Raw genomic sequence first — 269,311 nt, forward strand, 5'->3', positions numbered from 1 at the left:
TTGTTGGTTGTTGCATATTTAACCTCTACAGTCAGGAAAGGAGGAGATGAGGCCTCAACAATGTTGGGTTGTAGCTGTGGTTCAGGTTAGAGTGAGTGTCCATGGAATAAATGTAAGTCAGTGAACTGGAAACATGACTGTGTTCAAACTTTGTTTTCCTTTTTATAATGAGTCTAATCAAAGGTGGACAGAAGTATCTCCACTGTGACTTTTCTGTGTCACCATCAGAGCTTCTGCACAGTGTTGTGAAAGATCCAGAAGCAGAGCTGGACTGCAGACAGCCAGTCAGAGCAGCTGTGTACAAAGTAAGACTGAACATCTGTCTGCTGATGGACTCATTTCTGAAAACTGGACTTCTTGTGTTGTTCAGACATTGAAGAGTTTTCTTTCTCTTTAGTCTCATTGTTTTTCTTTCTTTCAGCAGATGTTGGTCTGCAGGAGGTTTTAGATGAACATAAGATCAGTCTGAGGAGGAGATGTGAACGTGTGACTGAAGGAAGTGATGAAACAGGAAGTAGAACCCTCCTCAACAGGATCTACACTGAGCTCTACATCACAGAGGGACAGAGTGAAGAGGTTCATACCAAACATGAGGTGAGGCAGCTGGAGACAGCTTCCAAGATGGACGCCCTCCATGACGCTCCAATCAGGTGCCAGGACATCTTTAAAGCCTTACCTGACCAACAGAGACCCATCAGAGTGGTTCTGACCAACGGCGTGGCTGGTGTTGGAAAAACCTTCTCAGTGCAGAAGTTCACTCTGGACTGGGCAGAGGGCTTGGAGAACCAACATGTCAGTGTGGTGGTTCTGCTTTCATTCAGGGAGCTGAACCTGATCAGAGATGAGCAGTACAGTCTTCTGGAGCTGCTCCATGTTTTCCATCCAACATTACAGAAGGTCACAGCAGAGAAGCTGGCTGTCTCTCAGCTTTTGTTCATCTTTGACGGCCTGGATGAAAGCAGACTTTCATTGGATTTCACCAACAGGAAGCTGCTGTCTGATGTCACACAGAAGTCATCAGTCAGCCAGCTGCTGACAAACCTCATCCAGGGGAATCTGTTTCCCTCGGCTCTCGTCTGGATAACTTCCCGACCCGCAGCAGCCAATCAGATCCCTCCTACATGTGTTGACAGGCTAACAGAAGTACGAGGCTTCACTGACGCCCAGAAGGAGGAGTACTTCAGGAGGAGATTCAGTGATGAAGAGCTGTCCAGCAGAATCATCTCCCACATGAAGACATCCAGGAGCCTCCACATCATGTGTAGTATCCCAGTCTTCTGCTGGATCACTGCTACAGTTCTGGAGCACATGTTGACTACAGAGCAGAGAGGAGAGCTGCCCAAGACCCTGACTGACATGTACTCACACTTCCTGCTGGTTCAGACAAAGAGGAAGAAGAACAAGTACCATGAGGGACGTGAGATGAGTCCACAGAAGCTGACGGAAGCTGACAGGGAAGTTCTTCTGAAGCTGGGGAGGCTGGCGTTTGAACATCTGGAGAAAGGAAACATCATGTTCTACCAAGAAGACCTGGAGCAGTGTGGTCTGGATGTGACAGAGGCCTCGGTGTACTCAGGAGTTTGTACAGAGATCTTCAAAAGAGAGTGTGTGATCTTCCAGAAACCAGTCTACTGCTTTGTTCATCTGAGCATTCAGGAGTTTCTGGCTGCAGTCTACATGTTCCACTGTCACACCAACAGGAAGACAAAGGTGCTGAAGAACTTTTTGGGAAAAAAATACGAGTCCTCTCTGGATGATTTCCTTAAACGAGCCATGGAGAAATCCCTCCAGAGTAAAAATGGCCACCTGGACCTGTTTGTTCGCTTCCTTCATGGCCTCTGTCTGGATTCCAACCAGAGACTCTTAGTAGGTCTGCTGGGTCAGACAGAGATCAGTCCAGGAACCATCCAGAGAGTCATCAACAACCTGAAGGAGATGAACAGTGATAAAATCTCTCCTGACAGAAGCATCAACATCTTCCACTGTCTGATGGAGATGAACTACCTCTCATTATTTCAGGAGATCCAAGAGTTCCTGAAGTCAGAGAACAGATCAGAGAAGGAACTCTCTGAGATCCAGTGCTCAGCTCTGGCCTTCATGCTGCAGATGTCAGAGGAGGTTCTGGATAAGTTGGACCTGCAGAAGTACAACACATCAGAGCGGGGACGACAGAGACTGATTCCAGCTGTGAGGAACTGCAGAAAGGCTCGGTGAGTCCAGATGTGATCATTAACATCATTGATCAGTGTAGGTTAGTAGTTTAATGTTGAAAATAAAATCAGATTGTAACCACAAAGTGTTTGTGTCCGTACGCTGCAACCTTCCACACCATTCCTTTATTGTACAGACTCAGCAGCAGCTCCATGGATCCCAAATCCAAGAGTGGAGAACAGATTTGAAGTGTGTCACATCCATGCAGTCACAGCTGTTTCCACCATGTTTCCACTGATATTAATCCTGTTCAATGACACGTTTCATATCAGTGAATATGTTCTTTAGGACGTCCACTGACATGTTTAAGTGTCCTGCTGGAAATCACTCAAATCATCCATGAAATCCATGAAAAATCCTTTTAGTGTTTCTAACTTCACCCTCTGTCCTCTCTCTCTCTCCATCCTCCTCACTGCTTCTTTCACTGATAATCACACAAACATCGTATTCAGCTACAAAATAACACAATAATATCATCTGATGATCATTATTATAAGAGCAGGATCCATATTTGATATCAGAGTAACACACTGCTTGGTTATGTGCAGTCATCATCAGTGACTGTGGGTCAAACAGAAGCTCTCTGATTGGTTGCTGACCTTGGTCACCTGTCCACTCTCACCTGTTTGTGTTTGCTCTCTCTTTGCTGTCTCCATCCTCTCTCTCCTTTCTCTCCCTCTCTGTCTTTGTACGTCACTCAGGTCCAATGGAAACAGTGACATTTACAAACCAATTAAAGACAAACTGATCCATGTCAGGTTATAACAATATTCAAAGTGAATACAGGCTGCTGCTGGACACAGACAGGTAACATCATTTTGACTTGCTGTCGCCTGGATCTGGACTCATAAACACTGAAGCCCTGAACAGGAATACAAATCATTTTCTGCCAACTAGCGACACACCAGCAGATAATGGCTCAGAAAGCTAAAATGAGCCAATCATTTCTGTGTTTAGTTCCCCTGAAATCAGATCTGATATCAGCAGCTCTGAGTTCATTCATCATTATTGTCCAGTGATGAGATTTCTGCTCCGTTTGGTAACAGTCAGCAGGTTTTTCCTGCGTGTGGACGTGAACAGTCGTACCTGACAGCAGGTAGCAAACAGAGATCATCTTTCCAGCTGGAACTCTTCACTGAGCTGAACTCATTCAAAATGTTCTGGAGTCAAAACAGGAAACAGTCCAAATGTGTGTCTTCACTCTGACTCTGGATCAGATCTCAGTGACAGACTGTGGACATTATGGAAGCCTAAATGTGACACCATCTTCCTCCTTCATCTGCAGATTAAAGCCAAACAAAGATTCTCATTAAAAGTCTGCAGGTCTGAGAGAGACTCAATCGTTGTGTCATGTCAAACACAGTAAGAGGAGCTGAAGCACAGATGTGAAGAGCAGAGTCATCAGATTATGACCTCACTCTGTTTTGTCTTCATATACATTCAGTCTGTGTTTATAATGCAGATTTTCTGCTTTTATAATAACACATTTTATATTTTCTATCATCACAGACTGACTCAGTGTCGACTCTCAGAGTCTCACTGTGAAGTTGTGGCCTCAGCTCTGAAGTCCAACCCCTCCCATCTGACAGAGCTGGACATGGGTGGAAACTACAACCTGCAGGATTCAGGTGTGAAGCTTCTGTGTGCTGGACTGGAGAGTCCAAACTGTGGACTGGAGACTCTGAGGTGAGTTCACTGACTGCGGCTGTTGTTGTTTTTCTATATTTCAGGTCTTTGATTGATGTTTGAAACTTTCTTTAGTTCCTACATGTTCAGGATGTGTCTGAAGACAAATATGAAGAAGTTTGAGTGCTTTCAGAAATGTTGTCTTTCCAAACGACTGAACAACAGTTTTTCCTTTTGGCTCCAAACAGAAGTGGTGACTGGGAGATGTTTGACAGGACAGTGTTTCAGCCTCCACAGGTTCATGTTGTGCTCCATCAGTCAGTGAAGATGAAGTCAGTGCTGATGAGGCTGTAGAGTGTGTGAGGGATGTGAATGAGGATGATGAAGATCTGATGATAGCAGATAAAAACAGGCTGCAGAGACATTGAGCCATACAGGGCACACAGTGTGTGTACAGAACAGCTGAAATCATTATGGAGGCCTCACTGGGATATGGAAGCATCACAGTACAGCTTCAGTGAAGCATTAAAGTCTCTGATATGAGATGAGAAATGAAGCAGCCAGAGCTTTTTCATGAGTGGAAATCCACTGTGACTGTGAGCTGCTGCTACAGCCTCCAGATTAGCCAGCAGCTCATCCTGCTCAACATTTTCTCACCAACTTTAATGGAAGTGTGATGTTTTCAGCTGGAGTGATGGTCAGGGTGGCCTCCCTCTCCTCTTCTTCTCCTCTTCCTCTTTCATTTGTAAAGCCACTTCTGCTGCTTTCATTCATTTGGAAGTCCTGTAGCTGAGTTTGGGAGAGACTAACAGCCTCGGCAGCAGAGGGGAGAAAGGCTGTAACACCACCACTTTACTCTGTTCTACCTGTCACATCATTTTATCAGGAAACAAATATGCTCATGTTTTTACTATGTTTGTCTTGAAGATGTAAGAAGATCACATGGTGCTTTTTATTATTGTGTTGGTTTGTTTCCTGTCTCTTGGATGGAGCCCAGCTGTGCGTGGCCCCTGGGCCTGTGGTCAGACTGTGTGCTGGATAATCCGGCCCAGGATGAGGCCAAACTGACATGGGATGAAATGTCTGTCACATAATTGAGCTTAGTGTAGTTTCATTTCTGCACAATTTAAAAACAACCAAAACTTTGTTCTGTCTTTTCTATGTTATACTGTAGACTTTCTTTGATACTGTGTCCAAAAGGAGCAGCTTTTACTTTGAAGGGGAGCCGTCTCTGTTTCCTCTTCAGGTTGGATGATGGAAGCAAATGAGTGTGTGATGTTCTTTCAGTGTTGCACTTTGTAGACGGTCCCTGAGCACTGGTCTCACAGCCAGCTGCACATAGAGACCAGTGTCGTTAGTCCAGGTCAGAAGATGACTTGTTGCAATGAAAATGAGCTTGTAGTTTGTCTGCTTTAATAATGTGACTGGAAAAAGGTGTTGGACTTCAAATATGTCCATTTCTTTCACACTTCACCTTTAAAAGTGAAGCCTTGTGGTTCCTGGAAGGAAAAAAACGACTTTTTCAAGTCTTTGTCCTGTTTTTATGATAAATGTACGACTTTAATGTGAAACATTCAGAGTTTTTTCTCTTGTTGTGTTTGTTTGAAGCTGCTTCCTGTTGGCTTCAGCTGTTTGGAGTTTCCATTTTCTAAACTTCTACATTCTGAACCTTCTTCAGCTCTGAACAGATGATGAAACACTGAATGATTTCAAGCTCACACTTTGTCTAATAAACTTACATCTTTCATTCTTTATACAGATTGCGTGTCTGTGGTTTGTCAGAGATCAGCTGTGATTATCTGGCAGCAGCACTGAAGTCCAACCCCTCCCTTCTGAGAGAGCTGGACCTGAGCTACAACAAAAAGCTGCAGGATTCAGGAGTGAAGCATCTGTGTGGTTTCCTGGAGAGTCCAGGATGTGGACTTGAAACTCTGGGGTCAGTCAGCATGTTTTAGTTGTGCTGAGATGAATATGATGTGAAAGTTGTGCTGACACTAAACTGCAGACATCAGGCTGATATTATACTGATCCACACTGAGGATCTTCATGGTAAAGTCTGTTTTCTTTTTCTCTGGTTTAGTCCATTGACTGCAGCAGAACAATGTTCACATTTCAAACAGTGAGACTCAACGTATGGCCCGCGGCCCACACGCGGCCTGCCCACCTTTCCTGATTCAGAGAGAGGGGACCCTGATTAACTGTGTAGTGTTCTTCCTCACAGTTCTAAGTATCAGACACAACAATGAATAATCCACAGCTGACTGTCTTTAGCAGGTCAAAGGTCACGGCACACAGCAGACAGTGGGAAATATTATAATTCTGATCATTTATCAGACCCAGTGTTGGGACTAACGCGTTATTAAGTAACGCTTGATCAGCTGTTGTTAGAATTTATTTAATATTAATTTCTAGTATCAGCTGATGTTTGCTGGAGCCACAGCTGCAAAAAAGCTGCTGGTCATGATGTCGGTTTGTATATCTGGTGAGAGGGAAACATGAAGATGAAACCAGGAGATGTCCTTACTCAATCATCAGAGCTGAACAGGTGATGGAGAAACAGGTTTACCTTTTAGGTGACATGAATGAGTTGAAGGGAAGTTATGAACTGTTTCTGAGAGACAAATAACACCAGGATCCTTTTTTAGGTAGCTGACAGCTGGTAACTGTGCAGGTGCGGATCTAGCAATGTTTTGCCAGGGGGGCCAGGTAGGGCATTAACAGGGAAAGGGGGGCACAAAGAAATACTTTTCTATCTTATTCTCATTTAAAATGTCTAGCTTTTAAAAAATAATTATCTGAATCTTACAACAAACGATTGATAGATTGATGCATATATACCATCAAAACAGTGTACATCACTGTCACAACAGCGTTTGTTTTCATTCAAAGGCTTTATAATTTTTCCTATAATGGTGGGCCGGTCTCTAGTCAAAATGTCCGGGCCAATTTTCTGTCCCAGTCCAGCCATGTATGCAGCTCATCTGCAGTCTGGTGTTACCAACATCTTCCTATTCAGAAGGCAGAATTTCTGAGTACAATCGAAAGCACCACGACTGCAGTTTTTGTGTTGGATGTAAAAGGCGCACATGACGCTGTGATGTAGGCTAGAATCATGGCAGCAGTCAATGACGGTCCAGGCGTGGGATTTCTCTCGTGGAAAAATGCACATTATCTTTTCCTTTCTATTGGTACGTGGCACAGTGCACTTGTGGCAAGTAAGCAAGCAAGAAGACTGGCAAAGTTATGGAAGCAACACATTAACAAGAGAATTCTGAGTAAAACCAAAGTTACTTTCCCTAGTAACTAGTTACTTTGAAAGTAACGAGTAACTTGAAGTAACTGAGTTACTTTTGAGAGAAGTAACTAGTAATGTAACTAAGTTACTATTTTAAAGTAACTTACCCAACACTGATCAGCACATATCCATATGTATAAAAACAAAGCTGACACTGTGAGACTTGATCAGAGGTGTGATCATCACAGCAGAGGCCTTTGTGTCAAAGTCACTGAGGATCAAACAGAAACACATGAAGCAGATTTTCCTGTTCTGGCTTTTTATAGCAGATAACCTTCAAAATCTTCTGCAGTCCATCAAAAACTGAAGCAAACCATGAATCAGCATGTGAACATGAGCTGATGCTGCTGAAGGGAAGCAAAGTTACAGAGGTTTGATTACAGACACAGCTGAGAGTTTGTAATCTGGCATCATTTTAAAAGGTTTAAATTTCTTCAGTATTGAACAGCAGAAATGAGGCTTTGTTTTGGGAGGCCGACAGCAGTGAACACAACAGCAGACTGGTGCGTAATAAGCAGTGAATAATGCAGGAAACAGATTTTTGAAGGTAAACTGTTCTTGAAGTACACTGAGAGAGAGAGAGCTGTGCAGGAAGTAAACGTCAAAGTCAGAGAGAATTCATGACGATGTTCATCAAACGTAAAGCGTAGTTTGGATCTTCTTCTGCTGCTGGTTCAGTCCGTTTTGGTTGGAGACAGATGAAACCTGCAGCTTCAGGATCTGTGAGCTGTCCACTTTCAGCCCCGACGGCGTGTCCGTGTCCGTGCCGTCGAGTGAACGATCCAAGCTCTGTGTTTCCATCTTTGTGTGTTTAGCTGCTTTCATTTACTGTTTTATCTGGTTGCTTGTTGTTGAAATACTTTTGGGAGCTTTAACCTGAGATTCTGGCAAAATACATTTATATTAAAAATCGATTCAGGATTGAATGAATCAACATCGCTTTATTCAAATTAAAACCATTTAAATAGGAAAATCCATTGTTTTACACCCGCCTCTAATGCTGGGTAATGTCAGCTGGTCCATGTGCAGCTGGCTGTGAGGCTCAGGGAGCGTCTACAAAGTGCAACACTGAAAGAACATCATCCATAAATATTGAGTAATAACTGGACTCTCATACAGCGAGACTCAAATGCCTTTAAACATCAGCTTATCCTGCTGATCCAAGTCCAACACTGAGTTTGTAAAACCATGTTTGTCAATCATTTTGTTTGGTTTCTGAGGAAAAGGATTCAATAACTTGCTGCTAATACACAACATTTCATCATATTTCCTCATAACCCTCTTTTGTCTGACCATTATGATCCCATTTGAATTTGCAATAAAGGATCCACAGAGTTTGGTGACAATAATGACAGTAGATGTTTGTGTGAAAGTGCTGGAAGAAAATGAGTGTGTGATGTTCTTTCAGTGTTGCACTTTGTAGACGCTCCCTGAGCACTGGTCTCACATCCAGCTGCACATAGAGACCAGTGTTGTTAGTCCAGGTCAGAAGATGACTTGTTGGAATGAAAATGAGCTTGTAGTTTGTCTGCTTTAATAATGTGACTGGAAAAAGGTGTTGGACTTCAAATATGTCCATTTCTTTCACACTTCACCTTTAAAAGTGAAGCCTTGTGGTTCCTGGAAGGAAAAACACGACTTTTTCAAGTCTTTGTCCTGTTTTTATGATAAATGTACGACTTTAATGTGAAACATTCAGAGTTTTTTCTCTTGTTGTGTTTGTTTGAAGCTGCTTCCTGTTGGCTTCAGCTGTTTGGAGTTTCCATTTTCTAAACTTCTACATTCTGAACCTTCTTCAGCTCTGAACAGATGATGAAACACTGAATGATTTCAAGCTCTCACTTTGTCTAATAAACTTACATCTTTCACTCTTTATACAGATTGGAGAGCTGTGGTTTGTCAGAGATCAGCTGTGATTATCTGGCAGCAGCACTGAAGTCCAACCCCTCCCATCTGAGACAGCTGGACCTGAGTAACAACAAAAAGCTGCAGGATTCAGGAGTGAAGCATCTGTGTGGTTTCCTGGAGAGTCCAGGATGTGGACTTGAAACTCTGGGGTCAGTCAGCATGTTTTAGTTGTGTTGAGATGAATATGATGTGAAAGTTGTGCTGACACTAAACTGCAGACATCAGGCTGATATTATACTGATCCACACTGAGGATCTTCATGGTAAAGTCTGTTTTCTTCTTCTCTGGTTTAGTCCATTGACTGCAGCAGAACAATGTTCACATTTCAAACAGTGAGACTCAACGTATGGCCCGCGGCCCACACGCGGCCTGCCCACCTTTCCTGATTCAGAGAGAGGGGACCCTGATTAACTGTGTAGTGTTCTTCCTCACAGTTCTAAGTATCAGACACAACAATGAATAATCCACAGCTGACTGTCTTTAGCAGGTCAAAGGTCACGGCACACAGCAGACAGTGGGAAATATTATAATTCTGATCATTTATCAGCACATATCCATATGTATAAAAACAAAGCTGACACTGTGAGACTTGATCAGAGGTGTGATCATCACAGCAGAGTTCTTTGTGTCAAAGTCACTGAGGATCAAACAGAAACACATGAAGCAGATTTTCCTGTTCTGGCTTTTTATAGCAGATAACCTTCAAAATCTTCTGCAGTCCATCAAAAACTGAAGCAAACCATGAATCAACATGTGAACATGAGCTGATGCTGCTGAAGTGAAGCAAAGTTACAGAGGTTTGATTACAGACACAGCTGAGAGTTTGTAATCTGTCATCATTTTAAAAGGTTTAAATTTCTTCAGTATTGAACAGCAAAAATGAGGCTTTGTTTTGGGAGGCCGACAGCAGTGAACACAACAGCAGACTGGTGCGTAATAAGCAGTGAATAATGCAGGAAACAGATTTTTGAAGGTAAACTGTTCTTGAAGTACACTGAGAGAGAGAGAGCTGTGCAGGAAGTAAACGTCAAAGTCAGAGAGAATTCATGACGATGTTCATCAAACGTAAAGCGTAGTTTGGATCTTCTTCTGCTGCTGGTTCAGTCAGTTTTGGTTGGAGACAGATGAAACCTGCAGCTTCAGGATCTGTGAGCTGTCCACTTTCAGCCCCGACGGCGTGTCCGTGTATGTGCCGTCGAGTGAACGATCCAAGCTCTGTGTTTCCATCTTTGTGTGTTTAGCTGCTCTCATTTACTGTTTTATCTGTTTGCTTGTTGTTGAAATACTTTTGGGAGCTTTAACCTGAGATTCTGGCAAAATACATTTATATTAAAAATCGATTCAGGATTGAATGAATCAACATCGTTTTATTCAAATTAAAACCATTTAAATAGGAAAATCCATTTTTTTACACCCGCCTCTAATGCTGGGTAATGTCAGCTGGTCTATGTGCAGCTGGCTGTGAGGCTCAGGGAGCGTCTACAAAGTGCAACACTGAAAGAACATCATCCATAAATATTGAGTAATAACTGGACTCTCATACAGCGAGACTCAAATGCCTTTAAACATCAGCTTATCCTGCTGATCCAAGTCCAACACTGAGTTTGTAAAACCATGTTTGTCAATCATTTTGTTTGGTTTCTGAGGAAAAGGATTCAATAAGTTGCTGCTAATACACAACATTTCATCATATTTCCTCATAACCCTCTTTTGTCTGACCATTTGATCCCATTTGAATTTGCAATATAGGATCCACAGAGTTTGGTGATAATAATGACAGTACACAGCAAATTCAACAGTGTTAAATGTTTTGTTGTTAATAGTCTTCTTGCAAAAGTAGAGTTAATTTTACTCTAAGTAGAGTCACATTCCTGTAATGTAACTCTGAGGTGTAAAATGATAGTAGTTAAAATCGAGTGTTAAAAATTAGTGTTTCTATGTCAAATCTGGAGGTGTTACAATGGAAACATTAACTCTTGACCTCTTAACTCCTAACTCCTACAGGGGCTATGACACCAACAGAGTAAATTCACAGACTCCGCCCCCAGCACGGCTCAGATCGAAGCTGAAGTAAAGCCGTTTCAGAACATTTTTCTCTACATATTTGAGTTGTTTGCCATGCTTGGTAAGTCATTTTTTCAAAGACTGTTTCAATTATTATTATTAGCTTTTACTTCTGTGGCTCTTTGGAGTTGAGACAAAGCTGTGTGAAAGGCATTAGCCATGTTGCTCGCTGATAGCATAATATTCTGTTTTAGCTAGCTGAAAGGTATTGTTTGCCCATAAAAAAAACGAGTAAACAGCAGTAGCAGGCGTCCTGACTGGGTTCTACGTTAGCATTTAGATCCCTCCAGAGTTTTGTGCACACGGTTTAGGTAAAAATGAAAAAGGTTGAGGTTTTACATTTAGTTCAGTATTACCTGTTGCCTGTGTCCTTGTCTTTTGGGAAAATACTTTACACAAGTAATGGCTCAAAGAGGATTCCTTTTTTTTACTGTGTTGCAATTGTTTACTGGATTATTTGTGCCATTAATTAGTGTCAACTAATTTTTATTCAATCTCCACATAGGATATGCTTGTGAAGATGGAATATGGGGGAGACCAGAAGTGCGTTGAGGTTCCACAAAGTGATGAATGAAGGACATGCATATTGTATTGAAGAAATAAGTGTTGAGAATGCTGTTATTTGCATTTACCAGCTCACCTATGTCAGACCTTTTGATAAACACAATTCTAATGAAAGTGAGAACATGTATACTGTTACATCTTTCAGAAAATGTTTTGAAATTGTGGTGCACAGTTCAGAATAAATGTTTTTCAAAAACCATTGCGTCTTTTTAGTAAATGTTTATTTCCAAAAGAAATTTCTAGAAGTTCAGAACAGTAAAATTCCCGCTTTTTAGAATGAATTAGAAGATAACTCTTACGTAGTTAAACTAAAATACTCTTTGAGAGTTAATATATAAACTCTTAACACCTAGTTAGCATTAGTAAGTGTTAAATTATCAACTCCAGACAGATTTGGTGTTTAACACTAAATCAGAGTTAACGTACAAATTCTCCAAAAAGAGTTAAATTAACACTCTCTGGTGTGGACCCATATAGACACTTTAATAGTGTTGAAATCAAATCCGACAGTGTTAATTTGGACATGCTGGATTTGCTGTGTAGATGTTTGTGTGAAAGTGCTGGAAGCAAATGAGCGTGTGATGTTCTTTCATTGTTGCACTTTGTAGACGCTCCCTGAGCACTGGTCTCACAGCAAGCTGCACATAGAGACCAGTGTTGTTAGTCCAGGTCAGAAGATGACTTTTTGGAATGAAAATGAGCTTGTAGTTTGTCTGCTTTAATAATGTGACTGGAAAAAGGTGTTGGACTTCAAATATGTCCATTTCTTTCGCACTTCACCTTTAAAAGTGAAGCCTTGTGGTTCCTGGAAGGAAAAACACGACTTTTTCAAGTCTTTGTCCTGTTTTTATGATAAATGTACGACTTTAATGTGAAACATTCAGAGTTTTTTCTCTTGTTGTGTTTGTTTGAAGCTGCTTCCTGTTGGCTTCAGCTGTTTGGAGTTTCCATTTTCTAAACTTCTACATTCTGAACCTTCTTCAGCTCTGAACAGATGATGAAACACTGAATGATTTCAAGCTCACACTTTGTCTAATAAACTTACATCTTTCATTCTTTATACAGATTGATGGACTGTGGTTTGTCAGAGATCAGCTGTGATTATCTGGCAGCAGCACTGAAGTCCAACCCCTCCCATCTGAGACAGCTGGACCTGAGTAATGACTCCTGGTCTTCAACTAACAAAAACAACCTGCAAAATTCAGGAGTGAAGCATCTGTGTGGTTTCCTGGAGAGTCCAGGATGTGGACTTGAAACTCTGAGGTCAGTCAGCATGTTTTAGTTGTGCTGAGATGAATATGATGTGAAAGTTGTGCTGACACTAAACTGCAGACATCAGGCTGATATTATACTGATCCACACTGAGGATCTTCATGGTAAAGTCTGTTTTCTTCTTCTCTGGTTTAGTCCATTGACTGCAGCAGAACAATGTTCACATTTCAAACAGTGAGACTCAACGTATGGCCCGCGGCCCACACGCGGCCTGCCCACCTTTCCTGATTCAGAGAGAGGGGACCCTGATTAACTGTGTAGTGTTCTTCCTCACAGTTCTAAGTATCAGACACAACAATGAATAATCCACAGCTCACTGTCTTTAGCAGGTCAAAGGTCACGGCACACAGCAGACAGTGGGAAATATTATAATTCTGATCATTTATCAGCACATATCCATATGTATAAAAACAAAGCTGACACAGTGAGACTTGATCAGAGGTGTGATCATCACAGCAGAGGCCTTTGTGTCAAAGTCACTGAGGATCAAACAGAAACACATGAAGCAGATTTTCCTGTTCTGGCTTTTTATAGCAGATAACCTTCAAAATATTCTGCATTCCATCAAAAACTGAAGCAAACCATGAATCAACATGTGAACATGAGCTGATGCTGCTGAAGGGAAGCAAAGTTACAGAGGTTTGATTACAGACACAGCTGAGAGTTTGTAATCTGTCATCATTTTAAAAGGTTTAAATTTCTTCAGTATTGAACAGCAGAAATGAGGCTTTGTTTTGGGAGGCCGACAGCAGTGAACACAACAGCAGACTGGTGCGTAATAAGCAGTGAATAATGCAGGAAACAGATTTTTGAAGGTAAACTGTTCTTGAAGTACACTGAGAGAGAGAGAGCTGTGCAGGAAGTAAACGTCAAAGTCAGAGAGAATTCATGACGATGTTCATCAAACGTAAAGCGTAGTTTGGATCTTCTTCTGCTGCTGGTTCAGTCAGTTTTGGTTGGAGACAGATGAAACCTGCAGCTTCAGGATCTGTGAGCTGTCCACTTTCAGCCCCGACGGCGTGTCCGTGTACGTGCTGTCGAGTGAACGATCCACGCTCTGTGTTTCCATCTTTGTGTGTTTAGCTGCTCTCATTTACTGTTTTATCTGGTTGCTTGTTGTTGAAATACTTTTGGGAGCTTTAACCTGAGATTCTGGCAAAATACATTTATATTAAAAATCGATTCAGGATTGAATGAATCAACATCGCTTTATTCAAATTAAAACCATTTAAATAGGAAAATCCATTTTTTTACACCCGCCTCTAATGCTGGGTAATGTCAGCTGGTCCATGTGCAGCTGGCTGTGAGGCTCAGGGAGCGTCTACAAAGTGCAACACTGAAAGAACATCATCCATAAATATTGAGTAATAACTGGACTCTCATACAGCGAGACTCAAATGCCTTTAAACATCAGCTTATCCTGCTGATCCAAGTCCAACACTGAGTTTGTAAAACCATGTTTGTCAATCATTTTGTTTGGTTTCTGAGGAAAAGGATTCAATAACTTGCTGCTAATACACAACATTTCATCATATTTCCTCATAACCCTCTTTTGTCTGACCATTATGATCCCATTTGAATTTGCAATAAAGGATCCACAGAGTTTGGTGACAATAATGACAGTAGATGTTTGTGTGAAAGTGCTGGAAGCAAATGAGTGTGTGATGTTCTTTCAGTGTTGCACTTTGTAGACGCTCCCTGAGCACTGGTCTCACAGCCAGCTGCACATAGAGACCAGTGTTGTTAGTCCAGGTCAGAAGATGACTTGTTGGAATGAAAATGAGCTTGTAGTTTGTCTGCTTTAATAATGTGACTGGAAAAAGGTGTTGGACTTCAAATATGTCCATTTCTTTCACACTTCACCTTTAAAAGTGAAGCCTTGTGGTTCCTGGAAGGAAAAACACGACTTTTTCAAGTCTTTGTCCTGTTTTTATGATAAATGTACGACTTTAATGTGAAACATTCAGAGTTTTTTCTCTTGTTGTGTTTGTTTGAAGCTGCTTCCTGTTGGCTTCAGCTGTTTGGAGTTTCCATTTTCTAAACTTCTACATTCTGAACCTTCTTCAGCTCTGAACAGATGATGAAAGACTGAATGATTTCAAGCTCACACTTTGTCTAATAAACTTACATCTTTCATTCTTTATACAGATTGGAGAGCTGTGGTTTGTCAGAGATCAGCTGTGATTATCTGGCAGCAGCACTGAAGTCCAACCCCTCCCATCTGAGACAGCTGGACCTGAGCTCCAACAACAAGCTGCAGGATTCAGGAGTGAAGCATCTGTGTGGTTTCCTGGAGAGTCCAGGATGTGGACTTGAAACTCTGGGGTCAGTCAGCATGTTTAGTTGTGCTGAGATGAATATGATGTGAAAGTTGTGCTGACACTAAACTGCAGACATCAGGCTGATATTATACTGATCCACACTGAGGATCTTCATGGTAAAGTCTGTTTTCTTCTTCTCTGGTTTAGTCCATTGACTGCAGCAGAACAATGTTCACATTTAAAACAGTGAGACTCAACGTATGGCCCGCGGCCCACACGCTGCCTGCCCACCTTTCCTGATTCAGAGAGAGGGGACCCTGATTAACTGTGTAGTGTTCTTCCTCACAGTTCTAAGTATCAGACACAACAATGAATAATCCACAGCTGACTGTCTTTAGCAGGTCAAAGGTCACGGCACACAGCAGACAGTGGGAAATATTATAATTCTGATCATTTATCAGCACATATCCATATGTATAAAAACAAAGCTGACACTGTGAGACTTGATCAGAGGTGTGATCATCACAGCAGAGGCCTTTGTGTCAAAGTCACTTAGGATCAAACAGAAACACATCAATCAATCAATCAATCAATCAATCTTTATTTATAAAGCACTTTTCATACAAAAAAATGTAGCACAAAGTGCTTTACATAGTTAAAAGCAGCCCACCCCACCCTCCAACTCACTCCCCACACTCTTATTAACATAAATGATGTGAATACACACATATCCCCCCCCCCCCCCCCCCCCCCCCACACACACACACACACACACACACATACACACACGCGCACACTTAAAGAGTAAAAATTGGGCTGGGCTCGCATGAGCCAAGTGAGGAAACACTATAACAGGGAGCCGTCTGCACCGGGAGCCGGTCACAGACCGCAGCCTCCAGGCTGGGCACACAGCAGGAGGGAGGCCAAGGAGCCCCCCAGCCAGGCTGAGAGGACCCCCAGAGACCCAGCAGCCACGGTCAATCACAGCCCCGGTGCAGAGAGCGCCCTCCGAGGAAACACTGGAGATATGACACAATAGGATATATACAGGATAAAATAAATAAGAACAGGATACAATATAAATATAAATATAAATAGAGTAATAAGATTAAAAAATGAATAAGAATAAAATCAATAAATATTAGGTAAAGCCTAAATTAATAATAGAATAACAGGATAGAATAAATAAGCATAAAATAAATAAACGCTAAGTAAAAGCTAAATTAAAAAGGTGGGTCTTGAGCCTGTTCTTAAAAACATGTACGTTCTCTGCGGCCCTGAGCTCCTCCGGCAGGCTGTTCCACAGGCGAGGACCATACCACTGAAAAGCTGCCTCTCCGTGAGTACGTGTCCTGACTTTAGGGACAATCAAAAGGCCAGTACCAGAGGACCTCAGGGTCCGCGAGGGTTCGTATGGTAAAAGCAGATCTGAGAGATAAGAAGGCCCAAGACCATTAAGACATTTAAAAACCAATAAAAGAACTTTAAAATCGATCCTGAAACACACGGGGAGCCAGTGCAGCGATTCTAAAACCGGTGTAATGCGGGCCCGCCCTCTGGTCTTCGTCAGCACACGAGCTGCCGAGTTTTGCAAAAGTTGTAAAGTTGAAATATTCTTCTTAGGAAGACCAGAGAGCAGGGCATTACAGTAATCAATGCGACTGGTAATAAAAGCATGCATCAGCATCTCCGTGTTGGCCCGAGAGAGAATAGGGCGGACTCTGGCTATATTTTTTAGATGATAAAATCCAATTTTGGTTACATGTTTAACATGTGGGATAAAACCAAGCTCAGAGTCAAAAATAACACCCAGGTTTTTCACTTGTAGCGAAGGACATAGTGAAAATGCCTCTAATTTAGACAAGAGTTTCTCTCTCTGAGCCTCAGGACCGACGATTAAAACTTCAGTCTTGTCCTGGTTAAGCTGTAAAAAGTTTTCTGCCATCCAAGATCGTATATCTAAGATACAGTTAAAAAGGGCATCCATTGGTCTGGTGTCATCAGGAGACACGGAGATGTACAGCTGCGTGTCATCAGCGTAACTGTGGAAGTTCACTCCATGCCTCCTGATGACACTGCCGAGAGGGAGCATATACAAATTAAAAAGTACAGGGCCTAGAACCGACCCTTGAGGCACACCACATGTCATTTTATGGATCTTAGAGGAGCATGTATCCATACTCACCATAAAAGATCTGTCAGAGAGATAGGAAGTGAACCAGTTATGTACAGCACCAGAGAGGCCCACCATGTGTTTCAGTCTGTTTAAAAGAACAGCGTGGTCTACTGTATCAGAGGCTGCACTTAGATCCAGTAGCACCAGGACTGAGAGCTTTTGGGAGTCCCAGTTACATCTAAGATCATTTAAAACCTTTAGGAGAGCCGTCTCTGTGTTGTGGTTCACCCTAAATCCAGACTGGAATATCTCCAGGATCTGTCTATCATTGAGAAAATCAGTAATCTGAGTAAAAACAAGTTTTTCTAAGATTTTACTTAAAAATGGTAAGTTGGATACAGGTCTGTAGTTATTAAAATCATTACAATCCAAATTGCTCTTCTTCAGAAGGGGCCTCACCACCGCCGTTTTAAAGGCAGCAGGGAAGACACCCAACTGAAGAGAGCAATTCATCATGTATAAAAGCTCAGCCTCAAAAAATCCATAAAGTGTTTTAAAGAGTGAAGAAGGGATTGGATCTAAAAGACATGTGGTGGGTCTCACTGTGGAGAAAACTTTTTGAAGGTTCTCAGCATTAACCAGGACAAAGCTGTCCAGTGTCTCCTCAGGTACAATCGAGCCCTCAGATGTGTTTACAAACATATCGCAATTAGGTAAAATATCAGATCTGATGGCGCTGATCTTTCCCCTGAAGTGGTCTGCAAAGTGCTCACAGAGTGAGTCTGTGGGGGTTCTTTGGGAGCTTTTAAAATCAGGGTTAAATAAATGATCTATAGTGGAAAAGAGGACCTTGGGATTATTTTTGTTAATACTGATTATTTTGGCGAAGTATGAATTTCTTGACTTCCTTGATGTATTATTGTACATTTTAAGTTGCTCGCAAAATATTTGATGGTTGATATTATTTTTATTTTTCCTCCATCTCCTTTCTGCTGCCCTGCAATTCCTTTTGAGTTTTTTGACTTCTTCGTTTCTCCAGGGTGATGCATGTTTTACGTTAATCTTTTTGGTGGTGAGTGGAGCAACGGAGTCAAGGCTTTTCTTCAGTTTGCTGTTGAAATGATTAAAAATCAAATCGCAGGGTGCAGGTAAAATCACAGGGGGGCATTCGTCTAAAACCCTGGTAAAATTTGCAGCCACTTCAGAGGTTAGATAGCGCCTCCTCACAGTTCGCACCGAGGTCTCCCGCTGAATAAAACCGGTGATGTTAAAAAACACACAGTAGTGGTCAGAGACAGCCAAGTCAACAACAGAGGACACGCTGGTGGACAGCCCATGGGTGATGACCAGGTCCAGAGTGTGTCCTCTGTTGTGAGTCGGCTGCGTGACGTGCTGGGTAAAATTCAAACAGTGAAGAATGTTTAAGAATTCTTTTGCTGCAGGATCAGAAGGATTATCTATGTGCAGGTTAAAATCACCGGTTAAAATTATCATATTATAGTTTGAATGTATGTTTGTTAAAAATTCTGAGAATTCCTTGATAAAAGCAGCGCTGTCTTTAGGTGGTCTATAAATTGTGACAGATAAAACTGGAGGGCTGCTGAAAACAATAGCATGGAATTCAAAAGTGGTAAAATGATCAAATAAAATTTGTTTGGAGGTGACTGTGTTGTTGGTTAAAGATGCAGTCCCACCACCTCTCTTACCACTTCTAATAGAAAAAGAGAAATTAAAATTTGGTGGGGAGGCCTCAGTGAGAACAACTGGTGCATCCGAGCCCAGCCATGTTTCAGTTAAAAATAAACAGTCAAGTTTATTATCTAAAATTAAATCATTAATAATAAAAGACTTGTTCGACAGAGAGCGGACATTTAAAAGTGTCATACTGATTGAGACTGGTGGATTTTTGACAATAGAGTTGAATGGATGTTGATATTTTTGAAGAGGCCGGAGGTTATTAATGTTTTTGGAGTTACTGGATTTATGATAATTCTGTTGCTCTCTGTTTGTGATTATGACGGGTATTGTGTTGACTGTGGGAGAGAGAGGTCCGAGTCCAGAGTATTGTGTATTACTGTTAAAAGTGGAACAAATATAGGAGCTGGGACCAAGGGGACATCAGTCAGTGGCAGACAGATCAGCAGGTAATGTCGGTTTGGGGTAGTGACAGGGCGGTGTGCGGGAGTGCTGTACGCCAAATGCCAAATTGGCGGACAGCAAACGGCGTCCCCAGGCGTTGAGGTGGAGCCCATCTGCCCCAAAAAGATGCCTCCTCTCCCAGAAAGCATCAAAATTGTTAATAAAACCCACGCCGTGTCCACTATGATGACAACGGTGGCTCCCGGGAACGACAGCGTGATCCCCCCTCATCCGCACGTTCCTGACGATGGAATCCCCGAGGACCAGCGTGGAGAGAGGAGGTGCCACCGGGGGCTGTTGGCCATCTGAGACGCCCGCGCCGCGACACCGGGGGTGTTCAGATGGAGATGCGCCAGCCGGACTGCGTGAGTGACTCCCAGGTAGCCGCGCCGTGGGTCCTCTTCTCCGAGGAGCCGGGGTAAAGCACAGCTCTCCGCGGTGAGTTTGCACCACAGCGTCGGGTTGCCCGCCGCGGCTCCGGGGGCGTAGTGGTGGAGATGGCGCAGACCTCAGCGACACAGCGGGATGGCGAGGGCTAGCGGTCAGAGGAGGAAAGTCCACAGGATCCAGGACATTGAATTTATTCTCCAGTACTACCGCGCCGGAGGGGTGAGGGTGCGAGAGACGGATCCTCCTGCCCCCTCTGCAGCCACCACGCGTCTCAACCACGGTCCATGGCGCTGGTTGGAGTGGAGTGGAGCTGACCAGAGCCTTGGGTCTGGCCCCTAGCTGAAACCAGGAGTTCTCGTCCTTGGCAGAAGCACCAGCGACGCAAGTTGAGAGCCTGTGTTGACTGTTGGCGGGATCTTGGGACACAGCAGCTGGATGGTGCACTGTGTCGGCTAGCTCAGCGCTAGTAGCGGTGGTTTGAACTTTGCCAAGGAGGATCGTGTCAAGTTCGCATTCAGCCCCCTGGATTTGGTATAGCGTGGATATCCTTTGTTCCAGCTCGATCACTTTTTGGCTCAGGTTGATGCAGCTTTCACAGCTGGATGTTGAGGTAAGTGGTGCCATTCCGGAATATCGTACCGGCGACAGCGTCAAAATCAAAAACAGAAACTGCCACTTTAGCTTACCTTAGCAAAAAAGTCAGTCGTGACGCAGCAAGAAAAGAGTTTCAGATCAGTATCCAGCAAAGGCAAAACCAAGCTTCCAAAACTTTCGATGCAGGAGCGCCCTCAACCTGTGGGTGGGATGCCAGAATGTGGGGAATTCTGGCCTCAACATGAAGCAGATTTTCCTGTTCTGGCTTTTTATAGCAGATAACCTTCAAAATATTCTGCAGTCCATCAAAAACTGAAGCAAACCATGAATCAGCATGTGAACATGAGCTGATGCTGCTGAAGTGAAGCAAAGTTACAGAGATTTGATTACAGACACAGCTGAGAGTTTGTAATCTGTCATCATTTTAAAAGGTTTAAATTTCTTCAGTATTGAACAGCAGAAATGAGGCTTTGTTTTGGGAGGCCGACAGCAGTGAACACAACAGCAGACTGGTGCGTAATAAGCAGTGAATAATGCAGGAAACAGATTTTTGAAGGTAAACTGTTCTTGAAGTACACTGAGAGAGAGAGAGCTGTGCAGGAAGTAAACGTCAAAGTCAGAGAGAATTCATGACGATGTTCATCAAACGTAAAGCGTAGTTTGGATCTTCTTCTGCTGCTGGTTCAGTCCGTTTTGGTTGGAGACAGATGAAACCTGCAGCTTCAGGATCTGTGAGCTGTCCACTTTCAGCCCCGACGGCGTGTCCGTGTCCGTGCCGTCGAGTGAACGATCCACGCTCTGTGTTTCCATCTTTGTGTGTTTAGCTGCTCTCATTTACTGTTTTATCTGGTTGCTTGTTGTTGAAATACTTTTGGGAGCTTTAACCTGAGATTCTGGCAAAATACATTTATATTAAAAATCGATTCAGGATTGAATGAATCAACATCGCTTTATTCAAATTAAAACCATTTAAATAGGAAAATCCATTTTTTTACACCCGCCTCTAATGCTGGGTAATGTCAGCTGGTCCATGTGCAGCTGGCTGTGAGGCTCAGGGAGCGTCTACAAAGTGCAACACTGAAAGAACATCATCCATAAATATTGAGTAATAACTGGACTCTCATACAGCGAGACTCAAATGCCTTTAAACATCAGCTTATCCTGCTGATCCAAGTCCAACACTGAGTTTGTAAAAACATGTTTGTCAATCATTTTGTTTGGTTTCTGAGGAAAATGATTCAATAACTTGCTGCTAATACACAACATTTCATCATATTTCCTCATAACCCTCTTTTGTTTGACCATTTGATCCTATTTGAATTTGCAATAAAGGATCCACAGAGTTTGGTGACAATAATGACAGTAGATGTTTGTGTGAAAGTGCTGGAAGCAAATGAGTGTGTGATGTTCTTTCAGTGTTGCACTTTGTAGACGCTCCCTGAGCACTGGTCTCACAGCCAGCTGCACATAGAGACCAGTGTTGTTAGTCCAGGTCAGAAGATGACTTGTTGGAATGAAAATGAGCTTGTAGTTTGTCTGCTTTAATAATGTGACTGGAAAAAGGTGTTGGACTTCAAATATGTCCATTTCTTTCACACTTCACCTTTAAAAGTGAAGCCTTGTTGTTCTGATATCAAAAGTTTTTAAGGTAGACTGTTTTCTTGGATTTGGTAAATGTTTAAATATGCAATTGTAACTCTCTGGTGCCACCTTAAAACCTGTAGTCTGTAATAGGACATGATGCCGTTGGTAAACAGGAAGTAAGTCTGTGAATTAAGGAGAAGGCATGTGCAGCATGGTGGCCTTAGCCAAATAAATCCAGTGGCATCCACATACATCCTATGCCTTTGGTAGCATTGTGGGTATGTATAGACTTGTTTTATATTTTATGTGCATGTATAGACCACTTTATTTCAAGTAAGTTCATTTTTCTGTAAGTTTGATGATAAAACCAATCTTATGCAGTTTACGCTAGCAATCGCTTATGAAGCTAGTTAAAGGGGAACGACAAACAAATTGGAGGCATTCATTATAACAAGACTTGTTAAAATCATAATTTGATGTTTGTATTTGACTTAAAAAGGGAAGTAATTCATATGAACATTGCATGTTGACATATTAAAAAACTGGGTTAATATATTTTCATCGTTATATATGTACATGGTGAATAAGTACAGTGATTATGCCTTGTACTGTTTGTTACAGTTTCACCTTTCCCTGTGTCAATAAACCTGTGAACCGGGAATCGTGTCATCAGAGTCTTGATGTGGGGAAGGAGTTTAGCTGACTGCCCAACCATAGCAGAGGCAGTACACTTGTGGTTCCTGGAAGGAAAAACACGACTTTTTCAAGTCTTTGTCCTGTTTTTATGATAAATGTACGACTTTAATGTGAAACATTCAGAGTTTTTTCTCTTGTTGTGTTTGTTTGAAGCTGCTTCCTGTTGGCTTCAGCTGTTTGGAGTTTCCATTTTCTAAACTTCTACATTCTGAACCTTCCTCAGCTCTGAACAGATGATGAAACACTGAATGATTTCAAGCTCACACTTTGTCTAATAAACTTACATCTTTCATTCTTTATACAGATTGAGGGACTGTGGTTTGTCAGAGATCAGCTGTGATTATCTGGCAGCAGCACTGAAGTCCAACCCCTCCCATCTGAGACAGCTGGACCGGAGCTTCAACAACAAGCTGCAGGATTCAGGAGTGAAGCATCTGTGTGGTTTCCTGGAGAGTCCAGGATGTGGACTTGAAACTCTGGGGTCAGTCAGCATGTTTTAGTTGTGCTGAGATGAATATGATGTGAAAGTTGTGCTGACACTAAACTGCAGACATCAGGCTGATATTATACTGATCCACACTGAGGATCTTCGTGGTAAAGTCTGTTTTCTTCTACTCTGGTTTAGTCCATTGACTGCAGCAGAACAATGTTCACATTTCAAACAGTGAGACTCAATGTATGGCCCGCGGACATCATTTTAAAAGGTTTAAATTTCTTCAGTATTGAACAGCAGAAATGAGGCTTTGTTTTGGGAGGCCGACAGCAGTGAACACAACAGCAGACTGGTGCGTAATAAGCAGTGAATAATGCAGGAAACAGATTTTTGAAGGTAAACTGTTCTTGAAGTACACTGAGAGAGAGAGAGCTGTGCAGGAAGTAAACGTCAAAGTCAGAGAGAATTCATGACGATGTTCATCAAACGTAAAGCGTAGTTTGGATCTTCTTCTGCTGCTGGTTCAGTCAGTTTTGGTTGGAGACAGATGAAACCTGCAGCTTCAGGATCTGTGAGCTGTCCACTTTCAGCCCCGACGGCGTGTCCGTGTCCGTGCCGTCGAGTGAACGATCCACGCTCTGTGTTTCCATCTTTGTGTGTTTAGCTGCTCTCATTTACTGTTTTATCTGTTTGCTTGTTATTGAAATACTTTTGGGAGCTTTAACCTGAGATTCTGGCAAAATACATTTATATTAAAAATCGATTCAGGATTGAATGAATCAACATCGCTTTATTCAAATTAAAACCATTTAAATAGGAAAATCCATTTTTTTACACCCGCCTCTAATGCTGGGTAATGTCAGCTGGTCCATTTGCAGCTGGCTGTGAGGCTCAGGGAGCGTCTACAAAGTGCAACACTGAAAGAACATCACACATAAATATTGAGTAATAACTGGACTCTCATACAGCGAGACTCAAATGCCTTTAAACATCAGCTTATCCTGCTGATCCAAGTCCAACACTGAGTTTGTAAAAACATGTTTGTCAATCATTTAGTTTGGTTTCTGAGGAAAAGGATTCAATAACTTGCTGCTAATACACAACATTTCATCATATTTCCTCATAACCCTCTTTTGTTTGACCATTTGATCCCGTTTGAATTTGCAATAAAGGATCCACAGAGTTTGGTGACAATAATGACAGTAGATGTTTGTGTGAAAGTGCTGGAAGCAAATGAGTGTGTGATGTTCTTTCAGTGTTGCACTTTGTAGACGCTCCCTGAGCACTGGTCTCACAGCCAGCTGCACATAGAGACCAGTGTTGTTAGTCCAGGTCAGAAGATGACTTGTTGGAATGAAAATGAGCTTGTAGTTTGTCTGCTTTAATAATGTGACTGGAAAAAGGTGTTGGACTTCAAATATGTCCATTTCTTTCACACTTCACCTTTAAAAGTGAAGCCTTGTGGTTCCTGGAAGGAAAAACACGACTTTTTCAAGTCTTTGTCCTGTTTTTATGATAAATGTACGACTTTAATGTGAAACATTCAGAGTTTTTTCTCTTGTTGTGTTTGTTTGAAGCTGCTTCCTGTTGGCTTCAGCTGTTTGGAGTTTCCATTTTCTAAACTTCTACATTCTGAACCTTCTTCATCTCTGAACAGATGATGAAACACTGAATGATTTCAAGCTCACACTTTGTCTAATAAACTTACATCTTTCATTCTTTATACAGATTGGTGAGCTGTGGTTTGTCAGAGATCAGCTGTGATTATCTGGCAGCAGCACTGAAGTCCAACCCCTCCCATCTGAGACAGCTGGACCTGAGCTCCAACAACAAGCTGCAGGATTCAGGAGTGAAGCATCTGTGTGGTTTCCTGGAGAGTCCAGGATGTGGACTTGAAACTCTGAGGTCAGTCAGCATGTTTTAGTTGTGCTGAGATGAATATGATGTGAAAGTTGTGCTGACACTAAACTGCAGACATCAGGCTGATATTATACTGATCCACACTGAGGATCTTCATGGTAAAGTCTGTTTTCTTCTTCTCTGGTTTAGTCCATTGACTGCAGCAGAACAATGTTCACATTTCAAACCTTCAAAGAAGAAGAAAAATCCTCCACTGGATAATTCACTGTGAAACTCTCCAACTCTTCATTCCACCTTAAAGTCTGTCTGACACTGAAATCCAAAGCAAAATGTGCGTTTGCTTTACAGACAGCAGTCCAACACAAACATACACACATCATCCAAAACACATTTCAACATCCAAATCTCCTCCACTGCCAGCATGAATGATGGGAAAGAGAAGGAGGAACACTCTGACATTCAGGGTTTGAATGAGTTTCATGAAGCAGACTGTGAAGATCAAAGCTGCATTAGAAAGCTTACATGAATGAATGAGTGGACAGAAGTGGACAGAGATCATCTGAAGCACTTCAAAGGCTTTAAATCAGCACATTTCTCTTTATTCTTTATCAACTCTGTTAGTTTCTCTCAGTTTTCTGTGGAATGAAGCTAACAGCAGGCTAATAAGATGCTGACCAATAGGTTTCTATTAAAGGTTGTAATTTGTATATGAAAAAGTGCTTTGGCTCAGCAGGGATCAGCTTACAGGTAGAATACAGCTGCTGGATGGGATTAGCATGTCATAGCTATCTACCAAACTGCTAACTGGGGGATTTCAGGCCATCTATGGATCATTTTTGCTAACTGTTTATTCAGCTTAGGCTCACAGGGCTGCAGCCTGTGCCCTAGCTGTCATAGGGCAAGAGGCGTGGTCCACCTGCACAGGTGAGCAGTCCATCACAGGGCCAACAGAGAGAGACAGAGAAGCACTCTCTCACATCCACACCTACAGCCAATTTAGAAGCACCAATGAACCTAAGCAGCATTTCACTGGACTGTGGGAGAACATCCAACCTCCACAGAAAGGCCAACAAGCTTCAACCTACCACCTTCTTGCTTTAAGGCACTAGTGCGAACCACTTTTCCCCATTTCAGCCCAAATCCTGCATCTTCCTGTTTCTGACTCCAGGCCAGCTCCACTAACACTTTCTCATCAGACACTGCCACCTAGTGGAGGAAGTCTTAGTTCCATTTGAAGCTTCAGATTACAGTTAGTTCCTTTACAAAGAGGTGGAGGTGGTGGGGCCACAGCACCATCATCACTGAGTGCCATAGGACACTTAACCTTTGTTTCCATATGCTGGGAACTTCCTGTTGTTCCAAGGAGGACTGGAAAATGTGTGAAAATCTCCCAGTCAGTTCCTCACAGCACACTTCAATCATTTCCCTCCCACAGCATCAGGACCAGGGCTTTTTCTCTCTTTGGTCCCACTAAGAGATTTCCACACAAACACCTCATCAGTGGGACTCTCAGAGCTACCAGCCCTTTGCTACAATCACAAAGCTCTTCATTGAAATCAATGATATCAAAGCTGGAATCAAATGAGTCCAAGTCTTCTGCTGATTCAGCATCACATTCATCTTTGCTCCTTGTCTTGCATCCCCACCATGGACTTCATTCCTTTCCAAGCCAGCCTTGAGTGTCCTTTATTCAGCTCATCCTCTGCTTTACTTTTACACCTGATTTTAGCTGCTTTATCTCTCTTTCAACAAGTTTCTGTGCCTCAATCTTTTTCTTCTCTCCCTCATAACAAGACAGCTTCTTCTGCCTGAGAACATGTTGGAGTGATTTACTAATCCAGGGCTGCTTATTGGGGAAAATACTTCCTGTTTGCAAAGTAATCCCCATTTTTCCCAGAAAGAAATGTAAGTAGAAATCGATGATCTAAGTGAGAACATGAGCCTTTAAAACGTCCCAGTGGGTGCAGTCAAAGCAGTCCCTCAGTCCCAGTATAGAGTCTTTGGTCCAGACTGGAACAACTGTGTGCCCAGTTTGAGCTCTCTTCAGTCCTGTGACCTGACAGACCCAGAGGGGCCATCACATCACATTTAGAAGCTCCCCTAATGGAGCCACAACACATGTCCAATACTTAGTCTGTCTTGTTGGACCAACTGGAAGAAATGATTCAAGGACTTAGTCACAGAACAGAGATTCAAATCTCCAAAATCCAACTGGCTGCATCAGGACATATAGTCTGAAACTCTGCACAGTTTCCTGTTTGAAGCTGCTTCCTGTTGGCTTCAGCTGTTTGGAGTTTCCATTTTCTAAACTTCTACATTCTGAACCTTCTTCAGCTCTGAACAGATGATGAAACACTGAATGATTTCAAGCTCACACTTTGTCTAATAAACTTACATCTTTCATTCTTTATACAGATTGATGAGCTGTGGTTTGTCAAAGATCAGCTGTGATTATCTGGCAGCAGCGCTGAAGTCCAACCCCTCCCATCTGAGACAGCTGGACCTGAGCTGGAACAACCTGAAGGATCCAGATGTGAAGCAGCTGTTTGATCTTCAGCAGAGTCCAGACTGCAGACTGGAGACTCTGCTGTAAGTAGAGTGATGGAGTGAGTGGGTGGTGCTCTCAGCAGTATTGTACTAAACACAGTCAGTATGAAACAAAGATCCAGTGTTTCCTGTAAAGCTGCAGCTTTTCAATGAAGCTGTAAGAGGAGAATGGTGACAGGCTTCAGGATTGGACACAAACACTTCCTGTTTCTGACCTTTATGGTCACCATAGTAACGGCTGACACGCTCCGATCAAACACTGTCAACAGCTCTCTGAACAAAGCAGCACGCAGACCAATGACTGCATTCATTTCCAAGTTTAAAGCAGTGAAGAACACAGTCTGTAGGTGAGGAAGAATTTAGTGAGAGCAGATGTTTGGATGGAATTCCTCCAGTTAACAGCTGGAACCGTCCATCTGGATTGTTGGGCTTGTTGTTGGGGTTCCTACAGAGCTCAGAGTGGACACACCAAGGTTCTTCTAATGAAAAGTCCAAACTCAAACTAGGAGGGAAAAACATTTTCATCAACTTCAATAAAAATCCAAAGATTAGAAAAAGTGAAGCAACAATGAGTCCTAGTACAGTCCCAGCACTGAAGTCCCTGCTGCTCTTTATACTGGATGTGCTGCATCACTGACTGACAGCTGATGAAGAGTCTCTGGAAACACTCGTTTATCTCCTCTGCTCTTCCTTCTTCTCTCTGCAGGTGGAAGGACTGATGATGGTAAACAGGACGGTGTGTGTGCTGAGAGAGGAGGAGCTGTGTCCTGATGATCCAGAGAGGTTGAAGCAGCAGCAGCTTGTGTGTAGAGACGCTCTGACTGGGCCATGTTACTGGGAGGTGGAGAGGAGAGCTTCATCCAGCAGTGACTGACAGAGGAATGAGAAGAAGTGCAGATGACTGTCAGTGCTGCAGAGTGAACTGCTCTGAGAACAGCTCCACTGTCAGACACAATGTAGAGTCCAGCATCATCCCTGTGTGTCCCTCTGGATCTGACAGAGGATCATCAGTGTATCTGGACTGCTCTGCTGCTGCTCTGTCCTTCTACAGTCTCTGCACAGTCTCTGTCTGACTCTGGCTTCAGACCCTCCTGGATCAAACTCACCTGGAAAGACTTTCAAACATCGCTCAATAGATTTGAATACAGAATATATTTGATATAAGATAAGATAAGATAAGATAACCTTTATTAGTCCCACACGTGGGAAATTTGTTTTGTCACAGCAGGAATATATACTGTAGATGTACTGTAGAGTTGCAGTTTGTCACTTGTAAATACAGTCTGTGAGCAGCTGTGAGCTGAAAGATCTTTCTAGAAACACAAAATGTTTTCACTCTTCTGTTGCTTTTTCATATATTTCCACAACATTAATATTGATCCCACCTGTCTCACCTGTTTCATGCTTTTATACATAATAACAGGACACGTGTGATCTGAGCGCTGCTGTGGTTGCTGTGCTGCACGTCTTCATTTAGATACAGAGACATCTAGTGGTTCAGAGGGAGAACTGCAGGAGGTGGAGCTGTGTTTTAGCATGGAAAACTTTTTATCTTTTAGACGCAGATACAAATATGACAAGTATCAGTGTAAGATACAAAAGGTCACATCAGTCAGCAGAGGGAACAGTGATCACACAGCAATGTAAGAATAGAAACATAACAGTGAATCTGGACATGTATACAGAGGGAAGCAAACAAACAGGATGTAACACTACATTAAAGCCACAAATGGGAAGAAAACAAAGCCAAAGGAAAATAAATTTGATCTCAGGAATCCAAATCAGATGCTTTAGAGCAGGGGTCGGCAACCCTGGGCACGCGTATCACAGTTGCCACGTGAAGGGTTAACTGATGGCACGACCATAGCTGGACTGGCCATCGGGCATACCGATGGTGATTTTTCATTTTTATGGGCCGATGATGTTTTTTTATTTTCTTGTAACGGTATAACGATGGAAGGTGGTGGATTGGTGGATGCTGGTCGATGTGTAAAAATAACTCAGTTGTTTGGTGGTGGCTATGGTTGAGCTTCCACAGAGGCAGCAGGTGGATGAGGGAAAGGGGAGGCAGGAGGAGGAGAGACCCGAGGCGGCCGCCGGTCCGAGTGTCAGGTGAACTGAACTTCAGGTAAGAAGTTATGACCTGCAGTCTATCTGGGTCAGATATAAACCAAGTTTAGGTGGAGTTTGTTTTCCTTGTGCTGACTTTTTACAGTCAGTTGCAATAACTCGTACTGCTACTAGCTAGCATGACGGAGCTTCTATACAGCTGGGTGGTGCTATGATGTTACTGATAGTGAACTTCACAGTGGCTTACAATAGTATTCGGCCCCTTGAACTTTCCCACATTTTGTCACATTACAGCCACAAACATGAATCAATGTTATTGGAATTCCACGTGAAAGACCAACACAAAGTGGTGAACACGTGAGAAGTGGAACGGAAATCATACATGATTCCAAACATTTTTTACAAATAAATAACTGCAAAGTGGGGTGTGCGTAATTATTCTGTCATGGAAAAACACACTGCCATCAACTTCTGTTTTGTTTTTGTCAAAATCACTGTAATATAATCACTGTACCTTTATATACATGTGACTTGTATTAATGCTGCTGCCCTCTTGTGGCTAAAGTGTAATTATGTTATTGTTGTTAGGGAAAACATTTGAGAGTAACATGAAAAATGAGTCAGCACTTTGGCTTTAGCTTAAGAAATCCTCATTTTCATGTCATTAGTTAAAGTTGCATGTATTCATTATTATAATTTAACCTTTTAATATTGATGTCTTAAATTTATTTTGAGTAAATTAGCAATTTTATGGTATTTAATGGCTGTATTAAATAAAGACATCACTAATGAATTAATTATTTCAGTAATTAATTTAAAAATGTACATAATCAATTAAAGAAATATATTAATAATGAATTATCCATTAATTTCATTTAAAATGTTTCATTATTTGTTCATATACAATTCAAATTAGTTAATTACATATTTAATCAATTATTGGTTTGTTTTCTATTTTAATTATTTTACTGACACATTTAATGAATTATTTAATGATGTATTTATTTAATTCACGTTGCTACTCCTGGCCCTGCATCGCTGTTCATAAATACATTTTATTTGTCAGCTTCAGCCATCAAAGTCAGGGGGCGGGGTTAATGCTGATCAAGTCAAAACCATTGCTTTGGTCTGGTGGGCGTTCTTTTAGTGGGCTTTTCTGTCACGGCCTGTGTGGCAGACTATGATGAGGGGAAGGAGGACCCAAATGCTGGACTCTTTGATGAGGTCAGTGCGTTTATTTACAGTGATGCTAAATAATCCAAACAACAATAAATCCCCAGTGCGTTCCCGACTCTGACATGTCCTCTTGCCAGTGTTAGTGTTCTTTGTCTCCGCTCCTCAGTGTCTGAGCACCCCGTGCTCGCTGCCCTCTCGTCTCCACACTCCTCCTGGGGAATAACAAAGAGGCAGCCGTCAGCAACACCACAATGCAGCAGACTAACCTTAACTAACTCGCCAAGAGACTAACGTGAAGTTACGCAATGATCCAGCATCGGAGACAGCTCCACCACACTCCTAAGTAGCTCCTCTGACGAGGCTTGATCAGCTGCAGGTGTGAGTAATTCTCCTCCGCAGGTGTGGCCAGGCTCCTGGCTGACACACCCACACACACACCTAGATACACAAACATGGAAACAGGAGACTGCAGCACCAAAAACACACGTGTCCATAACTTCTTACAGGCCCTGGGTCACCCAGACCCCGGTCCCATGACAATTCCTCAAAACTAAGTAGGCCTACACACCAGGGTTTGGACATGTGTGGACCCAAACTATACTTAAACTTTACCCTTTTGTGTGTCACCAAATACACTTTAATATCTTCTAGACAAGAATGTAGTGGCATAATCTTTAACCTCCTAAGACCCAAACTCCTCCGTGGCATTCATTTTTAGTTTCTCTTTGATATTTGGGCTGATTGGGACCTGATGGATGTAAAAACAAAGAATTACCAGATTTTTTTTTTTTTTACCAAATTTTTGTTTCTGAGAAAAATGAGAGCCACATATGAGGATATTTGTCTAAAATTTCGATAGCACACTGGCAGTATAACATCCTTGTGAGTGGTTATCAGGCCCTTGTAGAGCAAAATGTAGTATTTTGGTCTAAACAACCCAAAATGTGATGTCCACATATGTGGACGCCAGGTCCTAGGAGGTTAAATATCTGCTCACTTTGTCAAAATGAACCTAATCATCTCTGATGAATTCAGTGATGTCTGCCAGCTCACCTTGCAAGTGGTCGAGCTTATACCGCCGACAACGCAGCACACAACTTGTAAACCCCCTGCTGACTATCACCTCTGGAGTTATTTGTTTATGTTAGTTTCAACTGTTCCTGCAAAAAGTAAGCACGTGTTACTGATAAAAAGTCCAATAGAAGCAAAGTCTAAACTTTGAAAACAAAAAACAGAAACCTGTCTGATTAAGATCTGATGTTTGGGGAGTTTCAATAAGCAGTGTGACCCGTGTATATGCATCAGGGGTGGGTTTTGATTATTGATTTATCGATTAAAATCGATTCTCGCTTGGATAACGTGATATCGATTCATTAAAATCCTGAATCAATTTTTAATATAAATTTATTTTGGCCAAAACGCCAGAATCTCAGGTTAAACCTCCCAAAATTTCAACAACCACCAAACAGCTAAAACAGTAAATGAGAGCAGGAACACGGATTCTGCACAAAGACGTAAACACAAAGCGCGGAGCCGCCGACGCATCAGAATCAGTGAGATGTGACTTTCTCACCTGACTGCACGGACACGAGCTGAAAGCCGACAGCTCGCTGATTCTGATGTTTCGGCGGCTCCGCGCTTTGTGTTTACGCCCTTTTTGCGCTGATTCTGAAGCTGCAGGTTTGATGTCTCTCCAAACAATATTGAGTAAACCAGCAGCAAAAGAAGCTCCAAACTACGCTTCACATAAACATCGTCATGAATTCCCTCTGATTGTTTTGCTGCCACCAGGATAAAATCACACTTCATGCACAGCTCTCTCTCTCTCTCTCTCTCTCTGTACTTCAAGAACAGTTTCCTGTTTTCTGCATTATTCGCTTGCTTGTTATGCACAAGTCTACCGTTCTTACAGCCTGTCGGCAGCTTTTTTTTTTTTTACTTACTTCTGAAAACAAAGCCTCATTTCTGCCGTTCAATACTGAACAAATTTAAACTTTTTAAAATGATGCAAAATTGCAAAATGCTCAGCTGTGTCTGTAATCAAACCTCTGTAACTTTGCTCTGCTTCACGTCAGCAGCATCAGGTAATGTTCATATGTTCATTAATGGTTTTCTTTTGTTTTTGATGTACTGCAGAATATTTGTATAAAATCCCAGGCCAGGAAAACCTTCATGTTTTTCTGTTTGATCCTCAGCTACTTTGACACAAAGGCCTCTGCTGTGACGCTCACACCTTTGATAAAGTCTCTCAAGTGTCAGATTTATTTTTATAGATATAAAAATATAGAAATGTACTGATTTATAATATTATAAATATATTAAATAATAATTAATAATTAATAAATATTATAATATTTCTGACTGTCTGAGGCCAAATTTCCCCGATTCAAATTGAATCAAATTGAATCGAATCGATTCTAGACATGAGTGACGATGCCAGCCCTAATATGCATGTTTTAATAAAAGAGATAATGTTGGTGTTTCAGTCATGTAGTAACTGTTAGCTTTAACTGTACAAGGCTTGTTAGACATAATGAAACACATCGTGCAGATTTCTGGATGTTAGACTATAATTTTTATTATGATTATTAATCTTGAGTCTAAAAAGTCAGTCAAGTATATCCAGGATATCTTTCTGTTAACTGGATTCACTGACCCTAACACTGGGACCAGGATAAGCGGTCGCATGGAGCTGGTTACCAGCTGGTTACCAGCTGACAATCTTATTATTTAATTAATTTAATTAAGTTATTTAATTTTTGTAATTTTTCCTCTACATTTCCCCTGAAATGAAGGGATTGTGTTAAACATGCTTTAGTTCCTCACATTTTTCTGCATCTCTTTGTTCAACCCCCTGAATTAAAGCTGAAAGTCTGCACTTCAAACACATCTGAGTTGTTTCATTTAAAATAGATTTTAGTGTATGTACAGAACCAAAATCAGAAATTAAGTTCTCTCTGTCCAGATATTTATGGACCTAACTGTATAATCTATACAGCACGTAAAAAATGCTGTAAATAAAGAAGTCTGTGAAAATGTGGCGCTTCCAGGTCAATTTAAACTGAAGTGATATAATCTTCTCCCCACAGTTTGAGTTTGTATTGTCTCAGCTGCAGACAGACTATGATATTAATATTATTAGTTATTAATATTATTAGTTATAAAGGACACCTTCCTGCCTTTAGTCTTATTCATGATGATTATTAGTCGTCTTCTAATGTCCACAAGTCTGTATGATGTGTTTCATAGTTTCTAACAAGCCTTTTAAACTTAAGTTACTGCATTGCTGAAACACCAACATCTGCTTATTGAACAAAACAAAAACAACCAAAAGTCCACACATCTGATTTTATTTTTATTTTAACAGACTTCCAAAGATTATACCAGATAACTGGCCTCAGAATATAATTGAATAAACATGTTTAAAAACGATAACCTAATCCTGTCTTGACAGGCTGAGCTCTTCAGTATCCACCAACAGCATCGTCATGCTGAGTCAGACGTTTCTGCTCCTGCTGGAAATACTCTTCCTCTTTCCACATTGTACCAAATGCTTTTAAATGTTAGTTTCAATTTAAAATTAAAGATTAAAAAAGTGTAACACATGATGCAAATGTAAACAAAAGCCCCTCTGCAGTATCAAGTCTGCATGGCACAGTGACACACTTTAGGTGATCTCCATCCTTGGGAAAAGTGCTGTCAGCTATTTCCCAGTCCCCTGGCGTCTGTGCTGTTCACAGAATCACAATTCCATCGCTGAACTTCCTCTCTGCACCGTCGATTAGAGCTTGGCACGCTCCCTTCATCCTTCTGCTTCTGTTCCAACGCCGCTGAAGAATTAGGGCAGAGCACATCGTACACCCTAGTTGTCTTCCTCGATGTCAACGTTGAATGTCTTTCACTCCTTCTGGTTGTTTGCTGTTCAAAGTCTCCTCTCGACGATCTTCTGGAAGCTCAGTAGCACAGCTCACTGTGGGATGTCTGCTGTGCTGAAGCTGATCTCTGCTCCTCTATGATCCTCCTGAAGCCTCTCTCCAGGCCTCAGCTTCCATCTTGTGGATGATCTCCTTCAGTCACTCCTTCTCAGGGCACGTCACAACATCTGCAAGTTAAAATATTGACACTCCTCTTTTGCCACACGGCTCTCGCCATGTGTCAACTCCACACAATGAGACATGCACAAGAATGTTGCACATTCTCTCTGAAAAATTCTCCAGGGTTTCTCTTGGAGCAGCTCCACTCCAAACCTGTAACCCTGTGTCAAAGAAACATTAGTCAGTGGTTAAATGTTAAGATTGTTCAACTCCCAGCTCCACCCGGAGCCTGTATCCTTGCCTGTAGACAAAACCCTGTAAGTTAAAACAAACTTCACATTTGCAAACAACTGTAGCTCATAAGAGTAATAAAGTATTCAGCGTCACAGAGACAAGTATCATTGCAGGTTTATTCTAAATCATTAAACTCCTGCTTTTGTGCCATAATTTGCTCCAAATCATCAATCATCTCAACTTCATCCCACATTGTAATCAGTGACTTTCCTTAAGTTCGTCACTCACTTGTTTCATCACTATGAGCTCAATAGTGTTCAGATAATGAGCCCATTTTAACTATTCTATAACCCTGCACATCTGCTCAGTTGTCACTTGTCTGTCTGTGCTGAATCCTTTACAAGCACATTAGAGAAACATTAGCAGTAGCATCCTAGGTCAGGCCTGGGTCACCAGACTCCAGAGGTGCTGTAAAAGGTCATAAAGTTAACACTCTGCTGTAAAAGAAGCAACACTGGCTTCAACACAGTATGTCTCTCACACTGTATTCACATCTCCACTGTAATATTCACATTCCTCAACAACACAGTGTAATTTCATCACCAACATACAGCCTGTCAACACAGTTTCCTTCACACAAAAACTCAGCAATCCTGTGGTAGAAAAACATTATTAAGTTGTGTCCTGCTGTAAATCACATGATCAAATCACATGATTAACCCTCTGCTGTAGAGAAGTAATGTAAATGTTAGCGCTGCGCAGGTGTGTACACACTTTCTCACAGTGACGTCTGCATTGTGAGTAATACAGGATCATGAATAACACACTGCTGGTAAATTCACAGACACACAGAAAAATTACAGCTAAAAGCTTAAATTTGCAGAGTTCACACAGTCATGTGACCCAAAGTTTCCTCCTCTGGTCTCCTCCTGCTCCTGCAACAAAAGACACACACAGAGATACATCCACCCCTTTGTCACATCTGGGTGGGGGTTAACCTTTGCATAGTGGTGTTAAGTCAGTCAACTCTTGTCAGCTTTCAGCAGTCCAGTCAGTTCCCCATTTTTTTCACTCATTTTTTATTCATTTATTCATTCAGTGCTGATAGTGGAATCTATCGTCGCATTTCGTTTCCACCCTCAGCAATATGACGCCATTTCAAAAAAAGAAAAAGAATTTCGACTGGATCACCGCTGAATCCTTTCAGACAGGGACTCGCTTCCTAATTGTCCCAATAAGTGGCTTTCTCCTGAGCCCATTTTAATTTTGGAGAAACTCACTTTGCAACCGTTCCCAACAACATGTTGTGTAGTTCTTCCTGTTCAAATGTTCAGATGTGCTTTAAATGACAAAGATTTAGCAACAAACTTTCAGTGCACTGTGAAAGTAACAGAATAAAAAGGAAAAAAGAAAGAAAGGCCTTGTTAAGTCATGACACGTGTTCTTCATCCCAGGAGGGGAAATCATACCAAACCTAACTGGCAGGTTCAACTTTGCAACAAAAGACAAATCATCAGCCAGATTAATCTCAAACATTCATCCACTCAGCCACACACCTCACACCACACAACATAACCCTGTTGTCTCATCACATAACGACTTTCTTCTCATGTAACCAAATGTGTGCCATGTTAAAACTTCTTCACACATCAGAAACTCAACAATCAGCTCACTCATTCAAGACCCCTCATCAGCGTCCTGTTTTCTCCTCTATGATGCAACCATCTGTCCTTCAAAATAATATTCATCCACTAGTCTATGTATCACTTTCATCTTACTAGTGACTTGGACAAGATGACAAACAGAATCTCATGCTTCATGAGTCAAATTGTTGTCGTGTTGAACAGATTCATGTACTGATCGTCTCCAGAATGTTAGAAGAGCTTCAATGAATCATTAGAAACAACTTACAGCTGCACAGTTGTGTCAAACCAATCTTTGTGTCATTGTGGGATTTTTGTGTTTCTACATGTGACACACGTCTAAAACATGCACACAATTTGAACACAAAACAGGGACATTTGTTACCACAGCCAGATGCTGAGAGCCATTTACTTGTAGTCCTGTGTCTATATATATGTACCATTAGATGTTATTGGAATGAAATGATTGTCAGCTTTGATAGTTTCCTGTATGTATGACAGTGAAAAAGCCGTCGGCCTCTGGAAGGAAACAGAAGACATTTCAGAGGCTACAGCAGATTTATTTGATTTGGGGCCTTTTTCAGCTTTATTGGTGTTACGGCCCTAGCTGGGCCTCTTGATACAGCCCTTGTGTGGGTGTGGTGCTTTTCTTCGCCTCCTCCTCTCTTACTCCTACCCCCTCTCTCTCTCTCACGCTCCTCTCTCCCCAGGACACAGCTGCTTCTGATTAGCCTCGTTTGCCACCTGGGCCCAGTCAGCAATCACCTCTCTGAGGTCATATAAGCTGGGGATGAGCTGTGAACAGGGTGTGGGGTGTTCTCGGCGGTGTGTGTGGTTAGCCTGCTCGAAGTGTGGAGTTGTGCAAACAGCATAGCTGCTTTACGTGAGTAGTGTGGGCTTGTGGGTAGTGATGGGCAGATGAAGCCCCATGAAGCCCCATGAAGCACTGGAGCTTTTCATCCAATTGGTTCACCCCAACGCGAAGCTTCATGAAGCTTCATTTGCTCTAGCAGGACACCTACTGGACGTAAAAATAATAGCTGGCATGAATTTGAAGAGTGTGGCATTTTGCACACAGCCTGTAAATGTCAACAACAAAAGGAGTGTGTAAAACATGTATATTGTAGTGATGGCAGTATACTGTGTATATTTATGCTGGCAGTATGGAAAATGATTATTTGCGGCAAAGTTTGAACCGCTTCATGAACCAGTCACGTGGTACAGCCGGGCAGCGAGGCTTCGGACGTCATCATTTTCAGCTCCTCCCATAAATGAAGCAAGCCTCGATACGCGCTTCGCGGAAACGCCCCCTCCATTACTCGACACACGCTCCGAAGCCTCGATACAGAACGTCCCATCACTACTTGTGGGCCTTGGCAGCAGTAAAACCAGCTGCTGTTAGTGATAGGGTGAGCTTGTGGGCCCCTGGAAGTGCCTCCTCATGGTGTGGAGTTTTTGTTTAGTTGTTGTGTTCTTTGTTGTTGCAACCTTTTTTCTCTTTTTCCGAGTGTTATTGGTAAAACGGCGTTGTCGGCTCTTTATGGTAAGATGATTTATAATAAAGACTATTTTATTTACTAAAAACACTGGTCTGTTTTCCTTTCATTCTGTTCTGGACTCATTTGTTACTGGTCCCCTCACTCGCATGCCTAGACCCTTTCGGGGGGAACGTAACGATGTGGGGGCTCATGCGGGATATGAATGGAAGGAACAGCAATTGAGTGTTAGTGAGTTGTTTGCCGGTGGCTTGTTTAGTTGTATTGTATCTGCTGCGCTCTCTCTCCAGTTAGCAAGGGGGAGTGTCTAGCTGAGCGTAAGCTCCTCCTTCAGGCACTCATTTTTTATTTTGCCTTTTTTATTTTCGGAGTAATCCTGGGTGGGGCTTAGTTCCCTGTCGGGGGTAGGCTTGTCTGTGCTTTGTGCACTTGACGCTTAGCCTTTAAAGTTTCCTCGAGCCTGGTACACTCCAGAAGCTAACTAGGCTAAGATTTTAGTAGGTAGGTCTGGGGAGAGGGTCGGCGGTATTTTTATTTGTTGGTTAACCTGTGGCCACACTTTTCCTGCCTGTTTTCTCATTTGTGTATTGGAGGTGGTGATTCTTTGTTGTTATTGTTAGCCTCAGGTAGATTTTGTTTTAAGCTTTATTAAACAAACCAAAATTCAGTGTGGGGTACTGCTCCTCAACGAGTTGTTGTTTTCCGAATAACGCAGTCGTTCACCTTGCTGGCAAATCTCAACGAGTTGAGAGTTTCCCCAAAGCTGTCGGGCTCTGGGGCGACGTTAACAAACATCAAGGTTTTGCCGTTTCCCCCGAAACATCCCTGCAGGAGGTAAGTGACCCTCGAGTTCCTGTAGGGAACATAACTCTCCTTGGCTACCTTTGATATTGTCGTGTTTAAGGAAAACCCCTCGCTTTGCCAACTGGACGCCTGTAGGAAGAGGGATTTGCATGAGGTGGCATCATGTTATAACATTTCTGTCTCCACAGCTCTGCGTAAGGCTGAGCTGAAGGCCGCTCTGGTGTCTGGTTTGGTGGGGAAAGGGATAGTGGCCTTGCCAGTGTCTGCCAGTCAACTTGAGCATGGTGCAGCATCTCAGCCCGTTCCGCAGGCGACAGCTCAAGCTGTAGGTCCATTAGTGTCGACACCTGTTGATCAGGGGCTGCCTGAGGACAAACCCATGACATTGCCTCACTTAGAACCCCTCTCCATTGAATCAAGTGAAGGCTTGAAGCAGGATGGTGTGGTTAGCCTGCTCGAAGTGTGGAGTTGTGCAAACAGCATAGCTGCTTTACGTGAGTAGTGTGGGCTTGTGGGCCTTGGCAGCAGTAAAGCCAGCTGCTGTTAGTGATAGGGTGAGCTTGTGGGCCCCTGGAAGTGCCTCCTCGTGGTGTGGAGTTTTTGTTTGGTTGTTGTGTTCTTTGTTGTTGCAACCTTCTCTTTTTCCGAGTGTTATTGGTAAAACGGCGTTGTCGGCTCTTTATGGTAAGATGATTTATAATAAAGACTATTTTATTTACTAAAAACACTGGTCTGTTTTCCTTTCATTCTGTTCTGGACTCATTTGTTACTGGTCCCCTCACTCGCATGCCTAGACCCTTTCGGGGGGAACGTAACAATTGGACAGAGCAGTGAAGATAAGTGACAGCAAAGCAGAGGGAGAGAGAAAGGGGGCGTGGCCCGGGTCAGAATCAAAGCCAGGCCAGCTGCTCTCCACCTCGTGGCACATGGTCACCTGCTCATCCTAGTGAGCTCCACCAGCAGCCCTTTCACACACTTTACACTGTCAAACACTGTGTGTGGACCTCAGCTAACAACAGGCTACATTTAAGTCTGGACTACATGCTTTTATATTGAAGAGATTTTTCACTGTTTTTATTCCATCAGCAGCTCAACATCATGAGCAGCTTTGACATAAAGACATCAAACTCAAGCTGACTTTAAACTACTTTTAATACAGGGGCTCAAAAACAACAACATCTTTATTATATATCAGGACAGAAAGTCCTTTTCATCTCAAAGGGAAACAGCTTTATTTGGAATAACCAGCGCTATCAACTGGTTTGGGATCTCCACCAGTTTCATGTCTTTACAGCTTCTCCAACAAAGTTCCTGTAAAATCAGCATTTTTGTCTTTATTGGTTTGATTGGGACTGAATAATCAATCACTATCTGCTGTTTTGTTCTAAAGAACAAAATGATGTTTCTATGGGTCAAAAAGCTCCAGATGTTGTCGGCTTCACAAAGAAAACAAAGAACTTATACACAAAGTGTTTGGAGCCAAAATGTTCCCAAGTTGCTCTTTTTGAAATGGCAGAGGTACAGTGGTGTCTAACAGCACACTGTGGAAGGCAAACATGTTATTGTTGGATGAAACTTCATGAATCCTTTGTAGATTTGAGCTGTTGGAGCCTTTCTTTTCTCTTCAGGTGTACAGATGCTGAGGAGGCAGGTGGAGCTGTTGTGATGCTGGCAGAGGGTGTGTCTTAGTAACTCTGTGAGGCAGAACTGGATCCAACATTGTGGATGTGTTGATGTTGGAGCCATTAAGAGTCTCTGGCCACACTGTAGGATTTCCCTTTGATCCACTGTGGGGGCATTTTGGAGTCTGTCAGTGAAACTCTTCATATTTGTGTTTGACTCCAGTTTATAGAAACTGAGAAATGTGTCATGCTTTTGTTCGGCCTCCACAAATACACACATTTGTTCATTGGTTGGACTTTTTGTAAGGAGACACATTGAAAACCATGTTAATAAGATCTTGTTGTTTCCTGTGGATCCGACACAGAGAGTGGACTTCAGACAGAAAGCGTGGAAGAGATTTTAGAGGCCGTGTGTGGCAACAGGAAGTTTCTGTATGTTTGCTGATCTTACATGTGGAAAACAACACGTCATGTTTGTGGAGTTCTACAATGATTGCAGCTGCCGTCATAGGCAACTCTCGCATTTAAGTTCATTTTATTAGATAGTTAAGTTTGAAACAATAAGTAGTTGAAACAGGGGCGATTCTAGGATCAGAGCTTTGGGGGTGCTGAGCACCAGGAGAGCTGCCCAGCCAGGCAAGATAAACTTTACTTGTCACAATGAGACTTCTTCCCCATCTCAGTCAATCCCTGCATCCCTAAATGCCTCCAGTTGTTCCGAGTTCTCTCTGACTGTCTCCTTGGTGCATTTAAACCCCTGTTCCTCCCTGTCCTCATCGTCTGTTGTCTTCGTTTCCGTTATCAGTCATCATAATTTTACCATCTCTGTGCAAGTCTGCAAATTTCTTTATTAAATCATAAGATTCTTAAAATCATCAAGTCTCTCTGTGCCTGGGTCCTCGTCACAAAACATGACATCACTGTTTTGTACATTTTAACACAATTTAATCCCAACATTTGTGAAAGAAAAGCAAAACACTATTTTTGAAAAGTCTGTAACAAAACCATCAAATCTGATAAAGGTTATTTAAATGCTGCAAAAGAAGAATGGATTAGAATAAAAGAAATACATATCCTAACCTTAATTACTGTGGGAGAATAATGAATGATGCTCACAGTGAGTAAAAAGTAAACTGAGTGCCTTTTTTGGACAGAGATTCACTTTTAATGTGTATGTATAATATAATACAGATGCATAAAAAAACACTCCCGAAACAGAATAAATTATTACAAATAAATTATTACAAAATATTTAAAATATATATATATATAAAAATGGAGGCAGCTTTGCCTGTGGTAGAATGTATACAATGTATGAAAAAATCTTTACTGCAGATGCTAATTTTACTAATTTAATAATACTAATTTTGTGTTGTAAGATTTATGAGTTTCATGCTTTCATAGTGGTCCTTAGGAGAGCTTGACATTTTTATCAGGTGGTCCACACTGTAAAAAGTGTGAGAAACACTGATAAGTGTCTGTGTGCTTTTGGAAAACATTTAAAGCTGCAGTACAGAATCTTTGAAAGAAGCTTAAAACATTTTTAGAAACAGAGCTTCTGCTTCTCTTTACAGCTCCTCACTCCACCAGGGCTGTTTGGTGCTTTCTGATAGTGTGCAAATGTGGTGCACGTATTGCGGCAGTCATACAGACAACTGGACGGTCCAAAAGTTAGCCTACCTATTACTGGCTGAGGTTTTAGTAGAGTTGTGGCTGAACCACATAAAAATATATAATTAATTTTAATCTCCCCAATCAATGATCATGTTATGTTGGAATGTTGTTAAAGATGGTCAAAAATGTTTCAACCCAGTTTGTTTTGCAGATTCTGTACAGCAGCTTTAATATAGGGAGGACACAACTTCCTGATTGTGAGTAAAATCAGGTTTTTTTTTTTTTCTTTGTCAGTTATACTATAGGGCTTTGGCGCGTGATGTTACGGGGGTGGGCGTGGAAAGGATTTTGGCCCGATCTCTCATTTTGGGGGTCTAGCGCAAGTGAAAAGGGAGCGAAGGCACACACAACAGCCATGGTTCGTATTTGCTGTGTGGTCGGCTGCAATGTTCGATCACACGACCGGCAAGAGAATAAGCTTGAAAAGGGTTTATCTTTTCATTCTTTCCCAACCTGGAAGCAACATGAGGCAGCTCGTGTATACTGCGGTCAAGTGAGCCCTCACTTACGAAGTCACAGTCAAGCTAGCCGCACCGCCAGCCGCACCGAAAATGTGGTTGCACTACTCTTACGTATATTACGGTATCGGTGAAGCCCAGCTTAGAAACGCAGTGTTTTGTGTCCTGACACTATTTTACTTCACAATCCACTCCCATTTTTAGTGTATCTCCACTTTCCCCCCTGTGATCCACAGCCAAAATTACTGTACGGTTTTTGAGAAAATTGATAGTAAAATCTTCCCATTTTGCTTTACTGTACTCTACATATTGACATCTTTGAGCTCAGATTACAGGAAAACTGTAAGAGGTGACGCAGATATTTCACTGGATTCTGACTCTAGGCTGTCGCCACTCTTCACCCTGTGATTCACAGCCAAATATACTGTACGGTTTTTGAGAAAATTGATAGTAAACTTAACACAATTTACTCTACTGTACTCTATATATTCACATCTTTAACCTCAGATTACAGGAAAACTGTAAGAGTTGACGCAGATATTTCACTGGATTATGACTCTGGGTGACCCCCACTCTTCACCCTGTGATCCACAGCCAAATATACTGTACGGTTTTTGAGAAAATTTATAGTAAACTTTGCACAATTTACTCTACTGTACTTTTAATGTCCTCGTCTTTGACCTCAGATTACAGGAAAACTGTAAGAGGTGACACAGATATTTCACTGGATTCTGAATCCAGGCCATCTCCACTCTGCACCCTGTCATCCACAGCCAAAATTACTGTACGGTTTTTGAGAAAATTGATAGTAAACTGCACAATTTACTCTACTCTATATATATTCTAGTCTTTGAGCTCAGATTACAGGAAAACTGTAAGAGGTGACGCAGATATCTCACTGGATTATGACTCTGGGTGACCCCCACTCTGCACCCTGTGATCCACAGCCAAATATACTGTACGGTTTTTGAGAAAATTCATAGTAAAATCTTCCCATTTTGCTTTACTGTACTCTACATATTGACATCTTTGAGCTCAGATTACAGGAAAACTGTAAGAGGTGACGCAGATATTGAACACGCCCGATCTGGGCTGGGTCGGGCCTGGTCAGTACTTGGATGGGAGACCGCCTGGGAATACCAGGTGCTGTAAGCTTTTGCACTTCCACACACAAACTGCAGAGGGCACTTCTGCTCCTGCTTGTGCTTAGAGGCATGAGAAGTTAACATTTATGGGTGATAAAATCTTTTTTCTATATTTTTAACATGAGAATATCAGTTTTCCATCTTGTCTTCCAGAGTAATCGGACAAAAGACAAACGTAGAACAAGGAAAAAAGAGGCCAAGTGTCTCACCTATAAAACAAAATTACTGTTTTCTGAATAGTCTCACACAGATAAACATTTGCAGGGAATACCTTTTCCTTCAAAACAAACGTCACAGACTGTGTTTTTCTTTACTGATTGTATTTGAGTAGAAACTCAGATTAAAATGGCATCAGTGCTCATAAAATGATTTAACTGTAAAAGTAGGTGTAGTGGATCACTTTGCATAGATCTAGATAAAAGTGCAGTAAGCAAAGACTACAGTGGTCATTGAGCAGCTGTTCCTATAATGTGAATCTGGGATAAAGGCACAGATTATTTGTTTGCCTTTGTTTCCTGGTTCTTTCTTTCTTATCCAAATGGAAAAAGAGAGCATAAAAGTACTGTTTACAAGCAGCTTATCTATCTCATTGTGCCCACTATCATAAAATCTTGGTTGACTGAGCACTGAGCCATCTACCACTCGAAATTGAACCTGTGTGGGACAACAACAAAGTCCAGTATACTAAGTTTCAGTAATGTGCAGTTTTTTCTGTGGAAGATGTAAATCTAAATAGATTCAATGCAATTCAGTTTTATTTATATAGCACCAAATCACAACAAAAGTCGCCTCAAGGCGCTTCATAGATACAGAGAAAAACCCAACAATCATATGACCCCCTATGAGCAAGCACTTTGGCAACAGTGGGAAGGAAAAACTCCCTTTTAACAGGAAGAAACCTCCGGCAGAACCAGGCTCAGGGAGGGGCAGCCATCTGCTGCGACCGGTTGGGGTGAGAGAAGGAAGACAGGATAAAAGACATGCTGTGGAAGAGAGACAGAGGTTAATAACAGATATGATTCAATGCAGAGGTGTCTATTAATACATAGTGAGTGAGAAAGGTGACTGGAAAGGAAAAACTCAATGCATCATGGGAATCCCCCGGCAGCCTACGTCTATTGCAGCATAACTAAGGGAGGATTCAGGGTCACCTGGTCCAGCCCTAACTATATGCTTTAGCAAAAAGGAAAGTTTTAAGCCTAATCTTAAAAGTAGAGATAGTGTATGTCTCCCGAATCCAAACTGGAAGCTGGTTCCACAGAAGAGGGGCCTGAAAACTGAAGGCTCTCCCTCCCATTCTACTTTTAAATACTCTAGGAACAACAAGTAGGCCTGCAGAGCGAGAGCGGAGCGCTCTAATAGGGTGATATGGTACTACAAGGTCATTAAGATAAGATGGGGCCTGATTATGTAAGACCTTGTATGTGAGGAGCAGGATTTTGAATTCAATTCTGGATTTAACAGGAAGCCAATGAAGGGAAGCCAAAACAGGAGAAATCTGCTCTCTCTTTCTAGTCCCTGTCAGGACTCTTGCTGCAGAATTTTGGATTAGTTGAAGGCTTTTCAGCGAGTTTTTTGGACATCCTGATAATAATGAATTACAGTAGTCCAGCCTGGAAGTAATAAATGCATGAACTAGTTTTTCAGCGTCACTCTGAGACAGGATATTTCTAATTTTAGAGATGTTGCGCAAATGGAAGAAAGCAGTCTTACATATTTATTTACTATGTGCGTTGAAGGACATGTCCTGGTCAAAAATGACTCCAAGGTTCCTCACCGCGTTACTGGAGGCCAAGGTAATGCCATCCAGAGTAAGAATCTGCTTAGATACCATATTTCTAAGATTTTCAGGGCCGAGTACAATAACCTCAGTTTTATCTGAATTAAGAAGCAGAAAGTTAGCGGCCATCCAGGTCTTTATGTCTTTAAGACATTCCTGCAGTTTAACTAATTGGTGTGTGTCATCTGGCTTCATGGACAGATAGAGCTGGGTGTCATCAGCATAGCAGTGAAAATGTATGCTATGTCTTCTAATGATACTGCCTAAGGGAAGCATGTATAATGTAAACAGAATTGGTCCTAGCACTGAACCCTGTGGAACTCCATAATTAACCTCAGTGTGTGAAGAGGACTCTCCATTTACATGCACAAATTGGAGTCTATTAGATAGATATGATACAAACCACTGCAGCGCAGTACCTGTAATACCTACAGCATGTTCTAATCGCTCTAATAGGATATTATGGTCAACAGTATCGAACGCTGCACTGAGGTCTAGCAGGACAAGCACAGAGATGAGTCCACTGTCAGAGGCCATACGAAGATCATTTGTAACCTTCACTAAAGCTGTTTCTGTGCTGTGCTGAGCTCTGAAACCTGACTGAAACTCTTCAAATAAGCCATTCCTCTGCAGATGATCTGTTAGCTGTTTGACAATTACTCTTTCAAGGATTTTTGATATGAAAGGAAGGTTGGAGATTGGCCTATAATTAGCTAAGACTGCTGGGTCTAGAGATGGTTTTTTGAGTAAAGGTTTAACTACAGCCAGCTTGAAGGCCTGTGGTACATAGCCGATTATTAGAGATAGGTTGATCATATTTAAGATCGAAGAATTAATTAATGGCAGGACTTCTTTGAGCAGTTTTGTAGGAATGGGGTCTAAAAGACAGGTTGATGGTTTGGAGGAAGTAATTATTGAAGTTAACTCAGAAAGATCAATTGGAGAAAAAGAGACTAACTTAACATCAATGGTACTAAGAGTAGCTGTAGATAATATTACATCTGTGGGATGATTATTGGTAATTTTTTCTCTAATGATACAAATTTTATTTGTGAAAAAGTTCATGAAGTCATTACTAGTTAACGTTAAAGGGATGGTTGGCTCGAAAGAGCTCTGACTTTTTGTCAGCCTGGCTACAGTGCTGAAGAGAAACCTGGGGTTGTTCTTATTTTCTTCAATCAGTGATGAATAGTAAGATGTTCTGGCTTTGCGGAGGGCTTTCTTATAAAGCAGCAAACTATTTCTCCAGGCTAAATGATGATCCTCTAGATTTGTGACACGCCATTTCCTCTCCAGATTACGAGTCATCTGCTTTAGGGTACGTGTTTGAGAATTATACCACGGAGTCAGGTACTTCTGATTAGAGACCTTAGTTTTCACAGGAGCTACAGTATCCAGAGTCGTACGTAGTGAGGAGGTGAAATTATTAACAAGATAATCGACCTCTGTTGGGGTAGCGTTCAGATAGCTGCTCTGCTCTCTGTTGGTACAGGGCATTGGAGATGATAACAGTGGGTGGATTATATTCTTAAACTTAGTTACAGCACTTTCAGAAAGACATCTACTGTGATAAAGTCTACTCTTCACCGCTGTGTAATCAATTATTATAAAAGTAAATGTTATCAGGAAATGATCAGACAGGAGAGGGTTTTCAGGAAACACTGTTAAATGTTCAGTTTCTATGCCATATGTTAAAACAAGATCTAGAGTGTGATTAAAGTGGTGGGTGGGTTTTTTTACATTTTGAGAGAAACCAATTGAGTCTAATAACAGATTAAATGCCATGTTGAGGCTGTCATTTTTAGCATCTACATGGATGTTAAAGTCACCCACAATAATTATTTTATCTGAGCTCAGAACTAAATTAGATATAAAGTCTGAGAAATCAGACAGAAACTCTGTGTAAGGCCCAGGTGGACGATAGATGATAACAAGTAAGACTGGTTTCTGAGTTTCACAGCTGGGGTGGACAATGTTAAGCATTTTTGCATCACACTCCTATTTCAAAAGGTCAGTTAAAGCCACATAATTGGAATTTCGTTTCATCTCCCCACAGCACTTTCTCCAAAGTCTTCCCTGAATCATTTAGATGTTCACTGGCACTTGAGATGGGCCTATACATGTTTCTCCTTGAACAGGTAGCTACCCTATGTTAGCCTAGCTTTCTATCACTGATGCTCTGTGTGTATGCTGCTGCCTCTCTCTCATGTTACTTAAAAAATTAACCCCACAGCTTCAATAACCGTATCTAAAAATCTCTCAGTGAAAGTTACGGTTGTAGGTTTGGAAACATTTTGGGGTAGCCAGTGTTAAATAGAGACAGGGCCACATTCTTTATCTAGTCATTGTAATGAAAGAAGCACATTAAAAACTATATGAGAGTTTGCTTTTAACAAGCATGTAATGACTCTACTTAGTTTAGGTAGTCTTAGGGAGTCAAACTGAAAGTAGCATTTTGTGGATGTTTTCCCTGCTGCCCGATCCCATCAGTCTCTTAAAGCATCATTTTTTATGCACCCTGGTGTGACAGAGGTTTCATGGCGCTACAGGTTACCTGAGCACATCAGGTATATTACGGTTGAAAACGAGTGCCCGGCCTTCCAGTGGGTGTTCGACCTCTCGTGCACAGCTCAGGAGTCTAAACGACCCAGCAGTTATGGACATGTGTGTTTCTGTCCCTCGTTCTCCCTGCTTGCAGGTATATCTGTGTTTGTGTGTGGATGCCGGAGTTTCTGAGAGCACCTGTTTACAGGCACCTTCAGGCCTGGTGGGTGTGGCCCTGCCAGGTGGTTGGCCACACTTGAAGACCATCACACAGCTGATCAAGCCTTGTCAGAGGAGCTACTTAAGAATGCGGTGGCGCTCTCTCTGACGCTGGATCATTGCGTGACTTCACGTTAGTCTCTCGGCCAGTCAGTACGGATAGTCTGCCGCATTGTATGTGTCTTACGGCTGCCTGTTTGTTATCTCCCCAGGAGAAGCGTGGAGACGAGAGGGCAGCGAGCACGGGGTGCTCAGACACTGAGGAGCGGAGACAAGGAACACTAGCACTGGGAAGAGGACATTTCACGGGAGTTGGGAACGCACTGCGGATTTATTGTTATTTTCCATTCACTGTAAATAAACGCACTGCTTGCATTCAGAGCTCCGTGCCTGGCTCCTCCTTCCTCACATCCCCACGGTTGACGCTGGCCAACCATGACAAATACCTTTTCTTAGATTCATTATTAGTTCAACATTGACAAATAGTAGTTGACTAATATCAGAAGCCAAAAAGAAAACAAAAAACAAACTAAATAAATATTTCAGACGCTGAAAATAAATTATTACGGTTGTTTAAATTTGCTGTCCGCAAGTTAGGTCTAATACATGTAGTCAATCTAATGAATCAATATTACATGTAAAAAGTACAGAACTGAAAATGAAACTAAAATATAACGGTAAATGAACTGGTTCTTGTATAAAACTTTTCTACTCTCTACAACTTGCCTCATTCATGCACTCACTTTTTTCTATGCTTTTTCTCTGTAAGTGCTTTCTATCTAACATTAATACGCATTCATCCTCCCGATGGATGCATCGGAGAGCAACTTGGGGTTAGCATCTTGCCCAAGGATATTTGGCATGCAGGCTGGAGCAGGCGGGGATTGAACCAGCAACTTTCTGATTAGTAGGTTTCCTGCTCTACCTGAGCTACAGACACCCCAATTTGTGGTGCTCTGGAAACAACACGTTCTCATCCCAACAGGTAACGATGCTATGTGACAAATCATCGGTATGTGTAAATGTGTTTTTTGTTCTAATCATGAATCGCTTTTGTTAGGGAAAATATTCTAAAACACTTCTTCAGTAAAGACTCAGAGAAGAGAAACACACAGAACTTCTTGCTAGCAAGGGCAGCCTCCAGACTGAGACTCGCACTAAGAAACTGCCCCAATCTTTATTTATACTTCAGTAGGTGTGTGTGTGTGTGTGTGTGTGTGTGTGTGTGTGTGTGTGTGTGTGTGTGTGTGTGTGTCCTGCTGATCAAAGGGTCATGAGAGCACAAAAGGTACATCCTTGGTCAGGAAAGGGGGTAGTCTCCCCCACCCTAGATAACATGGTGAGCAAGTCCAGCAGTTCATCTATATGTAAAGAAGCACTTAAACTAAAACAGACATAGCTACGTTAATCCTTCCGTAAAACAATAAAACAAGGTATGAGCTCTCATGCTCCCAGACGTGGGGGTGCATTCCTGGGATGCACCCCAAGCCTGCAGCCTGTTAGAGATCACACACAATTAATTATATGCCTCTAAGTATACATGGTTGAATATTTCCTAATACAAATAACTACATGCAGTATTCTACCATATGCAAACTTATATCACTAAAAGATTATACTGACTACTAAATACAATTTTCCATTGACATTCCCTCCTGTTGTCAGTAAAACTTTAAGTGAGATACCAGTTTGTAACATCCTGTTGTACATTTTCTATCACATCGTCATTAATCACACAAAGTCTTCATGTTCCAACAGGTCGGGGTCATTATCATCATCATCACTTGTCATGGCTATTTATGCAGCAACAGTAGAAAATATTACGTGGTTAATCATGAGTTTTATACATGGCAATATACACGTTACAAAGACACAAAATAAAAGTAAAAATATCCCAACTCCGATGAGTAGTCTTTTTAGCACCTGTAACCAGGAGCCAGTGTATAGCCAAGAAAACCAGTCACTTGTATCACTTACATAGTCCTGATTTTGGGCCTGCTGGATCTGTCTCCAAACATTCAGGGCGTCAGTCATATTTGATGAATGTGCGTCTTCTTTATGTAAATGCAGAATGTGTTGTTGAAGAGGACACAAAGTCCCCTTTCTCTGCTAGTATCATAGAGTAATTCTTCCCTGGGAGTTGGTCCAGGAACACATATAGTGTGGGGTATGTTGCCGTGCTGGGTAGATGGGAACAGACATAATAGTCTGTATTTGCCGATTCTGCTTTTGTTCTGTCGTGGATATAACGGTACCAGGCATTGTTCATCCACGGAGGAATGTGGTCTTGCGTCATATCCCTTAGGTGAGAGTTGTCGTGTGTCCATCTTCTCTGCCTTCCTCCTGGTTCAGCTGTTTCCGGCACCAGCTGGGGTCCTGTAAAAGTGAGTGTCGTAGTCAAGGTAACCAAGAGGGTCCACCTTGGTTGCACACAGGTCCGTCACGCCTCGCACTTGGTTGCCCTAGAGTTGATCAGAGGCTGGAGGTTGAAGTGCGAGCTTACCCTACGGGGGCTCAATCAGCACTCCCCCCTCACCACTGAAACAACCAAGTGTGAGATTTCTCTATTGTGCTGTCTTGAGGGTGCCGGGGTTTCCTGGGATCTCGACCTTTTCGCAGTGGCTCTGATAAATCCAGGAGGGTCTCTCCGCTATTTTGCAGGCAGTTGGAGTGGTCAGAAGCACTTGAAATGGCCTCTATCAACCCCCATCACCTCACTTCAGGCCGTTATCCTGTGGTAGGAATACTTATGACTCTTCTACTGTCCGTTCTCTGCAGAAAAACCTCTGTGGAAAGGGTGCAGGGTCCAATTATCTTACTGGCATTATGATCCCAGCAGTCTTCAATGTGCCAGCGTATTCATAGTATAGTGACACAGCATTAGGTGATGTTCATGGAAACTGCTGTCATCACCACCATAGCTTCTGGTTCCTGTGCTTTCACAGAATCATGATGTCATCCTTAGACTCCCTCTGCGCTGTCGATGGAGCTTGGCACGCTCCCCTCATCCTTCAGGTGCCCGTCTGTTGTCCACAATCTCCTCTGTTGGCCTCTGGAAATCTCCCTTGGCACAGCTCTCATTCCAACGCAGTTTCGTGGTCCTTGCTTCTCACTGGGCCTCTGAAGATTTCTTAGGAGATTACTGCTGCACCTGTATTTTCTTGCTAGGAGGAAAAACTTCTATTTGGAGAGCATGTCAACAATCATCAAACCACGCTCTTTTAGTTCAGTGAACTTCACTTATAGGCCATCAAAGCCTCATCTGAACATGGATGCATCACTTGCATAGGTTTAATACTTGTAAATAAACTGTTAATTTTATGTTAAATTTTATGTTAATTTATTGTTTCATATTAATCCTGGATCCCCTCTCTTGACACATGGACACTCCCATGAGTCAACTCATTAAAATCAGATTCCTGTCTTAAAGAAAAAGATTAGCTAGATCATATCCCAGGCAACATCAGGGCATCTCCTCCCCTGGAGCAGCACCACCCTGGACCTATAATCCTGCAATAAAAATGTTAGTGTGTTTTGCATATTAAGTTTGCTTAACACCGGGCTCTCCCAGGAGCCTGCATACACACCATCATGGCCTGGAAAGCAAAATCTGGAAATAAAATCAAACTTCATACCTGTAAACAATTGTATCATAAGAACAAGAAGCATTCAACATCAGCAAGACAAGTGTCATGTGCAGGTTTTCTCAAATCAGTAAACTACAATTATTTTCATAAGTCGCCTCAGACATGGATCATCCCATGTACTCAGGCAACATTAATGTAATCGGTGACTGCTCTTAAGCAAAGTCACTCCACTTATATATTACTATGGGCTCAAAAGTGGCCAGCTAATGAGCCCATATCAAACTATCCCAGAAACACTGTATCTCTTATTTGTTTTTCTCATGTCACTTGTCCGCTTCTGCCGAATCCTCTACACGCAGTCATAGAAAAACAAACATTAGCAATACACATTGACTGTGGTCAGACGGAGGTCAGACACAGGTCAACAGGTTCCAGAGGTGCAATAAAAACACCATAAAGCCAACCATCCATAACTATGGAAAGAAGTGACACTAGTTTTTAACACAGGAAATTTCACACGTGTTATTCACATCATCAAAGTAACCTTCACATTTTCCCAAAAACACAGTGTAACAGCATCACCACTCATAACCTATAAACACAGTTTTCCTCACACATAAACCCAGAAATCCTGTAGTAGGAAAAAACATCAACCAGTTGTCCTGGTATAAATCGCATCATCAATTCACATGAAGAACTGGCATGCTGTAAGAAAAGAAAATGCAAATATTAGCGCTTGCGCAGGCGTATGCATACTTTGTCACAGTTATCTCTGTGAGCAACACAAGCCTATGAATAACACACCTGATAAATGCACAGACACAGAAAATGGCATTTAAAAGGTTAAATCATCATGCAACCTCGAGTGTTGCTGTCATCTTTCTGCTCCTGTAAAAGGAAACACATGGGTTCATCTGCATCTTTGTCAGGTGGGGGTTAACTTCACACAATCATGTTCAGTTAGTCAGTCAGTTATTTTAAAATTCTTACTCATTCACTCAGTGGTTCCTTCTTTTGCTAATTGTGGAAATTATCATCGCATTCGTTTCCACGCTCAGCAAAACGACGTTATTTCAAAAAGAAAAATAATTTAGACTGGATTTCCTCGTTGAATCCTTTTCGGGGGGGGGGGACTCTCATTTCCTAATTGTCCCAAATAAGTGGCTTTCTCCTGAGCCCATTTTAAATGTGGAGAAACTCACTTGCAACAATTTTCTTGACGACGTGTAACGCTTTTAATTCCTGACTTGCAGATCTGCTCAAAGAAAAGAAATTCACAAGCAAAAATCAGTGCTTGTTCAAAAATGAAAAATGAAAAATAACAGAGGTTATCAAACCAAACTTTCAGTGCACTGTGAAAGTATCAAAATAAAAAGGCCTTGTTATAGTCATGACACAAGCTCCTCATCTCAGGAGGGTAAATCACCATTAGCATGGTACATCATACCATCATACTAATTGGCAGGCTCAACTTCACAACAAAAGAAAAATCATCAGCTAGATTCACTCCAAACCAACCATCAGCTGCACAACACACACATAAGCCTAATGTCTTATTAGCTATGAGTTTAAACACCAGGTCTGTGCTCTTCACTCATTTAGGCCACAGATCTATTTTATTCAGTTTTCCTGTTCCCTTCATCATAAAACATGTGACATGCTGTCATGCACTTCACAAAAAAAGTTTGTTCTGACGTATTCAGAGTTGTGTATCTAAATACAGGATTCACTCACACATCAAAGCAGGAAACTCAAGTGTTTTTGAGTCCCCACTCAACACACAACAACTCCAACACATCCCATTCACTCGTGCTAAAATTCAGTCACCTTTCATTAATCTTAAACCGATCAACTAATTTGCATATCAGCTATTAACCCACTAAGTTGACAGGACGACAGAAAAGCATGTTCAAAATAGTATCACAAAAGACAATTTCCCTCATACAGTAAATTACTTGCTGCATCAATCAAGCAGGAAGCTTCTCCCAATTTACTATATTAACAACTAAATTTATTGTCTGATCACTGGTTGGTCAAACCAGAATCTTTTTCCCCACAAAAGTTTAAATTGTTGTCCTGCAACCTAGAGAGTCAATTTTTTGCATTGGATAAATTCAGTATTTGATAACAAGTGTCTGCTAAATTGACACTATTTTAACACTGATGAAAGATAACAAGCTAATTTTCATTACATGGGTGTTTGTGTTATTAGGCAGGTTTAATGCATGTCTGTGGAGCTGCATATCCAGCAGAGCATGTTCTTAAAGCTGCCTTTCCTACACATTTCTCTGCTATTTGATCATTTCTTAAATACTGTGCTATGAGTCCACTGGTCTTTGCATCACACGGGGTGACTCGGACAAGATGATAAACAGACTCACGCTTAAGATGTTGTCTAATCTTCATAAGCTCTCTTGTGTTTGGAAGTGTTAGTAGGGTTAATGCATGTTCTGCTTGTGTGTGTGATTTTGTATGTTTCTATTTTCGCAATGTTTCAGACCCCTTCACAATTTTCCAACTTAAGCAGTCAGTTTTCTTTTCCCAGGTTTTTTTACCCCAAATTTTTATTTCCCACATTAAATAACAAAATTTGTGTTCTCACCACTCTCACTCTATTGTCCTCTCCCACTTCAATAGTCCAATAGCAGGCAGTTTCTCCTTCAGCTTTGTCCTGTCCCTCCTCTGATGCGGTTGACTTTGTGCTAGTGGCTGAAGTGCTGCTGCTGCCTTCTTGGGCGACTTCTTAGCAGCTGCTGCCGGTTTCTTGGCTTTGGCCGCGGCGGGCTTCTTGGCTTTGCTCTCAGTAACCTTGTTCATCTTAAAGGATCCGGAGGCCCCGGTGCCCTTGGTCTGCACCAGAGTGCCCTTCGACACCAGGCTCTTGATGGCGGTCTTGACACGGGCCTTGTTCTTTTTCACATCGTAGCCTCCGGCAGCCAGAGCCTTCTTGAGAGCGGCCGCGAACACGCCGTTGCGCTCCTTGGAAGCGGCCACGGCTTTCACAATCAGCTCGCCCACGCTGGGGCCGACCTTCTTGGGCTTGGAAGTCGTCGTCGTCTTCTTCTTCTCGGCCTGAACCTCTACACAGGGCGCAGGGCGTGTTTATGATGGAGCCTTTCCCACCACAGCGCTGGCACGTTGAGCGCATCATGAAGGGTCCATTTCTTTCATGTAGCTATGGTCGCTAGCCAGCATGCTAGCCGCATGTGGCTTGCCCGAGTCACTCAGTCCTTTCTGAGCATTTCGACATGCTGCCGCCGCAGAACCTGGCCTCAGATCCAGCAGGTTTAGCGCGCTGATCTCCAAAAAAAGTCCCGAAAGCCAGAAAGACGTCAAATAAGTGTCTCGTGCTAAGCGCTCGAACAAAAACTCCTCTTCACGCCGCCATCTTGCTCGCCCCTCCGTGGAATTCATCCAATCAGACAGAAGATGGGTTTGCTTTCTTCTCTGATGCTGTTTGTCCACACTGCTGCTGCTTGCTGGAACTCTTTGTTCAGGACTTTTGCTGCTGTCTCTTTATCTGTCATATTATTGCTCTTTGGAGCTGCATTCCTTGTCTTCAGGGAGGAGTGAGAGCTGCTTGTGAGTTTGAGAGACACATGGTGCTGTAAATAAATCAGCCAGAAACTTGGCCTGAATGTTTCCAATGATGTTAAACTATGACTTTCTTCCGACCGCTGCATGTGGAAAATTGATTCAGGTCTGCTTTTCACCTGAAAGTGACAAACTAAGACATTTCATTATTATCATCACTGCTTAATCAACACACATCTCTCTCTCTCTCTCTGTTTTTGTGAACAGTCCTTTCTTAAAAGCAGAAAATAATATTGTAGTTGTTCTTGGCTGATCAACACAAAACCTTTTTCCTATAATTATTTTTCATCTACAATGTAAATTTTGTCTCTTTTTCACTCTTTTTTTAATATATATATATATTTTTTTAAATAGCTGGTGACCTGCAGAATCACCGCTCTCACAATCAAAGGCAATCACTCTTACACAGCGCACAAAAACACTGTGACGTCAGACACATTCACACTCACTTTTTCATCTGCGTAAATAAATCACATGGCTGATGATATGTACCATGGTGATCCATAAATATGATCACCAGTTTATTTAACTATTTTTCAACCCAACAAAACAAATAAACAAAAACATGATGCTGATGTTATGAACACTCTACACACAAGTCAAGATGCAGGAAAACTGCTCACGGAAACGCTGCACACTCCAGTTATCACAGTTATCATAGTTCTGTTTGTGTGAATTATCTGCTTTCATTATTAATACCAGTTTATAGGTTGTTATCCTTTTTATTATTAGTTTGAATGCATTAAAATTAAGTTGTAATTTAGCTTTTTGTTTATTTTACTTTATTCCTCTTGCATTTATATCTATTCAGTCGGGTCTGTTTCCAACCCTTTCTTAAACTACTTCAAACTACTGTGAGCTCTAATTTTCGCTGGGTGAGGGATTATTATGTTCTTCCTAGTCTGAACTGCTCTCTTCACCTGAGCTGCTATCCTATTCTGAGTTACTGTCTACTTTGTTTCTTCTACCTCTTGCTCTTCCACGATGCATTCCTCTCTCTTTCTTTTGGATTAGTCCTGCTCCGGCTTGCTGTTTTTCTAGACATTTCTCATCAGGTGTTAATTTTACTTGTTTATCACCCATTTTCAAAGATTTTGCTGGGCCGTCGCTGGCACGCTTGACTTCAGAGTGGTTTACTGATACGGCCTTCGACTTCACCCTAACGGTGAAGCGGTATCAGTTTTATGAGATGAAACTCAACAGTTCTCCTTTGTCACCAGCACGTGAGCCTCAGCAAAGAAAACAAAAAATGGAAGTAGTTCAGCAGCGTATTGTGCTGTAAAATCAACTTACTTCCAGACACATACACACACATAAACATTTGCGCGCTAATTTGTCACGAGATAATTTCAGCTACCTCTAAAACTGGTCAAAACACAGTTCCTTTTGGCGAACTTAAACCCCCCTTTTTTTTTATCACATTTCTTTAAACTTTTGCGGCCGTCTTATATACCGAAATAGTGTTTCTCACCCCTGACGTCCCACTGGCGATTCAGATCATTGGACTGAATCCCACCGCCGTGGACCAGATTATAACACCGGCCCAGACCCGAATTTAACGTCCTGGGGCTCTCTCCTCGTCCAAGAGGGCTGTGCACAGGCTTCGGTGCTGGCTCCCCACGGCGTCAGGAATCAGTGCTGGATCTTGGAACAGAGTCACAGATGACAATTCTGATATTTTCTGATCCGGCTCGAAGGACCAAATAATGTTAGGGAAAATATTCTAAAACACTTCTTCAGTAAAGACTCAGAGAAGAGAAACACACAGAACTTCTTGCTAGCAAGGGCAGCCTCCAGACTGAGACTCGCACTAAGAAACTGCCCCAATCTTTATTTATACTTCAGTAGGGGTGTGTGTGTGTGTGTGTGTGTGTGTGTGTGTGTGTGTGTGTGTGTGTGTGTCCTGCTGATCAAAGGGTCATGAGAGCACAAAAGGTACATCCTTGGTCAGGAAAGGGGGTAGTCTCCCCCACCCTAGATAACATGGTGAGCAAGTCCAGCAGTTCATCTATATGTAAAGAAGCACTTAAACTAAAACAGACATAGCTACGTTAATCCTGCCGTAAAACAATAAAACAAGGTATGAGCTCTCATGCTCCCAGACGTGGGGGTGCATTCCTGGGATGCACCCCAAGCCTGCAGCCTGTTAGAGATCACACACAATTAATTATATGCCTCTAAGTATACATGGTTGAATATTTCCTAATACAAATAACTACATGCAGTATTCTACCATATGCAAACTTATATCACTAAAAGATTATACTGACTACTAAATACAATTTTCCATTGACAGCTTTGTAAAACAAGACCTGATAGGGTTAAGGTTAAAGTTATGGTTAGAGTTAATGTTAGGGATAGGGCTGGAATGGACGGCTGGAGCCTCTCCTCCAAGTGTGTGTTACTGCCGCCATCAGCATTCTGTTGTATTCTGTTGTATGCTTTTCTCTGTAAGCGCTTCGAGCCTGTACTTTTTTGCTTTAGCTGAGTAATGAAGTTGAATCAGTACTTTAACTTTCACTGGAACAATAGTATTTTTACTTCTACTTAAGTGGAGAATGTCTGATCTTTCGCCAACTCTGGCTGTCTCTCAGTCTTGGAATACCCACTTGTTGTCCAGCGGTGTCCTGGGAATATGGGAACTAGACAGACTGGGGAAACAATGGGAGGAGACACAAAGATGGAATCACTTTTACCATCTTTTATGTATTTGCTGGTCGTCTTATTTCTTCTATTTTGCAAGCACAGTGTTGCAATCATTGTCTTTGTGGTACAATGACACAGGTAGAATGCAGGTGTTTTCATGTAACACGATGCCAGAAAGATGAGTAATGTGTTTTGAAGAGAAGATAAAACATCATGTTTGAACAAAGATAAGCAGCAGACACGTCTGTGTGTGAGTTGTTCAGGTTCAGTAAGAAGGTAATATGTCTGCAGAATTTGTAATTCTTATGAAGATATTGCTTGTACAATAAATAAAATCCCTTTAACTTCTTCTGGAGAGTGTCTTTATATATTTAGTCATTTTGGGGCGATCCTTTATTTAGTAGTAACTCTAGTCGGGGATATATATCAGAGTTTACTTTCAGATATGAGCATTGTGTTTCCTGTGGATTAATGAATGAATTATTTATTTATGTAATTTTTGAAAGACTGGCTCATGTAAAATATCTGAAAGTATGACAAAGCTCTCCTGTTACACTTTATGGACACCTGAGCGTCACCATGAGGGCCTGTCTTTATTCACTTTATTCACTGAAATCCACTTTTATAATGAATTCACAGTAATCACTGACACCTTCAGAGCATTACATTCATTAAAGACGTCTTCTACACCTACTCTTCCAGACGACCGACACATACTTCAACCACTGCAGGTTAACCAGCCACTCATCAGTAAAGCAAAAACTAAATGTAAATGTCCTCATGTGGAAAAGACTGAAACACAACTCCCATATATCACTAATGTAACAGATCCATTTAGGGAGAGTGAGAACACTAGGCTGGATGTGGTTTAATGCAGGAACATTCATCATGTCTTGAGTTCAACAAATCATTTACATTGAATATGTGAGCTGGATGGTTACACGATACAATGTGATTGTCAACAATAACTGCAATGAACGCTGGTTTGAGGGCGGAGTCAAGGAGGCCATTTACGTGAAAAGGGAAAGACCCTCTCTGAATCAAGGAGGGGGCCTAAGGGTACATCTGTCACCATCTTACAATGCTGTGATTGCAGCCGTTCTCCAACTCTCTGTGAATGGTACTCAAGACCATTGATCAGTGGTTGTTGATCAATGGTCATGAGAATTTGCATAATCATGATTAAGGAACTGACCTCCCAGCCCATTGTTCCTTCAGTCGGCTATTTTTCTGACTGAAAACGCTACGTCCAGAAGAACAGAATCAACTTTTGGAGATTTACTTCCCTGATGATTGAGCACGCATCAAGACCTTTTAATCAGGCCAACAAATATCTTGTACTCAATTTTAGCAGCAGCCATTGTGACACTGATGATAAAACTTGTGTAAAAGTGCGAAGCTGTAAAAAAGTAATTATAAAAAAGCGTTTTTGTAGCTGAATGTTACTGGATAGCTGTTTCAACTGTAACACATCAAAATAACCTGCTAAGGTTTAATAGGCTATAAGGAACACACTCACTTCCTGAGCCCTGGGCAATAAGAGACGTTTTGTGTTTTATAATTTATTGATATGTTTGATCCTTTCTGACCTGCGTTAATGAAGCAGTCATTAGAGCACCATGTCCGCTATAATAGTTCTGTAGTCTGATGCTTGAGTCGTTGCAGACTCACCCGTCAAAGCAGCGTCTTTGTTATTCGAGTCCAGCAGATGGCAGTGTTTCACTGTCTGACGGCTGTCTGAAGCTTCAGCTGGATTATCCGTTTTCATGTTTGATTAGAGGTTTGTGTGTGTGTGTGTGGGTTTTTAGCCACGAGTTGTCCACGATAAAGCATATTGAATGGCCTGTCTAATATTGTTAGAATTCTCCTTTGGGTTAGTTTCATTACTCAATCGGGACATTTATTTGGAAAAAGAAAAAAAGAGGGGAAAAAAAGAAAAAAAAGAAAAGAATTAAAAAAAAAAAAAAAATCCTCATAGTTTACATTTACAAATATCAATACTGAATGTTACGTCCCTCTGCAGCTTCTAATCGTCTCAGTGTTTTCAGCTGGTGCTAATTGGCCACACCTAGTCAGGTGTGGATAAAAGCATACCTGAGGCAAGCTTCCCGGCAGTGCACTAGTCTTTGCCTTGGTGGCACTAGCCATTTTAGCCGACCTGGTTTTCCATTTTAGGATGAAACCTCTTCTCACCCACACTCTGTTATTCATCTCTGTTTTTATGTTGCGGCTTTTGAGCCGGGTCGTAACATAAGTGGTGGCTCGTCCGGGATCTTTGGACATTTTAGTGGAGACTGAATATCAGTCTTTTGTTTTGCTTTTAAGTGGGTGAGTGATGGTGTTCAGTGTAATTGTGCAAACTCCCTTTAGTAAGTGTGTTTCAGCTGGGTGGCTGTGCTGCCCTTCCATCGAAGCACTTGTTTGTTGTTTTGCTTTGTTTTAGTTTATTGTGTTTGGTGGCTATCCTGGGTGGGGGTACGCTTCAGAGTTTGGTAGGAGACTATCTCTGGTCTGCTGCCTGCTCTCGAGTTCGCGTTTAAAGTTGCCTCGAGCCTGGTACACCACTGAAGACTAGGGTAGGAAAAGTAAGGGTTTTGTTGTTTTTAGTGTTTTAGGCTGGGAGTTGCACATAGTGAATCAGTGGCACCAAACTTGGTAGGAGGTTTGAGACCATTCATGATTATGGTCTGTAGCTGAGGCAGGTAGGCTGTTTTTTAAGTTGGCATTGTGTGTACACCATGTGTGTGCATATGTCAGTGTTGATAGATGCTAATGAGATCCTTGTGAGGTGAGCGTTTTGTGATGTGACCTTAAGTGTTGTGGGGAATATGGCTATTTTGTTGGATCACTTGTGAGTGTTGGCCAGGTGATGGCAATAACACTGTGGGGTGCTGAGCCACCCTTGATGTGATCATTGTGTGGCCATAACTCTCTATTTTGTGGTTGGTCACTAGTGTGCTTGATTTACTGAACTTTTTGGATTAGAGTAACTTGTTGTGGTATAGGGCCACTTGTATGTGACTGTGTGGTGGAGACAACAGATCACTTGTGATTATTTGTTGCTACTTTTGGTTTTGTGTTGTAGCAGGTCAGGTAATCATTTTGGGTTTGACTGTTGTGCTCCTTTGTGTTGGTCACATGTTACTTTTTGTCTGTTCAGTGTGGCAACTTCAGATCCTCATGTAGGGGCATCCATGCTTAAAGATGCCAACTTACTTTTGAGGGATCAAGGCTTCAGATGGACTTTTAATTTGTTTAGGGGTCCTAGAGGAACCCTTTTAAGGGAGGAGGTGTTACGTCCCTGTGCAGCTTCTAATCGTCTCAGTGTTTTCAGCTGGTGCTAATTGGCCACACCTAGTCAGGTGTGGATAAACGCATACCTGAGGCAAGCTTCCCAGCAGTGCACTAGTCTTTGCCTTGGTGGCACCAGCCATTTTAGCCAACCTGGTTTTCCATTTTAGGATGAAACCTCTTCTCACCCACACTCTGTTATTCATCTGTTTTTATGTTGCGGCTTTTGAGCCGGGTCGTAACATGAGTATAATCACACTGGAAGTACCAGCATCAGGAATGTGGTTTCTTGTTTTTGGATCTATAATATTTAGTCTGGTTAGTTATTGTTACTGTAACCAGTGCAAAATCTGCTCTGATGACTCAACGTTAATGTTTGAGCCCCTGAGCGCTAAAAGAAGTGTCTTTTGTAAAGTATTAAAACTACATTTAATGGAAGGAAAAATGGATCACTGCTTCCTATAAGAGTTGGTTTTCTCTGTGTGTGTAGCCACTCTGTGCCTGGTGGACTTGGCTGGCAGTGAGCGAATGGTGAAGAGCCAGTCTCAGGGTGACCGTTTCAAAGAGATGACCGCCATCAACAGCTCACTGTCCAACCTGGGTGTCGTTATCGCCGCTCTGGCCAACGAGGTCTGCAGCTGCAGTTTCTGTAGTCTTAGATGTCACACCTGCTTTCTTTACATTTACAGTATTAATGATTTTTTTTTGGCCTTTGTGTTCCAGGAGACTTGCGTAGCTTACAGGAACTCGAAGCTCACGTACCTCCTGCAGGGATGTTTGGGGGGGAAACGGCAAAACGTGAGTTTGTTGACATCACAAATCTTTATAATGACGACACATAAAACTGAAGGAATTTATCCCCAAAAAATATTTAACAGCGTTTGATCTCACCACTTCAGATTGTGACTGTTTGTTCTTTGGCACTAATTTTGGATGTCTTTATTTGCAGCTTGATGTTTGTTAACATTGCTCCGGAGCCCGACAGCTTTGGGGAAACTCTGAACTCATTGAGGTTTGCCAGCAAGGTCAGTGCAGTCTTGTTTCCAGTGTTCATTGGACAGAGTACATTAGTGATGTCCTTACATCAGCTGTTTATGGTAAACCAAAGCCATACTCCATATCCATTTTAATACCTTGGTATGTAATTCACACTCACATTTTGTCTGAAGAGTAGGGATGTTCCTGGCGTCTTATTTACTAGTCGACTAATCGAGGGGGAAATAATTAGACTAACCAACTAATGTAAAACTAAGGAACATTCAGATATTGAGTTGATTTTCAGAACTGATTAATAGAAACTGTCAAACTAGACGCAGAGGTATCTTAAACCATTTATCACATTCTGTTAAATACAAATGAAAATGCGTTACTACAAAAGATGTTCTATTAAAATATGACAATCATTTGAGAATCTAAAAGTACGTCTAAGTGTGGCGAGAATGATTCAGGTAATACATTATACAGCCGTTTTCTAGTCAGGTTGTGGGGGCAGCAGGAAGGACCACTCCTGACCACAGCTGATAGATGTAAACTGGCTAGCATGACCAAGGATGCTGGGGCCTCCTACTGGTAGGACGTGCCCAGCTGGAACAGCCTCCTGGCCAAGGTGGCTGTCACCTTTTGATGTGAAGGAGTAGTGACTCTACTCTGAGCCCCTCCCCCATTGACTTAACTGCTCTCCTAAAGGAGAGGTTTTCCACCTCTCAGGAAACTAATTTCCTCTGCGTGTATCTGTGATCTCAGTGTTAACAAGAAGATCAGGGTAGATTAATAGATTTATGGCGTTTCTCAACAACAGTGCACCATCTGGTGGTAGATCGCTGCCTAACATTTAGAACACAATGTACCAGCATTGGGCATCAATTGAAATTTTAACAATTAGATTGAACGACTGGTAAGTCTGATACAGACTAGTGACAATTAGTCGACTAGTCACATAAATCCCTGATAGAGCCCACAGAAGTGGCCTGCACCATGTGCGTGGCTTGCTTTGCAGTTTAACCCTCAGTAGGACCTACAGCCATTTTTCATCCCCAGCGTTTTTTAATATTAGGCCATTTTCACTGTGTTGAATAGAATATAGCCAAACCTTCCGACCCTTTTTTTTTCTTTTTTTCTTTAGAATTGCAGTCTCCGTTTATTAGATTAGCTTAAAGTGGCTAAGCTACAAACCGCCATCCACATGAGGTCCTAGAGCCATAAATCGCCCCATTGAAACCCATTATAAACGCTATTTTTCACTGCAGAATTATTACCATTAACGTATGGGTGATGGCTTCTGTTTCGGTTCGGTGTTGGACAAGCAGCCTTAGAATTGTAATTTTTTTTATTTGGCCACCGGGTGGCGCCCTTGTTCCACATGTGACGCCTGCTGGAACATAGACCTTTTCCAGCGGGCTGCTCGAGACATACACCTGGGAAAGGCAGACTCATTCCCCGAGTGCAGCAGCAGCTTGGCCCGCTGCTCGTTCGGGACCATTTTCTGCCCTTAGGGCTGTTAGAGGGTGCATTTTGACCTTTATATTTAAAAATAAATAAAATAAAGGTCTCTCTGCCTAAAAGAAAAAAAAATTTGTCTGTCTCATTCTAAGTTTAGATAAGTTTGAAGTACACCCTGCAATGCAAACAAATCTAACAAGAACATGAAAACAAGAATAAAAAACAAATTGGACTTTATTTTGTCGCCAACCTCAGCTTGTTTATGCAGGTGCAGGCAGGAGAGGTTATAAGAATAAGCCGTAGCGCGGGAGTAGGCATTTTCACGATGGCACGGTACCAAGGAAGTAGTGGACATCCTGATGCGCTCTGACAGCAAGGATCTCTCCTCTTCATCTGCCGAGAGTGACTCTGATTCCAGGGGTGACACAGATGATTCGTCTCTCGACACTGATCGCCAGGAGTCGTCCTCTGATTTTTCTTCTGAAGATGAGAACGAGGGGAGGACGCCGGAGGAAGCAGCGGCGTGGACCTCCAAAGATGGGAAGAAATGGTCCGCAACAAACGCCGAGACGCTGCGCTACGTCGCAGCACCCACGGGGCTTATTCCGGGACCGACCCACTACGCTGTAGCCCGAATTACGGACCCACTCTCCAGCTTCAGGTTGTACATAACTGATGGGATTATACAGCATATAGTTGCAATGACAAACCTTCAGGGCAGACGCTAAATCTCATTCTGGAGAGATTTAGATAGCAACGAAATGCTCGCTTATGTGGGGCTGCTAATTTTGTCCGGTGTATACCGGTCAAAGCACGAGGCCATCGCCAGCCTTTGGAGTGAGAAAACGGGAAGGAAGATTTTCCGTGCCTCAGTGGCTGAGAAAAGATTTTGTCACATAACCAGAGCGCTCCGATTTGATGACAAACTCACCCGACCTGCACGATGTGCGGACAAATTGGCTCCCATTCGGCAGATATGGGACATGTGGGCACACCGCCTGGGGATGTTGTTTAGTCCAGACCGGGACCTTACGGTGGATGAGCAGCTGGTACAGTTCAAGGGAAGGTGCAGTTTCCGCCAGTATATCCCCAAAAAGCCTGCGAAATGCGGCATAAAGGTCTGGGCAGCATGCGATGTCAAGACATCATACGCCTGGCGGTTGCAGGTTTACACCAGGAGAGCAGCGGGCGAACCGGCCGAGGTAAACCAGGGGATGAGGGTCGTCCAGCAGATGACTGACGGGCTCCATGGGCATGTCGTCACAGTCGACAATTTTTTTTTTTTTTTTTTTTTTTTTTTTTTTTTTTTTCACCTCATCTGAACTGGCAGAGGAACTCCTCAAAAATAAAATGGCTCTGGTCGGCACAATCCGCCAGAACAAAAAAGAAATCCCACCCATTTTGCGCTAGATGAGAGGGAGAGCCGTCTACTCCTTGATCTTTGCCTTTTCAGCGAAACAGACCCTAGTGTTGTACATTCCCCGACGGGGCAGGAATGTGCTTTTATTGAGCACGAAACATCGCAGGCCGGAGGTCAGCGATGACGAGAGAAAAAAGCCAGCGATCATCACAGACTACAATCGACGCAAAGGAGGTGTCGACAACCTTGATAAGGTGGGTGTCATTACGCATCAGTTGCGCACACCTTTATTCAACTCCAACTCCATGAACATACACACACCCACAATGGACAACTGTACCCTCAAACACAATAACATGGACTGAACCACCACTCACAACCACTAGCACTTTATATAGCCTCTGTAGAAACTATCTACACCCTCACTTATCTTAACTGCACTACTGTATAGCTCTGTGTAAATAATCATTCTGTACATTCGATAATCTTTAATCCTACAACTGTTTACAACTTGCATAGTTCCCATTTCTGTATAGCTGTATATCCCAGATTCTGTAAAGTTATTTATTTCATATTCTGTATAGTTTTTCATACTTATATCCTGTTCATATCCTGTACATAGCTTGTACTCACTACAGCCTGTACATAACTATAGTTATAGAATATTCACAATATACTTCATACCATGTACATTATAACATAATAGACCCATTTCTGTAATATACTCGCATATCTACATTATTGCTAATATATATTGTAATATATCTATATCACTAAAGCACTTCTGGATGGATGCAAACTGCATTTCGTTGCCCTGTGCATGTGCAATGACAATAAAGTTGAATTCTAATTCTATTCATTTTTCTTCATATATTCTTGTGTAAAATATACAGAGGTTTTATTGTGTGTGTGTGTGTGGTTTTTTTTTTTTTTTTTTTTTTTTTTTTTTTTTTTTTTTTTTTTAGGACTTACCAAGGGTTAACCACCAAAACACTCGTCTGCAGTGGAATTTCTTTGAGCTAATCGATTCATTTCATCTTCTAGTTAATGTGGAAAATGGTGGCAAAGGTGGATGAAATGAGTGATTCCTAGAGTTACATTTTATTGCCTTTTTTCTTTCCTTTTCTTAAAGTTATGAAGGCATCTTGGATGCCATTTCAGTGAGTGGGGGTTAATGCCCCACACTCTTTTCTGTCACTGCTTTGAATGCACAGACTGGTCTTAATGTTGATCTTTGTAATCTTCAGTGTTACGACCCGGCTCAAAAGCCGCAACATAAAAACAGAGATGAATAGCAGAGTGTGGGTGAGAAGAGGTTTCATCCTAAAATGGAAAACCAGGTCGGCTCAAATGTTCTGTGAGTCATAGGAGTCTACTAACATTTCCATGATAGAACAAGGCTGCAACCTTTGTACACTATATAAGGCAAAGAACTAATTAGCCTCATTTTGTTTTCATTCTGAGGCTTGTTTTTTTTTAGCACATACAAACAACTCTTCTTTTGAGAATATTAGGACGCGTCTTGTATATATGATCGGCTCGCACATGGCCCGAAGATTGGTTTACCTTCTGCCATGTTGAGGCCAAAAACCCTGAGGACAGAAAAAAACAAAAAAAAAAGCAAATGGTAGGTTGTCTCTGTGTGAGAGACGTTGGCATTATACCCGATATTTTTTTAAAAATGCAATGTGTGGATTTCTTTTACAGACAACATCTGCCATGTTGTGGACCGCTCAGTCTCCCCCTCCAGCACTGCTAATCCAGATGTTGGATCTGTGTTTCCACAAGCCCCGCGAATTCTAGAGACTTATTCATCATGAAGAAAACAAGACAGTCGATCGATCGATTATTTGCGCAAGGGAGGCCACCATGAAAATGACCTCTAGATCCTCCTCCTCCTGCTGCCTTTTATTGAGAGACCGTTCACACAAAACACGTCAGAACAAAGCCACGCCCAGACAAGGCTGGGTGTGTGTGTGAGAAAACTAATGGAGCATGTGGAGCAGGGAAATTATTTTACTGCTATTGTTAAAGAATAATCATCATCACCATTGCATTAATAATATAATCTGTAGTTTATATTGCATTCAGAGGTTGAACAGTGTGTCTTTCAGAAAAGGCTAAAAGTCACAGGCTGACAGGAAACAGGCTTGCAGAGAGTTTGCAGAAGTGAAACCAGTCTTAGGTTATTTTGAGCAGCAGGCCAGACGAGGCCATTTGAATTACTAGGTTATTCAAATTGATCATTGCTTTAACAATGTAACAGATAGCTTTAAGATGGCCTTAAGATGTTTATGCATTCAAGTTATTATATTAATTTTGTATTTCAGATGCAGTTATAACTATTTTATACATAATGCATATCTGTGCTTATTTGAGTTGATGTTCAGGTTCATTAATGGTCTAAAGCTTCACTAGTGAGAGTGTCTAGATGATCCATGCTGAGGGAAAACTAGAACATAGAAGGAATTGCAATACATGCTTACAAAACACTTATATCAGTTTATTTTAATATCTTTTATATGTTCATATTCTTGTATTAAGCTTTTAGTAGTGGTTCTTGATTAAAACATTTATTTAGTAGATGACATATCCATAGTTTTAGTTCAGTTATTACATATCTGAGAGTGGCTTCTGTCTCTCTGTCTAGAGGTCAGGAGCTAGTCGCGAGGTGAAATAGGGTGCAATTGTGGTTAGCACACAGACACACACACACTCAGTTAGAATCATTTATAGGTAAAAGTTTAATCATGTTTTGCTTGGGGTTGCAAAAAGAGCAGTTTGTCGCAGAACTGCTGCTGAGGTGCCAAGATGACAAGCGAGCATCCGGCAGTGACAGGAAGCACCTGTTATGAAGATAGAAGACAATTGTTCTTTTAAATTGTGTCAAAAGTCGTTGTGGTTTTGATATTGACGTATGTGTATATATCCTGTCTGTGACGCATGAAGGGGCGTCAGTAAATCAAGCCCTGACGGTATAAAATCTGTGTATGCTTTGAGGAAGTTGGAGATCACTTGCTGTCTGCGTACAGAGTGTTCTTCCCACACGTGTGTAGTCATTAAAATCATTGTTTGACCAAGAGCTTCTGGACCATGGTGGTCTGTACTCTCCTTCCTCAATTTTTGAACCTTAACAAGCAGCATAACATCACACATTTTTCAACCTTTAGTGAAATGAAATCATGTGTGGTAGAGCGTTTTAACCGCACCTTAAAGGGGAAAATGTGGAAATACTTAACATCAGTTAACTCGCCAAGATATGTTAATGTGATCCAAGATCTTGTACAGTCCTATAACCTGTCTTATCACAGCTCTATCAAAATGACCCCCACCGAGGTGTGCAAAGATAATGAGAAAGCAGTCTTTAACACCCTGTACAAAATGAAACCCCAAAAACCGGTGACTTTTAAATTTAATGTGGGCGATACAGTGAGAATATCTAAACTACGAGGCATATTCTGAAAGGGTTACCATCAGACCTACACAGACGAGTGCTTTACCATAAAGGAGCGTTTAGGAAGAGACCCTCCCGTATACAAACTGGAGGATCTCACAGGAGCTGCAGTGAAAGGTGTATTTTATGAACCTGAGATACAGCAGGTGACTACTGACAAAAACAAAAGGTTTAAAATAGAGAAAATACTTGGCAGAAAAAAAGAGGACCGAAAAAAGTTAGCGCTGGTCAAATGGCTCGGTTGGCCTTCTCATTTGAATTCATGGATCCCTGAAAAAGACATCGTTGAAGTGTGATTAACAGAGACGCCGCAGCTCTGCATACTTTCATTCTGCACTAGACAAAGACTGAGGAAGGAAGGAAGGAATGGATAAAACGAACAACAACAACGCAGGCTTTTATGTGAGCCTCTTCTCGAATGCTTCAGCACATGTTTATCCAGGCAATAAGAAATCTAATTTTAGAACAAAGCTAGCAAAACCTATTGTTTTAAATGAACCGTATGAGGTCGGTGTTATAGAATTTCAATACCCAAGACTATGGTTGTCTTTTCCACAATCAGATTCGCGAGTGGAAATTTATGATCCAGTCAAAGATGGAGCATTGTCCATAACTGTGATTGAGCTGTCTGTGGGGCATTATGCATCTGTGGCGCAGATAATAAAACATTAAAACATAACACCGACATTAAAACACAATACAGTGAAGTTAGTAACTATGTTAGTGTTATGGGCCCTAGGGGCACAGTTCTCACATTTAGAGGGAGACTGGCAGGAATCTTAGGATTCAAATCAGAAGACCCGTTTGTACTTCATTATAAAAACACATACGCACCACATCCTGCAGACGTATACGGCGGAAAATAGAACATTTTTATTTATGCAGATATCGTTGATTACCAGCTTGTGGGTGACGCCCATGCGCGGCTATTAAGAGCAATAAATATAACAGACGATGACCGTCGGGTAGCCATTCTTCAATTTGACAGCCCACACTACACACCAGTCTCGAAATCCTTAATCGATGACATAGAAATTGATTTGAAAGACGACCAAAATCAACACATACCCTTTTTCAGGTTGGTGGCGAATTGAATGGTTATATTGGGACCAGCACGCAATATGGCGCAGGTCTGGGAGGTTTGTTCAGCAGCCTGTTTAGAATTGCTGTACCATTGTTTAAAAAAGGAGTCAGCATAGTCAAACCCCACCTAAAAACAGCAGCATCAGGATGTGATATCCAACATAACCAAGCCAACATCTACTAAGCAGGATGGCAACGGCTTGTATGTGTATACACCCAAACCTTCTAAGACCCCTCCCACTGCACTTCTTTTTTAGCTGTCTGTACTGTTGATCAGTCAGCGGGATAACACCTTTCAAAACATTGAGCGATATCTCACACAGAGCATTAATAAAATCCATGCTCGCATTACAAATAATATTCCTCCATACGCTGGGTGGGGATTTATACAACAACTCCAACAGTGCAATGTTTCTCTGCATCCGTGAATACGACATCCTTCTTACCGCTTTAGCTGTTTTTTGGGGATATAAACAACTTGACGATCTGACAACAAATTGGTTCTGAGTCTTAAATAGTCAGGCGTCTTAGATTTATAATCGATTAGAAGATACCCGTATGGGGTGGATGTGGCATCATTAAAAGCTTCTAAGAAGTATTTTGTATTACCTGGAAACATCTGTCTACCTAAAACTGAAATTTGATATTTATCTCTGGGGTTGTTAAACAGAGTTAAATAATTAGTGTTGAACGAAATTGTTGCATAAACAAATTCTGAACTAAATACATGCAGCTCAAGTTCCTATGATGAACGTATTGTGTGAACACATTTTGAACTTCTATGCTGTCAGACGCAGTATTCATCACATCGTCGCTAATGAGCAAGTTGTTCTTATCCGGAGGTAAAAGGACATCGTCACTCAGAGACTCCGGTATACCATTCACAAAGGTGATTTTTCTTATCTGAAGAAGTTGATTGTATAAAGGTTGCCAGCAGGAGTAGATGTAAACAATATTGTCAATTTTGGCTGAAATAATAGTGGATGCTTTTTCAATGATGCTTTTGACAAAGAAAGTCTTTCCACAATTACTCGGCCCGCTAATAACTAAACTAAAGGGTGCTGGAGCCTCCCATCAAAGGCTTGATCCTGATCAGTATCCATAAGGGAGTGTTGTATAGTCAGGCAGCACCCTTCTCTTGTTATAGACCACCTGAACTTTTTTTACAACTGTTTCATTCCTGAGATGAAACCTCTTCTTATTGCGTTTGATGGTGTCAGACTCTGCAACTAAACGCGCATCCCTGTTGGCCACAAATGCCTTGACTAAGCCTTTCAACGATTCGTGGGTAACAACTTTAGAATTAACATCATTGAGTGTTACACCTTTACACTTAACCTGAGTCTTGCCCTGCTTTGTGTAATAAGCATAGCATTTTGGACCTCCAGAGACAAACTCAGTAATGTGATCATCCTCTCCAGACCCGCCGTCATTGAGCTCATCAGTCAGCTCACCGAGGTATGGTCCTAAAGGGGGTACCCACTCCCCGGGATGAGAGGTGAAGATAACTGAATCTGTGTCGCAGTAAAGAATGCGTTCCTGCAGCTTGTCTAACAAGTCCTACAGAGTGAGCCTCGCATAGGCCGTAGTCATAGCACCGACAAAGACATTCACATCCTTCACCCGCGACCCTCTACCATCAGCGTGACACCACTGAACCATTGCAACATCATCAGAGATGAAACAAAACTGGCGAACGTCATAATGGTCACTGAACATCAGCTGTGTGAATCTGGCAGGGTCTGTAATCAGCTCGCAAGATTGCATATTTGTTCGCATGCAGAATCACCCCCAGAGAGAGTTCAGAAGCAGTTTATTACAACTTCTGATTGCTTTGTTTACACAAATCTTAGCAGGGTCAAGTCTGATGCCTTCTCTCTCATAATAGTCTTGAACAAACTTCTGCTGCTCCTCAGCTGTTTTGACATTTTTCGGGTATCCAGATGCCTGCTGCTTGAATTTCAAAAATGTTTTGACATACGGCTTAAACAGTGTGTCAGTCTTATTAGGGAGGTGCCAAACTTCAGCGATGCAGACAATCTGATACCCTTTTTCAATAGCCTTTTCAAGCTCAAAGGAAACCCAAGTACCTGACAGTTGCCTCTCACTCTCAGCATGCACACTGTGCTGGCGCTGCTCTTCAGCACACGTTCTGCAGAGAGGAAACATCAGCTTATTGTGGCACTTGTAGGGCAGAACAGGATGAAATAGACCCCTTGGAGGAAGCACAGTGCACTTAACAAACCAGAAATAATTTTCAACTCTGTCAAAATTATTGGATATGATCTGAGGGTGACCTATTGGATAATGTTTCGTGCACTGAACAGTGGGGTAAAGACTTGTAAAATCATAGTATCTGATCTTTTCATCTCCACCATCATCAACCTTGTGGTACAGTTTCATCGCATTAGTCCTCCCCCCAAACAACGCGTCTCTAGGGTCCAGAGGCTCAGGCTTTTTGTATTTGCGCATAAAGTCCTTGACTGACTGATCAGTCGACTTTAATGATGACCAATCACACCCCCACATGACCACGACATTAAGACCATAATGCATTCTTAGAGCATTCACCTTCTCACAACTTGCATGATACAACTCGCCATATGACCGCTTGGCGGCAGGGTTAACATCACTCTCCGGGTAGCAGCGGAGACACCCGTGATAGAAACACCCAAAGAATTCATATGCACTTGTGGAGCAGGGAAATTATTTTACTGCTATTGTTAAATAATTGTCATTATTACCATTGCATTAATAATATAATCTGGAGTTTATATTGCATTCAGGGGTTGAACAGTGTGTGTCTTTCAGAAAGACTAAGTTGCAGGCTGACAGGAAGTTGCAGGTTTGCAGAGTGTGCCTTTTGCAGAACTGAAACCGAAAGCAGAGTCTAAGTGCAGGTTATTTTGAGGAGCATTTGAGGACGAGACACAGACAGTAGGTGAAGAGGTGACACAAAGAGCATGTGAGGTCAACACATACACACACATTAGTTAAATTTATTTAGAGGAACCGTCCTTGTTGTCTCGGCAAGAAAGAGGAACAATTCATTTTAAGATAAGAACGGAAAGTACCAAGCCATGAAAATAGAAGATGATTTTCTGGGTGAAAAGTCATGATGATGTTGATCTGATCTATGTATAAAATGTACCGGTGACGCATGAAGGGGCGTCAGTAAAACAAACCCTGATGCTATAAAATATCTGTTCATGCTTTGATTAAGTCGAGGACTACTGGCTGTCTGCGTACAGAGTGTCTTCCCACACGTGTGTTCATTAAAATCATTGTTTGACCAAAGAGCTTCTGGACCAAGAGTGGTTTGTACTCTCCCTCCTCAATTTTGAACCTTAACATTTGGGGGCTTCGTCCGGTGGTTGAGGAGGGAGGATTGGAGGTGTAGATGGAGAAATTTGGTCTTAGGTGGTCTGACGGGCAGACATGAATTCCAGTGGTCGAAGTGAGTGGGCATAAGCCGGCTTATCCAAAAGGTAAGGCACTACCTGTTGAATTATTTCCAAAGTGTGCCAAATTGGACATGATAAAATTTAAGTCTACTCACTGAAGTTACTGGTGGATGTCTGTTTTGATTTTGATGAAAATCTCATGAGTTGATGCAGTTAGAGTTCTGCTAAGAAGAAATGAAAGTAGTTAAGAGTCTGATAAGAAAAGTTTAAATACTGGGTTGAAGTCCCAAAGAAATTGAGTTCAAGTCTCAAGTAGTTTGGTAGGGAATTGGTTATTGTGCTGGTTAGAGTCCAAATTTGGTCATAAGAGTGGACCTGAGCGGTCATTTTGTGAGTTGGAGTCTCCATTGACCACTAGGTTGCACCTGCCTCAGTTATACACTTGTTTCGGGTGTTGATTGTTGTTTCAAAGTATTATAAATTATTTTAGAACGGAACCGTGGGGGTTCTAGGAAGCGCAGTGCTCAGAGGTAACGCTTGCCAATGCCAAGGACGCTTAGGCATTGTCCTCGAAGAGGGATAGTCAGTTGGTCACTGTGGAGCTTGGGGCACTCCAGAATAACTAGGAGATAGAGTCTCCTTACCGTTTGGAACGGTACCTGCGCTTTTTTGGTCAGAAGAAGTTGGACTTCGGGCGTGTAACTTTAACCTAAAACTTCAAAGTTTGGGTTGGTTGACGCTTTTAAATTGAGTTAGGGATTTTAGAAATGAGGCCAGAAACAGTTAAAGTCTTGATACTGGTTAATTGGTCGCAAAAAACTCAGGGAGTTTATCCGCTGGGCGGTTATTTTAAATTTGTCTAAAATTGTGTAGGCGCTAAAGCTGACAGATCTGACAGTGGTTGTAAATATAAGACGTCGTTGTAATATAGAATAAGAAAATTTGGTGTGAGAGATCTCTGTGTGTCGAGTCAGTAATGCACTGACTGCCTGCTGCCATTTTTAGATGGAGAGTGTGTGTGCATGCAAATGAGGCAGCTGATGCAGAGCGCATGAGAGGACTATGCTTTCGGTTTTGTGTGATTATTCAGCCCTATAACTATTGTTTGCAAATGTGGATAAATGTCTGCGATTAGAATGCTGGCTTAGTAAATAATAACATTGTAAATATATGAATGGTGACAGCGTTTCAAAATAGAATATAAGAATTGTCTGTGTTTAAAACCAACGTTTAGGTAAGAAGATTTAAGGTGGATTTGAAGGCATAAACAAAAAATAAAAGGGTTACAGTCTGCAAGTGTTGTTAATTCATGAGCTGACTGGATGCAGAGTAAGTGGAGTGGTCATCCTGAGAGGATTGAATGATGCTCTAACTCTGTGGTCAAGTCAGACATAGGTTTTAAGTAACCATGAGCCACTAATAAGCGTGACAGATTAATGAGTATGTGTAAATTGAACTTGTTAAATAGCCTTAGTAGAAGTAACTCAATGAACACGCAATAAAGTGGACTTTTTAGGGGTAGTTTACCATTGATACCATAAAAAGCAACTTAATTAGTAGTTCAATAACAAATTTTAAAGATAACCTTTGTTATTTGATAAGAGAGAGAAAAATTCAGGTTACATATAGTAAATAAATAAGGGAATGTTAATCTCTGCGTCATTCCACACTGAAATTTCAATTGTAGGGGATCATTTGGAGGTGAATTGTGTAGGACACGGGGAGACAGAAGAATCTCCCCATGAGTTTTCGGTGTGCATAGAAATTGAGGAGGCTGAACTGGAAGCCTGCCTGGGTCGTTGTTTTTGTTTATTTGAGGGTCTGCTGGAAATTTGTGAGAACGACCATCTTGATATGTGGGAGCATTCTCGGGCAGCGATTTTTTGTTAAACATGTGGCAGGCTGTGCAAAATGGAGAAAGCTTTGACATGATGAATAAAGGTGTGAGAGGTATTTCTTTGGTGATGTAAAGTAGGAGGTTTTAAAGTTTGAAAGTGTTTTTAATTTGAGAGAGGCATGAGTGATGTTATAAGAGTTTGAGTTTCTTTTTCTTTCAGTTTAAAACACATAAGTACATACACTTGGTACACCTGTTTACTCTTTGACTTTATTAAAACAGACGGTGTATTTGAGTTTGAATTTCAGTAATTGTATGTTGATATGGTAATTTAGTTTTATGTTAGGTGAAGGAGATGTCCATCTCTGCGTCTTGCAGGATTGAAAGTGAAAGTTGAAGGTTGTGATGTGAATGCTGTGAGTACTCGATTTGAATGATTCTGTGTGAGGTGTACAAAATACTAAATAATAATAACACTATGAAAGTTGATAGTAGAGTGAGTGCAAGGTGATGTGTGAACAGAGGAAGTCTGAGAGAGAAGTGTGTGCGTAGGCAAAATGCAGAGTGTGTGCGTGAAATAAGGGAGTATTGTTTTTACATCAAGGTTTAGTAGAACTAAAGTAGAACGTTACAAACAAACAGATAAAAAGTAAAATGAAGAGAGAAAATAACTGACAATTACATTAATGAATAGAAAACACACATACACAAAGTGCCATATGTGAAATTATTCTAGGAAGGAGTCAGAAGTGAGATAGTTTAATATAAGATGCAATGAAGGAAGCAGCTTACACTCCTTTAATTTCCAGAGCCAGTGTGTTCCCTCCCCTGCCCACTTGGGCCCCGTATCAGGCGAGTATGGAAGGCTGGATAGCCCATGACGGGTAAGATCCCACCTCGAAACCCTGGGACAACCTAAGGCAGGCACAGTCACGATTACTCGGCTTCAGTAAGAAGACGGGACCTGACGGGTAAGGCCGCTGGGCTGAGGCAGAGGGGGTAAGTGGCAAGTGGAGCCCTACCTTCTGGCTGAGGACAAGGAATGCTGCTATTTAAGGTAGGAAATCAGAATTTGGGTTAGTAAATTTGGGGAGGAGAAAATTGACTGTTTAAAGGCAAAATTATGAAGGAGTCTGACACACTGCAAAAGCACCATATGCAAATTCACACACACAAACAGAAAATGCATTAAACTTATAAAGACAAGACAAGCTCATGGAGTTTAATGCATAGATACAGATTAAACCTGGCTAAGAACACAAACATATGCAATGAAGAACAGCTTGCTATTTTGTATGAATGATACAATGGTGTGAATGTTTAATAAAATACATTTGAGTTTGTAATTGAGGAATAGAATAAGCCATATGACAAAGGGAGTTATGAAAACAAAAAAGGGATTAAAGTAGTTTTAAAAAGAGTGACTTAGGAGTGCTCTCGTACTGAGTGATCAACACTAGTGATCACTGTTGGAAGAAATAAAATGATTTAATGAGTTGGTGATGTTTAAACATATGTTTCTGTTGTTACAGCAACTCATTGAGAGATGACTCAGTATGCAAATTAGTTGGAGTGAGTGGTGACGTAGGAGCTTCCTGTATGTGTGTGACTGAGGAAGTGACTTTCAGACGAGGAAGCATGGCAGACAAGAGAAGTATAGATTTGGGTAGGAAATAGTTTATAGTTTAGTGATTATACGTTGTCGCAAGGGGGTTTTATGCTGAATTTAAGTATGTTAAAGGGGGTGATTTTTGTTTGCAAATTGTGTGGTTTTAATGAGACTTTCGGTGTATTGAGGAGGTGAAATTATGTGGTGGCAAGACTTGTGTGTTTAAGGTTGTTGTGGTGAGGGGTTGATTTTGTCAGTTAGGTTTGGGTTGGTGTTTTTGTTTTTAATAGAGGGAGTTTTAGGAAACATGGACATGTCTGGGAGGGGCCCATTATTTTGTAACAGTGCACTTAAAGAAAACCTGTCAGGTGATTTTGTTTTGTTTTTATGAGCTAACAATCAGCTCTATTTTTTCCATTTTTGTTTTAAGCAGGCCTGCAACAGCGCTGAAAATTCTCGGGGAGAGCAAATACAAGGGGGGCTTTCCAGATTACAATTGGCTGAGGAGAGCTACCTGTGGGGACTGATCAAGGTCGTAAGTCCCTGTAAAAAGGATTTTATGCGAGTCAATCCAGTCCAAAAGCATAAAGAAATATTTTCCTATGGAAAATAAAAAATGACTGAGCTCATTTTGCTGAGGGTGGAGTATCTGATCGTGCGGGAAGCTCCACTATCAGCAAATACATGGTGTGACTGCATGTGAGTGAATGTGTGACTGAATGTGAGTGAGGATGAATTAATGTGGACAAACAATTTGTTTTTACCAGAGAAAATTTGTTGACTGGGGTTAGATTATGGGATTATAGTATATTGTTGGGAGAATGCCAAATGCTAAAGGGGAAATATTTTTTGATGTAACTCAGTTACCATTAATTGAAGAAACACATGACTGATAACTGTTCTGTTTTAAGTTTATTTTTATGACATAGATTGGATCATGAGTGGGGAAAACTGAGCATTTTTAAGTTTTGTATAGTATCTTGACACATGAAATGTATCAAGATAAAGGGGGTTTAGGGTTTAATAATTTAATTGTTTAATAATTTAGGATCATTTTAGGACTTTTGGGGTTTTTGATCATTTGGATATGGTAAAACTGAAACTGTTATTTTTAAGTTAAGGTTAAAGGATTAAAAGTGAACTTGTCACGGTTTGCGAGGCAAGCCGTGTGGAGTTGTAGAAAAGGACCCAAAAGGCGGCAGCTCTGGTGCAGGTGAATATTTATTTACAACAGTGGGCACAAAACAGAACTGGTGGAAAAACAAAAAACCGGAAACCTAAACTGGGTAAGCTAATAACACAAACTAGAAACGAGGATGCAGGGAGGTCCGGGGAAATACACAAGAGACGCAGGGAGACCGAGGGGAAACAATATAGACGAACCAGGAACTAGAATATCAGAAGAGACAACTTAAATACACCCAGAGAACACAGGGAGATTACACACAGGTGGGGAACACAGGGGATACTGATAAACATAACGAGACAGGGCAGGAGTGAACACAACATTACGCATACTGACGAGAGACTGTCAAAGTAAAACAGGAAGTACACAGAGGTTCAGACAGGAGGAGAGAAAGCACGGGGAGAACACAGACATAACAGGCTGGGGGAAACATGGAATAAACACAAAGAGAGACGAGAGCTCATAAATACACAGAGGGGCACAAGGGGGTAAGAGTCACAAAGGGAAAAAACACTTAGGGAACACCACAACAGGACACCTCAGAAAACCTGGCCTAAATAAGGAGAGAAAATAAAAGGAACCAAGAATACTGGGCCAACATGGCCCAGGACCATGACAGAACTGAATCCTGTTTAGAAGATACAATGCCGGTTTTTCAAAGCTGTGAATAAATCTTAGAGGGAAAATTAGTGAGGGTTGAAGGAGTAGAACAGGTTTGATTTTTTTGATCTTTAGAAGAAGTGGTTATAATGTAGGCTTACACATACAGATATTACATAGGAGGTATTTTTAGGATAAAGGGGGAGCTTATAAATAGAAATGATTTTTATACATATTGCATTTTGTGCTTTTAAAGGAGTTGTGGCTCAAATTTGTCTCTGGAGGGTCACGAGCCTTTGGCTAGCGCTATGATTAGCCAATCTACTGTGAGGATAATATGAGTTCATGAAGGATTGCACACGCTTACAGACACAGAGTTAAGAAACACACATGACAGTATTGATTCCAGGCAAAAGGCCTTAAATTCATTTAGCTTTTAACTGAACTTAAAAGAAGGACCAAAGAGGAAGGAAAGCATATATTTTGGTTAAGTCTGATAAATTAGAATTAGAAGGTATTGTTACATTAAAAGGAGCAAAATGAAATAAAAAGGCTATACCAAAATGGGTTATAACATAGGAAATGTGAGGTTAAAATGAAGTTAACACATAGGAATTGTTTCAAGGCAGCATTTAGCTATGATGAAATGTATACAGGAGTAATTGCTTATATGCTTAAACTTAATTGATTAAAGTGGTTGTTTTCTTTTGGAGTAGAGGAACTTGCAGCAGCGACAAGTTGTGCACAGGATGTTGATGATCAGATAAGGGAAAATAGAGCGAGCAACCGGACGTGAAAGCAGGGCTTAAAGAGTTTTAAAGGGATGAGTAATGTTGAAGAATATATATAAATACAAGTCAATAAGTTAAGAAGATAATTAGGATCAGGCTTTTGATTAAAGAGTCCCAGATAGGATAAGTTAGGGAGGTGCAGGAAAAGGTGTTTTGTTTCCTTTGCAGAAGATCGATCTCGGCGACCAAAGGAGGGGCGAGGATCCTGGAGATCTCGAGGTCCGAGACCACCAGAGAGGGTCTGAGTGAGGACACAATGTATTGCGACCTCTGGTGTTCCAGAGGTCGAGAGTCGGAGTGTGGAGCAGGGAAATTATTTTACTGCTATTGTTAAATAATTGTCATTATTACCATTGCATTAATAATATAATCTGGAGTTTATATTGCATTCAGGGGTTGAACAGTGTGTGTCTTTCAGAAAGACTAAGTTGCAGGCTGACAGGAAGTTGCAGGTTTGCAGAGTGTGCCTTTTGCAGAACTGAAACCGAAAGCAGAGTCTAAGTGCAGGTTATTTTGAGGAGCATTTGAGGACGAGACACAGACAGTAGGTGAAGAGGTGACACAAAGAGCATGTGAGGTCAACACATACACACACATTAGTTAAATTTATTTAGAGGAACCGTCCTTGTTGTCTCGGCAAGAAAGAGGAACAATTCATTTTAAGATAAGAACGGAAAGTACCAAGCCATGAAAATAGAAGATGATTTTCTGGGTGAAAAGTCATGATGATGTTGATCTGATCTATGTATAAAATGTACCGGTGACGCATGAAGGGGCGTCAGTAAAACAAACCCTGATGCTATAAAATATCTGTTCATGCTTTGATTAAGTCGAGGACTACTGGCTGTCTGCGTACAGAGTGTCTTCCCACACGTGTGTTCATTAAAATCATTGTTTGACCAAAGAGCTTCTGGACCAAGAGTTGTTTGTACTCTCCCTCCTCAATTTTGAACCTTAACAGATGACCTTAAAATAACGGGGCTACGTGTGGTGAACCTTAACACACTTCTGCTGGAAGCATCAAATCCATCCACAAAATAAGGTCCTACTTTTTGTTCGCCGCCTCTGAGAGCATGCTTGATAACAATGTTTTGTTTCGTATTGAAGCCATTCAAGAGACACGTCTGAAAATGTCTTATTCTGATCAACATACACACCGTGATGAGTCAATGCCAGGGTGTCTTTTGGAAGAAACAAGGTTTTGAAAATCCCCATGCAGTATGATGCCAGGGTGGCGTGTGAAAATGGATCAATCTGCGTGCACTCCATCAAGGTCTCGCGGTATATTTTACAAGCCATTCTCAACACTTCGACATCATTAATGCAGTACTTACGCATTTCAGCCTGTAAATCAAATGGTTTCTCGCAGGCAGGCTTGTACCACGCCATAAATTTCTCCTTTTCAAATTCAGACATTTTTTCATACCCGTAAAAAGACGGGGCAGGATAAGGACCTACATAGAATTCGTCAGCCCTTGTATTAAATGTGTGTGGAAAGAAGCCTTTTTCAAGGTCCTCGAATCCCAAGGCAGAAGGTGTTTTGGCCAAACGCATGGGCAGAGAGCTAAATGAGTCCATCCATCTCTGATCATAGGATTTGTCATACATTAGAACGACACGACTCCCTCTCATTGTTACACCCGGAGCAATACCCTGTTTAACGAGGTATTCCAGGAGAATATAGCTGTCGAAACCCGAAGAATTATGGGCTATAAATGTATAGCCACGGTATTTAGGCCTTCTGTAGTGCCCAACGAATGCAGACACACAATTCAATTTGTTGAAACAGAATTTTTTCCCATGCATATCCATTGTGCACACAAAAACGGCCTCATGCTTTCCGTCATGATCCCGGGTCTCAAAATCATATATTATGTATTTTTCATGAGGTTGTTTCATTTCAGCAGGCTGAAGAAAACACTTGTGATTCATGCCAGTGTCTACCAGGCGTTCTCCACAGAGTGTACATGCACATGGGGCACATTTGTGTTCTGATTTGTCTGACTTCCTGTATACCGTACCACATGTTTCACAGTATTTCATACGATCACACGGTATTAGATTATGTACCGGTTCTACTAGTTTGTGCTGATGGTAGCAATGCTGCGACTTACAGACACGTTTACAGTCTGCACATTTCACAGTCTGTGACGGGTAGTTTTGACACAGTGTAAAGCATACATTGCATCTGAATCTACATGTGTGGCACAGTGGAGTCTGATATGTACTATAACAATAATTACAAAAATAGCTAACTCCAAAAAACCCTGTTGTGCTTTCAATGACATAATAATGACCATCGTGTAAATACATATATATGGTTTGAGGCTGCGGTGTGTCGTGTGTTTTGAAACACTGTAGCTGTTTTCGTCCTGCAGTATGATGGAAAATAACGATTTTAACATTTAGCTGTTTTTCAAAACTGCTGACATTGGTGAAAGAAACCTGCTGCCTGGGGTCGAGCCCTGCATCAATGTGTAGCTGCTTTGCACAGAGTAGTTTCTCATCCTCAGACACCTCAGCATTGAGAGCATGCGCCAAGCACAGACAAAAACACAGGTTGTTATTACTATTTTGAGGATTATACAGATGTCATTATACAGATTATACAGATGTCATGCATCTTCTAAGGCTTGGTCAATTGAATTAAATTACATTTAATTACCTAAATTAGCTAAACTCTCTCGCACCCTGCAGGGAACCTGTTGCAGATTATCTAGACCAGTCTCTCTAAAATCAAGACACTGACGCAGTTCTCTGGAATTAAAATGAGGCATGTCCCTACTCCTAACCCCACCGCTGCCATCACCACTGCTGCCGCCAATCTGCACAGTGTCACTTTCATTCGTATTATCTAATACATCAACACCTGCATCAAAATCATTGCTAGGAGAAGGCGGATGCTCATGAGAGTCAAAATGGTCAGCAGAGGACACAACATCAAGACTACCAGTTGCATCAGAATGCGCAGTAGGTGACAACAGGAGGTCGTCATTAACACTGTCAATTGCTTGATACCAAAGTACAGATTGTGAAAGAAGCTCATCAATGTCAAAATGCCCTTCAGAAGGTGTGGCATCAATATCACCAGTTTCATCAAACCATTCTGTAGAGGATGGTGTGTGATTGCATTCACCGCAGTCATCACCCACATTATCAGCATTGCCAACATGAGAATTAACAGCACCGTTACTTCGCATAAATTTTCAGTTAAAATTTTAAATAATTAGAACAAAAATACGCGGCACTAGATTGATTGACAATGGTCTACAGCAATCAGAACGCACAACACAATGTGCTGTTAAAGAAAAAAAAAATCAGCGAAACAGCAAGTCTGCGAAAGGTGAACCGCGTTACAGTGAGGGACCGCTGTACAATAATGTCCAGTAGCACTGCTGGTATATGAAATGGTGAGTTTTGAGGTTGTCTTCAAACAAGTGCATTGTACTAGAAAAGGGTGTTTGAAGGATTAAAAATGTAAAAAGTAATGACTATTTTATATTTATGAAAAAACTTTATGCAGAAAAAGTAGCAAAGAAACAAACACATAACACATGGACACTTTTGGCCACGAACAAGCTGAAGGGATGGTGATTTTTTTCAATGAACCCAGATTGTTAAAAAAAACACTTAGAATCAAATTTATTTATCAGCAGCATCAATAGTAACAAAAATGCAATTTAGTTTTCGCTGTCAAAGTCGATTTAACTGAAGTGACGTGTTTCCGGTCGCAATATGGCGCCCCCCTGTGGCTGCAGCCAGATGCTCATGTACCATCAATGTGGATTGTCAAACAGCTCTGCATAGCTGGAGCTGAATTTGGTGATAGCAGGTTTACAAACAAAGTGATCAGTTATATTTTGATAAATGAAATTTGCCCTAATCCGGTTAAAAGAAATTTTATCCTTAAAGAATTTGAGACCATGGAGGTTAAGGCGATAAGAAAAAAGTATACTTCACTTCCTCTTTCCCCTAAAGTAAAAGAGGTTCACTTTAAAATCATTAATGAGGTTTATCCAACCAATGAATTCTTAAGACGGAAATTAAACTTAGATGTGAACGCCTGCACATTTTGTGAAAATGATATTGAAAGTCTGGATCACTTGTTTTTCTACTGTGAATCAGTGCACTCCTTCTGGACTGACATGTGGAGCTGGCTACAGTCCAGGAGAATTCAGTTACCACATTTGACGGTGACAGTAATAAAGTTTGGAATTCTTGCTGAGAATGCAGATTTCGACCTGTTGATTAGGACGTTTTTGTTAATGGGAAATCTTTTTTATTCAGAAATGCAGATACTTTAAAGCTAAACCATGTATAAACAGATGGCTGAATGACTTTAAACTCTGGGCTAAATCGCTGAAACTTGTGAATAACAAGAAAGCTCATAAACTTGTTGTTTTATTTAAAGAGTTTAATCTATGTTAAAAAAGAAACCTCCCTAATTTATAATCTTGACTGCCCTTTTTTGTTCATGTTATTTTTTGCCTTTGGTTCAAATCCTTCAACGACTGTTCTTTCTTTTTGTGCTAGCTCTTTTGGCTTTGTGTTTATTTATTTTTATTTTTTTTGTTTGTTTTTTTCTTCCTTTTCTTTCTTGCAATAATGCTCAACCGAGGATGTTACATATTCGGATTAATGATGGTGCCTTGTATGTTATACTGTTGTTTGTAAATAAAGTTCCTTAAAAAAATAAATTAAAAAAAATGTGGATTGTCAGGACTGAGAGACCTCTTCCCTCAGGGGAGGAAACAAGATGGCAGAGTGTGCAGCAACTTTACTGCAGGCGTCCGAACTTTTTTGGCTTTCTTTTGTCCTGAAACTGTGAATTTATTAAAAGCAATAACCCGTCTTTTGCGCTTTTTGTGCACTTCAACCAGCCACTGAAGAATTAACTATAAACCAGCTTTAAGTTGTAATTTTTCCGGGGTTAATTTTGATACTTGTCCTATGACCACGATGGATCATGACTACAACGCTTCGGTGTTGAGAGAGGCGTGTGACGAGGAGGATATTCAAGATTTGGAGATCACTGACATAACTTCCAATGACTCCAGAATCAACTGGGCTCACACTCCGACGAAAAGCCCTAACCCGAAGAAAGCAAGAGGGGTGCGAGCGCAGCCGCTGGAGGAAGAGGACACCGCCGCAGCTATCTTGCAAGCAGTCAATGTGTTAAAGCATAAGATGGATGAACAGACGGCGTTGCTGCGTGAGTTTGAAAAGCGCATTGATATGAACACGGCGGAAATAAGAAAAAATAAAGAGAGTATAGTAGAACTCCAGGAGAAAGTTGGTGAGCTGCAGAAAGAAAACAAATCCCTGCGCAGCTCCTGTGAGGAACATGCTCGATATAAGAGGAGATGGAACCTAAGGCTGACTGGTCTTCCTGAGAAAGATGATGAAAACACGAGAGAGTCAGTTATCGGGATTCTCACCAGAGTTGTGCCCTTGTCTGTGGATAAACTGAGAGAGACTGTTGATACTGTTCATCGGCTGGGAAAGAAGGGGAACGCTGCATCTTCCGGGTCCCCGAGAGCCATAATTATCCAGTTTGGCATGAGAACGGTCCGGGACGACGTCTGGAAGAAATCGAGGCATGGAGATGAACATCCGCTTCAAGGAAGACTTCTCCAAGGAAGATCGGGAGGCTCGAGTGAAGCTGTGGCCGCTGGTCCAGGACGCCAGGAGTAAGGGAAAGAGAGCGTTTTTGAAGGACGGCGACGCTCTGATTGATAACCAAAGAGTGGACCCGAACTGATTTTCTTTTGTGTGACCTTTTTCACCTCTCAGGTATGCTGCTGTTGATTAAGCCTATTGCTTAGCATGTCATTTAATTAAAAATTTCCCGGTTGTTATGGGTTATTGCACTGAATAGTTCTTTTATACAGGACACAGCTGCTCGTTCCTGCGTGTCTTCTTAAGTTTCTTTTTTTTCCCCAATACTTTTGTAATAGTGTTATATGTTATCTGTTATTTCTTTGAACGTCAGGGGGCTAAGAAACATTGTGAAGCGTAAGGCTATCTTTCTTTTTTGCAAGGAGCAACAGGCTAATTGTGTCTTTCTACAAGAGACCCATTCGGCAGAGGCAAACACAAAGTTCTGGAAAACACAGTGGGGTGAATCTGTTTTCTTTAGTCATGGTACGTCTCACTCAGCTGGAGTGATGATTTTATTTAATAGGTTTCCGGGAAATGTCATAGACTGTAAAAGTGATTCTGATGGTCATTGGCTGATGATAGTGTCAGAGATTAATGGTTCAAAATACATTCTGCTGTGTGTATATGGTTATACTAATAGAGCTCAGAATAAGAAACTTTTAACCTTCCTTTGCGAACAGTTAGAGCAATGGAAATTGAGCTATCTTGTTGACAAAGTTGTTGTGGGGGGAGACTTTAACTTAGCTCCTGATCCCTCTGTTGATCGTCTTCCATCCAGGACCTCATGCCACAGTTACGATGAAAGTATCCTTAATTTGGTCAACAAAGTTAGTCTCTGTGACGCTTGGAGGCTGAAAAATCCATCTGTATCTCAATTTACTTGGTTTAATTCATCTAATAATGGTCAGTGTTCCAGGATTGATTACTGGTTAGTCTCTAACAATTTGATCAACAACATTTCTAAGTGTGAAATCTCAGCTTCCCCTCTAACTGATCACTGTTTGATTTCCTTATTCATTTCATTAACCAAGGTGAAACATCAATCCCTTATTTGGAAATTCAACAACAACCTCCTGCATAATGACAACTTCTGCCTTGAAGTGAGAAATTTAATTGTAGAAATTGTTAAACTAGATATGTCACATGTGAGCAAATGGGAATGGTTTAAATTCCAAGTTAAACAGGTAGCAATTCAAATTAGCAAATCCATTGCTAAACAGAAAAGACAGGAGCAACAAAGCATTATTGAAAGAATTAACAGGCTATGCTGCAAACAGGATTTATCTCTGGACGAACATATACAACTAAACACTTTTCAATCTCAACTAGACAAAATGTTCTTAGAGAAAGCCAATGGTGCCTATGTTCGTTCAAGAGCCCGGTGGATTGAGGAGGGTGAGAAAAACTCTTTCTACTTTTTTAATTTAGAGAAATACAGACAATCAAATAAGAAGATCCAATCACTGAATATCAAGGGGGTCTTGACTGAGGACCATGACAAAATAAACGTGGAAATACTTCATTTTTACAGTAACCTTTACAAGTCAACCTATTCAATGGAGAATGGCACTGTGTTTCTGGAAAGTCTAAGAGGCCTTAATGGGACATTGGATGTGGATGTAAAGGTTCGTATGGAGAGTAAACTTGCAATCGAAGAGCTGGACAAGGCAATCGGACAAATGCCCAGGGGCAAATCACCAGGTATTGATGGGCTAACAGTGGAATTTTACTCCTTTTTCTGGCATGACATTAGATTAACTCTTTACAGTGCTTACTTAGAATGTATCTCATCAACTAATCTTTCACCTACAATGAAACAAGGTCTAATTACTTTAATTCCAAAACCCAACAAAGACAAACTACTTCTGGATAATTGGAGACCCATAACCCTTCTGTGTAATGATTATAAATTACTGGCTCATGTATATGCGAACCGCTTAAATGATTGTTTATCACATTTAGTGGATGAATGTCAGTCGGCGTTTATAAAAGGAAGACATATACACAATCACATTAGATTGATTTTTGATATGCTTGATTATCGCCAGCATATAAAGACAGAAAGCTTAGTGTTGTTTTCCATCCTAAATGATAGTAAATGTAACAATAAATTTATCAGTGTGAATTTTAAATCTATTCTTTTCCAGGGGTTTAACTCAGGTAGATATTTGCAGGCCCTTCATGGGGACCAGTCACTCATGGAAAAGGCGTTCTCAAAATTCACTCAGTGGCCTGTCTCCCCAAAAGTAAAAGAAACTCATTTCAAGATAATTAATAATATATATCCTGTGTCTGAATTTTTGAAGAGGAGGTTTAAATTTGAGGTTGATCAGTGTGCATTTTGTGATTCAGCCTGTGAAACATTACACCATTTGTTTTTCTCATGTCCTGTATCAGCTGCCTTTTGGTTAGAACTACACAGTTGGTTATCCCTCAAGATCAACGATATTCCCCAGTTTAATATTTCTGATATTATTTTCTATATGGCTAAACAACATCCATCTGTCTCTACTGTGATTAACATTGTCATCCTGTTAGGTAAATACCATATACATTGTTGTAAATGGAGGAATAGAAAACCATCCTTTACATGGTTCATCAATGACTTTAAACATTATTTCATGTCACTTAAAAAACTGAAGTCAAGCAGATTTGCCACAATCTATGATGACATTTCCCATTTGCTACTGTTTTGATTATTACCTTTATTGTGTATCAACCTGTGCTCTTTTTTTAATTCTTCCCCGTTAATACTGTGGATTTTTTGTCTAGCCCCCGTCCCCCCATATCCTTGCTGTTAGTTTTGTTGTATTGACTGTGTTTTTTTTTTATCCTCCACGAGATTTCATTTGCTCTATAATGTGTTATGTTGTTTGTGACTGTATTGCTTCAATTGTTAATAAAAAAAAAAAAAGTTGATCGCAAAAAAACCCCCCAAAAAAACCAAACACGTGCGCTAGCATAGCATGCTACTTGCCGCTAGCTCCGATGCTAACTTCCGTTAGCCATTTTGCAATGAAAGTGCCTTTTCCGAGGCTAAAGCAATTAGCACTGAGTCTGCTGCACTTTATACGAGATGTTCTTTAAAGGTTTATGTCACATTACTGTGGTATTGATGTATGGTTTTGTGCGAAGTTGTTATGTTAGCACATGTTCACTTTTCTCATGGTGCTAATTATAGTTCTGCACAATTAAGTATTAGCAACGTGAAATTAAGTGCCTTCACCTGCACTGTACTTAGCTGAAACTGTCACGGACCCGGCTCTGGGGACTCGGGGTCCGTGGGCAGTGGGGACTGTGACTATTATTATTATTATTATTATTATTATTTGGTGTGTTGTCTGCACTGCCCCTGTGCACATCTGTATGTAGGCAGGTATGTGTGTGTATTGCCTTTCTGCTGTGGTCAAGTTACAGGCACCTTCAGCCCTGGGGGCGGGCATAACTTGAGGGCTGGCCACACCCGAAGTCCTGGCCGCACACCTGCTCCTCATCTGGGCTCGTCGGGGGAGCTATTTAGATGAGTGATGGAGCTTCCACCGATGCTGGATTATTGCGTTGGACTACACGTCAGTCTTCTAACATAGTCAAGTGTGAGTGTATGCCTGCTGGGACAAGTGTGTAACGGCTGCCTCTATTGTTTTCCCCTCAGGAGGAGTGTGGGACAAGAAGGAGCAGTGAGCACGGGGAGTGCAGGGACACTGGAGCAGAGAGCACTACACGGGGACTTTAGGGAAGAAGACACTACACGGGAGTCTGGGAAACTGGGGATTCATTGTTGTTTACTTCACCACCTTGTAAATAAACACTGTTGCACTGAAGAGTCCGGCGTTTGGGTCCTATTTCCCCCATCTCCCCACGGTCTGCCAGCCAGACCGTGACAGAAACTTGGAAAAGTCTCAAGCCAATGTGTATTTTTAATGCACTGCTGAGCTATTTAGTATTGTTTTAAATGTGTATTTCCTATGCACTTTTTCCCTTTGAAATGAGAATAATTTGTTGTACAACATAGAATATTTTGAAAGAAATTTAGAAGCACTACAAGCAACCAGTAGTAATAATAAGTTACAGGCATGATAGCTTAAATGTTGAACTACTGTGTTCTGGCCTGGTCCCCAGGTCAGGTTTTTTCCCTTTGCTTATTTGGATTGGATTGGTTTTGAGGACCTGAGAAGAATCGAGGATCCCTTTTCCAGTAGTGGATGGCGAGCCCAGCCCAAATAGCCGGATGAACTGGTAGATTGTAACCCGACTGGTTACAAACACACTGAGTGACTATTGAACATTGAAAGACTGAAATTGACTTTAAAAAAGACACAAAAGACAATATATCCTTGGGTCGACCATTTGTGGGGTTTATTTTATTTTATTTTGTTTTCAAGAAGCGCACTCTACTTTTGTTAAATGTGCACAACTTTAATAATTGCTAATAAATGCAATTGTGTTTTCTACACCTACTGTGTACAAGTCCTCTGTTGTCATACACCCTTAGCTCCTACAAATCTAGAACCTGTCTGATCTGGTCCATATTTCCCTTCTGTCCTCGTACTGTGGTTAAAGGTAACTATACTGCCGTACTACAGGCAAAGAAGGCAAGAAGTAGCACTAACAGGTCTTACATGCCCATTACTAGTATTGCACCACCAGTGTTACATACTCATTGCTAATCCTTTTCATTTTGGCCAGTCCAAGCATTTAGAAATAAATAAACACAAAAACACCATTCAAAGATAATTTTTACTTTTTCTACTTATCAGGTACGACCAATCTGAAATATCTTTTGGAGAAATGAACATTATATCCTAAACTTGACCTCAGGCCCATCAGGTTAATGCAGTCATTACATGGACATGTTTCATTTTAAAATGAGATCAGAATAGTTTGGCATTAAGTCATAAATCTGTAAGAACAAACCTGTGTTCACAAACATGTTTATCTCTCTTGTGTTTACTGCGCGGGTCTGTGATCCTCTGGTAAATGTAGCTGTAAATGTTGTTTTCCAATATAGACGAGTACTGCTGCGTTCATACACCGATGTTCTCCATGTTCTTTGCAAATAATGCAAATGCTTGTGGATGGTGCTGAGGATTTATATGACATCTTTCAGTGAATCCCACAGGCTGAGTTCTTCTCTCTTTGCCTAACTGCTTGCTGTCTCTGAACCAAAAGAGCTCCAAGTCACATTATCCATGTGCTCAAGTGCAAGTGCTGATCCATGTTCTCAGCCAGTGGTGTGACTGGTGTGGGGACAGGTGAACCAGTCTGACTGAAGCTGGGAGGTGAGGACTTCATTCATTCAATAACAGCCCCTCTCGCTCAGTTTTTTCATTCGCTCTTGCTCAGATCGCTGCAAACCTGCTCGCAGTGTGTCGCTCAGTGTGGTTTATCATCTTCATCTTAACTTCCTGCTTCTATCATGGTTAAAGCTGATGAATCCTCTAGACATCAAACACTGATGGTGTTATTGGAGCTGAGTGAAGTTTGATGGCTTTATTATCCACGCTGTGACACATGGCAGCTGTCAGAGCCGAACACATGAAGTCAGCAGGTGTGTTTAAATTCAGCCTCTGCTTCCTCTGGAGGTCCATGACATCACAGCGTGGCCGCAAAGGGCGTCCAGAATCCTAGCCTCCCACAGACGTGTCCACCTTCTCCCTGGATTTGAAGCACAGGTGGGCCCACCCTATCCCAAGATGCATTGCAGCGTGGTGGTGGAACATATATTTTGGGTCCAGAGATAGAGCAGCTCTCTCTCTCTAAGTCTTTGAGGATGTTTTCTGTTTGAGTCTGGCTTCAGTTCAGTCTAATTTAGCAGCTGTGACATCAGAGATTGTAGGGGAGGAACAGCCACACCCACATGTGAGTTTCACACCCAGAAACACAGTGTGAACATCACCTCTGTCTGCGCTGTGTTGGTCACAAGCTTTGTTCTGGGCTTTTAAGTGGAGTGTGGAGAAGAAGATAGAAGCTGAGAGCGGTGTTTGCAGATACTCAGTGTGACAGGATGTTGGCTGCTGTGTTTGCACATGCTCAGTATGACAGGATGTTGGTTGCTGTGTTTGCACATGCTCAGTGTAACAGGATGTTGGCTGCTGTGTTTGCACATGCTCAGTGTAACAGGATGTTGGCTGCTGTGTTTGCACATGCTCAGTGCAACAGGATGTTGGCTGCTGTGTTTGCACATGCTTAGTGTGACAGGATGGCTTGATGGCTCTGTCCCAATTCAGGGTCTGCATGCTTGAAGTACGCATTTTAAGTGCGGTTACGTCACCGCCACGCGACGACGGCTGTCCCAATTCGAAGTGTACTCCAAATGCGCCGTCGATTTCCCCAAATATCAAGCGTGGTCCGGCGCACGCATCGTGGTCCCATATATCCCACAATTCATAGCGCAGCGGTGGGTGTGGATAATTTTGCCGCAAAATACGGCAGAAGGGAGCGGCCGAAGAGATTTTCTTTTTTTTTCCCCAAACTTTATTGAAATTATAAAGTGAACAGTCAGTCATTCCAGTTCAGTTTGTACAGTAGACATATAAGGCAAATAAGAGTAACAATATACAGTACAATGAAATAAGAAGGATAAATAAATAAAGGAGAAAAAAAGAAAAAAAAAAGGGGGAATGTGACAGACTTCATAACAACTTTGTACTTGAAAGTTGTGACAGCTCATTCGTTAAACATTTCTGAATGAATTTAAATCAATGATAGACCTTTTTTATTGGAAGTTAATTTAAGAGAGTTTAAGTAATATTCAATTTCAATCAAAAACAAATTAAATGATGGGGTTGAGTTTTGAAATTTACATTTATGTACATGGAATTTCCCTAATAAGATGGAGCGGCCGAAGAGTGAACTGTCAAAAGTACTGAATATGACGTCACTTATGTATGTGCGAATGTTTAATAATTAAAGTCAGTCATATATCCACAAACACAACAAGCTGAAAGTCAGTGATATATGTATATGTGTGTATATATAAATGTGTATATATGTATATATATCTGCATGATGTCACTGTAACCAGTGACATCATGCAGTTTGTGTTTTGACCTCCAGAGGGCGACAAATCCGCACAGACAGAGAGCTCAATTCAAACTTTGCTGCCATCAGTAATAATTCTTCAAATATAATCATTAGTGTTTGAGCAGTTATGATATCAGGGACAAACTAGACATGTGTGACAATACTGAACATGTCACATGACACACCTTAAACATCATGTGATCCACTCTCAGTCTGCACTTTCATTCATGACTTCAACAGGTTGAAATGAGCTTTGAAGAAACATTCAGTGAAACAAAGCTTTCATCACAGGATTCATGTGAGCAGCAGATGAACTTTGTACCAACAACATCTTCAATAACAGAGTCTGAATGAAGCTCAGGTGTTGATGCTGCTCACTGATTGGACGGTTGGTTTCAAATGTCTGCCTCCGCCTCTGCTGCACAGGTGAAGGTAGAAAGTGTGACTGGATCTATAGACTGGAAACAAAGAAACATGCTGAACATTTGAAGCTTTGCAGCAGAAATGTTCATGTTACAAATACAGCAGATCTGATCTGTAGTGATGGGCAGATGAAGCCCCATGAAGCACTGAAGCTTTTCATCCCATTGGTTCACCCCAACGCGAAGCTTCATGAAGCTTCATTTGCTCTAGCAGGACACCTACTGGACGTAAAAATAATAGCTGGCATGAATTTGAAGAGTGTGGCATTTTGCACACAGCCTGTAAATGTCAACAACAAAAGGAGTGTGTAAAACATCTATATTGTAGTCATGGCAGTATGGAAAATGATCATTTGGAAATGCCTAAGATGGAAATGATCATTTACTGTGAGGTGAGGTGTGGACATTGGTTATGCTTTTGTAACATTGAGGCAAGGACAGTGATTAATGTTTAGGGGACACATCATTGGTTTTTATTTAAAAACAACAGTTTCTCCACTGTGGCAGGTCGTAGGCGATTTCTTTTTTTGGACAATATTTCCCCTGCCTTTGAAAACACTCGCTCACAGGGCACAGATGAGGCAGGGGTACACAGGTATGTCAGTGCTAACTTATATAAGTGAGGGTAGACATATTTCTGTCTCCCCCAGTATTTAAGGGGGTCCTCCAGCCTTCCAATATTTGGCTCCATCATGTACCGTTGGACCTCAATATTTGCGTCTGCTGTCACATTTTGTGTCTGTGTCTGCCTGACACTCTCATCCAGGCGACGCCACAGGTTGTTACCTAAACAAAAAGGAGAGTCTTATGAGATACTACCAATTCAATGTTATTTCTATAGTGCCAAATAATAACAACAGTCGCCTCAAGGCGCTTTATATTGTACAGTAGATCATACAATAATAGATACAGTGGAAAACCCAACATTCAGTTTATATAAATGCAACTAAAATGCAATAACAATGGTACCGTGGGAAACAGCCTCAACAGATTGTGACGTTGATGGCTGTGGTGGTGGTGCAGAGGAAGAGGTGGTGGAGGCCCTCATTACGGAAGCACATTCTGCTTTCCGTCTTTTTTCTGCTTCGCTAGCTCTTGTAGGGCTGAGAAACCCGAGTTTTCTGAACCTTGGGTCCAGCAGTGTCGCAAGGAACATAATGCTCATGGTCTGTATTTTATCTAGCTTCTCTCTCAATAGCATCCTCAGCTTCTGAGCCAGAGAAGATCCAATGGATGGTGGTTCTACCATTTGTTCATTGAGGCAATGATCCAGCATAGTGAGCAAAGGTATGACCTTTGACCCAGACACCCTTTTTTCCTGAGAGAGCTCAGTGGTTGCATCGTTAAATGGTGCTAGGACAACCAGACACTCTGAAATTATACCAAAATCCTCAGATGACAGAGGTGGGATGTCTGTTGTGAGACTTGCCAAAGCAGCACCCACTGGCTCCCTTTGCTCGAAAAGTCTTTCCAGCATATTGTAAGTGCTGTTCCAGCGGGTTTCCACCTCCTGTAGTAGTTTGTGTTGAGGCTTCCTTAGTTGTTCCTGCACGACTGAAAGCCTCTCCTTACAAAATACAATTTGAAAAAGCATACATTAGATTGTCAAGGGAGCAGAACTATACACATAAGTAGAATTAAAGAAACTGTAATTAAGCCACGGAAGAACTTACCTTTGCAGAGGTACTGCTCCTGAAATATCCCACGATCCTCCTGGACTTGGCTCGGATGTCAGAGAGCTCAGGGGTCTGGTCAAGGGCCTTCTTCACCACTAAGTTCAGGGTGTGAGCTATGCATATGGCATGTTTAAGTCTTAGCTCCCTTGCACAAGCCCCCATATTGGCAGCCCCATCGGTTACTAGGCATGTGACTTTGTCAGTAATTGCCCATTCTGCCATGAGTGTGCCTTTCACTTGTGCAATGTTTTCTGCAGTGTGTGCATTAGGAAAATATTGCACTCCTAAAACAACGGTGTTTAATGTGCTGGACTCATCAACAAAATGGCAGGTGACTGCAAGATAGGCCTCTGTGTTGATGGAGGTCCACATATCTGATGTCAGACTCACAGCTGCTGCCTTCTCAATGCTGGCCTTAGCTTTCTCCTTCATCTCCTGGTACCTGGCCTCCACCATGACTTTCAGGGCCTAAAGGAAAGTAAAAACATTTTGTTCACAAGTACGACGTGGCTGTGAAGCAGTGTGTAGTGTAGCTACACACTGAGGCTTTGAGCCTCAGTCCTGCCTGTTCACATTTTACTCTGTAGAAACTAAATTTTCACTGCTTTTATGACCTTTTAGTGGGGAGAACATACCTAGGATTTAATGATTTGACAAATCTTTTAAATCCACTGTCCTCCACAATGCTAAATGGCTGGGAGTCCTCAATCACCATGCTAACCAGGTCTTCATCTATTTGAGATTGTTCTCCTGAGGAAAGACAATAAAAACAAAGCACAAATATAAATATCACTCACGTCACTTATTGCATTGTATGATATTGTTATATCATTTAGTAACATTACAGCATGCTATATTATCATGGCATTTGATGGCTCACCTGGTCTTGCTCCACAATCGGTGTTCCCCTTATTCTCATGCATAGCTCTGTAGTGCCTAAGCATGGATGAGGTGTTGTTGTTATATCCCAGCTCCCTGGCACATAGCAAACACCTCACCTTGTACAAAAGTACAGACAGCTTAACATAGGTTTTATTGCACCATCAGTATTATGAAAATACATCTTCTGTGGAAATTTACATACCTTGTTGGGAGATATAAGCTCAAAATGTTCCCACACAGGGGAGGACATCCTTCTCTTCGTAGCTGGCTCCAGTCTCTCCTGACTTTCTCTACTCACTCTCATAAACCTCCAAACTCTATCCAAACTGTCTCTAACTCTCTCCAAACTGTCTCTAACTCTCTCCAAACTGTCTCCAACTCTCACTAACCGCAACTCTCCATTAAACACCCACATTTTGAATGGGGTCTGAGGGGTTTATATCGCTGTCATGGCTTGCGGCAAAGTTCGAACCGCTTCCCCTCCATGACTCGACACACGCTTCGAAGCCTCAATACAGAACGTCACATCACTACTGATCTGGGATCAGTGTGTTCACACCTGCAGCTACAACAAGGTTTCATGTCTCCACACGTCAGCATGTGAACTTTACTCTGACTCAGTCTGAGCAGTCAGACGGCATATTTTTAAAGTTAACACATCAGCACACACAGAGCTGAGCCCCTCCCACCTGTGAGCTTCAGGTGGAGTCCCGCCTCCTTCCCGGAAGAAGCTCACCTGTGTGTCTGTGTTTAGTGTCCAGGTGTGGAGCGGAGCTTGTTGGTGTGTGAAGAAACTGTAAGTTTGCTTTGTTTCCTCCTTTAACAATTTGTCTTTGTATTCATGGAAACAGCACAAGCTAAAAAAAAGTCACAAGTTAGTCTTTTACCTACATGTAGTTGATAGTTTCTAGATTCTCATGTCTGACTCTGCTTTAAAATACTGCGTCATAAAATGTCCGCTTTGTTCACACCATAAACGGGTTTGACAGGTTTTACATTTCGAAAATAAACTCACTGCATTTTGGTTAATGACAAAAACTATTTAAAGATAAATGCATTTAAACGATCAATTTTTTTTAAAAAATTTTTAATAAAAGTCACAAGTTTCTGGTTAGGCATAGTATTTATACTATATTCCGACTTTTAAAATAATACAATACTTATTTAAAGTCATTGGTTTTTGCAAAGTGCCGGGTTACAAATGTTATTCAGTCTCTATCTGTGAAATAATCTGTGAATAAAGGAACATGAACACTTCTGAGAAAATTATTTTTTTGTCCAACTATTTACAGGGGCTTGAGTATAGCCCATAAAGCTGAGAGTCTTTAAGCTCTTCTTAGCTGAAAAAACTGTAACATAAATATGTTTTTGCTGAGCAGCAAGTAAAACTGCCCTATTGCCTAAAAGTAAATCCCTGATGCCAATTGTAAGGTTAATATTGTTGATTGTCATTTATGCTTAGAAATATTTACTCATATATGCTTAGAGTTTTATAATCGATTGCATGATGATAGAGGTTTGATCCTTAGTAGTCTGTAAAGACTCTGTGTGCCTTCCAGAGTGCTCTGGCATGCACACACAACTTGGGATCATGTGAGAGGTCATACCTTCTTTTATTGTTTTATGCCTTAACCTAGTCTTGTCTCCTCTGAGCTCAGTTTCTAAAGGTCTCTCATATTAAAATAAATAAAAAAAATATAATGAGAAAATAAGAATTAAGAATATATATTTAAATCCCAACAATAGCTGGACTGCAGGTTTAGGGAAGTTGTTTATGGGGTCACATCTTGACCCCCACACATACAAACACATCTGTGTTTGTATGTCTCCAGTATGAGTTTTGTCCAGTTCTCTCCCTCATGCACGAGAAACACAAAGAGCTCTGCCTGGGCCCTATTTCAGGAAGCCGGTTTAGTGCAAACTCAATAAAAATGGAAAAGGTGGATTAAAGAATATCTTCCACAACTGCAACAAAGACAGAAATGGTGCAACCCAAAACGAAACTTCATGCCAGGAGACATTGTGATCATTGTTGATGATTCCGCACCACGGAATTCCTGGATAACTGGAAAAATAGAAGAGACAATCCAGGGCCCTATTTCAGGAAGCCGGTTTAGTGGAAAAACTGAGAAAGTATACCCTGAGTTAACGAAAACTCTGGGTTTTCAGTTTCACAAAGCGAATTTAGATTAATCCTGAGTGAGTCACTATGACGACACACTCCGTGAAGCTAACCTGCCCCCTAGCAGGTTTACTTCAACTAACCCTGACGTTCTCCGCCTCTTTGTCGGAAACCTGACAGTAGGAAGTGTCAGACATGGCGTGCCCCTTCCTTGAAGAGCCAGTAGATTTTGAAGCCCAAATTCTCCGCAGAGCTCTCCGCCGGGAGAGAGTGATTAGAGCGCGTTTGGACATTTTATCATTTCCTGATGATTTTCTGTGTGAACGTTACCGTTTTTCAGCACAATCTATAATTTATTTGAATAACATCCTCAGGCCTAATATTGCTCATGTGACACATCGCGGACATTCTCTCAGTTCTGTACATATTATTTGTATTGCACTTCGGTTTTTTGCAAACGGGAGCTTTCTGTATAATATTGGTGACGCTGAGCACGTTTCCAAGGCTACCGTCTGTCGGGCAGTCAGGAATGTTACAGTTGCACTGAAACGTCTCCTGTACTCGTCTGTGGTGTTCCCCGGTCACAGACCCACAAGATTTATCAAAGAGGGATGCCACAAAATTGCAGGTAGCAGGATGAACAAAACTCAATTCATGATGTGGTGATACTTGAACTACTACTTAAATTTTACATTTATTTTCACGGTTCCCAGGCGTGATTGGCTGTATAGATGGCACTCACATTCCAATCATTGCTCCTTCAGTAAATGAAGGAGACTATGTGAACAGGAAGTCTTTCCACAGCATTAATGCACAGGTACATAGGTCCCTGTAGCATTTCAAACTAACAAATTATTTCATTATAGTAATGGATGCTAATTTGTGTTCTCTGCACTGTGAAGATCATATGTGATGCTGCCAACATTATCACAAATGTGGAAGCCAAGTGGCCAGGCTCTGTTCATGACTCACGAATCTTTCGTGAATGTACACTGAGCACAACATTTGGACATGGTGAGTTGAGAATACTGTAAAATATATAAAGACCAATTGCTTCAGGGACATTTGAACTGAAGTGTATCCTTCTGTCTTAGGAGAGTTCACTGGCTACTTGCTTGGTGATAGGGGGTATCCATGTTTACCCTATTTGCTTACCCCTTACCCTGACCCTGAACCGGGCCCACAGCAGCGATATAATCTGGCTAATTGCAGGACAAGAGCCAGAATTGAAATGACTATCGGCATGCTTAAGGCCCGGTTCCAGTGCCGTCAAAGACTCAGGGTCACCCCAGAAAGGGCATGTGACATTATTGTGGCATGTGTGATTCTTCACAACATTGCCACAATTAGAGGAGAACACTGTCCTTCTGGACCAAACATCAGCAGTGATCCAAACCATGAACATCCTGACCCTCCCACGGACATACAAGATGGAAGCGCAGTCAGAGACACCATATGTCACAATCATTTCTTTTGACCCATCACCTCAACATGTTGAAAGACGAAAAAACAGATTTTTTGTTCAACTGGCTTTATTGGTCGCCTGTATTTCCTGTACACAAAGTATTAAAAGATGTAAACCTCATAAAGTGTCTCTGTTGCTTCCTCCTCTGTAACAGCTGTCAATGTTTCTTCATTATTTTCATGTAGTAAAGAAATTAACAACATTGCTGTTCTACTGTAAACTCATATAATCTGTGGAGTATTAAGAGTACTCACAACTGCATGTTGGTCTGGCTCAACAGGAGGCTGCACCAGATGCAGTACACCATCACCATCAACTGATAGAATATGAGGTTTATACAGGTCACTTATAACTTACAAGGGACCAAATGGCAATTAACAAACATATACCAATCACCTTACACTTCATTGTCATTATGCTCTCAAAGACAACCAAGACTGAGGGAAGGCAAAGTCAGTAGGAAAATAACTTCACTACAAAATAATTCATTATGGTAAAGAGTTTATCAAATGAATGAGTAGCACTGCAAAGGTGACTGTGAAGAAAGGATGTATGCACATCATGTATTATTTTGAATTTACCTCTTATGTAGGCACTTGTGTCTTGCGGGGTTATTGACTCAGAGGATGTCCCCGCAGAGATGCCTTCAGCCACAGGGCGCCCACTGTTTTGGCTGAGGGCCAACTGCTCAGCCTCTGTGAGTGGTGGTGGTGGAGGACCCCCACCTGTTTTTCGGGCCTCCGCTTTTTTTCTGTTGGCTATAACGGGGTCACATTTGAGCATACAGAGTAAGCAAATATGTACTTGTAATGTGCTCAGATAATTTCAATAAGTGCTTACAGAATGAAAATTAATGTAGCCTCTAACTGCAATTGATTTACATGGGACAAACAGACCAAGCACTATGGCTCATAATACAATTACACCTTACCTGTTTGGACTATATTGTTATATTTCATTTTTACTTGCTGCCAGGAACGTTTGGGGCCTGTTGGGTTGCACCTGCGCTCACATCACATCACAAAATAAAATGTATAAAATAAAAAATAAAATATAATAAAATAACGTGTTAAATGGGTGGAAATCCCTAGATCAATGTTTAAATTAACACTCACGCATTGACTCTGTCGGCTATGTTTTGCCATGCATGCTCCCTTTGTTTTGCAGCTGAGGCTGTGTTACTTTTTTTCCGCAAAATTTGCATGTTATCGGCATATACTGCCATCAGAATTTCGGCCTCAAGCGCTGTAAGATACGTTGACCGCGCCTTCTTTCCCTCCGTCTCCATGGTGACTCGCTTAATCTGTGCTCCACTAATCAGGGCTTTATGTATCCTCGTGCGCGCGCTTGACTTGGGGTTAACTAATTGTTATCAGCCTTTCTGAAACCGAATATTCCAAGTTGGACAGTTCGGGGTTACTCAACCCTGAGTGTCGTTTTTCACTCTGAGTTTTCTAAACCGGCTTCCTGAAATAGGGCCCAGGTGTTGCAGCAACAGTCCCACATGGAAACGTCAACACTCAAACTCAAAATCTCTTTTTGTCAACAATAAAATGACAGCAGACCAATTTGAACAAAGTTGGTAAAAAGCTTCAGAAATTAGTAAAATATTAAAAAGTGTCTTGATGCTCAATCATCCAGTAAATCCCCAAAGAGTTGATTCTGTTCATCTGGACGTTTTCAGCAGCATGGATCAGTGTGAGGACAGAGAGGAGGGAGTCCCTCCCTCTAAAAGCACTCTGTGTGGGGAACATGAGAGCCAGACCAAAGCTCAGAGGTGAGATGACCATCTCTAACTGTCCATGACTCTTCTCCATGTCACAGCTCAGCACTCACATCACTGCTCCATCATTATTCACACTCATACCTCTGTGTGTGTTGTTTTAAAGCCCAGAGCTGTGGGGCGTACCAGGCTCAGCTGGACATAACCCTGAAACTAATCCAGAGCCTGGACCTGAACCCAGCTGTGTTTCCTTAAAGAGCAACGACTCAAAGGATATTATTGAAAACTTTAACAAAAGACTGTTATGTGACAAAGAGTAAGTACATTATTTTTATGAGATTGTTCATCATGTCTTTAATTTAATATTTCCAGTTTTTCCTTCCTGTCTCATGAAGCTGTTACATTTATTGTTTTTCTTTTAGGATCAATAAGAGGCCAGAATCTCCTGGACCTGAACCCAGCTGTGTTTCCTTAAAGAGCAACATGTCGAAGGGTATTGATATAGACTTTAAAGGCTGTTCTTCTGCTGCTGAGAGGTAATGTGTGTCTAGATGTTGTTCCTGACTCTGTATTTTTGAATAAATCCTCATGTTTAATATCAGCTCAGCTCTTTTTCACACACATTTCTATGTTGGAAAGAGTGGATGTTGTAGGAGGTGTTTGTGTAGTGAAGAGGCTGAGTGTCTGTAGGACTCCAGCTGCTCCAGCAGGTGTCTCCTTTGTGCTTTGCTTCAAACACAGTGTAGGGAGGAGCTTCCACTCAGGTGTTTCAGGTGTTGCTGGATGGAGGAGGACAAATAGTTTTTCCCTTCAGTGACACTTCAGCAGCTCAATGTTCTGGGGAGATGTTTGTCTTTATGAAGGTTTATGGATTCTTGTTCTTACTTTGGTTAAACTGAGCAATACATTTTCCATCTAACATTTAAAGTAAATTTCCAGGTGAATAAAAGATCTGCAGCTGCAGCCTCTGTGATGTTTCACAGTCTGAAAGTAACAAATTCAACCAGAGTTCAAACAAAGGCTTAATATACGTGTGTGTTTGATATAATGCCAACAAGTACAAACAGGTGTTCTTACAGGTCTTAATCACAGAGGTCTGATAAGTCTGGTGACTTTCACACTCAGCAATTTTGCTGCCTTTTATTTTATATTGGCCTTTTTAAAGCCCTTCAAAGTCTCCCACATTCATACAGAGCTTTTAACACCAAACTCCTTTACAGTCCTTCTCCTCTCACACACGATCACACGACTGATTTGTCTGCAGCAGCTGTGTTACTGCTAGTATTTTATTATGTGTGTAATCTCCTCATATTGTTCCTGTGGTTTAGTTTGACTTCCTTCTGCAAACTCAGCTGCTCTGTTGCTGATACACGTCTCCATGAATATGATTGATCAGATGCTGCCAACACCATGTGTTTCATGTGAGCGCTCAGCTGAAACCCTGGGTTGACTTATCGAATTAATAACAAGCTTCACGTGACTGTGAATGCTAAAGTGAATCCAGATAAAGGAAAGAGACCCTGCTAATGTTGGACTCACTTCTTAGTGTAGATCCCAGGAGGAAGTTCAACATAGCCATTCTTTGTGCTAGCTCGACCAAACCTGAGACCACAGTGCAGGATAATGATCATCATCTGTCTCTGTCAAGGACATTTAAAATCCACAAATAACAAACATAATTATATTTGATCATTAAAAATATGTTTTCACTTAAAAAAGCATGAGCACACTGGTGGATTACAGAAACATGAAAACTCGTTAACAGTAAAGTTAATTTAGGCGTAAACAAAGTGTCAAACATACCGTAATTGTCGGGCTATAAGCCGCTATTTTTTGCACAAGCTTTGAACCCTGCGGCTTTTAGTCAGGTGCGGCTTTTCTATGGATTGTCCATGATTTTTGTCATATCGTAAGACGATTTGTTTTGTTTGTTCCGCTGTTGTACGGCACTACGTTGCCTGGCGGAAGGGCATGTGATCAGACACACAGTATCTGGGTTCAAGAGTGGTATGTTGGTCACGTGTCCATCCGCCAGGCAACATAGTGCCGTACAAGTAGCACGAAAAACAAACTTCAAAGTAGCGCTACGCGTTCAGCGGGAGGCGTGGATGATGAGCGGCGATAAACTTGCGAAAAGCAAGTTATGCTCAACTCCACCGGTGGAATCTGACAGCGTGGAAAAGTGTGAAAACATCAATGATCACCAACGGATTTTGAAGGGCTGGACTGCTGCATGATGGAGAGGAGGACACCGCCACGGGCCTTCTGAGGGTTTTCGACTCTGACACTGACAACGAGGATTTCTTTGGTTTTGAAAGTGACAACGAAGGAAAGAAGCAGAGAGTGGATGACGAAGCCATCCTGAGCCTGTTCGTTTCCGACACTGGAGAAGAGGACTTTGGTGGTTTTAGTGCGCAGGAAGAAGAGAAAGATGGTGAATGACTGACTTTTCTTCTTGTTAAAGCCGTGTCACTGCACCTGAGCCTAAAGGGTAGTCCGAATCTATTTATAGGTTATTGTTATGTACTACATTTGTTACTCATTTATGAAGCACAGTACATGTTTCGTACTTGTAATTACCGGTACTTGTACATATACCTAAAAAGTTATGCAAATATGTACCCATAACTTGTTTTTCAAAATATTAATAAAAGGGGTGTGTCTCCAAACAGCCATCTCTTTCCTGACAATTCCCTTTGTGCATATTCTCTTACATATGATAAGTCAACATTGAAACACCTGCGGCTTTTAGTCAGGTGCGGCTAATGTATGTACAAAACAGGATTTTCCCCTGATTTTAGCTTGTGCGGCTAATATTCAGGTGCGCTTTGTAGTCCGGGAAATACGGTACTTAAGTAGAAGGACTGATGTTTGTGTTAACCCTCACATGGGCTGTACAACATTATATAGGGAGACAAAAACAGAGATTATCGTAGCCATCGCTCTCTCGCATGGACGTGGCAGTCTTGCTGTCTGCTGCGAATCCTCCGTGACCTCGTCTGGTATCTGCTCCCTCCTCTGTAAGAGACAGTAAAGGAAAACACGTCTCTGCCTAGTCTTGAAAATCTAATCTTATCATCCATTGTTCTTCTAGGGCCTCTTGTTCTTGTGGCCACAGCTAACTGCTAATATTTAAATGGCTAACATTAACATGTGTGCCAGCCAGGTTCACATTTATGATTAACTATGATTAATTAACTGATGTTGAAACTGGAGCTTTACTGACCTCTGAAATTCCTCCTAAAGTGTTATTCAGTGTTGTGACAGTCAGCTGCTTCAGCTGCTGCTGGGATGGGCTGTGGCAAAGAGAACAGAGAAAATCCAAATCAGAGTTTTTCTCTGAATTAAAAGCAAGGAAACAACAATATATTCTACATGGTGAAACTGATGGTTTATGGTGTTTGGATCTGTTTTTCTATATTCATGCAGATAAAGTGTAAACTCAGATGAATTATACCATCAAATGTTAAAGGAAAATATGAGGATGAGTGTCTGTGAGCTGAGAAGGACGTGAAGCGAGCAGTTTATCCCAGAGCTGAAGCTGCTCTGTGTGCAGAGATGAGCTCAGATTCCTGCTGTGATTGATCAACAGTCACAGAAATGTAGACTTGTAGTTATTACTGCAGTATGGTCACAGCAGATACTGATAAACATGTATTATGAGGATGGATGATCAAGTTTCTCACGCTCTCCTTTAAATCTCAGTTTTTTCTTCTTCACAGTTTATCTGTTAATTTATTAATGAATAACACTGAAAGAGTTTCTGTTATATTTCCCCTTGAACATCAGCTTATTAGGGCGGCATTAGGAAATAGCCCCCCTCCAAAGAATGAATAAATGAATGATGATAATAATAAAATGATTAAAAAGCAGAGCTCAGAGTGGTAGAATGGTCAAACATGGATCCACGGGTGGTTCAACTGCATTTGGTGACGTGACTAAAGCAAATCTTTCAAATAATCCCACCATCAACGGGATGTTGTCTCCTTTACTACGGTTACTTTACTTGGTCACCGTGTGAATTTCTTTGAAATGAACCAAATTCTTTTATTTGTTGGTTGTTGCATATTTAACCTCTACAGTCAGGAAAGGAGGAGATGAGGCCTCAACAATGTTGGGTTGTAGCTGTGGTTCAGGTTAGAGTGAGTGTCCATGGAATAAATGTAAGTCAGTGAACTGGAAACATGACTGTGTTAAACCTTTTTTTCCCCTTTTTATAATGAGTCTAATCAAAGGTGGAAAGAAGTATCTCCACTTTGACTATTCTGTGTCACCATCAGAGCTTCTGCACAGTGTGGAGAAAGATCCAGAACCAGAGCTGGACTGCAGACAGCCAGTCAGAGCAGCTGTGTACAAAGTAAGACTGAACATCTGTCTGCTGATGGACTCATTTCTGAAAACTGGACTTCTTGTGTTGTTCAGACATTGAAGAGTTTTCTTTCTCTTTAGTCTCATTGTTTTTCTTTCTTTCAGCAGATGTTGGTCTGCAGGAGGTTTTAGATGAACATAAGATCAGTCTGAGGAGGAGATGTGAATGTGTGACTGAAGGAAGTGATGAAACAGGAAGTAGAACCCTCCTCAACACCATCTACACTGAGCTCTACATCACAGAGGGACAGAGTGAAGAGGTTCATACCCAACATGAGGTGAGGCAGCTGGAGACAGCTTCCAAGATGGACGCCCTCCATGACGCTCCAATCAGGTGCCAGGACATCTTTAAAGCCTTACCTGACCAACAGAGACCCATCAGAGTGGTTCTGACCAACGGCGTGGCTGGTGTTGGAAAAACCTTCTCAGTGCAGAAGTTCACTCTGGACTGGGCAGAGGGCTTGGAGAACCAACATGTCAGTGTGGTGGTTCTGCTTTCATTCAGGGAGCTGAACCTGATCAGAGATGAGCAGTACAGTCTGCTGGAGCTGCTCCATGTTTTCCATCCAACATTGCAGAAGGTCACAGCAGAGAAGCTGGCTGTCTCTCAGCTTTTGTTCATCTTTGACGGCCTGGATGAAAGCAGACTTTCATTGGATTTCACCAACAGGAAGCTGCTGTCTGATGTCACACAGAAGTCATCAGTCAACCAGCTGCTGACAAACCTCATCCAGGGGAATCTGCTTCCCTCGGCTCTCGTCTGGATAACTTCCCGACCCGCAGCAGCCAATCAGATCCCTCCTACATGTGTTGACAGGCTAACAGAAGTACGAGGCTTCACTGACGCCCAGAAGGAGGAGTACTTCAGGAGGAGATTCAGTGATGAAGAGCTGTCCAGCAGAATCATCTCCCACATGAAGACATCCAGGAACCTCCACATCATGTGTAGTATCCCAGTCTTCTGCTGGATCACTGCTACAGTTCTGGAGCACATGTTGACTACAGAGCAGAGAGGAGACCTGCCCAAGACCCTGACTGACATGTACTCACACTTCCTGCTGGTTCAAACAAAGAGGAAGAAGAACAAGTACCATGAGGGACGTGAGACGAGTCCACAGGAGCTGACGGAGGCTGACAGGAAAGTTCTTCTGAAGCTGGGGAGGCTGGCGTTTGAACAGCTGGAGAAAGGAAACATCATGTTCTACCAAGAAGACCTGGAGCAGTGTGGTCTGGATGTGACAGAGGCCTCGGTGTATTCAGGAGTTTGTACAGAGATCTTCAAAAGAGAGTGTGTGATCTTCCAGAAACCAGTCTACTGCTTTGTTCATCTGAGCATTCAGGAGTTTCTGGCTGCTGTCTACATGTTCCACTGTCACACCAACAGGAAGACAAAGGTGCTGAAGAACTTTTTGGGAAAAAAATACAACGAGTCCTCTCTGGATGATTTCCTTAAACGAGCCATGTCTAAATCCCTCCAGAGTAAAAATGGCCACCTGGACCTGTGTGTTCGCTTCCTTCATGGCCTCTGTCTGGAGTCCAACCAGAGACTCTTAGTAGGTCTGCTGGGTCAGACAGAGATCAGTCCAGGAACCATCCAGAGAGTCATCAACAACCTGAAGAAGATGAACAGTGATGAAGTCTCTCCTGACAGAAGCATCAACATCTTCCACTGTCTAATGGAGATGAACCACCTCTCATTATTTCAGGAGATCCAAGAGTTCCTGAAGTCAGAGAACAGATCAAAGAAGAAACTCTCTGAGATCCAGTGCTCAGCTCTGGCCTTCATGCTGCAGATGTCAGAGGAGGTTCTGGATAAGTTGGACCTGCAGAAGTACAACACATCAGAGCGGGGACAACAGAGACTGATTCCAGCTGTGAGGAACTGCAGAAAGGCTGGGTGAGTCCAGATGTGATCATTAACATCATTGATCAGTGTAGGTTAGTAGTTTAATGTTGAAAATAAAATCAGATTGTAACCACAAAGTGTTTGTGTCCGTACGCTGCAACCTTCCACACCATTCCTTTATTGTACAGACTCAGCAGCAGCTCCATGGATCCCAAATCCAAGAGTGGAGAACAGATTTGAAGTGTGTCACATCCATGCAGTCACAGCTGTTTCCACCATGTTTCCACTGATATTAATCCTGTTCAATGACACGTTTCATATCAGTGAATATGTTCTTTAGGACGTCCACTGACATGTTTAAGTGTCCTGCTGGAAATCACTCAAATCATCCATGAAATCCATGAAAAATCCTTTTAGTGTTTCTAACTTCACCCTCTGTCCTCTCTCTCTCTCCATCCTCCTCACTGCTTCTTTCACTGATAATCACACAAACATCGTATTCAGCTACAAAATAACACAATAATATCATCTGATCATCATTATTATAAGAGCAGGATCCATATTTGATATCAGAGTAACACACTGCTTGGTTATGTGCAGTCATCATCAGTGACTGTGGGTCAAACAGAAGCTCTCTGATTGGTTGCTGACCTTGGTCACCTGTCCACTCTCTTTTTTTTTTTTTTTTTTTTTTTTTGTCTCGTTTGGATCTATAGCCATCAGAATTGTTGTCTTGAGGCCAAGAAAGATGCCAAGCTGATTTATTTTACCAAGTGGATCATCATGGCCTTGCCATATTGGTCCATTTGATTGACCTTTATTATAATTATGAATTTATTTTATTTTCAGTTGCTACAAACGGGACAGACATGACTGTGGGATAGGACAGGGGGAAAGAATGAAAGAAAGAGGGGGAGAGAAAGAAAACCAAAGGGGAGAAGAGACGGTGAGAAGGGGGGGAAGAAAGAAAACAACAAACAAACAAACAAAAAAAACAAAACATCTGGGTCACCTGTATGGAGAAAAAAAACCAGGAGAGAAAGCAAACAACAAAGTGCAACATAATAAGAAAAAAAAAGCACCATCACAATAAACTAGCTAGCAGTAGATATCAATAGTTACTAAATAATAAACGATATTGTGCAGCACGCAAGATAGACAGCGCACAGTGTGCTTTGAGGCAGCAGCCAAGAAAGCTGTAGTCCGCGTCTGTGAATACCCACACTGTAAAAAAAAAAACGTTGCTAAAACTTAAAAACTCAAGGCAACCGACAAGCATTTACGTTTTTAGGTTCTGATGGATAACTTATAATTTCAAGTTTAGGTGATAAGTTGCTTTAGCTAATGTTTTTGTGTTGACAAAATTAATAATTGTCCTTTTTCTCAACTCATATTTTATTGTTTTTGCAACGTATTTCCTAAAGTTTACACAAGGTATTAGTTTTAGTTTCGGCAACGTATTTCCTAAAGTTTACACAAGGTATTAGTTTTAGTTTTGGCAACGTATTTCCTAAAGTTTACACAAGGTATTAGTTTTAGTTTCGGCAACGTATTTCCTAAAGTTTACACAAGGTATTAGTTTTAGTTTTGGCAACGTATTTCCTAAAGTTTACACAAGGTATTAGTTTTAGTTTTGGCAACGTATTTCCTAAAGTTTACACAAGGTATTAGTTTTAGTTTTGGCAACGTATTTCCTAAAGTTTACACAACATATTTTTTTGTTTTGCCAATCAATTTCCTAAAGTTTAGAAAAAGTATCTTTCATAGTTTTCATGAGGTGCTCCCTGTTGTACCAATGAATGTTTACACAGTTGATTTTCAAATAACTTTGTGTTCAAACACAACTGCACCACTGACAATGTTGACTTTTGAGATCAGCCATTTTTAACATACTGACAACATTCAGCCACAAATAAAGTCCTTCCAAAAACACAAAAAAAGTCAAATTTTTGTAACAAATGTTACTCATCCAATTTTAAAGGTGGTGTTGTCAGACAGAATATCAAACCTATCTTGATAGATAGTCACTAACAAACAGATTCAAAACATCAGATGGCAGGATGTGAACAACTTCCTGGTTTCCATACAGCTAACAACTTTCAAACAAATTTTTCCACCACTTGTCTTTTAATAGTAATGGTATCAACACTCCAATTTCCTGTGAAGTTCAGTATCGCGCCACATTTGTTATAAAACTAATACAAATGTACCTAAAACCAGATTATAAAAATTGTTTAAAACAGCTCAAGTTAGAATAAAACCTTTCAACATTTTATAATAACATGTTATACATGAAATCTGCAATCAGCCATGCAAGCTACATTAAGTAAAGTTAGAACAGAAGACATTGATTCAGAACTTTCTGCACCTTACCGTTTTCTTAAAGACAGAAATTAACTTTTTTCAGAGCAACTTGCCACGAAACCCAAAAACAGTAAATCAAAACAAATTGCCATTCTGTTTTACACAAGTTGCATTTGAGTTGAACATGTTGTCAAATAGGTTAGACTTTGGTTAAGAGCTTGGTTTTGAAGCTTCTTATCCTCTGGGAACAGGTAGATGTCAACTCCATAAAAATGTGTTGCACAGCTTCAAATGTGTACTTGAGTTCTTTGGGAAACTCCATGTTGAGCCCATAAAGTAGGCCAAACAAGTAGGCAAAGGCAGTGGGAAGGTCTGGCAGATCATCAAGAATAATGTCCTCTTCCAAAACAATGGCAGTGTTGACCACTGTGGACTGCGAGTTGGGTCCCACGTAGTCCTCCAGAACAGTGAGGATGCCCACCGTAACACCTCGGGTTGCCCTCTCAACTGGATCTGTATCCTATGCAAAATAAAAAACAACAGTACATATAAGTCTCTGAAAACCAAAACTGAAGATTGAGTAGATTTGCATACTCACCAGACATGTTAAGAAGAGTTTGGTCTCGTCGTCGCGAACAAATATCGGTAACCCTTCCAAACTGATGGTTCGTCGATGCTGGACTATGTTTGAGACCTAAAACAAGGAAATCAAATAAGACTCAGTCTCATTTATAAACCTACCATTTTGTTTTAAAAACACATTAAGTGTTGTTGCTCAAAATACAGCCTTAAGAAATAAGATGTTGAAATGAGTTATTACAGATAATTGGTCATGTTTTTGTCAGTTTTTTTTATTTATTTATTTTTTAAGTAATTTTGATGTGCAACAAATGTAGCACACTTATTACAACATTTATAACAAAAAGTGCCATGAGTGGGATGAGAGTTGAACTGTCTGTCATTACCTGCAATCTGCCAAACACAGCGCTGCTTGTTAGCTTATAATCCCATTCAGGACACACTTTTTGAAAACTAACAATTTTTACATCAATTTAGTAAATATTTAATAAAGTATCTTTCGTTACAGTGGGAACTTCAGGTTCCTCATAAACCAGACACAAATACATTTTTATATATTACCTGTTCATCAAACTTCTGCAACAGGGAATCCATGTCATTGCGGAAAGCAGCTTTTCTAATTCGATACAGCTTAATCAGCCGAAGTGAGTAAGTGTCGAGGGCAGTCATGAAGGTCCCCATGAGATCCTTGGTGGTAATGCGTGAGAATTCCGCACAAATCTACAAAGCAACAAAAAAAATATAGAAGAAAACTTTTAAAGGTACATTATATAAAAATCACATTGTTTTCAAATTTGGTTAAAAGAGCTTAATTTCAAAACATTTAGTTAGTCTCGGTTGATCTATTGGTCAGGCCTTGATTGGATTTTTTCTTTTAGTGGTAGTGGTGGTACAAATTATAACTGACGTATTAAAAAAAAAAAAAACAAAACAAGAAAAATCTGATCGGCAGATTTTACAGTAAGTCTATAGAATACCTAATCAAATGTTGATAAGACAAAATAATGGTTTCAATTGTTACAGGATGTATTGCAGAAAAGAAATAAATCAATAAATTGTATTTTAAATTCATTGAAAAAATTCCATTAATTTTATAGTTATGTAGAAATGAAGTAAGAATAACATCCTGTGGTCAAATTTGTATACTTTCATAACACGTAAGTGACTTTCTCAATCCTGTTCTGTGAGTTTCATGGCTGTTGCCCGCTAAGGGTCAGCACCAAAAGATTCTAGATGCCCAGTGAAGACAAGTCATTGCGGCAACCGTGGTTCAGGGCGTTGGGAAGCTCATCTGTAACCGGAAGGATGCTGGTTCTATCCCCAGCTCTCTCTGTCCTGGTCGTTGTGTCCTTGGGCAAGACCCTTTACCCCACCGCTTACTGGTGTTGGCCAGAGGGCCCAGTGGCGCGATATGGCAGCGTCACTTCTGTCAGTCTACCCCAGGGCAGCTGTGGCTACAACTGTGGTTTCCCTGCACCGATGTGTGAATGTGAGAGTGAGTGAGTGAGTAGTGGAATTATAAAGCGCTTTGGGTGCCCAGAGAAGAGCGAAATAAAAGCAATCCGTTATTATACACAGCAAGTTGACAAGTAAATAGATTTCACTTCAATAGAGTTCATATTTTTAGAGCCAAGTATTTTTTTATATTTTACCACTAGCATTGTTAGCTCAACGGTAGCCTTCAACCTTTTCTACAAGATATTGGAGTGATACAAACAGATGCTTCTCAAGGGCACAAGAAATGGAGCTCACGTTCATTTACTCACCCAGACAAGTTTCGAGGCATTTGGAGTTGTTCAGAAGGAATTGTAAAGGTCCTATATCATGTAAAATCAACTTTTTGGAGCTTTTAAACACATTTTAATGTTATTTCCTTAGATTAAAATCCCTCCAGAGTGGTTTTTGGCTTAATTCAGGCATTTCTTAGTTGTCTCAGTGAATCCTTTCCCCATAACCGTGGCTCAGCTCTCTCTTGCAAAACGACTGACTCGTAACATTGGGATTAAAATTTCTTTCTAACAACTCCAAATGCCTTGAAATTTTTCTGGGTGAATAAATGAACGTTTTCAATTTTAGAAATAAGACCACACTGGGGAAAAAGGGAAGAAGAAAAAAACGGAAGTTTTCCTTTAAATATTTAAGAGATTATCTTACCTGTTCTTTCAAGAAGAGAGCTGGCCATCTGAGCTGCATTTCCTTGACCAAGGGCTGCATCTCCACAACTTCTTTCCTCCTGAGAGAGAATGTGATGTCCATCTTTTGGGTGATGAGTGCCATGTTCTTATCCGTCTTCTTCACCTTTTGGTTCTGTTGAGATAATTAATGGGTTGGTTTTGAAAAGTGCATCATTTATATTTTTAATTACATCATCATCTGCCTCAATGTTCTGTTAAGCAAGCACCTGTTTGATTCTTTGAAATGAATGAACCTGAGAAAATTTTAAAATGTCACTAATTTCCTCAATAATTCTCTGCAAAGCACTTTTAGAAACATGTAACAATGTTTGCATGCATAGAAAAAGTCTAGCTATTTTATGTTCAAGACATTGGTAATCTACAAACTCATTGTCCTCTTTATCACTTGATGCTACACCTGAACCACTTGGTAATGTCTCTGGCTCCTGAGAGGTATTTAAGGATTTATCAGGGGAGCTACTTTCACTAGGACATGCATTTGCATGAGAAATCAGTCTAATACAGTTTTTTATATCTTTTGAGTTTTTGTGCTTTCTGCTTGTGTGTGACGTAAAGGTTGTTAAATTGTTGGTAGCATAGTCACATTTTTGGAAAGGACAGGATACAGTCTGATTTTTTTTTAAGTGCCTTAAAATATGTGAAATAAATGTATGCTGTGAGCAGTTTTCCTTAAATTCACAAAAATCACAAAAAAATGTTGAGATCTCCTGCCTTTTCTTAGCCCTGTTGTGTGATCTGCTGAGGTGAGACTTCAATGCCCCTCGTGTCCTGAACGAACAGACGCAGTCACTGTAAACACAGGGCAAATGAAATCCTCTTCTATGTCGTAGCTTCTTGGCTTGAACAGACAAAAGAGCAGAACTGGCACTGCATACAAAAGCTATAATGAGAAGAGAGGAGAGGACAGTGTCAACAATTCAAAAGAAACCTGAATTAATCTCAAATTACCAAAGTTACATTACCTGATAATGTGTTTGGGGCGGGGGGCAGGCACTCCTGTTCTGATTCCTCTCCTTACCAACTCCTCATCAGTCCCTCATAAATCAGGACAAGCAGTGGTCTGGAGTTGGCTTTTAATTCTCTAAATAAATAAAAATAGCAATTAGTTTTAAAATAAAATACCAGCTTCCTGACATTACTTAAGAATTTTTTTCTCCTGTCCTAATTTTTTTGGCTCACTAAAGTGAGCTGATTCTGCCTTGTAAAATGCCATGTGAAACACAGTAAAACAAATAATTTACAAAACATACATTACATCAAATGTTTAATTTATTTAATTTATTATTAACAAATTGTATTCTACATGGAATGCACCAACAGTATACTGGGATGTATTATGTAAGCCAAGGATAATTTTGTGTGATTGGTTTTACAACTTAGAATGACAAACATTGGATTGAGAGTATGAGTGGGATAAAACTCCTGAAGCATCTGTTTAAATTATCAGTGCATTTATTAATGGTGCTCCATAAATAAACCAAAACAATGTTGTTTTGTGCATAACAAAAAGCTCACAATTGTGCAGTCAAAATGTAAAATAAAAGATGCTGAGCATAATAACAAAGACAGATTTTGCAGCTGCTCTGTTTCCAAGTTCTACTGCGCAACTGACAGCCTGGAGTTTGAAATCCTCTTTGTAACCGTGTCTCTTACAGGCGCCATTTATGGTCCTTACACGCATAATATGGTAATATTACGTTGAAGCAGAGTACGTATCACTCTGCGAGGCTCCTCGGTAGCCGTAATGCTCCAACAATCCATCAAGCAGTGCAGCTTCATAGCTTACCAAAGTCGTACCAAAACATTTTTTGACATATTTTTTTAAGCTGTGTACCACATAAAATTGGTTCGAGGTCAGTAAGCACAACCAGAATTCATACATAAGGCAGACTGTCGATTTTTGAGATGAAAGGATTTTAGGCCGTGCGTCAACGCGTTAGCCCGGTTAGCTCACTAACGCCACCCAGCCCCACGCACGGGGTGATCCGCGGTAACTAGTTAACGGAGATTTGCCCCGTTAATGCAGTTATGGCATTAACTTTACGCTGACAGCACTAAAATAGTCATCTTCAAATGTTTTCTTTTTACCGACCAGCTCCTCTTTGATAGCTGCCGTGTCCATCTTGTCGTTGCCTGCAGGTGAAACGATGGGGGAGTTGTGTTCAGTGAAGGAGAGAGGCGGAGTAACACAGCGTAGAGACAAAAGTGGACGAAAGAGAGGCAAACTTGCGGCTCCACGAGTATAATGATAATGTAGACTATATCGATATAAACTATATTGTCACATCTCATATTTCATTTAGTTCATTTAGTGGAGCTCGCTGGCCATGAGGACTCCACCACCCCGTTCACACAGAAACTAAAGCACACATTTTATTGGCTAGATGTGATTCGAACAAATTAAACGACATGGCAGCAGGCGCCCCCGAACTTTATTTTATTTTATTTTATTTAAATAGCGGTGGGGGGTTGCTGCCGTTGGTCATGAGTGAGCCAGCCTATTTTGTTTCGTTCGGTGGTATGGCGGCCACAGACTGCACTTCATGAAATACGCATAGGGGGTGTCGCGGAGGCTTGTCAGATATGAGCGCGCCTCTTTAGTAGCGAAGTTTGTCGGATTTTCATTGTTTTGTGACATGGCATGTAGTTTGTGACATGGAATCTTAAATGATATAGTAAACACATACCCATAAGCCACAAGGCTTCTTAGCCAAGAAAGTAATGTTATGCTAAGTTTCGGAAAAATACGAAGAACTTCAGTTGTGATATTTCTAACAGACAAATTGAGACTGTTCAAACATATACTGTCTGATATAATAAAAGAAACATTACTTGCCTTTAGAAACTTGAGATGAACGATCTATCCAGCTCCTAGCCTCACGTTCTCATTAAGGCAGACGGGCAGGTGGCTTTCAGTCCTTGCAAAAGCGCAATGTAGATCCCGTAGCATCCAAAAATATGAGATGCGCATGCGTACTCAGGCACAGAAAGGCGCCAACAGCTTCAACTCATGTAAAACTTGAATTCATTCATTTTGCCAGCAATAAATTTCATCTGAGACCAACTTTTGCTCCAAAACGTTAAATGATTAGTTGAAACCCTTAATGTATTTGAGTTTATGGGCCAACTGAACTTTTATTGTTGAATTGTGAAAGAAATGACTGTAAGCTCAACAACTGCAAGTTTGATTTTTTACAGTGCATGTGTACACCTGTGTGCATACCTGTGTGGATCAGCATGCTTGCATTCCAAAGGTTTCTCCATGTAATGATCTGCTAGGGAGTGTGGGGAGCCACAGCCCTGTCCTCTATGGTATGAAGCAGGTATGGAGGAGATCAAAACTCCAGACATCCAGAGGCCCCCAGAACACAAGAGACCAAGGAAGACCCACAGAGGGGCAGCCGCGCCACTGTCCCAGTAAGAGCTGAGGAGAGTCCCAGATGAGGGCTCATTCAGCAGCCGCGGAGCAGAAGCCAGGGGGAGTTGCAGTGACGCGCCCGTGAGCTCCGCCGGCAGCCAACTGTGCCTGAGTGACCGAGCCCCAGGCCGAGAGGCCGGGGGCACCCCACCTCCGAAGTGGCCCGAGCGAGCCCCAATAAGCGGCCGCCAAGGAGTGAGCCGGTGTGTACCCGGACGCCCACCCCCAGACACAAAGAACCACCAACACACCGACACCTGAGGGAGTCCGCCACCGGCAGGGGAAGTGGTGGTGGGTGGAGATAGGCCTCCAAACCTTGGAGGGCCTGAGGTGTCCCCAGAGAGGTGGCGTCTGATACCCAACCTGACATATAGACACAGACATACAGGCACACACAGACACAAACATCCATTCCCCCCCTCATGCTCTCATATGCACTTCACACTCAACCGACGTGGAGACAGACATAAAGAGACGCTGTATACACGATCACACTGTCCACCTGTCCACTCTCACCTGTTTGTGTTTGCTCTCTCTTTGCTGTCTCCATCCTCTCTCTCCTTTCTCTCCCTCTCTGTCTTTGTACGTCACTCAGGTCCAATGGAAACAGTGACATTTACAAACCAATCAAAGACAAACTGATCCATGTCAGGTTATAACAATATTCAAAGTGAATACAGGCTGCTGCTGGACACAGACAGGTAACATCATTTTGACTTGCTGTCACCTGGATCTGGACTCATAAACACTGAAGCCCTGAACAGGAATACAAATCATTTTCTGCCAACTAGCGACACACCAGCAGATAATGGCTCAGAAAGCTAAAATGAGCCAATCATTTCTGTGTTTAGTTCCCCTGAAATCAGATCTGATATCAGCAGCTCTGAGTTCATTCATCATTATTGTCCAGTGATGAGATTTCTGCTCCGTTTGGTAACAGTCAGCAGGTTTTTCCTGCGTGTGGACGTGAACAGTCGTACCTGACAGCAGGTAGCAAACAGAGATCATCTTTCCAGCTGGAACTCTTCACTGAGCTGAACTCATTCAAAATGTTCTGGAGTCAAAACAGGAAACAGTCCAAATGTGTGTCTTCACTCTGACTCTGGATCAGATCTCAGTGACAGACTGTGGACATTATGGAAGCCTAAATGTGACACCATCTTCCTCCTTCATCTGCAGATTAAAGCCAAACAAAGATTCTCATTAAAAGTCTGCAGGTCTGAGAGAGACTCAATCGTTGTGTCATGTCAAACACAGTAAGAGGAGCTGAAGCACAGATGTGAAGAGCAGATTCATCAGATTATGACCTCACTCTGTTTTGTCTTCATATACATTCAGTCTGTGTTTATAATGCAGATTTTCTGCTTTTATAATAACACATTTTATATTTTCTATCATCACAGACTGACTCGGTGTGGACTCTCAGAGTCTCACTGTGAAGTTGTGGCCTCAGCTCTGAAGTCCAACCCCTCCCATCTGACAGAGCTGGACATGAGTGGAAATGATGATGTCAAGGACTCCGGGATGAAGCTTCTGTGTGCTGGACTGGAGAGTCCAAACTGTGGACTGGAGACTCTGAGGTGAGTTCACTGACTGCGGATGTTGTTGGTTTTCTATATTTCAGGTCTTTGATGGATGTTTGAAACTTTCTTCAGTTCCTAAATATTCAGGATGTGTCTGAAGACAAATGTGAAGAAGTTTGAGTGCTTTCAGAAATGTTGTCTTTCCAAACGACTGAACAACAGTTTTTCCTTTTGGCTCCAAACAGAAGTGACAGACTTGAGCAGGGTTCATTTAAAGGCTGACAGAAGTGGAGTGGTGACGGGGAGATGTTTGACAGGACAGTGTTTCAGCCTCCACAGGTTCATGTTGTGCTCCATCAGTCAGTGAAGATGAAGTCAGTGCTGATGAGGCTGTAGAGTGTGTGAGGGATGTGAATGAGGATGATGAAGATCTGATGATAGCAGATAAAAACAGGCTGCAGAGACTTTGAGCCATACAGGGCACACAGTGTGTGTACAGAACAGCTGAAATCATTATGGAGGCCTCACTGGGATATGGAAGCATCACAGTACAGCTTCAGTGAAGCTTTAAAGTCTCTGATATGAGATGAGAAATGAAGCAGCCAGAGCTTTTTCATGAGTGGAAATCCACTGTGACTGTGAGCTGCTGCTACAGCCTCCAGATTAGCCAGCAGCTCATCCTGCTCAACATTTTCTCACCAACTTTAATGGAAGTGTGATGTTTTCAGCTGGAGTGATCGTCAGGGTGGCCTCCCTCTCCTCTTCTTCTCCTCTTCCTCTTTCATTTGTAAAGCCACTTCTGCTGCTTTCATTCATTTGGAAGTCCTGTAGCTGAGTTTGGGAGAGACTAACAGCCTCGGCAGCAGAGGGGAGAAAGGCTGTAACACCACCACTTTACTCTGTTCTACCTGTCACATCATTTTATCAGGAAACAAATATGCTCATGTTTTTACTATGTTTGTCTTGAAGATGTAAGAAGATCACATGGTGCTTTTTATTATTGTGTTGGTTTGTTTCCTGTCTCTTGGATGGAGCCCAGCTGTGCGTGGCCCCTGGGCCTGTGGTCAGAGTGTGTGCTGGATAATCCGGCCCAGGATGAGGCCAAACTGACATGGGCTGAAATGTCTGTCACATAATTGAGCTTAGTGTAGTTTCATTTCTGCACAATTTAAAAACAACCAAAACTTTGTTCTTTGTTCTTTGTTATACTGTAGACTTTCTTTGATACTGTGTCCAAAAGGAGCAGCTTTTACTTTGAAGGGGAGGCGTCTCTGTTTCCTCTTCAGGTTGGATGATGGAAGCAAATGAGTGTGTGATGTTCTTTCAGTGTTGCACTTTGTAGACGCTCCCTGAGCACTGGTCTCACAGCCAGCTGCACATAGAGACCAGTGTTGTTAGTCCAGGTCAGAAGATGACTTGTTGGAATGAAAATGAGCTTGTAGTTTGTCTGCTTTAACCCTTTAGAACCGGTAGGAGCGGACACGCTCCATTTTGCGTAACTATTTTTAAATCCCGGTAGCACTGCAACCACGTAAGCTAGCGCAATAATTTTTTTTGCATATGAAACCGGAGGAATTGTACTTACATCTTATGCCATCAGCTTGTCCTAGGTCACAGTTTCCTTCCACATATAGCTGTTTGTAACACTTCCTACGTCCATCAGCGCGAACTATCACATGACCGCATGACCTGCCCGAAACCGGAAGTGACGTCATTTTGCGGAAATGTAGTTTTTTTTACCATCAGGGCCTCATGAGCTTATACTTGTGTTTTTAAAAGTTATGTTTGACTTCATGACTTTCTGTGTCGTTTCTGGGATGCTTAGGACTCATATTGCACTGCTGGAAATAGTTTATTGTGATGCATATGCTGTTATTTTGCAAATTTGCACTATAATATATTTTTTCGTTTTTCCTGTAGTATATGAAAATTGGTGTATCTCAAAAATAAAACTATGAAAACACTCAAAATAAATTTCCTGTGGTAGGAAACTATTTTGTGCAACTTTTTTGTATTTACAGTTTTGAGCGATAAGCCTCTTAAATTTCTCTAACTAGAAATATATGTTAAAAAAACAAAAACGATTTAAAAAGTTTTTGTGGTTTATTGCACTTTTTTGCAATTTATGTAATTATTATGCACTTAATGCAGACATATTATTAAAATTTGGGCTATAATGGTTGTATTGATGTATAGCAACTTGAAATGCTCCAAAAAATGGCTCCACAGCATGTAAAAATATAATATAAGCTCTGGCGGACTTAGTTCTATGGTAGGTCTTAAAGGGTTAATAATGTGACTGGAAAAAGGTGTTGGACTTCAAATATGTCCATTTCTTTCACACTTCACCTTTAAAAGTGAAGCCTTGTGGTTCCTGGAAGGAAAAACACGACATTTTCAAGTCTTTGTCCTGTTTTTATGATAAATGTACGACTTTAATGTGAAACATTCAGAGTTTTTTCTCTTGTTGTGTTTGTTTGAAGCTGCTTCCTGTTGGCTTCAGCTGTTTGGAGTTTCCATTTTCTAAACTTCTACATTCTGAACCTTCTTCAGCTCTGAACAGATGATGAAACACTGAATGATTTCAAGCTCACACTTTGTCTAATAAACTTACATCTTTCATTCTTTATGCAGATTGAGGGGCTGTGGTTTGTCAGAGATCAGCTGTGATTATCTGGCAGCAGCAGTGAAGTCCAACCCCTCCCATCTGAGAGAGCTGGACCTGAGCTGCAACAACAAGCTGCAGGATTCAGGAGTGAAGCATCTGTGTGGTTTCCTGGAGAGTCCAGGATGTGGACTTGAAACTCTGAGGTCAGTCAGCATGTTTTAGTTGTGCTGAGATGAATATGATGTGAAAGTTGTGCTGACACTAAACTGCAGACATCAGGCTGATATTATACTGATCCACACTGAGGATCTTCATGGTAAAGTCTGTTTTCTTCTTCTCTGGTTTAGTCCATTGACTGCAGCAGAACAATGTTCACATTTCAAACAGTGAGACTCAACGTATGGCCCGCGGCCCACACGCGGCCTGCCCACCTTTCCTGATTCAGAGAGAGGGGACCCTGATTAACTGTGTAGTGTTCTTCCTCACAGTTCTAAGTATCAGACACAACAATGAATAATCCACAGCTGACTGTCTTTAGCAGGTCAAAGGTCACGGCACACAGCAGACAGTGGGAAATATTATAACTCTGATCATTTATCAGCACATATCCATATGTATAAAAACAAAGCTGACACTGTGAGACTTGATCAGAGGTGTGATCATCACAGCAGAGGCCTTTGTGTCAAAGTCACTGAGGATCAAACAGAAACACATGAAGCAGATTTTCCTGTTCTGGCTTTTTATAGCAGATAACCTTCAAAATATTCTGCAGTCCATCAAAAACTGAAGCAAACCATGAATCAACATGTGAACATGACCTGATGCTGCTGAAGTGAAGCAAAGTTACAGAGGTTTGATTACAGACACAGCTGAGAGTTTGTAATCTGTCATCATTTTAAAAGGTTTACATTTCTTCAGTATTGAACAGCAGAAATGAGGCTTTGTTTTCGGAGGCCGACAGCAGTGAACACAACAGCAGACTGGTGCGTAATAAGCAGTGAATAATGCAGGAAACAGATTTTTGAAGGTAAACTGTTCTTGAAGTACACTGAGAGAGAGAGAGCTGTGCAGGAAGTAAACGTCAAAGTCAGAGAGAATTCATGACGATGTTCATCAAACATAAAGCGTAGTTTGGATCTTCTTCTGCTGCTGGTTCAGTCAGTTTTGGTTGGAGACAGATGAAACCTCCAGCTTCAGGATCTGTGAGCTGTCCACTTTCAGCCCCGACGGCGTGTCCGTGTACGTGCCGTCGAGTGAACGATCCACGCTCTGTGTTTCCATCTTTGTGTGTTTAGCTGCTCTCATTTACTGTTTTATCTGTTTGCTTGTTGTTGAAATACTTTTGGGAGCTTTAACCTGAGATTCTGGCAAAATACATTCATATTAAAAATCGATTCAGGATTGAATGAATCAACATCGCTTTATTCAAATTCAAACCATTTAAATAGGAAAATCCATTTTTTTACAGCCGCCTCTAATGCTGGGTAATGTCAGCTGGTCCATGTGCAGCTGGCTGTGAGGCTCAGGGAGCGTCTGCAAAGTGCAACACTGAAAGAACATCATCCATAAATATTGAGTAATAACTGGACTCTCATACAGCGAGACTCAAATGCCTTTAAACATCAGCTTATCCTGCTGATCCAAGTCCAACACTGAGTTTGTAAAAACATGTTTGTCAATCATTTTGTTTGGTTTCTGAGGAAAATGATTCAATAACTTGCTGCTAATACACAACATTTCATCATATTTCCTCATAACCCTCTTTTGTCTGACCATTTGATCCCATTTGAATTTGCAATAAAGGATCCACAGAGTTTGGTGACAATAATGACAGTAGATGTTTGTGTGAAAGTGCTGGAAGCAAATGAGTGTGTGATGTTCTTTCAGTGTTGCACTTTGTAGACGCTCCCTGAGCACTGGTCTCACAGTCAGCTGCACATAGAGACCAGTGTTGTTAGTCCAGGTCAGAAGATGACTTGTTGGAATGAAAATGAGCTTGTAGTTTGTCTGCTTTAATAATGTGACTGGAAAAAGGTGTTGGACTTCAAATATGTCCATTTCTTTCACACTTCACCTTTAAAACTGAAGCCTTGTGGTTCCTGGAAGGAAAAACACGACTTTTTCAAGTCTTTGTCCTGTTTTTATGATAAATGTACGACTTTAATGTGAAACATTCAGAGTTTTTTCTCTTGTTGTGTTTGTTTGAAGCTGCTTCCTGTTGGCTTCAGCTGTTTGGAGTTTCCATTTTCTAAACTTCTACATTCTGAACCTTCTTCAGCTCTGAACAGATGATGAAACACTGAATGATTTCAAGCTCACACTTTGTCTAATAAACTTACATCTTTCATTCTTTATACAGATTGATGGACTGTGGTTTGTCAGAGATCAGCTGTGATTATCTGGCAGCAGCAGTGAAGTCCAACCCCTCCCATCTGAGAGAGCTGGACCTGAGCTGCAACAACAAGCTGCAGGATTCAGGAGTGAAGCATCTGTGTGGTTTCCTGGAGAGTCCAGGATGTGGACTTGAAACTCTGAGGTCAGTCAGCATGTTTTAGTTGTGCTGAGATGAATATGATGTGAAAGTTGTGCTGACACTAAACTGCAGACATCAGGCTGATATTATACTGATCCACACTGAGGATCTTCATGGTAAAGTCTGTTTTCTTCTTCTCTGGTTTAGTCCATTGACTGCAGCAGAACAATGTTCACATTTCAAACAGTGAGACTCAACGTATGGCCCGCGGCCCACACGCGGCCTGCCCACCTTTCCTGATTCAGAGAGAGGGGACCCTGATTAACTGTGTAGTGTTCTTCCTCACAGTTCTAAGTATCAGACACAACAATGAATAATCCACAGCTGACTGTCTTTAGCAGGTCAAAGGTCACGGCACACAGCAGACAGTGGGAAATATTATAACTCTGATCATTTATCAGCACATATCCATATGTATAAAAACAAAGCTGACACTGTGAGACTTGATCAGAGGTGTGATCATCACAGCAGAGGCCTTTGTGTCAAAGTCACTGAGGATCAAACAGAAACACATGAAGCAGATTTTCCTGTTCTGGCTTTTTATAGCAGATAACCTTCAAAATATTCTGCAGTCCATCAAAAACTGAAGCAAACCATGAATCAACATGTGAACATGACCTGATGCTGCTGAAGTGAAGCAAAGTTACAGAGGTTTGATTACAGACACAGCTGAGAGTTTGTAATCTGTCATCATTTTAAAAGGTTTACATTTCTTCAGTATTGAACAGCAGAAATGAGGCTTTGTTTTGGGAGGCCGACAGCAGTGAACACAACAGCAGACTGGTGCGTAATAAGCAGTGAATAATGCAGGAAACAGATTTTTGAAGGTAAACTGTTCTTGAAGTACACTGAGAGAGAGAGAGCTGTGCAGGAAGTAAACGTCAAAGTCAGAGAGAATTCATGACGATGTTCATCAAACATAAAGCGTAGTTTGGATCTTCTTTTGCAGCTGGTTCAGTCAGTTTTGGTTGGAGACAGATGAAACCTGCAGCTTCAGGATCTGTGAGCTGTCCACTTTCAGCCCCGACGGCGTGTCCGTGTACGTGCCGTCGAGTGAACGATCCACGCTCTGTGTTTCCATCTTTGTGTGTTTAGCTGCTCTCATTTACTGTTTTATCTGTTTGCTTGTTGTTGAAATACTTTTGGGAGCTTTAACCTGAGATTCTGGCAAAATACATTTATATTAAAAATCGATTCAGGATTGAATGAATCAACATCGCTTTATTCAAATTAAAACCATTTAAATAGGAAAATCCATTTTTTTACAGCCGCCTCTAATGCTGGGTAATGTCAGCTGGTCCCTGGGCAGCTGGCTGTGAGGCTCAGGGAGCGTCTACAAAGTGCAACACTGAAAGAACATCATCAGAATCAGAATCAGAATACTTTATTGATCCCTGGGGGAAATTATTTTTTGTTACAGTGCTCCATTTTAAACCAACATTAAGACAAGACAGACAATACGCTAACTAAGAATAGTACAATATATACATACATACATACATAAGTCACTTATAAATAAATATTTGGAAAAGAAACATGTGTAGTTGTAGCAGCAAACAGTGTGTTAAGTGGATGCGTTGTACAGGGAGATGGCCACAGGCAGGAATGATTTCCTGTGTCGTTCAGTGGTGCTTTTCGGTAATCTCAGTCTCTCACTGAACGAGCTCCTGTGACTGACCAACATGTCATGGAGTGGGTGGGAGGTGTTATCCAACATTGTCTTTATCTTGGACAGCATCCGCCTCTCCGACACCACCTTGAGGGAGTCCAGCTCCATCCCCACAACATTGCTGGCCTTACGGATCAGTTTATTAAGTCTGTTGGCATCTGTGACCCTCAGCCTGCTCCCCCAGCATGCAACAGCATAGAGGATCGCACTGGCCACCACAGACTCATAGAAAATCCTCAGCATTTTCTGGCAGATGTTGAAGGACCTCAGTCGCCTCAAAAAATAGAGACGACTCTGGCCCTTCCTGTAAAGTGCTGTGGTGTTTTTAGCCCAGTCCAGTTTATTGTCAATGTGTACTCCAAGGTATTTATAGTCCTCCACAATGTCAACACTGACCCCCTGGATTGAAACAGGGGTCAAGTGTTTCCTGGTCTTCCTGAAGTCCACGATCAGTTCCTTGGTCTTTGCCACGTTGAGCTGCAGATGATTCTGCTCACACCACGTGACAAAGGAGTCGACCACAGCCCAGTACTCTGTCTCATCATCCCTGCTGATGCATCCAACCACCGCAGAGTCATCAGAAAACTTCTGAAGATGGCAGGTCTCTGTGCAGTGGCTGAAGTCTGTGGTGTAGAGGGTGAAGAGGAAGGGGGAGAGGACAGTCCCCTGTGGTGCCCCTGTGTTGCTAATCACCTTGTCAGACACACACTGTGGGAGACGTACATATTGTGGTCTTCCTGTCAGGTAATCAACAATCCAGGACACCAGCGAGCCGGCCGGCATCAGGGCGATCAGCTGATCTCTGGAGTAAACAGTCCGTGCGTGTAGGAGATGTGCCGCGGTCCCGTTCCATGATAAAAGTAACAGTTCCACGGCCACCAGAAGAACAAAAACTCTCTCAATCCACATGATTGAGTAAGAGATAGAAAACGGAGGAAAATACAAGTCAGAAAAAAAAAGAATACGTCAGAAAAAAGAGCTAAACTAAGAGAAAAGCAGGAGCGACTGTAACAGGCTGCACGCTGGTTGGCGCATGCACACTTAATCATCCATAAATATTGAGTAATAACTGGACTCTCATACAGCGAGACTCAAATGCCTTTAAACATCAGCTTATCCTGCTGATCCAAGTCCAACACTGAGTTTGTAAAAACATGTTTGTCAATCATTTTGTTTGGTTTCTGAGGAAAATGATTCAATAACTTGCTGCTAATACACAACATTTCATCATATTTCCTCATAACCCTCTTTTGTCTGACCATTTGATCCCATTTGAATTTGCAATAAAGGATCCACAGAGTTTGGTGACAATAATGACAGTAGATGTTTGTGTGAAAGTGCTGGAAGCAAATGAGTGTGTGATGTTCTTTCAGTGTTGCACTTTGTAGACGCTCCCTGAGCACTGGTCTCACAGCCAGCTGCACATAGAGACCAGTGTTGTTAGTCCAGGTCAGAAGATGACTTGTTGGAATGAAAATGAGCTTGTAGTTTGTCTGCTTTAATAATGTGACTGGAAAAAGGTGTTGGACTTCAAATATGTCCATTTCTTTCACACTTCACCTTTAAAAGTGAAGCCTTGTGGTTCCTGGAAGGAAAAACACGACTTTTTCAAGTCTTTGTCCTGTTTTTATGATAAATGTACGACTTTAATGTGAAACATTCAGAGTTTTTTCTCTTGTTGTGTTTGTTTGAAGCTGCTTCCTGTTGGCTTCAGCTGTTTGGAGTTTCCATTTTCTAAACTTCTACATTCTGAACCTTCTTCAGCTCTGAACAGATGATGAAACACTGAATGATTTCAAGCTCACACTTTGTCTAATAAACTTACATCTTTCATTCTTTACACAGATTGTTGGACTGTGGTTTGTCAGAGATCAGCTGTGATTATCTGGCAGCAGCACTGAAGTCCAACCCCTCCCATCTGAGACAGCTGGACCTGAGCTACAACAAGCTGCAGGATTCAGGAGTGAAGCATCTGTGTGGTTTCCTGGAGAGTCCAGGATGTGGACTTGAAACTCTGAGGTCAGTCAGCATGTTTTAGTTGTGCTGAGATGAAGTGAGATGATGTGAAACTCTCCAACTCTTCATTCCACCTTAAAGTCTGTCTGACACTGAAATCCAAAGCAAAATGTGCGTTTGCTTTACAGACAGCAGTCCAACACAAACATACACACATCATCCAAAACACAGTCCAACATCCAAATCTCCTCCACTGCCAGCATGATGCATAAAGTTAATCAATGATATCAAAGCTGGAATCAAATGAGTCCAAGTCTTCTGCTGATTCAGCATCACATTCATCTTTGCTCCTTGTCCTGCATCCCCACCATGGACTTCATTCCTTTCCAAGCCAGCCTTGAGTGTCCTTTATTTAGCTCATCCTCTGCTTTACTTTTACATCTGATTTTAGCTGCTTTATCTGTCTTTCAACAAGTTTCTGTGCCTCAATCTTTTTCTTCTCTCCCTCATAACAAGACAGCTTCTTCTGGCTGAGAACATGTTGGAGTGATTTACTAATCCAGGGCTGCTTATTGGGGAAAATACTTCCTGTTTCCAAAGTAATCCCCATTTTTCCCAGAAAGAAATGTAAGTAGAAATCAATGATCTAAGTGAGAACATGAGCCTTTAAAAAGTCCCAGCGGGTGCAGTCAAAGCAGTCCCTCAGTCCCAGTATAGAGTCTTTGGTCCAGACTGGAACAACTGTGTGCCCAGTTTGAGCTCTCTTCAGTCCTGTGACCTGACAGACCCAGAGGGGCCATCACATCACATTTAGAAGCTCCCCTAATGGAGCCACAACACATGTCCAACACTTAGTCTGTCTTGTTGGACCAACTGGAAGAAATGATTCAAGGACTTAGTCACAGAACAGAGATTCAAATCTCCAAAATCCAACTGGCTGCATCAGGACATATAGTCTGAAACTCTGCACAGTTTCCTGTTTGAAGCTGCTTCCTGTTGGCTTCAGCTGTTTGGAGTTTCCATTTTCTAAACTTCTACATTCTGAACCTTCTTCAGCTCTGAACAGATGATGAAACACTGAATGATTTCAAGCTCACACTTTGTCTAATAAACTTACATCTTTCATTCTTTATACAGATTGAGGGACTGTGGTTTGTCAGAGATCAGCTGTGATTATCTGGCAGCAGCACTGAAGTCCAACCCCTCCCATCTGAGACAGCTGGACCTGTGGGAAAACAACCTGAAGTATCCAGATGTGAAGCAGCTGTCTGATCTTCAGCAGAGTCCAGACTACAGACTGGAGACTCTGGTGTAAGTAGAGTGATGGAGTGAGTGGGTGGTGCTGTCAGCAGTATTGTACTAAACACAGTCAGTATGAAACAAAGATCCAGTGTTTCCTGTAAAGCTGCAGCTTCTCAGTGAAGCTGTGAGAGGAGAATGGTGACAGGCTTCAGGATTGGACACAAACACTTCCTGTTTCTGACCTTTATGGTCACCATAGTAACGGCTGACACGCTCTGATCAAACACTTTCAACAGCCAATCAGCTCTCTGTACAAAGCAGCACGCAGACCAATGACTGCATTCATTTCCAAGTTTAAAGCAGTGAAGAACACAGTCTGTAGGTGAGGAAGAATTTAGTGAGAGCAGATGTTTGGATGGAATTCCTCCAGTTAACAGCTGGAACCGTCCATCTGGATTGTTGGGCTTGTTGTTGGGGTTCCTACAGAGCTCAGAGTGGACACACCAAGGTTCTTCTAATGAATGAAAGTCCAAACTCAAACTAGGAGGGAAAAACATTTTCAGCAACTTCAATAAAAATCCAAAGATTAGAAAAAGTGAAGCAACAATGAGTCCTAGTACAGTCCCAGCACTGAAGTCCCTGCTGCTCTTTATACTGGATGTGCTGCATCACTGACTGACAGCTGATGAAGAGTCTCTGGAAACACTCGTTTATCTCCTCTGCTCTTCCTTCTTCTCTCTGCAGGTGGAGCTGATGATGGTAAACAGGGCGGTGTGTGTGCTGAGAGAGGAGGAGCTGTGTCCTGATGATCCAGAGAGGTTGAAGCAGCAGCAGCTTGTGTGTAGAGACGCTCTGACTGGGCCATGTTACTGGGAGGTGGAGAGGAGAGCTTCATCCAGCAGTGACTGACAGAGGAATGAGAAGAAGTGCAGATGACTGTCAGTGCTGCAGAGTGAACTGCTCTGAGAACAGCTCCACTGTCAGACACAATGTAGAGTCCAGCATCATCCCTGTGTGTCCCTCTGGATCTGACAGAGGATCATCAGTGTATCTGGACTGCTCTGCTGCTGCTCTGTCCTTCTACAGTCTCTGCACAGTCTCTGTCTGACTCTGGCTTCAGAACCTCCTGGATCAAACTCACCTGGAAAGACTTTCAAACATCACTCAATAGATTTGAATACAGAATATATTTGATATATACTGTAGATGTACTGTAGAGTTGCAGTTTGTCACTTGTAAATACAGTCTGTGAGCAGCTGTGAGCTGAAAGATCTTTCTAGAAACACGAAATGTTTTAAGATAAGATAACCTTTATTAGTCCCACACGTGGGAAATTTGTTTTGTTTTTTCACTCTTCTGTTGCTTTTTCATATATTTCCACAACATTAATATTGATCCCACCTGTCTCACCTGTTTCATGCTTTTATACATAATAACAGGACACGTGTGATCTGAGCGCTGCTGTGGTTGCTGTGCTGCACGTCTTCATTTAGATAACAGAGACATCTAGTGGTTCAGAGGGAGAACTGCAGGAGGTGGAGCTGTGTTTTAGCATGGAAAACTTTTTATCTTTTAGGCGCAGATACAAATATGACAAGTATCAGTGTGAGATACAAAAGGTCACATCAGTCAGCAGAGAGAACAGTGCTCACACAGCAATGTAAGAATAGAAACATAACAGTGAATCTGGACATGTATACAGATGGAAGCAAACAAACAGGATGTAACACTACATTAAAGCCACAAATGGGAAGAAAACAAAGCCAAAGGAAAATATATTTTATCTCAGGAATCCAAATCAGATGCTTTAGAGCAGGGGTCGGCAACCCTGGGCACGCGTGTCACAGCTGGCACGTGAAGGGTTAGCTGATGGCACGACCATAGCTGGACTGGCCATCGGGCATACTGATGGTGATTTTTTATTTTTATGGGCCGATGATGTTTTTTTATTTTCTTGTAATGGTATAAACAATGAAAGGTGGTGGATTGGCCGGATGCTGATCGATGTGTAAAAATAAGTCAGTTGTTTGGTGGTGGCTATGGCGGAGCTTCCACAGAGGCAGCAGGTGGATGAGGGAAGGTGAGGCAGGAGGAGCAGAGACCTGAGGTGAACTTAACTTCAGGTAAGTTATGACCTGCAATCTATCTGGGTCAGATAAACCAAGTTTAGGTGGAGTAATAGTACATTTTTCCAAATATACTTCAAGGAAAATTTGTCTCCTGAATTATTTAAATTAGACTTTGAGAAGGGTCTTATCTGAAAGTGTTTGAAGAGCACTATTTGCACTGTGCTGTTTGAAAAGCACTATTTAAAATGGAAGTACACACTCTAACGTGATAAGGACTTTACTGGACTTACCTTGATTTTCAGGTAGGGTGCAAGCTATCTGCATTCGCTCCAGCACAACTGCCTCTGTAGTGGTTGACACCTCACTGACCTCTCCAAAATCAAGGTAGTGTTCTGCAAACTGTGAGATTGATCATAATTAGAATGTAAAGTCTTAATTAGGTAAAGGATAGGATAATTATAATCCACAAAGCTTCAGCCTATTCCTTTTTCAGTTACTGTTACTGTACTTCTATGTAAAATGATAACTTGTGTTTTTGTTGTTGACCGAAATAAATTTCACTTCACTTAAATTCACTTAAAGTCTTAATTATAGCTAACAAGAAATGGAATCATTTGAATAAGGGTTACCTTTAACATTAAAACTCCCCAACTGCTGGAATCCTGTTGCTTGTTGTGTTGCATAGTCTGTAACTGCCACTCCATGGTGTCTTCATGCCCTCTCATCCTCAGAAAATTCCTAGTTGAACAAAAATGTTTGTAATGAAACAAGAAATGTTTTATCTAAGAATAATACCTCAGTAATAATGCATACCTCCAGTTGAGCAGAATTTTCCTGTCATAGACACCTTCATTCCCCATGGGGTCTATGAGCAGTATTTTCTGTGCAGAAATGTTGACAATCTGAAGAAAAAGTTAATAAATTAAAAAATTACAATAGTTTGTGCCACTGAAAACGTATTTTAAAAAAAACACTTTGTGCAAGAAACTGCTTCACAACAAATTATGCAAATTAATAATTATATGAACACATACCACAAGAATCCAGTGCGTACCAAAGTTCACAGGGCACAGCCACGTCTTCAACTGGGAACTTCATCTGTGGGATTGGAAGTGCAGAGTAATTTGGATTTACTTAGGTACCATGCGTCTTAGGGTGTTTTCAAATATAGTCTTCTTTAAAGGAACCGAACTCTTTCCTCAGCAACGAAAGGAGTCAACTGTTTGGACCACTTTTGAACTTTCAACATACCTTGTTGAGGCATCTGAACTGCCCAGAAAACAACGAGCTTGCAACTACTGAACAGAGCAGGTGTGCAGCATTCTGCACAAGTATACAAAAATGTTAGAGAACAGTAAATACGTTTTTTTATATATCAAAATTAGTAGGCAAAGGACATTTCTTACTTTCCTTTCGTCTCTCGATGACACGGTGCGGGTATGCATCAATGACCTGTTTTGAAAAATAGTTTATACAACAACAGCAACAATTTTTGAAGTAACTGCTTGAGTGCTGTACACAAAAACATCTAAAGGAATATAATTGCTGATAAAGGTTCTTTCTGCATATACTGAAACTGGATATTATGATGTCACAGATGTCACAACATCTGTGTTGTGGTTGATAATATTTTTTCCTGTTGAAGTGAATGGGTGAAACCTTAGAGTTTTGCAATATAAACCCCCTGACCTACCCGCACATTTTAAACTATTAATGGTCTCTGCACTGCAAATGCTTCAGAAGGAGCAGAACCTCGAAATCAGAATCAATAATGATAAGTTCTCTTACCTCATCAGAAACCACCGTGACCCCTGCAGTGTTCGAAAAGAGGAATCAAATAACTTTTATGTTCCAACAACTGACTCCAGGCGCCCAGTATCCTTTGCACGCCATAGCCTCTTTACTAAAAGAAAAATATGATAAGTTAGCTCAGGCATGCATGAGATTTTTAGTGGATAAGCTGGGTAAAGGCCAACGGGCCACAACAGGAAAAAAGTCAATACAATAGGCATGCATTTACACGCAGAGAAATAGGAAAGGTACAGCGGGTGGGCAAAATAGAAAATTACTAACAGGCAGATCCATTTCCAGACTTCCACAAGCTCAGTGCACGTTGCATGTTTCTTTATATCCTATATGAGTTGAAGACTGCAAATTGCAAACAAAGTCATGCAACAGTCAATCAAGTTGCAACGCCAAACTGGCAACAAATGACCAATGGGTCAAAAAGAGTTGTTCACTATGCCACCTTCCTTTTCTAAGCTTTGTTTCCGGGAGGGAAGTTCTTGTTCATGTGTTTCTGGTCCTGGAACACAATTAAACTCCTTGTGGGAACAACAACTTTTGTCAGCCGTTTTGGGTGCATAATGAATAACAGAGGGTCTGGTATCCTCTGGACTTTGCTGGCACTGAGGGTTAGCAGTAGGATGGCAGGGGGGCATCTTCAGGTCTGTGCTGCTGTTCACTGTCTGACTGCGAGTTGGGTATTTTTCATTGTCACTGATATTTACATGGTGGCTTCTTCTGTACAGCTTGATATGGTCAATGCTGTAGTGATTTCTTAAAGTTGCTCCTTCCATGTTTTTTTTTTTAATCTCACACATTTGCCAGCGATGTCTTGAATGGTGTAGGGTCCTGTAAAAATCTGGATCAAGTCTTCCTCCCTTCCTTCCACGTTTCATGTTCAAAAGAAGAACTTCATCTCCAACGCTGTACACAAGGTTTCTGTACTTCTGGACTTGTCTAGCATAGGCTTCCTTTTCTAAGTCTTGGGACTTAGCCATATTTTCCTCTACAGTTTTTTTTAACTTGCTCTTGTGCGTCTCTTGTAGAAGATACAAAGTCACCGTAACTCGACTCCTCAGGGAGAATGATGGAGGACAGCTAAAATTTTCACATTTTAAATCACAATTAAAATCATAATGGCAAATAATGCATTTGAAACATGAACTGAAAATCCGAACTATAATAACTCATGTTTAAAAGTAAATATACTATTATAAAGCTTTGATCACAGAAAGCCACAAAGACAGACTCCTATCATTTTTGTATAGTCACGTTTTACTCTTGATACACTTCCATAGGTGAACACATACTGAAAGGTCTCCTCAACATTTATTACTTTACATAAAGATACAAACATAAAGTAGTAACTAGTCACTTACTTTATCTTTAAAATGTGTCTTGCGTATAGAAGTTAAGCAGAGAAGATTAAAGCTGCAGCTAATATCAGTATGCACACTTTCCAATTAAGATTACATTTAATTCATGCATTATCACAGTTTTTGCATAAATAGAATTCCTTAATAACACTTACTGGGACTTCAACAGGAAGAATACGTAGCTCAGGTGGCAGAGCAGGTCAGCCACTAATCAGAAGGTCGGTGGTTTGATCCCAGGCTGCCTCCTGGCTGCATGCCAAATGTCCTTGGGCAAGATACTAACGCCGTGTCTGCCTACTGGTGGTGGTCAGAGGGCACGGTGGCGCCACTGTCCGGCAGCCTCGCCTCTGTCAGTGCGCCCCAGGGCAGCTGTGGCTACAATGTAGCTTGCCTTTGCCAGTGTGTGAATGTGTGTGTGAATGGGTGGATGACTGAATGTAGTGTAAAGCGCTTTGGGGTCCTTAGGGACTAATAAAGCGCTATACAAATGCAGGCCATTTACCATTTACCAATTCTCTCCCATACATTAAACGGAATGGTGTGTATTTGGTTGTGGTGTGGACCTTGGACCTCAAAGAAAACAGTGTAGCATCCAGATACACATCCCAGTCATTCTGTTGACTGTTGACTAATTTTCTCAGGGCTCTACATGTGGACATTAAAAAAAAAAACCACAATAGTGACAGTGTCTTAAAAGCATCCATCGTAGTGTGAATGCGAGTGAATGTTAGAAGCACTAAAAACCTTAGAGAAAGTGCTTGTGTGAATGGGTTCGATTGGGTGAATGCACAAGTTGTACAAAGTGCTTTGAGTGCTCAATGAGAGTAGAAAAGCACTATATAAGAACCAGTCCATTTACCATCTGAGCCTTCGTAGAATGTAAAGCTGGCTCAGACCCTTTTTGTAGGCAGCGTCCATGTTGGCAGACCACTCCAACTTGTGATCCAGATGAACTCCCAGATACTTAAAGGATGTGACTATTTCAACATCATTCCCACCAGTGCAGACAGAGGAGGGATCTGTTTCTGCCAAAGTCCACCACCAGCACATTTGGTTTGGCCACATTCAGTTTCAGGTGATTCTCCTCACACCACCTCATGAACCGACCAATCACTCCTCTGTATTCCTCTTCACTTCCCATTCCCTCTTTAATCCAGGATCTCAACCAGTTTGTTATGTTCTCATATTTTTAGGTTCTGGTGCCTTCAGGACTGCTTCAACTTTGTCCTCGGTTTTGTGGAGCCCATGTCTGTCGATCTTGTGTCCACAATACTCAATGGCATCCTTGAAGAACTCACATTTGTTTTTGTTTGCTCTCAATCGATGTTTTTCTAGCCTGGCCAGGGGTCCGTTCTTCGTACCTCGCTAAGTAAGTTAGCTGGATTTGATTGTTGACGATTTCGCGTGATCTTGGATTGTTCGGTTCTCCGAAGCTCATCCGGGACTTGCTGTCATAGCAACAGATCCGTAAGCGTAAACCTGCTTGGGAGCAGGCTTACTTTATGTAAACAGGATTAGATCGTGGCCACTCAGGTATGTCCGCTTCATTTATACGAAAGCAACAGCGATATTGTACCACTGTTTTTCCATAAATAAATATTATCAATGTAACTAAAGTTAATGCAGTATTTGATCCTTGTATTGATGTCACACAGATACATACAGGTCATTTCCTAAAAAAAGGGAAATGTACTATTAATCATTCTATTTCATGTATTTGATTATTTCAGATGTAATTCATATTTCAGAGTAGTAATAGTAAATTACTTCATGTAATCAAGATGAGAGACCACGGCTATAAAAGCGAAGGTGGATTTGGGAAGCCTGTCGCAGCCATGTCCTGTCCGTATACGCGAGCCACCCATTGCGGAAGGTGCAAGATTGATAAGGAGAGTTTTCAGAATTCAGCGTATATTGCGGGATAGACAGGATCCTTTAGCTCAGCGCGACAGTGTGCTCATAGAGAGATATCTATTTTCCCGTGAGGCTATTATTTACTTAACCAACTTGTTGACGAGGGGGTGCAGGACCACCACCTGTCTTTTTTTGCTCTGCACTTTTCTTGGTTGCTGTTATAAACAAACAGATTATTTCAGGGTCTCTTTTCAAGAGACTAAAAGCAATATAAGTGATAAATATTACCATTCTGTAGAATATTCTTATATTTCACTTTTACTTGTTCCCATGTTCTTGTGGGTCCTGTTGTGGCTCTAATGTGAAAGAGGATATAATGTAATATAATATGATATAATATAATATGATATAATGTAATATAATATAATAAATCTACCCTACCGCCTACTGGTGTTGGCCAGAGGGGCCGATGGCGCGATATGGCAGCCTGGCTTCTGTCAGTCTGCCCCAGGGCAGCTGTGGCTACAACCGTAGCTGCTTCCACCAGTGTGTGAATGTGAGAGTGAATGAATAGTGGCATTGTAAAGCGCTTTGGGTGCCTTGAAAAGCGCTATATAAACCCAATCCATTATTATTATTATTATTATTAAATTACTTACGAGTTTAATTTGTCAGCAACTTTTGTCTGCCAGCCCTTTCTCCTTGCTTTTGCAACCTTTGCAGTGTTCCCTTGCGTTTTAATTAAACTCTGAAACTCCTGAAATCCCTCAATCAAGAGTTCTTGCTCTGCTGCCGAAAAATACCGAGCGCGCTCCTTCGACATTTTCGTCGACCAATCAAAGGGTTGCCGATCAATGTTTCTACTATCGATGCGTAGCCCCTGTTAAGCCACCCAGTGATCTCACATTACTTCATCCAGCTATACTAATCGTCAACAACAGGTGTGTTCGGAGAACCGGAATAGCGAGCTCAAAGTTGGCGCGATGATTTGATCTTGGATGTAGTAAGCGAGGTACGAAGAACGGACCCCTGGACTGCTGTTAGGTTAGCCAGATGATTCTCCTCACACCACCTCATGAACCGACCAATCACTCCTCTGTATTCCTCTTCACTTCCCATTCCCTCTTTAATCCAGGATCTCAACCAGTTTGTTATGTTCTCGCATTTTTAGGTTCTGGTGCCTTCAGGACTGCTTCAACTTTGTCCTCGGTTTTGTGGAGCCCATGTCTGTCGATCTTGTGTCCACAATACTCAATGGCATCCTTGAAGAACTCACATTTGTTTTTGTTTGCTCTCAATCCATATTTTTCTAGCCTGGCCAGGACTGCTGTTAGGTTGGCCAGGTGAGTCTCCTCATCAACACCAGTGACAATTATGTCATCCAGAAAACACTGTGTTCCTGGAATGCCTTGTAGGACCTGATCCATGGCATGTTGCCATACTGCTGGGACACTGGCGATACCAAATACCAGTCTGTTGTACTGATATAGGCCTTTGTGAGTGTTTATCTCCAGATATTTCCTGGATGTCTCTTCTACTTCCAACTGGAGATAAGCCTGGGCAAGGTCAATTTTTGAAAAGTGTTTGCCACCTCCGACTGCTGTGAATATGATTTCTATCTGTGGAAGTGGGTACTGATCTACACGGAGAACTGGGTTCACTGAAACCTTAAAATCACCACAGATCTGCACTCTGTCACTTGCTTTCTTGCTTACTGACGCTATTGGTGTGGCCCAATCTGACCATTCCACCTTGGTGAGTATTCCTTCCTCTTCCAAGCGTTGGAGCTCTGCTTCGACTTTGGGGCGTAAAGCATAAGGTACAGGACATGACTTGTGTAATCTTGGTTTTGCATTGTCCTCCAGTATGATCTGTGCTTTCATATTTTTCAGGGTGTTGATTCCATCTTTGATCACCTGGGCATGGTTATTAAGTATCTGTTTCAGTCTTTCATCCACAGAATGTGCACTCAGGCCTCGTTCCAGTCTCATTGACTTTATTTCTTTCCAGTTGAGGTGGATGTGTTTCAACCAGTCACGCCCAAATAATGGCACACCTCCATTTTTTCAGAACATAAAGTTCCAGGTCTTTCTTCATGCAGCTTTCCTTCTCTTTTCCACATTTAGTTTTTCTTTTGTTAGCCAGAAAATATTGTTCAGCTCTCTCCACATATGTTGTTCAATCCTCTGTGCCATTATCAAAAACGTCCATTTGTCCAACGCCACCTGACATTTTCTCAGTATTTCATAAGTATCCTTAACTTAATAGAACTGATGTTACTCACGACCTCTCTGCAGCGCACTAGCCAGGCGAGTGAGTTAGCATCCACACGGATGATTAGTTGTTTTTGCCGTAACCTTTTCCGTGTCTTTTGGCCACTTTCACAAGGATTTCTCCCTCCTGTCGTCCAGTGCACATCGGAGATCCGTTTTAATCCTCATCACCAGTTTGTTATGTTCTCTCTTATAACTTAACTGGTAAAGTAACAACACCTGTTTGGTTGTTAGTAACTTACTTTATTAACCATGTTGTGGAAAGGCACAGGCATATCAATGCGCACAAACACCACACTTTACACAGAAAGTAGTACCACAAAAATATAAACTGATTTTACTAAATACATAACAGTTTATTTATAAGGAGGTCAAAGTCAACAGCTTTCAGGCCATTTTTAGTGTATTGGATCAAATGTTTCTTTTTCATGTAGTGAGGTTTATTTCTCCAGATAAAATTAAAGTTTATTTGATTAATAGCTCTTGTTCATTTATCTGGAATGACATTAGTGTGCGTTGGATTGATACATCTTGGTAAACTTTCCATTTCTGTTATATAAATTCTCCCTAAATTGATAAATTGCTCTAAAGCTGTCATGTTGTGATGTGTGCAGGCAGGCAGAAGTGGTGGATCCAAAATGCAGAACTCTTGGAGACGGGATTAAAACTGAAAACGCAGCTTTATTGCTGGACAAACTCTTCATAAAATAAAACTCACAAAAAGCAATGCAAAAACAAGACGCTGAGGACCAGACATAACAAACACACAGCAAGTTGAGGGGACGACACGACAGAGAGCACAGGAAAACACAGGGCCTATATACACAGGGAAGTAATCAGGGAAAGAAACAGGAGGGAGACACAGCTGGGAGGGTTTGGGCTAAAGACACGGGGAGCAAAGCTAGACACACTGACATGACACAACGCTTCACAATAAAACAGGAAACAAGAAACAGACGCAGACTTGACACTGAACCTATACTAAACACGAGACACAACCTAAGAAGTAATCCCTCACTAAGAATAACAGAAACATAGAATACCAATAAACCAAGCATAACAAAAGCATCGGGATACAAACCATAATACAATGTGAGCAGGGCAGACAGAACAATTGACGGAAAAAGTGTGGACTTTATATCAGTTTTTAAATTGTGTTGATGGGCCACGTAAAACCAGAGTTATGATAAAAATATCTGCAATGTTTGGTTTTCTTCCTGAATACTATCGTTGTTTATATTTACTGCGGGAAACGGTAAAAACGGCATTTTATAGGGAAACACTCGCTCGAAAACACTCTCCGCCTGTGAGCAAAAACAAAACCACAAGTCCCCACCCTTTCCTATTGGTGGAAAAATGTACCATGTCGACCAATCAAAACATGGCATTAGTTGTTGAGGGAGGGGGTAAATTTTAGGAGTGAAAAACAATGAGGTGCGTCAGAACAATGAGGCGACTGCTGAATGTTACAGGTGTTACAGCAGTGATACATCTCCTGTTGTCAGGCCTGCAGGTATCAGGCTGTTGTTCTCCTTTATCTCATAGTGGACAGAAATTCCTTTTTTGCAGTGGCACAAATAATTTGTGTGGCATCAAATTTGATGCAGAACAGTTGATTGTTAAATTGAGTTAGGGCACTAGAAATCGGGCCACCGTCTGGGACGGATACTGGTTAATTGATCGCAAAAAAGTTGGACTTTATCCGCTGGGCAGTTAATATTAAATTTGTCAAAATTGTGTAGGTGCTAAGCTGTCAGGCCTGAGTGTGCTTGTGGTTCCTGGTCCTAAATCTAGTCGTCCAAAAGTTCTAAATGACTTCAGGCCTGCTGCCCTCACCTCAGTCTTTGAAAAAATCATCAGAAATGTGATTATGGAAGACACTGAACTTCAGCTTGATTCAATGCAGATTGCACATAAGCCCAATAGAGGAGTGGAGGACGCGCTTTTGATTCTACTTCACCTGATTGTCAAACATTTAGAGAGTAAAGGACTTCAGTTCATCGATTTCTCTGCTGCTTTCAATAACACAGCCCCAGATTTGAATCAAAAGACTTTTAGAACAGTTTGAAATCCGGACAAACCTGAGCAAGTGCAGTCATATAAATATCTTGGGGCCATTGAGTCTGTTTTATCATGCAATGATGCAGGACAAAGTCTTATAAAAGCAGCTTTGTCCCTGCTGCCGTCACTAAACTTAATAACTAATAACTGTTTTCCTGATTTGATTCATCTCGTGTAATTTCCAAATATGTGTCTGTCAGGTTTAAATCGATGTGTGTGTTTGTGAAGGGATGACAAATGCTATTATTTTTCTGTAAAGCAAATTTACCTAAAAGTAAAGTAACCTTGATATGTCAGGATGTAGATGTCCCACCCAAAAATGTCATCCAGCCCTGAAACATCGGTACTGTTCAAGGCAGCATTGCTGTCCACACGTCCATCAGAGTGTTAGAGGTGGCTGTCACGGATGCTGCAGTCTGCTCTCTGTTTCCATGAAACAACCACACTTGAAATGATCATTAAAGCTACCTGTACTAAAGGAAGCTGAGAACATGGCAGACGTGGGACTGACTATGGCTGTGTCCCAATTCAGGGTCTGCACGCTTGAAGTATGCGCACTACGCGTACTACGTACGGTGCGTACTATAAGTACGAGAAGTGCGGAAGTGAGAGGCTTGTGAAATGGGACGGTATACGCTTCGTCGCGCTGTTCAGGTTGCCTAACAACCATGATACTAACTGCGAGACACGTTACATACAGCTTTGTTTGACAGAAATGAAGGAGAAAAATGTTTTGTTGGTCATTCATTTTTGTCATGACATCACTTTGATTAGTTGAGTATCTGAGGCTGAGACCACAGGACTGTAAAACATGATTGTTGGGCTTCATTTCTGTGCTGAACAGTCATTTAAGATTAGTTAGTAAATAACAATCAGCTAATGTTGTTCATGAGACTAAAGTCATCTCACTGTGGTAATGTAAATATAATATGGCCAATATTATAGTATTGTCAGATTATTATGATATTAGAGATGGCACGATACCACTTTTTTATGTCCGATACCGATACCGATATCATAAATTTGGATATCTGCCGATACCGATATGAATCCGATATAGTGTTTTTTAATCAACAAAACTGTTTTTTAAAATATCTTGCTGCATTTTGCAAGTCTGCAAGTTCATACTCAAGTTTAAAACAACAACTACACTAAAGCTATTCTGTTATACCTGTATACAAAAAAAATATTTCATAGTTCAGCAATACTGATCAATCTAATAAACTTAAACCTACACCATCCTCCCTATTCTGGTATTTTAAAGAGTACTTAGCGTAAATATTAAGCAACCTAACTAATAGGGTTCCAACTCCCAGCAACAACAAAAATAAATAAATAAAAAATAGGGAACCACCCCTCACGCTCCACCTCATGATGCTTAATCGACGTAATCAACCTTAATTTGATGCAGTGTGAAAAAAAATGCACAGAAATCAATTATTTTTCAAGAAATATTAAATAGATTCAACATCTTTCTTCAACAAAATTGCAGACTGCACAGATGGTACCTTCCCAAAGGAAAAAGTACTATAGCTTACTAGGGTATATATATTAGACTTAATAGTTACTATATACAGTAATTGACTTCTATTCATTTTACATCAAATTAAAACTTTGTGTGTCAGATAATTATTTATTAAAAGCTAGACATTTTAAATGAGAATAAGAAAGAAAAGTATGTCTTTGTGCCCCCTTTTCCCAGTTAATGCCCTATCGGCCCCCCTGGCTAAACTTTGCTAGATCCGCCCCTGCACAGTTACCAGCGTCAGCTACGTAGAAAACGATCCTGGTGTAGAAAGTAATATTAAATAAATTCTAACAACAGCTTATCAAGCTTAAACGTGCTGCTGTTGTTCAGCCGCTGGTTTCCTCTTTCTGTTGCAAAGTGGGCCAAAAACAAAGACGGACTCGCGACAGAAAAGCCGATCAGCTGATCATTTAAGCAGTTTCACGATTGAAGTAGCAGCCGGAGAGCGAGAGGCAGTCGTTCGTTAAGCTTAACGCAGGAATGCTTTACAAACATTCAGAGATGGACTTACACACTTGCTTTACTTCTCTCGGGGATAACTTTGTCGGAGATGAAATGCCAGGTTGCTAGCGAAGCTCCAAATGCTATCCAGACCACAGGTCCCGCATGCCACAGCCGCTCTATCACGTGATGCATACTGCTCCGACATGCTAACGTTCTGAGGTGAGTTACGGCGTGTTGCAAGTTTTGTGAGGTGCTTTCGTGATATTTAATGGATCGGATTACATTTTTTATTTTTCTCCGATATCCGATCCAGTAATTTAGGTCAGTATCGGACCGATACCGATACGTAATATCGGATCGGTCCATCTCTAATATATATATCCAGTCCAGTCCGAACGACATTGGAATGTCGTTCAGACTGGAGAAGTGTAGTCGGATGGTAACAAAGAGAGGGAAGGTAGTCAGAACTGAGGGGATTGAACTACCAGAAGGCAACATTGCAGACATAGAGGACAGTTACAAGTACCTGGGGATCCTGCAGGCAAATGGGAACCATGAAGAGGCCGCTAGAAAAGCTGCAACTACCAAGTACCTGCAGAGGGTCAGGCAAGTCCTGAGGAGTCAGCTGAATGGTAAGAACAAGATCCGGGCCATCAACACGTACGCCCTGCCCGTGATCAGGTACCCTGCTGGGGTAATAGGCTGGCCAAGGGAGGAGATAGAAGCCACTGACATAAAGACAAGAAAGCTCCTTACCATGCATGGAGGGTTTCACCCCAAGTCCAGCACCCTGAGGCTGTACGCTAAGCGGAAGGAAGGGGGCCGGGGACTGGTGAGTGTCAGCACCACAGTCCAGGATGAGACAACAAACATCCAAGAATACATTGGGAAGATGGCCCCAACTGACCGAGTGCTCAGTGAATACCTCAGGCAGCAGAAACCCAAGAAAGAGGAGGGAGACGAGGAACCATCATGGAAGGACAGGCCCCTGCACGGTATGTACCACCGGCAGATAGAGGAGGTGGCTGATATCCAGAAATCCTACCAGTGGCTGGACAAAGCTGGACTGAAAGACAGCACAGAGGCACTAATCATGGCAGCACAAGAACAAGACCCTCAAGCTCCCAGGCCTCTGGTAGAGGACCCGAGCTTGAAGCCCGAGCTTGAAGGATAAACCGCCCGCAGGGGTGTGCTGGGTGTTGTTTATATGTTTATATATATATATATATATATTGTTCTGTATCACTAAAATATTATTCCCAGTAAGTTGTTAGTTATGTGTTTTTAGCGCCTTCTGTGGTCGCTTCAAGTAATGCACCGTAGAAATGGTTTGTTTTGAAACAACTTTATTGAACAGGAAGTCGGCTCAAGGAAAGCAAGCGAGCAAAAGGAAGAGAGACACATCGGCACACGGCTTATGGTGTCCTGTCGGAAACTTACTGTCTACATCTTTGGTTTATGGTTGTATCGCCGGTATGTATTTAAAGTTAAATTACAACTTGTTTTGTATATTATGTTGCCCGCTAGCGCAGTATTTGACCGTAAAGCTAGTCTCGGTGCTAAGCTAGCTATCCGCGATGTCGGAGGTCGTCTGAGATAGCTTCAGTAGTTGTTTAAAAGTTTATATAATTAGACGTATGCCGTGTGGTAGTATTGCGGTGTATAAATGTATGTTATGCTACGCTTATGTATGTCATGACTGTATTTTTTGTCTTGTTTTTAGTTTTACCCTTTTGAATGTCAGTAAACCTGTTGACAACGCCCATCGGTCTTCAGAGTGGTGATATGAGAAAGGTGTTCACGCCCTTGCATCAGACATGCACCCGTAACGGCACAGTAAAACGGCGATACAACCACACGAACCAAGATAATGCAGTCATCGCACGCTAGAGTGAAGCTGACCACTACTACGCCTTGGAGCAACACGGCATACAGCAGTGAGCCAGCAGTCGTCTAATCAACTCCAACATGTCCAGCAAGGCGTCATCCCTCAAGATCCGGTCCGAAGCTTCGTGTGCCTCCTCTACAGGTTCTGCAGCAGCCAAAGCCAGAGCAAAAGCTGAGGCAGCCAAGGCACGTCTCAGCTTCGCAGCCAAAGAAATGGATTTGAAGGTAGAAAAAGCACAAATAGAAGTAGCAAAAGCTAAAGTCGAGGCATCCATCGAATATTTACAGCATGAAAAAGATGTAGCCTCAGCCATTGCGGAAGCAGAGTCATTAGAAGCAGCTGCTGCCACACAGACAGAAACGCGCAGCAACATCTGTCCCTCAGTAACAGCAGAACGAACTAAACAGTATGTCATTGGCCAATCTACATTTGTGAGAAAAGAAAATGATGCTGCTCTTCAACAATCACAAAATGAAAATGTAACACAAAGTAAACCAGAGCTCATCTGTGATCAGCCACCAAGCCCTAAAAAAGAAAATGACCCACAAAAAATTCCAATTGGTCTAACAGATGATCCTGACTGTTGCCAAAAAACTCCAGTCATTTCCCCTTCTCCCCATGCTAATAAAAAGTACAGTACCAATTGGTCAAATCAGGTGTCAGCATCTAGCTTCCATGATGCTAGGCCTTTATACAAAGAGCCCAGAGAATCAAATGTGAGTGACTTCATCAGATACTTTGCTCGTCGTGAAATAGTGGCAACAGGGCTGCTCCAGTTTAATGACAAGCCCCAAAACTTCAGAGCTTGGAAACGCTCATTTGAAAATGCTATAAGCGGGTTATATCTAACGGCAAGTGAAGAAATGGACTTGATGTTAAAATGGCTTGGCAAGGAATCGGCTGAACATGCAGAACAACTCAGAGCCATACACATCAACAACCCAGTCAATGGCCTCAACATGATATGGGACAGACTTGAACAATGTTATGGCTCAGCTGAAGTGATCGAGGATGCACTGTTTAAAAGAATTGATGCATTCCCAAAAATCTCATCCAAAGACTTTGCAAAACTGAGAAAATTTAGTGACCTGCTCATGGAAGTGCAGTGTGCTAAAGCTGAAGGAGACCTCCCTGGTCTCACGTTCCTAGATACAGCAAGAGGAGTAAATCCAATCGTCCAAAAACTTCCCTTCTACCTGCAAGAAAGGTGGATTACGGTAGGAGCCATCTACAAACGCACAAAATGTGTCTCCTTCCCACCATTTAGTGTTTTAGTAGACTTTGTTGCACAAGAAGCTGATGCTAGAAACGACCCCAGCTTTAACCTCACACCATCACCTGATGCACCCAGACCAGACAAACTATCTTGGAGGGCAAACAGACAAAAAGAGATTTCTGTGCACAAAACTGATGTCATCTCTCGCACTAGTTCAGACACACAGAGGTCCCCAAACAAAACTGTACATGGTGAAAAGCTTTGTCCAATTCACAAGAAAGCTCATCCTCTCGCAGTGTGCAGAGCATTTCGCATGAAAACACTGTTAGATAGGAAAACGTTCTTAAAAGAAAATGACCTTTGCTTCAGGTGCTGTGCCTCATCTTCACACATAGCAAAGAACTGTAAAGCCAAGGTACAGTGTTCCGAGTGCAACGATGAGAAGCACTGCACAGCTCTCCACCCAGGACCAGCTCCCTGGCTAAAAGAAACCGAACCAGCAGCAGAGCATGGCGGGGAGCCTGACACCATTGAATCAGAGGAGATCACTTCTAAATGCACTCAGGTTTGTGGTGTGAATGAAGCAGGCACTTCATGTTCTAAAATCTGTCTCGTTAATGTCTACCCAGTAGGCCACCCACATCAAGCAGTAAGGCTTTATGCTATCCATGATGAACAAACTAACAGATCACTAGTACGTCCGGAGTTCTTCGAGTTGTTTAATGACTGCGGCCCTAGTTCCCCTTACTCGCTTAAGACGTGTGCTGGTACCAAAGAGACAATGGGTAGAAGAGCTACAGGTTATGTAGCGGCAGCTTTAGATGGTTCAGTTCACATCCCACTGCCTAGCCTAATTGAGTGCAAAAATATCCCAAATGACAAAGACGAGATTCCCACACCCAGTGCAGCTAGACACCACAGCCATCTAAAGTCAGTGGCTCACCTCATTCCTGCCTTGGACTCTAACGCCCCCATACTAATGCTACTTGGACGGGATGTCATTAGAGCTCACAAAGTTCGCAAACAGATAAGTGGTCCTAACAACGCACCCTATGCTCAAAAATTGGACCTAGGATGGGTCATAGTAGGAAACGTGTGTTTAGGTGACGTCCACAAAACTCCTGCAGTGAGGACTCTGTTCACAAATGCAACTGAAAGGGGACGTCCCACAGCATTCGAACCATGTCCTAATGTTTTCAACATAAAAGAGAAACATTGTGGGATACAAGTTCCACTCAACTTCAGCCCCCAGCTGGCAGACAGTGCTTGTGAACCTGATCATTTAGGATGTAATGTGTTCAAACAAACCAGAAATGACAACTACATCTCACCTTCCATCCAGGACAATGCCTTCTTAAAAATAATGGAGGAAGGACTAACAAAAGACACAGATAACAGTTGGACAGCTCCTTTACCATTTAAAAATCCACGCCGAAAGCTCCCTAACAACAGACCACAGGCCCTGAATCGCCTAATGTCTCTTCTTCGCACCTTTGAAAAGAAGAAAGAGATGAAGGAACATTTCATCACTTTCATGGACAAAATATTCCAAAACAAACATGCAGAGATCGCCCCTACACTAAAAGAGGATGAGGAATGTTGGTATCTGCCACTATTCGGTGTCTACCATCCCCGTAAACCCATGCAGATCAGGGTCGTCTTCGACAGCAGCGCCAAGTATGAAGGCGTATCCCTGAATGACGTTCTGTTAACAGGACCAGATTTTAATAACTCATTGCTTGGGGTCCTAATACGCTTCAGAAAAGAAGCCGTCGCCTTCACAGCAGACATCGAACAGATGTTTTACTGTTTCAACGTGCGAGAGCAAGACAGGAACTACTTACGCTTCTTGTGGTTCCGTGACAACGACATTTCCAAAGAAGTTGTGGAGTACAGAATGACGGTCCACGTCTTTGGGAACAGCCCATCGCCAGCAGTAGCCATATATGGCCTGCACCAGTCTGTTCAACGCGTTGAACCAGACTGCGATGCAGATGTGAAGCAGTTTGTCATGCGCGACTTCTACGTCGATGACGGACTCAAATCTCTACCTACTGTTGAGAAGGCCATATCTCTACTCCAAAGAACCCGAGATGCACTTGCAAACTCAAATTTAAGACTGCATAAAATAGCATCAAACAGAAAGGAAGTACTAGAGGCATTCTCGACTCAAGATCATGCCAAAAATCTAAAAAACCTAGACTTCGAAAGTAATTCAGTGCCCATGCAGCGTAGCCTAGGTCTCCTCTGGGACCTAAGTAAAGACCGCTTCACCTTTGAAGTATCTGATGAGTCAAAACCCTTTACCAGACGAGGTGTTCTATCAACAATAAACAGCCTCTATGATCCGCTGGGCTTTGTAGCACCAGTCACCATACAGGGGAAGTCAATTCTACGTGAACTTAAAGCTGAAAATGGGGACTGGGATGCTCCACTCCCTCCCGAAATGGAAGAGTCTTGGACACAGTGGAAAGACTCACTCAAAGACCTGCCTAACATGACTATTCCCAGAGCATACACAGACATTTCCCCTTCAACAGCCGCGAAAAAAGAATTGTGTGTTTTTTCAGACGCATCTACCAAAGCCATAGCTGCAGTGGCCTATTTAAAAGTGACAGATGCAGAAGGACACAGTCAAGTAGGCTTTGTAATGGGCAAGGCTAAGCTAGCACCACGCCCAGATCAGACTATTCCAAGATTGGAGCTTAGTGCTGCCGTTTTAGCGGTTGAGCTCGCAGATCTTATCTCAGACGAACTTGACTGTAAACTAGATCACACTACTTTCTACACAGACAGTAAAGTAGTCCTGGGTTACATCTACAACGAGTCTAGAAGATTTTATGTCTATGTCAGTAATCGTGTGACTAGAATCCGCAGATCTTCTCAGCCATGCCAGTGGCACTATGTAGCTAGCAGTCAGAACCCTGCAGATCACGCCACTCGTTCTGTTCCTGCATTCCAGCTGCCGCTTAGTAACTGGCTCACTGGCCCTGACCTTTTGCATCAGATTCGGAGTTCTCTAAATGACTCCTATGACCTTGTAGAGCCCAGCATGGACTCAGATGTAAGACCTCAGGTAACTGCACTCAAAACAACAGCCTCAACTAAAGAACTGGGCTCAGATAGATTCTACCTGGAAATCCCTCACACGTGCTCTTTCTAGACTAATACATGTAATCCACAACTTCAAATCACCACCAGGCAAAGCCAATCACTGTAATGGCTGGCATTACTGTGAAACGGGACTTACTGTGGATGAGTTAAACCAAGCTCAGAACCTTGTCATTCGAGCAGTACAGCAGGACGTGTATGCTGAAGAAATCAAGTGTGTGCAAAAACATGGAAAACTACCCAAAACCAGTCATCTCAAAACTTTAGACCCCTATCTGGACAAAGAAGGACTCCTTAGAGTAGGTGGTCGCATCAGAGACTCAAACATTAGCCAAGGTGAGAAAAACCCTCTCATAGTTCCTGGCCACCACCATGTTGCAGCACTTCTCATAAAGCACTACCACGAGCAGACCCAGCATCAAGGTCGCCTTTTCACAGAAGGAGCCGTTCGCTCCGCAGGATGGTGAGCACAATCATCTATCATTGTGTTACCTGCAAAAGACTTCGTGCCCCTTTGAGCACACAGAAAATGTCAAACCTCCCTCCAGACCGTCTCACAACAGATCCCCCGTTCACGAATGTGGGCTTAGACGTGTTTGGTCCGTGGTTTGTGTCTTCACGACGTACAAGAGGAAGCGTCATCCAGAATAAAAGGTGGGCTGTCATATTCACTTGTTTGAGTATTAGAGCAGTCCACATTGAAGTGGTAGAGTCACTTGATACATCTAGCTTCATTAATGCATTCCGACGATTTCTGGCCGTGAGGGGACCAGTGAAAACTGTTCGCTCTGATCGAGGCACCAATTTTGTAAGTGCATGTAAAGAACTGAAAATCCCTTCAAACTTGGACAACACAGCTGTGCACACCTTCTTAAAAGAACATGGATGTAAATGGACTTTTAACCCACCTCATGCCTCCCATTTCGGCGGAGCATGGGAGAGAATGATAGGTTTAGCACGGAGAATATTGGACTCTATGTTTTTTCAGCTTAAGACCACTAAACTCACTCATGAGGTTCTCGTCACCTTCATGGCAGAGGTGGCTGCTATCATAAACTCTAGACCCCTTGTCCCGGTTTCATCAGACCCAAGTGACCCCTTCATCTTGACTCCAGCTGTTCTCCTGACTCAAAAGGTAGCACCCCTTCAGGCTCCAGCTGAAAAATTCACAGCATCAGACCTCTACAAACATCAGTGGCGCCAGGTTCAGCACCTGTCGAACATCTTCTGGGACAAATGGAGGAAAGAGTTTCTCCCTACCCTACAGCCACGCCGCAAATGGCGGTCTAGCCAGCCTAACGTGAGCTTAGGAAGTGTTGTGGTACTCAAAGACAGTCGGGTGCCAAAAAATGAGTGGCCTCTTGGTCTCATAACTAAGGTGTTCCCAAGTAAAGATGGTAAAATACGTACCGTGGAAATTTTTTTTTTTTTTTTTTAAATGACATCAGAAACAGCAGTATGCGACATTACGTGATGGCAGAGCTTCAGTTCATCCTTTGTCATTTTTTTTTTTTTTTTTTTAATAAATAGGACAGGGGGAATGAATGAGAGAGAGAGGGGGAGAGAAAGAAAGAAAACCAAAGGGGAGAAGAGACGGTGAGAAGGGGGGGGGAAGAGAGACAAAAAAAAAAAAAACTCCTGGGTCACCTGTATGGAGAAAAAAAAACAAACAAACAAACAAACAAAAACAAACAGAGGAGACAGCAAACAACAAAGAGCAACATAATAATAGAGAAAACAAAGCACCATCACAATAAACTAGCTAGTCATAGATATCAGTATTTACTAAGTAATAAACGATATTGTGCAGCACGCAAGATAGACAGCGCACAGTGTGCTTTGAGGCAGCAGCCAAGAAAGCTTTAGTCCGCGTCTGTGAATACCCATGTGTGCATACCTGTGTGAATCAGCATGCTTGCATTCCAAAGGTTTCTCCATGTAATGCTCTGCTAGGGAGTGTGGGGGGGCCACAGCCCCGTCCTCCAAGGTGTGAAGCGGGTATGGAGGAGATCAAAACTCCAGACATCCAGAGGCCCCCAGAACACAAGAGACCATGGAAGACCAACAGAGGGGCAGCCGCGCCACTGTCCCAGTACCGTGGAAATTAAGGTAGTTAAATCAGATGGTACAAAGGTGTTGACCAGACCTATCTCAGAGATCGTACCCTTGGTGCCTTCTTAACGTGTTGTTTTCCTCAATGTTTAATCGTGGCGTTTATTCACGCCAGGCAGGGAGTGTTCTGTATCACTAAAATATTATTCCCAGTAAGTTGTTAGTTATGTGTTTTTAGCGCCTTCTGTGGTCGCTTCAAGTAATGCACCGTAGAAATGGTTTGTTTTGAAACAACTTTATTGAACAGGAAGTCGGCTCAAGGAAAGCAAGCGAGCAAAAGGAAGAGAGACATATCGGCACACGGCTTATGGTGTCCTGTCGGAAACTTACTGTCTACATCTTTGGTTTATGGTTGTATCGCCGGTATGTATTTAAAGTTAAATTACAACTTGTTTTGTATATTATGTTGCCCGCTAGCGCAGTATTTGACCGTAAAGCTAGTCTCGGTGCTAAGCTAGCTATCCGCGATGTCGGAGGTCGTCTGAGATAGCTTCAGTAGTTGTTTAAAAGTTTATATAATTAGACGTATGCTGTGTGGTAGTATTGCGGTGTATAAATGTATGTTATGCTACGCTTATGTATGTCATGACTGTATTTTTTGTCTTGTTTTTAGTTTTACCCTTTTGAATGTCAGTAAACCTGTTGACAACGCCCATCGGTCTTCAGAGTGGTGATATGAGAAAGGTGTTCACGCCCTTGCATCAGACATGCACCCGTAACGGCACATATATATATATATATATATATATATATATATATATATATATATAAAAATAAAAATAAAAAAAAACACCCAGCACGCCCCTGCGGGCGGTTTATCCTTCAAGCTCGGGTCCTCTACCAGAGGCCTGGGAGCTTGAGGGTCCTGCGCAGTATCTTAGCTGTTCCCAGGACTGCGCTCTTCTGGACAGAGATCTCCGATGTTGTTCCCGGGATCTGCTGGAGCCACTCGCCTAGCTTGGGAGTCACCGCACCTAGTGCTCCGATTACCACGGGGACCACCGTTACCTTCACCCTCCACATCCTCTCGAGCTCTTCTCTGAGCCCTTGGTATTTCTCCAGCTTCTCGTGTTCCTTCTTCCTGATATTGCTGTCATTCGGAACCGCTACATCGATCACTACGGCCGTCTTCTTCTGTTTGTCTACCACCACTATGTCCGGTTGGTTAGCCACCACCATTTTGTCCGTCTGTATCTGGAAGTCCCACAGGATCTTAGCTCGGTCATTCTCCACCACCCTTGGGGGCATCTCCCATTTTGACCTCGGGACTTCCAGGTTATACTCGGCACAGATGTTCCTGTACACTATGCCGGCCACTTGGTTATGGCGTTCCATGTATGCCTTGCCTGCTAGCATCTTGCACCCTGCTGTTATGTGCTGGATTGTCTCTGGGGCATCTTTACACAGCCTGCACCTGGGGTCTTGCCTGGTGTGATAGACCCCAGCCTCTATGGATCTTGTACTCAGAGCTTGTTCTTGTGCTGCCATGATTAGTGCCTCTGTGCTGTCTTTCAGTCCAGCTTTGTCCAGCCACTGGTAGGATTTCTGGATATCAGCCACCTCCTCTATCTGCCGGTGGTACATACCGTGCAGGGGCCTGTCCTTCCATGATGGTTCCTCGTTTCCCTCCTCTTTCTTGGGTTTCTGCTGCCTGAGGTATTCACTGAGCACTTGGTCAGTTGGGGCCATCTTCCCAATGTATTTTTGGATGTTCGTTGTCTCATCCTGGACTGTGGTGCTGACACTCACCAGTCCCCGGCCCCCTTCCTTCCGCTTAGCGTACAGCCTCAGGGTGCTGGACTTGGGGTGAAACCCTCCATGCATGGTAAGGAGCTTTCTTGTCTTTATGTCAGTGGCTTCTATCTCCTCCTTTGGCCAGCCTATTACCCCAGCAGGGTACCTGATCACAGGCAGGGCGTACGTGTTGATGGCCCGGATCTTGTTCTTACCATTCAGCTGACTCCTCAGGACTTGCCTGACCCTCTGCAGGTACTTGGTGGTTGCAGCCTTTCTAGCGGCCTCTTCATGGTTCCCATTTGCCTGCGGGATCCCCAGGTACTTGTAACTGTCCTCTATGTCTGCAATGTTGCCTTCTGGTAGTTCAATCCCCTCAGTTCTGACTACCTTCCCTCTCTTTGATACCATCCGACTACACTTCTCCAGTCCGAACGACATTCCAATGTCATTGCTGTATAGCCTGGTAGTGTGGATCAGTGAATCGATGTCTCGTTCACTCTTGGCATACAGCTTGATGTCATCCATGTACAGGAGGTGGCTGACAACTGCTCCGTTTCGTAGTCGGTATCCGTAGCCAGTCTTGTTAATGATCTCACTGAGGGGGTTCAGGCCTATGCAGAACAGCAGTGGGGACAGAGCATCTCCTTGGTAGATCCCGCACTTGATGGTGACTTGTGCTATGGGCTTGGAGTTGGCCTCTAGTGTTGTACGCCACATCCCCATTGAGTTCCTGATGAAGGCTCTTAGGGTCCCATTGATCTTGTACAATTCTAGGCATTCCAGTATCCAGCTGTGGGGCATTGAGTCATAGGCCTTCTTGTAATCAATCCAGGCAGTGCACAGGTTGGTCAGTCTGGTCTTGCAGTCTCGGCTGATTGTTCTGTCTACCAGTAGCTGGTGTTTTGCGCCTCTGGTATTCTTGCCAATTCCTTTCTGTGTCCCGCTCATGTATTGACCCATGTGCCTGTTCATCTTAGCCGATATGATGCCTGACAGGAGGTTCCATGTAGTACTGAGGCAGGTTATTGGTCGGTAGTTGGAGGGGACCGGTCCCTTCTTGGGGTCCTTGGGGATCAGGACCGTCCGGCCTTCAGTTAGCCATTCCGGGTGTCTCTCGTTAACTAGCAGCTGGTTCATTTGTGCTGTGCTATATATATATATATATATATATATATATCATTGACTTTAATTATTAAACATTCGCACATAAATAAGTGACGTCATATTCAGTACTTTTGACAGTTCACTCTTCGGCTGCTCCATCTTATTAGGGAAATTCCATGTACATAATTGTAATTTCAAAACTCAACCCCATCATTTAATTTGTTTTTGATTGAAATTGAATATTACTTAAACTCTCTTAAATTAACTTCCAATAAAAAAGGTTTATCATTGATTGAAATTCATTCAGAAATGTTTAACGAATGAGCTGTCACAACTTTCAAGTACAAAGTTGTTATGAAGTCTGTCACATTCCCCCCCTTTTTCTTTCTTTTTTCTTTTTTATCCTTTATTTATTTATCCTTCTTATTTCACTGTACTGTATATTGTTACTCTTATTTGCCTTATATGTCTACTGTACAAACTGAACTGGAATGACTGACTGTTCGCTTTATAATTTCAATAAAGTTTGGGAAGAAAAAACAAACCTCTTCGGCCGCTCCCTTCTCATCATGTTTCTAGGATGGAGCCGTTTGGAATAATGCCGCCCTCTGCTGGACAGATATCGTGTTGTCCCTGAGTCCTTCTGATCCTCAGCACTTTCTATCAGGAGACAACGCACCCAGGTCCCATTTGACGTTGTTCACTTGATGTTCTGAAGCCCAGTATGGACCTTAACACGGGCTCCATGTGGACATATTAGATTAACTGTTTTTAAGACCAGTTTCTTAAATTACATGTGTGATTTTTATTTTGTGCTTTCAGTGCAGAGAGAGTCTCTGTGGAGGTTGGATGTTCTCCCCGTGTTTGTGTGGGTCCTCTCAGGGGACTCTGGCTTCCTCCCACAGTTCACAGACATTCAGGTAGTGGGGTTAGGTTAACTGGTGAATAAGTGTGAGCGTGAACGGTCGTCTGTCTCCTCACCCTGTGTTAGCTAGGATCCACTCCAGCTCGTACATGCCCGTCAGGCACCATCCTCATACCTGTTCTGGTAAATCCAGTCCTGGAAGACACAGCTCACCTGGAATCTGTGTTCATGTTATAAAATGTTACATTTCATTAGAAGTTGGTTGTATTCCAGTTTTATGTTGCAGTTTTCACTTTTGAAAGGGAAGGTTAGTCCAGCTCAGTCAGATGCTGAATGCTCTCTTTCAGTACGTTGTTGTATTAAACGATGACTCAGCAGACGACACATTGTAGCCATTTTAAAAATCATGCAACAGACCCTTGGTCACAATGTCATTGTGGGGATATCTAAAGGCTGGGTTCCTTCTAATAACCGTAACAAGTGTTTATGGCCCTCCTTGAGATGCTGGGTAAAAGTTCAGCCTCTGAAGACCTCGACGTGTTTGAAGTTATCCACAGGCTGCGAGGTCCACTTCAAAGGTGTTCTATGTTAGATGTTGGTCAGGTTAATCAAAATGGAAACTGTTGAACGTTTCAGAAGTTTACACATTAACCAACATGGTCCAGCACTAAACATCGTAACGCCTTTAGTTTATGGAGAGAGGATGCTGCCATCAAATTCAAAATGGGCTAATATTTTTCTTTAAATGTTTCATTTTCTCACTTTGTTTAAAATACTGGTTTATAGGATTTGCAAATGATTGCATTCTGTTCTTAATCATATTTAACACAGCAGATCAAATGTAGGGAAGTGGGTGTTATATTCAGATTGTGGGATAAATTTAGGAAATGTAAAACTTTTGATGTTAATGTTGTTTATTTGCAGGGTTTAAAAATAAATGTGTTTACTGTTTGAAACTCATACTTGGCCTTCTACTCTTCGTGGCTACTTAACCAAGCTAACAGGGTGGACAGTCTGAGGAGCTGGGAAAGAAAAGCGTCTGAACTGCTTTAAGTTTCTTGAAGACGTTTTATTCAAGAAGTTTCTTCAGTTTTTGTTTTTTAATAAACACCATATACACATTTAAGTTCAGGTTTTAGCAGATATAACACGTTACAGTTAGTACGTAAGAGATTTGGGAGAAAATTCTTTACAAAAACATAATTCACAAGACACTTATTTGTGACATACGTATCTATTGACATATAAAAGACAATTGAACAAAGGCTAACTAACATCTGGGCAATAAAACAGAATGGAATAGAGAATATTAGTATTTATACATATATAAAACTCTCTGTGACGACCTTTACAATGTTTTTGCAGGTGGAATGAGAGACATGAATAAAGTGCAATATGCAGTAAATGGAACAATGTGCATTGATGTTACAGATCGTGAAAAGTAGTGAAGTGAATTTGTTCATAACAAGCAAAAATCAAATATGTTTGAAACTGACCACTAAATGCTAACCAGAGGTGTCAAAAGTGCACATTCTTACTAAAGTTTAGATACCTCGGGGGTCTGACCGTTGTTGTAGCACTAATAAAGTGCCAACGTAATCAGTGTAAGCAAACTAGATGATTCCTACAATTATATAATTATTAACAGCAAATTTAGACATGAAAGACTCTGTACCAACCTTTACGATCCACTTGCAAGGTTTCCACAGTCGATGATCCATGCAGGAACGTATTTCCACCTACCATCAGGGCTGAACTGGGACAAAAAATCGGCCCGGGCATTTTGACTAGAGATCGGCCCACCAGGATAAAGATTGAAAATGTGACGTCATTCAGGGGTAAAACCGCAAAGGATTCTGGGAACTTGTGGCAAGAGGTACTAGCGCACGCAGGCGTTCAATTGAACTCAGTTACACAGCGATAAAAAGAAACCCAAAAAATGGCAAGAAGCTGTTGTATTATTAACTGCAATAGCCGGTCGCATGACAGCCACGGGAAGCCGACGGGTAAAGAGATCTTTTTTTTTTATCGGATTACGTCGTTGAAGAGAAATTTTTTAAGCCATGTTTCCGAAGTAAGAGCCGACGGATGGTCTGGATATACCAAATATAACGTCTCAGAACACTCCAGCTCACATGTTAGTCTGCTCCAAGCATTCCCACAAAGGTCAGAGTTTTGTAGTAGTTAATACGTCATTTTTCTTAACATAATTGGTGATATAGGTTACAAGCAAGTCTGGCGCTGAACAGAAATTGTTGCGCTATGCTCCTTTATTTATTGTGCATAAATAGTGAATTGTCCTGACACAATATTACGTTTCGCTTCTGTTATTACCATGGTACATTGACAAAAACATATACTTTTATTCACAGGATAAAACAGTTGTTTTGTATCACTAATTGCCCAGTGCAATTACAACATACATTATTATTGTCATTGCTACATTTCTGTAATGCTACCAGAAATTATTTCCACTACTAATTAATTACCGTTGAGCTCAAAGGTTTTATTAATAAACGGTTAACGAATGTGTATTTATGACTACGATTTGTGAGACTGGTAAACTTACCTTTGTTTGTACGATGGTCTATCGTTCTACACGGTGCATTTCAAGGTCCTGTACCCATCCGCCAGTAAACTGTACCTGGGCTTGTTGCAGTGACCTGAAGTTACTAAACTTCATGAGAGTATGCACTCACTCCAAGAACCGTATAATTATAAATCTGAGCGTGGTGAAAGTTGAGCAGCACGCTGACGTCTTTTGTCCACTCTGTGTGCTCGTAAGGGTCTGACCCTTTCACTCCTTTGATTTTTTCCTCGTATCTTTTCTTTGTCTGTCTGAGTCTGTCTTTGTACGGACCAGCATTGTTCTCCTTTTGTTTTGTACATTCCTTTTTTGTGTGGCAAAGAAAAAACAAGAAGGTATTGGAACCGGAGAATGAACGTTTTGCGGTGCTGCAAATGCTTGCATTTGATGCAGTACTTGGATTGTTTTGCCACGAGTTCCCGGCATGCAATGCGCGAAAATCACGTGATTGCTAAACAAGGGGGAGGGTCCATCCGGCCTCCTCGGCTGTAATTGGTCCAGCCCAGAGTCGATCATGACCAATTGGCCAATCCAACACCTTTCATTATATATACCCTTCCTAAAAAAAGAAAAAAATCCATCGGCCCATAAAAACAAAAAATCGCTAGCGGCCCACCGGGCAAATGCCCGGTATGCCCGATGGCCAGTCCAGCTATGCCTACCATGGAGGTCACGTGTTTCCGGTTACTGTGGAGCTCCCCGGTGGCTGCAGCCAGACCCTTCTAGGTTAGTGTGGAGGTCGCAATATTAGCACCATTAGCAGGGCACTGTGTGTTGCAAATGTTGGTAAATCAGTTTGTGCACATAACTGAAATGTTCCCCTCTCGATGTTTAGCACTTTGACAAAGGAACAAAGAGAAATTCCCACGTCTTCCACACAGTTTTCTCTGTGTGAACACAGACAGTGGTTCTTGTACCCTGTTTGTAGGAGCTGGGATTGGACTCCACCACAGCAGCCTCTGTGTGGGATAGATGCAGTGCTCTGTAGTATAAAGCACTCTGTCAGTGAGCTGGACTCTCCAAACCAGCAGTCATCGTCTAACATCTGACTTCTTCAGCTGTAACCGTGTGTTTCTCTTGTAAACTTGGCTCTGATCATATGTGCTGTAATATTCCAGCTTTGCTTCCCGATCGTGCTGCACAGTCTGCACATGCTGGCCGGCTCCCCCAAGCTGAGAGCAGTGGGACTGCGCCTCATGACCGCTCTGTGGAGGTTTGCAATAATAACGCATTACTATAAATGTCATATTCATGTGTTCAAAGCTTCTGTTTGTCTTTGATTGTGTGCTGCTTTGGTCATGTCTGTAAGGACCGGGTCTACCCAGAGCTGCAGCGTCTAATGAGCCAGCAGGACAGCAGGGTGGTGCTGGGGAGGGACGCCCAGTGGGAGCAGATCCTGGCCAGGGCCGCCTGTGTCAGGGACATCTGCAGAGAGAGGTGGGTCCTCCCATACTTACAGAAACAGTGGGCACTTCCTACATTCACTGGTTCATTCATTCAGTGGACTTTGCATGCACAGTGCAGACAGTGTGAGCTTCCAACACCAGGATTCTTCATCTTCCCTTCTAATGAGTAATAATCACTGACTGGACTCTTCATAGATGTTTCTGCTCAGCAAGCTGATGAAAGTTCAGAAAAATAGAAATATGTGTGTTTTCAGTCACATCACATCAACTTTGCTTGTTAAGATAAATGAATGCACTTTGTAGCTTTGCAGTGAATGAAGCCTCAGCTCGACGCTCCACTGAGTCCCTGTTTCTCCAAAAATCAGCAGGAGTCCAGTTTTAAATATTTCCGTACAAATGTCCAGAGCAGCTACACGTGCCTGAATCCAGAAGGATCAAAGTCTTACAAAGTTCAGTTCAAACAGAGAGACTGAGAGGCAGCTAACTTCCGGTCTCTGCCAGACTATCAAAATAAAAGCATACATTTGAAGCAAAAGAAATCAAACTATGTCAGTCTGTAAGCACTGCTTCCCATATAATACAACTCTAAGCAAGTGAGCCATAACTTTATAGTTTTAACCTTTAGCCCAAAAACTATGTTGATCATATAAACTCCACAAACTGCATCCAGGCTCCTGCACACGTCCTTTACATGTTAGCTGTTAGCTAATGCTTGTCAGTTTTTGTGAACTGGCCTTTATGTGTGTTGATGAAATAAAACGATGATTTTATTTGATTATTTCCTTTGTTCTAACCAGCTGGTGCACACTGTCCATCCTCCCGGGGCCTGTTACACCTGCTAACATGTACATGCAGCTTTTTTAGCAGCATTAGTGAAAACCTGGGAAACCCTCTGGATGGATGCTACAGTACAAATTTAACAAATCATTGAGCTGTTTTGTTGTTTTCACAAATGCTTACGTTTGCTTTTATTGTAAAACATTTGCAGCCATAAGAGTTTGCAATGATAAGAAGCTGTGTTTGGCATTTACTTACTTACACGTGTCCTGGCACTTTTAATGCTTTTTTTAAAAATAAAAATGGTAACAAAATTAGAAGAAACACATTTCCCACTTTGTTCACGCTGATGTGTGTGTTAACCAGGCCTTACCAGCATGCAGGGGACATGGTGGCTGCCATTTCACTCACTTTAAAACAGTGCAACAGACCAGACCTGGTAACCCCGGCTGTTCTCGTCCTGCAGGGACTACAGGAGCTGTGTCGAGCAGAGGTACCTCGTCTGTCTCCATTTGTCTCTTTAAATTCAGGAATCATCATTTTTCTGGATCATAACTTTTGAATCTTTTCCAAAGTTCTGGTCTTAAAACAAATCTTTCTTTCTCAGGTGGTGGATATTATCTCAGCATGGAGAACTGTTTGGCCTGAGCTCAGCTGTCACTCACAGCCAGAGGTGGTTCAAGCCATCGCTGAGCTTTTGGCTCTGGTGCCTCAGCTCACAGTTAAATCAGAGCAGTACGAGGTGCGTCGTAACGTTCATGTTGCTCTGTGTTGAGGAGCTAACAGAGCGACACAGGAACTCCACCAGGTTATGTTTTTCTCTGTGGTTCTGTCTGTAAACAGGACTCTCACCAGCTGTTTGTATATTCTAACCTCACTGTAGAGTCACATCTCTACATCACTGTGTTTGGTAGCTAAAGTTAGCACATCAATGTAAAGCTGGGTAGAAGCACAAAGTACAGACGTGTGAGGGTCCAGTCCTCAGAGTCCTGCTGTGGTCGGACTTCACAGTAACTAATAAATGGATCAGCGAGTGTGAGCATCTTTTTAAAAACAGAAGTTTTGGTCATTTGTTGCTCTGGAGGATTCAACACAGTGCAGCAGTGGCCGTCCCAGCAGATGAATCCTAGACCATGCAGTGCTGCTTGTTGGAAAGCTTTCCTCCTCTCTAACAATGATATGGCAGTACAGCTTAGGTTTGCAAAGTTGCATCTAAACAAACACAAGACCAAAGGCCAAAACCAAACATGGCGTATTAGCACAGGACGCCTGATAGGGATGCTTTTGGGTTGCAGCCACAGGACCTGCGCAGCACCTTGCAGTCACTGAGTCAGACACAAATTTCTCTGCTGTGTGAACTTAAGCTTAGAGAAAATCGGTGAATGTAAAATGAAACCAACGGCTAAACTTCCTTAGGAAACTCAACTGCTTTGGAGTCAGCACACCCATCATGATGACTTTTTACTACGCCTTCCTGGTTAATTGCCCCTTGGAGATAAATAAAGTCTCTCTGATTCTCATTCTGATTGTGTGTGTGTGTGTGTGTGTGTGTGTGTGTGTGTGTGTGTGTGTGTGTGTGTGTGTGTGTGTGTGTCAGAGTGTGACCCCATAAACGACTTCCCTTAACCTGCTGGTCTGGAAAATCCAACACTTCATCTATATGTAAAAAAGGCACTTAGACTAAAACTGACATAGCTACGTTAATCTTACTGTAACACAATAACACAAGGTACGACCTCTCATGCTCCTAGGATGTGGGGGTGAACACCAGAACACCCTGGAATGTTACAGACCTCCTAGGATGAGACATTCTTTCAATATGCCACCAACTGTATACTTCTAAACACAAATGATTACATGCAGCATTCTACCATATGCAAACTTATATCATTAAAAGACTATACTGACTACTAAGTACAATTTTCCATTGACATGGTCTTAAACCTTTGATCAGCTGTAAAACAGCCGTTTTCAGTTTAAGCGTTGTTTTCAATAAATTGCATGCTCAACAAAATGTTTTGTCTCACTCTCATTTCTTCTTGTTGCATGTTAAAGCTCTACGTGGAACCTTATTGAGATCCAACCATTTTTTGCCATTTTTGAAGTGGTTTAAACTTTTATCGGGACTGTAGTGATGGAAAAAAATCAAATGTGGTTTGTTTGTTTTTTCAATTACAAACACAAATTAATCTAAAACATCTTAACGCTGTCATGGTGATGACCCAGCTGGAATTAAGTTGTACTTGCACAGGTTTAAGATTAAATATATAAAAGGAATTTCTTTAGTACCAAAAAAGAGAGAAACAGAGCAGTTACTGACTCTGCTCTGAATATTTCTCCAGCTTTTCGTATTAATAGTTCCTCAGAACTTGCAAAAGGTTCTTGCAGTTTTTTATCAATAAGATAAACCGGCTTCAACCGGCTTGATACTGTTGGCCAAAGCATCTTGATCTCGCAATTGGAGCATTAGATTGGTTCAGGTCATACCTGCTTGACAGGACTTTCTCTGTGAGCTTCTGAGATTTTATGTTTCCCTTTAGCTCCCCTTACTTGTGGTGCTCCTCAGGGATCTATGCTGGGGCCAATTTTATTCTCTATTTATATGCTGCCTCTAGGTCTAAATTTTAGGAAATATAACATTTGTTTCCATTCATACACCGATTACACTCAGATCTACTGTCAAGTGAAGCGAGGCTGTCCTGCTCCACTAGAACCCTTACTTCAATGTCTCCGTGAAGTTAACGCCTGGATGTCTTGATGCATTCTCAATCATCCAGGTAAGTAAATCTCCAAAAGTTGATTCTGTTCATCTGGACGTTTTCAGTGGGAGAAACGTTTCCCCAACTCTCTGTCAATGGTACTCATGGCCATTGATCAGGGGTCTTTGATCAGTGGTTGTTGATCAATGGTCATGAGAATTTGCATAATTATGATGAAGGTGACCTCCCAGCCCATTGTTCCTTCACTGGGCTGGTTTCAGTCATTATGCAAATGTCCTGTTTATAAGATTTGGGGAAACCTGCAGACAGCTGAGACTGAAGAAGTCACCTGGATGATGAGGAAACGTTTCTGAAAACGTCCAGATGAACAGAATAAACTTTTGGAGACTAACATCTGGATTTCCTCAAACTTCCTCAACTTTAATGAGAACAAAACTGAAATGTTTGGACCAAGTGGCAGCACTTATCATTTTAACCTGCACAGTCTTGAACCTTTTATGAAGTCGAACGTTAAATATTTGGGGGTTATAGTTGACAAAAATTGAAAAACAGATTAGCTCAGTTGTACAGCGGGTTTTTTTTTTTTTCAAACTGAGGCTTATATCTAAGGCAAGTTCATTTTTGTCTTTTAAAGTCTTTGAACGGGCAATCCAAGCTTTTATTACATCCCAGCTGAACTATTATCTCATTCACTGCCATTGACGTCTATAGACGTCAATTACGTTTTTCAATGGGAGGGGCTAGAATACAACCTCGGGCAGCTTGTCAGTGAATATCAGACTTGCATTCATGGTATGTAATGACAAAAATGTGGTGCAAGTCTTGTTGTGTGCCCTTGCATCCCGGAAAGTGTTATAATGATTACCACGCAAAAGTGAATTATTCATTGTGAATAAATGTTTCACTATGTACATGTTATTTTTTCATATATTTGTAAATAAATTGTTTTGATAAAACATAACCTTTCTCAGTGTTATTTCTGTTTTATAGAAGTGAAAAACTATTTTATATGTTAGAGGTGTCACAAAGCAAGAAATATTAGTGTCAAAGGCACTTTTCTGCTTGAAATGTATTTTTCACAAAAAGCTCGTTTTCTCCCTTTTTTTGGTCAAAACAGGCATTTTTGGTGGAACCCACCTCTCTTCTACAGCTGATTACTAAAGAATGGAAAATGGTAGAAACAAGCTTTTTTTTTTGGATGAAAGAAGAGAGTCTGTTCTTCATTTTGGTAGGTTCAGCGTTTATATGATCATAACACACAGTTTTCTGTGGCTCTTCAAAATGAGTAAAAATGCTCAAAAACCCTGGCAGTGGGGAGTTACCTGATTTGAAAATGGCTGGCAGTGAATGAGTTATAACTCCTTATATGTTGGAGTTAGTCGGACCTGCCTCGCAAGACTCCAATTGGTCGAAAACGCTGCAGCTCGTCTTCTGACACGAACTAAAAGACGTGAACATATTTCCCTGATGCTCGCCGTTCACTTCAGAATTGATTTTAAAATACTATTGTCAACTTACAAAGCACTGAATGGACACGCTCCTGGGTATTTATCTGACCTCTTGCAGCCTTATGCGCCCTCTAGATCTCTTAGATCAAATGATTTGTTGCTTTTAGCCGCACCAAGGTCGAGGCTGGTTCACAGAGGCCATCAAGGGTTCGTAGCCCCTAAATGTACCCCTACACATCAGACAGGCTCCTACTGTCAGTCTTTTCAAATCTCATCTAAAAACACATTTGTATTCACTGGCTTTTCATACAGTACAAGTTATTTGATACTATTTTGTATTTCTGTACAGGACTCTGCTCAGCGTTGCTGTTGTATTTAAATGTGTAAATAAGAACGATAATGATACAAAAGCAATCAATTATGATCCAATTAACAGCTGCTGTCTGTCGTGTTTTGTTTTATTCTTAAGCTGCTGTGTATAATGTTTCTGCAACATCAGTTTGTCAGGAGTGTGTGAAGCTACACAGGGTGGCAGACCCACTGCACCCTGTGCATTTAAGGCCTTCATAATGACACATATTGTGTTCCATATAAGAATGAAATATGAATAAAAATTCTTATTTGCCAGGTTCTAACACTGATTCTGAAGCAAACTGAGAAAACAGAGCAGCATGAACATGCATACAGTCATACATGAGGGGCATGCATTGCAAGCAGTTAGTGCAATTTTATACAGTGAAAAAAAAACACGTTTTGAAGGATGTGACCAGGGACGTGTTGTTTCACAGAGACGCAACAGAAACACAGAAGACAAAAATAGTTTATTTAAGACAAAAAAGAAGTTGGTGTTTGTAAAAAATAAAAAGGAAACACAGCAGTCTCTGCATGCAGACCCACGTTGGTCCCTGTGTTTGTAAGCAGAGAATAGATCTGGTCCATGAACTGTCTGGTAGAGCTGGAAAATAAAACAGCTGTAGCTGTTATCTTCTTTAGAGTTTAATAATTTTACAGTTTCCGTTCATAACTGTCTTCATTACAAATCAATAAACATTACCAGCTGGAGCGTGTTCAGCAGTGCATGTGACTCGTCAGAGTAGCAGAGCCCTAAAACAACAACACATCATATAAAAATCTGCACATAGAGCCTTAAACTCTGAATAAGAATAACTTTTTATTTTTCATGCTTTGCATTCACATAATTAGTTTTAAGGTTGAACTGGTGCAACATCCACAGAGTGCAACAAGAAAATGAACCCAAATCACTTTATATTAACATGTTTTCTAACATGCTTTGGTTGAACAGTAGAAAAAATCCATGCTCTTGTGAAGTGCAATAAAAATAATATAAATATAGTTAACAGGACGCTTCAGTTAGGTCTAGTTTAAAACATTTTCTAAATGCTTTTTAATTTTACAAATATCTCGAGGAGTTATTTTATTTTTCTCAAATGGAAATGTTGATAAAAATATCAGTCAATTAGTATTTTGGTGTAACTTTGTTAAAACACATAAAAGCAGTCATGTGTGGCCGTCCCTGTCAGACAGCCGTGTGCAGCGGGGTTCCTGCGGTGTGTGTCGGGGAGTGGTCCGAGGAGGACGACAGGGAGTGGGATGAAGCCTCTCTTTGCAGCTCCTCCACCCTTCTCTGGAGCTCTGCTCTCAGGATCAGCAGATCCTTCAGAGTCTGGTGCACTGGTACCTGAAACACAATCACAGCGTGAGGAGCTACAGTCTTTCTCCAGCAGTCCTCAGTAGACTCAGCTCGGCACAGCTGAGACTCTTACTGTGAGCTCTGTCTGAGTGTCTGCTGTTTGTGAGTGAACTCCAACACCATCAGGAGATAAGCAGCCAGAACTGAATAGAAAAGAAGATGTTTTCTTCTCTGTATTATAAAAAATAAGCTCCTTCGTCTGGGATTATTTGATCAAAATTTTATCTTCCCTTCTCTCATCAGGTCCCGTGTCCTGTGTCCCAGCATGACCAGGTGACTGAGAGCAGCTGTGTGGCTCAGCTTCCCCTGAACCCACTGCTCCACCCTCCCCTGCAGCTGAGCCACAAAAATAATATCCACAACTGCACCAAAGAGTAAAACAGTGAAATATAGAACTTAGACATTAGTTCTCCATCATATCCATCTCCACTCTCCAGAGATTCTTACTCAGAGAACCAAGGTCACAATGTAACCATACGGTCTCTGTTGCTCGGTTCCTGTTAGTACATGAATCAATAATTGATCAGCCCGCAACCCTGACAAGGAGATGGATGGATGACTAAATCCATCACGAGAGCTTTCTTGTAGATCTTGTTTCTGTTACCTGTTGTTTTCTGGTAACATTTATCTGTGGTGAACATCTCAGCCCTAACCAGACTCCTTCACCAGCTACCACCAGCGTACCTGTGGCCTCATGCGTGGGTTCCAGCGGGCATAGTAACTGGTCCAAAGCTCCAGGTGTCTGGGCGAAACCATCGGGTAGAGAACGTGGTTCTCATAGTCCACGTAGAAGGGGTTGGTGAAGTCCTCGGGCTGGCTGTCAGGTAACAGCATCAACCAGTCAAAACCTTTCAGTAATCTTGTCCACTCACGCTTAACATAACCAGCGAGGTCATTAACGTACCTGTTGATGTACGACCAGAGAGACACAGTCTTGGCTGGAACCTCCTGCACAAAACAAAGTTAGACTTTCAGCTGAAACAGCTTCTATGACCCTGTTGCATCAGGACACGAACATACCTGGTTGGCCCGCTCCTGTTCACTGCTGTAGAGGAATGTACCAAACAGACAGCTGTACAGATGGTCCAGCACGGTGATCAGGAAGAGCTCATTGAACTCAAAGGCTGCTGGGAACTGCGTTCAGAACGAGTCAGAGAAATGATGTAAATACGTACACACAAAGACATACTGGAATCAAGAAACGAACACGATGTGCTGTTGAAGCCGGAGTCCAGGACCGACCTGTCGAGTCATCTGCCAGACGCAGTCGATAAACTGGACGAACAGAGGCGAGCGCTCTGAGTTAGCATGGTTCTCATCACCGTGGCCCACGCGCTTTAACACAGGGGGGAAAAGTAGTTATAAGCATTTGTTCAGCCTGCCTGACGTCGTTTCAAATCTTCATATTTCTTACATCTGATATGTTTAATATGAAACTAGACTCCTGCATCATTTCTGAGCCTTTACACAGAAATATACAACCAGTCAAAAGTATGGATGTTGTTCCTTTATTTTCACGAGTGTTTACACTGTAGATTCTCACTGAAGGCATCAGAACTATGAATGAACACATGAAATTCTGTAATAACAAAAAAGTGTGAAATAACTCAGAACATGTTTGATATTTCAGATTCTTCCAAACAGCCTTTGCTTTGAGTCCTGCTTTGCTCACTCTTGGCGTTCTCGCCATGAGCTTCATGAGGTCGTCTCCTGAAACGGTTTCCAACAGTCTTGAAGGAGTTCCCAGAGATGCTGAGCACTTGTTGGTCCTTTTGCCTTCATTTCTGCATCGCACAAAGACACGGCAGGTGGAACCAAAGATCTCAGATTTGGACCCATCAGACCAAAGCACAGATGTCCTCTGGTCTAATGTCCACTCCTTGTGTTTCTCAGCAGCTGTTTGACCATAAAGGCCTGATTCACACAGTCTCCTCTGAACATGTAGAGATGTGTCTGCTACTGGAGCTCTGTGTGCATCTATCTGGGCTCTGATCTGAGCTGCTGTTAACTTGTGATTTCTGAGGCTGGTGACTCGGATGAATGTATCCTCAGCAGCAGAGGGGACTCCTGCTCTTCCTTTCCTGGGGCGTCCTCATGTGAGACAGTCTCATCATGGTCTTGATGGTTTTTGTGACAGCACTTGGGGACACATTCAAAGTTTTAGCAGTTTTACAGCCTGACTGACCTTCAGTTCTTAAAGTAATGACAGGCTGTTGTTTCTCTCAGCTGATTGGTTCTTGCCATAATATGAATTTTAACAGTCGTCAAATATGGCTGCCAGCTGTGCACCAACCTGACTGCTGCACAACACACCTGATGGTCCCAACCTCATTAAGAAGGCAAGAAATTCAGCAAATGAGCCCTGACAGGCTCACCTGTGAGGGGAAACACGTCAGGTGACCCCATCATGAAGCTCACTGAGAGAAGGCCGAGGGTTTGCAGCGCTGCCAACAAAGCAAAGGATGGAATCTAAAATATAAAACATATCAATTTTTCCTTTGCTCTGCATTTGCCGTTCAGTTTCCTGCCCTATTTTCAAATTATTAATTAGTATTATTAATTAATTTTGCAAACTATCTGACAGACTTCTAACTGTGGAGCTGGCGAGGTAAAGAATGCCTGATGTTGAGTCGTATCATTTGCTTTCTCATATACAACTAAAAGCTTCTTCTGGCTGCTTCCTTAATAACAAGGCATGCATATTTAATATGGTGCAGATTTTTATGACAGATCTTCTCGTAAGTATTTCTCCTCCTGGACTCGGAATCTCTGCATGTGAAGCAAATGCATCACTGCATTACAGCACCTCTAACTTGTTTACATATGCAGCGACACTGGAGCGTCTACATGAAAAGCAAAGGCCCGTGAATGTACTTCATTCCAGGTAACTATGTAAATGACTGCATGTTGATGCCAGATTATTATGTTGTTATGTAAAAAATAGTGATATAAAGCAAAGCAACAAATATTATATGTAGCAGACTCTTACAGCAGCAAACTTGTGTCCAAAACTAATCCACTCCTTCTCCACTAAAACCTGCAAACACAAGCATATATATGTTTAGTACGTTACTACATGCAAAGATGAGGTCTGGAGTGTGTACTTGGTGTGTGTAACCTGGAAGCCTCTCAGTGTGCGATAGTAACTGTCCAGCATCAGCATGGCCAGAGAGGTAAGCTGGGCTGTCCTGTCCCAGCCGTCGCTGCAGTGAACCACCACCGACGTCTTCCCAGACTCCAGCTTATCAGCTACCTTTGCTGCTCCTGCTAATAACAGCTAAACACAGCAGGGCCGTGTGGTTAAGATCTATTCTTTGCATAAGGAAACAGCTTGTTCCTTCTTTTATGTGGCTGGCGTGCGTTTGTGTAGTTTACCCGTATGTACTCCAGCCAGTGCGTCTGGTCAATAAAGGAGTGCCAGTGGGCTTCGTCTATGGTAGGATAAACGACATCCTTCATCTTCCTGAGAGACTCCCTCATCACATGAATGTTTGGAATTTCCAGGAAGTTTAGCTCTATATTGGGGTAGAAACTCTCGCTTTCATACCCTCCATCCTTTCCCTGCATGTGATGGAGGCAGCGGAGGAGTCCAAAAGAAAAAGAGAGATTTCCGTGTTAATAAGTGATGTAAGGGTGAGCAGTGATGAAGAAGCATGTCTCTATAGCAGCGTGGTTAAAACGCTCTGTGTTGCACCTTGTTGGTGATGGCCACGCTGCTCTGTCGGGCATCAAAGATGGTGAGCTTGTGGGACTGAGCGTTGGCGTCCATGATGATTTGGAGAAAGCGTTCGTCTTCTTTACAGCGACGGTCTGACGGCCCAACTAGCGGCTGGCTACAGCGTACAATGGTGGCCTGAGACTCCGGGTGGATCCAGGACAAGACCTGCAAGCCGGAAGAGCAAGACCAGTTCAAGCGAGCCAAACACACTGAGCACAGCATGAGGAAACAGCTCGGACACAATCTAAACTAACATTCATTATGTGTGTTCCCATAAATACTAAAGTTACAAAGCAAGATGTATGGCTAACTGACAAGTCATCAGCCAGTGAACCTGCGAACATCGCGGGAAGCTTGCAGCAGCCTATTGCAGCGTAACATCAGGGAGGTTTAGGGTCAGCTAATCCAGCCCTAACTATATCTTTAATCTTAAAAGTAGAGACGCTGTCTGTCCCTCGAATCCAAACTGGGAGCTGGGAGCCTGAAGGCTCTGCCTCCCGTTCTACTCTGAGATAAAGAGCAAAGCCTCAGATCTGTGCTCAGACTGACCGGTATACGGTGCTTGGCTCTGAACACAGCCACTCGTTTGATGTCTTCATCTGTGATGTTGGTGGGGATGACCAGGACGGAAGGATACGTGTCACATAGCTCGTAGGTGCTGTTTATCTTACTGATGGTCCAGCTCTCATTAGGAAGCCCCTGACAAAAGACATGCAAGCAGAGGAAAGAAACAAAGTCTGGATAATGTAGAAAACAAATCTGATACACACGTAACTTGTTCACACATAAAATGTTCAGGATGCTGGAAAAGTAAGTGCTATTAAAAAAGAAACAGAGAAACATTTTGCAACAAATGAGGTTAACTGGCAACATGTCAGTCGTAGAGTAACGGCGCCCGTGGAGTTACCTGACGTCTGTATTCTGCTGCTGGGTCATACACCTTCCAGCCATCCACAGGAAACTGCTCTTTGTACAGGAAGGCAAACAAGGGCTGCCCGAGGAAGTCACAGTTACAGAATTAGTCATGCAGATGTGACAAACAGTAGTTTTTACTATAACCGCCCTCACTCACGACCAGTTTGCCTTATGGGACTAACCAAAAGCCTTCTACAGCTAACTGTCAAACTCCTCACTATCCTCCAACCTTTGCTCCTCTTTATCATTTTGTATGTTGGTGCTTGCGTCTGCTATCTGTCACTGTATGTTGTGAGGCAGATCTGAGTGACACGTCAGTTAAAAGCAGTAAATACAGGACAAGAGAATTAAACTGACCAGACTGTGGGACAGAGGAAAGGCATGTTTGGTCAGCACCTCCACCACGTCCGGCTGGCTCTCCTCCATCTTATAGGCAAACCTGGGACTCCTCATGTCCTGAAGCATGAAGCAGGAAACTGCTCAATCAGCAGACTCGCCAAAATAAGACATTTGCACATTTTCTGGGTTTTTCTTTTATTGCTGTTAACTAAAAATGCCTATAAGATGTTAGATGACGTGTTTTAACACATATAATCATGCATTTGTGTGACTGCTTGTGTATTAAAGCGGTACCTTGCAGACCAGCTCCAGTCCCTTGTTGTTCTCTCCTTGGTTGGGAACACTGATGGATTCGATCCTGCTGATGACTCCCAGGTTCACATCCAGAATGAAGGGAGAGTCCTGAATGGACACACTAACATGAACACACTGGTACAGATGGAGCGCGCTACAGCACTTCTAATAATCGAGCAGACCTTTTCCACACTGATGAAGTACAGCTTGTAGTCTGTGATGGTCAAAGTCCCAGTAACCAGACCGCTGAATGGACAAATGTACATCACATCCTTGACTGTAGGAAAAGAAAAGCGCCGATTACACAGGTGTATTTGTATGACTGGACAATACACATAGAGACTAGGAAGAATGAAGGTACCTGTAGTTTGGATGGTCTCTCCAGGGAGCAGAGGAACCTGGTTCTGGAACATTTTGACCTGTGCTCCGTATCTCAGACCTGGGAGGGTCTGCAAAGATCACAGATCACTCAGTGGGACCACTACACACCTGTTTTATGTTAGCTAGTACTTGCAGACACATCGTTATCAAGCCTGTAATGAAGAGGTATTTTGCTACTGTTGCAAAATAAACTCATCAGTGTTAGAACAATAATCCTTTTCTGCCGGAGGTTTTTCCTTCCCACTGTCGCCTTGCTGTCGTGCTTGCTCATAGGGGGTCATATGATTGTTCAACAATACTGGTTTTAATGTTTTGTCTGATTCTTAATCAGGACCTGGCTACCACACACATTCTACATTTCCAAGAATACAAATCAGTAACATCTTTTATAAGACCCTCCCTGACTGTTGTACATGTCATTTTGCCAGGATAGCGCAGCAGCACTAAGGGAAAGAAGAGTGAACGGAAAGGATGAAGCAGGCAGACCAACAGAGCGAGGAGCAAGAAAACTGAAGAAAAGTAAGAGACAGACTTGCCAAAGCACTGGAAGGATGCTCAGAGTCAATGTCTCCATGGTAACAAAGCCCTTCATCCTGTGAATCCTGCTGCAGGGAAAAGCCAGCATGAAGACAGTGAGACAAAGAGACAGAGAGAGATTATATAGTAAAAGGACACGCTTATAGACTGAAAGATGTTATGTGTTTGAAGATGTGACGACACAAGTGCATCACTCCCTTTGAGAGGGCAGTACAAAACAAAGTCTAGCTCGTGTGAAACAGATGAGCACAGAATTATTGGGCCGTCTATGAAAAATGTTTAAAGTAGGTTTGTCAAGTTTCCCAAGTGTTGTTAAACAGCAGGGAGTTTTTAACAGGGTTCCCAAACATCTGAGGTTTATATGATGGATGTGCACACTATGTCCCCTTTCACATAGAAGCAAATTAATTTCACAAAACCTACCAGAGTCAAAAATATTAGCTCCCCTGATGCTAATGTGGACTCGTTCGTTAGTGCTTTTCTAGTCTACGTGAGCACTCAAAGCATCCCTCGTTCACCAATCACGTTTTACCTCTGACAGATGCAATAAAGAGCAAGTTGGGGTTTAATAACATCGATCATGTTAAGCCGGCCGCCTGGAATCATTTTGCTGTTTCAGCTGTAAAAGTGTCATAAAATCATCTGAGAGTTTTTGTCCCTTTGTCAGGACGACTATTTCTTTCAACATCTGGTAGTTGTGTTGCTCTACTGTAAACTATAAGAGTGTTATCAGGGATAATAAGAGAAAAACACAAATATTTGACAATTTATATTGAATGAGGCACTCAGAATGTACATGAATAAAAGATTTAGAACAGCCAAAAAGTATGAACTGTTAAACACTGAAAAACAACAAGTATGTGACCTTTGACCCTGTGGTGTGTATTTGGGCATCTCTTTTTTTTCTAAATAATTCCAGGCATTTTGGGCCCTGGTAGAGCTCCAAGAAGCACTTCCTGTCAAGCTTGAACCCCAGGCCTAATGACCCCACTCTGCTCCGCCTGTGTGGTGGATGCACTTGGATGCACTTCCACCAGAACTTCCTGACCACAAACCACTTTTAAATCACATCTCAAAACTCATCTATTCAGAATTGCATACAGCCGCTCTGTCTTAGTCCATTTTTACTTGCTCAGCTTCTATACTTGCATGCTTGTGTTTTTCTTATTTACTTTATGTCTAAATGTTATTTTGCCATGTTTTTTATATTGTATTGTTGCGATTGTTCTTGTGCTATTGTAAGGTGACCTTGAGCCTCTTAAAGGCACCTATAGATAAAATGTATTATTATTGTTATTATAACAAACCAGACCTAGGTTTGCTCAGAAGCTTCACAGATCCATTCAGGATTCCTTCCACCCACTGGCATGATTCCCAGTTCTAGAAACACTGAATTATTCCCACAGCTTGATGCTCCCACCACTGTGATGGCCTTCACATGCAAACACTGTTTGGTAACTTTAATGTCCCCAATGGGAAATTGATTTGCAGCCAGTCCACTCATCAAACAACATCGAGTTACAAAAAACCCCCCACTTTAATTAGATTTTCTTATTGAGGCGCTACAGTTTGTCTGGTTGGTTTCTTTCTCTGTTGCAGTGGAGTCAGTTTCATACTTAATTAAGAATGAAAAAAGAAAGATGAAGAAAAGCAGAGAGGGATAAAACAGGAAGTACAGTGAGCAGAGAGGAGCAGCAGCTCTGGTCTGTCTGCAGCAGGAGGCTGATTTGGTTACACACTGTCACACAGTAACAAACTGCTCAAATTTGCATCACATGCAATATTTATTCAGAGCACGTCCTAAAGCCGTTACAGGTATTCGTCTAATTTGAACATTTGCTGTATCACAAGAATCACAGTCAAGAGGCAGCTGTTGCTTTATCCCAGGCTACAAAACTCCTGTGTGTGTGCAGTACACTTGTGTTGTAAATGTGTTGAAAGGACAACAACTCTTACCCTGCGATTCAGCCTCTTGGACACCTGGAGGTTAAACACACCACATGGACATGAAATGGAAAGCACTAAGGTGACACTCTGGTTCAACCCAAAGGTTATCTTTAATGTGTGGCACATCAGTCTGTGTTTATAACAGAAGGATGCAAATAGACAAGCGCGCAGAAGCAACCTCCAAACAATGAGCTTCAAAATTCAAGCAAAGACAACAAGTGACAAACAGCCGATACAAGTTCAGACAAGCTGCAGGAAAGCTGCGCTTCTAACTTTGTTCTAATGAAGTGAGCCTTAAATCGGAGGGTTTGATCTGACACAGTGGAGGTGAATTCACTACACACATTTCATTAGATGTGCACAGAGTGGTGTCTTTTTACATTCAGGAGCTATTTGTCATTTCACAGACAGTGTACATACCACAGTGGTGACAGTGAAGTCTGTGCTACTCTGGTTACATTTCTCAAGACTGTGATAAGTTCCTGGAAATGCAACTTTTCAAAGAAATAACACAACTAACACTGTTCAGCTCACAGTTCTCAGCAGCTATAAGCACAGAGTTTGGTTCCGATCTGGATTTCGGGAAGGAAAACTCCAGTTCTCTGAATATTGGTCAGCCTTATTGCTCAGGTGCAACGTAATAGCTGTAGAAGATGTAGTGAGGTGTTATCATATTTTATCGTCAGCGTTTGCAAAGATCTAATGTTATACAACCAGGGGCCACAGTTTGGTCTCTCTCTGCAGGTCTAGTGTGATGTGTTAGACTTGCAAACAATACAGCTAAACCCTGCTAAATAACAGATCTATATGAGCAGCATCGTCTAGTTAATAAAGCACATTGCATATAATGTGCAATACATAGAACATTACACCTCTGCCTGATCTGAGGTCTAACAGACAAAACTCAATATGAATGAGCCAAAATGCGCCTCGCTACAGAGCGGTGGTTGCAGAGAGCAGGCCGCTGACAGACAGAAGCAGTCGATAACTTGCTCAGTAGTGTCCCTAAACAATGACAGCAGACTTTATCATTCATATGGACTTAACAGACAAAACTAGGCGCCCACACTCAAAGCAGCTCACATGGAGACGTCTCCGAGACTTACCATGAAGTCTGGTCTTCTCCCAGCCTATTAGTTACAGAATACACACGGATGAGAATCACTGCCAGCAGTGTGTGTGTCTGTGTGTGCTGTGTGTTATCTACCTTGATGTCCCTGCTCCCAATGTCTGGTTGGACTGATCCTGAGATCTGACTGGAGATTGTGGCTGCTATTAGCTGTTTACACCATTCTACGTGAGAACCTGTTGGACTGAACACAGAGTGAAACAGTGAACTGACGTATATTCGGCTATATTCACGTTTAACATCATCACTGTAAGATGCATGTGTTAAACAGATAAACATCCTCTGTCAGTGAGGACAATGTTCAGCTGACCACATGTTACAGATGAGAACGTTCCCCCAGCTCAAAGAGCAGAATCCCTGTGTAGTAACAATGTTATTAATGCATAACTAATATTATTTCAACTGCAAACGATGATTGCTAAGAAAACCAACACTGCCACTAAAAGCTGCCAGAAATGTTGCTGGACTGAGTCGGCCATCAGACTGACACCAGCCTGCAACTACACAGGGTGAAGTTGCCAATTATATGCAATCTGTCTCTGATATAAACTGCATTGTGACTTCAGTCAGTCCGAGTCAGACTTTTGTAGTATTCACAGAGTCTTTTCATTTATTTAATAAAATGTTGATTTTTGGATGGAAAATTTGATGATACTTTGCTGTATGGATTTGTCTCCCACTCCTGAGCCAGACAGTACAACGTCCTGTCCCTGAGCTTTGACAGCGGTTGTCTGAGTGATGGAGACATACGGTCGGTCTCCATGACAGTCCTGAATATCAAGCCGAGAACAATATATCATATGAAGCTTGTCGGAAGATAAGCCAGTGTCTCTGACAGACTCAGTCTGGATTGGAGCAGCTTTGTGGTGTGAATGTCTTGGAATGTTGAGGGGGAGGAGTTACGACTGTGTGACGCTTCCTCCAGTTTTAGTACTATAATGGGGGGATGATAAGCAGGCATCAGCATAAAGACTACATAAAGAACATGGTTCCTACCCAGCACAACACAACCCCACGTTTCAGTGTCGGCATTGTTTTAACAGGAGCAACATTGTAACGTTTCTGTCACCACGTCATCTCTGCCTCAGGTGGCTGCGCTGCACGTCGCTTCCTCTGAGCGGCAGATACGGATGCGTAACTCGGCTGGGTGGCCATATTCCGCCTCATTCCTGTGCATTTCCTATATGCTGTGTTAATCACGTGACCGTATTATTTTGTCAGCTACTGTGTTGTATGTTGTGGTTCCAAATAACACTGAGATGAAATGCTAACACACTACATCCGTGATGAGTGTTTTGTCACGTTGGAAAGTTTGACCCAAGCACTGGTCTGTGGCTCGATGCCGAGATGAAGGTGTGAAGAAATACTACTAATATTTCATGTTGCTGGTGTTCGGTGGGAAAGCGAGACGAGCATAAGTAACAAGCTGGGCATCGACGTCACGTTTTCTCGTTAGCGAGCCTGCTTACCTGTCCAGGGTATCACCGGCTGCCGCGCCGCAAGTCGGCGAGCCCCACGGCTTTCTGTTCGCCCCTGCACCGTCCCCAGCGCCGGCACCTCCGGCCTGTTTCTCCATCTGTCACACGACTGCTTCGTTTCTGGGTCACCGGGGGGCGCAGATGATGGTTTCCTCTGATACAGACAAGGGATGCGGATGAAACTAAAGCTCGGTGTAATTCCAGTGTCCGCTCCCAGCGGCTGTAATGGATCTTTAAGGACTCCGAACGGTGTAAAGAAACTAATCAGCGGATCTCACATGCAGTGGTTTCCTCTGCTTTGGTTGTTTGCACTTCCTCTTAGTCGCATCTATACCCGCAGCATTGTTGTTCGCAAACAGTGACGTCGCCACGGCTTCTACCAGTGCTAAGGATGCTGTTGCACGGTCTGACCGACAGACGTCGCCATTTAGACAAAACTGCCACATCAGCGCAAGAAGAAGAAGAAGAAGTCAACACGGAAAGAAGAAAAATGCCACGAAAGGATGTGGGTGTCAAACATGTTCATCAAATAATAACACAATACAAAAAACACACGAATAAATAAATAACCACATATTCTATCTTAAATTAACCTGTCTGAATTCACCACATTTAGGACTGCTGGTAGAAACGGGGGTAACTGCTTAAAGGATGTTTCATATAATCTTTAAATGCAGAAAAGTTGGAGCAACCGCAAAAAATCTACATCATTAATTAAAATATTACAACAAAATTCTGTCACAGGTATTCTTCAAGACCAATAATAAACATAGGATGCACTGATATAGCATGTATACAGCATATATATATAAAGAAAATATCTTCGAGTTAATTTTTTTTTTTTTTTTTTTTTTTTTTAACAAAAACTCCAAGCTTTCCTAACATCAACCTGAAAAATTCATCACCCTGATAATTATCAGTAAATGTCTTAAATTAACTTTCTTTATGGGTAATAAATTAAATGACAATTAATTGGTTTTCACTTTTTCTCCACACTTGAAAAATCTATGAAATGATATTTTTTCCTTTTTTTACAGGAAGAGGAAAACATGCTTTTGTAACTGGTAAACTCGCGATTTTTTTTCTTTTTTTTTTTTTCTTTTTTTTTAAAAAACACCTGTGCAGAGGAACAGGAACATAAGCAATCATAAATCAAAATCAATCATCAGCCTGGGCTGTCCTGGTGCCACGTGCACTTATGGACACCTCTATGTTCAAACATGGTGGTTGTTGCGTTTTACACAGAAGTCTGCTCAACAGAACACTGCTCCGGTTCACATCTGGCAGGCTGTTCACATCACTTCCCTCCAGGTGTCATTGCTGTTGTCCACATGAGTGTTGAAGTCTTCCATTAGGATGAAAGAGTCCCCAGGTGGAGCACTTTCCAGCACCCCACTCAGTGACTCCAAGAAGGCCGGGTACTCTGAACTGTTGTTCGGCACATAGGCGCAGACGACAGTTAGGACCTGTTTCCCGACCCGGAGGCGCAGGGAACAAACAGTTTTGTCCACCAGGAAAAACTCCAATGTACAGGCAGCAAGTCGAGGGGATACTAAACTATCCAGCTGAGCCCGCCACCTCTTACCAAGAGCAAGTCCAGCCCCTCTCCAGGAGACTGGTTCTGGAGCCCAAGGTATACGTTGAGGTAGACCGACTATATATAACCAGTACCTCTCAACCTCACGCACTAACTCAGGCTCCTTTCTCACCAGAGAGGTGACACTCCAATGTTTTACAGAGTATCTGTAGACAATGTAGAGTCTTTATAGACTCCTACAAAGACTTTTTTTTTTTTTTTTTTTTTTTTAAATCCATCAGCCATCATCAAGCTGCTAAATACATATTTGGAGTGGCTGTAGAGCAGTAGATAGAGCTAGTAGGTGACCTGCTGCTCTACAGCCACTCCAAATATAATGTATTTAGCAGCTTGATGATGGCTGATGGATTTAAAAAAAAAATCAAAAAATCAGAGTGAAGGTTGGTGGTTCAATCTCTGGCAGATTTAATATGCATGCCAAAATCTCCTTGAGCGAGACACTAACCCCAAGTTGCTCTCTGATGCATCCATCAAAGTGTGAACATTAGATGAAGTTGTGTTTGAGTGCTCAGGTTAGAGAAGCGCTATAAAACAGACCACTGACCTTCCCTCAGTACGCAGTTAGTCAGAGAGCCTGCTGTGTTGTTGTTCTGACTGACGGTCGTGCAGGGGGCAGTGTTTTCTCCAGTAGGCTACATTCTTTTTGAAATATTCAAGTTACATTAACATTGTGTGACGCTTTGCTGAATTGTTATTTCTTTTTGACACCAATTTGTACAATCAAGCACATAATTATTCATAGCCCTGGCAAATTTTGACTTAAAGTTATTTTAATTCAACCAGCAAAATGTTGTTTTGTTTTTTGACTGGAAATGACACAGGTGTCTCCCAAAAGATAAGACTATGTACAAGAGGCATCATTGTGGAAAAAAATCTCAGCTTTTACTTACATTTGAACAAAAAGTATCAAGTCCAGAATTATTCATACCCTTCTCAATAATCAATAGAAAAGCCTTTATTGGGTATTACTGCAATCAAGCGCTTCCTATAAGTACAGAGCAGTGTTTTGCACGTCTCCACAGCTATTTTTGCTCATGCACCTTTAGCAACGAGCTCCACATCTTTCAGATTGGAGGGTCTTTTTACCATCACCCTGATCTTTCGCTCCCTCCACAGATTCTCAGTTGGATTGAAGTCAGGACTCTGGCTGGGTCACTGCAAAACATTAATGTTGTCTGCTAACCGTTTCTCAAGGCTGTCTGCCTTGAGTAATTGCCACTAGCAGAGCCCAGATTCACCAGAATGGCCTCGGTGGTGATCCTTGGATTCTTTTCACCTCTCTCACTGTCCTCCTGGCCAGCACAGGTGTCACTTTGGGCTTCCGACCTCGTCCTCTGAGATTTTCCAGTGCGGAACATTTTGTACTTTTTAATAATACTTTGCACTAGTGATGGGACGTTCTGTATCGAGGCTTCGAAGCGTGTGTCGAGTAATGGAGGGGGCGTTTCCGCGAAGCGCGTATCGAGGCTTGCTTCATTTATGGGAGGAGCTGAAAATGATGACGTCCGAAGCCTCGCTGCCCGGCTGTACCACGTGACTGGTTCATGAAGTGGTTCGAACTTTGCCGCGAGATATGACAGCGATATAAACCCCTCAGACTTCATTCAAAAATGTGGGTGTTTGATGGAGAGTTGCGGTTAGTGAGAGTTTGGAGACAGTTTGGAGGTTTATGAGAGTGAGGAGAGAAAGTCAGGAGAGAATGGAGCCAGCTAAGAAGAGGAGGATGTCCTCCCCTGTGTGGGAACATTTTGATCTTATTCCTCCCAACAAGGTATTTCTACAGAAGATGTATTTTCATGATACTGATGGTGCAATACAATTTATGTTGAGCTGTCTTGACTTTTGTACAAGGTGAAGTGTTTGCTCTGTGCCAGGGAGCTGGGATATAACAGCAACACCTCATCCATGCTTAGGCACTACAGAGCTTTGCATGAGAATAAGGGGGACACCGATCGTGGAGCAAGACCAGGTGAGCCATCAAATGCAATGATAATATAGCATGCAGTAATGTTACTAAATGATATAACAATATTATACAACTGTTATAAGTTACGTGTGTGATATTTATATTTGTGCTTTATCTTTATTGTCTTTCCTCAGGAGAAAAATCTCAAATAGATGAAGACCTGGTCAGCATGGTGATTGAGGACTCCCAGCCATTTAGCATTGTGGAGGACAAAGGATTCAAAAGATTTGTTAAATCATTAAATCCTAGCTATGTTCTCCCCACTAAAAAGGTCATAAAAGCAGTGAAAATGTAGTTTTTACAGAATAAAATGTGAACAGGCAGGAGTGTGTAGCTGTCCATACCTCAACGTTACAAAAGCACAACCACTGTCCACACCCCAACCACACCTCACCTCACAGTAAATGATCATTTCCATTTCAAGCATTTCCAAATAATCATTTCCCATACTGCCACTATAAATATACACAGTATACTGCCATCACTACAATATACATGTTTTACACACTCCTTTTGTTGTTGACATTTACAGGCTGTGTGCAAAAGGCCACACTCTTCAAATTCATGCCAACTAATATTTTTACGTCCAGTAGGTGTCCTACTAGAGCAAATAAAGCTTCATGAAGCTTTGCGCTGGGGTGAACCAATTGGATGAAAAGCTTCAGTGCTTCATGGGGCTTCATCTGCCCATCACTAATAAATATACACAGTATACTGCCATCACTACAATATAGATGTTTTACACACTCCTTTTGTTGTTGATATTTACAGGCTGTGTGCAAAATGCCACACTCTTCAAATTCATGCCAACTAATATTTTTACGTCCAGTAGGTGTCCTAATAGAGCAAATGAAGCTTCAAGAAGCTTCGCGTTGGGGTGAACCAATTGGATGAAAAGCTTCAGTGCTTCATGAGGCTTCATCTGCCCATCACTACTTTGCACTGTAGCCGCTGGTCCTTTAAAACATTGAGATATAATGCTTTGTAGCCCTTTCCTGACTTGTGAGCAGCCACAATGTGCAGCCGCAGGTCCTCACTGAGCTCCTTCTCTTAACCATGACTGTCCACAAACCCACTGCAGAGAGCTGATGTTTTTCACCTGGTGAGTCAAAACAGCTGTTCCCAGTTAATCAGGGTAATTAGGATACTTTAGAACAGCTTGGACTATTTGGACTGGTCCACAACTTTGGGTTTTCCCAGAGAAGGACAGTTTAATAATTCTGGACGTGACACTTTTTGCTCAAATGTCAATAAAAGTGGAGAAATTTATTTTTTTTTTCCCACAATAATGCCTTTTGTACATCATCTTATTATCTTTTGGGAGACACCTGTGTCATTTCCAGTCAAAGAAGAACTTGCTGGTTAAATAATAGTAACTTTAAGTCAAAATTTGAATAATTATGGGCTTGACTGTGCATCCAAACTTAGCACAGCAAGCTGGAAGAACTTCACAGCATGTCTTTGGTTCAAACTGTAGAAAAAGCCCGTCTGTGATTGTCCAGCTCAGCTGAAACAAACAACCCTACATTTCTTTATTTCTACTCGTAATGCTTTTCTATGCTAGACTGTCACTCACTGTAAACACTGCAGAACAGCCTGAAGGATCTGGATGGCTACAAATCTTTTTCTGTTATAGATAATATTTAGTATTTGTTGATGTAAACTGAACACACTGCAGTCACTGAATGAACACACAGCACTCAGCCAGAACACTTTAAATTAATTTAATCAGAATTATTTACAGAAAATGAGCCTTTCAACAAACCAATTAAAAGAAACACGTGAAATGTTTTCAGATTTCACCTTTTGTTTAGTACACATTTTGTGTGTATTCATTACAAAGCTGGCTATAATATGACACAAGCCCCTCAAACTACAATCCCCTACATAAATGAAAGCGTCTAACTGAAATGAACAATGGCAGAGGACGTCTCACAGACCAGAGTCAAGGATCCACACGGAGCTGGTGGCCTGATGCCGCTCCTCCTCCTCCTCCTGGGTTCGCACGTACAAAGCAAAAAATGCCCTCAGAGATAAAACCAAACACTTTGAACCGATGGAGCAGAAATCCAAAATTTATACCAACAATTTCTGAACCAATATTACTTTCCTTTTTATAAAACTGTAAGGTTTTACACTACATAAAATATTTGTATTTTACAACAATAGAACTTTAGACAGTAAAATAGGTTTTGATTGAGGTAATTACATTACATCATGGTGCTTATACAAAGTAAAAAAAAAAATAGATTCTCATTTGTTTTTCCCAAAATACAACCAAGAGCCCAACACACACACTTCTGTCTCTTTCTGCCTCCGCGGTCAGACCAAATACACGTTGCACCTCTTTGCACACAGCAATCAGCTTGCACTGCCTCGCTTTTCCAGAAAAGGTTCAACTTTGGAATTTGTCACACATGCAGGTAGTTTATTCTCTTTTATCCTGACAGTTGCTGTATGATCTCCCTTCTTACGTTAGAGCTACTTTTAGAAAAACAGTAAAACCACAAGACAAGTTCTCCAAGCTTATTACAGGAAACTGATGTGAGAACTCGCCGTGTCCTACAGCTGTTACACAATGTGCATTTACAGGCTGGACACTCTAAAGGTTTATCACCGATTCGCTCCAGGTGCTTTCAGTAACTCTGATTTTTTTGCCATATTTTGGACACGCTGGGGAAACAGAGGGGCTAAATAAAGCTGATGCAGGAAAGTGCTTTGCACTGACAAGCTAAAGGTTGGCTATGAAGTCAAAGCACAAAAGCAGCAGGGTTAGCTGAACACAAAGAGAGTCAGTGAGGTTTGCAGACTTTAGAATAAAACTGTGTGAGTCTTTGTTGGACTGATGATCAGCCTGTTTTGTAGTAAACTGGCATAAACATGTTGTTGTATAAAGCTCAGGTAGAATAAAACAGCATCAGCCCATTTACCTTTTACATGGCTGAAAGATTCCTTAAAATCAAACAAGGAAAACATTTTACACGCTGCAACATGAGCTGGTTAAGCATGAGGGGAAGTTAACTTGGTCAGTTGAGGAAGGGTTGGGGTTAACTAGCAGAGACCCTGTTTGCCTCTAAAAGCATCTCAAATAAGATACAGCGCAGCTAAAGTCTCTCTGTAGAGGTGAAGGTGATCCAAGGCAGAATCTGGACATGAATCGACGCGCGTTAAAAATTACGATCGTAATAGAAATCTGCAGAATGGGCTCAAACTCCAGTTTTGAAGACATCAGACAATCGACTTTAGAGCGTAAAGAAACAAAAAGGAGAACATGACCTGTGCAGGGTTTGTGGGTCTGTGTGACGTGGAAGAAAACAGAGTCAGTTTTTCCATGAATCCATAATTTCATCGATGATGGATGAGCACTGTAGTGAGAATCCTGATAACAGTAACATTTATATGTTTGTGATTGTTAAATGTAACTGTTTGTAGGAAAGAACTTATAGGACTATGTTGCTAAAGGTATCGTCGCGAGGCGTCATCTACTTCTGTTTCCTGCATCCCTCTCAAAGACTTCCACCAGTTTCCCCTCCCACAATGCAACACTGCCAGGCTGAGATCTGCATCCAGTGCTGAGTGAAGTGACTGGTTTCAAACCCCACAGCTGGCACTGCCAAAGTAACACAACGTGATTGACGTGTTACGATTTCCTGGCAACAAGAATGACAGCGCTCCAGAATCGATGCGTCACCGCGGTTGGATGATTGGAATAAAGTGGAGGAGTCACTGCGATTGTAACAAACTACCATTCATCACAGTTTGTGTTAACTGTGATAAAGACGTCATATCAAATAGTTAGAATCAGTTGGTGCGAATAAGAAAAACATTGCCAACATTCCCACACATCCGAGTTGGACGCTGACAGCACCTGAACATGCTGCTTGGACAGTTTTCATACGTATCCCAGGTAGAAATTTTAAACCCGCCTGAAACAACGAAAAACGATCATGATGAGCAAAGTAACCTTTTTTTAATCATTCGATGTAATTGGAATGAGTTGATCTTTGTTGGAGAAAAGAAACCAAAACAAAAAATTACAAAGCGGTGAAACAGGCGTCCAAAGGCACAGGTGCTTTCAGAGGAGGCTTTACTCAGTGTTCACTCACCCTGCTCTCGAGTTGGTGACCAGCATGTTAGCACGCTGAGACCACGATGGGCCAGGACTGTACTCTGTGTGTGTTTAGTGAAAACATTTAAATACAGGAAGTGATCGGGATCAGAGGCCAGCACCACGTGACTTTCCTTTACTCTCTCGAGCACCTGAAATATATCCTGTATCATGCTAATTAATTCCAACCAAAGTCATTGGCTAGAACTGCATTTGCTTTCAGTGATGTAGCATATAGCAGTGGCAAACATACGTGGCTCCAGATTTCCTCCTTAGCTATTAAAAAACCCCAAATGCCCCAAAACGAGACGCAATATTTACATGTAGCTGGAAATTAAACCGCCGTCCACTTGAGAACTCTACGTCTGCTGCGCTTCGGATCACCGTACGCCTTCAGGATAGAGAACTCAGCAGCAGGAAGTGTAAAAAGTGTTGTTGTTTGTTGGTACAGGACACAAACAGCTGTGACGCAGGCAGGAGCCAGCTGACAGACAGCAGCTTTCTCTCTGTCAAATGCACATCAGTTTATTTCTGACGCTAAACCCGAATCGAACAAACAGGAAGTCTCCTGATTTTGCTCAACCGACCTTGACTCGTGACAGCTTAGTCTTTGGCTATGCCTGCAACCTGCAACCTGTCTTTACCTTGATTCATTTATTTTGCCCTGCATGCTGACCTCTGTAAACTGGGTGTGGCTGGAGCTCATTAAACTCTCCTAAGAAGACCTGAGGTAAAATTTCTTGTGTAATCACAACAGGATAAAACTGAACTTCAGCTCTGCTCATCTGCCTGAATGAACACAACGGTGTGTGTCCTGTGTGTGTGTGTGTGTGTGTGTGTTCGAGCCCTTGGACTGAAAGCTGCTCAGTGTGTTTAAGGCTTCACTGTCTGAAAAGTGTGTTTAGAAAAGTCTCGAGACAAGGCTGTACTGTGACATATTGCATAAATCACCATCACGTGGTATTAGAGTTAGACAACACTAGCGCCATCAAATCTAAAACCTATTCGCAATTTTCTGTTGTTCAACAGTTAGGGCTGCACAAAACTAATTAATTCCCTGCATGTGCAAGACACAAATCAAACTGAAGAAGGTGTAAGTGCAAGTTAGCAAGTATTTCTGATATCTGTGCATGCGCGAGTGCGTCACCAGCCCTCAGAGAGGAGTCTGTAGGTGTGTGTATTGCTGTGATGGGGTGGAGGTGGAGGAGGAGGTGGTGTTGGGGGTGGGGCTGTTAGCCAGATGAGAGGAAGTGGACGAGTCGGACAGCTGCAGCTGCTCCAGCTTCTTCAAGTATTCGTCTCTGAGGGCCAGCAGCTCCTTGTAGCGCTGCTCCACTGGACTCTGCTGCTGGAACACACACACAGACACACACATGCACGCACACGCACAAACGCACGCACACGCATGCAAAGTCACAGGTTGTACACGGGAAACTCCATATTGCAGCATTTGCTTTGAATATTGATTCTCAGAACAGGAGAGTTTCTATAAAGTCAGTTACAGAGTTACTATAATGAACCACATTTATAAAAGAATCATTCGTCAGGTCTTTCTGTCTGTAAATGTAAACGATGCCTTCTGATGATGCTGTAAACAGAAGTGGTCCTAGCACTGAACCCTGTGGAACTCCATAATTAACCTCAGTGTGTGAAGGAGACTGCGCTGAGGTCTAACACAGAGAGGAGTCCACCGTCAGAGGCCATAAGACAATCATTTGTAACTAAAGCTGTTTCTGTGCTGCGATCTCAGAGTTCTGAGGTTGAGATATCCAGATACCCATTATCTGGTAAGTGAATCCAGATAACAGATATACAGTATTTGGAGTCCTGTGCAGCCGGCCACATGTTTATCCAGGCAAGCTTACAGCATATTATAGGAAACACAAGAGCAGTCCTACCTGCTGTCGTATGCGTGGGTTCCAGCGGATGTAGTACGCTACCCAGAGCTCTAGGTGGCGCATGCTGGCAACAGGGTAGAGAACCCTGCCAGATTCTGGGGTGTAGAAGGGGTTTAAATACATATCCACCTTGCTGTTGACCAGAGACCACAGAGACACCGTCTTGGACCTCACCTCCTGCACCACAGAAGAGTTTCAGTGTCAAACACTTGCAGCTGAAGCACACGACATAAGTATGTGGACAGTGACACAGTTTTGATCATTTTGTCTGTGTAATTTTAACTTTCTTAGTGATTTTGTTTTGTAACACTGTATTTATTTTGTTGCATTGATTTCCATGCTTTGTAGTACACTAACTTCCGAACTTTGAGTATAAATAAAGTATTTCTTATCACATTAACTGCAGACATTTTTATACATAGTTCCTTGATTTCAACTTAACCTTCCAGACAGACAGCAAAACCTCGAGCAGTTGCCAAATCCATGACCTGGACATGGACTACTACTAAAGGAAAAGGAAAGTTCTTGATTTTAAATGCAAACATGGTGATGGCTGGGAAGGTACGGCTGCCAGGAGAACCAAGTCACTGCTGTTAACGGCTGACATGGATGCTGACAGAAGCAACGATGGATTCAGCCAAATACTGAAAACCTGATTGGTGATGCTTCACCATGGAAACGGATAATGAGCCAAAGCATTCTTCAAAGGACACCCGAGAGTTTCACAAGGCAAAGAAATTCTGTATTTTACAACAGCCAAGTCAGTCACCTGACCCGAACACAACGAAACATGTGATTCAGCTGCTGAAGACAAAACTGACGGCAGCATCCAGTCAGCCTTAAAGTCTGAGAGGCAGTAAAAACTCTCATTGGGCCAAACTCTGTATTACGAGGACACAATTTTCGCATTTTTGCATGTATGTACATGTTATATGTGCAGGTGTTCTTACATGCTGGTCTCGTACGCTCTCGCAGTTGTACAGGAAGGTCCCGAAGCGACAGCTGTAGAGGTGATCCAGGATCGTCAGCAGGAGATGCTCGTTAAACTCGAAGGCCGTAGGGAACTAAGAGGTGAGAGTGACAATTCAAAGACTGAGTCAGTAATCTGAGACTGTGTCATCCTAACGTTAGTGAACATACAAACATTTAGCAGTGTTCCTGTCTTTTTGTTGGGATGTTTCCTTCTCTCTTTTGTCAAATGCATGAAGTCAAACAGCATTTTGAGTATTTTTGAGCCTAACCAGAGCAGCTCAGAGTGGGGGAGTGTGTGCCTGAACCAGCAGGCGGCTGGTTGGTCTGTGCAGCTGGACTGAGAAGAGTTCACAGTGTGCTGAAATAAAGTGAAATCCAGAGCGTAGCAGCCAAACAGCCGAGGAGGTGAACGTGGGGTTTCACAGTGCTGTTTACCACCTTTGTTGGTTTGATCTATACAGACAGTCCCACTGAGACGTGAGAGGCAGACAAACATTCAACTTACAACAGGAACGAGCTCTCAGTGACGATCGATGATGATTTTAGCTCAACGAAGCCAAAATTCATTTTGAATCTTCTTCTTCTGTAACGAGCTGTTATGTTGTTTGTTGCACTCTTTGTTTATTCTCATTCATATTTGAACTATACAACAATCTGTAATGAAATTCATCCGAAATATTTGTTTTGTCCAAACGTCTTCAAGAAATGCTGCCTCTGCTGCTGATGCAGACGAGCCTCCTGGGGCTCCGGTTTCAAACTAAGCATGAACAGAGTTAACTGACACGCTCTGTTCTCAAGTTATCGGCCCTTCACGAGGTGTCGGGTTCAGGGGTCTGCTCTATATTATTGGAAATATGGTGCCGCTAGCTTCATCGGGTGACAGCTCCAGCTCCAGTATGCAGACTGGGAGTTGGAAATGAGTGGCGTGCCCACGTGAGGAAGGGAATGCATGCCGGCCTAAATGGATGAATTAAAGTATTTGTGGGTCTTGTTCATTAGTGACAAAAGTAGATGAGTGATAGAAGTAGGGAGTGGTAGCTTAACAAAGTGTCTGCTGGGTCTGCAGTAATGGTGACACTCGATACCAGTCTGCAGTGGTGGAAAGAGAAGAGGTCCGTTTAGTGAATTTACTCTCCCGTTCTTGTCAGTGGCCACAGACGATGGGTAGGGGCTGAGATGAGAAGGAGAATGATGAATGAGGCAGATAAGAGTGCCTGAAATGCCCGTCGGAGGGCATCTGGGATCTCTCTCAGTGATATGTTTAGGAGCTCAGTCGGGCTCTGGGTAGAGCCAGGATTCTAAATAAAAAGGCAGAAGATTAGACCGACTCCTGGCTCCTCCTAACTGAGCTATTTTTGGCACGTCCAACTGGGAGGAGGCCCCAAGTTAAACCCCGGTCACACTTGATTATTGACTAGCTTGGAAGACCTGTTATGCCAAAAGAAGAGCTGGAAGAGGAAGCTGTGGCATCTCTGTTCAAGCCCTTCTGCTCTTCCATGAGTACCTACCTACTTTAGTCTATGTTGATTCAGGAGCCTGCTCCTGTGTTGACAAGCTCAGTGTTGCTACGACTGTCACAGGAAACCAGCCACGGAGGGTGTCGGGTTGAGGGGTTATCTACAAACTGCTAGCTGCTGTTTAACTACAAAGTGCAACATTGTTACGTTCCTACATTCACGCAGTGAGACGACTGAAGCGCTGCACGTACCTGTTTAGTCATCTGCCACACACAGTCGATGAACTGAACAAAGATGGGTGATCGGTCCTGATCGGCATGGTTTTTGTCACCATGTCCTATCCTCTGAACACACACACACACACACACACACACACACACACACACACACACACACAGATCAGAAACGTTTCCTCCTGATCAGTCGTCTTAACTCATGCGATTGAATGTATTTCAGAAACTAGATGGTGAAAAACTTACTGAGGCAAATTTGTGGCCGAAGCTGATCCATTCCTTTTCAATCAAAACCTAAAAAAGACACAGATGAAAAAATCACAACTTGTAAATATCAAACAGACATCGTGATGAAATTAAAGCCCGCTGTGCTCCTCATATCCTCTGTGAATGTCTAAGCTCATGTTCACGAGGGTGAAACGACTGACCTGGAATCCTCTGAGAGTGCGATAGTGGCTGTCCAGCATCAGCATAGCCAGAGAGGTGAGCTGTGCAGTTCGGTCCCAGCCGTCACTACAGTGAACTACTACTGAGTTCCCACTGGACACTTTGTCTGCAACTTGGATGGCTCCTGACAACACCAGCTGAGTACAAGGATTGGCACAATGCAATAAAAATACATTATTATAACAAGGTAATGTAAATGGACTGTTTCTTATGAAGCGCTTTTCTACTCTTCTGAGCGCAGTTATCAAATGCATGTAGAAACCTGTCACCTTGACATGTTCCAACCAGTGTGTAGACTCTAGGCTGGACAGCCAGTGGGATTCCTCCACGTTGGGGTAGACGATATCTTTGAGTTTCTTCTGGGATTCCCTCATGACGTGGATATTCTGGATGTCCAAGAAGATGAGCTCTGCGTTTTGGTACTCATCACCCTCGTAGCCTCCTCCGGTGGCCTGAGGAGGAGGCACAAACAGTGGGCATGCATCTCTACACAGATGTGTATAATAGTATCAGTGGAATTAACTGGGTAAGAGACTTTTGTTAATGTTTGGGACTAATGATGACAGAGCTCTAACTCTTTTAGGGATCATCCTCCAACATAATAAATATTTATTATCCCAATAACCTGTCGCTGGTTATATTAGACTCATTAGCATTGTGTCGCAGCAGGTTCAGGTAGACAAAGGTTAAGAGAGAGTGTGATGGAAGTATCCACAAAAATGGCGTTTTATAGAGCATTTGGTTGTTTTTTAAATGTTTTATTGTTGTTTCATTTTGGCTGAGTGTTTTTTTTGCCCCACTCACAGATCACCCAGCATCATACATACAGTGGCTAATCCCTCTTCTAATACCTGAGCAGGTGGGACTCACAGATATGAGCAGAGCAGAGCTGGTGTGCCATAACAGCATAAAAGTGAGCGTGTCAGCAGTGCAGTGTAGGCCTTCGCTACAACCTCCTCTGTGCAGATCCAGCTGCAGGTTCAAGAGTATTTGAGAGTTTTCTGACTGAATGGCTTACTGGTGTTGGGGCCCTTGGACCTAGGACGCTGGGAGGCAGACACACCCAGGACCAGAAGGACTAGAGGTGAGGTGGTGGTGTGGGGTCCTCCTCCCTGCAGCTCTGCACTGGCCCAGGTCTCCTGGGTCCACCTGTGGCAGTCTGTTGTTGCAGACCTCTGTTTAATCTTGTAACTGATGTTTGTTTTGTGAGTCTTTTGTTACAGATGCAGCAGATGGAGATTTCTCCACTTTTATCCCCCCAGCCCACCTTTCTCTATTCCTCCACCACTGCTCCACCTTCACAGCGTCTGCTCCAGCATCCACAATAACGGGAATAATAACAGTCTACAGTGCTCAAAGCAAGTATCTTTGGCACAACAAAGCATCCGCCCATCATCACCATCAGACCCTGATTCTGTTGCTAAAACTGTCAGAAAGAACAAGTTAGAAAATCCTACATGTGACTGTGATGACTCAACGAGGAAAACCTGAGTGTCGGCGCCTGCAGCCAGGCTAACGACACCATTAGTAGTTGTCTGTTTTATGTTGTGGTTTGAATCTTATTTGTACTGTGTCACTTTTTAAATATATCACCTTACTGCCATAGACAACCAGTCAAACTGTATGACACACATTTAATGGTTCCTCTTTATTTTCACGAGTGTTTACACTGTAGATTCTCACTGAAGGCATCAGAACTATGAATGAACACATGACATTATGTAGTAAACAACTCAGAACATGTTTGATATTTCAGGTTCTTCCAAACAGCCTTTGCTTTGAGTCCTGCTTTGCTCACTCTTGGCGTTCTCTCCATGAGCTTCATGAGGTCGTCTCCTGAAACGGTTTCCAACAGTCTTGAAGGAGTTCCCAGAGATGCTGAGCACTTGTTGGTCCTTTGCCTTCACTCTGAGCTCCATCTCATCCCAAACCATCCACACTGGGTTTAGGTCAGGTGACTGTGGAGGCCAGGACCCATCAGACCAAAGCACAGATGTCCTCTGGTCTAATGTCCACTCCTTGTGTTTCTCAGCAGCTGTTTGACCATAAAGGCCTGATTCACACAGTCTCCTCTGAACATGTAGAGATGTGTCTGCTACTGGAGCTCTGTGTGCATCTATCTGGGCTCTGATCTGAGCTGCTGTTAACTTGTGATTTCTGAGGCTGGTGACTCGGATGAATCCTCAGCAGCAGAGGGGACTCCTGCTCTTCCTTTCCTGGGGCGTCCTCATGTCAGACAGTTTCATCGTGGTCTTGATGGTTTTTGTGACAGCACTTGGGGACACATTCAAAGCACAACACACCTGATGGTCCCAACCTCATTAAGAAGGCAAGAAATTCCACAAATGAGCCCTGACAGGCTCACCTGTGAGGGGAAACACGTCAGGTGACGACAGCATGAAGCTCACTGAGAGAAGGCCGAGGGTTTGCAGCGCTGCCAACAAAGCAAAGGCTGGAATCTAAATTATTATAAGACATATTTATCACTTTTGTCTTTACTACATAATCCCATATATCTTGCTTCATATAGGTGATGTCTTCAGTTTGTATCTACAATGTAGAAAGTAGTAAAAAATAAAGAAAAACCATTAAATGAGAAGGTGTGTCCAAACCTTTGACTGGCAGTGTATATATGGTGTACACAGGTGAAGTGCTATGAATAGTTTTTGGATGTACCGTCTTAAATTTGATTAAATTAGTAGTTCACAGATAAATGTTGCAAATGATGCCCGTGGATTGTGCTGTTTCCTTTTTCTTCTGACCTTGTTGGCAACTGCGTTGACATTGGGACGAGCGTCGTATATGGTGAGCTTGGTGGTATCATTTGCCTCCCTAATCAGCTCCAGGTAGCGTTCATCGTCCTTGTTCCTTTTACCAGACATGCCAACGAGAGGCTGACTGCAGCGGACGATCACTGCTTGGTTCTCTCTGTGGATCCATGACAGGACCTAAGACAGAACAACAGTAACAAGGATTTACACAACACTTTATGATACAGCGTCAATGTTAAGAACATCTGTCTGTGAAGGTTCTCAGTCATCCAGGTCATTGAAGTCTAAGGAGCTTGGGAAGAAAAGCATCTGGACTGTCTGCCATCTATAATCCAGTTCTGAGACGCCTTAACGTCCACTCACATCCTGGGCCCTTTGACCTCAATAAGTCACATGATAGGGTGGGGCCAGGTTTCACGATGGGTTCACCTGAAACCTTGGCTGACTGTGACCTACACCTTGGCTCGTTTGATTAGGCAGAGGATCAATAGGGGGTCCATGACCCTCTTGGGGACACACCCACAGGGCTTAAAATCTGGGACTCTCCACCATTTGACCCTAGAACTGAAGAAGCTTCTCAGATGAAACGTCTTCAAGAAACTTCAAGAAATCCAGAAGCTTTTCTCCTCAAACATCTGAATATCCACAAACTATGTCAACAAGTCAAACCCATTATGTTCAGTCTGAAACAATCCCTTTGTTTTTTCAAGCTCTAGTTGTGTTTAGAATCTGCAGCATGTCACAAAATACCCGTCTGGACTTCCACTGCACATCTGGATGTTTTTAGCCTGCAAGCTTCCAGTACAAAAACAAACAAACAGGTCATTTCTGTATTGGCTGTCTTGGGTTCTGCTTCCTGCATCAAACTGTAACTGAACCAAATCTGGAGCTAACGTGTGGAAACCAGGGGAAACCTTTAAATGTTATTGGATGGTCAGTCAATGGAAGTTCTCAAACAGGTCAGTAATGACAACCAAGAAAATGCAGAAATTACAGTACAGCGGTCCCTCGTTTATCGCGGGAGTTAGGTTCTAGAAACAACCCGCGATAGGTGAAATCTGCAAAGTAGTGAACTTTATTTTTTACAATTATTATAGATGTTTTAGGCTGTAAAACCCCATTTTACACACTTTATAGACTTTTCTCAGACAGGCATGAACATTTGTTTAAACACTCTCAAAGTTCAAACCTTGGTAGAAACATAAGTCCAGTATTAAAGAATGAAACCAAAGATCAAACCCTGTTTTCAGGTCCAGAACAAGTGAATAGAGCAGCTGCCAGAGAACTCAACATTAATGAATCATTAATGAATCACTGGTACGGAAGCAGAGGAAGCAAGACGAATGAGTTGAGTAAAGTTTGACTGTTTTGTTTCGCTTAATGCGCCTTACAATCCGGGAAATACAGTAAGCATGTCCAGAAGTCCAACTTTCTGTGTGATGGTTAGCATCGTTCTCTGCCTTCTGGATGCTACATGATGGTCTACAGCCAATCAGGATGCAGAACACAGTACGCAGTAAAAAAAAAAAAAGTATGCAAAACTGCCCCAAAAAAATCTGCAAAAAGTAAACCGTGTTATAGCCAGGGCCCACTGAATATAGTCAGGCCCATCAGCTAACACGCATCACTTAAGCAATGCTGTGGTGGGTATCTATAGCTGCCAGTGTAATCTGGCCACCAGTGATTACTGATAATGTGACTGCTAACAAGAGTAGCAGGATGAATTCTGGGATGTACACAGCTATACTTTCTGCTCAGATTGAGCCAAATGCTGCAAAAATGATAGGAAAGTACTTCACGGTGCAAATTTATAATGAGTAAAAGCAGACTGCTAAAGCCAGAGAAGTGGGTTATTCTTCAGTGACATGATACGCCCCTTAATCTCAACCCAGTAGAGCAGCAGCTGCAGGAGGCTACAGTAACAGCCAAGCTGGAAACACAGCATCAGGGTCTGCAAAGTATTTTCATTCAAGTATTAAACAACAATAGTGATGTGCAGAGCTTTGGTAATAGACGGGGTGACAGATGAGGCGGGAGGTTCCACACACTGTGATATTTACAGACCACAGTGTGACTTGTAGTGGGAGCAGGGAGGTGTGACAGTGAAGCTGCAAGAAAAAGAGGTAGTGAAGGTCGACAAGTTTAAATACCAGAGGTCAACCATCAATGAACTGTGCAGGCAAATTCAATTTACTGTATATAGCACCAACTACAGCAGCTGTTGTTGGGATTTTCTTGCACCTCAAGGTCAAAAAAGCTTTTAGCATGCAGTCAGAGTGAAGTGAAAGATGGCAGCGTAACTGAAAGTGAAGATTTAAGATGGTAGTGAGACCTGCTGTGACATAAAAGAGAAAAAAGACAGGAGGACAAGCTGGAGTTACAGATGCCTTTGGAGTGACCACAATGGACAGGATTAGGAATGAGTATATTAGAAGGACAGCTCAGGTTGAGGTTCGGTGGTCTGGAAACAAAGTTCAAGAGGGAAGATTAAGAAGCTTCAGACACTGCAGAAAAGAAGTAAAACAGAAGGACCACAAAAAAGGAGGACGTGGACAGGACAGACTGTGAAAGCATAGGAATAACTAATAATTAAATGCAGAGTGAGGGAAAAAGAAACACTGCATGCATCATGGGAGTCCCCGGCAGCCTACACCTACTGCAGCATAACTAAGGGAGGATTCAGGGTCACCTGGTCCAGCCCTAACTATATGCTTTAGTAAAAAGGAAGGTTTGAAGCCTAATCTTGAAAGTAGAGATAGTGTCTGTCTCCTGATTCCAAACTGGAAGCTGGTTCCACAGAAGAGGGGCCTGAAAACTGAAGGCTCTGCCTCCCATTCTACTTTTAAATACTCTAGGAACAACAAGTAGGCCTGCAGAGCGAGAGCGGAGCGCTCTAATAGGGTGATATGGTACTACAAGGTCATTAAGATAAGATGGGGCCTGATTATTTAAGACCTTGTATGTGAGGAGCAGGATTTTGAATTCTGGATTTAACAGGAAGCCAATGAAGGGAAGCCAAAACAGGAGAAACACACATGAATACATGTCTTCTGCCTGCTTCATTATTACTGAATGTCAGATAGCAGCCCTGTCACGGTGAAGAACCAAGTCCAGTTTGACTCCTAACACTAGCTTTGGTAATTTTACACACCAACTGACAATGCAAATGTTTTTAAAATGCAAACTTAAACTAATCAGCTCATCCTGTTCAGAAACACAGTACAAGTGTGTAACAGTATCTACAGCACCATGAGGAAGTACAGCACGGTATGCGTTCAAAGATCTGGTCTAACTCAAAAAGTCTTTCCTATATTTGACAGCTTAGTCTTGCCCTCACCGGTATTCGTCCTCTTGACCGGAAGGCAGCCACTTTTCGGAGGTCCTCCTCTTTACTCTTGTAGGGTACGGCCAGCACAGTGGGGTAGGTGTCACACAGATCATAGCTCTTATTGATGAATGATATACGCCACTTGTTGTTGGGTAAACCCTGGAAGAGATAATGATCATTACTGACTCATTTCTTTGAAACTCAAACTCAGCTCTGACTGTTCAGAAGCATCAGACCTCACAGGTCATCAGGTTTTTAACATCAAGGCTTCTGAGGGTGCGTTCGCTTACTGTGGTTCAATAAAAACAGATTATCAGCCCTTATAGAAAACACTGCCATTCCTATTGTCCTGAGCATTTGTCCTGGGACCCCGATACTGCGCACGTTGTCTTTCTTACCTGCCGTCTGAACTCCTCTACAGGTTTGTAGATGGTCCAGCCAGTCTCAGCATACTTCTCTTGACTCAAATACGCAAAAAGAGGCTGGACAGAAGCAAAAGAGAGAAACATGTCAGACGTTACTGTATACAGCGGTCTTATAGAAACAGCAGCACATCCATTAGAACAGCCATTGTAACAGTAAAGCACACGAGCAGGGAGCGTTTTTCAATATTAAGCCCCATCGATGTTATAATACTCTTGGTTTGGACAGCAGGCAGTTAGCAGAACGAATGAAGGGGCTTTATTGGTCTAGTTTTTACCAGAAACATGAAAGGTCAGTTCAAAGTTGAATGAAAATTCTGCTTTCTTTTTCACGTTCAAGCTTTAATATCCGTGAAAATAAATATTACAGGCTTGTATAAAAGCTATCAGACGCCTAACAAACTGTGGTTTCCAACGGCCTCCAAATCAGCTCAGACCTAAAGCCGTCATCACTGTAAGTGTTTGTGCCAAAGAAGAACCTGCTGTAGTTTTACTAGATGATGCAATTTGAAAATAGAGCCTCAGAAATGCTGGAACAACATTTTTAAAAACAGCACCAAATCACAACAACAGTCACCTCAAGGTGCTTTATACTGTAAGGTAGACCAACAATCACATGACCCCCTATGAGCAAGACTTTGGTGACAGTGGGAAGGAAAAACTCCCTTTTAACAGGAAGAAACCTCCGACAGGCTCAGGGAGGGGCGGGGCCATCTGCTGTGATTGGTTGGGGTGAGCAGAAGCCATATGCTCTATTTAAACCCCATAATGTTTATTAGGCTCTGTCAAAATAAGGTGTTCTTCTTTTTCCACACACCAAGTAAAGCAGCAGCAGACGTTAGAAGGTTTCTTACCAGACCGTGTGACAGAGGAAAGGCGTATCTGAAGAGAACCTCAAAAATATCTCTTCTGCTGTGGCCTTCCTGCTTCAGGGCAAACCTCAAATTCCTCATGTCCTGGTGACAGAACAGATCAAACACTTCACGATCAACACACAACATGTAAGACCTGCAAAACAGACACAACTAAAAGAAAGTGTTGCTGTGACACTTTAAGCTACCAGCACATGTATGCGATGGCAGAGATGAGACTTTGTGTTCTTTTTAAATAAAAATCCAGTAACTGTAAAAAAGCAAATGACTTCTGAACATTAAACACACACCTTGCAAGTAATATCCAGGCCGTAGGAGTTTTCTCCTCTGCTTGACGCCCCACCCATCTTCTCCACTCGACTGATGGCACCCAATGGAACGTCCAGCGTCACCGTCACATCCTGCAACACAAAGTATGACAAATATAGTCATGTGACCTCAGCAACAGGAAGCTGTTCTGTTACGCGAGGTCCAGCGTGTATTAAAAACAATGCACGACACACACACAGCTCTTATTTAAGAGCATGCAGTGGAATAAACTTTATGCCAAACTTTAGGACCCTCCCAGCTCGTCCCTGTGACCTGACAGGCAGAGAAACACTGGCACCCACTCAAACTGATGAACATTTTAGGATCCTGAAAACAAGCTCCAGGTACGAGCCTTTAGCAGAGGTAAAAAAATGCTCCGCCTCAGGTATGACCACGGAAATGCAAATGTAACGATCCCACTTGTCCCGTACACGTCACCCACTCGGCTGATTTATTGTATCAAGTACTTTGATCTTATTCATGCCTCGCAGTTTTTCCCAGTCTTACCATAAAAGACAAAACGACAGCAGAAACGTTAATGAAAATTTGAGTGATCGTGTCACCAAACATGATACCTGCCCTGACGGCCTGCTCTGCTAAATTAATGGTGAATAATGCATGCTGTGCCAACAGCTCATTTATTATAAATGACTTGTTCTGTAAAACTGGACTTTATAATAATCTGAGATGTGACGGCGTGAGCAGGAAGTCATACATCGTTTAACGGTGTCGTAGGAATTGTTCAGTTTTCTGTCCACCACAGAACGGTTCCTGGTACTAATGCTGTGAGTTTCATATGATCTCTGTAAGCATAAAGACTTTATCTTCTCCAAGGATAAAGTAGTTTTTCACAGTGTTGATTACTAACATTCATGCTGATGATTAGCAGACAGTGTTGCTGCCTCACCACCTCCCCCTGCCACACTCTCACCCATCTACTCTAAGGACACTCTCAGATCATGGGCCAGTCTTCACACTGATCTTCAACATTGGCTCCTTCCTGTTTCAAACATTCAACAATCACTCCAGTAACCAAGAAGCCCTCTGTGATACCTGCAGGACACCACCTGTAGGCTGTGTGCAGACAGGTCGGGGACAATCAGAATCAGAATCAGAATCAGAATACTTTATTGATCCCTGGGGGAAATTATTTTGCTGTCGACACAGAACTGCGCTTCATCCCTAAAGTACTCCGCTCCCTGTTTCAGCTTCATCTGTTATATCCTCACAAACTTTTGACGGACAGAAAGTTGAAGTCTGGGGAGAATCACATCTAAATCACTAGCACCCCTCAGTCCTCGATCGTGTGCCCTTCTACACAAATAACTTCACTGTTAAAACGTAAAGTTTGCAGACGACATAACGGTCACTGGACTCACCGAGGACAGTGATGAGTCCAGTGACTCTTATTGTAAAGCTATTAACTCTCTCTCATCTTTAATATCACTCAGTTTCAATTTGGTGTTTTACTCAACAGCTGGGAGAGGCTCCAGCGTGACGCTAAACTGGCTCAGCAGGAGAAACTCACAATGATAACTGGAAAATAAACACATTTACTGTAAACACACAATTACAAAATTAGCAACGGATACTCGTGTTATAAATATAGACTCAATAACAACACACAATAATGCCTATATTTACCTGGTAACATGTCACACATTCAAATTCACCATGTAAAACTAGCAAAACGACTCACAGCGTCCACAAAAAGCATCCACACTGGTCCCAAAATCAAAACTCGTATCACGGATCACGGTTTAAGTCACGGATCAATTTTCAGATCAGCAAAAAATGAAAAAAGACAATAAAAATTTAATTTGCCATTTTTTTTATTTAAGTATTTTTGCCCATTAAATAACATTCAACTCAAGACTCATTCCAAGCATTTATATAAAAACAAATTAAGGTGCGACGTCGGGCGTATCTCACGTATCTCACGCTGTGATGTAACGAGCGGTCGCGGTCACATGGCTTCCCGTTGCCCTGGAGGTCCGCCCTCCTGTAGTCAGGGCTACAGAAGCGCCCGGGACAGCTCAGCCATAACTTTAGACTTTGCTGCTCATACATGCTTGGACGATATTGTCACTGAAGTGTGCGCGCGCCAGGATATCCAATCGTGGCCTCACGTCTGCATCTTTAGCCCGGTCAGACTGGGCAGCAAAGGCTGCTTAAACGCCGCAGATATCAGCGGTTGTTGTGCAGCCTTCATCTTAGCTCCTGTCACATCAGGGTGACGTCATGAGCCGCCCGGCGTGTTGCCAGGCTCATGAGGCTTCCTCGTGCCGCACCGTCGACAGACTGTGGCGCTTTTATCCAGCCTTTATATTTTGAACGTTTTACATTTTAATAAGACAAACACAGAAGTGATGGGTTTGGTGGCATTTCTGAGTATGATGTTGGTTCCCTATCACAGTATGTCATCACAGTTAAAACGGATGCAGACGTTAAACTTGAAAGCAACGTCACAGCTGCTGCTTTTTTTTCCATTTAAGGCGGTCCGCCAAAATAAAGCCTTTTATCAAGGCAGCTTTTTCAGGTAGTAACCCACAGCTTTGTTGCATCCAGGCTGGATTACAGTCACACACTTTATGATGGAGTTAGTGGCACGTCTGCAGGTAGTTTCCAAAAGCTGCAGCGCATCTTTTAACTGGAACAAAAAAGTCTGAGCTCATCAGCCCATTTTCATTTCACTCCACCTTTGATCCTTTTTAAACTTCTTTTATGTGTTTTTAAACCTCCTGCTGGCCCGTGACCGTGCTTCGCTGTAGCTGCTCCAAAGCTGCCTCTTCTCTTTTTGTCTTTATGCTCTTTGTATATGTGCAGCACTTTGTGAACCCTGGTTTTTTTAAGGTGCTTATAAATAAAGGTGGTAAATGCTAAACTTAGTCTGTAACAGCTGAACAAAGCAAAAGTGCAATAACAAGAAAACTCAGAAAAAACTCAGCGATGCTTCACAGCGATGGTGTTAGATACGGTGTCTAATCTAATCGAGTTGTCACACACACACACACACACACACACACACACACACACACACACACACACACACACTTACAGCATCTGAGCTCTTGAAGTAAAGTCTGAAGTTGGTGATCAACACTTTGCCTTTCACGGCTCCACTGAACGGACAGATGTAGATTATGTCTTTATCTGGAAAGACAGGAGAAGAGTCAGAATATGAGAAACTTGTGGAGCAAACAGTCTTATTCATCAGCTGCACAGGACTCACCAGTAATCCTTTCCTCTCCAGGCAGCAGGGACACGTCAGATAACAATTCCATCTTCAGAGACTCTTTGCGGGTCTGCAAACACCAATATCAACATACATGACTGGTTTGAACCTGCAACGATGTCAAATCGGCCAAAAGCAATGTTTAAAATAACAAAAGATTTTTAGCTTTTATTGCAATTTAGCCCCGCCCTCATTTATTAACATTCAGTCAGTCACCTGATGAGTTTGTAAGTTTGCTCATTGTTTATATACAAACACTGTTTGACAATATTGTGAAACGTTTTCGATTGTTTCAGATTTTTCACAGATTTTCTCGCCATGTTTGCACCATCACTCTACTTTCTGCAGTACAGCACTGTTCAGCTGATGCTGACGAGGCTTTGGTACCACAGTGTGTCCAGCACTGCTTACTGCAGACAGAGGGGGCTGGAGCTGTAGGAGCAGCAGCTTCTGCACTGCTGCAGAGCAGCTTTAAACTGTTAGCCCATGTTGTCCCTGAGAAAGACCTTTTGTATCAGTCTGTTTGTGTAAACTTACCTTTTTCTAACCTTTGTACCATCTTAAACTGTTCATGTGACTCGACTGACTTCAATTGTACCAAATAACTGGAATAATTGTTCTAAAACTTTTCAGCGGTAGTTACAGTTAAATGTGTTATTCATCTAACTGGCAGTTAGTTATCACAGTAATAGAAGATCAGAAAAAAAGAAAACAGGAACAGAGATTTGGCTTCTTCTGTGTCACACTGAACTCTACATCTTTTAAGAAGCGCCTTTGACACAATCAAATGCACAACACAGACACACAAACGCATACTTACAGGGGGCGTGTGTGACTCTAAGATGTTGTACACTGAAACAGGTGAAGCCATTGCTGAGGGAGGGAGTTTCCACAGGCTGAGGAAGAGAGACAGGACTGTGAGGGCTCTCTGTTCATGATGCCAAAAATGAGATGCTAGCAACCTTGATCGCAGCTCCAGGACCTGAACAGGACTTTCACAAATACTGCTCCTGCAGTAAAATTGATATATCCTAATAACTGTTCAATAAAATGAAATGTTGTTTTTCTAACACCAATTTACAACAACGATCGTCTCAAGACTTGTAATTGGACGGTAAAGACTCGACTTGGTGACAGTGGAAAGGACGAACGCTCCAAACACAAAGACATCTGCAGCAGAGGGTCAGCAGTCTGCCACGACCGGGCAGCAGGTGAAGTGAAGGACAAACCAAACACTGAAGGGCTGAGATGGTTCAACACAGATTCTTTGCTTTCACACAAGGCTCTGTGGCGCCACTGTTACCATGGAAACGCCAACGCGAGCGACTAGAAACAGACCGTCAAAGAAGACAGAGCACCTGTCTTTTATTTGGCTTTGAATCTACTTGAGATTATTTCTATATTTTTGCATTTATAAAAAAAATAAAATGTTTGATGAAACAAACGTTGCAATTTCTAAAATAGAAGCCAATCCCAGTTTGTTTTTAAACACCAGCCTTTACTTTGAGTATTTATTATTGCTCATTAATAAGGAAAATTTAAATAACTCATTAAAACAGTCGATAGCTGCAGCTCTACTTAGCATAATCCAAAATCTTAGCCTAACTGTATGAGGAGAGCATTCTAGATTACAGTGAACCTATTGGGTAAACACTGACTACTAAAATGTTAATGTTCAGGTGATATCCTGTATAATATGTTGTTTAAGAGACAGGCCTGTAGCTTAGGATGGAGAGCAGGTCACCTATGAACTGGAAGGTTGGTGGTTCAACCCCTATCTGCTCCATTTCCTCGGGCGAGTTTCTAACCCCCAGGTGCTCTCGGATGCATCCATCAGAGTAGGAATGTGTGAACGTTAGATGGAAAGATAGAGAGCACAGAAAACATGGTTGTGTAAAGCGCTTTGAGTGCTCAGAGTAAGAAAGCACCATATAAGAACCAGTCCATGTACCATTTACAAAGCAGTGAGCTAATGTGCATTAGCTGTATTGCTGGGTCTTGTCACTCAGCAGCACTTCCTGTTATCAGGTCACTCACTGATGCAATCTAAATGTTAGAAAAAACATTTTGTTAAACTCTTTGCACTGCAGAGCTACGTCACTTACCTCCAACAAACAATCAGCCTGCGTCAAAAACATGTTTCCACAAAGGCAGGAAGACATGACGCCAGAAAGCACAGTAAAAATGTCAGATTTAAGCAGCTGATTAAAGTAACTGAGCCTCTCTACCAACATTTCTCTCAGTGCCGTGTTCAGTCGCATTGGACTGGTAGCTACACAAGTTGCACATTTCTGGGACGCCAAACAAAAGCGTGAGCAAAGATACCATCTATCCACTGCACTGCATGACAACACACAAGGGAAGATTTTATTATTTTACTTGAAATGTAACAATAGTATGAAATTAATTAAACACAAGTAAAATACTTGTAATTACATAAGTATAAATTACTTATAGGCTGGTTCACAGGTTTGAAGTCTGTCAGTTTCCCAAATCAGAACTAGAATCATATAAATGCATCACATGCAGTATTTAAAATGTGAGCATTATTTATCACCTCTGTTAAAGAAATCTATTTCAAGTTTCCCCTAAAGTAAAACTTCAGTTGTTAAATGAGTCAAATCCGACTGATCGTCTGCAAACACAGAAACAAAGAAAGTCAACTCTAAAGTCGCTGCTTCTACATCCTCCTCTGACACTGTGGACCACCGGGTCCTTCTACCTCAGCTCTACATGAAACTGGATTAGAGGCACAGTTCTGACCTGGTTTGAATCAGACCTGACAAACACAAGTTGTTTTGTACAGGTGGGAGCATCGCTCACTTGTGGAGTACCTCAAGGGTCCATTCTGGGCCCACTTCTCTTTTCATTGTACGTGTTGCCTCTAATTTCTATCTTTAGAAAAGATCGGCTTTCTTTGCCGTGACATCCAGGTGTTTATGCCCATTCAGCTGAAATTGTCTTAGTGACTTTAAGTCCTGGATGAGGATAAATTTCCTACATTTTAATGAAAGAAGGACCGATTTCATACGCTTTGGTAAATATGACTCTTGTGAGTCTTTTGGCTCCTTACAGTCATGTTGCTGTAAAAAAATCTGGGCATGACTTTTAACAGGTTTCTTAAAATGGACCAACAAATAACAGTCATCACTACGGTTTGTTTTTATCAACTCAGAGTCACTGAAGAAGTAAAGCTTTACCTCTTACAGAAGGAACTGAAAATAAAGTTCTTCATGCTTCTAGCACTTGCCGCCTGGGCTACTTTAACTTTGGTGTTGAACAGTTATCTTTATCTTTAGTCCAGAATGTGGCAGCTCGCCTCTTAACAGGCGTTAGAAAGCATGCACACATCACCGCGGTCTGAGGTCATCTAACCAGATGCTCTTAAGTAATCCTGAAACCAGATTAAAACAGAGAGGTGATCGAGCTCCTGCATCTACAGCACCAGAGCTACAGAATCAATACCACGCCACAGCTGCACAGCTCAGACACTGCACACATGTAAATCTTTATTAAAACACTTATTCTCTCGCTGTGACATCATCATAGACGGTTGCATTTTGTCCAAAAATAAATTTTTAAATTGTTTTTTTCTACTTTTTTATGTTAATGTTAAGTATTGTGTTACATTTTTCTGAAATTTTTTGTGCAGACTTTTTAGAACTACATCATTTCAGTGTACAGCAACTTTGTTGTTTTAAATGTGCTACATATATAAATTTGACCTCGAGTACATCAAAACCACCTTTTTGCTGTCAGGCGTCATCGAATGGTTTCAAGCGGCAGACCTGCAAGACTCAAGGATGCTGCATCCAAGGATGCAACAACGTGCATTAATGGAGGTGGAAACAGTGACATCGCACCGCTGTGAGGCTTAGTTTAACACCCAGACTGATAATATGCAGTACAGCCATTAAAACTATGTGCAAGACTTATGATATAAATAACGATTACAGCAAACTAGCATAAGATATAAATAACTGGTGTCGTCTAGTTGAGGAGCTCAGGTCTTAGCATGATTACGACCTCACAGACTGTTTCCTCTTGTACACGCTGCCTCCTCTGGCTCTTTCCTTTATCTTGAGTCTGACATATGTGTTTTATGTGTTTGAGTCACATACAAATGATGTAATGGCACCTTAACAGCAGGTATAAATACAACTGACTGTGAGTCTGCATCTGCAGGCAAAGAGACTGATGCAGTGGGCATACTGGGACCATAAGTGTCTCTTTTGTCCCAGCTCCCTGCCCTCAACCCTCACTGGTTGCAGACTGGTCCTGCTGGAGGTTCCTTCCTGTGCTCACAGGGGGTCATTTAATTGTTGGAATTGTCTCTATTATTGTCTTTACTCTACAATATAAAGTGCCTTGAGCACATTGTTGTTGTGATTTGGCGCCAGATAATTACAACTGAACTGAATTAAACTGAGTGGCGAACAGTCTTAATTTGATAACGAGCGTGTGTCGTGAGCAGGGTTATTATCCTTACTACAACTGAAACTAAAGAAAAAACTCAAACTAGATACAATCATGCCCGAAAGACTAAAACTAGCACTGAGACTTCTTTCTTTTCTTTTTTTAGATAAAAACTGAACTGAAAATCGACTCAGGAAACCAACTGAGACCAAATTCAACTCAAAACCAAAAGTCAAAATGAAAAATGTAATAACACTGATTGTGAATCAAGATAGTAAAGAAACTCTCCCTTCTTAATCCTGCGACTTCAAAAATCAATCATGTGAATAAGTTTCAACAAATGCGTTCAAAGAAAACAACAAGACTTGAAGTTAAAATCTTAAACCCCACTATTAGAGACATGCCACCTTCTCTGTTACACTGAGTCACTGACAGCTGTGTTACAGAGACAGAATGTAACTAAACTCTACTGAAAATCATCACATTACATCTGACATATGACATGAGAAAACACAACAAATGAAGAACGTCTTCAACTAACACTTCAGAGCAGAGTGTCACAAAGATTGAGTTTGCTTCTTGGTATAAAATACTGAATTACGTGTCGTCTCTATCTCCTGTAAGGGGGATTGAGATGACATCATCTGTGTGTCCAGGGTTGTTTGTTTGTTTTGTAAAACTATCAGTTTGGGGCACTTTAGCACAGACAGAGACTTGTCCTCAGGACTCAGTGTCGCTGTTTTATTTGACGAAATGAAATCGTGCCGCGGACTCGAGTCTCAGCACCGCTGAGCTATTCTTCCTCTCTGTGTGTTTGTGGATGCTCTTCCTCCTTTCTGCGGTGTGCAGCCTCACAGCGTGATGATGCCACCACCAAGCCCAGCTTTGCCTGGTATTAACGAGCAGTGAGCAGGCCCAGCTCATCAAAACAATGAACAGTTTCCCTCTTGCTCTCAGACTGTGAAATGGAGTTTGATGAAAGGGCTAAACAAGGTCCTTCACTGTGCACTGCCTAAGTGCAGCAACAATACAGGAATGTCTGTGACCACTGCCACGGCGCTCCTGGACATACCAGAACCTTTAGGACTTTTTCAGGACGTTTCACAGACGCAGCAACTGAAAAGTCATGTTTCACTTACACTTAATCTTCACTAAATAAACCACAAAGTGTTCAAACCATTCTAAACCAGGTTTTAAAGCAAAACAGTAAGTGGACTCGAAAACATTCTGACTCAAATGTACATGAAACCAGCAGCAGTGAATGCTTCCTCATTTTGTGAAACGCCAGGACAGCAGGGTGGAGTAACAAGTAAAAACCTATGAAAAAATATAGTGTGTCATCAGTAGGTTTGAGAAAATGAGAATAGCTGCTGTGGTACGATACGTTTCAAGTGTTTTATAGCAATACATGTGAAATACTCTGCATAGGACTGAAAGTGTTAACACTACTCATTCATTTCATATTAGGTTAGTCCGTCTTTGATTCGACGGCCCCTGATTTAAGTCGGTATTTTGGGTGTGAATCTTCCCAGTCACACACTAAACAGCACCATATTTAAGGTGTTAATGATTCTAATATTAAGACAATGAACAATATTTAAAGTTGTAACCACAAACACAATCCCTTTAGTTCCTAAATCACTGTGTACTGAGAGTTTTTGCAGTGTAATAATAAACTCTGCAGCGTCGTTTAGGATCAACACCTGTGTAATTGAAACACTTGTAAAGGAGACATTAAACACTAAATGCAGAGGCTAATTGACACAATGGAGCCCTGCTCTCACAGCCTGATGCAGGTATAGCACTGTTTGTTAGCTGGATTTAACAAATAACAGCTTAAAGTCTGTTTTAGAAACATGTGGAGCTCCGTCTTCACTGGGATGATTTGTTATAACCACATATATGCTGTTCACGTTCACTCTGTGTCTCTTTAGCAGTGATTCGCTCGTCGTTGTTCGGCTGGCTGCACTGACAGGAGGAAATCCACCTGTTGGCTGTTTGGTTGAATAAATGAGAACAGAGAGGAGCCTGTTTGACTCAGGTGACAGGTGGATGACCGCTGCATCCGGCCTATCATGGAAAAACCCGAGTGTCAGACTGTAGCTTGTTGGTCTGGTGACTCAGACAGCATCTTCTCCTCCACACTGTCCTCATTTATAAACCTGAACATTACGGCTAACAGCGTGTCAGTGCAGCTAGCCAAACAACGAGGAACCCCTACTCAAGAGACAGAGAGTAAAAGTGGACAGTGTAGCCTTGGTTTTAACATAAAACTCGTTGTTGCTGCCCGGGGAAGAACAAAAGCTCTCCTTGAACTGATTTTTAGTTTCAGGCTTCTTAAATCCCCTGAGCTATTGGGTCTATTACAAGTTAGCTAACATAAGCTAATGTAAGTCTAGGTCTAAGTGCACGCTCAGTCACCAAGGTAAGTAAATCTGTTCATCTGGACGTTAGCACTGGGAGAAATGTTTGATCAGTGGTTGTTGATCAATGGTTGTGACAATTTGCATATTCAATGAACAGCCCATTGTTCCTTCAGTGGGCTGGTTTCAGTCACTGTGCAAATGTCCTGTTTATAAGGTTGGAAACCTGCAGTCAGCTGAGACTGAAGAAGGACGAGTGACGAAACGTTTCTCCCGCTGAAAACATCCAGATGAACAGATGCAACCTTTTGGTCTGCTGATGGAAACCAACCAACCGGTGACTTAAGGGTCCGCACTGACAGAAGATGGCGCTAAATATGCTTTTAAAACTTGAAGCACTTATTTCTTAAATCCAGCTACACTGATGGTTATATCTGTGTCAGTTTTTGAGAGCAGAGCTCAAGGGTGTAAACTTATGCATTTAGTGTTTCATATCCCTTTAAAGAACAAAAGAAATGACACTTTATAAAACAAAACATGACGATATTGTTGTTTTTAAGATTTTAATAACCTAAACCACTCGCTGATGTGGGCAGTGATCCCTCTAAACAGAGGCCGGCGCAGTAGGTCGAGCCCACAGCCATAACAGCAAAGTTTCTATGTCTAAATATGGCTGCTCGTTTAGATCTACAGCCATGTTTCTCCTCCAATGATTTCTGTGCACAAAGCTGTTAATTCCACGCGTGACGTGCCTGAACGTGGTCAACACTGAAGCTGCTTCTGACTTTTAAGAAACTCGGCAACTAGAATAGAATAGCCTTTATTGTCATTGTACAGAGTACAACGAAATTGGAGTGCCACTCGGCAACTAATGATGATTAACATAACCAACAGAAACATTTTACTTAGTAAAAGCAGTCTGCATCTGCAAGTGTTTTGTTTTATGTGGGAGCAGGGCGACATGAAGCAGCATTGTCGCGTAATAACGGGTTAATAAACCTGCTTTCACTCCTGCCTTGGTCAGCTGCTGTGAAACAGAACAACACACAAGGAGCCGCTTTCGGTGCCCGAAACCAGCTCAAATATTCCCAGCACAGGCAAAGTGTGGCTTCCAGTCTTTTTACAATTCAGCGTCAAAGCTGGGAAGCGTCCATGGAAAAATCTGAGCACAGCAGGGAGCGGAGTGAGAAACAGACAAAGCTACGCCGAAACGCCTTAAATGAACTTTTTTAACTCAGCCATTCCAACAGACACAGATGTGCACCAGGAAATAGAGCAGGCCTACACGGGAAGACAGCTCGTTCCCCCCGAGATTCACGCGTTCCTGATTAACAGAGCGCGGAAACCTGCGACAACGCCCTCCGAATAACACTTCATATATACTCAGGTGACCTCGTTCCGGCCAGATGTCTCAACTTACCCGCAAATTGCGATTCTCCCGTGGCTGAAAGTCGGCCTGTTTCCCTCAAGCTACAACAGGAACTCACTCTAGGTCACGTGCCGGCCTGTCATGGCACGGATTGGCTGGTTGTCAAAGGCTCGCAAAGTCTCGAGGGAAATGTAGTTTTCGGACGGCTTGGCCTACACGCCTCATTCGGAGCAGGTGTGCCTGTTTTTTATGTTGACATGTACATACATGTTTTATACTAACGTAGATATGGTTCCTCCAGCTGAAATCAGTTAGTTTTAAACGTTATAAGCTAAATATTGTGCTGATGTCTAATTCTTTGCTTTGTTTTCTTGGACTCTACTAGATTAGCTCTATTTCACATTATCGCTTATTTATTTTACCAATTTTTCCGGTATGAATCAGCCATTTCAGCTCCCATCTCCTCCCTTTAATAGAGACATAGTGGTTCTTAACGTTGAGCAATTGTCCCTGAGTTAAATAAGCTGTTAAGAAAATGGTTCAGTTCTTGTAAATTATCACAGTGTATATACAATTAATTAGATGTGTTAATTCATTTTGGCAATAGTACGCACGTGATTAGCAGTCTCCTTGTATATGCCAGTTTAGTAAAACATGTATTAATTACTCCTGTCTCAGAGAAGCCACACACCGGACTTGGATCCTGCAAGGTGAGTACTAGTCATGAGCAGCAACGGTCACATTGCTGCTTCAGTCGGGCTGGGCACGCCTCCAACCTGCTTCTCCAGCTTAGCCAGCCAATCCTGTATATGCAGAAAAAGAAACGACAGGATTCCCTGTTTACTTTCAAAAACTCAAACACTCCACAGTCCATGGTAACTGCCACACGGGATCTTATCTTAAGCTTTTTAACCATAAATCATCCCTGAAATTTTAGCTATGACTTAAAAAGAGCTAAAAGTTCTATTGACTATAATTAAAGTTAAAGAAAAGTTACTTTTATTTACTGGGATTTAAGAAAATGTGAGGCAAACTTGCACACTATGAGTGAATATAAATGATGGAAAACCATCTTGGTCCTGGGTTTTTGGCCCAGTTTTTGAGGTTATTGTGGTTTTGTGGTTCAGTCTTTTGGAATTCAGGTCTCAGTGTGTGTTGTTTCCTGTTTTATTTTGATAGTCTCCTCTCTCCTGTGTATCATGCTGAGTTTGATTCCTTTGTCTCACTAGTTTGGATTAGTGTCAGGAGTGTGTGGTGCGAACTTTAGAAGTATTTGGAATTGGAGTATTTGATTAACTATAGCAAGTGGACTTGATCTGCATAACAGATACTGTATTTGATAAACTGTGTAGAAGGATAAGAGGAGTGGTGTGCAGGTTTCAGCCTGTACAGGCCCAGTAAGTTGAAAACTTGCAGACTACCTCTGGGCTTCTGTATTCCCCAAGAGAAAAACCATAAAAAGCAGCCACTGCCAGCATCATGTTAGGCTGGTTAATCACAAACTTCTGGGTGTACTATTGGAGCCAGACCCATCCGTGCAGGTGGAGAGTGTGATGGGGGAGGGTGGAATACAGCAGCGATGGGAATAACGGCGTTACAAGTAATGGCGTTACTAACGGTGTCACGTAAAACCAGAGTCATGATAAATAATATATACGCGTGTTTTTCCTCAATCGTTTCGTCACGTTTACTGTCTAAGGACAGCGCAACGAGCACTCTCTGCTTACAAGCAAACAAAATTCAGCCCTTTCGGGTTGGTGGAAAAATGCACCGTGTCGACCAATAAAAAATGATATGGCAACATGACATTTGGTTCTTTAGGAAGAGGGGGAAGTTTTAGGAGTGACGGCGAGTGACGGCGAGAGAGAGTGAGAGAGAGAGAGAGAGAGTTTTGAGATGTGAGAGATTTGTGACGTTTAGCGTGTTTGGAGTGTGTAGTTATTGTGTTGTCTTGTGTAGTTAGTGTGTAGTGTTGTGGATAGTTTTGTTTTGTGTTGTGTGTCAGAACAATGAGGCGACTGCTGTCTCCAGGTAGAAACAGCAGTGACACACCTGCTGCTGTCAGACCTGCAGGTATCAGGCTGTGATGTTTCCTTTATAGTGGACAGAAATATTTGTGTGGCATCGTATTGAAGAACAGCTGATTGTTCTGTAAATAGTTTGAAATGGTTATTTAAAAAATCAAGGTAAAAGGTAAATGGATGCAAATAACTTTGTTGTTTGCAAAACTTGTGCATAGGATTTTAAAATTGACAATTTATTTTTGCATTTAAAGTTCTGAAATATGATCATTAAACATGTTTGTGGTTACAATAAAAAATGTAACTTTTTCTACTCGAATTTTATGTTTTCTGCCTGATTTTAGATCAATTGTGTTAATACAGTCTGTCAAAATGAAAACATGACTGTAAATTCAGACACGTGAGGTTGTGCTGAAAAGGATGAGACCAAACAAGACAAAGGAAATCATTTTTAACGGCGAAATGTGGAGGAAAATCAGAAGTAGTCAAAAATGGCCAATTATACCCTGGACCCCAGAGGGTTAAACGTTTTCTTCAAAGTAACACAATAGTTACTTTTCAAGTAATTAATTACTTTTAGAGTCTTGTAACTTAGTTACTAACTCAGTTACTTTTTTGAAGAACTAACTAGTAACTATAATTAATTACGTTTTCAAAGTAACTTGCCCAACACTGGAATACAGCCGGCAAAAGTAAAAGCAAAAGGAAAACTCATCCATGTCCTGAGATGGTGACATGGATGAGCTTTCCTTTTGGGACAGGACCAAAATAGAGAGGAGGGGTTTAACATGTTTGTTAAAGCACTGAAGATTAATAATTTGTTGGGTAAGAGTGTAAAAGTGTCCACACCAGTTAGTGGTTAAAGGAGTAAATTAAAAGGAGTAATATATAATGCATCACTTCCCGTGATGCATTGAGTTTTTCCTTTCCAGTCACCTTTCTCACTCACTATGTGTTAACAGACCTCTCTGCATTGAATCATATCTGTTATTAACCTCTGTTTCTCTTCCACAGCATGTCTTTATCCTGTCTTCCTTCTCTCACCCCAACCGGTCGCAGCAGATGGCCCCGCCCCTCCCTGAGCCTGGTTCTGCTGGAGGTTTCTTCCTGTTAAAAGGGAGTTTTTCCTTCCCACTGTCGCCAAAGTGCTTGCTCATAGGGGGTCATATGATTGTTGGGTTTTTCTCTGTAGCGCCTTGAGGCGACTTATGTTGTGATTTGGTGCTATATAAATAAAATTGAATTGAATTGAATTGAATCGAGTTATCAGAGTTATCAAACCCGTGGACAATGTGAATGGAGCCAGACAAGTTTATGCTGAACATATAAACATATAAACTGCTAGTGATGATTCAGTGGTGGTAAGTGGAAAGTAACTAATGGTGTTTATGGTTGAAGCAATGTGGAAATCAAAAATGGCCGCAAAAAATCAAATACCGGTAATAATAATTCAGATGTGGCAGGAAATCGCTTCTGCTGCAGAAAGGCTGCAAGGATGCAAGGAGATCAATCACAAAGGTTTGAATGAAAGTCACCATTTAGAATGAGACGACACAGACACAGAGGACTCGTTCTACAGAGGTTCTAATGATGACAACTAGCACTGTTTGCATAATGCTGTTTGTCAGAAATGGCCCTAACCAATCTGGCGCCCTAGGCAAGATTTTAGGTGGCGCCCCCCTACATCAGCAGTGTAGTGTAATGTTGTAACAAATAATATTTCTATTAAATAAGCTTTACTTTGCATTTTAATTAACGTGGGATTATTTTTTGTATTTAGAAATAATAGTACCAACTTTTTTTTTTTCAACATTTGTGGCACTGGCGTGGCGCCCCCCGATGGACGGCACCCTTAGCATTTGCCTATATGGCCTATGGCACGGGCCGGCCCTGCTGTTTGTTATGCAATGAATGCAGTAGCTGAGTGCCAGAAGGAGGACAGAAACAGTAGAGTTCTAGAGGAATCTATAGACTAACACAACTTGGTTGTTTTAAATGATGACCCATGCCCTCATGGTTCTGGACAAATCAAACAGTCTCATCATCTACTGACGTGACATTTGCATCAGCAGAACTGTTGATAAATGGGATGTACTGCATCAAAATACAAGATTCTGTTAAAAAATGTCAGCATGGTCAGCTGCAGCTCAGGTTATACCACAGAAGAAACCCGTCCAAACAACTATTACGATCCCGCAGTAGGATCTGAAATGTAATCTCGCTGTGAAAGCACGAAACATGGAACCTGGTGCCTTAGTTTAGCAGTTTCACAAGGTACACAGTAAAGAAAGGTAAGTGCAGAGAAAAGGAGGAGAGACTAGAGCAACAACAAGGAAACTCAGGTGCTATCAATGTGATCTTAATGTTAGATAAATAGAGCCATAACGAAAGGAAAAGACACATCTCCAGGCAGGGGTGGAAAAGGATTCCAGCTATTTAAACAGTCAGGAAAGCTACTCTTTAAAAAGTTGTTAGCTGTTTTTAATAATGTGTGGGGGAATGGGGGTCTTCCAAAAGAATGGAAACGTGCAATGATTATTCCTGTTGTAAAACCTGGAAAGGAGCCTAAGTCTAGCTTGTACAGGCCTATGGCCCTCACCTCTTTAATATGCAAGACAATAGAGTGAATGTTAACGGATTAGTAAAGAATTTGGAAAAGTGGGTTTTTGTACTGCACCAGAGCGGTTTGAGGTGGGGTCACTCAGCTATGGGTGCAAGTAGAAGTCTTCTTAGATACTGAAAAAGCAAATGACCGGCTGTGGAAGGAGGGCTTGCTAACAACATGTCATGATGCTGGAGGAGAAAGAATGCTACATGGGATCCAGAATTTCTTATGTAACCGGGCAACACAAATGAGAGCTGGCAGTGAACTGTGTGAGGAGCTGGAGGTGGAAAATGGTACTGCTCAAGGACGTGCCATTAGTCCTTCTCTGTTCAACGTTCTGCTGAATGACATGTTGAATCGGCTGGGAAAAGAGTTTGGTGTCTCTCTGCTTGCAGATGATGGTGCCGTCTGGAAACAGGGAAGAAACCTTCCGTTTATTCTCTCTCAGATTCAGAGCATCCGAGCTTTGGAGGATGTGGTTACACGGGCTAATGATTCAGGCTTTAAAATATCTGTTGATAAAACTAAGTATGTGATATTTGGACATAAAAGGAAAGTAGCAACTAAATATCTGCAAGTATCAGGAAAGTACCTTGAGAGTCAAGCAGTTAAATTTTTGGAACGTGGTTGGATGAGAGAATGACTCGGAAAATATCTGCATAAGGTGTGAAAAGATCATTAATGTGTTTAAAGATAAAAAGTTTACTTTTCAATAAAGTACTGTTACATTACTCACGCAGTACTAACCTGTGTAAGAGAGCATAGAGGCCTGAGACTGACAGTGCTTGTGTCTGGCCTGTTTATTCTGAAGAAGACTTGTAAGTAACAAACAGCAGATGGCAGCATAAAGCATCGTTGCATCTAGCCTCCCAAACCCGAAGAAGAAGCTGTGTCCCACCTGTGGCCTGTGCCTTCACTTTCCCCTGTGTGTGTACACATGTCGCCAGAGTCTTGCTCTGTTCCTTATCAGGTTAGCCCTCCTTGTGCTTCCATCTAACTTACTGCACTTTTCTGCTCAACTTGAGAACTCAAAGCACTTTATACAACATGCCTCATTCACCCATTCATAAAATCCTTTTTTTCAATGCTTTTTCTACCTAAGTGCTTTCTCGGTTAATCTCACTCTCTTATGAACACTTCAGAGAGTAACTTGAAGTTCACTCTGTTGCCTAAAGATACTCTGGCAGACTGGAGCAGCCAAGGATTGAAACAGGGATCAAAATCATGTAAATCTAGTTGAAATTTAGTGACATAAAATAATATACCACTCATATAAAAAAGTCCAAGTATTGTTGCAAAATTAGTAACAGGGTTTACAATTTTTAAAAAAGAGTACTGTTAATTTTTTCAAATCAAATGGGTTGTTTTACATGTAACTTTTGTGTACATTTCTTATACATTACTGATTTTATACTGATTATACTGATTTTCTAACACTGGAAAATAACAACATGTTAGAAATATTCCAGTGTTAGAAGATCAGCACTGCCCAGTGTTAGCCATTGTTAATCTTCAAAACTGACTAGGTTACTTCTAGACATATAACACTGTCAAAAGTGTTAATTTAACACTCAACAGTGTTGTATTTAACACTCAGAGGAGTGGCCCCATATAGACACGCTGTAGTGTTAATTTAACACTGGAGATCTTGCTGTGTAGAGAGGTTTTGGAAGTAGACTGTTACTCTGACACTAGCAGACACACGACTGGGAGCCTTCACAGGAATGGGGCCTCGGTCATAAATCTGCTCTTATGGAATGCACCCTTTATGCAGGTCCCAGGAGGGTCAGAGGTGGTTGCCATAGTGAAGTGGCCAGAAAGCTGGAGAAGAAGAAACCTGAGCTGACATCAGACTTGAGGTCACTCTAAACTGTTTTTGTGTTTATCGCACATAATATAAAGCACTTATTGTCTGGGTGTGGGCTTTCTGTTTGTTTGGGTTTCCTCCGTGAGCAGAGACACGGCAGCCTTTTTTTTAAACTTGAACCTTCAACTGCTTAATACATGTAAGAAAATGCACTTTGAGCATATTTGTCTTTCCTCTCTCATAAAATGAACCCAACATTATCCTCAGTTACGTTAACACAAAGGCATCTGCTGTGATGCTCACACCTCTGATGTTTGCTGATTGTTTTTATGCACAGATATAAAAATATGGATATGTACTGAGAATGATCATAATAATAATGATTCTGACTGACTGAGTAAAAACTGAATTGAACCGGGACCTTTTGAATCAGAAATGGAATCAAATTGATTATAGAAACTGAAATCAGTACCCAGCGCTAGTTGTTTAGCTCTGTATGCCAGCTTGATGCTTGAATAGAGCTGATCCGGTGTGTTAGCTCCTCTGTTAGCGTACTTGGTGTGCTGGTGAAGTTTAGGAGACGCTGCTTTTAATTCTTGCGTCAGTAAAGTCACCTGCAATGATGAGCACAGCGTCAGGATAGTGGTTCTGCTGGTTGCTAATGCTACTGCACAGGTGTCTAAGGCCCGAGTTAGCATTAGAGGAACGTAAACAACAGTGATCATCACTACAGTGGACTCCAAGTGTTGTTCAAGAAATGCACTTCATTATCTGAACATCTGCAAGTGGTGCGACACCACATCTATAAAAATAGGTTGTGGCAGTTTGTTGAATTATTCTATTGTGTGTTGGCACACTGCCCCAGTCAATTAGACTCAGAAAAAAGACTCCCAAGAGTTAATTTCAGACATTACAGGCCACATGAAGCAAATTAATTGTGAAAAATAATGACAGTACAATTAGAAAACGGCTGAAAAAGTATGGCTTGTTTAAAAGGGCTATCAAAGAAAGCCTTTTCTCTCCAAGAAGAGCGTGTTCACATGGCTTAGTCACACCTGAACAACCCACCAGCACGTGAACAAGGCAAACGTGGCTCTATTACACAGAAATGTCTATAAACATGCTCATTTACTCCAAATATCGATGCAGTTACTTCCGACCCTCCCGTCTTTGGACAGTCAACAATGAACCAGCTAAAGAACAACAACAGATAGATATAACATGATGTCAGCTAATGTTAGGCTAGAGTGTCCTAAAAACAGTCTCCTGCTGACAGTTTGTTTACATTCTCACATAATATGACAGCTTATCTGCAATTCAACAATTTTACATTTATTTAGGTATTTATTTTATTTATTGTCATTGTCAAAGAACAATGAAATTGCGTTTGGGGCTTCCGTACAACCCGTAAAAAAAACAAAAAAAAAAACAAATACCCCTTAAAACCCAAGTGTAAATATTTAACCCAGTGTGACTTCAGTGCAATGAGACAATCCTTAGCAACAACATGAGAACAAGACAGGTAATGTTCATAGGACATTCAGACAAAGACCTGAGAAACATGACAAACTGCAACAATGCAACCCATTCAATATTATTGTACTGTGAGATATGATGGTTGTCTATTTAAGAAAGAGGGGGGGGGGGGGGGGGGGGCAGGGGGGGAAGAGAATAAAGATATAATGCACCAATGCAAACCAGTTCAGTGCTATTAAGAAGTTGGATATGGTTATTGTCCGTGAGAGGGGGGCAGAGAGGGGAGGGGGGCAGAATTCAGGAGCCTCACAGCCTGTGGCTGTTGGCCAGTCTGGATGTTCTGGCCTGTATAGACCTGTACCTGAAATCCCCTTCAAAGAAAGTCGTACTAATGCTCGCTAAGTTTGAGAGCCTGATCCAGAGTAAATACTGACAGCTGAGCCTTCACTCATCACAGATGAATGACGATCCGAGTTTCTGAGGTGACTCAGGGGTAAAAATTTAATTGCAACACATTTAATTTACACTTTTGATTGCTAAACTGATTGTTAAATGTTGATATCATTAAAACATTTTAAAATAAAGTGTGTACAAAATGGTTTTATACATAAACAGTGCTAGAACACACCATCCATAGCAGGGCCGCAGTCTTTGATGCATCTTGGTTGACTAAACTATGCGATCGTGGCTCAAGAGTTGGGAGTTCGCCTTGTAATCGGAAGGTTGCCGGTTCGAGCCCCGGCTTGGACAGTCTCTGTCGTTGTGTCCTTGGGCAAGACACTTCAGAGGGCCTGGTGGCGCCTCGCCTCTGTCAGTGCGCCCCAGGGCAGCCGTGGCTACAATGTAGCTGCCATCACCAGTGTGTGAATGTGTGAATGACTGAATGTGTAAAGCTCTTTGGGGTCCTTAGGAACTAGTAAAGCGCTATACAAATACAGGCCATTTACCATAAGCTTGTCCTACAGCAGCAACGTTATAAACTAGGAGGAGTAAGAAAACAGAATTCAGTTAACTGCAGTCTGCAATACAAATACCAAGGAATAAAATATCCATTGAGATTATAAAATGTCTTTTACATGGATGTTCTGATGAGAAGCAGCACAGAATCAAACCAAACAAACTGGGTGTGGTTAGTTAAGCTCTGACTGGCTGCACTTTCATGAACTTAGATTTAAATAATAACTGGACTTTGATTTTCAAACACCTGCAATGCTCATTTTAAGATTTGGAAGTCAGTTAGAAGGCTACAAAATCCATCTGCTTCCAGTCTTCCTCACAAGTTGAAATATGGTAACACTTTTATTGTTGATATAAAGGATATGTCAACTCTACTTAATGTCTAAGGAGCTTGGTAAGAAAAGTTTCTGGACTACTTTAAGTTTCCTTAAAGAAGCTGTTTCAGCTCTAGGATCAACTGTTGGAGAGTCCCAGATTAAAGCCCTGTGGGAGTGTCCCCTCAAGAGGGTCATGGACCCCCTGTTGATCCTCTACCTAATCACATGAGCCTAGGTGTGAAAACAGGTGTGGGTCCCAATCAGCAAAGCATTTGGGTGAGCTCACTGTGAGACCTAGCCCCACCCCCACCCACCCACTTGGTCATTTGTTGCTGAGAACAAATGACCAAGCATGTGAGTGGGCGCTAAGGCGTCTGGGAAGTGTCTCAAAACATGGATTATAGACAGTTGGTGTCGTAGGCTCTGTTCAAAGATGGTCGCTCACAGTGGACATAGATGCTTCTTTCACTCCTCTGTCCTCTCTGTCCAAAATGTGAACATTGGCATCCTCAAAGAGTGACCTTTGACCTTTAGATGCAGATGAACAGCTGAGTCTTGTCCCGTGGAGGTGGCTCTTCCATGTTGTGCGTTTATGAAGTGGCTGTTTGGTCTGAGCATTCCTCTACACTGTGCAGCAAACACCACATTGTTAAGTTTGTGTTCAGGAGTTTTGTCTTTGTGATGAACCAGTTTGTGTGTGAGTGTGTTGCTGGGATGTTGTTCTGTTTGTCCTTCTGATTCTCTGTAACACTTGAAAATAAACATTTTTGCTTGGCTGTTTATTGACCTAACAAGGTGTTTGGATCAATGTTATATTATCAGTATTATACAAAAGCTTGGTTTTAGTACAGATCAGATTAGTTGGATTAAAAGCTACTTAACTAACCACACCCAGTTTGTTTGGTTTGATTCTGTGCTGCTTCTCATCAGAACATCCATGTAAAAGACATTTTATAATCTCAATGGATATTTTATTCCTGGTTAAATAAAGATTAAAATAATTGAAATAACAAAAATAAAAATCTACTCAAAGTGATCTAATGTCATGGTCTGAGTGAGCAGACGGGCATTTCCATCAGTGCCGGAGCACCCTTGGCTCCGCCCGTGGGCAGGACTTCCTCAGCTTCACGCATCTGGAGCTAACTGGGACCATCAGGCCAAAGGGGATTTAAGCTCTGCGCTGCCATCTCCTCTCTGCCAGTTCGTCAGCTACCTGATGGTGGTAACCGGCTCTCACGGTCATGCTGCTATTCTCAAGTAGATTGACTCACGCTGTTTCTTGTGCTTCAGGACCTTTTCTCCAGTGTCGACTGCTGCTCACCACTTGGATCTCGGCTCCTTTCCACCTCACTGGGAAATATTTCCAAACCTGACCTGCCTGTCCTCCTGCTCACTCACCACTTTGGATCCAACAAACCCCAGGTCAGCCGTTTCACCTTTTTCAAATTCCGAGGAAGTGCCTCACCTCCCCCTCATTACCACACCTCCACCTCCTGCAAGTAAGCTGGAAAAACTGTTATACTTACCCTCTCTGGTTATCCACTTTAACCCAGCTCTAACCCTGCTCTCCCCATGTGATTTAACCAGTCAAGGACAAACGTACAGAAAATGCTGCATCAAGCCTTGTAATCATAGCTTTCCTAGTTTTGTTAAGCCTGGATTGACAGCTTGGTGTGATGGTTAGTGCTGTTGCCTCACAGCAAGAAGGGTCTGGGTTCAAATCCACAACCTGGCTGGTTTGCAGTGTGTAATTGTGTGGATGCCCTCAAAGGCATCCACACTATTGAGTTCCTGTTTCTCTTTATTATTCTTCATCTGCAAGTTGCTTCCGTACGTTTTTCGGCGCTTAACTACTCCCTCAGTTTTTGTGCTATTTTCACCATTCAAATCTTAAGAAATTCTGCTCTTTCCTGCTATGACTTTGGTGCTCATAACTTCTATGCTTTTTGAGATATTGAATTTTTTTATGCAATATTTTTTGCCCATTTCTTCCACATTATCATTCTGGTCACTGGTTTTCCTTGCCCGGTTGAGCTGTGTTTTAGCTCAGTGAGATGAGCAGCCGTTCTCAGACTGGGAGGCCTGGGTTGAAATCCCGCTTATGGCAACATTTCTTTCAGTTAACAGTTAAACTTTTTTAACTCTTTTCAGCAAAATTTTCAGTTTTTTCTGCTGTTTTCAGAAAAAAAACTCTTTTCAGCAGAAATTCTGCTTATTCACCTCATTTCTGCAAAAATTTTCAGCCTTTTCACCTCTTATCAGCACACTTCTCAGCTGTTTTTAGAAAAACTCTTTTCTGCAGAATTTTCAGCCTGATTCACCTCATTTCTGTAGAATATTGAGCCATTTCACCTCTCATCAGCACACTTCTCAGCAGCTGTTGTGGATAGGCGTAGCTTTGGGTCACGTGTTGTCGGTAATAGTGATTGTTATATCACCTGTTCACAGCCCGAGGGGAATTTTTGTGAATGAGTGGGTGATGGGGGAAGTCGACTTTTGCTGACCGCTCAAGCTTAGGTTGTGTTTGATCACTGTTTTTCTACGGATTTTAAGGATTTGATAACAAATAAAGGAGTTTTAACCTGGAACTTTGACTTACGTTTTAAACAGCGGGCGCGTCAACATTATTCCCCTATTCAGCTGCTCGGCAACTCAAAGGCTTGACAGTCGCCAATAGCAGCTTCTGCTCATTTGAGCAGAATTGTCAGTCTCTCCACTTCTTTGTAAGAATGAGTTTGGCTCAGTGGAGGGCCAGGTTTGAATCTTGCTCAGGGCAACATTTTTTTCACCTGTTTTCAGCAGAAATGTAAGTTTCTTCACCGCCATACAACTTTTTGCAAGTTTTCAACTTTTTCAGCTTTTTCAGCAGACAGCTTCAGCTTTAAAGCGTCTGAAGGAAACGGTTTCCAGGGCCTACTCCGTGGATCGGCTTCCTCCTATCAGCAGAGAATGTACCTTAGTCTGTAACACAGTCAAATATATTCTCAAGTAATATTCAAGCATGCCATTCAGCGTGTTAGTACGAGCTCGGGAGCAGCTTGGGAGAACAAGAAAACAGAGACTGCTTCAGGTTGTCTTCCCAAATTGACTCAACTTTATTCACAAGTAAAATTCATGAGACAGCAGATTATCAGTTTAAACCAGTACAGACCAAGATAAGGCAGCGTCTTCCTGCCCTTGGGTGAAGAAGCATCCTTTGTGTAGTTTATCAGTTCAGCTACAATTGTGATTATCTCAGCGACATATTTTCAAGGCACAAAACAAAGAGTTCTTTTATTAGTGAAATCTGAAACAAACCATTTGGCCTTCAACAGGCGTCTAAAAGATTAAGAAACTAATGTAGCTGAGGGAGTGATCTCTGTGGTATTTCAACCTTGTACCAGCCTGTGATTCTCACACATCAATTCTTGGGTCAAAGAGAAAAATAACTGAAACAAAAGGGGCCTTATTGAATGACAGAGTTTTCCTGCATAATGTCACTATAAAACAATATCCAGTAAATGCTACCATGGTACTAAAATACCTAACAGCGTCCACACTGCATTTTCGCAGGAAATGCAATTTTTTTTCTAGTTAGAGTTAAGTTGGTCATTCTAAATTACCCATGAATATAAGTGCAAATGGTTGTTTGTCTCTATGAAATCATCAACCCCCATATTGGTTCATTAAGGAAGACCAGCAGTAATTGCCTTGATTAACAAAGTAGTTGTTCGAACAACAAGATTTCATTGTGTTTTCCTAAAGTTGTTAACTTGTGTAGAATGAATTAAAACAAATTTCACTCTGCATATTTAAATAAATCACTTCAAGTCAATGTATGTATACTACGTTGAGCCAACGTGATCTGATTACATCAAACCACCAAATGTGTTGGTTTTACATGGTCAGAAATCAGTTACTGTACTTGGTTAAAACACGTGGAAAAAGGTGCCATGATTAAATTGTGTTTATCCAACAACGGATGTAAATCGAAATGTGGTTTTCATTAAACTTTACCATCATTACAATCATTAGTTCTCAAATCAAATTAGTAGTTTGAACTCAGCTAATCTCATGTTAAGTGGTCATAACTGGCTATTTAAGATTCAGTAAGGAAGGAGCCGTTTATTTAACATTTTGCCAAGAAACAAGTTTGAAGTGGTTTGAGTTCAAACATGGGCTCATTTATGTGTCTGCTTCTTCTGGCTGTCTCCCCAAAAGCTGTCAGAAAGAAGCTTTATGCCAAGAGTAAAGGTAAGTGAAGGAAACGGTTTCCAGGGCCTAATCCATGGATCGACTTCCTTCGAGGCGTGGACGTCTATCAGCAGAGAATGTACCTTCACCTATCAGCAGAGAATGTCCCTTAGTCTGTAACACAGTCAAATATATTCTCAAGTAATATTCAAGCATGCCATTCAGCGTGTTAGTACGAGCTCGGGAGCAGCTTGGGAGAACAAGAAAACAGAGACTGCTTCAGATTGTCTTCCCAAATTGACTCAACTTTATTCACAAGTACAACAGTTTATATAGAGGGTAAAATTCATGAGACAGCAGATTTATCAGTTTAAACCAGTACAGACCAAGATAAGGGAGCGTCTTCCTGCCCTTGGGTGAAGAAGCATCCTTTGTGTAGTTTATTAGTTCAGCTACAATTGTGATTATCTCAGCGACATATTTTCAAGGCACAAAACAAAGAGTTCTTTCATTAGTGAAATCTGAAACAAACCATTTGGCCTTCAACAGGCGTCTAAAAGATTAAGAAACTAATGTAGCTGAGGGAGTGATCTCTGTGGTATTTCAACCTTGTACCAGCCTGTGATTCTCACACATCAATTCTTGGGTCAAAGAGAAAAATAACTAAAACAAAGGGGCCTTATTGAATAACAGAGTTTTCCTGCATAATGTCACTATAAAACAATATCCAGTAAATGCTACCATGGTACTAAAATACCTAACAGTAAGTGTGGTGTCTTTTTGGGAAAACGTATTACAACACACAAAGTGAGTTAAATAGTGGCTGTGCTTGTGATGCTAACACACTCTTATAACTGTTGGAAGACGTTAACTTAGAGATCAAAACTGTGTTTTTAAGGTCACACATGAGGGATTTGTTGCTTTTACAGCAGTAACTCGGTAAACTTTATAAAAGATGAGGTCGGTGGTCTTTAGCTGAGACTTCAGCCTCCTCTGATAGGACTGAGGCACAGAAGCTGCTGCTTTTTGTTTTCTTTTTCTCATTCAGAGTTTTAAAGAGAATACTGAGAAGTAAAAGCTGCACAACTGATCTACAGAAACACTTGAATCTCCAATCAGTCATATTATGGTACACAGCACAGATGCTGCTTCTAGGGTTAGGGCGAGGCAACGGGAATCACATTTTTATGAGTCGTTTGTATTTAGGTTGTTTCTGATAGTATCACTTCTATATATTGCATGTGTAAAAGAAAGCAACACCTTATCTTATAGTGAAGAACCATCATTAAACACTGGAATTCAAAGTTAAATCGAATAAATATTCTATAAATATTATTTTAAGAATTACTGTCATGTAGATGAAAAAAAGAGACAGCTCCATTCATTCATATCAGCACAGAGAGAGAGAGGTGCACTGTGCTGCATTAAAATTCAAACTGAGGGCAGATTTTTCAGCTCTGACACGGTTTGCTCTTCAGTTGAGTTGAGTTTTCTATTTTTAAAAGAAAACGTTATTTGCTGCACAAAGTGACTTCGTCCTTATTCATCCATCCACAGCTCTGACGTATAGAATATATTTATACTGCCAAAATAAAAGCTAGAAAAATACATCCAGTAATTACAAACAATATGATTCTTAACAAGTTTTTTAACATGTTTTTTCCTTTACGTTACCTTTTTTTTTCTTTTTTTTGTTATTTCCTCAGAAATAAACCTGAACCTGTATCTGTGAGTGTTGTGACTGTCCTGCTAATCGGACCTTTTGTGTGTAGATCTTTCCTAAATCCTGGTTACGGACTACGAGAGGAGCTGGAGTTGTACAGAAAGTATGGAGCACCTCTTACCGACCCCTGTTCTCCCATGGACCTTGGAGACCCGGACCCCTTTCCCCTGCACATTGCATATATCCACTTGGTGTTTGTTGTTCACTGTAAATAAACGCACTGTCTTTCGCCTAAGCAAAGTCCCTTTAACAAACCTTATGAACAGTGTTCTTCATTTTCTTTCAATTTCACAATTATGCACCACTTTGTGTTGCATTGTGTTTGTATCACATAAAATCCTGTTGAAATACATATAATTTATGGTCTGATAGTTATGCTAATGTTGCTGTCACTACAATTATTACAGAGATTCAAAGAGTGAAGAACTCACATATGGCACGCACAGTCCTCAGCTGGTACAGGACTGCACTCAAAGGACTTATGATGCTTGAAGACAGAATAATAATAATACACAGAATAAAAATAAATATCAAACATAAAGAAAGAAAATCTTGGCTGCTTGTAAGTTATTTCATTCATACTGTTTGTGCATTCTTCTTCATAGCATGCAGGTAAACGCACACAGGACTGATTATTCAGTGACTTTGTCCTCAAACTGTGGAACCCGGTTTTATTCTAATCCAGTATTAATGTTCTCAAGGATATAATTTCTGGTTTTGTTGTTTTTCAATAACACATTTCGATGATACACTGAATGTTCTGTTAGAAATAAAAAGATTCTTTTAGTTTTGATATAGTGTTTTTAACACAGTCATTACTCAAAATTACAAAAAAAATACTAATTAGTAAATAATTTTTTTTATAATTAAGTGTTAAATAACCACAATGATTTTTTTATATATAATGAATGAAACTCCAGAAAATAAAAACTCGAAATAAATCAGCAAGTTATAAAAACTGAAACGGAAAATCGAACTGATTTGTTAACATGTGTGTGACTTTAATGATCCTTTGATGTCGCCTGTTTTCATGAATTGAATGAATGGCGGTGTTTTATTCCACGCTGCAGGAGGCGAACATGACTGGATGTCCTGTCCGAGAAACTAAACAGTTCTTATGGCCGCCAACCGGATCCTTCCGGGTCACTGTCCTTAGTGAGGACCCTTCAGACCGGGAAAGGTCTGAAACACTAACAGACTTAAACATTTAAGGGGATCTGTAGTGATACACTGTTACAAAAGTCCTCTAATTGTCGCACACTGGGGAATGCGAACATTTCTGCAGCGTGAGAAGAGAAATCACAGCTCGCACCTGATTATCTGCAGCGCATCTTGACCTGAGTTCATTTTTGAGCCAGCAAAGGACGAACATGTCCGCTACACTGATGCAAAATGGCTCACTGCTGCTCCTGCTTGGAATTCTCTGCACGTCCCTGATGGTGTCAAACTCACGCAAACGGACACACAGAAATAGCGGAGGGGGAGGGGGATGCTGAGCCGCTCCAGTGAACCCAGTATGGATGCTGACGTAGGAAACTGGGATGGGCGGAGCTTGGGGTTCGTATTGAATCTCCGGGGACACCGGCTGGTCTGTGTCGTTCATTCATCGGTGGAATTATTCTGCTCCGAAATTAGCCGTTCCACCATCAGCCATCCTGACTCCTCCGAACACCGACTCTAAGGACGCTACTCCTGGCCATCCTCTGTGGTAAGACCCGAACAGCGTAGGGCTGGAGGCTCGGCAGCAGATGCTGGCTCAGCGCTGTCCTATATGTTGTCTAAAGGAAAATTACCAGCTTATACTACCATCCTATACGGGCTGCGGGGCGCGCGGTGCTCAGCAGGCCGGCTCGCTTCGTGATGACGTTTTGATGGATGCGAGTTATTTTAATGGGCAGTATTGCAGTATTCTATTTTTGGTAGTATTGTTGCAAAACAGACAACTGCATCGTGTTCTGCGTTATTATTCTTATTGTTATTGTTGTCCCTCCACGCATATGTCCTCCCGTTAATCGGTAATACCACTGTTATTACTGTGATTACGTTTTTCTCTTTTGGAATTTCGTAATAATTTGTCCGCATGATTTAAGGCCAGGGTTTACTTATTAATCCACAGCGTCACATAAGCAGAAAAATGTATTATGCTGTAACGCGCTGAACATTTCAAAATAAAAGCCCTTATAGTTAATTTTAGAAAATTCATCTGATTTTGAGAAATTGCCACATTTCAAACATAAAACGATCTTTAGGACTTCGTTAGTGTCAACCTGCTATCTCTACTCACATCTTTTAGACGACCTATTCAATTTTTTCACAGCGAGGAACAGAGAAGTTCTGACAGTAACACAATCTGCGTCCTTAAAAAGGACAGTGAGTGACTTCATGTAGACCTTTTTGGGCGTTTCTTGCTAATATTCTTGAACATTTTTTGTTTTATTACCTACCAGCTCATTAAGGTCTAGTCTAATTCTTCTGTGGTTTAATAGATGATTGATTCAAACTGAATCAATTCAACATTCATAAAAGGTGAAAGCCTTTCTACTCTTCATCACTCTGGAAAGGATGAAGAGTGGAAGGTGGTTGATCCAGATCGTGATGCCCAGGAGAGTGGGCATTGGACCTTTTGACCACATTGTTAAGCATAGTCTTAGAGAGGGTCAGGATGCCTGAGGAATGGAGAATATCTTTCCTGGTACCAATTTTCAAAAACAAGGATGTTGTACCGTGGGATAAAGCTTATGACTCATCGCATCGAGGAAAAAGTTGTTGAGGCTATGCTAAGAAGAGAGGTGATGAGCAGTAATTAGCAGTGCGGCTTTATGCCCAGACAGAGCCCCACAAATGTGATAATTGCTTTGAGTGTTGAAGTGTAGAGATGGTCCGAAGGAGTTGCACGGTGTCTTTGTAGCTGTGAGAAATCACTCCAAGACAGGCATGTGGGAACGAGAAGTGTCAGAGACATATGTCTGGCTGGTGCAGGACACGTATATGAGGACAAGGAGAAAGCGATGAGGTGTATGTAGAAGGGACAGTTGGGTTCAAGGCGGAGGTGGGATTACATCAAGGATCTGCTCTGAGCCCCTTCTGGTTCACAGTGGTGATACAGAAGAGGCCAGGCTGGACTCTTTGTGGACTAGGATGGTTTTTAGAGATGGTGGGACTAACATAAACCAGAGGCTGAACTGGAGCTGTCAGGGGTATGACCAATGGGAATGACCAGAATGGACAGGATTAGAAATGAGCATATCAGAGGGACAGCTCAGGTCAAGCATTTTGGAGAGGCAAGGCTGAGGTGGTTCGGACATGTGCAGAGACGTAGTGGACATGTAAGGATGCTGAAGATGGAGGCAGAAGAAAGAGAAGTTTATGATTCATAGATGCAGTGAAAGAGAATATGCAGAGGGCTGGTGTGACAGAAGAGGGTGGTAGGAATAGGATGAGATGGAGATGCAGATGATCTGCTCTGGGAACTCCTAAAGAGAGAAGCCAGAAGGAGGGGAAGTTTGAATAATTATAACAGAAGGACCTTAGTAAACAGCAGGATGAGGGCTCAGTCTGCATTTTCAACCCAGCTCATCTACCGTCACACATCTCAGAGAGGGATCCACGCTTAGTTTTTGGGATTGGGTTTTTCTCTTACCCAAATTAAGGCTTCCACTGAAAAGGTGTGGCCTTTCGTTACTGAGTAATATATAGCAGCACAGTTACTTCATGACTCAGTTACGTAGTATTGATTTGTCACCAGGTTTTGGTCATCTTTCAAAAGGTTTGTTTTCTTGCTTTTTCTATTCTTTCAGGAGTAAAGGAAGAGTGTTGATGTGATAACAGTGAACCAAACTGCCGAAGTGTACATTTAACAAACATTCTTTTTTCCTCATTAAATATTTAAAAGCATTTTGCATACTGAGTCAAATAACCCTTAAAAAATAAATGAAATAAAACTGACCGAGTGTGCACAGCTCCACTGTTCCTCAAAATCAGCATTATGGCAGGTTGAAATTCATCATTAAATGTCATAGCATTTTTTTCTGTTCCTTTTTAATCTAGCACATTGTTAAGAATGATATGTTTACCATTCATTGAGTGTCTTGGTATTCAAACAATTTTCTAATGCTTAACTATAAATGAGTTGAAATTCTTGAGTAAACATGAAAAACATTCAGAGACTAGTACAAACAGCCATCACTTCACCCAGCATTCTCAGCCTGTTATAGGCCAATCTCCAACCTTCCTTTTATCAAACAAATCTCCAAAGAATTGTTAAACAGCTAACAGATCGTCTGCAGAGGAAGAGTTTCATCAGGATTCAGCTTTAGTGAAGGTTACTAATGATCTCGGCCTCTGACAGTGGACTCAGCTCTGCGCTTGTCCTGCTAGACTTCAGTGCATCGTTCGATACTGTCGACCAAAGTATGTTAGTATATAAAGTAGTGCATGCCATAGGAAGTAAAGGTGCAGTGGTTTGAATCATATGCAATAGACTCCTTTTAATTTTTCCAAGTAAAGTCACACACCAAGTTAAATTCCACAGGATCCCGTGATGGGACCAGTTCTGATTACATTATGCGTAAGAACTCGATGACCTCTAATTTCCTGCTTCTACATTTAGATAAACTGAGGTCATTGTGTCTGACCAGATACTTATTGTGCCTGGAATTAACTTCACTGCCAATAACACTGAGGAATCCTGGAGTCGTGTTCGGATCACCCTAGTGGAGCTAGGTTGCTCTAAGACTTACTTGTGGCCCCTTACTTGTGAGTTTTCAGCTTTCATGACACTGTTCTGTGAAATAAGCTTGGAGTTAAGAGATAAACACGTTCTCGAGTTTCACAATTAGGCTTAAAACGTTCCTTTTCGAGTTGGGGCTGGATCAGATGATCGAGAATCCTCCCGTTGTTACGCTGCAATGGGCCTAGGCTGCTGGCTTCCCAGGTGTTTGTTGCCCATACATTTTTGACTCTGCATTTAATCATTAGTGTTTAATCATCTTTGGTTCTCTTCTTCAGTTTGTCCACCAAAGATTTCTTCCAGTTAAAAAGGGAGTTTTTCCTTCCCACTGTTGCCAAGTCCTGTATTGTTGGTTTTCTCTGCATTATTGTAGGGTCGTCACATTACAATAGAAAGTGTCTTGAGGTATATAAGCTATATAAAGATAGTTGAATTAAATTGAACTGAATACATTCCAGGGCTCCAAAATACAAGCTAGCTGAAAGGTTTATGTAATTATTCTGGACAGTAAAAATCACACGATGGTCATTAAAACGGGTTCAGACTTGATGATGATTCATCTCCCATATCATGACCGCATAAGATGGCTGAACAAGTATTGGTATCATCATCAGTATATTGATCCTGAATTTACATGGTATTAAATTAATACTAAAACGTCCATGATCACTAATGCTAATGCTCCCCACTTCAATCACAGATGATAATAATAAAACGGTAATAACTATTCAAAAACATAAAAAAAGGGTAAAATCCGAAACAGCTGCACATGAGATTAATGCTGCAGAAAATCGTTTACTAGCACGATTTGTGAAATAAATATTTCAGTTAAATTAATTATTTTAACGCTGCCTGCGCTATCAGTGTTATTCCTAATGAGGGAGGCTCTACTTTAACTTTAAAATGCATGCTTTTAAAAATTAACGGTGTGTGTTCTGTGCTCCAGAGGCTGCACAAGCGCCAAAGAGACTGAAGGTTAGAAACATCTATAAAAACACTTTTACATTGTCTGCATCACCAAATACAAACACACCCTGTGACGAATCAGCAGAGTGTGCATGTCATGCAGTGGTTTTAGTAAAATATGGCTCAACACTCGTACATATAAAACACCCATCAGCGATGACATGTTCCACTTAACACATGCAGAATAAAAGGATCAGTGACAACACGGCGCCTCCAGCTGATTTGAATAGAGAGAGAGCTTCTGATATGAGCTGATCTCTTTTGACAGTTTGGTATTTGGAGTTGAAAGAGAGGAGGCATTATTGTATTAATCATGCAAGTGAGAGAAAACACAACACGGACATCCTTCTCTGTCCACTTTTGTCAACAATCTTTTTAACACTGTTTCTCTGACAAAGGCAGTGGACGTCAACACGGGACGGTTATGTGGACAGAGATCCGCTCATAGTCTGCTACCCTGGGTTCAGATGGTTGAGCGTGAGCCTAACAGGTGATTAAGTCAGCGTGCACAGCTCGTTACAGTGATAGGCTTTATACTTCATGCTTGTGCTGCTTCCTCACCAACTCATCACCAATGATTCCAATCTAGTGTCTGATTGTGTGCTTGTTGTATGTTTCATAACGAATCATGTGACTATGTACATGGCTCTTGCGTAATTGGGCTAAGTGGATTTGTGCTTGTTTTAAAGGACTTTGAGACCTCTATAATATTAGCCGACAGAGACCTCACGCATAACAGTGTTTACACATTATTGATGTTCGAAGTCTTTATGTCTATACTGAGCTGAGCAGCTCACAAAGATGCAACTAAAAAGTGCAGGTGGAGGCTGCACTATACAGTGCTGTGAAAAAGCATTTCCCCCCTTACTTGCATTTTTCAGATCATCAAATAATTTGTAATTTTAAACAAAGATAACCAGAGCAAATACAAAATGCAGTTTATTAATGGAAAAAGCTAAAAACTGAACTGTGAGAAGTCATAAAGTAAACCTATAAACTGGTTGCATTGCTCTTGGCTGTCAAGCAGTTGCTATAACTGGCAATTGATATTTCACGTGTCTGAATGAATTTTGTCCCACTATAGTTATCACAGTTATTTTAATCCAGCTGCAGTGGATTCTACATCCTGTGTAAGGTGATGTCAAAACATCTCAATCAGATGTTTCTGGGTTTCGGATTTGACTAGGACTCTCCCCAACCTTTGTCCCTTTGGTTTTTTTTCGTTTTCAGTGGTTTTGAGTAGACTTACTGTTGGGTTTTGGATCATTGTCCTGCTGCAGGTGTTTAAGCAGAAAGACAGCCCAGGAAAACAAATAAACAAACAAAAACCCATCACAGAACATCCAGCCTGTTCTCACTCCCGAGGTGTTACATCCCGATGATTTGTCACGTCCCGAGGCGTTCCTGAGAAACGCGAAAGGTGACCTTCCACGTTCTTATGCTACACGCCGGGTTATGGATGAAATCCAGTTGACTGATGCTCCCGTGGTAAAACACGTTCCAGCCATGTATTCCAGCCCAAACTCTAACCTTAACCAGCACATTAATGATGTTAGACAGTGTTTTCCCAAGACATTTAAGTAAAATGAACGTACATATTTAGATTCATTCCAAACAGTTCTCATGTTTCCTCGTTTTTCCGATCTCGTGATTGAGGGACGTGTTGGGTACCCAGAAGCGTAAGATGTTGACGGTTTGTCACCCAGCGTATGTAAATGTTACACTTTGGGAGACAGAACGTGTTGGAACATCACACGACGCCTGACTGTTGTATTTTGGCTGCTGTGTACTATTGGCTCTCTTCATTAGTTCCCTTTGTGTTGCTTGGTGTCCTAGTCTTTTCTGCGTTTGTCCATTGTTTTTCCATGTTCCCCTGTGTAGCAATGTTGGCTCATCAATAGAGGGCGCTAGGACGCCACTCCCATAAAAATATCGTGAGAAACAACTATAAAAATAAGTTTTCAATGGATGAGTTTGCTCGTACGTCATGTTGCCTGCCCTATTGGCCAAACATGATTACATTCTGATGATTTTGTAACAGCCAAATGGGAGTCTGTGGACAGACTGCAGTTTTTTCCAGTCACAGGGGTCTGAGCCTGAGTGTCTGTTGGAGCTTTGAATTTGCCCCTCGGGCTGCAATTTTGTGCATCCCTGACCAGTTGGCATGGACTGCCTATCTTGTTTAAGAATTTGATTGGACAATTCAATGTTATTCACACATCATCACAGCAGGGGCACTCACTCGTTCGCTACTGCTTGCCTGAGGATGGCGACTTCAAGCGCTCCAGCAAGTGAAGTTGGTTAGCTGGATGTGGTGTGAGCAATGCCTTCTTTTGCATTATGTGTCTGCTGTTGATTTGTCCTGGTGCCAAATTGTTTTGGACCACTACAGGTGTACGGGGCTTAAAGCACTTAACAGAAAACTGCAAAAGACACAAAAGTAGCCACTTGGACAATTGCATAAGGCTACACCTCTTTGGCGGGTTTAGAACAGTCGAACAGCTGCATGAAAGCTGTTGAACTGGCAGAAGAAAGTACGATGAAGAGGTGACAAGAAATCAGCATATTTCTGTCTAGAGTCATAAGCTATGCAGAGCCTATGAGTTGTGTTAAGGTTCAAAATATTGGGGATGGAGACAAGAGAAAAACCACAATAACAACACTGGTCCGGTCGGGTTGAGTCAAACGATGATGATCACACACGTGGGAGATGGACACTGATGCAGACAGCCTCAAATCTCAAAGTGGTGGAGCATTGCTCAAACTCTTATAGCCTCTGGTTCTCCCACCTTATCATAAAAGCCTAAACATTCACATTCTTTCTCTCACACGGCGCCTAAGCTACGACCTTGGCTCCCTGTTTATCTGCTCGTGCTGAGATGGGGCAGAAAACTCCAGCATGTTCTGTTCTCTTCTAATCAGACAAATAAGGCGATGACTTTCTGCGAACAGTATTCCTTATAACTCAACAGTATAATGCATCATAAACAATATCATTCATTCACAATAAATCAGCAGTCTAATGCAATGCAAATCAGTTTAAATACTGCAATAATTATCACCTTCTTCTAATTCAGGAGAATAATGCCAACTTAAACTACATAATAATTCACAATCTTTATTTCGGGGTCTAACATGGCATAAAATAATATCATAATTTTACAGTTGGCTTAGATATTAGTGTAGATATTTGTGTTTGCAAAACTGTGTTGATTTTAGATTTGTGTGTTTTCTCCTGACCTTTTGGCTGTTTTACACCTTTTGTTTCACCCGTCGGCGGGAATTGATTCGAGTTTAGTGATTCTGATTCCTTGTCGATTCTCTTGTCACCACCGTCGCTAATCAGCAATAAAGACATTACATTCATGCAAATTAAATGCATGCTGTGGGTCAAATTTTTGTGCATGATTGTTGAGGTGTTTCCCCTCTATGTTGTGATCACTGTTGGAGTCATTACTCACAATTATTACACGTATTGCACAGAACACGCTCCTTAAATGTAATGCAGTACTTTACTGAATTACTTAGAGACGCTGTCTCATAATCACCATTTAACAATATAAACCTGAGGCTACAACTCCACACAACAACACAAATCCTTAATGAGGACTCTAAGATATTTCTCTTAGTAGAATACAAAGCTGACCGCACAAAGCAAAGATAAAAGCTGTCGCCGCGGTGATTCTGCTTTAGAAAGGTGAACAGGTAGAAATGGAGGCTGCAGCCTGACTGGGTAAGGACCTGGCTGCTGGGGTCAGCTTTCACTCAGCTTTCACTCTGGGTTCTTGGCTAGCTTAGCGTTAGCATGCTGTCTTGGCAGATGCTTGCAAAGAACCAAAGTTGTGTCAGGAACATAATGCAGCTGTTTCTGCCCTGGATGCAGTTTTCCACCTTACCATGTATCTCGTTTTTTTTATGGAATAAAAATAAATGCCCTGCGACAGCCTGGGGACCTGTCCAGGGTGCACCCTGCCTTCACCCTGAGACAGCTGGGATGGGCTCCAGCACCCCCTGCGACCCTGTAAAGGATAAGCGGAAGTGAATGGATGGATGGATAAAAATAAATGTCCATATCCATGCTCTAGACTGCGTCGCTATATCCTCCTCTGACACAATAAGCGGGATTGATAGGCAGGCAGACTCATAATTCCAAGGAATTGGACTATCAGGAACCAGCTTTCTACAAGAACCAGTTCTTGATTCTCATCCCTAAGTTAGGTATGTTTCCTGTTCAGTTGTTTCTTCCTGTTTTATTGTTGTAATGTTGTTTTCTGCGTCTTGTGTTGTTACTTCCCCCCACTTCATTATGTCTATAGTTTCCAGCTGTGCTCCCACCTGCTTCCTCTTCCCGCATTATCTTATGTGTACTTATACCTATCTTTTCCCCGTTTTCTCATCTTGTTTCTGTGGTTCTTTTTTCCCTTTTCTCCTCAGCCTCCTCTGTGTATACCTGTGCATACTATTTCTTAGCTCCGTGTTCCCTACTGTACCTGTCAGGGCCATCGCACACGGAGTCACGCGCAGCGTTGTCCTTGGAAATTAATGACTGCACATGTGCTGCAGTGCAGCTTGGTCAAACAGAGAGGAAAGATGAGAGGGGGTGAAAGAGGAGAGAAGTAAAAAAAGAGAGGGGGGTAGGATTGCAAGAAGGAAGAGGAGTGGAGGTTCTTTTTTAAAGAAGCTAAACAGATGGTTCAGGGAAAGCTGAGGTTTGACAGAGTATGAACTTCAGATAAGCATTAAGACTTACACAGAAAGAAAAGAGGTTTTCATTGCTTGCAGATAGCCCTCAGTCGAGATGTACTACTGTGAAACAGTGCTTATTAAAACCGTGTGTAACTGAGCAAACTGCTTAACTCACGCCTTTACTCTTATCTGAAAATGGACAGAGCAGACCAGAAATACAAAACACAAAGCTGTCATTCCTGCAGTTTTCTCACCTTCTAGTGTTTCATCGTATTTATAACACCCACTGAAAGCTGCGGCAGTAATGACACAGATAATCCAAGCCCATCCCCCACACCAATCGCTGCCTCTCCTTGACCCTCATTCATTTTATAGACAGGCAGTTCTTCATTATTAGTCAAAAGGATTCGTTTTGTTCACGAGGTTTTCTGATTGCTTTGAAGGTTTTGCTAATGTGAGGTTATGGAGAGGTTATGATCACCCTCAAGACAAAGAATAGTGACAGAGGGATTTGCTTAGTGCTGTGTGTACATCAGACATATAATCCACTAAGGAAAGAGTAACACATTTGTTAGCAATATGGGTGGTGGTTTCCTCCATGCCAAAATATCCATGCATACTTCAGAAAACAGAAAACAATTCAAATGTAGCTAATTACTGTGACTCTGTGTAATAGCTTATCATAGGTACTTAATGGTGATGCCGGTCTTGTGCCAAAAAACGTTCTCAGTTTATAAAATTGTTCTTGAGTGGATTCTGTCGCTGGCTGATTCTGCAGGCATGTAATAAACTGAAGGGGTTAGTTAGGGGTGAGGTGAGAAGAAGAACGCACAGGAATATAGGACAAAAGATACACCGTGGAAGAGAGCCAGAGTTGAACAGTGAAGGTTTTAAGCCTAATCTTAAAAGCAGAGAGTCTGTCTCCCAAATCGAAACTGGAAACTGGTTCTACAGAAGAGAGCTGGTCTTCCTCTTCTTCTACTTTTAAATGTCCTGGGAACCACAAGTGAGCCTGCAGTCTGAGAGCCACGTGCTCTATTGGGGTGCAGGTAGCAGAGAAGAGAGGTCAATATGGGGAAATATCCTCTCCTTCTGTTACATTTGAGTCATTTGAGTCATGAGTCATAAAATGTTTCTTCCACTGAAAATGTCCAGACGAACATTTCTTCTTACCTGGATGACTAAACATTCATCCAGATGTATATAATGTAAATAGAATGAGTCTCAGCACTGGAACGCCATAATTAACCTCAGGGTGTGACGGCAACACTCAGCTGTTCATCTGCATCTAGAGGTCAAAGGTCACTCTTTCAAGGATGCCAATGTTCACATTTTGGACAGAGAAGACAGATGGTTTGAAAGAGGAGTGGAAGAAGCCATTTAGTGAATGACCATCTTTGAACAGAGGGCGGGGCTTACGACACCAACTGTCTGCCATCTATAATCCAGATGCCTTAACGCCCGCTCTCATCCTGGGCCATTTGACCTCAGTAAATCACATGATAGGGTGAGTTCAAGTTTCACAGTGGGCTCACCCGAAACCTTGGCTGATCGAGACGTCTTCAAGGAAACTTAAAGAAGTCCAGACGCTTTTCTTTCAGAGCTTGATTGTTGTCATTGGTACTGAGGTGCAGAGACAGAACACTTCTGGGTGCCAACGAGGGCAGCAGGGGGCACCTTCTGGCGATTTGGCATTAGGCTGGTGTTGTTGAAGGTGACCCACAGAAAGATGACATAGACAGACTTTATTTAATCCCACACTGGGGAAATTTTACCCTTTACAGCAGCACAAGGGACAGGAGGAAATGGGGAATTAGAGATATGTTAGAAAAACAATAAACATAATAATAGTAGTATCCTGTGTTTGTATTATACAGCTTGATTGCTGTGGGATGAAGGATCTACGGTAGCGCTCAGTCCTACAATGGGGCTGTAACGATTTACTGCTGTAGGAGCGTCTCAGGGCCTCCACGGTCTCATGCAGAGGTTGAATGTTGTTGTCCATGACGGACATTAGCTTGGCTAACATCCCCCTCTCACCCACCTTCTCTATGGAGTCTAGGGGACTGTCCAGGACATAGCTGCTCCTCTTCATCAGTCTATTAAGCTGTTTCCTGTCCCTCTTCGTGCTACCACCTCCCTAACAGACAACCACATAAAAGATAGTAGAAGTAATCAAAGTGGCATTAAAGGTCCTTAGTGGTGTTCTTCACACCCCAAATGTCCTCAGCCTGCCCAGCAGATAGAGCCACGTTTGGCCCAGAGCATGAACATTGTGTAGCCAGTCCAGTTTATTGTTATGGTGAACAGCTGGGAATTTGTACATGTCGACTACCTCGATGTCCAAACCATGGATGGTCATCAGTGCGATGGGGGCTGGTTTTCAGTTAACCACCATCTCCTTTGTCTTATTGGTGTTTATGTGCAGGTGGCTGAGTTCATACCAGATGACGAGGTCGGTGATGACCTTCCTATACTCCAGGTTGTGCTGTATACCAGTTGGCAGACAGCATGGACTGTCAAATGTCCATGCAGTCATTTGACAGTCAACCCCTGCTGATTCCAGCTTCTCCCTCAGCAGTGCTGGTTGGATTGTATTGAAGGCACTGAAGAACTCCAAAATCATGGCCCTCACAGTGCTTCTAATAATCCAACGGTAAAAGTGGTCTGTGCAGGAGGAAGATGACTGCATCATCTACATGAAACAAACTGCAGGTGGTCCAGCAGCATGCGCACCAGAGGTTGGATGTGATCTTGAACAATCTTCTCCTGGGTCTTCTTCAGGTGGGAAGTTACGACCACAGGTCTGAAGTGGTTAGTCACCCTGGGGCATACAGTCTATGGCACTGGGACCACACAGGAAGTCTTCCACAGGACTGGGACTTTCTCCAGAATAAGGCTCAGCACCGTCAGGCCTGTTGCCTTTCTGGTTCTGAACTTCTTAAGTTTCTTCCTCACCTTGTCAGCACTCAAGGAGGGGGTGGGGTGCTATTGGCGAGGGAGTAAAGTGGTGAGTGATTAGGCGTAGAAGTGACATATGGAGTGGAGTGTTCAGGGAGGGGGTGGGGTGGTGTGATTGGTCACAGGGAGAGGGGGAAAGTGTGTAGCAGCCTTGGGTGGTGTTAAGAGGGGGCAGAGCGGAGTCTCTGAGTCAAATGTATGAATGAATATCTCACAACTGACGGATTGTTAGGGCCCGGTCTGTGTTTGTGTAGTTGTTTGTCCTACCACACTCCAGTGAAAAAGGAAAGTTTAAAGTCCTGCAGGTATCTGTCCCACCATCAGAATCAGGGTCGTGTTTATTGGCCAAGTATATGTGCAGACACATACAAGGAATTTGGTTCCGGTAGATGGAGGCTCTCAAGCACAGCAATCACACACACACACACACACACACACACACACACACACACACACACACACACACACACACACACACACACACACACACACACACACACACACGTCTATATATACATTACACATGCATAGACATACATACACAAAGCTGTGTAAACCAACTATAAATAACTAATCTAAACTTCTACATAGAGCTGGGCGATAGACCTCGCCGCTCTTGTCCTCTTAAAAAAAAAAAAAGAACAGCCAATCCAAATTAAGTACTGCAGAGCTGAACCAGCGGCACGTCACGTGACTTGTTACGTACAGCACAAGTGCCAAGCCGCACCTGTATGTGTTTGGGAAGCAGCCAGTCACCGTGCCGCCCGGGTAATGGAGGAAATGAGTGTGCCGACTAGAGAAAAATCAACCGAGCGTGACCGAAGAGAAAACAGATGATGGTTCCAATGCCGGAGAGATTGTCGAACGGAAGAGCCACAGAAGCTCCGTAGTGTGAAGGTATTTCGGCTATTTCAAGTCTGACAAAAAGCAGAGTAGCGTGCACTGTAAATTGTGCCGAAAGCAAGTCTGGAAATACAATAAAGCGGTGCATGCTCAGTCTCTGACTGGATGCGCTGATTCGTCATTCAGCTTTTGTCAGACTAAAGTAACTGTTAAAACTGTTTGAAAAGCTCAGCTATACAACAAGGAGAGATTGAGAATTTCCTTTTAGTTCTCAGTTTATTTGATATTGACAAAAGTTAGTCAGTTTTGTCTGTTCTTCTGTAAAACAAACTAAGATTTATTTTTAGAATTAATATTTTGTTTCTAAGTGGAATTGACAATTTAGTCTGTTTCGTTTATTCTATTTTGAAACTTAAACGCTTTAGCGGCTGCCTTTCTTTTGTAGTTTGCAATATTTGCCTTTATTTATCTGAAAAAGTCTCATGTTCCTTAAGTACATCTACCCTGTTGAACTTATTATGGGAAATAAATATTTAAATAAAAACAAGCTGCTGATTATTTCACATTTTACTTGTGAGCAACGGCACATTTAAATCTTACAAATATAGTTATTTGGCTTATATCGTGATAGATATCGTTATCGCCTGAAATGAAAAAAACATATCGTGATATGAAAAAATCTCATATCGCCCAGCTCTACTGTCATCTCTACAGTCTTAAGAGTGTTCAGCTCCAGATTGTGCTGACTGCACCAGAGTACCAGCCGCTCAACTTCCTGCCGGTATGCAGACTCATCACCATCCTGAATGAGGCCAATGACAGTGGTGTCATCTGCAAACTTTAGGAGTTTAACAGCCGAGTTCTTGGAGGTGCAGTCGTTAGTGTAGAAGGAGAACAGTAGTGGTGAGAGGACACATCCTTGAGGGGCACCAATACTGAGGGACCGGGTTTCAGAGGTGATCTCCCCCAGCCTCACTTGCTGCTTTCTCTCTGTCATGGAAACAAAGCTCTGCCTTCAATAAAGCAGTCTTACCCACTCTTGAAGTGGCTTGCCATGCAGTTAGCTGGACGTATGGAATCACTACTCTTCAGTGGAGGCCTGCTTCAGACTGCTTCATCCGTTGAGTCATTGTTTTACCAGATGGAAAAAAACCTGACCTATAAACAGGTCACAGGATCCATCTAGTCACATATACAGTTGTGATACAGTCTCACGTACTCAGAACATTCAGAGTGAACAATCAGTATCCGTGTAACCTTTATCTTAATTCAACTAGCTCTGCTGTACAACAAAATAAATCACTGCAGCATCATATCCTTCTATGTGAGCTGTAATTCTATCAACTTGAAGGCCTGACGATGTTCACAACTCCTAGATTTAACACTTAGCTGCATTTGGCAACTCACTGTAGCTCACTGGACTTGCACATTATGAAGATCTCAAAGAAAATAATGACTAACATGACTAAATTATTTTTCTGTTTTTCTAGCTGGGCTACAACCTCCACCATTGAACTCATGCATGCCACGTTGCATGGCAATGGTTGAGTAATTACTATCTGATGGGACTAAACATGCCAATCAAATGAATGATAACCTTCATCCAAAATATATGTAAAAACTGTGGTTAAACCCTGAAACAGAGACTATAACATTGCGGACCCCCATAACGCGCCAGCTGCAGGCCCAAGGCTGGAGCCGAACAATCACTCTCTGATAACGACTGTGTTACGGCTATTCTTCCCATCCCATGCAAGGACACCTGGGTTGGCTGGAGGACTGTTTACTTAGCCTGATAGGGCGAAGGACACTGTCTCAGCTGAACTATGGACACGCACACACACACACTTACACTGATAGGCACTCACTCATCCCCCTCCCCTTCCAACGCCTTCGATGCTTGTTTCCTGCGAGGGAACGCAGCGGCTGTGTGCCGCGCTGGAATGGTAGCGCTGTGCAGGGCGGCTGCTGTGTTCGCTTCGGATTACTCCTCACCCCCCACCCACCCCTGTGGCTTGTCATGTCTTCACAATGTTGTGCTGTGGACATTTATGTGCTTTTTGTGCAAAGGAGTTTTTTGTTTCCTGTTCTCATGCTGTCCTACCATGGAAGCACAGCATGAGTAGGGGTCTCTTTTTTCCTCTTGCACTTTCCCCACTGTAGTGTACATTTCAATGTTTTTTTTCTCTGATTCTACCAATCTCCGACCTGTATCCCCATGTAATGTTTGTGCTATATGTGTAAGGTCGGGGGGGGGGCAACCATTTCACTGCAGGGCAACCTGCATGTGACAAATAAAGCTTTGATTGATTGATTGATATACCACAGCTATTAGTGAGTGCCCAGGTTTCTCATACTGAACGCGTTTCGGCTGTTCTCAATCCCTAGTTGAACTCAAACTCCAGGCCTCAAGGGCCGGCTGCAGGTTTTAGATCTCATCCTGGGTCAACACACCTGAATCACACGATTAGTTCGATATCAGGCCTCTGGAGAACTTCAAGAAATCTTGAGGAGGTCATTTAACCATTTAAATCAGCTGTGTTGGATCAAGGACACATCTGAAACTTTAAAATACAACTCTTTCAGTCTGCAGCTCTGCTGGTGGATTTTGGTCTGCAATGACGATTTCTGTGTCACGACGATGGCTGTCAGATACTGGAAGAGTTACTAAATCTGGACTGTCAACAGGGAAGTTACATGACTGGTCAGTCTGTGAGATTTGGTCTGGATATTATTGATCAGAGTCTGAGACACGTTGCTGGCTTAAGTCCTTGTGTCTGCCTCACAGGCTTGTCACTACTCTCTGTGGATAGATAGCCTCAGGGGAGTAGTCCTGATGCAGTCTCAGGAGTGGAGTGGAGGTAACAACCAAAGATAAGTTTGCAAACCCAGTTATTTCAGTCTTGGTGGAATTGTATGTGCTGGGTTTTTGATTGTACGTTGCTATGGCAATTGCATACTTAGTAAAGTGATCAGCAATTAAAAGGATGTCTTTAGTTCCACTTTCGTCTGGTTTGAGAGAGATGAAATCCATACAGAGAGTTCAAGTGGCCTTGTAGTACTGATGTTGCCTAACAGTGTGGCTTTGTCAGGGAACGCCTTTCTGCGCACACATCTACCACAGGTCTTTATTTCCCTCTCTGCATCATAGGCCATTCTGGCAACTAAAATGCCTGCTGGCAAGCTAATGTCCAGCGGATCCCAAAAAGCCCTTTGGGTGGGTGATATTGGTCTTGGCTGTCTCTTGATCTAAACCTTTTGGTAGATTGAGGATAACCATGAATCAGATCATTGAGGGACTTCACAATGCTGGAATAGTCTTTTAGAGACCTTCGATAATATCCAGCAAATCCAAGAAAAGATCACAATTCTCTGAGATCTCGAAGGACTTTCCAAGAACAAAGGGCAGAGATTTTCTCTGGATGTGTCAGCTCCATTTTGGGACACTACGTGCCCCTGGTACCGCACTGAGGTCTGGAGAAACACACACTTTTCAGGTGATAACTTTAATCGGAACTCTCTGAAATGAGTGAGGATCTCCAACAATCTTGCTTCATGATCTTCCAGGGTTTTAGAGAACACAATCAATTTGAGAAAAAAACTAGCACCCCTTTCAAATGCATATCCTTCATGCACTTCTCCATTAGTCTTCAGAATGTGTTTGGCGCATTTTATGAATGTGCGTGAATGTAGTTAGAAAGCACTACATACAGAGAAAGTGCTTGTGGGAATGGGTGTGATTGGGAAAATGAGTCATGTTGTATACAACGCTTTGAGTAGAAAAGCGCTGTATAAGAATCAGACAATTTACAATAAGTAGCCAGGGAGAGGGAGGTCTGGGCTCCTCTGCTTAGCCTGCTACCCGTGTGACCCAGTGCTGGATAAGAGGAAGAAAATGGGTGGAAGGGTGGATCATTTAGCCCAGAAAAAAGTTTGTTGCCCTATAAAAAAAGCCTCCGTAAAACCCATCACAGCACAGAAACAGCTTTAGTGAAGGTTCCAAATGATGTTGACCTCTGACAGTGGACTCATCTCTGTGCTTGTCCTGCTAGACCTCAGTGCAGCGCTCAGTACTATTGACTACGGATGTTCCCGGCAACTAACTTCTTAGCCGACTTATTGAGAAAAACAATTAGACTAACTGACTAATCTGAAGCTAAGAAACACTCAGATATTCTGTTACATTTAAGAACAATTAAATGGAAAATGTCTAAAATTAATAACAAAGGCATTTTATCCCATTCATCACATTCTTCAAAAATGAATCTTTCCAATTAATCGCGTGGCACCTCGCATCGTGCTAAATATAATTTGAAAGCATGTTACTGCAAAAGATGTTCACGTGTTAGTAAAATATGACAATATGCTCAAAAATTGTAAATAAACAGTGTAGTACACTCTGCTGTGCATTATGAAGGATGCCGCTGTTTGAAAATCCATAACCACTTCAATAAAAGTTACAATTTAAAATAGCAAAACAAAAAGTCATGCAGCCAAGTCAGGTCACGGGTGCAGCAGCAGAGAAGCTCAGACCTGCCTCTCACCACCTACTCCTGAGATGTAATCTCTCCAACATGTCCCGGGGTTACTGTGCTTTCTGATACCAGCATTACATTTTGGGGGAATTTGAACCACAGTAGCACATCTGTTGAAATGGGTGACGCAGGCCAGCCTTTGTTCCCCACGTGAATAATTAAGCCGTATGCACCCACGACACTTTTAATAGTTCATCACTGCCCTTCTTTGGACTACTTTGGATTGCAAACCAGGAACATCCCACAGGAGCTGCAGTTTTGGAGAGTTTTGCATTCACAATGGGACATGTAAGGGGAAGGGGTGTGGCTATATGCTGCTGACACAGTGTTCACCATAGCATGTCTTATGTTTTATTATGCAGGTTTAATTGTGTGAAGATTATTCGGTGTTCTTGCCATGATGATCCTCTCATTTTTGGCACGTGGCGATCACATTAACCGGTCTCTGACACAGTTTATTACAAGAAAGCTAATCAGAGATTCCTTCTTATCAGGAGGCTTTGGAACCACAACGTGCTGGAAAGAGTTTAAGTGAGCTAGGTCAGAAGCATCCTTATGTTCAGTATTTCAGTCTGGTAACCCAACTGTGGCAAGTAAGAACTAAACAGGATTATCAGAGCTGCTGGAAAAATTACTGGCGGACAACAAACTTCGCTGGATAAGCTGCATCATAAGGCTGTTCTCAGGGAAGCTCGGTCTATTGTTGCTGACTGTGAACACCCTCTTTATTCTGACTTTGAATTAGCACCCACAGGATGACCTTATAGGGGTCAGTTGTGCAAAGAGCAATCGGTATACTGAATAATGAGATGCTGCGATGTGTTTTTATTGTTGTTGTATGTGTTGTATGTGTGCTTGTGTGGAAGTGTGAATGCAGGTTGATGTGAAGTTATTTGCTTGATTTGTTTATGGCTTCATGAACTGAAGACAATTTTCCACTGATGTGGATAATAAAGTTAATCTATTCAACTCTATTTTTTCTGTTTGATGAGAGATAAAAACAAAAAAAGTAAAACCCTACATATTCTGGTCTAATTAAATTACTTAACACTAGAACACCAATTGTCAATTTATCAGCACTTGAACAAATCATTTAATAAAAGTGAAGTTATGAAGCACAGAAACAAGAAGTAGAAAAATATTCTTTACTGTTGTGTTTTGTAACTCAGAAAAATAAGTGATGTTTCATCTAAACGAATCAGGTTGTAGAGCCCAAGAAAACCTTTTCTGAATTATCGATGCCGTCTTAAATATCCCATTATTCATAACCAGTGCTTTGTTGTACAGGTAGTGGGCTTAAACCATTAATCACACATGCTAGATGGATTCAGTGAAAGCTTAGAGGAATGGTGTTTTCTCTGATGCTGGTTAAAGGCTTCTGCAGTCCTTGCCCAGGTAAGGGAACATTCAGTAAAGTGCATGTTTTACTTTTATATGTGGTAACTACTTGATCACAAAAGTCAAAATTTGTAGCATAATATGTGTTTCTATATTTCCAGAAAAAAACAGGGGCAACTGCTTTTCCATTCAAGCATGGATCCAGATGACAGAGACAGCACGGCTGCATTGTTAATGAGCCCCTAAAACCTTGCACATAATAAAAGCTGCTGTTCTATTTTCTGTTACCAAAATCAATTAAAAAAAAAACCCTTTTAAACACAAAATGTTTTGGAGTCTTTTATACTTTTCTCACATTTATTTAAGCAATTCAAAAAGCATACATAACATTCATTCACCATTTCATTCATGGCCAGGAGCCCTCAGAGTCATTTACTCTGATTTTAAAAGAATAAATATGAGTCAACTATTGTAATTTGCCCTCTTTCTGCTAACAGGCTCCAAGCTATCCCATATGGAAAAGAAATAGTAAAAACTTATGTGATTTACTCATGAAAGCGGCCACTTTCTCATTACTTTCATATATTGTTTTAGGAAGTATCCAAAACATACAAGTTTCATTATATAATTTTTCAAGGGATCTTATATCTGTTTTCACTCTTGTATGCTTTTCATACAAGTTTCACACAAGACAGATACAAACTTTATAAGATTTATATATATCTTTTCCATATGGGATGGCCCTGTGATAGTGTAAGGAACTACTGCCACTGGAACTCCAAGATGTAGTCCACCAGCATTTTAAACAATGTGTTGCAGACCAAATCGAATCTGTTAGAAAAATTACATTTATTTGAACATTTTTGAGGTTTCTTTTCAATTCTGTTTTATTTATAAAAAAATAAATAAAATCACAATAAAAGTCGCCTCAAGGTATATTATATATTGTAAGGTAGACCCTACAATAATATGGACAAATATTAGGAATCATATGACCCATATGAGCAAACACTTGGCAACAGTGGGAAGGAAAAACTCTCTTTCAACAGGAAGAAACCTCCGGCAGAGCCAGGCTCAGGGAGGGGCGGGGCCATCTGCCTGAACCAGTTGGGTGAGGAAGAAAGAGCAAAAGATGTGTCTATTTGTTCTTACCACTGACCATCAGTGATATACTTCCACATAAACATTAAAACGTTACCCAGCTGGAGGTGAAGCCCTAACTTTTGTCACATCAGCAAACAAATTAAGTTTGCTAAACGAAGTGTATTAGAGCCTAATCACTTTTAATAATGACCACTAGCCACAACATTAAAACCACCTGCTTAAAATTGCACAGACCTGCTTGTGTTGTCAAAGCAGTCAGAGCATGGGTGCAACAGATGTTGGGGGTGTTTGTTGTGTCTGGAACGTCTTCTGCTGTAGCCTGCAGATCCTTGATTAGATCAGGATCTGGGGAGTCTTTGTTGCATTTTCTTCCAGCGGAGGTGCATCGTGAATAAGCTGAATGAGACAGCTGCCATCAGGGGGCACTGTTGCTATGTGGAGGTGTGTTTGATCTGCAATAGTCTTAAGGTGCATTGTACATGTCAAAGTCACATCCACAACACTGCCAGAAACCAAGGTTTTTTAGCAGAACATAACAACATTACGGTGAGATGTTCAATTATTTTTTACTTTACCTCTCAGTGGTTTTAATATTGTGGCTAGTTTGTGTAACCCCAAACCACTGCATGGAAAGAGTGCTTCAGCGATGCGTGTGACATGGAACACACACAGACATATCTGAGCAGACTGAAGGACGAAGAATGCTCAAAGTTTTTGCATGTGTTCATATCAAACTGTTTTCCTGATCCTTTTGCATGAGGTTGCTGAATATTTAAATACGCTTTGCAAATTTGGGGCTTGTTTACTCCCCAGTCAAGCCTACAGAGCCTGCATGATTCTAAACTCTCCAAAGTTTTTTGGAACAAATAGCTTAAATTCATCAGATGCAATCTTTTTCAAAAGAATAATTTATTGGGTAAGTGTAAGAACTGCAATTTGGTTTTGATATTATGTTCATATAGGTAGTTATTTGAGGAAATTTCCAAATTAAAAAGACATTTTTTTAGGATTGGAGTAAACTTTTTTCTTGTTACAGTTGTTCAACCTCTGTGTGGTTAACATGAACAAAGTCACAGGCAGTGTGAGTACTTGTTTAATCAAGAGAACTATATTAAAAAAAAGACACTAAGCACATTCTGGTTAATTACAATTTGTCCATATATTGGTATGTCACCAGAATCAGAATCAGAATCAGAATGGGGTTTATTGCCAAATGTTGAGCAGGTTTACAACATTAGGAAACTGATATGTTTCAGTGTACTTAATTTCTGCATTATATACAGTTGTGAATTTTACATACAATTATGATGGGCATGAATTTCATAGTAGTTGTGCTTTTAATGATTTCTTTGAACTTTTATATTTCCTTGCTAGAATGATTATAGCATACACCTTTAAAAGCTAAATTAAAAATTATTTTAAAAAAATAATTGGGGCAAAAGTTAGAATTTATTTAGTACATATATATATATTACTCAACACTCTGAAGAAATGGTGCTAAAGGTTTTACGATGTCTTTCTGTCAATCCATTCTCTTTCGCTTATCCTTGTCAGGGTGGCGGGGGGGGGGGGGGGGGGGGGGGGGCTCGAGCCTATCCCAGCTACTATAGGGCGAGAGACAAAACCCTGTCCAGGTGCACCTTGGACAGGGTTTTTTAGAATTGCCAGTTAACCCAACTCCACTAACTGCATGTCTTTGGACTGTGGGAGGAAGCTGAACCCACACAAACATGGGGAGAACATGCAAACAACATGGAGAACACGCAAACTCCACACAGAAAGGCCCTGTCCAGGGCAACAGTGCTGTGAAGCAACAGTGCTAACCACCGTGCCACCGTGCTGCAACTTTATTTGGACTAGACAAGGCCAGTTAACTTCTCATTAGTGATCATGATTAACCACTACTGGTAGATTAACTACTGCTTCTCTTTGCCAACATAAAGAAGGATTTTTTGACAGTACTTACTGGTTGACCAATGCTCAGATCAAAGGGAAACTCCAAATAATTCAGTAAAGATGCAAGAAGCACGATTGTAGATGTACACAAGCTTTGAAGACCTCTTGGAGCCATTTCTAAACAACTGGAGATTCCAAGACCATAATTCCAAAATTAAAATAAAAAACTGTAGTAGTTATTCAGGTGTGTCACCACTTTGCTGGGTCTGGATGAAGACCCAGACTGCCACCATAAGATGTGAAGAAATGTTTGGATGATTCGGAACAATCCAGGAAAAAAACAGGGCTCAACACTGCTATTAACTGGAAGCTGCTGGACAACCAGTGTCATTGTGTAGGGAAGCAGGTTTTAGATTCCCAGAGACTGAGAGGGTACCAACCAAGGAAGAAGATCCTGCTCCAAAAGACATCGACACATTCTTGATTGATTAAAATTTGAAGCTGCCAGTTTTTACCAGCTGTGTCAACCAGTCTCCTCTGGCAATGCCTTGGAACCACCTGCACCACCACACCTTGCCACAAACCCCATCGCCAGTGTGGGCATGATGAGCGAGCATCCGAGGAGTTAATAGCAAAGGAAGTCAACTACCCACTGGATTGTCTGTGACTGTACTGTGTTTCCCATTATGACAGTTTCTGGGTGAAACCCCCCTCACCTGCTGGGAGAAAATGTCCCATAGCCCAGGTGCTCGAGGGATTGATCTGCAGCACGAAAGGGAGGGAGCATCAGCATTAATCAACAGCTAGCTGGTGGGAACTCGGACACAGCTGGGAGTTCCAACAGGACAATGAATGGATAAAACAGACTAACATTGGGCTTATGGAATACCTGGAAAGCCCTGAGCTCAGCGTTGGTGAAAATTTGTGGACCATTCTTAAAAACCAAACCAGTGCTAGGAAACCAACCAACAAACTTCATGAGCTAGTCCACTGAAATAAACTGAAACTTCCAATTCTCCCATGAAGAGTCATCAAATATCCATCCAGAATTAAGCCAGAAGCTTCTTGATGACTACCAAAAACATCTGGTTGAACTAAGGGACATTTAACCAAATATTAGGTGTTTATATGAAACTGTATGTAAACTAACTCATTAAAGATGCACGCTGTACCATTCCATCCAAACAAAAAGAACAGTTCAAATAAATAATTAACAGATCTAATGCTACGATATTCATGCCAATGATAACTGCATGAAAACTTCTGACCGTATCTCTGGTCAGCACCTTGAGTGCTCTGTCTCTGCACACACACAGTGGTCCTCAGTGTCACTACAAAAAGAGGAGCATTAATTAATTGAATCCCCTCTACCTGGTCCTCAGCCTCCTTGGCACTGCAGCCCAGTGCACCACTGCAGCAGACCCAGAGAACACCCCCCCTCACTGCCCGACTCATGTCAGAGCTGCATCGAGCCAAACCCGGGGGTGTCTGGCTTTACAACTAGATACCACCGGGCATTGAGACCCTCTAGCTCCATGAGGCACTGGAAAGTGGCCGGGGCTCTGAACAAGCCGAACAAAGTGTGACAAATTGGAACAAACCGTATGGAGTGGAGAAGACAGTGTTTTCCTTCGACTCTGGTTGGTTAAATCAAGTGTTGTGAAAAATCAAGCATTACCTAATCGGTCCAGGAGCTCATCGACCCAGGGCATGGGGTAGGCATCAAACCGTGACACTTTTTTCACCCTGTGGTAGTGACACAGAACTGTATAGACCCCTCTTTCTTCATACCAGAACTATGGGGCTACACTAAGTGCTGTGTGACTCTTCTCTCACTCCCATTTTCAGCATTTCAGCCAATTCTTTCTGAATTGGCTGAAATGTTGCTTATGTTCAGGCAACCTGAAGGGCTGTGAACTCCCGGTGACGCCAAGCTGCGTTTCAAAATGGTGCTCTATGAGCATCGTAAAGGCGGAGATCACATCTGCAAAACTCTGTTGCAATACAGCAACATCCGAACATCTGAATCACGATCTTATTCAAGTCTTATTCAGCCGCTTCATCAGCCCATCAGTCTGATGATGGTAGACGCTGATTTAACACCCAATCATTCGTCCAGCTCTTTTAGTGTGCAAGACATGAACGACGTGAGCGGGTCTGTCATTATCTCTTTTGGGATACCTGAAACAGCGCCTGCACCACTCTCTTTGCAGAAAAGGTGCACAGCGGCACTGCTTCTGGGTATTGGATTGCATAATCCACCAGAACTAGTACAAAGCGACAGCCATATACACTCTGGTGAAATGGCCCAATGAGGTCCATTCCAATGCGCTCAAATGGGACCTCCATTTTATTTTATATGCTGGAATATGAAGAATGGGATTATAGGATTACTTTCTTGGAAAAGTAATGAGTAACTAATTACTATTTTCAAGTAACTTGACCAACACTGGTCACATGACTGCTCCAGTGGGAAATCTCCCGTGGGGGTGAATCATTGACCCACAGCCCCAAAAGGTTCCCAAATTCAGGGATGCGATATAACTGCATTCTGCCCTTAAATTTAATCAGCAGCGGCACCATGAGATATTTGTGGACGTCCCCATGCACACATCTAACCTCCACCCACTCAGCCTCTAACAATACTCCCGGGCGAACCAGGGTTTGGTTGACCAGAGTCTGCGTGCAGCCTGTGTCTACCAAAGCCTGGTCTATACCCACTTGACACCTTAGCAGAATGCGGTAGTCCGTCTGGGACCGGGGGAGGGTGCCCGAGCCCCGGCGATGGGGAACACCTATCCCACTTCCATCAGCGGACCGTCAGGCCTCAGGTGTCCTGGCAGCCCACACTTCTAGCACTCCTCCCCCGGCATCTGTGATGCGCTCTGTTGCTCAGGAACAGTGCCGGCTGTTTCTGGACCCTGGGAAGGCAGATAGGACAGAAGTGGGTTAGTTGTCCGCCGTGGCCAGGTGATCCTCTGTGCAACAGCAGCAACAGAGCCAGGGATCACACACCCCCATTTGCCATATGTAGATACAAACGGAAGACATCAAATATATGAAGCAAGATATATGGGATTATGTAGTAAAGACAAAAGTGATAAATATGTTTTATATTTTAGGTTCCACCCTTTGCTTTGTTGGCAGCGCTGCAAACCCTCGGCCTTCTCTCAGTGAGCTTCATGATGGGGTCACCTGACGTGTTTCCCCTCACAGGTGAGCCTGTCAGGGCTCATTTGTGGAATTTCTTGCCTTCTTAATGAGGTTGGGACCATCAGGTGTGTTGTGCAGCAGTCAGGTTGGTGCACAGCTGACAGCCATATTTGACAACTGTTAGAATTCATATTATGGCAAGAACCAATCAGCTGAGAGAAACAACAGCCCATCATTACTTTAAGAACTGAAGGTCAGTCAGGCTGTAAAACTGCTAAAACTTTGAATGTGTCCCCAAGTGCTGTCACAAAAACCATCAAGACCACGATGAAACTGTCTCACATGAGGACGCCCCAGGAAAGGAAGAGCAGGAGTCCCCTCTGCTGCTGAGGATTCATCCGAGTCACCAGCCTCAGAAATCACAAGTTAACAGCAGCTCAGATCAGAGACCAGATAGATGCCACACAGAGCTCCAGTAGCAGACACATCTCTACATGTTCAGAGGAGACTGTGTGAATCAGGCCTTTATGGTCAAACAGCTGCTGAGAAACACAAGGAGTGGACATTAGACCAGAGGACATCTGTGCTTTGGTCTGATGGGTCCAAATCTGAGATCTTTGGTTCCACCTGCCGAGTCTTTGTGTGAGAGAGAAAAGGTGAACGATGGTCTCTACATGCATGGTTCCCAATGTGAAGCATGGAGGACGAGATGTGATGGTGTGTGTGTGGGGGGGGGGGGGGGGTTTGCTGCTGACACAGTTGGAGATTTATTCAAAATTGAAGGCGCACTGAACCATCATGGCTTCCACAGCATCCTGCAGCCACATGCATCCCATCCAGTTTGTATTTAGTTGGACCATCATTTATTTTCCAACAGCACAATGACCCCAAACACACCTCCAGGCTGTGTCAGGGCTGTTTGACCAAAAAGGAGAGAGATGGAGTGCTGACCAGATGGCCTGGCCTCCACAGTCACCTGACCTAAACCCAGTGGAGATGGTTTGGGATGAGATGGAGCTCAGAGTGAAGGCAAAGAACCAACAAGTGCTCAGCATCTCTGGGAACTCCTTCAAGACTGTTGGAAACCGTTTCAGGAGACGACCTCATGAAGCTCATGGAGAGAACGCCAAGAGTGAGCAAAGCAGGACGCAAAGCAAAGGGTGGATATTACCAAGATATAATCTAAGATATAAAACACGAGTTATTTCACAGTTTTTTGTTTACTACATAATTCCACATGTGTTCATTCATAGTTTTGATGCCTTCAGTGAGAATTCTAAAAAAACACACACACACATACAAACACATATGTGTGTGTGCAAGGTATGCTCTTAAATATAGCAGAGGGGATTTTCTGTCTACTTCTACCTCACCAGCTTATCACCTACTTAGTGGGTTCATCAGACTTCTCTTCATTACCAGGAATTCTACTAAATATCCAGACACTTTCAAACAGCTCACTGTAAGAAAAAGCAAAAGTTTTCATGCCATCAATACACAATCATAATTAATAGTTAGTGGAAATGCTGAGGCTTTTACAAAGACTCTTTCATCTCCAAAAAAAAAAAAAAAAATCTAACAGTTTCCATAACCCCATGTATGGATCCATCTTTATTGCACTGCAATTCATTTATCCTAAAAAACTGTACAGCTGCCCCCAGAAGGCTCTTAGATGCATTTTGGAATTCAGTTTTGGCCACTTTAGTATTTAAAAAGCTTTTCGATCATTTCATCTTTATTTACTTTATTAAACTTCATTTAATATAATTTGTGAAGGTGAAGTTTCAGGTCATCACTTCTCATAGTTTTACGATAGAAATCACTATTGATCTTTGAGACTGCTCAGTCACTGGCTGTGCTGTTGGAATGTTTTTCTTTATATAGTCACCCCACAACCACAAAAATGAGAGCACTAGTCATTTGTCTGTTGAGGGACAGGAACATCAGTGTCAATATAGAACTGCCTTTGTTAATAACTTTTATTAAAATACATTAATCTCTGTAATCTTTACAAATTACAACTAGACCAGATTACGAGGCTCTCCACAGTTACACAACAACATCAGCTTAGCTGTGGCTATGATAGAAATGTGCAGTTACTTTATACATTTACTTGAATTGTTATTAATCCTACACAGAACCAGCCAGCGTAGGTGACATAGTTTGAGTGCAGGACACAGTTGTCTTAATGTCATCACAACAAGCACAGAATGATTATTGACAGATTTACAAACTAATGATTTTCTGGTGCCTTTGTGTCAATGGTGTGTTTCATGTATAGGCGGGGCTGCGTGGGAGAAACGGATCCTGCTATCATGCAACAGAGTGATATGCTAATGTCTTTGCATCAACATGGAGGCTACTGGCATGAAGCACTGGAGCCACAGATGCACCCAGGAGACATGAATCATTTTGGTGTCCATGTTGTCATCACTTGACCAACCAACTGAATCCATGGTGTGTTCCTTTGAGTTTTGTACTATTTGGGGTTCTTTTCAGTGTGATGGCCCAAACAATTCTGTGTTTAACTGGTGCAAAACACAAAAAAGAAAGCTGGAAACATTCCAAATATATTTTCTTGCTTCTTAGCAGAGAAAAAAGATGGTATGTTCATTATGAATGTATGTGACATGTGACTTCACCAGAGTGTACTGACCATGTGAGCTAACGTTTTTCATAGGTTGTTAAAGAATGTCAGTGTACTTTCTCAGTTGAGTGCAATGAGGAGGCTGCATGTTTACAACATATAACAACAACAACGTGTGCTGAGCACATGGCTCGTTCTCTGCTTGTAAAGAGCTGAATATGTTCACACATAGAAAATGTATAAAAATGTGTGCTGTCAGCGTTAATCTCGTTAAAATGACTTTAACACCATAACCGCAGTTTGAAACTGTTCTTCGTTTGTGAAATGCACAACGAGCTAACCGCGCTAACGCGTTGATGCCATGGTAACTCGCTAATGGAGATTTGTGGTTATGGCGTTAACGGCATTTTAATAAGCTTAGCGCTGACAGCACTAATAAAACTGAATGATAGCTATTGCTGTCCTTGCCTTTATGGAGGGCGATGTGCTTCGGTGGCATTTCAGCTTCCAGCATTTTCCAGTTTTTGCCACCTGTGCATGTGACAGCCTATACATGCTTTAAAATCGTGTATTGAGTGAATAACACATAGAGACTCCCAACAGTGGGTAAACCTCAGTACAGCTGCAGCTGTACACACTTCACTGTTAAGCATTACTGATGCATAAAAGCAAAAAGTTTGTTCACACTGTGGTTCACACCAAAGATGACCAGTGTAAGAAATTTAATACCAGGAACAGTCTTTTCAACTTATTGTCACCTTGGTTAAAATGCTGTGTATGTTTATTATAACCACTACTACTGCTCTGTGAGTGAAAGGCACACTGCCTACATTTCCAACAGCAGCCTTTTTTTTCTGAACTGAAATTACTGAATAATGCGTGTTCTTCATGACTCACCAATAAAGTCACATCATGGTCTGGTCCTTGTTTTTGTGAATCTTTTGGTTACATTTTTTCCCGCTGTGTTTTCATGCCACCAGTTCTAAAGCTCCTTTGGGCAGCTCGGACAAAAACTAGACGTAGGTCCGCACTGATAGTTGCACGTTAGATGGTCAGTCAGTGTTGCCCAATTCCATTTTGTCTGGAGAACACTGCCAGCCATTGAGAGAGAACCATTAGGAACACGAGAGAAGTGTTTGAGAGACAGAAAGGCAAAAATAAAATAGCATTCCTCTCACTGGTAGGACCAGGATACTCAGCCAAGCATGGCACCTCATCTCACAGCTTCAAAGGCATGGTGGAAAAATACCAGTGTCCCCAATGTGTACATTTCAATCTGTTGTGACCAGACAGTGTTTTCACTGCAAATGCCCTTGCAGCTCACATGGCCGATTAATAGATTGTAGGAACAAGTTTAGCATTTCTGTGTTAGCCTGCACTTCCCCAATGAACTGTCCACACTCCAGTGCTTCAGCACATCACAAACCCAGACAAACAGACTTATAATAACCCAGCTCAGCCACAATAACGAAAACAATAAATATATCATGCTTTACTAGTCTCAGTCTCTCTAGTCTGCCTTCCATTAAAGACATAATTATTTTGCATCAACCTTAATTAAAAATATCACCAACGACATGAATGTGTTTGGATTCATGGAAGAAACCAGAGAACACAAAGTTCTGAGGGGTTCAAATCTAGAACATTAATCCACAAACAAACATCCAGTTGTTACACAGAAATACGACCTAATGACGGTGCAACGTTTTACTACAGGCACTGTTTATTGTTAGCGTACAAATTAAGCATTCCTCTACTTTCCAGGATTCTCTCAGAGTTACGTCTTTATACATTTCATCCATATATTTTACTTTTCTTTAAATTTTCATCAAAGGTTATCTGATTCTCTTGGGCCATTTTTGTACATTTTTGACATTTTATAATTACAAGTGTTCAGTGTGAGCAATTCTAGTAGTACAGAATTATGTACTGCAGGTGTGTGGAGGCTGAAGACAAATGTATTGCTTAACATAGCAGCTTTGTGTTTGACAGATGCTGAAATATGTGGACAGGTTGTTGCTTCTCCTTAGTGCCCCTATGGCATTCTTATGTATTCACATTGAACAATAAATATTTGTTTTTGTAATGGTAGATATTGAATCAAATGTCATTTCTTTTTCTTTGTGTGTGATTTTGTCACTTTGAGCTTGAGGTTAATCTTACTGTGGAAAAGTTGTAGTCTACAATGGGTTGTTATGCAAAGTTTGCAACTGTTCTTCATTTGTAAACTGTACATTTCAGAATTTGTGATACTGCAAGACAAGTACAACAGAGTTTTAGGGCCACATTAAGAAAAAACATGTTATTGATCATTTTGAGAATAAAGTCGAAATTTATTCAATTTATTCAATATTTTGAAAAAAAAGTTGAAACATGCAGATTACAGTTGTTGTTTCAACACAGACCATCACAGTCGTTATGCAAAATGACTTGTTTACATGAGTCAGTGAAGCAAATCAGCCACTCGACCAGGTTTGTGTGGTTTCTCTGACCACATGTAGCTTCTCCACCATCTTTATACTTTTCAGCACCCTGTGTTTATGTGCTAAAAGAGAAACGACGTCCTTCCTTGTTACTAAAACCGATTCTGAAGAACAATTTCACAAACTCAGAGGGTACAGCAGCTGTCGAAACAACTGTATAATCTCCACATTTTGACTTTATTCTCAGAATGATCAATAATATTTTTTTCTTAATGTGACCCCAATACTCTGTCATACAAAAGTCTAATGTTTAAAAATAGACATAAATTAAAACATACCAAAGTAAAGCGATCTATCTCCTTTCATCTCAGACAGCGCTGGCAGTAATATTAACCTGTCAGTTAACATTACTGCCATGTTGTGGCCACAGTTGGTTGTTGCCACTGAAAACTGTGCTTCTTTCAATCTCATAGAAAACTGCAGCTCTCTGTGTTTTGACGGTTTTGTCCATCTCCTGTTAACAATGACTGGAGCTGTGCAAGCTGAGAGGCCAGCAGCTTTTTTCCTGGTGGCTTGCACATGATGGCATGCCTGGCAAGCTGCCGCTGAATCTGCTTTCACTGCTCTGAGATCAGTTAGGATCTATGCTTCAGATGGGAACACAGAGAGCATTAGCCAGTAAATGATCTTCACTAATTTAGATTCATAACAGACGAGTTTGCTTGGCCAACATGTGTGATGCAGATAAGATGAAGCTTGAAAAGGTTGTAGTAATGTGGTCCACACAGGACAGCCACTACAGACTTATGATGTTTAGAATATGATGCTGGACATTAAACAGTATTAAAAATGAGCCATCTTCTCTGCTTGCCCTTCTGTGATTCAGCCACAACTGTGGTTGAATTGGACTTGAGTTTTCAGAACCACAGGATTTCACCACTTCTGTGTCTGTAGTTGGGGTCATAACTCTGTGGCAACGATCTTTTCATTTTCTTCACTGTAGTTGCTCGTGGTTTGATGTGCAGTCTATGCCTCTGGCTGTACTCTGCTGCGAGTATGTTATTGTACTGTGAATCATCTTTTCCAGCTGAAAGTAAACTCTAAAACCCCGTTAACACTTCTTTCATGGCAACTGCTGGCAGATTGTTGACCAAGTTGCTCCAATCATGTTCTTTCAGAGGTTGCACAATCTGCGTCTTCTGAACATACGGCAAAATCCCTCTTTTTCCCTTTGTGGTTCAGTGTTTGAGGCCTTGTGGTTTGCTGTTGCCACAGTCTTGTATTTTCCACCCACTGCTACACAAATTGACATGCAATGGTATGTCTACCGAGGTGGTTGATGTCAGGTTGATGTAAGGTAAACGTCCCAATTCATGATCACCTCTCAAAGTGATGTGCAGCTATTGTTCTTCACATTCCTTGATGTTTCATTGGTAGTAAAAGAGAGATATTTCAGTCTTTGAAGTGGGGCTGTAATTTGAAGAGAAAGGCTTCATTGTCTTTAAGCTGAATTTTTTCTACTATGCATAGTAGGACATGTTCATCTTGGATTTTGTGCTGCAATGGCCAAAACCTTTCTTCCCCAAATCTGCACTTTTTGGGTTTCTTTATAATAATTTGATGCTATGCAGGCTCTTCCTTGAACTTTTCTTCGACTGGAGTTCTTTCTCCCGATCAACACCAAAATCTTGCTCAGCTTATTTCTGGGGTTCTCTCTCTAATATAAAGCACCTATAGTGGCTGTTTTTGTGAACTATTGCAATATAAGTAAAATTGGATTGAATTGAAAAATGTGTTACTTAACATCAGAGACGTGATCCGTAAAGCATTTGAGCACTGATTGTATTTGAATGGAACCAACGATAGACCCGGTCCAAACCAGGGGCTTTCCCACAGTGTTGTGAGAAAGAAAACATGTGCTGTTAAATAATTTGGTTAATGAACAAGGACTCTTCTGGACTCTGTCCGAGATAGAACCTCTTATTTTACATGCACGGCCTCTCCACTAATGCGAAAATCTGCAATCCAATTTGCAGAAGCAATCAGCTCCTAATTCTTCTTCTCATGTATGTTTGATTTCCTATTGGTTAGTGCCTTTGAATAATGAATGTGTGTCTCTTGGTGTGGTTAATACTAAAGTGTTTAATGTTTTGTCCCCTTTGCTAAGGATGGAATCGGTGAACTTGGTTCACCAGCCATACACCTTGAGGTCTGTTATATTCTGCTTTCAGAAAATGGTAAAATGATTTACTTATCTGTGGCTAATTATTTTTGATTACGCGAGAATGACATCCCGCTCTGAAGCACAAAATATGATTTAATATAGTCCACAATAATATCTCTTCCATTTTTATCTTATCAGTTGTTCCAAGATGAAGATTGATACCAGCCTGAATATGCCCCAGCTCCCAGAGGCCCTGTCCCAGGCAGGCCTTCAGTTTACTGTGGCAACTGAGGAGGACTTTGATGAAATCATGGCTATGAGCCAGGACATCTATGGAGGCCTTGACTATCTACCTACTAGATACACTAGCTGGCTGCAGGATACCAACCGTACAGTTATACTGGCACGCAAACATGGAAAAGTGGTAAGTTCACTCAGTAGTAAAAGTTCAGTTCACTGGATAAATGGCTGTAAAGCATCACCCTGATAAATGACCCAGCCAGCCTGAAACCTCAGCAGGTTGCATTCTACATATACATCTACTATACATATAAAACATAAAAAAAAACATATATCTGAATGCTGTTTGTTGATTGGAGCACATAATTAAGTAAATTATCTCTCCTATTAATGGACCGCCAAACTTGCTACTATGAGCTTGAGTAAAACACCCGGCAACTAGATATGACTTCCTCACAAACTAGCAGAGTTGGCCCCTTAGATAAATAAGTAATTAAAGGTATCCATGTCAGCGTGATGGCTTGTAATTTCTTGTCTGTTATCTTCCTTTGTTTGATTGCTTGGTAGATTGCTCTGGAGTCTGTCTGTGTCATTGATGAGGGGGAGACCATGCTGGTGGAAGGTCTCCGTGTTGCCCCCCAGGAAAGGGGCAAGGGCGTGGCAGGTGTTCTGCTACGCTTTTGTGCTGAGCTGGTTAAATCTAGGTATCCAGAGGTCAAAGTATGCCGCTTGACCCGTGATGATAAGCTTGGACCAAAGGACTTTGAAAAGTACCGCATCATAACTAAGCAGGTAGAGTAAATAAATGCTTTGATCTGTCCTGATGTTAAATGGCTTCTTAGTCATCATGAGCCTTTTTGGGCTGTTTGCATGCTTTCAATGCTGCCTTTTCTCTCTCCAGGGAATCCTGCTGATGCGCTTCAGAGCTGAAGACCTCAAGCTGCATCTCTCTGAATTTGGTCTAGAAGGAGACAATGAATCCACTTTGTCCACCTTTTGCTCCAGTCCTCCTCCAGTGCATCTGGACCATACAGCAATCCAGCAGCTGTACTTAAACAGTGACCTGATGCACGGGGTCCTCCCTAACGCAACCATCATTCAAGACTGGCAGCCATTCAAGCTTTTGCCCAGTAACATGGCAATCCTACTAAAGAAGGAGATTGACTGGATGGTGGATGATGTGTCCAATCCTACTGTGGCCAGCCTCTGTACCTTCCCATTCAGGGTCCCCATTGGAGATGACTGGTAAATGTTCCTTCTTCATTTATTGATAGGACTAAATGGATGTTGCTGAAGCAAGTGTACTGACAGTAACACGAACCATTGTCTATAATAGCAACTTTTAATAGTATCACTAGGGAGCACAACAATTTCACTTTTTTCTACACGGTACAGATAGTTTCTATAGAGACCGTTCTTATTCCCAACGCGTAACATACTGACGATTTGTCACGTCCTGAGGCGTCCCATAGCACCTATGATATGCACCATGTATTGCAGCCCTAACCTTAACCACAGTCTCAATTGTATTAGATAGTGTTTCCAAAGCGATTAATGATGAGAAAGCAAAATAAATTTACATGTTTCATTCCAAATGGTTCTCATGTGTCCGACTGCGTAACATACCGACGATTTGGCACATGGCGTCGAACGTTACGTTTTGGGATGAGAACGTGTTGTTTCTATAATGTGGTCATTGCATTTACAATCATACTGCTAAGAATGGGAAACTGTTTTCACACAGTCATGATGTTTTCTTTAACCAGGTATTACCTGAACATCGACATGTTTGGTAAAGACCTCGCCCTGGCTCGACAGCAGTTCTTGTACCACCTGCAGCGCCATACTGCCACCTTGAAGGGTCATGTGATGTGCCAGATGTTCCTAGACCCACCGCTTTGGAAGGCCATGGCTGAATTCTGCCACGACACCCTGAGTGTGGAGCTGGTGAAAGAGTATACTGAGCAATGCGTGGTGGAGTGTGATCTCATCTAGTTGCAGAAGGTGGATGCAAATAAGGAGAAGTTGTCGAGGCATGACAGGAAGGAAGACAAGGGTTTAAACAACAAGAAAGTAACACAAATACAAATAAACACAACACTCTGTACTGAGGAGCAAAATCAAGTAAACAAAATGTAGTTTTAGATACAAAACAAAACCTTGAAGAACTAACAATACACAGACACATGATGGGAACTTAAAATCATCTACATCATGTAATCAACTACAATAGGTCTATGATTAATGCCGAATTTATAAAGTTTATAGTAATTAACTGGTACACTGGACGCGTTGATTTTGCTACTGAGGTGTATTTAACATGTCGTTTCCTCAAAAAACAAGAGAAGGAACAAAATAACACAAATACCTCTTTCCATGGATCTAAAATGGACTTGTGGAAAAGCACTAAAACACCCTGTTGTTTTTTTAAATGATTTTCAAAGAATGATCAAATCTGATAGAGTCCAACAGAGTCACATAGGATGCGAATACACGTGAGGATTATTGTCCTGACGAGAGGTCGTGAATTCAATCAGAAGTTAGAAAAGTTCTTTAATTTCACTGAATAAAAAGCAAACTGTTTTTGTCATTGCTATAAGTCTTGCGCGGACCCTATTGCAGTTGAGCTACAAAGATGTAAAAAAATTAAAAAGTGATGAACGTGAGGATACTTTTCCCACACACTGTCGTAAAGTAAAATTGTGCAAACAAAGTGCAACAGCTCATTTTCAATTCTGTTCTCTGTGTAAATATGGAAATTCTAAATATGTGTAATGCTGAATTGGGTTGTCAAATCTGCACATTTCTAAAGGCACTTTATTAAAACTACCCTTGAAGGTTGTGTCTACATTATATCGAGAATCAATCGTTTGGGATCAAAAACAGCGCCCTCCAGAATGTTCGGGGCAAAGACAGCACATTTTTGCAGCTTTGCCTCTAAACAGCACCACTGTGGAAATCACAAATCAATATGTTACTGAAGTGCAAGCTTTCAGGTTTAATTTAAGGGGTTTTACAAAAATTATGCATGAGCTGTATAGTATAAAATGGCGTAGTCCCCCTACCTTTCAGATGTTCAAAAATAAATGGAACAATTGACTGACAGATGCTTTTGTGGCAGGTGAGGCCTGCTTCACTGTTATTTAGTGAAAAAGAAAGCAGACATAATATTTGAAGGTTAATCATAATTCAAAGTGTTTCACTGTAAATTTACTGTAATTTTAAAACAAAATCTTGCAGGTGAAGAACGTCGACATTACCAAAGGTTGATTCTGTTCATCTGGACGTTTTCAGTGGGAGAAAAGTTTCGTCACTCATCCAGGTGACTCCTTCAGTCTCAGCTGACTGCAGGTTTCCCCAACCTTATAAATAGCAGGAAATTGGCTGGAAAGGTCCAGCCAATCCAGGAGAGAAGGACAACGGCTGACTAAGAGAAAACCTGTAGTGATCCCATATGTGTCAGGAGTATCGGAGCAGTTGATTTTTTCTAAACACCAGGTCTCTGTGGCTTTTAAACCCCAAAACACGCTGCGCCAAAAGCTGGTCCACCCCAAGGATCGGGTCCCCCGACACAAACAGAGTTACATAGTGTACGCTGTTAAGTGCAGGAGGATTGTCAGGATTTATTCATCGGGGAAACCAAACAACCTCTGGCTACAACACAGAAGAGCCACCTCGTCAGGCCAGGACTCTGCAGTCTATTTACTCCTACAGGCCAGTGACACTCTTTCAATGATGAGGATGTAACATCCTGGACAGGGAGGAACGCTGGTTTGAGGGCGGAGTCACGGAGGCCATTTACGTGAAAAGAGAAAGACCATCTCTGAATTGAGGAGGGGGCCTAAGGGTACATCTGTCACCATCTTACAATGCTGTGATTGCAGCCATTCCCCAACTCTCTGTGAATGGTGCTCATGGTTATTGAGCAGTGGGTTTTGATCAGTGGTTGTTGATCAATGGTCACGAGAATCTGCATGATTAAGATTAAGGAACTGACCTCCCAGCCCATCGTTCCTTCAGTGGGCAGGTTTCAGTCATTATGCAAATGTCCTGTTTATAAGATTGAAAGCTGCAGTCAGCTGAGACTGAAGGAGTCACCTGGTGATGACGAAACGTTTCTCCCACAAAATGCAAAAATCCACAGTGCTCATCCTTTAATAAACACACTCTTCACCAACCTTACAAGGCGAGTTGTGTTCATACAACCTGTAACGTTACTTTGAGTTAGGAGATAAAGATATGAGGTCCATCTCAGTCCATACGTCCATGTGCAAGCACACTTCTCCCACACTACAGAGAGCAGTGGCGCACACTTGTGACATCATTAACATTAACTTAAGTTGTCTTAAAGAGACACCACACAATTGTGACTGTTACACACAGCATCTGCCTAACATGGTGGAGCCAGCATCGTGCCAGTGAAACTGGGTCACTGACAACGTGACTGCTGATAGAAGCAGCAGAATTCATTGTGAAGTGTGCAGCGCTTTATTCTCTGCTCAGACCTAACCAAACGATGCTCAGACAGAAAATGATCAGACAGCACTAACAGTGCAAACAGATTAGGACCCAAATCATACTGAAAAAGCAACCCAACAGTTTCTCAAGGTAAAAGAAACGGGACGTTCTTCCATGCCCAAGTCTCACATGTCTCAACCCAGCAAGCACCAAATCACAACAGCCACCTCAAGGAGCTTTAGGTGTTAAGGTAAAGACCCTGAAACATAGAGAGCAAGCCCCAACAGTCAGCCAAGCAACCAGCAGGGGGTAGGAGAGAGAGCCAGAGCTCAGGACACACTGTGGAAGAGGGCCACAGTTTCATAATAACTGAGGATTAAATCCAAAGTGGTATGTCAGCACATAGAGGGAAATCTATTTTTGTCTTGAGTAAAGATCAAGCTGAGCAACTCAAAGGAAACAACATTTGCTGATGTCCATTGTTTCTAGACTTCAAGCAGACATTGGTTGAAAAATGCAGTCCTTCGTTTTTTAAAGTGTCTTAAAATTGATGTTAAGACATAAATTTATGTTATCCCAGAAATTTTGAACCTCTGAAAATGGGGCTTTGCAAAACAAGTCATTGAATTTTTCTGTTAAACCCTTTAAATTAGAGCTGACTGTCAGCTCATCAATCACAGTTTTTTTTAATTTACAATCCACTGTGGAGTTGTCCAAAGGCAAAACTTTGTCCCAAACATTATGAAGGGCGCTTTAGTAATTTACTAATTTTGGGTAACATCATCTTTAACCAGCATTACCTTGGGAATGTCAACAGCAGGAATGGACAGGTCAAATATGGACAGGTTTATGTTTTTTCTTTTAAACACATGTTACTGAGTTCATATGTAACTGCTGCAATACCATTATTAACTTCTTAAAAGGTAAGACAAATTTAGGCTTGAGTACTTTCTTACAACAATGCCAAACAAAAATGCTAATGTTTCAAAAATACTTCGCTGATGACTGTGCAGCTTACTGGCTTTGTATAAAACAGAGACGAACGTTATGAAAGTAAAAGTTTGCGTTAACAAATGATTTAGTATATTGTTACATTTTTAATGTCAAGTAGCCTTCAAGGATCTTTTTCAAAGATAATATTAGTTTGTGTACAGCTAGACCTCGCCCAATAAAATCACAACACTTTAAACACAAACTCGACTGCTTTTTAATGCAAAATGTTTCGATCCACAATGAGAAACAGCTTTAGTGTTACTTTTATAGGCTATTTAAGTGTGCTCTGCTGGATGTGTTTGCATGATTGTCCTGAAAAGTGTTCTAAGGAAAAATCTTTGGCTTTTGAAATCAGCGCCATCATCATATAAAGTTTTTTTGGTCTATTTTGTCTAAAATGTTACTTTACCACCAAATTCCAGCACAAATGTGTTCAATTTGGTAGAGTCTCACCTGTCTGTACTGCATTAGTGCTTTATCTACAGCATATTTCATTTTTACGAGGAAGCTTTATGGCCTAACTGTTCTTTATAATTCTTCACCGAACAGAATTGAAATTACATCTGCATCTCCACGTATTATATCTCTATTTCTCTATTTAAATGACCAAATACAGAGAGAGAGTGAGACCAGGTAAATAGTGTGTATCTTTTTAGAAATACACTTTCATTTGTAAAAACTAGTTTCCTTGCCTTGGCAAGCTTTAATCTTGACTCTGACTACCTTCTTCTTCTGGTATGCAAATATACGTGAAAGGATGACTGTGTCTGTTTTATAAGAAAGATAAATCTTTAGTTTTACACAGAATTCATCCTGCTTTTTGAGTCGTCACATCCTCAGCACATTTCTAACAAGACAGGCAGTCAGCTTTTCACTCGATAGGTTGTAACCAAAGAAAGTATATCCTCAGCTAAGCCAGTGTGCCAGAAGAGAGTAACGTTGACAGTATCCCTCTGTCTCACACTGCTGTAAGCAATGCTTTCAGCCTGGCCAACCCTATAAACGTCTGCCTCTTCTGCTGCTTCTCAGTCTTACTCATAAACAAGACTCTTTGTTGTTTACTGGTGAACAAAATACTTTGTTACAATGTGACTGCTGACTGCCGGTTAATCCCGTATTCCATGTTTCCTCCACTTTTAAATCAAAATAACTGAAATTTGTTTCCCAGCTGTGACTCAACCAACCACTAGTTTTCATAATGTACCATAACTTTCTACTGCTGTTGTGTAATGAGAAGTCAGTTTGTTAGGTTGATTTTTGTAATCACAAGAAGTCATTGCAGGGAACAACTGAAAAAAACAACAATAAGTTCATTTTATAGTCTTAAATACACACTGAGACATTCAAATCTTTGAAGCATATATTAAATAAGTTGCTACGTATTTTAATCACAATCAAATAAACATTTTGATAAGCTTAAATGTATCTTTTAATAGCAACTAGGGCTAGCTTAGGCAAAGAAATGGATCAAGCTTAGTTACTTTTTGTCATAAAAAAATATATATGAACAAGGTGTTTGGCTCTGAAAAAAATCGTGTATTTATTGGAAAGCGACTGCAGAGAATGTGACCACATTCATTAGCAAACTGTGCAGCTCTGCAACATGTTCCTCTCTACGTTGGTTAACAAGTTTATTAGGCCTCCTGTCAGAATAAGAACAAAACACAAATATTTATAAATCTGTCGAAACCTGTTTACAAATAAATTCATATTGTTATTTATAATAATAAACTAAATTAACATTTTTACACCCAAAATTAATCCAGCACATTGGACTTTCCTAAAAAGTCTAAAATGAATGAATCATAATATTCAACCAGTAAAACTTCTGTTCAGAAATGCAAGAAAAAAAATGTAATTTGGCAACTAAATAAAAAAGTGCATAACAATTATTACCATCATTATTATTATTTTGTTTTTTGTGTTAACCAGTAAATTTGAAAACCCATGGGTAACAACATTAATTATATTTTAACACTTAACATATAATTCTGATTACACAGCTTGTGCATACTGGTGGACTGACCAGCACAGAAACACAGAAAACAAATAATTACCAAGACTTTGGTATAAACGTGACATTTGGTGGTCTAACAAATTTGTTATACACTCAAACTCACAATTTGTTTAAATGCAAACGTTTGGGGTGTTAATTCACTGATACTTGTACAGATTTGGGCATAACATTAACATGTTTTCCATTTTGTGGTCCTCACACATAACTTCAAACTGCACATGTAGGAAATGCAAATGAAGCAGTTTTATCAATGCAAACACAAAAAGCTGCGTAGTGTTAGGCAAAGTTTGCAGATCTCCACCTAAAACTTATTTCCTTATTAACAAACTAAATCGACATAATCACAACAATTTGGTTGCTGTTGAGAAAACAGCCATGATTCTTCGGTATGCTAGCTTCTGTAAAAGACAGTGGTTGCACAGTCAATACACACGATTTTGTATTTAGTTATTTGCAGGATCCTGTGCTTGGAGGTTAGAAAACTACAGAAACATACACACAACCTAAGGGATTTTCATTGTCCATGTTCCAGTGGTTCATTGCTACTTTTGGACAATTAGATATTTAAAAAGCCGTTTGTCAGTTTAAGAATTACGACACTTTACAGCTGACACTGGCACAAATCACCAGCAAGCACAAATCAAATGACATATTTAATTGTTCGGACAATAGGAACAAAATATTTTAATATCAATTCAGTCAGCTTAAGATTGGCTTCAGCACCTGTGCTGCTTTCAAGCCTGAGGATATGAATTGGGGACAGTATATTGAACGACTAAGTCATAGATCAGACAGGCTTCCATCGTTTTCATGCCTTTTCTTTGCTTAGACTCATTTACGCAGTAAATACCACACAAAAAGAATATGTTCAGGCGATTTCGTGCTCATGACTGAGCCGTGTGTGCAACAGGAAAGCTGGAAAAAGTGCCAAATTTCATGCTGAACTGGTTATCTGAATGAATTTATGAAAGAGCGGCAATTTTTGTTGTTGTTGTTGTTGTTTTCAATGCAAGACTTGTTTGAAAATTCATTTAAACTTTGCCTGGTTTGTTAAATAACCTATAATAACCTATTTAATTTGAGGTCAGTTATATCACTTTGTCTTAAAGATGTGAGGATTGTTTACTTAGTATACAAGTAAATAAACAAAGACAAAGGCATTATAGGGCAAAGTATTATATTAATGTATGTTTTATGAATTGCTGTATATGCCATTAAGTTAGTGGGTAAGCAACATGCACTTTAATTGTCTTTGGCAATAATAGCTAAGCTCCCATCATATGTAAAGCAGTCTCAACCTCACGTTCTTGTCACACATCTCAATGTGCAAAAACAATGATGCAGCGTCATAATGTAAAACGTCAAAACTCTGTCAGTCTGTTCCTTCGAACGTGAACCACGTCACAGGAGACATGTAGAGCAGTTACACATGAAAATGAAATCATATATTTTATTCTCTAAACAGACTAACAGATTAACAGAACAAACATTGTTTAACGTGTGCTGAAACTATGATGCAGGTTTGGGTTTATTATAAAACCAGGAGATAACAAAATATACTCGTACATTTAGTGTTGTAGCTACTTTATGTGTGTGTGATTCCATTTTGTGAAACCCAATAAGTTTTCATTTCAGAGGAAAATATTATTCTTTTTACTCCCGTACATTAACAGCTGTGTTGTCATTAGAAACCTTGAAAACTAATAATGTTACATGCAAAATAGAAATAAGATACATTTTTAAGAAGTTAGATTAGCAATTGTGATGCAAAAATGTGTAGTATTCAAAAAACCTTTTCTTTTCATGTGTTCAGTGATGCAAATCTTGACTATATGTACTTTTCAGCCTTCCCTGTGCTTCATTTATATTGCTTGCTTAAACATGTCTTGAATGATAAGGCCTGGGACCTCTAGAATGACATGAACAAACCTTTCTCATTTGTTGTATTTTAAGTAAAGGCAAGTAACGAGTCTGTGTTTTCTTCGACATTATTTTTCTCTTTCTGTTTAAGATGTTTTTAAATACTCTGAGGATTAGCGAATAGCTGATATCTGTTAAGACATAGTTCCACATTTGAAGGAGTCGTGTTATTTCCTGTCTTTAGAGAGTGAGGTGACAGGAGTTTAAATTAAAACACAATTTAGCTGGCTTTATTTTAAGGCTACAAACATCAAGCACATCTATAAACGGAAAAGCTTTCTGAAGGTCATTTGCTGCTTTTTGTTTGTGTTTTCTAATTTTCAGTCTTATAAGCAGCTTGTTACAAAAACACATATTTTCCCTTCTTTAGTCAAATCTACAAAAAATACCAAAGATAAAAAGGTTTGATGGATGTAACATTGTATTTTTATACCTGCAAAGGGATTTCTACAGCGCTGGACAAAAACTTCTTAGAACCTAACTGGTGATGTGTTTATTAAAGTATGCTGGCATGTATACCAACACAAGGAGGGTGGATCTGAGTAGATACACTAACCCAGAGCTATCTACAACAATGCTATTTATACAGGACACAAAAAGCAAGAGTGGAGCAACTTAGAAGAGTGGAAGGGACGCTAATTATATGCAAAGAACAAAAGGTAAGTGAAAAAGTGTCCGGGCAATGACCATGAGGTATGCTGAGTGAGGTGGGATAGAAGTCCTCTCATTACATCTGAGAGAGAGACAACAGGACTTAATATCCAGGTAATAGAGCGCTATAACATCTATCTGCATGTGATCATGACAACAGTTAATCCTGCTCAAATCTAATCACAGTATTATTAAGAAATAAAGAATAAATATGATGAGTAAGAAAATTGGCACTGTTATGGCAACGATGTGTCCCTGTCTCTGTGTGTGTTTGGGAGCATGGTAGATATGGTGTGTGTGTGTGTGTGTGTGTGTGTGTGTGTGTGTGTTAGAGAGAGATTGTAAAAGACAGTAAGATGTAAGAATCCCTGACTTTTAACATGATTTTTAAAAATAAGTTGAGTCTACTGTGACTGACAGAGTAAGGTGAGGAAAAGCATTCCTGTGTAACTGAGCTAAAAAGAAATCATGTTAAAATGATTAAAGATGATTTTAATGAAGTAACCTCTGCTGTAGTTAAAGTGGTGAAAAGTCAGAGAGAGAGGATAATGTGTCTGGACACTGGGTGATTGTCATCTCAGGAGATGTGACTTTCAGAGAGAAAGAGGGGAGGAGGAAGACGAGGGTGCATGTGGGCGAGTATAAAAGAATATGCCTAGGAACATTTGGGGTTTCCTTACATGAGGAAGAGGACATAAGCGCTGCCTTGGGACTCCACAGCTGGAAATTACAGCAAGAATTGCTAGAGGAGCAGCCATCGCCCGAACACTGTGGACTCACACAGTAGTTTTATATCTGTGTCTGCTCATTGTTGCCATGTTGGCGTATAACCTCAAAGGAGTTTTCCACTGGATTACAGCTTCCAAGGATTTGCCTCCTTTCCTATTTCAGTGTATCTACAAGGAACAGAGATAACTGTGTCGTGGCCAAAGCCCTTCTCTCCCCAACCTCCCTCCTCTCAGCATCAGATCAGACCTGGAGGGGCGTGACTGGGACCTGATCTGAACTGGAGCAGTGCTCTGTGTGCAGGGCGTGGTCTGCAGGGGAGGCAGACTCACCTGCATGGCATACAATACAATACAACTTTATTTATATAGCACATTTAAACAAAGTGCTTTACACTAGAAACAGCATCTGCACTCACACCTCGCCGGCCTAAAGTCTGTGCTGACTGACTGTTGTGGTTGTTGTTGGTATGTGTCCGGCAGTGAGCTGCAGAGATGTAGCCGTGTTGTGTGTAACAGCAACCGTGGTTTATAAAAGTATGCTGAAAAGCATGAGCGAGTGGTCGTGTCTGCCGTGCGTCTTTCACACTCTGTTATTGGACTTCTGTGGAAACTACAGTTTTTCCATAATGAACACCATGTTTGAACATAAGGGTGGCATCATATCATCAGATCTGCTGTCATATGTCGTGGACAATTGGGTGAAGAGAGGGGCGGGGCTGTCAACTGATCACCACCTGGTGGTGAGTTGGATCGGGTGGCAGGGAAGACGCTGGACAGACGTGGCACGTCCAAAGCTATAGCAGGCCTCTGCTGGGGACGCCTGGCAGAGGCCTGAAGAGCTTTGGTGGTATTTTTATGGAGGCTGGGGACACTGAACGGACCATATTCAGCACCTCCATTGCTGAGACTGCTACAGTCAGCTCCTGTCACAGTGGTAACCCCTGAACCAGACGGTGGACACCAGAGAAGGGGGCCATCAAGCTGAGGAGAGCGTTGAATCAGGCTTGGTTAGCCTACAGGACTTTGGCGGTAGCTGATGGGTACTGGCAGCTTAGCAGAATGCGGCTCAGGCAGTGGCTGAAGCAAAAACTCGGGTGTGGGAGGAGTTTGGTGAGGCCAAGGGAAAAGTTTAGATGCCTTAAAGCCATCCTGACAAAACATCAGGCAATTCAGGGATAGAAAGTGGTGCTCTGCATGCTGAAGTGGCAGTTCAGCCCTTTGATTCATGTTACAGCAGCTCATGAGTGAATGAACATGGTGCAAGTATTTTAAAAGTACACTTTTCCTAACACTTAAATTTACTTGAGTAGGGTTAGAGGCTGCCACGTCAGCATGCTGTCAAGTTCTATACTCTTGTTAATGACTTACGGCAATAATTTTATTCAGGTGTGTTGCAACAGGGACACATGGAAAGGTTGCAGGACAGCAGCCCTCGAGGACTGGAGTTAGTGACCCCTGCTACAAAGGGACCCTTTGTAGGGTCTCAGCCTTTGTCAGTGTTAAAAGGATCATACCTATACTGCAGCAAGCCACTAGGGGGCAACTGTGATATTTTATCCATATTTATGAGGCTGTCAAGTGAGGAAACTGATGCCACTGGAAGACTGACATCCAGGCCGCTGGTGACGCGAAGGCTGCTCTAAGTGCCTTTTGGATGGCTTGTCCCCAAAAGTATGACAAATATGTATGAAGCTTATGTGTAAATTCAATTAGAAAGATCTATGGCCTACATCTGTCCGCTCTCAGGTGCTGCTGGATGAATCTAAGGTTTATCACATTGACTTTCTCACAGTGTCAAGCTGTTTGTGTGTCCAGGCTAATCACCTTCTCCAGGCCAATCAGCATCCATGCTGTGTTCTCGAGATCTTACTGTGCATCTGTCTTTTGCACACACATTTTGTCCAATCCACCTCATCTCCACCTCTCATCACTCAAGCTCCATTCAAGCCACCTTCATCTCCACCACCAGCATGTAGGCTCGGGGGGATCCTGCTCTAATCCTTTTCACAGCTGGAGCTCCGTTCTGCTGAGACGGGCCATCGGAGTCTGTTATCTTTATGGTTATATATCTATATTCTGTTCATCAACAAATGATGGTGATTCTGTTGCTGCTGCTGTTGTAAATTTGGTAGAATAAAAATGAAATTAATTTGGTGAGTCAACAGCAAAGGATGAGGGGCAGTTTTACCAAGGTTCATCCTCCAGCACAAACTCCGAGTTATTTGACAAATGATGAATTTGTCCTTGTGAACTTTAGGTTACATGAGCAGTAAACCCACAGAATAATCGGAGACCTTTTTTTTTCTCGGTGATAAACTATAGAAATATATTCGTTTGAGCAATACAGTCTTTCAGAGAATGTTCTATAGTTCTTTCAAAGCATACTTGCTGTAGTCCTTTGCTGAGACTTGTTCAACTAAACTTAATCTTTCATGGTGCCTCAGTTCTCCAGAGCTGATGTTGCCAGCTTTTGTCTTCTCTCCGCATCAGTTTCTATCTTTCCTGTCTTTCTGTGATCGTTTGAGGTTGTCTGTGCTCCTGAGTGACACCCATTCCAGGTAGACATTATTTGGCACCTTAGCTTTTTGCCTTAAAGGAACTTTCTTTGTTGCTTCCTGTGTTCAGACCGTCCCTGGGTTTCCTCCTTTTACCTCTGGGGTCCCATTTCCCCTGCGATTTTGTAGATGTCCTGTTGAAGCACTGGGAGTAATGCACTGAACTTTGATTGTCTCAAGGTCTGCTCTTGAGTCCACTCCATCATTTATAACTGCCATAATTATTACATCATTATTGCATGTGTGTTTTGTTTAAATACAATTTTAAGTAAGCCTATTTTTATGAATAATAATTTATTTGTGTTAACACTACATGAGAAAACGCAAATATGTTTACATTTTGTGTTGCCTGGGGGCCTGTTTTAGTGTCGCACTGCATTCCTGCCAGGAGTCAATATTAAATGTGGGAGGAGTTTACAGTCCACAAAAAAATGAATTATGCTTAACCCTTGTATGGTGTTCGGGTCTGTGAGACCCGTGTTCAGTTTTTTTCAAAAGAAAAATTAAACAATTAATTATTTTTTCACGTGTAAATGTGTTGTGTCTTTCCACTCACTCCACTTGATTATAACTGATTTATTTATAACATTTTATATAAAAGAAAAACGAGAAGCACATTAATTCATAAATGTGATCTAACAAAGGTAAAGGGAAAAAATTAACCATGTTTGCTGTTCATATGTCTTGTAATTGGGATGAAGTAAACATCTGTTGAGTAATTTAACATAAAATTGTTTGATAGTGTTAATTTGGAAAGCCAAAACTCTTGCGGGTCCACCAGACCCATGAACACTGGCTGAGTAACAAAAATACGAACACCACACAAGGGTTAAGGGGACATGGACCGCAGATCTAAGTCAAGAAGAGCTTTGCTCTGCAAACTGACTCATTCCCTCTTTGTTGTGTGCAGCAAGGTATGTTTGTTTATTTGTTTATTCTGCGTGGCACACGTTTATAGTTCAATTTGTGCCGTCTGTATGATGTGATGCATGCTTGTTTGTACAATATGATGCATTTTGCACAGTTTGATGGTGAATCTGATGACAGTGATGTTAAAGTGCCAGGTAGCAATTAAATTAATCAGTAACTTGAAAATCCTAGTGTCATGTATTTCTTGGAGGGAGTGATAATTGAACTTGGACCTGCTGAAGTTTCTGTAACCTGCCCGCACTCGATTGTCAAGATGACAATCACAGATAAGACACTCTTTAGCATTAAAGACACACAAGTCTAACAGTGTGTTATGAAGAAATCTATAAGACAGACACTGACATTCGTCCTCTGAAGAATAAGACTCTGAATTCCCTAATAACAATGTATGAAGATGCTCTCCTGGAGTACTCAATGCAACACGCCGCATTCACCCATACTATTATCTATACTTTCAGTGCTTTTTAACTGACATTCATATTCTGACAACCTACAACCTACAATTACTACATAATTCCATTTGTTCATTCATAGTTTTGATGCCTTCAGTGAGAATCTACAGTGTAAACATTCATGAAAATACAGAAAAACCATTAAATGAGAAGCTGTGTCCAAACGTCTGACCGGCAGTGTGTGTCAAACACTACGTAACAATATGGCAAAAACCACAAGGATTTTGGAAAAAGCAAGGCACGTCCTGTACAATAAAACATTGCACACACACCTTACTGCACACTGTAAATTATTGTGTTGGAATCTGGGACAACACTTAGAAGAGTTCTCTACAAAAAAGATACACAATGCAAAAAAGAGCAATAAGAATTATGCATAATGTTTGGTTTCGTGAACGCACAAATAATCATTTTTTAAACTCACAAGTTATTAAATCCATGGAATTGATTTGAATTTAAAACCGCACAGGTGACGTTCAAAGTAAGTAATAATATCCTTCAAAGTAACTTTCGAATGTATTTCAGAATAGTCTTCAGACAGAACGACTTTTCAAAATAAGATTACCCATCAGACCAAAAGGTTACTCAGGAATGTGCAATAGTAATTTTCTTCTTTTTGTTTTAAAGCACTGACCTATTGTACCTCTCTCCTTATTCATGACGTTAACCTGTGGTGTCATTGGAATGTTGTGGTTATGCTGCAAAGCATATATGTGTTGGTAAGGAGGGTGGGGGTGGAGACGGGGAGGAAAGGGACTCGTAGGGTTTGGGTTTG

General features: G+C 41.8%; 8 protein-coding genes, 2 long non-coding RNA genes and 1 pseudogene across 24 annotated transcripts; 6 read left to right on the forward strand and 5 right to left on the reverse strand.

The window, feature by feature from the left end:
- Positions 1-214: 214 nt before the first annotated feature.
- Positions 215-129,284, forward strand: LOC146712518 (NACHT, LRR and PYD domains-containing protein 12-like; the record flags this gene model as incomplete). Its single annotated transcript, XM_085436617.1, has 14 exons — positions 215-305; positions 422-2,210; positions 3,721-3,897; positions 5,597-5,773; positions 9,013-9,189; positions 12,734-12,931; positions 15,089-15,265; positions 23,025-23,201; positions 24,882-25,058; positions 119,182-119,358; positions 121,515-121,691; positions 125,203-125,376; positions 126,451-126,624; positions 127,300-129,284. Coding segments are annotated over 14 exons (3,852 nt in total), but the record flags the coding sequence as incomplete, so codon positions are not given.
- LOC146712519 (histone H1 pseudogene) lies at positions 54,654-55,197 on the reverse strand (annotated as a pseudogene).
- Positions 88,365-88,822, forward strand: LOC146712520 (uncharacterized). Its single transcript, XR_014919258.1, has 2 exons — positions 88,365-88,570; positions 88,654-88,822. It is a non-coding gene; the product is annotated as an uncharacterized LOC146712520 (long non-coding RNA).
- Positions 92,607-94,887, reverse strand: LOC146712521 (E3 SUMO-protein ligase ZBED1-like). Its single transcript, XM_085452634.1, has 4 exons — positions 94,758-94,887; positions 94,120-94,590; positions 93,416-94,013; positions 92,607-93,232 (listed from the first exon to the last, which is right to left on the reverse strand). Exons 2-4 carry the CDS (start codon positions 94,576-94,578, stop codon positions 92,910-92,912), a joined length of 1,380 nt encoding a protein of 459 aa, XP_085308760.1. The 5' UTR covers positions 94,579-94,590; positions 94,758-94,887; the 3' UTR covers positions 92,607-92,909.
- Positions 95,731-116,418, forward strand: LOC146712522 (protein NLRC3-like). The gene is made up of 7 exons (XM_085443284.1): positions 95,731-95,800; positions 100,276-100,368; positions 100,481-100,630; positions 100,737-100,850; positions 104,595-104,671; positions 104,788-106,579; positions 115,620-116,418. Exons 2-7 carry the CDS (start codon positions 100,280-100,282, stop codon positions 115,681-115,683), a joined length of 2,286 nt encoding a protein of 761 aa, XP_085299410.1. The 5' UTR covers positions 95,731-95,800; positions 100,276-100,279; the 3' UTR covers positions 115,684-116,418.
- On the reverse strand, positions 108,263-114,551 carry LOC146712523 (uncharacterized). 3 transcript variants are annotated; one of them, XM_085443198.1, is made up of 7 exons: positions 114,443-114,551; positions 112,569-112,687; positions 112,318-112,395; positions 111,566-111,718; positions 109,973-110,131; positions 109,431-109,526; positions 108,263-109,352 (listed from the first exon to the last, which is right to left on the reverse strand). In XM_085443198.1, exons 4-7 carry the CDS (start codon positions 111,686-111,688, stop codon positions 109,032-109,034), a joined length of 699 nt encoding a protein of 232 aa, XP_085299324.1. In that variant the 5' UTR covers positions 111,689-111,718; positions 112,318-112,395; positions 112,569-112,687; positions 114,443-114,551; the 3' UTR covers positions 108,263-109,031. The 3 variants fall into 3 exon arrangements, with proteins under 3 accessions (XP_085299324.1, XP_085299309.1, XP_085299316.1); XM_085443183.1 differs by having other exon boundaries at positions 112,318-112,486; XM_085443190.1 differs by lacking the exon at positions 114,443-114,551 and adding an exon at positions 113,699-113,746 and having other exon boundaries at positions 112,318-112,486.
- Positions 129,285-155,798: 26,514 nt separating the features above from the next.
- LOC146712524 (focadhesin-like) lies at positions 155,799-158,213 on the forward strand. The gene is made up of 3 exons (XM_085452635.1): positions 155,799-156,002; positions 157,115-157,241; positions 157,356-158,213. The coding sequence occupies exons 1-3, from the start codon at positions 155,806-155,808 to the stop codon at positions 157,521-157,523; spliced, it is 492 nt and encodes a 163-aa protein (XP_085308761.1). The 5' UTR covers positions 155,799-155,805; the 3' UTR covers positions 157,524-158,213.
- Positions 158,214-162,068: 3,855 nt separating this feature from the next.
- On the reverse strand, positions 162,069-173,758 carry LOC146712525 (phosphatidylinositol-3-phosphate phosphatase MTMR1-like). 9 transcript variants are annotated; one of them, XM_085442824.1, is made up of 20 exons: positions 173,357-173,758; positions 171,966-172,071; positions 171,865-171,888; positions 170,768-170,791; positions 168,811-168,876; positions 168,255-168,342; positions 168,076-168,170; positions 167,894-168,001; positions 167,618-167,716; positions 167,253-167,336; positions 166,895-167,044; positions 166,322-166,510; positions 166,003-166,188; positions 165,746-165,904; positions 165,617-165,664; positions 163,870-163,962; positions 163,648-163,761; positions 163,532-163,575; positions 163,312-163,444; positions 162,069-162,615 (listed from the first exon to the last, which is right to left on the reverse strand). In XM_085442824.1, the coding sequence occupies exons 1-20, from the start codon at positions 173,461-173,463 to the stop codon at positions 162,454-162,456; spliced, it is 2,079 nt and encodes a 692-aa protein (XP_085298950.1). In that variant the 5' UTR covers positions 173,464-173,758; the 3' UTR covers positions 162,069-162,453. The 9 variants fall into 9 exon arrangements, with proteins under 9 accessions (XP_085298950.1, XP_085298942.1, XP_085298969.1 ...); XM_085442816.1 differs by having other exon boundaries at positions 168,811-168,879; XM_085442843.1 differs by lacking the exon at positions 171,865-171,888 and having other exon boundaries at positions 168,811-168,879.
- A 2,651-nt stretch (positions 173,759-176,409) lies between these two features.
- On the forward strand, positions 176,410-177,142 carry LOC146712526 (uncharacterized). The gene is made up of 3 exons (XR_014919259.1): positions 176,410-176,733; positions 176,814-176,931; positions 177,063-177,142. It is a non-coding gene; the product is annotated as an uncharacterized LOC146712526 (long non-coding RNA).
- Positions 177,143-179,267: 2,125 nt separating this feature from the next.
- Positions 179,268-205,244, reverse strand: mtm1 (myotubularin 1). Of its 3 annotated transcripts, none has more exons than XM_085442906.1 (16): positions 205,180-205,244; positions 197,801-197,876; positions 196,978-197,050; positions 196,804-196,898; positions 193,727-193,837; positions 193,419-193,520; positions 192,541-192,624; positions 192,152-192,301; positions 188,806-188,991; positions 186,313-186,495; positions 186,025-186,180; positions 185,843-185,890; positions 185,615-185,707; positions 183,885-183,998; positions 182,935-183,111; positions 179,268-182,381 (listed from the first exon to the last, which is right to left on the reverse strand). In XM_085442906.1, the coding sequence occupies exons 2-16, from the start codon at positions 197,849-197,851 to the stop codon at positions 182,190-182,192; spliced, it is 1,815 nt and encodes a 604-aa protein (XP_085299032.1). In that variant the 5' UTR covers positions 197,852-197,876; positions 205,180-205,244; the 3' UTR covers positions 179,268-182,189. The 3 variants fall into 3 exon arrangements, with proteins under 3 accessions (XP_085299032.1, XP_085299027.1, XP_085299040.1); XM_085442901.1 differs by having other exon boundaries at positions 179,268-182,384; XM_085442914.1 differs by lacking the exon at positions 197,801-197,876 and having other exon boundaries at positions 179,268-182,384; positions 205,180-205,239.
- A 16,448-nt stretch (positions 205,245-221,692) lies between these two features.
- nat16 (N-acetyltransferase 16) lies at positions 221,693-263,272 on the forward strand. Of its 3 annotated transcripts, XM_085443129.1 has the most exons (6): positions 221,693-221,915; positions 248,700-248,875; positions 253,791-254,016; positions 254,400-254,624; positions 254,734-255,077; positions 255,599-263,272. In XM_085443129.1, exons 3-6 carry the CDS (start codon positions 253,801-253,803, stop codon positions 255,825-255,827), a joined length of 1,014 nt encoding a protein of 337 aa, XP_085299255.1. In that variant the 5' UTR covers positions 221,693-221,915; positions 248,700-248,875; positions 253,791-253,800; the 3' UTR covers positions 255,828-263,272. The 3 variants fall into 3 exon arrangements, with proteins under 3 accessions (XP_085299255.1, XP_085299249.1, XP_085299262.1); XM_085443123.1 differs by lacking the exon at positions 248,700-248,875; XM_085443136.1 differs by lacking the exons at positions 221,693-221,915; positions 248,700-248,875 and adding an exon at positions 252,872-253,665.
- The last annotated feature ends 6,039 nt before the right edge of the window (positions 263,273-269,311 follow it).

Source organism: Copadichromis virginalis, linkage group LG3 (genome assembly GCF_057382275.1).
Source record: "Copadichromis virginalis isolate Kocher_CV1m ecotype Utaka linkage group LG3, C_Virginalis_male_GT1.1, whole genome shotgun sequence".
Taxonomy (NCBI): domain Eukaryota; kingdom Metazoa; phylum Chordata; class Actinopteri; order Cichliformes; family Cichlidae; genus Copadichromis; species Copadichromis virginalis.

Coding starts and splice junctions, on each gene's coding strand:
- LOC146712521 (XM_085452634.1), bottom strand. CDS start 94,578: ATGGTGGAGGCCAGGTACCAGGAGATGAAGGAGAAAGCTAAGGCCAGC. Junction 94,014..94,119: donor GGAGCAGTACCTCTGCAAAG/GTAAGTTCTTCC, acceptor GTATTTTGTAAG/GAGAGGCTTTCAGTCGTGCA. Junction 93,233..93,415: donor TGTTGAGGCTGTTTCCCACG/GTACCATTGTTA, acceptor CTTTTTGTTTAG/GTAACAACCTGTGGCGTCGC.
- LOC146712522 (XM_085443284.1), top strand. CDS start 100,280: ATGGATCAGTGTGAGGACAGAGAGGAGGGAGTCCCTCCCTCTAAAAGC. Junction 100,369..100,480: donor AGCCAGACCAAAGCTCAGAG/GTGAGATGACCA, acceptor GTTGTTTTAAAG/CCCAGAGCTGTGGGGCGTAC. Junction 100,851..104,594: donor TGTTCTTCTGCTGCTGAGAG/GTAATGTGTGTC, acceptor TGTCACCATCAG/AGCTTCTGCACAGTGTGGAG.
- LOC146712523 (XM_085443198.1), bottom strand. CDS start 111,688: ATGGCACTCATCACCCAAAAGATGGACATCACATTCTCTCTCAGGAGG. Junction 109,527..109,972: donor TGCAGAAGTTTGATGAACAG/GTAATATATAAA, acceptor TCCTTGTTTTAG/GTCTCAAACATAGTCCAGCA. Junction 109,353..109,430: donor AACTCTTCTTAACATGTCTG/GTGAGTATGCAA, acceptor TATTTTGCATAG/GATACAGATCCAGTTGAGAG.
- LOC146712524 (XM_085452635.1), top strand. CDS start 155,806: ATGTCATATTCATGTGTTCAAAGCTTCTGTTTGTCTTTGATTGTGTGC. Junction 156,003..157,114: donor AGGGACATCTGCAGAGAGAG/GTGGGTCCTCCC, acceptor TGTGTTAACCAG/GCCTTACCAGCATGCAGGGG. Junction 157,242..157,355: donor AGGAGCTGTGTCGAGCAGAG/GTACCTCGTCTG, acceptor TTTCTTTCTCAG/GTGGTGGATATTATCTCAGC.
- LOC146712525 (XM_085442816.1), bottom strand. CDS start 173,463: ATGGAGAAACAGGCCGGAGGTGCCGGCGCTGGGGACGGTGCAGGGGCG. Junction 167,045..167,252: donor CAGCAGAATACAGACGTCAG/GTAACTCCACGG, acceptor GTCTTTTGTCAG/GGGCTTCCTAATGAGAGCTG. Junction 163,445..163,531: donor CTCTGGTCGTACATCAACAG/GTACGTTAATGA, acceptor GTTACCTGACAG/CCAGCCCGAGGACTTCACCA.
- mtm1 (XM_085442901.1), bottom strand. CDS start 197,851: ATGGCTTCACCTGTTTCAGTGTACAACATCTTAGAGTCACACACGCCC. Junction 188,992..192,151: donor GGTCAAGAGGACGAATACCG/GTGAGGGCAAGA, acceptor GTTCTGTCTTAG/GTCCTGTCATGGATCCACAG. Junction 186,496..188,805: donor TCAACGCAGTTGCCAACAAG/GTCAGAAGAAAA, acceptor CCTCCTCCTCAG/GCCACCGGAGGAGGCTACGA.
- nat16 (XM_085443129.1), top strand. CDS start 253,801: ATGAAGATTGATACCAGCCTGAATATGCCCCAGCTCCCAGAGGCCCTG. Junction 254,017..254,399: donor CACGCAAACATGGAAAAGTG/GTAAGTTCACTC, acceptor ATTGCTTGGTAG/ATTGCTCTGGAGTCTGTCTG. Junction 255,078..255,598: donor GTCCCCATTGGAGATGACTG/GTAAATGTTCCT, acceptor TTCTTTAACCAG/GTATTACCTGAACATCGACA.